The sequence below is a fragment of the Nomascus leucogenys genome, chromosome 19, assembly GCF_006542625.1.
Source record: "Nomascus leucogenys isolate Asia chromosome 19, Asia_NLE_v1, whole genome shotgun sequence".
NCBI lineage: Eukaryota > Metazoa > Chordata > Mammalia > Primates > Hylobatidae > Nomascus > Nomascus leucogenys.
In genome coordinates this window covers 48,710,599-48,998,956 of record NC_044399.1, presented here as the reverse complement: position 1 = coordinate 48,998,956, position 288,358 = coordinate 48,710,599, and the positions used below count along the sequence as shown (strand labels likewise).

At 41.0% G+C, this 288,358-nt stretch overlaps 2 protein-coding genes, 1 long non-coding RNA gene and 1 pseudogene across 9 annotated transcripts; 2 read left to right on the top strand and 2 right to left on the bottom strand.

Moving 5' to 3' along the window:
* Positions 1–14,125: 14,125 nt before the first annotated feature.
* Positions 14,126–15,174, top strand: LOC100582696 (annotated as a pseudogene).
* An 8,202-nt stretch (positions 15,175–23,376) lies between these two features.
* LOC105738616 lies at positions 23,377–73,078 on the bottom strand. Of its 2 annotated transcripts, XR_001114447.2 has the most exons (5): positions 72,958–73,078; positions 62,322–62,486; positions 61,882–61,886; positions 26,030–26,130; positions 23,377–25,007 (listed from the first exon to the last, which is right to left on the bottom strand). It is a non-coding gene; the product is annotated as an uncharacterized LOC105738616 (long non-coding RNA). The 2 variants fall into 2 exon arrangements; XR_001114448.2 differs by lacking the exons at positions 61,882–61,886; positions 62,322–62,486; positions 72,958–73,078 and adding an exon at positions 26,347–26,809 and having other exon boundaries at positions 26,030–26,132.
* A 47,825-nt stretch (positions 73,079–120,903) lies between these two features.
* Positions 120,904–253,296, top strand: RMDN2 (regulator of microtubule dynamics 2). Of its 6 annotated transcripts, none has more exons than XM_003262746.3 (11): positions 120,979–121,532; positions 125,364–125,831; positions 155,944–156,118; positions 157,117–157,219; positions 161,742–161,802; positions 169,972–170,047; positions 171,657–171,734; positions 178,345–178,443; positions 185,008–185,061; positions 185,153–185,233; positions 198,542–199,104. In XM_003262746.3, exons 2-11 carry the CDS (start codon positions 125,380–125,382, stop codon positions 198,593–198,595), a joined length of 1,233 nt encoding a protein of 410 aa, XP_003262794.1. In that variant the 5' UTR covers positions 120,979–121,532; positions 125,364–125,379; the 3' UTR covers positions 198,596–199,104. The 6 variants fall into 6 exon arrangements, with proteins under 6 accessions (XP_030655415.1, XP_003262794.1, XP_030655414.1 ...); XM_012501521.2 differs by lacking the exons at positions 120,979–121,532; positions 125,364–125,831; positions 198,542–199,104 and adding exons at positions 144,052–144,184; positions 144,817–145,785; positions 253,140–253,296; XM_030799553.1 differs by lacking the exons at positions 120,979–121,532; positions 125,364–125,831 and adding exons at positions 144,168–144,184; positions 144,817–145,785.
* Positions 253,297–253,762: 466 nt separating this feature from the next.
* Positions 253,763–262,348, bottom strand: LOC100583040 (cytochrome P450 1B1). The gene is made up of 3 exons (XM_003262744.3): positions 261,925–262,348; positions 260,500–261,543; positions 253,763–257,461 (listed from the first exon to the last, which is right to left on the bottom strand). The coding sequence occupies exons 2-3, from the start codon at positions 261,540–261,542 to the stop codon at positions 256,873–256,875; spliced, it is 1,632 nt and encodes a 543-aa protein (XP_003262792.2). The 5' UTR covers position 261,543; positions 261,925–262,348; the 3' UTR covers positions 253,763–256,872.
* Between the last annotated feature and the right edge of the window lie 26,010 nt (positions 262,349–288,358).

Sequence of the window (288,358 nt, the reverse complement as noted above, 5' to 3'; positions counted from 1 at the left end):
CTGCAGACTCCTGGGAGGGGAGGGAGAAGAGGGGTCTAGGCTTCTCAGTGGGGAAAAGGTGAGGGAACTTCTTCTCTTAACTGAGATTTCTTTTCCCAAATTCCTGAAATTAAACACACCTCACCTTAGGGATTTGTTTCTCTTCGAAGACTCCCAATTGGGCTCAATTTATTGTACTTCTAGTAACATAACATAGCTCTTTCTCATGAGAACCTATGGCCCTGACATTGTGCCATTATAAAGCTTTCTTTTAAAAGGTGAACATACAAGGTGCCATGCTTAGATTGCTTCTCCCTAAACACTAGGTTTTTAAAAATATTTTTTCTATATCCTCTATTTTTTTTTCTATAACTGCAGAGGTACAGAAAGGTGGCAAGAGGGAAAAAGCCTCAGTTTACCCTGCTATGCTTACAACTCTAACAAACCTAACTACTACATTCCCTATTAGAAGCTAAATCTTGGAACTGCTCAAAAGAAACATGGAAATGAAAGCGAATTCATATAGGCCAAGATACCTCATTAGGGAAGAAAAAAGGCTATTGATAATGTAATAATCTCTATTTTTTTTTTTTGGAGATGGAGCTGTGCTCTTGTCATCTAGGCTGGAGTGCAATGTGCAATCTTGGCTCAATGCAACCTCCGCCTCTTGGGTTCAAGTGATTCTCCTGCCTCAGCCTCCCGAGTAGCTGGGATTACAAGCACCTGCCACCATGCCCGGCTAATTTTTGTATTTTTAGTAGAGACGGGGTTTCGCCACATTGGCCAGGCTAGTCTCGAACTCCTGATCTCAGGTGATCCACCTGCCTTGGCCTCCCAAAGTGCTGGGATTACAGGTGTGAGCCACCGGTCCTGGCCTCTAATTTTATTTATCTAACAAAGAATACTTTACTGTATTGGGATACTTGGCTATTGAATATAATGCTGTCCTATTCCATATATATTTCCCAAATATCTGTGTGTGTGTGTGTGTGTGTGTGTGTGTGTCTGTGTCTGTGTGTATCTCCATATAAAATTGTTCTATATATATTTTCCTTCTACTCCTAGATGACAAAGTTCTTATGGGCAGGGACCACATCTTACATTTCTTTGGTACTTTCATGGGCCACTTCCCTTCAAAAAAGTATTTTTTGAGAGCGGATTCTGTACCAGTGGATTGGAGAGGTGTCTCTGAGCTCTGTTATCCTGACCATAGCTGCTTGAACCAGGGATTAGCACCCAACCCCCAAACAGCCATCTATAGGTTGGCCAGCATCAAAGAAAATTTGGTTTCATGAGACAGCTTTGCCCCCACCCTGGGTGGTGATGGATCAAAACATCAGCTTGTTTCTTAAAGAGAGTTTAAACAATAGATATAGGATCTTGTCATTAAGTGTTTTCTGATATAAAAACACTCCCTTGGGTAATTGGTGGCAGCAGGGGAAAGAGAAAAACAGACATGTCTGAGGGGATAGCCACTAATGTTGCTGAGTTACTGACCTTTCTGCCCAGTGACCAAAACTAACACTGTTTGCTAAAGGATGTTCCAGTGGCCACAAGGCTTAGCAGGGCAGCTGCTGGGACAGTTTTGCCAATTCCTGTCTTTCTCATGTGTTATTATGTTGAACATCCTTTACTGGAGTTGATTGGAATGTTTCTGTTTCTTGTATTCCGAAGGAACTAACTGACAGGGTGCCCAGTGCTAGGAGATATAGAAGAACTTGTGGTCTCTATTCAAAGAGACGGATTTATGAGTGGAAATGTCATTAAGTAGAATGTTTTAATTTTCTGTGGCTGCTGTAGCAAATTACCACAAACTTGGTGACTAAACCAGTGCAAATTTATTCTCTTACAGTTCTGGAGGTCAGAAATCTCAGAGCAGTTTCACTGGGCTAAAGTCAAAGTGTTAGCAGGGCTGATTTACTCTGGAGGTTCTAGAGGATAATCCATTTCCTTGCCTTTTCTAGCTTCTGAAAGTTGCCTGCCTTCCTTGGCTTGTGACCTTTTCCCTGCATCACTCCAACCTTCTGTTTCCATCATCACATCTTCTACTTCTGTGTGACATGGGCTTCTCCTGTGTTCCTCTTATAAGGACCACTATAATGACATTGGGCCCACCAGGATAATCCAGAAGAATCTTCCCAGGTCAATCAATGTCCTTAACTTGGTTGCATCTACACGGCCCCCTTTGCCACATCAGGTAACACTGACAGGTTCTGGGGAGAAGAACATGGACATCTTGGGGGATATTACTCAGCTTATTTCAGGGAGCACATCCTGTGAAAGATATAAACAGAGGTCTGTGGAGTCTCCACGAGGGGCAACTGGACCAGGGGAGAGAAGGTCAAACACATAAAAAGGTTCTCAATGAAGCCTCTCTTAATCATAAAAAAGTTTTCCTCTCCCCCTATTCTCTAATCTGCCTATCATCTTAGGATTCCAAGAGAGATATGAGTGTAAAGATTTGCCAAATCCCCAACCCATCCTGATCAAAGTTAATGAACTTGCCCCTTTCTCAAAATAGAACTTGGAAAATTGTCCCACTAGTCCACTTCCCCCAAACAAGGGAGTGCAATAATGTAGAATTGGAGTCATAGATGGGAGTAAGATTGCTTTGCTCAGAGATGACAAGAGTTGAGATGGGCAGAGACACAAGGTGGTGTTTCTTCGACAAATTCCCAGGTGTGCGGGTTCCTGACTGTGAGTGAAGGACTGTGATTTGAATGAGAGCTGGTCTGTGTATCTGAGGAAAATGGTGAGGCATTTATCACTTAGATTTGGGGGAGGAGTTTAAAATACAATAACTAGTCATTAAAAATTATTCCAGACACCCAAAAATTGAAATGGGGGAGTTCTATTAGGAAAAAAGACTTCATTTACTGGAAAATGGGGAGGTTAATTAAGAAGTAAGAGTGTTTATAAGTAGGATGTTCAGTGGAGGTGGTGATGTTGTCCTTGTCATTAAATGTTTTCTGATATAAAAATACTCCCTTGGTACTTATGAAGAAGGCTGATTTTCATTGTTAGACATTCACTTATTCATTGTAAAATAAAAGCGTGTGTGTATGTGTGTATGCATGCAAGTGTATTTCCAACCAAAAGTCAGGAGTGCGGACTATATTATATAGAACCCAGAGATTCGAAGGCCTAATTATGAATGGATAGTTACATGGATAGATTAATGATGGATGGATGGAAGAAGCATGGATCATCTGTCATGACTGGTGCCTCTAGCTCTAAGATGTCTGACTTTGAATCCAGAGGAAGAAGCGGGTTCACTGGGGTTAGGAGGGTATCCTTTAAAACTTTTGCAAAAAACATTTACAGTCCCTTTGGTTTATCTCTGCTGGTTGGATTTAGTTTTCCTGAAGCCCTTTGGGGCAGGGCCATCTGTGACTTATGCTCCGGGCAATGGAATGTGGCTTTTTCTTCCCTTTAACCCAGGAGATCTCAAGTTGCCTCTTTGCTTCCTTCTCTACCTATCTACATGGATTTTAAGCTTATCTGGATATTCATTGTGAATGCTCTTGAGGGCCAATTTCACTGCACTGCTCCATAAAAGAGTTCCTGGATTCCATATTCTGGAATAATTTAGCAAACTTCAGGATGAATCAAAAGAAGCCAGTCCCTGAAAAATGTCCGTCAACCTTTTACTTTAATCACCACTTACGCCTTAAGGGTATGTTGTAACACAACTGGCCTAGACAGCCTCTCTCCTGCTCCCCTGGCTCTATGGGTTTTCCTCCGGCCCAGCCCACCTGTCCAGGTTCACCTCTTGCCCCATTCCCACTTTGCAGCCTACACTGAAGCCAAATCAAACTATTCACAGCTGCCCCTGTGCTCCGGACTATGTCAAATACCCTTGACTTTGCTCAAGTTGCTGGAGGGTTCTTTGCTGTTCCTCCATATCTCCCCATGTTCCCTTCTCTTTCCCCATCAATCTTTGAAGACTCGCAAATCCAAAATATTCTACTCTAAAAAAGCTTTTGTTGACACTTTTCCTCCACCTCCACCCATTGCCAAGTACTTTCTCCTATACATACTTCTATTAGAGCAATGATAAAACTGCAAATAAATTCACAAGAAGGAAAAAAAAACCTCAAGCCAATTAGCAAATGACTAGAGTCTGAGGGAAGTCCACAGTGGAGATGAGTAAGAGGCCTTGTAATGCAGAAGAGCCAAACAGGGATTAAGGGATAATGCTGTAAAAAAGCAAAATAAATAACCGGGGCAGGATCTGTTGAATCTAGAGATGCCCTTCTAGGTTAAACATTTTTGAAGTACAGACATGCAATGCTTAACAAGGAGGATATGTTCTGAGAAACGCATTGTTAGATGATTTGATCATTGTGTAAACACCATAGAGGGAACATGCATGTACTGAATGTACTGAATACTGTAGGCAGTTGTAATGCAATGATAAGCATCCAAGTATCTAAACATGGAAAAGTACAGTAAAAATACAGTATTTTTTACTGGGACAACCTTCCAATATGCAGTCTATTGTTGACCAAAATGGTGTTATGTGGCTAACGAATGCCCACTTAACTGGAAAATACAAATATTCCAGGACTGAAAAAACTGTGTCTCTGAGAACCTCTCTCCCTCCTCTACCGTATATAGATACTCAGGGATGCACTCAGAGCTTTGGCTAAGGAAAGGGGTGCTTACCAGGGCAGCCACATGCATCCTGGACATCAAAGGGATGACATTGGTCACAGCCAGTTCCCTTGTTCCCAAAGATTCCAGAAGGACATTGGCATTGTGGCAAAAGAGCAGCAATGCCAGTGTTCCCACTGGGCATGTCAAGTTGATTTAGAATTAGGCTGAGGAAAGGGGGCACTTCAGCCTAGTCCAGGAGACCATGGGGTGTTATTTCCTGGCTTGTTCTTAATTTCTCAGCTGAAGTTAGTGTAATAGACACTGATTATTTGTGGCCACCTAATATCTCTGAACTCCCTCATCTTTTTCTTTTGTGTAACAGCTTTATCGAGATGTACTTCACATACCATACAATTTACCCATATAAAGTGTACAATGCAGTGGCTTTTAGTATATTCACAAAATTTTGCAACCATTACGTCAATCAATATTTTCATTATCCCAAAAAGAAATCTTGGACCCATTAACCATCATCTCCCAAACCTTCCACCATTGTCCAGCCCTAGGCAACTGATGTGGTTTGGCTGTGTCCCCCACCCAAATCCCATCTTGAATTCCAACATGTTGTGGGAGGGACCGGGTGGGAGGTGATTGAATCATGGGGGCAGGTGTTTCCCATGCTGTTCTCATGACAGTGAATAAGTCTCATGAGAACTGATGGTTTTAAAAATGGGAGTTTCTCTGCACAAGCTCTCTCTTTTTGCCTGCTGTCATCCACATAAGATGTGACTTGCTCCTCCTTGCCTTCCACCATGATTGTGAGGCCTCCCCAGCCACGTGGAACTGAGTCCAATTAAACCTCTTTCTTTTGTAAATTGCCCAGTGTCAGGTATGTCTTTGTCAGCAGTGTGAAAATGGACCAATACAACAGCCATCTGTTAATTAATCTTCTGTCTCTCTATATTTTCCTATTATAGACTGTTAAAGGCTGAATTGTGTCCCCCTGATAATCATATGTTGTAGTTCTATTTGTATTTGAAGACAGGGTCTTGAAAGAGGTAATTAAGTAATAATGAGGTCACCAAAGTGGGCTCTAATCCAATACAATTGGTTCCTTAAAAGAAGAGATTAGGGCAAGGCACAGAGAGAAGACCATGTGAAGACACAGGGAGGAGATGGCCATCCCCAAGCCATGAAGGGCAGTTTCAGAATGAAACCACCCCTGCTGATATCTTGATCTCAGATTTCTAGCCTCCAGAACTGTGAGAAAATCTGTGTCTGTTGTTTAAGCCATCAAGTCTGTGGTACTTTGTTGTGGTACTTTTTTGTAGTGTTTGTTGTTCGTGGAGAAGACGAATACATTTCATAGAAATGAAATCATACAATATCTGAGCCATTGTGATGGGCTTCTTTTACCTACCATAATGTTTTCCAGGTTCACCTATATTGTAGCATACATCAGTACTTCATTCCTTTTATGACCAAATAATCTTCCATTGTATAGATATACACATTTTGTTGATCCATTAGTTAGCTGGGGGACATTTGGATTGTTTACACTTTTAGCTATTTTGAATAATGTTGCTATGAATATTGATGTAAAAGGTTTTGTGTGGACTTACATTTTCAATTCTCTTAACTATATACCTAGGAGTGCAATTGCTGGGTAACTCTGTGCTTCACCTTTTGCAGAACTGCCAGATTGTTGTCCAAAGTGGCTGCACCATATTACATTTCCAGCAATTCATGAGAGTTCCACTTTTTCCATATCTTCACCAACACTTGCTGTTATCTGTCTTTTTTATTATAGCCATCCTAGTGGATTCATAATGGTATCTCAATGCAGTTTTGATTTGCATTTCCCTAATGGCTAATGATGTTAAGCATCTTTCATGTGTTATTGACCATTTGTATATATTTTTTGGAGAAATGTATATTCTGATCTTTTGCTTATTTTTAATTCAGTTATTTTTGTTTTTGTTACTGAGTTGTAAAATTCCTTTACAAGCAAGAAATGCAAGTCTCTTATCATATATATGATTTTCCAAGCTTTTCTCCATTCTGTGAGTTGTCTTTTCATTTTCTTGATGGTGCTCTTTGAAGCACAAATGGTTTTAATTTTAATATTATCTTCTCTACCTTTTAGTAATATCCCATATGATAAGTTGCACCTTCCCAAGGTAGAAGCTAGAAATCTTCCATACCAAAACTCCTTTGTAGCTAGGGTAACCTAGATTCCACCAATCAGATCTACCCATGATAGTCTTAGATTTTGGAAATTAGCAACCCGAGTAATTGGCTGCATGGAGAGAAATTGATATGATGATGGAGGCCTCTAGATCTTCAAGATCAGAATAGGGAGAAGCTGCTGGTATCCATTCTGGTTTCCTCATTGATACAAAGCAATAATGGCAAAGGAAAATTTGCTCAAGAAGCTCCTATTGTGTGTCCAGGATTGTTCCTGAGTGGCTCAGAGCCTACTGTTGGCCCCTCCTTGATTTTCTGTGATCTACCTAATATTCTTGAATAAACCCCCTTCCTGATTAAACTAATCAGAATGGATTCTGTTGTTGGCAATTCAGAACCTTGACCATTAAATACCCAGTCTTATCAGAATAAGCGAATTCTAGGATTTCAGGAACTATAGACCTTGCTACTTCAGCAAAAGTAAACTGCTTTATGTCTTTTAAAAAGTGACCTAACCCTTATATGTTGTCAAGTAGGCCCTGTTTTCCTACAGTTGTACTTTTAAAAACTTTTCACAAGATACTTAAGAAAAATATGATCCTTAATATAAATTCAAAATAACCTGGCAAAGACTTTCAAACAGCATAGTTTTCCTTGATAGTAGGTGATATGGTTTGGCTGTGTCCCCACCCAAATCTCATCTTGAATTCCCAGGTGTTGTGGGAGGGACCCGGTGGGAGGCAATTGAATCACAGAGGGCAGGTCTTTCCTGTGCTATTCTCCTGATAGTGAATAAGTCTCATGAGATCTGATGATTATATAAGGAAGAGTTTCCCTGCACAAGCTCTCTCTCTTTTTGTCTGCTGGCATCTATGTAAGATGTGACTTGCTCTTCTTTGCCTTCTGCCATGATTGTGAGGCCTCCCCAGCCACGTGGAACTGTGAGTCCAATTAAACCTCTTTTGTAAATTGCCCAGTCTCAGGTATGTCTCTATCAGCAGCATGAAAACGGACTAATACAGTAGGTTTCCAGGAGTGAAGTGAATCTGCTTGGTTTATCAACACACTTAACTCACTTCATGATCAGTGGTCAGAATTTGCACGTGGTTGTGCAGATGAGCCCAGGTGTTGAAACAGAACACAGGTGCTGGCCACATGGAGATTAGCTATGAGCATTGGTCTTACTGGTTTTGTGCTTAAGTTGCTCCACAATAACCAACAAATGAGAACGACCTTTTCTCTGTAGGAGAATGAACAACAAATTGGGGAAAAGGAAAGATTACCATGCTTCCTTAAGAGTTGCTGAATCAATAACAACTAGAATTAAGAATGAGAGATACTCTCTCCTTGATTCAGGGCCCCATCTGGATTCCTAAGCCAGTTCTATAGGCAAAGTTCTGAGAGTCACTTACAGTGAATTCATGATTTCTTAAAAGCTCATTTCAGCCTAGCTATACTGTTCCAAATTTACCGGATATTTTTCCAATACTGTGTTGAACTGATTAATTGGACTTACATAAGGGAAGCCACATTACTGGGCAATGGCGTGTTCAAAAAAGCAAGACATTAAGGAGATTAAGAAAGATTTTTGCAAACTCAAGGCCACCAATGCTTATTCCAAACTTTAAATCTTTAGAGATCAAAAGTCCTGCTAAAGGATAAAGCATACCAAAGCCATAAAGAAACGTTAGTTTTGGCAAGATGAGCAAAGAGAAGTAGAAAGAAAGGAAGCAAACAAAATACAAAGAGGAAATTCTACCTTGACTCTCTTCACAGAAGTTTTATTTAAAAACAGCAAACAATCAGTCAGCAGTCTCTTCATATCATCAAAAAAATAACTAAAAGAAAGATACTCGGAATAAGCGACCCCTGCAGGCTCTGCTCTTTTCAACATGTGAAACTCTGAGGTTAAAAATTTTATGGAATTTAATCCCTTTGGAAATTAAGAGAAGGGCCAAAGTCATGTTCTCAACTTCAGGAGTTAGCTGGCTGGTTGTTTCATTCTAGATAAGAAATCCACTCACCCTGCAGAGATATGGATATTCCATTAGGTCAAACCCCATTCCTGGAATATAACAATTCAATCCAGTGGCCTTTAATAAAGGTACCAAGTCCAACGCTCCAACAAAAGAGTTAAGAAGTCATTCAGCTGTGTTTGTCTAACAGAAATAGCAGAAATACAGTTCAAATCCTTTCCAAAAGTTGTCAATTTCTTTGACTTTAAAAAATAAAACCGTATTGGTCTACAGAACAATAATGCTATTTGCAAAGTTTAATCCAGTATAAGAGCATTTCTTCCTTCCCTAACACGTAAGTGCTCAGCAATGATAAACATATGCGGATAGAGTAGAAAACCTCCCCCTTTTCATGCCTCTCCACTTCAAATTTACTGGCCTCAGAACTAGTAAACTCAAATCCACAGTGAGAATTCTTTTTTCTAGCAGAACTCATGTGAGTAGGGTGAATAATGGAAAGTATGTTTCATAGTAAAATCTCCACAAATCTGCCCTGTACAGCCAGTGTAAGCCCAACTGCAACATTTGGCCTGCACTCAAAGAAAGAACAAAATCCAACTGCAGCCCGTACTTGGGTACACCTGAATTTATGGCTCATTTCTCTGCTTGCTCCATGCTCCATGGGACTGATCTGAGTAAGTTTCATTTTCATTGAAAGAAACCCAACTCCAGGCCACAAAAATCAATAAGAGCCCTATACTCAGTTTGGCTGCAAAGCTAGAAAACAAGGTGAGAAATGGTCCCTATGTTAATAAAAGGAAATAGAGCACATATACATACACTCACCCACACACAGGCGATTTAACTCACTTCCAGATGGGCTGCCAGAGGAAGCTGATTGTAACCAAGCTGGCAGAGGGCACAGAAAGTGATTAGTTGTCAGAAAAAACAATGAGGCCCTCTCTCCCCTGCCCAAAAATATGAAGAAAGACTAGCAACATTAATGTGAATGAGATCTGATTGTATCACTAAGGGCAGCAATTTCTATCTTTAGCTGAGGTCTGAGTGACTTGGTAGGTCATTCAAATATATATAGATTTCACAGCCAAAGTGTGGGATGCTGTCTCAGGAGATGAATCGATGACCCTGGCTCATAATATGTCCGTTAGTAGTACAAAATATATATCTGCTGGGCACAGTGGCTCACGCCTGTAATCCCAGCACCTTGGAAGGCCGAGACGGGAGGATCACGAGGTCAGAAGATCGAGACCATCCTGGCTAACACGGTGAAACCCCATCTCTACTAAAAAATACAAAAAATTATCTGGGCATGGTGGCGGGCACCTGTAGTCCCAGGTAATTGGGAGGCTGAGGCAGGAGAATGGTGTGAACCCGGGAGGCTGGAGCTTGCAGTGAGCTGAGATCACGCCACTGCACTCCAGCCTGGGCGATAGAGTGAGACACCATCTCAAAAAAAAAAAAATATGTATATATATATATATATATATACGTGTATATATATATATTTTAGACTTCGGGGATACAAGTGCCATTTTGTTACATGGATATGTTGCATGGTGGCGAAGTCTGGACTTTTAGCATAACCAGCATCTGAAAAGTGTGTATTTACCCATTAATTTTTCATCCCTCACCTGCCTCCCACACTCCTACCCTTCCAAATCTCCAGTATCTGTTATTCTACTCTCTATGTCCATGTGTACACATTATTTGGATCCCACTTATAAATGAGAACATGTGGTATTTGTCTTTCTGTGTCTTAATTGTTTCACTTAGGATAATGGCCTCCAGTTCCATCCATGTTGCTGCAAAAGACATGATTTCATTCTTTTTTATGGCTGAGTAGTATTCCATAGTGCATATATATATATATATATATATATATATACATATATATACATATCTATATATCTCACATTTTCTACATCCAATCATCCATTGATGGACACTTAGATTGATTCCATATCTTTGTTATTGTGAATAGTGCTGTGGTAAACATGCAAGTGCAGGTATTTTTTGGATATAATGATTTCTTTTCGTTTGGGTAGATACCCAGTACTGGGACTGCTAGATTGAATGGTTCTTTGAGAAATATCCATACTGTTTTCCATGGAAGTTGTACTAATTTACATTTTCACCAAACAGGGTAGCACAAGGGAGAGGGTAAGAAAGGAGCATTAAAATTTTAACCTGTTATCGGTGAAAGGAGAACCCTGTCCTAAGGACTCAAATCTGGGTTCTTTCTCTGAAGAATATCTCAGAAGTCTTCTAGCAAATCTAGATAATCTAGGTGGTATGTGTGTAAATGCATGTGGGGCAGGGTGTGTGGATGTTTACTGTGAATATCCCAGGGAGTTAAGCCTGCAACTGAGGAATATTTCACTCTTGGAAAACAAGCACAAGGAGATCCTCACTTTATATCCAATTTGCCTTGTGGATTTCTCAATGTTAATAGAGTAATCTCTATTCACATGGGCAAAGAAAAACCTTGTTCTGGGTACAGTATAAATATTCTTATAAAGAGAATTTCCAGGAGCTCGGATTAATCCTTCATATCTGTCCCTGTAGATTTAAGCAAATAAGCCTTCATCCACATGCCAATATCTCACCGGAGCAGTTCTGAGCAGAGCTGACTTCTAGTTGTCCTCCTCTTTGGAAAACTCTAGGAATCCACAGAGGGCGTCATTTTGACCCTCTGCGGTCCCCGGAAAGCTGCTGAGGGTGGCTTTTCTGTCTGAAGTGTGAAGGCAGGAGACCACCCATACCAGAGTAAGAGCAGAGCTCTTACCACAATAGGCACAGTGTTAAACTCTCAACATTTATCATCACATTGCATCTTCACAAGTGTTGAAGAAAATTCAATTATTTTTCATATTTTGTAGATGAGAAAACAGACGCAAGAGGGCAGTGGCTTGCCCTAGCCTATGTAGCTTAGGCATCTGCTCCTGAGCCCCTGTTCTTAAACGCATAGTTGTCTGCCTTAGGAAGGGTTTCCATGGCCAACCTTGTTCTTTGCAATTCTTGTGCTAGGTAACTGACATCTCTAGAATGACCAATTCCATATAGCAAAAACTTTAGCAAGATGTGTGATGTAGCCTGCTCAGAACTGTCAAAGCCTTTCTTCCTTCATGCTGTTCCTGACATATATATTCCCAACACACATGTTCCTGTCAATATACTCCTGATACATATAATGTAGCAGAACTATTTTTCCTGCCTAACTGACCACCTGCTACCCAAAGGTTGTTAATACAGACATCTACTTCTAGCTCTGTGACATGGTGGTAACAGCACAGACTTTCAAGGTGGTTCTGAGTGTGAATCCTGGCCACTGACGTATTACCTTGAGTTCAAGATGTAATAGGACCAAGGCCCAGCCAGCACTGAGGCACAGGACATGAGACTGCAGTTCAGGTCTGTGAGGCTGCAGACAAAGCAGTGCATCCTAGTGCAGAGCTGGCTCACCCCGAGGTGTGACTGTGCGAAAACTAAAAGCCGGCTGGGCGCGGTGGCTCACGCTTGTAATCCCAGCACTTTGGGAGGCCGAGGCGGGCGGATCACGAGGTCAGGAGATCAAGACCACGGTGAAACCCCGTCTCTACTAAAAATACAAAAAATTAGCCGGGTGTGGTGGCGGGCGCCTGTAGTCCCAGCTACTCGGAGAGGCTGAGGCAGGAGAATGGCGTGAACCCGGGAGGCGGAGCTTGCAGTGAGCCGAGATCGCGCCACTGCACTCCAGCCTGGGTGACAGAGCGAGACTCCGTCTCAAAAAAAAAAAAAAAATCTAAAAGCCATGAGCCAATCATTGTAGGTCAGGCCATGGAGGGTGTTATGTCTGCTAAGCTGAACCTATGGAGTGTCATGGTGCCCTGAATACTGCTGTGAAAGCATCCTGCACCACCAGCACCTGGGATCACTGCCAGAGAAGAGGCCTCTGCCCCCATGCTCTTCGGCAGCAGTTCCAGCATGGAGCTTTGCCTCCCATTCCCCCTACCTCCCACTGGCATCATCCCTCTATTGCCCATGTCTACTAGGCGACTTACTCCAGAACCTCCTCTACTCCCGCCATCCTGTGCTGGGGCTGAGTGAGGGAATTAGAAGTGCTTTAATGAGAAGAGACCTGGATGCAACTCTGGTTCTGAAGAATTCCAACGCTGGGGCAAGATGGTGCACTTGTACCTAAGGATGCTGGAGAAACAGGGAACTGAACTCTGCCTGCTTCTGTGCCTTGGGCTCAGCCTTCCCCAGGGTACCGTCTACTCAGCCATCAGTACCCCTCTGTTGTGAGAAGTGTTCTGAGATCAGCCTGCACTGGACATTTGCAAGCATCTGGATCCCTGGACTGCTAATAGAAAGAAGTTAGTCTTTTGAAGAAGGTTCAGTTTGACTTCTGGACTCCTGGCTATTTTCAGAAAGTGTGTTTTCTGGAACTTCATTCTAGGGATTGAAGGAGACAAACTACCTCAGTTTTAAAACCTGCTTAATTAATGTGCTCTAAATCTGGAAATGATTCAAATGTTTGTCAGTTGGTGATTGGATAAACAAACTGTGGGAAATCCGTACAACGAAATACTTACCAATATAAAGGAATGAACTATTTTTATTATATGTAATAGCACGAATAAATCTCAAAATAATGCTGAGTGAAGAAGTCAGATGAAAAAGGGGCCATACTGCATGATTCCATTCATATAAAAATTTAGAAAATACAGCCTATAGTGACAGAAAGCACGTGAGTGGTTGTCTGAGGTTGAGGGTATGGGTCAGGGAGAGGTGAGAGGGAAGGATCAAAAAGGGGCATCAGAAAACCTTTGGGGTGATTGATTTGTTCATTTTTGATTGTGGTGATGGTTTCATTGGTATATGCAACTTTTATTCTACAAACATTCATCGGGCAACTATTGTATACCAAGCGCTATAATAATCTATGGGAAAATATTGGCGAACAGGAAACAAGAACATACTGTTCAGTGGGAGATAGAGACTTAACTCAAATATCAGACTCTAAGCAATGGGTCTCCCTGCCATGAGGGCCCCCCTCCTCCCTGTGATCAGACTTCTGAGCGCATTTTTGTTCTTTAAGGACAGCGTCCTGTTTCTCCCAAATCCTTTTTTTTCTGGCATCCCTATTCCTTCAGTACTTTAAAATACTCAGTTTCTCCCTTTCCCTCCCTGGTTGACTGTTACTTGCCCGTCTCAGACTCCCTGAGCCCTCCCTCACCCCTTCCTAACCTCAGTGCCACCGGTTTGTCCTCCTTTCCCTGTTTTGCAGCCCAGCCCCAGTGTCAGGGCAGGGGCCTGGAGGAGCCCAAGGTGCTGCAGCAGAAGAGAGAAAAGACAAGGACAGCACTCAGCTTGCCAGTCTGGTCGCTGGGTTCACTGCCGCTATGGCAATGAGACAGACGCCACTCACCTGCTCTGGCCACACGTGACCCGTGGTTGATTTGGCCTTCAGTGGCATCACGCCTTATGGGTATTTCTTAATCAGCGCTGGCAAAGATGGTAAACCTATGCTATGCCAGGGAGATACAGGAGACTGGATTGGAACATTTTGGGTTCATAAAGGTGCTGTTTGGGGTGCAACACTGAATGCCACCAAAGCAGCTACAGCAGCTGCAGATGTCACAGCCAAAGTGTGGGATGCTGTCTCAGGAGATGAATTGATGACCCTGGCTCATAAATACATTGTCAAGACTGTGTATTTCACGCAGGATAGTAATTATTTGTTAACCAAGGGACAGGATAAACAGTTACGCATGTATGACTTGAACAAACCCGAAGCAAGACCTAAAGAAATTAGTGGTCACACTTCTGTTATAAAAAAAGGCTCCTATGGTGCAGTGAGAATAAACAGATTCTTTCTGCTGATGACAAAACTGCTCGACTTTGGGATCATGTTACTATGACAGAAGTGAAATCTCTAAATTTTAATATGTCTGTTAGTAGTACAAAATACATTCCTGAGGGAGAGATTTTGGTTATAACTTATGGACGATTTATTGCTTTTCATAGTGCAGTAAGTTTGGACCCAATTACATCCTTTGAAACGCCTGCAACCATCAATCCTGCATCTCTTCATCCTGAGAAAGAATTTCTTGTTGCAGGTGGTGAAGATTTTAAACTTTATAAGTATGATTTTAACCGTGGAGAAGAATTCGAATCCTACAAGGGATACTTTGGTCCTATTCACTGTGTGAGATTTAGTCGTGATGGAGAACTCTATGCCAGTGGTTCTGAAGATGGAACATTGAGACTAGGGCAAACTGTGGTAGGAAACACATACGGCCTTTGGAAATGTGTGCTTCCTGAAGAAGAGAGTGGTGAGCTGGCAAAGCCAAAGATTGGCTTTCCAGAGACAACAGAAGAGGAGCTAGAAGAAATTGTTTCAGAGAATTCAGATTGCATCTATTCTTCAACTCCTGATATTAAGGCCTGAGGGTCAATCATATGCCGCAGTTAGTATCCAACTTATGGACTAAAACGAGCAAGCAGAGAAAAGCATCAGCCTTCCAGAGTTACTCTCTGCTTAAGGCAGAAAGAGCAGTAAATAATGGGGAAAATGAATTAGCTCCAATGCTGGAACAACTAACTTGGTGTTACCTGTAAGTGAAAACTCAAGAGTATCAGATGAAGAGAGGTGGAGTTATCCTCTTGTAGTACAGTGGCCTGTTATCTTTTTAATGAATATATACAAGCCAACATCCGATTTCTCTTATTGCAATTAGGGTTCTTGTAGCTGTTTATGTTATTATGGAGAAGAAAAATATATTGGCTTATTTTTCTGACTTTTTTCCTTAAAGCAGAATGCCTTTGTTTTTTTGTTTGTTTTAGTTGTAAAGAAGAGGGAATACATGATAAAGTAACTGGTTTGATTTCTCTTTCATTGTACACTGCTTCTGAACATTTAATTGTTTTTAGTTGTCTAAATAAAATGCCTCTAAAAGAAACAAAAAAAATCTCCATTTACTGGGGAAATCTATTGATTGATCACTCACAAATCCCATGTTACTTTTTTTCAAAGACATTTGCTTTTTAAGGTCACCAAGAGAACAGCACCTTATCCCAAAGAGTCATACCGCTCTGGTAGCAGAATTTCTGCCACAGGGAGAAAATGGTAAAAATATATACATTTTAAAAATAGTGACAGTATTTTAATATCCCTTTCTACGGATGTAATCTCACTTAATTTCATAACAATCACCTGAAGTAGCTAATGATATCACATAGATAAGGATATAAAACTCAGAAAATTCTGGTGTTTTACACAAGATCACACAAGACATGGACCAGATTCTCGGACTCCCAAGCAGGGGTCTTTCCACTGTACCACACATGCTTCCCTTGGCCACCCCTTCGTTCACGTCTCTGGGCCATCAGCTGGCTTGAATTAGGGTGGACGTGGACTCCAATGGAATAGCAATTTTTTATGAGACTTTCCTTAATTCAAACAGGTACCTTGGGAATTACTATTAGTTTTTCTAGGTGATCTGCCAAAAGTATTTCTCCTTCTATTTCCCTCTGAACCTAGCTAACTTAAGCTCCCATATAAAATTTTGAGGTGTCAGAGAGGAAGGGCATAGAGGCTTATGGAAACAGGCCGATGCCCCCAGAGTCCTTGGGCATTGTTTGTGGATTGGCCTGTCCTCTCACCTTGCACCAACAGAAGAATCAGCCTCTGTTGTTAAGAACCTCTCCACCACCCCTCTGGTGGCCTTGGCCCAGCCCTGGCCATAAAAAGGGATTTCACATCATTAGCGACTTCCCCTTCACAGTTCATTAGCATGAAATGTCTTGGCAGCTGAAATGACAAAGGGGACCCCCTCTTCACCAGTGATTTCATGGGGAGAGACAGAAAATATTGCATCCTAAAAGCAGCCATCAGGCAGTTGTATCTGCTGCGGCCATCGGGCAGCTGTGTCTGCTGCTTTTGTTTGTGGCTGTGACTCAATAGCAAGTTGAGATGCTGGAAAATGCTTGTAGCACTCATCATCTGGCAACCAGATGGTAAGTTGGATTTAACTCTACATGGTAGATCTAGTGGATAAACTAGTTGAGTCTGGAAACCTAACTTTGTTCACACTACTTGAAGGCTCTGCTACCAAGGCTAAGCTGGACATGTGGGGTAAGCTGAGGCACTCCAGATGGTCCCAAGGAAGTGTGATGTGTGTGCACATGTATAGACACACATATAAATATATACACACACATACACACACACATATATACAAGTACACTCACAGTCGTCCCCTGTACACGAGGGGTATTGGTTCCAGACACTAGTGTATACCAAAATCCCCACATCCTCAAGTCCCACAGTAGGCCCTACGGAACTGTGTATATGAAAAGTCAGCCCTCCCTATACCCAGGTTTTGCCTCCCTCAATCTGCGTTTGCTTGAAAAAATCCACCTGTAAGTGGACTTGCACAGCTCAAACCCGTGTGTGTAGTTCAACAGTTAACTGTATACTTATATACATATAAAAATATATAAATGCGTTTACTTTTTACCCAATATTTGCTGTCTCCCTCTCAAAGAAAATGGAAGATATAGTTGTGTTAGCCCCCTGAGCAAGTTGCAGTTGAGGTCAGACAATGAAGTTCAAGTATCTTTTCTAGAATAACGGAATATGGCTTCACAAGTTAGAGCCAGAAAAAATAGAATTTGAGAACAGTAGTCCTCAAGGCTATTTGAAATGTGCACTTCTCTAAAGAACAAAAAGAATGAGTGACACTGTTAACCAAGTCTCACCATTGATACTCAAGATGACACTCACAGCTCATGCTGTATGTTTGAAAATGCCAGCATCGGCCCACACTAAACTTGTAGATTTTCCTTCTGCCTTGGCCCTCTTGGTTTAACTATCACAAATATGCAGAGTTCACTCCAGCCTCACCTCTGCCTACTTACCAAGTAGAAATTGAAGGATAGAGGTGAAGGTGGTTTGGTATGGAATTTATTTCTGCCATTTGCCCAGGACAGTACATCAAATACTCCCTAGGATGGACCACAACGAGCCATGGTTCTGGTATTTCACACCCTTGTGTAATTTTCTCTCCTTGGTTATGTGCTGAAGTTGACTTGCTTCTAACAAATACGAAAAAATGATGAGATGTCACTTCAAGATTAGATCACAGAAAGATTTTGACTTCTGTCTTCGGTGCACATTTGGGTGCATATGGGTGCATATTTTCTTGCTCATTCTCTCTTGTTCTCTCTGTCTCTTACTCTCACTTTCTCACTCCTGCTTTCTTTGTTCTCTCTTTCTGTGGGAAATCAGCTACCATGTTGTGATTTAGCCCAGTGAAGAAGGACCTGCCAATAATTGCATAAGTGAAATTGGAAACAGATTCCCTCCCCTTTTTCTCACTCTCTCTGGCCTTCAGATGAGACCACAGCCCTGGCCAATAGTTTGCCTGCAACTTCAGTAGAGACATTGACCCAGGAGCACCCAATTAAACTGTGCCTAGCATTTTGATCCATAGAAATCACGAGATAATAAATGCTTGTTTCCTGATGCCACCAAGTTTGAGAATCCTTTGTTAAGCAACAGTAAATAACCAGTGCAGGCATCAGTGGAAGATAAAGTGATTTCCCCAGTAACCATTGGAAGAATGAGCCAAGTAGTTACAGGACTCAGTGGCCAGTATACTCACATTATAAATGAATCCGGGTTTTGAAGAGGTGTTTTGCTAACCTGAAGTAGTGAAATCACCACATGTAACTCCGTGTGTGTAGGGACCTCATCAGACACATCTCTACCACCGGTTGGAATGGTTTAAAGATGGTCCTGCCTAGGGTACTATTTAAAATACAGATGGCAGGGCTCCACCCTGACTTGCTAAAATAGAATCTGTTGGGGTAGGACCTGGATCTGTATTTTGAGAAAATCATCCTGATAATGTTGCTGTTTAGTTCAATTTGGAAACTACTAGAAAAAAATAACCTCTCCAAGTCATCTTCTATATTGAATTTTATGATTCTTTCTGTGTTAAAGGGGGTTACAAATATAGTGCAGGTAACACATTCTGGAAACTGAGTCCTAGCCGTGGGCTTATCATACTTGGGTGTTGTAAACGTGGGTGTAGCTTCAGCAACTTGGAGAACTGGGGAAATTGAGCAATACCCCAAAACTTACTTGAATTCCTGAATCTAATCAAAGTAGTAATGGATTTTAGCTTAATTCCATGAATGGTTTGTTTTCTAATAAAACAAACAACAATGTATTACTCAAATGGAATATTTTTTGAGACATCATGGTATGGGGAAGGAGACATTGGGATTAGTGTCAGAAGAACTGTGTTTAGGTGCTGGCTCCTCTGCTTGGCAGGTATTTGACCTTGAACAAGTTAACTAAGTTCTATTTCTTCCAGTCTAGTTTGAATGGAGTTACACATATGTTCTGGTATTACCATGATCATATTATTACATAACATTTTATCCTGCTTTTTTCACTTAACAATATATTCTGAATGTTTTCTCATGTCATTAAAAGTTTTCAAAAATATAATTTTAGGGGCTCCATAATATTCCATTATGTAGGTGTATCATAACCTGTGGTTAAATATTTGTTATATCCAAGTTCTTACCATTATAAAAAAACATTGTGAGAAACATATTTGCATGCAAAATTTGTCTACATTTCTTATTACTTCCTTAGAAGGAAATCTCAGAAATAAAATTACTGCATCTAAATGTATGAATAATTTTCCTGAGACACATTGCAAATTGCTCTTCAGAGAGGCTTAACCAACATGTACTTTTATCAGCAGAAAGAGAATTTTCATTTCAATGTCAGCATAACCTTGCCAGCATAAAGCATTATTTTTTAAACGTTGTTAATTTTATGGTTTATATATCCTTGCTAGTTTGATGGTCAAAATATGTCTTCTTGTTTTAATGTGTACTTTTTATCATGCTACTCAGATCAAGTACTTTTCCTACATTTACTACTGAGACTCCTCATTGGTAAAATGAGAATAACAATCCCTACTCATAGGGATATTGGAAAAATTTATGAAATGGTGATCTTGAATACTTCTTATGAATGCAATTATATGGTATCTTCAAAGATATAACTCTTATGATCTCAATTTAGTTGATAGCTATTTATATAAAGACGAATCAATCTCTCATGGGACTGTGGAGTTGAGGGCAAATCCCCTCCAGCTCCTTCATCCCATGCATTTCCATGTCATGTAATTAGAGTTCAGTAGCATTAAGAGCTGTAATGAAGGGAACTCAAATAAGTGACAAATGGACCCAGCAGCCTGCATGGCTATCTCCACATTGTTACTCTCAGTAATGGTAGGTGTTGGGGGTGGGATGACTTGGTCAATTTTATGTTACTTTGGGGCTCCAGTTACTTAACAGCAACTTCCCATAGCCACTTCCTTCCTCTTTACCAGCCAGGTCCCTGAGTCATTGCTCAACTGTAGGTCCCAGCAGCAGTTAGCTCTCCTGAAGCAAGAACCAAGATATTGCCCCTTTCTGCATACCCTAGGAACTTGTCTGCCTCATGTAGAAACTGCTTGATTTCAATGGAATGAGAGCATGCACCAAGAGAAAGCTAGAATTCCCAGAATTTCTCTTTCTTTCTTTTTTCTTTCTTTCTCTTTTTCTTCCCATTCTTTCTTTCTTCTTCTTTCTCTTTCTTTTTTCTCTCTCTTTCTTTCTCTCTTTCTTTCTTTCTTTCTTCTTTCTTTCTTTTTCTCTTTCTTTTTTTTTGAGACAGGGTCTTGCTCTGTCACCCAGGCTGGAGTGCAGTGGTGTGATCTTGGCTCACTGCAACCTCTACCTCCCAGGCTCAAGCTATTCTTGTGCCTCAGCCTCCCGAGCAGCTGGAACTAGAGGCACATGCCACCATGCCCGGCTAATTTTTGTATTTTTGGGGAAAGACAGGGTTTCTCCATGTTACCCAGGCTGGTCTCAAACTCCCGGGCTCAAGTGATCTGCCTGCCTCAGCCTCCCAAAATGCTGAGATTACAGCCAAAAGCCTCCATGGCTGGCCCAAAATTTCCATATTAACTGAATGACTTACATATCATTGCTCACTTAACTTGATTCTCTCACTTATTTGAAAAGAAAAATTAAGAAATAAAAACAAAATTATGATAAAGGCCTGAAAACACAGGGAGAGTTTTTCAACAAATTCAATGTAAAGCATTCAAGATGTTAAATAATATGTGGTTTTCAAAGGAAAAATATGGTGGATTTAAATATAATCAATGTTCAGTCTGACTATAACTTTGCTATTAGAGACCTGGAATTAAGCCTTCCTTTTTCCCAAGAACTCTGTCCTTTGTGCCTGGAGGCTGCGATGAAGTGGAAGTTGCAAGGGGAGACTCTGTTCTTTCTTATTTATAATTAAAAAATAAAAAGGGGGATTTGGGAACCACTTGTACTAGTGCCTATAAACCCACAGTAAGGAATTTTGCCCTAGTAGCTTTAAACAGACTATCCTTTTTTCTCCAAATTTATGGAGCAACTTTAAAGGCATTTTGTGTACATAATTATGCAGTCTGTGTTTTAATTCATTGGGAGTTCTGGCTGAGTATGGACTGCAAAGTTAGACATTTGGGGTTCAATTTTCTTTGGTATATCTGTCCCAGATATTACTTTATTTTATTTATACAACCTCATGATGTCTCTATAAACTTGCTTTTTTATCATCATCATTCTGAAATCTCATGCAATAAATAGTGGTTGCAGAGGGGGAAAAGAAAATAGCTTCTTAACCTTTTTCAATTAGAGAGATGTCATTTTGTCCAGAAGGGCAGCTCATCTATTACTGCCTCCTTTCTGATGACCAGAATTATACAATGAGGCAACTGCAGCCCCCCAGAAGTGACAGTGTCTACAATGCCCAGGAAATATTTGCCAGGCAAGCCTGCATCCATCATCCCATCTACAATCTGGGTTTATAAAATTGGAGAAGCTCTGGTCAGGTGGCCCTGGGTTTACCACAGTACAATGTTCTCCCAGCTCATGGCTGGTTTGGAATGACCATGACCACTGAAAACTGAGGGTACCCCAGATGAATCACAATGGAGAAAAAGGCACCAAGGGATTCACCAGTTTGGAAATGGCCATTTCTAATCTTCATGTTCCATATATGGCAACACCAAATCCTTTGGAATGGGATGAACACAGAAAAGGCCTGTGTGTTCCACCTAAGCATTCTCCTTGCTGCAAGCTCTCTGGCCAGTGGTAGGGCATGCAGCATTGCTGTCTCCCACTTTATTATTTTAAATGCTATTCATATTAAGGAATAATAATAACTAATGTTTATGGGAGCTTGTTAAATGCTAGACACTGAGGCATGCTGAGGATTAAATGAGATGATGTCCAATGCCTCACTGAGGTAAGTGTTGTCACAATCTCATTTGTGAGGCTAGTAGACTGGATCTCAGAGGTCAGATAACTTTCTCAGGCACTGGCCTCGGAATGGGCTCAGCTGGAATTCAGATACAGGCAGGCAGACCCCAGGGTCCCTCCTCCTCCCCACTGTGACTGCTGCAAGTGGTACAGACCCATGTTCTGGGCACAGGCATTAAATGGTCACAAGACTATGCTCAGTCTGTCTCACTTTTTATCAGAGAGTGAAGGAAAAGGTATCCAATCTATAGGGAGATGCCCTGCAGTTAGCAAGGCCAGCACTTCGTGTCCAATCTTTCAGAGCTTTGTCAGACAGTCGATTTTCCCTTTCTAATGCTGTGACTGGGATGAGAAGGCAAAACAAAAAGAATTAAAAATATAGTATTTCTTTCCCTACTTGGCCCAAAGGAAAGGTTCCATGGGAAGTTGAAAAACAGATGGTCCAGGGCAAAAATCAACAAGTTTGACATCCAGGATTGAAAACCAGATGGCGCTAAACAATCTTTAGAAGCCTCTAGAGGGGCTTCAAAGAAATTGCCCAAAACTCCATGTATCTTTCCATGAAGGCAAGTAGACTTAGTCATACATGATCGCATGATCTGTGGCCAGGCTCTCCTCCACCCAAAATTGTTCCCTGGGATGGGATCAAGCTAAGCATTTTGGGAAAGGAATGGGACCTTTTAGGCCACCAAGAAAAGAGAATCCTAACATCTTATGGCTTTAATCAATGCCGTTGTTTCACTGAGTTGACTGATCAGATTAGGTGCCTGCCTCTAATCTTGTCAGGCAGGTCAAGGCTCATAGACAGCCCAGCATTTGAGGAAACATAAATGTGGTTTTTAGTATGTATGCTGTTAAAGTCCCAGCACATAAACCTCCAGAAGTCACACTTCTCCAAAACCAGTCAGATGTAGAGGCATCTGAATAATGGCTCTTGTAGGGAACCCTGTTCCTGCTTCCTCTTCTTCAGCTGCTTGGAAAACATTGCTGGAACACTGAGATCCACTGAGGGAGATTCTTCCAGAAGTGGCCTGTGTCCCAGACTGTGACTTTTCTAACCAGCATGGACACATTTGAAATCTAAGCTCTGCTGCATCTGCTGCTGCCATGATAGAAACACTGGCATAGCATGTGCTAGGTACCAGGCCCTGGTCTAAACCAGTCACCTATGCTAAAGCACTTTATCATCACAGTGACCCTGGGGGGAGGGTGGTCCTTTGAGGGGACTGATTCATGGAGGTTAAGTAAGTTGGCCAAGGTGACTCAGGTGGTAAAGGGTGTATTAGTTTCCTGTGGTTGCCATAACAGAGTACCACAAACTGGGTGGCTTAAAACAACAGAAGTTTCTCTCTTATGGTTCCACAGCCCAGATGTCCAACACTAAGGCATCAGCAGGGCTGCACTCCCTCCAAAAGCCCCAGGGAAGGGTCCTTCCTTGTCTCTTCCAGCTTTTGCTGGCACCAGGCATTTTTGGCCTGTGGCAGCCTCACTCCAGTCTGTGCCTCCATCTTTACTTAGTCTCTTCTGGGTCTGCATCTTCTTCTGTCTCCTATAAGGAAACACTTGTCATGGATATAGGACCCACCCTGATAATCCAGGATGTTTTCATCTCTGAGAGCCTCAATGTAATTACATCTGCAAAGACCCTTTTGCCTAATAAGGTCACATTCACAGCTTCCATGGATTAGGAGATACATGTATCTTTTGGGGACCACCATTCAGTTCACTACAGCTGAGCTGCTGGGATTTGACTCAAGCAGTCCAGCTCCAGCATGTGGCCTCTGACCATCACGCCACGCTCTCTCATGTGGTTACTTTTCACAGGTGTCAGCAAAATGCCTGCTCAATGATCTGAGATTTTTTTTCACAAATCATCACAGAGCTGAAATGCTCATTTTTCTGTGCTGCTACTCTGTCCATGTTCCAGAAAGGCAGCACATTAAGTCTACACCACATCACGTATCCCCTGACAGATGGAGAGAATATCGGCAAATCAGATTGCTTTGTAAAGAAAACAGAATCCAACTTTGCAAATGTTTAAAGCTTGCATATTTTCAAAATTTCAAGCAAAAGTAGAAAACCTCATTACCTCAGATCACAGTTGACAAAACTACCATTGACAAAGAATTATCCTACATGCAATGAAAACCCGATATAAGACAGTGAGTGATTGTCCAAAACATGGGTGTTAGGTCACTACCCAGACATCAGCAGAGCTGAGGGTTCTACCCTTGTTCTCTTTTGATGAGGGAAAACATTATTTTTAAAGGAAGCCTGCCACTTCAGTGTAGAAAACATAAAGCTATGGACAATCACCATTGTCATTTAAAGGGTGAGCTGTATTTCTTCTGAAGTAAAGTGATGAGTCAAGGCAGCACACTCACTCTATCAGATATGATTTGAAAAGCTGATAAATAAACCTCTGACAATAAGATTTTAGGACAGAAATGCTGCCAGGGCTCAAAGTACAGTTCAGAAGAATAAAAAGAAGGTAAACAACGCCAAAGGCCAGACGAACAAAAGGAAAATTCCTACTTCGTTTGTTCTCATGAAATACCACAGAAAAATAATCTGTTAGGCAGCTCTTCTGGAGTCCAAGTTCTTGTGCCGTGCTCCTCTCTTCTTTCTGTTAAAGCTCGGTGCTTTGCAAGCTGTCGTTAAATTGCTTACATGGATGGACAGGGCCAAGATGGTTTTCAGTCTAAAGCCAGTGAGAGTCTCAAGACGGATTCTGAAGGCCTTGAACCACCTGAACCTGGCCAGATGGATTCTTCCTTTCACTGTTGTGACCATTGCTTTGGTGTCAGACCCCTATGGGAGAGATGAGTCCATGACCAGAATCCTCAAGCCTTTCACAACTTCAATTAGCCAAGAGCATGGCACAGAGCAGAGGTGCTGGTGAGAGAAAACAACACATAGGTGAAAAGCCTCTGGATTAGGCATTTCAAACAAGAGGCATTCATTTTGCCCGACACCCAGAGTTGCCCAATAAACAAGCCAGAAACTCAACCAGGCGATGACGGAACAAGGAATGGATGAGTGACAAATTGGGCTGTTGATTCTGTTGTAACTGAGGCTTAACTGTATTAACAAGCATGCAGTGATTAAACAGACCAGCACCAGAATTTTACCAGCTACCTTGAAGCCTGCTGACTGACACTGTCCCTGGAGCCCCTGTTATAATGAGGTCCTTATGATAACTTACTCCCTTGGATAGAGTCCCGTGCCCTGTGGAATTCCGCACTGTAACCAGCCATACTTCAGAGAGATTCCAGAATAATGATGGTATTGCTTATTTAGGCTGAAGGTTATCTGCTCCTCCTCCCCCAGATCCCTGCCAGCCAAGGGAAGAGCATCTCATTGGTGTCAGATGACAAGGGTCTTGTTCCCTTTACTGGAATAAGCTTTTTATGTCATACAGACTCTGGAAGTCCTGAAAAGCCATCTCTCTTGGCCTTTACTTAAGGAAAGAAAGTATCATAACCTGCCACGGCAGTGGGGACAGCTGGAGCCGGGGGTTACTATTCGCCCTTGTTACTATTCATGGAGGCTCTTAGGGAAATGACCAAAAAGCTCTTTATGGCTCTTGCAATTAATCCTGAAATTCTGGTTGTCACTTGTGGGTAGAAACATATGGTTTACAAATGGGTTGATGATTATTATTTCAAGGAAAAACTAAAACATTATAATGAGAGTTATAACATAATGGTGGGATAGTATAAATAGGGAGAGAATTTGTAGCGTTTTCTTGTTCGTTTTGTTACATGAATAGACAGCTAGGGGAAAATGGCATTCTATGGGGAACTGAAGGGATTTATTTAAGATTTATTTATTTACACACTTCTTTTTTCCCATCTAAGTTATAAACTAATTAAGAGATGGACAAAGAATAAGGTAAAGGAAGGTCAAAATACTACCTTGGGCAGGGTGCAGTGGTTCACACCTATAATCCCAGCACTTTGGGAGGCCAAGGCAGGAGGATCACTTGAGCTCAGGAGTTCAAAATGGCAACATAAGACTCTGTCTCTCCAAAAAAGAAAAAGAAAAGAAAAGAAAAGAAAAGAAAAGAAAAGGAGGTGAGGTGGCACATACCTGTAGTCCCAGCTACATGGGAAGCTAGGGTGGGAGGATCACCTAAGCCCAGGAGGCCAAGGCTGCAGTGAGCTATGATCACACCACTACACTCCAGCCTGGGTGACAGAGTAAGACCCTTCCTCAAAAAAATAAAAATTACCTCAGTTCGTGAGAACAGCAAAGATGTGTGGCATGACTAGCTCCATTCCCTGGAATTAGGAAATATCACCACACTTATGGTCAATCTTACAAAACTTAAGGCTTCCCACTCAGGGAGGGCCACATAGACATGATAAAGCAGAGCAGAATGTGGCTGTTTTCCAGGGGAAGCTGGCTTCTAATGAGAAGGGAGGGAGGGAGGGCTTGGGCTTCCTGTGCAGATTCATTTCCCTTGGTCACCAGCAGGTCACTCGCCCCACCTCCATGGGCATTAGCCATGAGGCAAGAAGTAAGAGGAGTATGGAAAAAATCCTTGTTTCTGGAAACTGGAGAGCAGGGAGGCAGCGTTCACTCAATGAGTAGGAATTTCAATGGTTAAATGTATCTTCTTGTAACAAACATCCATGTAACTATTTGAGGCCAGAATGAATTCTTCATGGTGTTTCTTTAGGTGATTTCTCCAAGGGAGGCCTGTGGTACGCAGGAGATTTTTACCAAGCCAGCGTTCTCATGAGTCCAGAGGCTCATCTGCCCTTAGAGGATTGGAAGATTTGCATCCGCTTCCACAAGCTGCTAGCCCAATCCTATAAGGCTCAAATCTGCCAGGGATCCATACCATGAAGGCAGTCCTTCTCCTGAGTTTGCTTTGGAGTCTGACACTTTTCATTATGGACATCAGTGATTCACACCCTGATTGTACTTAGAATCACCCAGAGGGAGCTTTTAAAAAGTATTGGTGCACAGGCCCCTCCTCAAACCGAGAAAACTGAGGACTCTGTGGGTGAGCCTGGACATGGATGGCTTCACAAAGCTCTCCAGATGAGTCTAACGTGCGCCCTGCCTTGAGAAGCATGGAGTGGTAGTCACAGAAGCCCAGGTTGGCAGCTGTCTCAGGCAGGCAATGTAGAATGGCAGTTAAAACTGTTAGCCCTGGAGAAGAATCCTGATCCCACTCCTTACTGAGTGTTTGTTAAGTTACTTAAACATTCTTAAGTCTCCCTAGGGTGACCAAGGCCATCCGTTAAAGGAAATCCACTCCAGTAAGTGAGTCGAAGCCTTGGTCTTCAGCATTTATGATGGTCAACCGAGAAGGTTCCTTTTGTTTGATCCCACCCTTCCTGTCTGTTGCAAATAGCAACGAGCCACAACTCTGCCATGCAGATGCTTGTGTTATGCCCATGCCAGAGAGTCCAGTGTGGCTCAGGCTCAATCAAAACAGAAAGTACCATCCTAAAGTCAGTGCCTGGATTTCCCCTGTCAAAACATTCAACTCCCATGGTATAATATTTTTTTTTTTGCTTATTCAATTCATATTTTGAATTCCTATTATGAATTAGTTGAATTTTTTAGATGTGCTTAGTTGTTGGTCCATGTTGCAGCTATCTAGCCTGTAAGGACCATTTCTTCTTGCTCTTGAGAAAATCACACACTGGTGCTTAGTTAATAAATAGTTCTTGATTATGGGAATAATTATGGCCTTGGAAGAATTCTGTTTATATAAGCAAGAACTCTCAGGTCTTAATCTTGCAACTGAAAGGGATCATAGAGACCCAGGTCTTCAAGTTGAAGGGAAACTTGCCGAGGGCCACACAAGCACTCAGAGGCAGGCCCAGATTTGACTGTTCTCTCTCCAAGTCCATTTTTCTTCCAACTTTATCGTGTTGCCTCCCTATACAATCCTCTAAACTACTTCTCTCTCTTTTCTAAATCCATTTTTTTTCTGATTTCTCTTTCTGCCACAAATGTTCCAAATTTATGAAGAAAGAAAATGGAGAAAAGATTTGAGTATACATTTCTGGATTCCATGCTTGGATTGCTTCGGCGGATTAGTTTTATTGTTCCAGCTTGTTTCTCTATCAGTTTAAAGGGCAAAACAACTTCCACCCTTTTGAAGCAGCAAGAGGTCAGTCCTCTGCCATCCTCCCCCATGGCCAGGCAGAGCCAACTGCAGCGCATGAGTACCTTCCATCGCCTTCTTCCCTGGGATGGAGCCAGACAGACCTGCAGAGGGGCGACCACTCAGCTCGGGCAGCCAAGGCAATACCTGTCATCACTGTAATGGGCTTGAAGCCCAGTGCCCTTCACTGTCAGCCTTGATGGCTTTAGCTGTGAAAACTCTCCTGACAAAGGAGGCTCTCACAGGCTGCAGTCATGGGAGCCCTACTGCCAGGATTTCAGGAAACTAGGGTGAAATGGGCAGAACAAGAGTTTGTCCAACAACTGAACAGGACAGGAGGTTCCCACTGCTTGGAAATCTATCTGTGTGTTCCAGAGACGTGCAGAACAAAGACCTACACATGGTTATTTTGGCAAGAACAGGAAGGTTTAGATTATCCTTTTCCACCCCGTGAAAGTGGCCACCTAAGATGTGAGTGTTGAAGGAACATCTGTTTTTAACACTAACAGAGCCTCAGTGAGGGTCTCACCATGGTCTTCACTTCACAGACATAGCACAAGCAATAAGAGCTGCAGCTGTCGGATGCACACATAGTTAAAGGCTTTGCCTCTCCTTTTTATCTCAGTGTTTCCAACATGACAGTGAGCACTGAGTGTTCTCCAATGGGCTCTGCTCCTTTCTGCTCCCACCAGCAGCTCTGAAGTATCATGTAAGACCACATGTTGCCTCCTTAAGGTGATTTTTGGAGAGGGCATTTGGGAAATGACAAAATCAAAATATCCAGCATGAGCCTTTGCGCATCTTTCATGCATTGGGTGCATGAGATGATAGAATTGGAACTGGAGGCATATGCTATGTGTAGAACAGCTTTCCCCATCTGGAGCCCAGGTGTGCAGGTTCACCCCGAGTCCCAGACATAGGTAGCAGTGAGTAGTGAGAGCAAGACAAATCCATCTCACCTACCCTTGTTCCATAGAAATGATTTTACCCCTTGAGGTAGAAGGTCAAGATCTAATTTTATTTGTAGATCAAGTTTCACAATAATTGAGCGTTTGAACATGCTAAGAAAGATGAGATTTTGTAACTCATTGTTGAAAGGCAATGTGGCATAATGGTTAAGAGTTTGCATTCTGAAATTAGAGAGACTGAATTACAAATTTGTTCGCTTTGTGACCTTAGGAAGGTAATGCAATTTGTCCAAACTTCAGTTTCTTCATCTATAAAATAAAGATAATTATAATTCCTACCTAGAAGTATTGGTGTAGTTATGAAGAAGGAGACCACTTGTGAAAAACATAAAATACTACAAGGCCACTCACGTCACAAAAATGCAATTCACTGGTTACTATCATTATTATCAATTTTAGAGGCACAGACTTCCTTCTAAATAAGACTCCTTTCCAAACACGTACATCTAGAGCCACTCATTCTATCTTCTCCCACTGTTAGAATGTCCTTATCTTAAGCCAAAATCTCACTACCCTTGTTTTCTGGCCTTTTAATTTGTACCTACTTTTTGAAACCACACGGAAAAACTCAAATCCCTTTTTGTAAAGGCAGTGACTGGGCCACTGTTTTGCACAGCTCAAAGGGACACAGTTCACACTGTAATCTGTATCAATGGCACCCCCTGGTGTCCACCCCACTGGAGAGGTAAACAGGGAGGATAGAGGGGAAGAAGGGTTGTAGAGAGGCTGGACATACTCTTTTCCATGAAAATCCCTGATGAAGTAAGGGTCACACCAGTGTACTACCTTCCCCAAACAAAGCAGCTACAACTCTACCAACACTTCTTCATAAGACATGATCTCATATCAGAGCCCATTGTGCTTTGACCACGTTTTTCTTAAAGTGAGGTGCTCAGAGCTAAGTCAACATTCCAGGTGAGACATGACCAGGGCCCAGGAGAGCAGAATTCAACCTCCTTCATTTTTCTGTATACCATAATTAGGATGCCACTGTGATACAAGGCAATCTTAGTACTGAATTCCTAGAGCAATTATTTTCTGAGCAACAGGCTAGGTTTTTAATCATACATTGTCCTATAATATCACTTCACTTGTCATGAATTGTTACCCATTTCACTTTATATAAGTGAACTATATATGTGTGTGTGTGTGTGTGTGTTTCTTCATACTGTCTATGTTGGGAGTTCCCTGAAATATATGTTTTTAGACGTTTTAATGATTCCTGTTAAATCTAGCACGTTTCTGGGAGCATAAAAATGGATCTAATTCGAATATTTAGGGAGAACCAAAGCAAAGGGACAGCATTTATTAAAATTTAAAATGGCCACTGTGGCAATGGAGTCAAGCTATTCTGTGCACACAGTGTTCCTGGGATAAAGCATGCTAGAAGAAATGGTGGTACGTTCTTATTTGGTTAATGAATCATAATTCCCCAAAAGACAAGCACGATGCTTATGGCAGCCCTTAGTAATAATTCTTCATGTGTGGTTTTCTTGCTCATATTTTCTATGTATGCGGTGATTTCCAACTACACTCTGTGGAGCCTGTGGGGTTCCGAAGGGATGCTCCCAGGATATGTGGGAGGGGCAGGAAGAGCAAGAGTGGAGGGCGGGGCTCCTGTCAGCCTTCGGTTTCCCCTAGAGCTGTCAGCCTTTCCCTGTTGTATGTATTGGCCCTCCCTGTAATATTTCCTTTGGGAATAAAATGTTTAGAAACCGTAAGTTAAGCCACTCCCTGGTCACCTCAGACTGGCAGGGAGTATGATCACTTTCAGGTTTCGTCTCACAGAATGGATTTCTAGGTGAAGTATATTTAAAAAGAAGGTCACCAGGCACAGTGGCTCACGCCTGTAATTCCAGCACTTTGGGAGGCCGAGGCAGGCGGATCATCTGAGGTCAGGAGTTTGAGACCAGCCTGCTCAACATGGTGAAACCCCATCTCTACTAAAAATACAAAAATTAGCTGGGCGTGGTGGCGCGTATCTGTAATCCCAGCTACTCGGGAGGCTGAGGCACCAGAATTGCTTGAACCCAGGAGGCGGAGGTTGCAGTGAGCCGAGATCATGCCATTGCACTCCAGTCTGGGTGACAAAGCAAGACTCTGTCTCAAAAAAAAAAAAAAAAAATTAGGTTAATTTCCACATTTGGCCCTAACGTGGTCAAAACTTCAACAGCCGTGGATTAAAGAGAAAGTGACCACACCATCATCACCATCACCCTCTCCATCCCTGTCAAGCCCCAAACACACACAGCGGAAATGGAATTCAGAGTTAGAGTAAACCCAGGGTCTTGACGGACACCTTCCAAGCAGCACTGCAAGTTTGTGATTTCCTTCAGATTTGGGGAGAGTCCCTTGAGAACTCCTACCCTCATCCCCATCTTCTGTTTTGATGGCAGGAAAAAGGGCACTGTCTGTCTTTGTTTTGTGTTGCTATAGCAGAATACCAGAGTCTGGGTAATTTATAAAGAAAATTTATTTCTCACAGTTTCAGAGGCTGGGAAGTCCAACATCAAGGTGCCAGCACCTGGCAAAGGCCTTCTCGTGGTGTCATAATCTGACAGAGGGCATCATATGGCGAGAGAGAGGGAGCATGCCAGCCCAAGTCTCTCTTCCTCTTCTCATAAAGCCACTAATCCCATCATGGGCCCCCACTCACATGACCTCATCTAACCCTAATCACCTCCCCCAAAGGCCCCACCACCAAGTACCAGCAACATAATTTGGAGATTATGTTGACTGTTTCCTTTCTCCACTTCTCAGCTTGATTCTCAGAGTTCCATATGAACGGAGAGGCCAGGGCGGGGCACTCTGGCATCCTCCTTGACCGGTACATTGATAGTTGTACTGGACAGACCTCCTTTAAGAATAACACTTTTCATAAGGATTATGGCTAAAACCAAACTTGTCATCTTTTTTTGTTTTTTTAAGAGACAGAGTCTCTCTCTGTCACCACGATCTCGGCTCACTGCAACCTCCGCTTCCCAGGTTCAAGCAATACTCCTGACTCAGCCTCCCTAGTAACCAGGACTACAGGCGCACACCACCAAGCCTTTTGAGATGGGGTCTGTCACCCAGACTGGAGTGCAGTAGCGCAATTTTGGCTCACTGCAACCTCCGCCTCCCAGGTTCAAGGGATTCTCCTGCCTCAGCCTCCTGAGTAGCTGGGATTATAGACATGCACCACCATGCCCGGCTAATTTTTGTATTTTTAGTAGAGATGGGGTTTCACCATGTTGCCCAGGCTGGTCTCGAACTCCTGAGCTCAGGCAATCTGCCCACCTCGGCCTCCAAAAGTGTTGGGATTACAGGTATGAGCCACTGCACCCAGCTGCTTCTCTTCATTTTTATGTGCAATAAATATTTAGAAATATCTTCTCTTAACTGTGTGGATCCATTGTTTCTTTATCTGCAAAATGAAGTTAATAATATCTCTCATAGCGGGCATTTGTGGTAATTAAATGAAGAAGAATGACAAAATAATTCGGAGAAACCTGGAATAAAGTGGGAAAGAGATAGTAGTGAAAATCTGTTGGCAGGTGGCTAAGATGGTGACCCAAACCCTAGAGCACTAGGAAGGAGAAGGATGGAGACCACCACAAGTGATGAAAATGTCACTGATCTAGAAAAAGGAATACTGTTAGGATGTTATCTCACCCCTCACACTGTGGAGTCCCAGAAAAAAAAAATCTTAACTATGTTCAACATAAGAAATTAACTAAAACATAATGGATTATTTCCATTTTTCTTTACTTTCAGTGCTGTAAATAAAATCAACTTGTGGCCAGTAAGTATGTACAAACTTTCTTCCTACTCTGTGTTAGCAGTATTTAGTATACCAAAAGTGAGAAGCTTTTCATATTGGAGGATTCTATCCAATTTGATATTTTCAATTACATTTAAGAGAACTCACATGCATTGTCTCCTATCTGTGGTGCAATTTTTTTTTTGAGGTGGAGTCTTGCTCTGTCGCCCAGGCTGGAGTGCAGTGGCACAATCTCAGCTCACTGCAAGCTCCACCTCCCAGGTTCATGCCATTCTCCTGCCTCGACCTCCTGAGTAGCTAGGACTACAGGCACCCGCCACACGCCCAGCTAATTTTTTGTATTTTTAGTAGAGACGGGGTTTCACCGTGTTAGCCAGGATGGTCTCGATCTCTGGACCTCGTGATCTGCCCATCTCGGCCTCCCAAAGTGCTGGGATTACAGTCATGAGCCACCGCGCCCAGCCTGTGGTGCTATTAAATACAGAGTTGAGTTAAAATACAATGACTTACAAGTTAATTGGGCCTTTTTATTTCTCTGCAACTGATCCCTGCAACTAATTCTCGTAAGTAACCATCCTACTGGGCCAGATGATTGTGGGAGGACTGGGGAAGGGAAATCTTTCATTTACAAAGGTCTTTGGATTCAAAACAGTGTCTTGAAGTTTAAACTGATTCTTTAGGTTAACCTAAGTATCTTTGGGAAAATGTTTAATCATTTAGACTCTCCTCCCAACCAAGATGGCAACTGGCTGAAGAGAGAAACTCTCGTATCCTCACAGTGACAGGGAACAGAGTTTACCAGCTGGGTTTCTGACCCAATATGGTCAGCAAGGTCTGTACCCTGGGCACCTGTCTGAAATACGTGGCCAAAGTTCATGGCCAATAAAACTCATGGTCTGTTCTTTGCTGGCTCCAGCTGCCGATCACTTCAAATGGTCTGGTCTGGGTGTTGGTGGCATCTAATTGCTGGCTCTATCATGCAGAATGTTCACTGGTCTTTGGACAAATAGCTAGACAGCCACCGCAGAGCTTCCTGGTACTACAGAGGCGTGACCTCCTCCATCCCCAATACCTAGATAGGGTCTACTTCATAGCTATTGTCGGGGGGCTCTTTATCTCCATGGAGCAGCTGTCCCTGGGGCTGGAAGAATCTTGTCTAGGCACCAGGAAACCTAGGAATTGCCACATTAACCTCATTTTTGAAGAAAATCTATGCGCTATCCCAGATCATTATGCTACCTTCTTGCCTTTGCCAATCACTACCTAAGAGATGTCAGTGCAGGAATTCTTCAAAGAGACTTAACATTTTTACTGTCTCTTCTCAGGGAAACCTCTCTGCTTTAGATTCCTTTAATGGTATTTTACTTCTTAGAATCCTTTCTGGAGTTTCAATTCTTCTTCCTGTCTACATAACTCCCTTTTCCTTCCTGAGGCAGCATTTACTTTTTTCCTGCTCTAAGGTCATAATGGTAGCAAGAAATCATCAAAGAAAAACACAGCAGGAAGTATTTTAAAATTATCCTTTTTACACATAATTTAACTAATGTAATCTCTGTGATAGCTTTGCAGGGTTCTTTTTGCAGAAGACACTGAGGTTCAAAGAGGTTATATCACTTCCCTATGTGATTTAACCAAGATCAACAACAAATCTGGTGTTCCACTATGGCAAACCACCTCCCAAGGACCTGGCAGGGGACAGACACTGCTGAGCTGTTTTCCATTCACAAGGAACTGCTTTTCTGCCTGGGTACCCCCAGTACATAGATCTGATTTGCCTTTCATGCTCCATACCCTCTCCTTTCCCCCACAAATGCAATGCAGGAGAGGAGAGTTACATGGCCTTTTAAGGTGTTTGGTCAGGAAGTCACTTAATAAAGAATTAACACATCATCACTGCAAAGTGGTTTCTGCATGAAAACAAAGGAGATGCTCATTTGTCACCACTCCCTTCTGAGCCAGCTAGGGACGATCACGAGGTGACGAGTTTGCAATAAACAGCAGAAGGTGAGCACCAAGGCTTTTTCAAACAAGTCCAAATATTTGGCTGGAGCCCAGAACACATTATTCTTTGTCCATCAGGATTCTCTCCTACACAGTTTTCCAGAGAAGGATGAAATTCCTTAGGTCATGTTATAAACATTCATCTTCTAAATCACGCCCCTAATAGAAAGAACAGAAGACAGAGCATGTGCTGTAAGTCATTCGCCTGCTGAATGTGCTCTGCACAGGGTGATGTAACATGTGGGGTCAGCCCCTGTGTCAACAACCAAATACACAAGTGTAACGAGATGGGGGAAACAAGACAGACTCCACATGGCCAGCCTGGGGGAGGGCGGGCGTTTCCCTGGAGAGGGGAGTCTTGGAAAAGGCTTGCTGGGGAGGCGCTGAGGAGACACAGATTCACTAGGCTTTGCAGTGGTCTAGGACAGAGACAGGAATAAACACATGGGCGTGAGGTAGTGCTTGGGTGCCAGGGACGAGAGGATAGCTGGGGGAGGAGGCGGAGTCAAGCTATTTTTTGGCCAGTCTAGAAGATGGATACAGTTAGTCTAGAAGCAGTCCAAAGCTAAGGCCTCCAATTCTTTCTGGGTTCCCAAAATCTTCCTCTCTCATCGTCTCCTTATTTTGCTCTGCACCCAAAGGAATAAAGTTTTAACCCTACTGGCAAAGCAGACAGCACAACTGGTTTCTGTCCCCATCTCTCATCAATCTTCTTCTCCAGCTGATAAATCCTTTAGCTTTCGTAGTCCTGTCAACAAGCCAAGCAATCTATACTTTGACTCTTAGACCTGTGTTTCCCAGCACCCTGGCAGGAACTGGCCCTAGATGACCCTGCCTGAATAACTGATAAGCTGTAATTAGCCCCACAGCCCCCTTCCCTTGGTTCATAGTCTCTCTTATCTATGCTGCTTAATTCAAGCATCCCAACCCTGTGAGGCAGCCCTACTACAGCACTGGGCAAGGAATCTGAAGGCCTAGGTTCAAGTATTGGTTCTGCTTCTAATTAGCTGGGTGGCCAAGAGTATTTATAATAATGATAAGGATATCTACCACCAAATCAGCAATTAGTAGATAAGGTTCTCTGCTAAGCAGTTAAGTAAGAGTTACCATATTAGAAAATGATTATCATAATTTCTAAATTATCTAGTAACTGGAAGCATTGGTACGTCATTAACTTTTTTTTTCCCCATGGTTATTAAATTTGAAAATGAAACAACAGTAATAAACCCATAAAACTGAAAGTCTGGCTGCACGCAGTGGCTCACGCCTGTAATCCCAGAACTTTGGGAGGCCGAGACGGGCAGATCAAGAGGTCAGGAGATCGAGACCATCCTGGCTAACACGGTGAAACCCTGTCTCTACTAAAAATACAAAAAAAATTAGCCGGGCGTGGTGGTGGGTGCCTGTGGTCCCAGCTACTCGGGAGGCTGAGGCAGGAGAATGGCATGAACCCGGGAGGCGGAGCTTGCAGTGAGCTGAGATTGCGCCACTGCACTCCAGCCTTGGGGACGGAGCGAGACTCCGCCTCAAAAAAAAAAAAAAAAACAAAAAAAAAAACTGAAAGGCTGATCTTGATTCCCAGGATGAAAGTGAGGAGAAAGAAGGTTTTGTGGCATCTCCTTCAGTTGAATCCAAGTTGGAAAATAGGTGGGAGCAATGGGAAAAAGGAGATGGTTAAATCCCTGGGACGTTCAGAGACAGGAAGGAAGAATCAGTGTTTGGCACTCTCAAGTCTCAACCCTGGCACTCATCCCCTAGGTAACCACGAGAAGCTACCTCGCCTTGATGAGTTTCATGTCCTACTTTGTAAGATTGGCAGTGGTCAGTTACCAAACTCAGAGGATACAACCAGAGTTCAGGCTCCTTCTCCCTGACAGACAAGCTGTCTGTGACCTTGGGTGAATCACTGAATAGGGTCTGAGTTCACTGTCTCACCTGAAATGGAAATACTGACGCCTGCCTTACCTTCCAGAGTGTCACGAGTGTCCGTGCGATGATGCTGGGGCCAGTCTTTGTGAACCGTGAAGACACGTTTATGAAGTGAAGGGGTTGATAGGTGACGGGCAGGTCTTTCCAGCTAAGATATATTTGGATTTGACAGTGCAATACAGTGACCTTAGTTATAGGAGGATGGCCTTGCAGAGAATCCAGCAGCCCCAGGGCTTCTCATGGCTACTTCCCATTCCCTGTAGCTGTAGATGGAGGGAAGGCTGAGAGTTGCTCATTTAACAGGCATCATTATCTTATTTCTCAGCTGATCAGAATCTGGCCAAAGAATAAAATATTTCTCTTTTAATCTGGCAGTCATTTTCTTCTTCACTCTAAAGTTATTGAACAAGGTCAAGTTCAGGGAACTGAATTCCTCAGGAAAGGATTCCCTGATCATCTGGGAGACATTAGTTCATAGTTACGATGGGTGTGTCAAGGCCCCCGTGACCTTCTCTCTCATAGTGTTTTAGTAAATTAAACCAAAGGTGGATTGTGTTGACCCAGGCATTAACTATGACTGTTTTCTATGGAGTGTTTCAGGTATGCTTTGTGAGTTTTATGATCCCAGCTCTTTCTTTCTTATGGGATGGGTGGAGTGGTGATGGGCATTGTTTTTCAGTTATTGATTTAAATTAATAACAGATCATCTTGTCCAAACACTGGATTGTGTACACAGGTGAACAGGCTATTCATCTTTAGGCGTTTAAATCCTGACTCCTTTTGCATATTGGTATAGACAGATGATCAAGCTGCAAAAATACGAGGATCATCTCCCAATGAGCCCTCTCATACAGCTTCTAAAAGGTTAACAAAATAAAAAAGAATCCAGTTTCTATACTGATTAGAATCTATACTCTGTTTTTTTTAAAGTCGCAAATGTTAGGGAACGAATTGAATTCTATCTTTAGAGCAATCAAACTCATTAGCCTCTTTGGAGAGCCCTGACTCCACTGCTATTATTAATTGTTTATTCTTTAATCAGTCACTTCACTTCTCTGAACCTCAGCTCAGCTTCTTCATCTAAAGATGAGGGTAGGGTGTAAAACTATATTGCATCATTTTTTAAAATGTAGTTATTTTAATTCTATGATGTAAGGTCTTTTCTCCTCTACTATCTTTGAACTATGGGCAAGAAGTACCTTTTATTTCATATTACCGTTAACATAGTGCCTTGGACATGGTAAATGTTTGACGTATATTTATTGGATGGAATGGAACAGAGTTAATTGTAACCACTTACAATTCCTCATTAGGTTGATTTCCCAGTGGCAGACCCATTGAACATTCCCATTTTACGAGGTAGGAACTGGGAAGGAGGGTGAGCTCACCCCAGGGAGGTAAGCCCACAGGCCCGTGGGCACAGTCTTGGGCGGTGGACCTAGGCTAGAATCCGGCTCATTTACATCTCAGTCCAGTTTTTTTTTCACCACATACAATAGCCCCTTGCATCTTGTTTGCGCTTACTTAGGGGGCAGAAAAGTAAATGATGTGAAAAATGTACATCATTTTAACCACACCTGGAATTATCAGAGTCCTAAATCAATGACTCTTGAATTGTTTTTACGTTTTCAAATAATTGAGCATAAACACTATCTTGAAATTCATAGAAACCTTTGTGTCCTCAGGGTATGAGAATACAGGAAGGTGAGTGATGGTCATAGGGAGTGGGTACATCTTATATGGGGTGGTCTGTGATGGTGTCTTGGAGGGAGTGACATTTAAGTAAAGACTTAAAGAAGGAGGAGAGTCAGCAACGCAGGTATCTTGGAAAGAATATTCAGGTAGTGAGAACATAGTAGGCAAAGGCAAAGGCACAGTGTACTCAGGCCATCATGGCTGGGCTGGAGTGAGGGAAGAGTGCGAGGCGAGGAGGTCAAAGACTCAACATCCCCATTATATGCCAGGAAATGCAGAACCTTCGTAAAGACTTAATATTTTCCATAAATGAGACGCAAGTCATGGCAGGTAAGAGCAAAAGAGGCAAGTGATCTGATTTACATTTTAAAAGGATGGCTTCTATGGAGAATAAATGGTAGGGGAGTGAGTGTGCAGGGCGGACCAGTTAGAAATTCAGGCAAAGGATAATGGCAATTTTGACTGGGTGAATATATCAGAAGTGGTAAGAAGCGATCATATTTAGGATATATTTAGAAGGGAAAACCAATAGAATTTGCCAACAAACTGGAAGTGGATTGAAAGGTGGGAGGAAATCCAAGATGACTCCAAGATTTTTGACCTAAACAATGAATAGAAAGGAGCCTCTGCTAAATGAGGTGGGGAGGGAAGAAGGAGAGGCAGACTGAGTGTGGGGGTAGGAATGAGACGAGAGTTGATATTTGGAAATGTAAGGTTTTTTTTGTTTTTTGGGGTTGTTTCTTTGTTTGCTTGAGACAGGGTTTCACTCTGTTGCCCAGGCTGGTGTGTAGTGGTGTGAACACTGCTCACTGCAACCTCTGCCTCCCAGACTCAGGTAATTCCTTCCAACTCAGCCTCCCAAATACCTGGGACTACAGGTATGTGCCACCACACCTGAATAATTTTTTTTTTTTGTAGAGATATGGTTTTGCCATGTTGCCCAGGCTGGTCTCAAATGCCAGGGCTCAAGCAATTCTCCTACCTCAGCTTCCCAAAGTGCTGGGATTACAGGCGTAAGCCACCACACTGGGTTGGAAATGTAAGGTTTGACATTTATGTTAGACATTCAAGTGGAGAAGTCAAGTGGGCAACTGAATGAAGTCTGGAGTTCAAGAGAAAGATCAGTTTGGATTCATGAATTGGAAAATTCTTAGTGGAGAGATGGTGTTTAAAGAGAGAGAGAGAACTGGCTGGAGACATAGCTGAGTTAATGAGAGAAGGGATCCAGTGACCCTGTGGAGAGGTTGGCCCCAGGCAAAAGCCCAGTCAATTCATTTTAACTAGGGGGCAGGCCAATTAGATATAGTTGGTAGAACCTGTAAAAGTGTTCTTCTGTTAACTTCTGTTTCTCAGTGAATTGAAGAGAAAGGTCATCAGCTGAGAGAGAGGAGGATGAATGAAAGATCCGGAGGTTGAGGACGGAGAAGAGTTGTGAACTAATTGCCAAGGAGAATGATGGCGTAGAGAAATGAATTAGGACCTCTGGACACCTTGCACACTACCTGGCTCAGAGTCAGGCTCAATAAATCTTCCCTGGATGAACAATGGCCCAAGAGCCTAAGGAAGGAGCCAAATTGAGGATTCAAATCTTAATATAGTGCACAACTCAGCCTGTCAGATTTGGATCCATATTCAGTCATACATATTTGGCCAATTTCCTGAAGTTCCATTGAAGGAAACTATAAAAATTGTAATTTAAGCATCTTTCCTGGCAACCCCAAAGAGGGGCTCCAACCTTTGCCAAATGATAGAATTACAGACTTTCTCCTTGGAAAGCTCCCTTCTTCAATAGAGGTTTTTTTGTTGCTGTGTTTAATCTCCCAGTATAGTACTGTTCTCTCTATTTGTACCTTTTTTATTCCTTATAGGTTTTTAAACATGTTTCCCAGCATCCATCATTTTAACAGCCCCTCTTGCCTTTTTCCACACAAAAATTCTTCCTTACATGTCCCCTAGGAATATCTCATTAATTTCATGTGTTTACAAACTTTTTACTGTCCTACAAAGGTCCTTCCCTCTACCCCCAGAGAAGTATCTAGTCAGGGAAATAAAATATGTGAACTGAAGGCTCAGCATTCTTTTCTGCTCATTCATTTACATTTGCAAGGTCTCCTGAGCCTTTAGCTGCCTTTTAAATAGATGATTCACTTGCTTGTGGAGAATTTCAATAATTTTTTGGTAACAGTCCTTGGTTTTCAGCCAGAAGTGGCCTATGGAAGGATATCTTTCAAATTTTTGAGACTCACAAACTTTGACCAGAGAATAATTCTCTAGGGAGCTAATGCCAGGTTCTGCTTCTCCTTTTCCTTTTCATTTTTTTTTTCTTTTTAAGAACGCATCTCAGGCCCTTTTGATTGAAGCCAATCCTTCTGTAAATTAGGAAATCTACCTTTAGAATTTACTCAAGTCTACGACTTAATTTTTTGGAAAAGATCTATGATATAGGCAACATTTGGAAGCTATGCTTCTTTAGATAGATAGAAATATGTAAGTAGGGGATTTTAATTTTTTATTTTACTTTTGAAACATACCAGAAAAACAGAAATATACAGAAAACAGTAAAACAGACACCATTGCTTCTTTTACTCCACACCTTTTTTTCTGGAGTATATCCTTTAGTAGGTCTTTCAACAATACTCTATTTAATGTCTCTCAATTTTTCCCTGAAATGTCTATATTTTACCCTCACTCTTGAATAATTTAATTGGCTGTATATTTCTAGTATGATTTTCTCTAGTATTTCTAATATGATTTTTATGTCTTGCTCAGCACATTGATGTATTAGTCCATTGTCATCTGGTCTGTATAGCGGCTGTTAAGAAGTCTATGATAAGTCTAAATATTACTTTTTTACATAAGTTGTCTCTTGTATGGCTTTTAAGTTATTCTCTTCTTATTAGTGGTTTGCATTTCCACTCTAAAGCATCTAGGTGTGAATTTAACTTTATTTTTCCTCTTTGGGACTTGTGCTTCTTGTCTCAGGGCTTATGTCATCAATTATGGAAATTCCCAGTCATTAGGATTTGTTTGTTTTTTAGAGACAGGATCTCACTCTATTGCCCAGGCTGGAGTGAAGTGGTGCCATCATAGTTCCTACAGCCTCCAACTCCCCTCACTATGTTGCCCAGGCTGGTCTCAAACTCCTGGCCTCAAGCAATCCTTCTGCCTTGGTCTCCCAAAGTGCTGGGATTATAGGCATGACCCACCACGCCTGGCCTCATTAGTCTTTTAAATCTTAACTCTCCCCTATTCCCTTTCCTTTTCGTATTCTGAAACTCTTATTAGGCATAGGTTAGCCATCTTATTTTTTCCACCATGCTTTTAATGTCTATTTATTAGTTTTAGTCTCTATCTCTATGATAATTCTGGACAACTCTTTAGATAGATCTTCTAATTTCCTGATTTTTTCTTCATCTTTATCTTCTCTACCATTTTATTGAGTCATTGAGTTCTTAATACTAATTGATTTTTTATTGTACTTCTAGAAATTCTATTTTCATTTTGTTGTTACTTTCTTACGCTTCTGATTATACCCTTAATTATTTACATACACATATTTTAAAGTCTCTAGTCAATTGTTCTATTATCTCAAGTATTTGCACCTCCAATGCTCCCATTAGCTGGGTCTGTTTATTTTTACTCATGTTGGATTTTTTTAAACTTCCTCTGTTTTATAATTTTTGACCATCAGTTCATCCTTAGTGGGGCTTGTTTTCATGCAAGAATCCCCTGCAGCTATGGGAGCGTCCATCCATGGATTTTTCATGTGTTTTACAGGCGTCCCATGGGCATCACTGGCTCTGGTTTTGAGGTTCCTGGGGTAACATATATTTGAACCACTAATTTGAGAGAAGGTTAGGCCTGGGATTTGCATTTTGCAGGATGCTTTTATTCACTCATAGCTAGATGAGTTTCCCTATGATCATCTGGGCCACTGGCAAAATGTTTTCTGTTTTTCTGTTTTGTTTTGTTTTGTTTGTTTTGAGATGGAGTCTCACTCTGTCACCCAGGCTGGAGTGCAGTGGCGCGATTTTGACTCACTGCAACCTCCACCTCCCTGGTTCAAACAATTCCCCTGCCTCAGCCTCCTGAGTAGCTGGGATTACAGGTACATGCCACCAAGCCCAGATAATTTTTTGGTATTTTTAGTAGAGACGGTGCTTCACCATGTTGGTCAGACTGGTCTCGAACTTCTGACCTCAGGCAATCCGCGCCTCGGCCTCCCAAAGTGCTGGGATTACAGGCATGAGCCACCACGCCCAGCAGGTACAATGTTTTCTAGTCTAACCTTTCAGTGGTGTCCTTTGAGAGTCCAGGCTTTACATAGCCATCTTGGCACCTTTTGTAGACCCGCAATCTTGTCTCTGTCCCTCCATAGCCATTAAAATCCAAGCCAGGAAAGTATCTGACCAACTCCTGACGCCTCCCCACACTGGCTGAAATATCAACACAGAAGCTTGCTTTCCTAGTTTGAATTTTCTTTTTTCCTTTGGCACCCAGGTATTTCCCATTCTTTCCTGAAAACTGAAGCAGAAATAAAAGAACTTCCACAATGTTCCATTTCATATCTACTCACCTGCCACAACTGTGCTCTACCTTTCCTCTCATTACTATGGATGAACTATCTGTGCCTGTAGGGCCATTCCCTCTACTTGTACACCAGCTCCCATCACCTCTCACCTGTTCAAGGACACCACTCTTGTAAAAATTCTCCTCTCTCTCCTTCTCTCTCTCTCTCTTTCTCCTCTCTCTGTCTCTGTCCCCCTCTCTGTCTCTCTCTTTCTCCTCTTCCTCTCTCTTTCTCCTCTGTCTGTCTGTCTCTCTCTTTCTCCTCTCCCTCTCTCTCTCTCTCTCTCTCCTGCACTAATTTTCCTCTTGTTCTTGGATTACTCCTATCAGCATGCTGGTATTTCTATTTTTTTTTTTTCTGGAAAAAAAAAAAAGAAAGAAACCTCAGTTTATCTTTCCACCCATCTACTGCCCCACTTCTCTTGTTACAGAAAATTTCTCAAAGTTTTTGCCTCTAATTCCTCTCCTTCATTCCTCTTTTACACCCATTCCAGTCAAACCTTTGTCCTCACCATTCCACCAAAAGTACTGTTTCAAGGTCACCAATGACCTCCACATTGCTAATTCAATTCTCGGTCATTATCTTACTTGACCTAGTAGCGTAATGTGAAGTAATAGATGATTCCCTTCCCCTGGAAATTCTTTAATCTTGCTATGTTTAGGACTCTGCATTTAGTTTGTTTTCCTTCTTTCACATCAATCACTTCTCAGTCTCATTTGCTATTTATTCCTTTTCTCCCCAAACTCTGGAGTACCTCAGAGTTCAGTCCTTGGACATCTTCTCTTTTCTAGCCTTATTCAGTTTACTGATGATCCCATCCAGTCTGAAGCGTTTAAATGCCCTTTGTAGGTTAACAACTCCCAAATGTATACCTGTAGCTTGTATCTCACTCCTAAGTTTCAAATTTATATATCAAACTGTCCACTCAACATCTCCAGTGGGCTTTGTAGTAGACTTTTCAAATATATCTTGTCCAAAAATGACCTCCTGCTATTTCTTATCAGTCGTGCTCTTCCCCATCTTAGTTAATGGCAGCTCCATCCTTCTGATAGTTCAGGCAAAAACCTTGGAGTCACTGTTGACTTCTTCCCCTCCCCTTGGATCTGAAAATAAAGCTCTGGAATCAGGGCAGTTGTTCCACTCAAATGAATAAAATGGTATGAACACAGAACAAAGGGAGCCTATGTTCTGTTAGGAAGGGGTAAGAGAATAAATAAGTGTGACATGAGACTGAACATGCCACATGGGAAGCTTAAAATGCTATATGGGTTGGAAGGTGGGAGAGCTAATGCCTAGAAATAGAGATTCTGATGGGAATCTAGAAGGCACAGGCTTCCGAGATGTTCCTGAAGGTTGTGTATGATTGGGTTACTTACGGTGGGGGTGAGTGGGAATACCAGGCAGAAGGAGCAACTGAGCAAGACCCACATCTTCACAGTTAGCTCTGCCTTCCCCTGGAGTAGGACTCTTTCTGCCTACCCTAGCAATATGTCTCCTGGGAGCCTTTCATAATGCCTGGACCCCAATTCCACTGCATCTTACCTGCCAACACAGATCAAATCGCAGTTGCTCTGTTTCACCAACGTTAACTTCCAAATTGTCTCTCACAGGCTTCCCGCTCTCAATTCATGTTACCCCCATCCCAGTCCATACTTCCTCTCCTCTGTTGTGTCTCATTGCCTGTCTCTTGGCCTTTGGGCTGCCTCCCCCTCTGTCCATTCTGTTTACTGCAGCCAGATTGTCGGTAACAGCGATGATGACTCCTTTGAACAACATGTAAGAGCCTATTCTGCACCACACCTTGCTCTCAAGGAGGCTTGTAATCAAGAAAAAAAAAAAAAAAAAACACTTGGAAATATCTACAGGATACAGATGTTTCTATAAAACTTAACAGAATACAATGGGCACAGGACAAAAAAAATGATAAATTCTACCAGGGAGGGTGGGAGCAATTATAGAAATCACTCAAAATTTATATATGGCTCCTCATCATCTACAGAGTTAAGATCTTCCATAACATGCCCCTAGCTACCCGTTCTGCTTTATTACCCCCAGTGCCTTCATGTACCCCACCTTCTAACAACATTGCTCTGTTTGCACATGGGCCCTGAGCCTTCCCTCTCCGTGCTTGTGCTCTTCTGCTCCATCTGCTTGCAATAAAAGTGCCCTACCTTGCATGTGTAAATGCTACTCAGCATGTAAAACAGCATAGTACCCTGCACATAACAAACACTAAATAGTGTCAGTCATCTTCATCATTATCATCATCATTATTCTGGAAAGATTAGTTCAATTCTCACATCTCTTAATTTTTAAAGTCACTTATGGTCTTGCTTGTGTTGCAGACATACAATCTTATTTCCTTGCCTTTGAGGGCAGGGAGTGAGTCACATAAGATTATCTTCCCCTTTGGCAATAGAAAAGTACCTGGCTACACACTACCATTAGCCAGGTACTTTTTGATTGCCAGAGGGAAAGATAATGGTGAATAGTGTGGAAAATGCTATTTATTTTATCTGTTTTATTTCAATTCATTTTCCACTTATTATAAAACGAAATACTTAGAAATGACTCTTTTCACTTGTTGAGTGAAATGGCCATAAATTAAAGACCCAATCTAATTCAAATAGGATGGAGTGAGCCTCTGAACTTCCTCAAAGAATGCCTTAAAATACAAAATGATTGAGTGAGTCCAACCTCAAGTCACAGCTGATTCAAGATACCCTTTCTCCGATAACACAACTTACGCCCAACAGCCCAACAGTTGACTGGTTTAGTCAGAGGCAGTCACCCAGGGCTTAAACAGGCTCTAAAAAGAAGTTGTAAGGAATCTGAGTATGTCAGTCGGATGTGGTTAATAGGGAAGAGGGTGTTCTGGATGGGGAGATATTGAATGACAAGGGTGAGAAGGATAATCTTCTGAGTGGAAAGAGGACAAGACACTCACTTTTGTTGGTGGCAGCCCCTTCTCCTTCTTCCCCCACTTCTAACATGGCTCCTCCCCATGTCTGCTCTCAGAATCCAAACCTTATCCTTGGCTCTGCTTTATGAACAGTGTGGTGTTTGAGTTCTGTGTGTTGGATACAGTCAGGTCAACATAGCTTCGAGTCCTGGCAGCTTCACTCCTTCTGCAGTCTTGTACAGATCTCTGCTCTTACTGCAAGCCCACACTTTATAGGCATATGAAAATAATATACCCACCGGAGCCATCTACCATGAGTAGAAGTAGGATGTGGCCAAGCTTTCATTCACTTGAGGAAGTGATTAGTACAGGTTTCCCAGGCAAAACTCATGGTATTTGTTTCAGAAATTTAGATATTTTAACTTCAGATCCTTCATACCCACCCTTTTTGGTTTCTTCTACCTAAATTTTGTGCAAAGACTTATAAAATATCCACCCACCTTACCCCCATCCCCACACTCCCTTGTACTCTTTTTCTTGGCTTGGGAATTTAATTTTTTTTCAAAGCATGCTCCACTCTAAAATATGGTACACAGTGGAGGTGGCACTACGTAGAGAAAAGGACATGGGCTTTGGGACCACATAGCCTGGATTTAAATCCTGGCTTTGCCACCTACTTTCTAGAACATAAGAATGTGAGGTACAGATTGGGGAGCCCCCTTCCCCTCACCAATCCAGCCCAATGCAAGGCTGGAAAGATTGCTCATAGCTAAGAACAGAAGGTGCCACACCCTGCCACAGAGTTTCTAAGAGGGAGTGAACCAACAGCACCTTTATGATGACTTCTCTCTCATCTTTATTAAGGAGATGAGAGAAAAGAATAGAATGTTCCCTTCTTGTGCAATCAGTGACTCCTGACTTGCCCCACCTCACCCCACCCCACCACCACCACACTTCCCTCACCCTCCCATCTTAGTCAGGTACTGGCTCAGCTTAGCACTAAACCACTGAACTGACAGATAGCCTGATGATGCAAGGGTATGGCAGAAAGGGTGAATGGGAGGTTGAGGGGTCAGGGAAGACAAGCCTGGCTTCTTACCACTCAGTGGAGGAACAAAGATAGAAACTTTCTCCATGTAGGTCAATCAAGAAGATAGTGTAGAAAGTAGCTGAGACCTAGGCCATCATGATATGGTCACTCCAAAACCCATCCATCAAGGATGGTGAAAAGAGACGGTGGTGGAATGGACTGAGGGGTGGACTTCACATGTGCAGTGAGGGGGGAGAGGTGCTTCAGTGAGTTCCCTCCTTCACCACTACCAGCCAAAGAACCAATCCACGAACCCAGAAGAAAGCCCACCTACGCAACCAAGAGGTAGCACATTTTCTGTGGGTCAAACAACAGAAGAGGAGACTGAGCCAAGACAATCTGCCCCCGACTGACAGGCAAACACACAGGTAACTCCTTCCTCTATCACCCGCCCCCCAGGCACCAACATCAGTGCTGCTAGGCCTAAGACATAGATAGGATGGAGAAAGATGAGACCAAAACGGTAACAATCAGACAAGACTACAAATCACTGAGTCACGCTAAATGTATTTGACGCACTGAGATACTTTTATTTTATTTTATTTTTTATTTATTTATTTAATTTTTGAGACAGAGTCTTGCTCTGTTGCCCAGGCTGGAGTGCAGTGGCGCAATCTCAGCTCACTGCAACCGCCGCCTCCTGGGTTCAAGCGATTCTCCTGCCTCAGCATCCCAAGTAGCTGGGTTACAGGCAACTGCCGCCACATCCCGCTAATTTTTGTATTTTTAGTAGAGATGGGGTTCCACCATGTTGGCCAGGCTTGTCTTCAACTCCTGACCTAAGGTGATCCACCCGCCTCAGCCTCCCAAAGTGCTGGGATTACAGGCATGAGCCACTGCGCCTGAGATACCGTTAAAACTCAGTTTTACATTTTCCCCTCCAGCTAGTGTGTCTAAGGTAGACACTGGTCAAAAATGTTGATATTCATTATTTGGAAATATAAAAGCAGCCGGTGCTTGTCTTTTCCTGATGTGGTACATTTCTCAACCAAGCCTGTTATACTCTCTGTACAACCCTGGCCAAATTCTTTTTTTTTTTTTTTAAGATGGAGTCTCGCTCTGTTACCCAGGCTGGAGTGCAGTGGAACGATCTCGGCTTACTGCAAGCTCCGCCTCCCGAGTTCACGCCATTCTCCTGCCTCAGCCTCCCAAGTAGCTGGGACTACAGGCACCCGCCACCACGCCCGGCTAAATTTTTGTGTTTTTTAGTAGAGACGGGGTTTCACCGTGTTAGCCAGGATGGTCTCGATCTCCTGACCTTGTGATCCACCTGCCTCGGCCTCCCAACGTGCTGGGATTACAGGCGTGAGCCACCGCGCCTGGCCAACCCTGGCCAAATTCTTTAACCTCCTGAACTGCCTTCCTATTCTGAAGATCAACCCATCTCCTAGCACTGCAGGTTAAGAAAGTAGTCCCAGCTACTCGGAGAGGCTGAGGCAGGAGAATGGAGGAGAATGACATGAACCCGGGGGGCGGAGCTTTCAGTGAGCCGAGATTGCGCCACTGCACTCCAGCCTGGGCGACAGAGCAAGACTCCATCTCAAAAAAAATAAAAAAAAAAGAAAGCTCCTGCACAAAACCCTTAAATGTTAGTTCCCTGGCACCGAGACGTAGGTGGGAAGTTGGCTTAGCCAGAGAAGTAGTAAATTATCTATTCTACCCTTTGTAGACATTAACTACATTACTAGAGAAAGAGAACATGCCCTCTTGTTCTTTTTCCTCCTACTGGTCGCAGCTTAAATGTCACTTTCTCAGGGCGGTCTGTCTTGGCCACCCTACCCAAAGAAGGTGGTGTCCTGTTTTATTCTTTAGCACATTTCCTGTTATTTCCTCCGCAGTCCTAATCAGGACATGAGCTTAGTAATTAACTTACTTGTCAGGTTGTTTCTTATCTCTATGCTGCCCCTGTTACGTTACCCGAGGTCAGGCCCCTCTCTGTTTTCTCCCTCTTGTATTTCCAGTGCCTTTAAATTTGTACCACTTAAATGTGTTAAATCTTGTTCCTGAAGGTTCCAGGGCCTTGAATATGCATGTTCTTTTCTCTTATTTAAAGAATCTGAAATAAATTATCTACTTAGTTTGGTCCTTCCTGTGGCTGTTTGCTTGCTTTGGCAGAGTGAAAGTGAAATGTATTTTAATTTTTTTTAACTTTACAGAAGCCATTAATACAAACCACAGAAATGGTGAGTTTCAATACCTGAAGTTCTGTGAATAATTACTGGATGGAGCTATTCACACAGCAATTTTCTGCTTTCCCCATGAGATAAAACCCCAAAAATGTGTTACTATAGCAGCCTGTTTCCTTACTAAGACAAAAACAAAGCAACCTATGAAGTAACGTCAACCATTCCCCTGCACTGTGTATCCTCCCGGTTCTTAGTCTCAATGTGCCAGCAGATACACCAAACGTTGGGTTAGTGAAATGTTTGACACCTACACATGTGGAATAAAATGTGCATGTATACAAACTATAATTTAGCAGTATCAGTAGTAACTGCAAACTGAAAAAACAAAAAAGAAGTTGCATTTAAACATAGTGGTGGGCAGTCACCTCAACAGCATCGGGAAAGAGCTGTGCCCTAATTTGGGAAATTTTTCTCATTTTCCTGTTGACTTTGGCCCAGCAAAATGAATGGATTCCATTGGGATGCTCCCTGGTGAAAATCCTACAATCCTGAGCAAATTCAATGGGCAGCTCATGTCCAGTTCCTGTCATTAGTCAGCTTTCACATGAACAAGTGTGGTTTTCCAGAGCTAAGTACTTTCCACAGACAAAGCACCAAAAAGCCACTTCTCTGACAGTGAAGTGAAGGCAGTGACATGTGGAACCGTTGTGGAATCTAGATAAAGGGTTCAGAAAGCCCCCTATGCACCCGTGGCTGGGCTCCCAAGAGGCCCCATCTAGTCCAAGATGGTTTCTCAGAAGCACTGAATCCAGAAGGCCATTCAGTAAGCAAAGCCATCTCTCATGACATTGGTCCCTTTAGAAGCATCCTCCAGGTATGTCCAATGGGAGAGGACATGATGGGACCGACTTAGAGAGACCCAAGTAGAAACTGCCTCTGGGAGGGGTCCAGTGGCTCCAGCCTGTAATCCCAACACTTTGGGAGGCCAAGGTGGGAGGATTGCTTAGGCCCGGGAGTTCAAGACCAGACTGGGCAACATAGTGTTGTGAACTTGTCTCAACAAAAAATTTTTTAAACAGTTAGCCAGGTGTGGTGGCACATGTCTGTGACCCCAGCTACTCAGGAGGCTGAGACAGGAGGATCACTTGAGCCCAGGAGGTCGAGGCTACAGTGATCTGAGACCATGCCACTGTCCTCCAGCCTGGGTGACAGAGCGAGACCTCCATCTCTAAAAAACAGACAAACAAAAAACCCAAACCTGCATCTGAAGAGCAGACCTTTGCTCCTCAAAGTGGGCCAGGACCCACAGCATTACATTCCTAATGCAAAGCCACAGGCCCATGCCAGACCTGCCGACTCAGAAACGGCTTGTTCACAAAAGCCCACAAGACTCACAAGCCTAGTGAAGGATGAGGCGCACTTGCTGATTTTGTAGATGCTCAAAATAAACTTTGTAGAAAAATAGGCCTGGCAAATATGAGCTCATGGAGGAAAGGAATGGTGCTTCACTCATTTTTTTTTTTTTTTTTTTTTTTTTTGAGACAGAGTCTCCCTCTGTTGCCCAGGCTGGAGTGCAGTGGCACAATTTCGGCCCACTGCAAACTCCGCCTCCTGGGTTCACGCCATTCTCCTGCCTCAGCCTCTCTGAGTAGCTGGGACTACAGGCGCCCGCCACCACGCCCAGCTAATTTTTTGTATTTTTAGTAGAGACGGGGTTTCACCATGTTAACCAGGATGGTCTCGATCTCCTGACCTCATGATCAGCCCGCCTCGGCCTCCCAAAGTGCTGGGATTACAGGCGTGAGCCACCGCGCCTGGCCACTTTACTCATTTTTTAACCACCAGTGCCTGTAGAAAACTAAGCATATGAAATATGAGTTGAACAAATGAGTGGATAAAGTGAGGGATTACTGCATTTTGTGGTGGACACTCTCCTGGGCCACGCAGAGCCCCTTTCAGCCATTCATCTCATCTACCACCTCCGACTCCCCGTGTCCTATGACACAGGATATCCAAGGCCCGGGTTTTGAGTCCTGGTTCTACTTCTTCCAATATTGGGCAGGCCACCCTTGCTGTACACCTCAGTTTCCCCAGCTGGAGGTAAAATATAACAAAAACAAAATCAGACACTAGATTGGTGCAGGGCTATGATGGGCTAGCCATCCTGGCCCAGGGTGGGATAATTGTGAAGAGCTCCAGAGCTGAGCCTAGGTGGTCTGTTGAGGCCATCGTGGGTTTGCATGCAGCTCAACTTCCTCCTCTGGCCACTCCCGCTTGCTTTCCCTCCCTTCAACAGGTGTTGATCAAAACATAAAATAAAATAAAACCTCTCCCCAAAACATCCTGGATGCTAAACTTCATCTCAGAGGCTGCTTCACGGGGAGCACAGCCACAGCACTTATGAAAGGAAAGCTGGTCCTCACCTAAGATCTAAGGTGGTTTTGTGGGAATTTACTGAGCAGCTTCTGGGTTGAGGAAAATCAGAAATGAATATTCTTCAGGTATTTATCATATGGCTGGAAACTGAATACTACAACTGAATTTTCCTGTAGCTTTATTAAGTTTATACCAGATTCTCCCATATGATGATACTACTAGAACTTAATACCTTACTATTATGGTAGATAATTTTGTTTTTACTAGTTTGGTGTTTTTTGTTGTTATATTTTATTTCTCTTTTGTGGAACTGAGGCACAGAGCAGTAGTGACCTGCCCAGGATAGGAAGAGGTAAGTCAGAACTCAAACCCAGGCCCTCTAATTAGCCTGTGTCGCATGATATGGTTCCTAGGCAGTGGTAACTGGGATGAATGGGGCTTCCTTAGCCTTTCATAATGGAAAAGATTTCAGATAAAGCTTGCTGTCAACAGATTATGAAAAAAAATGCACCCAGTGTCATCCTGTTCTATTGTAAGTCCTTGTTTTCTATGCAAGGGGTTATTAGAACATTTTAGTGGGCGTAACCTTGGTCATCAGATTGGTTACCTTTGAGCTTTGTATTGGGGTACAGCTCAACAAGCCCCCATGACCTTAAGCCTCAAAGCCTTGAGCCCCACTGTGAGCTCCTTGGGGACAGCACCCTACCGTTCACCCTTGTACTTCCTCACCATCTGACAAGGGAAGGGAATAAAGTTAATGTCCTATAAGTGTCTGTTCAGTGACCGGGTAGATAGGCAGTGAACATGCCATGAATACCACCTGCCTTAGAGCCCGCTAACTAGTGGTGCGAAAGAGGCAAAAGAATTGCATTTTGGTACAGACCTAAAACTCTCCACACACAGTTGCCAAGAGCTCAGCACTCCTACATGACCCACCACCTTCCAGCCCATGTCACCTTCCCTTTCTCAGCGTTCTTCTGAGCACTACAGCTTGTATACACAGTTCAGAACTGGATTGCAGAGTGTCTTATCCTGCTTAAGCCAGCATGTAAGACATGAGCCCAGGGTAGGGCAAACCCCTAGGAAGTCAGTGAACGCTCAGTGGGCCTGTTGTGGGTTCCAGGGCTCTCGTCTTTCCTGTAGCTCCTGCCAGGGAAGTGAAAGCAGCCGGGTGTTGCCCTGCAGGGGCTTAGCCAGCTTCCCTTGGCAGGAGTGAAGCCTATTGTTGGAGCTGCTAGGTTGGCTGCTCATGGGCCGGACCAGTGAAGGCGTGCCCAAGGTTCATGTCAGAAGCCACACACGGTAGCGGGAGCTCCCAAGACTGGCTTCTCACCTCTGTCACCCAAATCTTCACTGTGTAAATGGGTTATCTTCTAGTCCAGTCTTGTGGGTGAACAGACTATTTATAAAAGGAAGGAAAAGAAATGTTGGCCCAAAGCTGGTGCAGCAGAACTGAGGGCCAGGAAAGCTGCCTCCCGCCTCTCTGCCAAGGCATTTCCGCTCTGACCTGCCATGTCCAGTGCACACCATTCCTGCTACACAACCAGAAGTCAGGGTGGGATGGCGGGCAGCCTGTCTGAGGCCAGGAGCCACAGGAGAGAAAAGAGAGGGCTTAGGTCCAGGGAGGGCAGATGACAGAGCCAGGAGGAGCAAAAGCAATTCTTCCTTCAGAGTCTGAAACAGGAAAACAAATCTGTTGGACAAAAAGTGTCCAGGTTCAATGACTTGGCTAAGGTGCCATGGCCAGGGAGAGCCTGAGTCTACCAAGAGAACCCGGCAGCAACCTTGGTCATCAGGATTTTAGAGCAGCCCTTGCAGAGGCAGCGAGAGCTTTTCTGCCATGCTGGGCATGGTGTGTCTGCAAAATTTCAAACTCATTTCCTGAGATAAGAATGACATTTATTAAGGCATCCTGGAAATTAAAAATAAGTGGCAAGAGCCTCCCCACCCTGGCCCACAGGGCTGTCTGCCAAAGCTGGGTGACCCAAGGGAGCAGGACAAGAACAGAGCCCTTGGGGAAGCTGCTCTGCTTCCCTCCATCACGATGTCCTGTTCTCTCTCTTCCCTTCCTCTGGTCCTAGCCCACAGCACTGGCCAGGCTTGGAGGGGGTCAGAGAATATTTGACCACGATCCTGGCAGTGAGAGTGATGGCCTGGCCATGAGACTCTCAGCCCGAATCTCCAACATGGCTTTGAAGTCCCCACGATCAATCCCCTGGTTCTCTCTCAGGCACCTCTCCATGCCTGCCACCTGGTGCCCAGGGCTCCAGGCTTATCCGGCCTCTGCCAGCTCTCAGAATCCACCATGCTTCCTCCTGTCTGCATGCAGCTGCTTTGAGCTTTGTCCCCTCTGCTGGGAGCACCCTCACCAGCATCTTTTCCTCACCCCCACTCCCAAACTCAGACTGCCTGCCTGACTTTCACTCATTCTTCCCTGTCTGTCCTCCTCCACCCCAGCCCCCAAGCCAAGCGAAAGCAAGGCGCCCCTCTGAGAGTGTCCAGAGCTCCCCTAATCAGCCCCCTCGCCACAGTGCAAAGCAATTGCCTGGTGCTCAGCTGTGTTCCCAGCTAGACAGTAAGCACCACAAGGCACAATGTCAGTTATTTCACCATTGGGCTGGCACTGAACAAATGCTCAACAAATACGTGTTAGACAAAATAAATTAAAAATTAATTAACTAACAGGCTGAGCACGGTGGCTCATGCTCGTAATCCCAGCACTTTGGGAGGCGGAAGCGGGCAGATCATCTGAGGTCGGGAGTTCGAGACCAGTCTGACCAACGTGACGAAACCCCATCTCTACTAAAAATACAAAAATTAGCTGGGTGTGGTGGGGCACACCTGTAATCCCAGCTACGCAGGAGGCTGAGGCAGGAAAATCGTTTGAACTCTGAACCTGGAAGGCGGAGGTTGCATTCCAGCCTGGCCAATAGCATAAGACTCTGCCTAAATAAATAAATAAATAAATAATAATTAACAAAAGGCCCCCAAAAAGCAATTTGGACAATTGCCCCAGGCTGACCTCGAAGGATTCCTCCAACCATTAGTGGGTAGTGGGGGTGATGCTCTGGGGCTCTGCCCCTTGCCTCTGCCTGTGGTCTTGCATCCTGGTCTGGGCAGCTGTTACATGGGGTGGAGGTCTGAGTCTGGTGGGTGTGCAGCAGGTCAGTCAAGGAAGAAAATACGGTCTAGAAAACAGCCTGGCCATGGTCACCCCCAGGGGTAGGGCCAGGGAACAAAGGAGGTTTCCTGGAAGTGTTGTACTTCTTCTTACCTCAGGGGTGCAATTATCCATTTCTCAGGGACCCACCAGTATAGAGAACAGTAACTCTGCCCCCACAGTGCTTGGGGCCTGAGACAGTTACCCAGGACACAAAGCGAAACAGGGGGATGGCGGGAGGGATGAGCTGAGAATGCCGAAATATTTCCCCCCAGGGCCTGTGATCCACAAAGCTGCCTCTTTTCCCACCTGGCCTCAGGATGCATTGGGTGCTGGCCTGCCTGCCTGCTCCTCACCCCTCCTGAGCTGCTAATCACCATAAAGCGTAAACCAAGAGACCAGCACCTGTTCGTCTTTGAGTCTCCATGTAAAAATATGTAGGTGCACATTTTAAGACCACATAGCAAATAATTGATTCATAAATCAAAGTTCCATTTTATATTCTACCATAAATAATCATCATTGGCCAGTATTGCCCGAGCCTGGGTCCCTGGCACCAAATGAAAGTCAAACACATTATTTGTTTGTTGGCATTGGTAACAAGCCAAAGAGCATCATCTTCTATCACAGACTATGGATGGAAGTAGAAATCGTAAAGCTGAAAATGTTCTTTCCTGATGCTTTTAATAAAAATAAATATACCTATTGTCAGAAGTTCAACCAAATGAGTTTTAGGGAATAAAAGTGCCATTGAGGAGGGGGTGACCAGAGTGCCGGGTGGATAGAGAACTTGTGGCCTTTCCTTTCATGCGGTGGGCCAAGATCAGCTCAGTCCCCTCTTTGGGACATGCCTTTTTCCCCTCTTGCATTCCTGGGTTTCCAGGCTAGCTTGGATTCCTAATTTGGAAGTCACCAGAGAGTGAACCTCGACAGTAAGCAAAGGAGTGTCCTGCTATGAACTCCCTGAGAGACAGCCCTAGCCCTGGTTACACAGCAGGCACCTCAGTTCACCCCTCCACCAGCCTCCCAAGGCTCCTGAATTGAGCAAAGAATGAGGCTCTGGGCCCAGCCTACTCCCTGCTCACTGAAGCTGTGCCTATTCAGGGATCCAACCTGGTGCTAATGTTTTCAAGCAGCCTCCCTGGACGGGGGGTCCTCTGGAGGTGCTGGCAACCAGCAGACCTGGGATTTGATAACTGCTCTGGTCTGGGAAACATGCAGATTGTGACTCCTCCTCTGACTGGCACTGTTCTAGAAAACGATGAAGTTTCTTGATCATCCATCTCCTGAGCCTCTCGGTGACACTGACAGGCTTTATACCACATAGACATCCTCCATTAGTCCTATCCTCTGCCAGTTTTTTCCACCTTCCCCTACACTCTCACAGCAGTGGCAGTGCCTGAAATCTCACACTGGGGCAGTCCAGGAAGGTGAGGACTTCATTTTCTTTGCAACTGTCATGATACCAATATACTGCTGGGCTCAAGGTAGACAGGTGAAACAGGAGAGTTCCCTAACCACCGCCACCCCCCCACCCCAAAGGACCTGTGACAGGGGTGTGGCTCATATGTTTGGCTACTGTCCATGCTCAAACCTCTTATGGGAGGGGGAGCATGCAGACAGGCATGTGCAGGAGCCAGGGTGAGTGCCCGTGGGCTCCAGCCCCATGGCAGTGTTCAGGGGTGGGAGCTTGCGACTCCCAAAGCCCAAATGGGCATGTGTTACAGTGCACTCTTTTAGCCTTGCTGTCCACAGACGACTTAAGTGTTAAACAGCTCAGTGCCCTCTTGATACCCAGATCCTTGTCAAGCATCCAGGAAGAATGAGGTTGCACATGAACATGAGGAAGGTGAATGTGGGACTTGAGTGGTGGAGGTGGCTCTCAGCAGGATGGATGGGGAGCTAGAAAGGGGATGGAGTGGGAAGATTATCTTCCTGTGGGGTTTGCCTGTCCAGCAACTGATCTCTCTGACCACCTCCAGCAGAACTACTCTTGGTGTTTAGATACTCCTTCTCTTCTCTCTGCTGTGCTGTTCTGCTGCTCTTCTGTCCTTCTGTTCATCCCCTTGTGAAGCCAGGGGTTTGAGGTTTATATGGGTACAGGATAGGGGAGTGTGGTGGGCCAAAAGGCAACTTTTGGGTGTGAAAACACCCAAAACCATGCAGTTCAGTGTCCACAGAGGGGCGGCAGACATTGTCCACAGCTCCTGTGTGGGATTCTGAGGCAGCCCCTTGTTCTAACCTCATTGGTCAGATGTCTCCACCAGATGTGGCAGGTGGATAGTGAGTTTATGAGTCACAGTGACATTATCCAAAATTTACATTTGAGTTGATTGCCTAAATATTATTTTATCATTAAAGGAAATTTTAAATTAGAATATAAATCATCCCTAATCCACAAACACAACAACTGATTTTAGTCTTGCCTATACCTTCTGATTGGCATTCTTTAAAGTGTTTTATTTGGGTATTAGATACCAAATTCCAAGGGCAGAAAATTTCTATCCAAATCAGCAAAGATTCTTACGAGTCATCTGTGCTTGTATGTAATAATTTTCTGCCCCCTCCAGCCTAAGAGCTCCTGGAGGGAAGACAAGTTTTACTTTGGTATCTCAGCATTTAGCACTGTGCTTGAAACTAGGAGGTGCTCACTAAACATTTGTTAAATGAACAAACTCCCCAAACCAGGACCTTGCCAGAAGTGTACATTTACATCAAGGGTAGGAATTGATTAAAATTAACTTAGTTAATTTTAACATAGAATAAATCAAAATTCTCATGAAAGTAGAAAGCATGGCAAGAGTAGAACATCTGAATGTCACCCATTGACCCCAAATTCAAAGCTGGAATGGAATGTTGTACATTGAGTCCTGTGGGAGGAAGGACAGAAATGAGAGAATGAAGTTGATGACCTGAACACTCAAAAGCAGTACAGGGAGAAGGGAAAATAGTGGGTTGAGGCAGGCGGTTAAGAACTAGGTCAGTGAATTAAGAGGGTCTTCCAGGGGGTTTCACAGAAGTGGGGTCAGCATCTACTGTGGGGAACAAGTGTGGTGGCTTGAAATTTTGCTTTTGAGGACAGTCATAGTTACTAGCGGGGAAATTATTCTCCAGGCAAAAGTAGCAGCGACCATGTGACCATAGCATCCTTACCTTATATAGCTCATAGAAGAAAACCTTTTATCAAAGCCAATAGAATTTCCATTTCTTGCATGGATTGGATCCAACTAAGGTTCTCTTCCATTATCATTTATATTGTCTATTTCCCAAAATATCCTTATATTTATATACCCAGTATGATCTATTTAACTCAAACTTAGAATCTAAATGCCTTGAATTATCTATTGAACCTCAAAGGAAAATTCTAGAAAGGACTCTATTTACTGCCAAATTAAACTCAAAATAAACCATTTCTCTAGTGACAGGATGTCTTATTTTCTGGTGGACATGACCCTCCTCCGTAACAGGGGCAACCTGGACTGCACTGGAGTGATTCCTGGATAAGGCAGTTGGGCTTTGAGCTGTCACGTGACCTGAGTTGGCCATAGAAGAGGTACAGTCTGTCCCCCATTCAGGCAAACTAAGTTAGTGTTTAATTACCACTTCCAAGCTTTTCTAATCATTCTTGATCAAGCCTGGATTTGGGGGTTCTGGGATTCTGTAAGTCTTGGTTTAAAAAAATTAATTACATGTTATGTTATAAAAGACTTTTTTAAAGGGTCAAGCTAATCTATTTGTGAAAACACAGAATAAGAGTGACTCCCATGTGATGAATAAAGTGGATATGAGTTGCCAGATTGTAAGTGAGTTAGGTAATGACATTGGAGAAGTCATGGGTATCTGAGAATAAGTAATAAAGTGCATATTTTGGAAGCACATCCAACAAATCAACCTTGCTTGAATCTCATCCGTCTGCTAGAACTCTCCTATCCAACCAGCCTAATCCTGTGGAATTGTCCCTCCCTAATATCTCTCACATCCTTTATTTCCCTGGTCTCCTGCCACTATTCTAGTCCAGGTCCTCATCACACTGTGCCTGGATTATTGCAACGACCTCCTCATCAGTCTTCCCGTCTCTAGTTTCCCTTTGCCTTCGATCCGTTCTCCACGATGCCACTGGACTCAGGGCTTTGTCTTCGTCCTAACATGCCACTTCTGACATGCTCTAGCTCTGTGCGGAGCTCTGCTTCCCACTGCCTTCTGGGACAAGTGCAGATCCTCAGTCCTCGGGTTCCAGCCCACCTGCCCAACCTCCTCTTCCTCCATTGCTTAAAGTGCCAGCCAGGTGGAGGTACTCACTGTCTATTCCCAGCAAACCTGCCCTCTCTGTCCATTGGTCCTCATGGCCACCCTCCACCTGGCTTGTCCCTACAAATCTTCCCCCCGTTTCTCTCTGTCTATTCAAACCCAGGCTCTATTATGGTTTATCCCCTAAAGCCTCTCCAACTGGAGAGCCAGCCCATCCTGGTCTAATAGAGTGGCTTTCTTATATTGCTTATTCTATTTCAACAGAAACTTCCTGGAGCTGAAAAGTAACTGGACTCAAATAGAAAAAATATAAATATCAGGAATAGAGGAATTTCAGGTACCAAACCTATGGTAGAGGAGCTACTTAGAAGCCAGAGGGCCATGTAGATGATGGCATACTCAAACCTGGCTCTGTGTTCACACCGCTTTCATCTCTGGAAAGTGGCAAAGAAGCTTGTGCTGGCTGTTCCAGTTAACCCAAGGCCATCATGCCCCATCTTTTCTCCAATCAGAAGACATTTGTATCCACATTTGCACGTTCCTTTATTTTGCTGCCTTGGATAACTTTTAAACTATATATTGTTCCCCACTTGTTTGGAGGCAAAGGTATAAAAAGGAGATGGGAGCAGATCAAGAGAGATATATTTGTTTTTAATTCTATTCCAGTATTTCAGTTAAAGTCCTCTGAGCAAGACAGAAACCACTCTAGATATTTCAACCAAGGAATCACTTCACAGATTATAGAGAGATTAGCATCTTTAGTAACCCAGGACCACTGCTGAGACTGGAGGAACATGGGGAGGAAGTAGTGTGACCAGAGACTGGTCGTCAGGGCCATGGGGCAGTGGCTGCTTAGTGGCAGCTGGGATCATGGAGGAAAAGATTTCCCTGCAGGATCCACAGCCAAGGAGGAAACACAGACACTGCCAGTGATGCCACAGCAAGGGGGAAGAAGGCGAGAAATGACCAAGATTCTCCGCCTCTGCACCTCCAGTTCTCCCTCAGGGCACCCCGTTGGTGTACACTGCCTGAAGGCTGGAAGGAGAGGGGCACTGGAAAGAACAGGAATGAATCTGGGGGCACTGGCAGGCAGGCAGGCAGCACATCCTCCTCCTACACAGCTGCCTCCATGCCCACACCTCCCTCCTCTTCTTCCTGGCAGGCCTCTGGCCCTCCCAGATGACCATCAGACATCTCTACCATTCCCTCCTGACCTTGACCTCCACTGCCTCAGCACTGTCCTTGCTGCCCCAACCCTCTCTGGCCTCTCTCTTAGCTGCCAAACACTGAGGAGAACAGTTGCAGGGCTGTGCTGACTGAAGCCACTGACATGGGCTATCGAGCCTGCAGATGACACTCACGGCTGCTGGACAATCCTTTGGACAAGATTCATGAATTTTCAGGCATCTCTCAGATTGGCTCCCCAAGTCTTTCCCATTCTCCTCAAGTCCGCACCCAAGCCTCATTCCCTCAGGTTGTCCTCTCACTCTCCTGAGACACCGAGCCATAAACATAACCTTTCTCCATGTCTCTCCTTTTGAAGCTTCAGTCATTCATTTTTTCCTCCTGTCTCTGAGGATGACACACCCATCTTTCTTGTCCTGGGCCCCCTCTGTAACTTTGCTGCAATCATCATCCCTTCTGCTTTTTTGTTTTAAAGCTTCCCTCTCCCTTGGCTTTATTCTGTCTGCCTAGAAGTGAGCACAGGTGCTCCATTGCTCACAAGGCAACAAGAAAAAGTCCCTTGACCTCTTTGACCCCCTCTCTTTACCTTCAAATGTATTCAAAGAGCAAGAGTAACCCACCATCTGTTTTTCATGGCTTCATGATTGCCCATTCCAGTGGCTTTGATCCACCTTTCTTATCTGTGACTGTCCCAGCTTTGGACACCATTAACAACCTCTCCCACTCCACCCTCTTTCTGGAAATGTCTCCCTCGATTTCTGTGAGGTTGTGCTCCGTTGCTCTCTGCCCTGCATTCTCTCCAAAAGCTCCTCCATGGCTTCTTCCTGGCTCCTCTCTCTCCTCCTGTGCAAACACATAGGGGTCTCCCTACTCTCTGCCCTCAGCCCTCACCATGTAATCCCTGCACTTAGCCTTTCCGTCGTCTCTCCTCTCCTGCCCCATCTCTGTGTAGCATTCTCTGGATCCGTCCCCTGCTCCAAGCCTTGGGGACAACAAGCTGGTCCCAAATATTCAACAAGCTGGAAATCTGATGCCCTCTGCTGCCACAAACCTCTGTACCCCAAATGACACTTATTCCTTCCCATAATCCCTCAACCAGATCCTACCACTGACTTCACACTTTTCCTCGTGTTCTGCCTCAACATTTTATGTGGCCTTTGACTCTTCCGTGCCCACCTCTAGTCAGTCACCGCGCCAAGAAAATCCAAGAAGACAGACCCCCTCCTGTTTCCACTGGCCTCACCATTGAACAAGCCCTTATTATGTTCAGATATAATATATTTTCTATATAATGTATAATACATTTATTATATTTAAATATAATATATTTATATAATGTATAATTCATTAAATTTTATATGTTCATATATTTTCTTTTATTTATAAATATTATGTGACATATTTCTATATTTAAATATTAATTTACACATTTATATATAACTGTGTCATATATTTAATATATAAATTATATATTTAACACACTTAAATATATCATGAAACATTTCATACATGAACACAAATGATGTTACACTGTCGTGGTTCCCAGTCTCTGTACTGAGGCACCCAGGACACCACAGTGAAATCACAGAGGCTTCACAGTGTATATTAATTTTCAAGGGACAGTACACAATCTACGACTTTTAAGATTTGGGGACCTAAAAACCTACACAGGTATTTAGTTTTGTCTCGGGACACTGAAAAATTTGTTGAGACACTAAGGGCGTTATGATCTGAGAGAGTTTGTAAAACTCAGGTATCTAGGTTTCTAAAAATACAGTGGCCACCTGTGTTCCTACAGTGCAGCTCAGGAATAGAGCACTTAAATACCGTGAAAGCTCTCTGATATTCCATCCCTAATTACATCATCTGCACCTGCCCACCCTTCCAGAACTGATTACTGGTCTGAATTTTTGCATTTACAATTCCCTTGCTTTTCTTTACAGTTTTTATTGTAGTTGTCTGTGTTCTTAAAACATATGCAGATATGCATATTGTTTAGATTTGCATGTCAATCTTCATCACATTTTTCATTGAATGTTACCTGATCTCCTGGCTAATTTTCCTACCTCTTAGTTGATCTTCTTGCCATTGCATGTACTTTTTTAGTATTTGATCAGGTCTCTTCACGGCTCAACACTCTTCAGGGACTCCCCGTCCACTACTGAACCGATTCCCTTGACATTCTCTGCTTCACCAAGTCCCTTAATTTCTCTGAATCCCAGCTTCCTTATCTGTAAAATAGGAATGACAATACTCATCTTACAGTATCGTTTTTAAGGATCAAGCGAGACAATCCTGTAATGTGCATACCATGGGGCCTGACACACAGTAGGAAGCACAGTATGTTGGAACTCTTACTGTTCTTATTATTTTTATTACTTCTCCCTGAGCTGTTATTTTTTTCATGATGATTATTACTCCTCCATGAACTTTTCCCTTACACATAGTGCAGTGCCCTGAACACAGTGAATGTTCAGGAAACATTTGTTGAATGTGAAATAAACTGCTCTCCATCAACTCATGTGCAAGTTGGTAATGCCCAGGGAAGGAGCTCTTATTAATGGGTCTTTGAAGAACCCCCAAAGGGAGGTCAATATTGCCTATTTTGGAAGGAGAGGGGAGGACATTGATACTTTCTCTTGCTAAGGAGAGTAAATAAGATGTAATGGGGTCTTTAAAACATTTTGTATAGCAGTGTGTGGGTATGGGCTTGGTCTGAGCTGCTCCCAGCTGGCTTTTGTCAAGCATTGGCTGCCCTCAAAACAGAGCAGCCTGCTTGGGAGGACTGTAGGATTCGCTGGGGCCCCAGCTGGAGGGAGGGAACCCATTCCTCTGATGTGCACAGTTGTCTCAAGCCTGGAACCCGTTTCTTGCTCAGATGCCAAAAAACTATTTTGGATCCTGTAGAGCTGGCAGGAGTCCTTGGTATGCCATGTCTCTGTGTGTGAACTGCTTGTCACTTGCTTCTTCCCTTGCGGCTATTTCAAAGAAGATGGAAGAAATTAATGGCCATAAATGACTAAGGCCCTCGAGTTATGGTTTTATTTATGCATAATTTTGACAGGTTATCTCCTTATTGAGAAACGGCATGTTTCTTATCTTTTGAGAAAGATTATTCTCGCTAATCTGAGAAGGGGTGCCATGCACGATGCTGGAAAAGGACAACATGTGATCAGTCTTAGCAAAAACACATCCCCAGAGGCCTGTGTTCCCTGCAGAACCACTTCATCTTTAATTTGCTGTGTTTTCTCAGTAGGTTCTCATTCCTGCCTCTCCATTACCACTGCCTGATCTTCAAACTTGCAAAGGAAAGTCACCATTTGTTCCCTAGGAGTGTCATGTTTTAAAACTATGCACATACTAAAAAGCAGAAAAACTTGCATACATGTGCAATTATGTCGACATAAGTGCACATTTATGTGAATATATTCTATTCATAAGGTCAAAAAAATAGGATAGTGTTCTATGATAAGAAATGCATATTGACTACCCAAACAATGATTAAAGTTGATCTATCTTCTGCCTTGGGTAGCACAGAGTGACTTATCAAATGTCAATGGTTACACTAACATTTACTTTAGCAGAGAGATAATTACAAGGGTTGAAAAGTCTATTGAAACCATCAGAGTGTCCACACATCAGCTGGTTTCCATCCAAACCAGTTTATAATCTAAAGCAGGAATGTCTTTACTTTAGATGCAACTGAGGTCATAACCTTTTGTTTTTTGTTCTTAACAAGGTTCCATGACCGTAGTGACCCCAGCCAAGTTTCACATTGCCTCTGGACTTCTGGAAGTGGCTCTGCTGCTAATGTTGGCGGGGTGAGTGGAAGAGCTGACCACTGGCTCTAGTTGCAATTTCCACTATGAAAAATGTTTCTAGGGAGGTAGACATGAGAGGTCAAATGGATTGTGAATGACATTTGTATAGCCAAGTTCATAAGATCCTGAAGGAGCAATAGGAAGGCTCTCTTTACTTTTGTGTATTTGCTTTGAAAGTCAAGGTAACTCATAGAAAAACCCTTTTTTGGAGATCTTAGGTACAAAGTTGTTATTTGATATTAAAAATTTAGATACATTAGATTATTTGAAACTTTTTTGTTGACCTTTGTGAAAAGAAAAACAAATATCACTCAGGTGTGCTTCACTATGTACTAAAAGGGAAACAGCTGCGTGCAGACTCAATGATTTTTCCCCAGTGACACCCACTCTGAATGAGGTGCTTTGTCTTAATTTTAGATAGAACTGAAACTCTTTATTAAATAACTAATTGCTTATAGCAACTGGTCAACTTCCTCTTTAAAGAAAATATTTTGTGAAACAATTACTCTTATTTACCCACTACGTAATCTTCAACTTTCTTAAAGTAATTTTCTTTAAAGCCTACTTAGAACACTTACATAGATTTGCTCTCCAATCATGTGAAGCTTAAGGTTTGAACTTTGGTACTTTCAACCAAGCCTCACTTGCCAGAAGGAGTGGGTGGCAGTTACACCCTTCCCTTTTCTCCATTACTTCATTCATTTGTTCGTCTGACATTTATTTAGGTTCTCCTGGCTTGTAAGCACCATGCCAGACCTTGCAGATTTCAAAATGAAAAAGAACCTCAATGAAGGGGGTGACTTTGTAAGCAAGTCATTGCAATAGAGTCAGATAATTGCCACCAGAGAGGCACCCAGAAAGCACTGACCCCCTTGATTGAGGGAGTCAGAAAAGTCTCCATGAAAAGATGGTATTTGAGCTCAAACTTGTAAGAGTTTGCCAAGCCAAAGAGAAGGAGGAAAGGGCTTTGAGGTTAAAGACCTACTGGCATAAAAATGCAGGGCTGATATGAGACATATTTGGTGATGCAAGATGGGGAGTGGTAATTCATGATAAACACACACCCACATTCACGCACATGTATATCTATTATATATCAAGCACTGGACAGACAAGTGTGTTTTTCATTCATTATCTTGTTTCATTTTCATGAAGATACCATGAGGTAGGATTTTTTTTTAAATCATCACTTTACAAATGAAAAAAAGTATCATTGTCACTGCTGTACAGATGATGCTCCCTGTGACTCAGGGATTTACCCATGGCCCTAGAACTCATCACATGTCACTAGCATCAAATCCTTTGCTCTTGGTGATTGTCTAAGCAGGTTCATGCAAGGTGGTTAGGGTCCTTCCATGCCATGTAGACACTTTGATCTTCATCCCGTTGGCAATGGGACACCATCAACATGTTTCCAATAAGGCAATGAAGCACTCTGGCTAAGTTTTGAAATATAACAATATGGCAGGAATGTGAAGGAAGGGCTAGAACAAGAAGACATAAGGGACAGGAAAAATAAGAAGGCATGAAAATAGTCTAGGCAAGAAATAGCAAGGACCTGAAACAAGGAAGAGGTGATAGAGCAGCGAAGATGGATTTGAGAGACAATTCAGAAATAAAATGGAAAAGATAGAGGAGCCCTGGGGCAGGAATTACTGGAGCTCTTTGTTACAAGCCACAGAACCTATGTATTCAAGTCAGTTTTAGAAGAAAATGAACTTGCTAAGTGATCTGAGGGAATTTATAGAGTCTTTGGGAGAGCCAGATAATCAGTTTTGGAAGTGTCGGGGTTAAAAGAAGGGCCAGAATTACATGGAACTACTCTTAGTGGAGACCCTCCTGCTGCCTTCACTGGGCTTTGGAACTGGTGCCCAGGTATGCATTTCCTGCTGCAGTTATAACAAATTAACACACACTTAGGAGATTAAAACAATACCCTATATTCTGTTACAGTTCTGGAGGTCAGAAGTTCAAAATGGGCCTTGCTGGGCTAAAATCAAGGTGTGGCAGGGTTGCTTTCCTTTCTAGAGGTTCTAGGGGAGTGTGATTTTCCTTGCCTTTTCCAGCTGCTAGAGGCCACCTGCATCCTTGGCTCATGGCCCCCTCCGCCATCTTCACAGCCAGCTGTGTGGCTTCAAATCTTTCTCTCTTACTTCTGCTTTCATTGCCATGTGTCTTCCTCTCTCTCTGCTTCCATCATCACATCACCTTCTCTGATTCTGAACCTCCCACATCTTCCCTTATAAGGAATCTTGTGATTACCTCGAGCTCACCTAGATAATCCAAGACCATCTCTCCATCTCAAAATCCTTAACTTGATCCCATCTGCAAAATCCCCTCTGCCATGTGAGTTAATGTATTCATATTCAGGTTCCAACGATTGGGACGTGGACATCTTTGGGAGCTCATTATTCTTCCACACAGTACTGTAGCTTATCTCTCAAACTCTGGTCTCAGGGACCTCCTTGAAGGACATAACCCCTCTGTCTCTGAAATGCTGGCTGTCACTGCTGCACCTACCCTCACCAGAATGTCGGCAGCCCAGGCCTGCGGCTTCATGTCCATAGATTCCAAATCAGAGTCTTACATAGTTGTATGCGATCAGGGTGTCTGGAACGTATGCCCAAACCTCAGCTGCAAGAATGGCCCAGAGAACAAGTTTTGACTTCTTCCTTAGGAGCAAGCAAGCTCATGATGCCAGGGGAGGGGTGGGAGTGTTCATAAGTTGATAGGGGCCAGGCACAGTGGCTCATGCTTGTAACTCCAACACTTTAGGAGGCTGAAGCAGGAGGGTTACTTGAGCCCAGGAGTTCAGGACTAGCCTGGGCAACAGATTGAGACCACATCTCTACAAAAAATTTTTAAAAACTTAGCTGAGCATGGTGGCACACCTGTAGTCCCAGCTTACTCCTGAGGCTGAGGCAGGAGGATCACTTGAGCCTGGGAGGTTGAGACTCCAGTAACCTATGATCTCAATACTGCACTCCAGCCTGGGTGACAAAGTGAGATTCCATCCCAACAAACACACAAAAAACAAAAGTTAATAGGTGGCCAAAAGCATAACGGATAGCTGCAAAACCTAGCCAAACCTCAGGTCATACCATGAGTTCTGTTGCCAGTTCCACACTTAAGAGAAATGTAAGCCAGCACAGAGATGGCAGCAAGGATGATGCTGGAACCTGACATTGTGAGTCCAGGGTGTTCATAGACTGGAGGACACAAGGGCAGTTTTAAAAGACACATGATTGAGGTTTCTTAATGAGCGAGAACTTGCACATGGAAGAGAACTTGGACCCGTCTTTTGTGTCTCCAGCGTTCAACACTAGGACTCTGTAGAGGGTGACATGGTAACAGGGTGCTTCATTTCTCAATTGCATGATCTAAAGACCAATGGGTTGCTCCAACAGGCAAGAAGCTTGCTGCCATTTAAAGTATTGAGGCAGAAGCAGGATGACAACACGTTGGGGCACAAAGAGGGGAGGCAAATAGCAGAGGAGATTGCAATAGATGGCTTCTAAGTTTATTATTCTGTTCTTACCCAGTAACCAGGTTATTGGTGGGGAAGGTACTAAGGGCCAAATCATAACTTCACATGAAAGTAACTTTTTTTTCTCTTTTTTTTTTTTTTTTTTTTTGAGATGGAGTCTCACTCTGTCACCCAGGCTGGAGTGCAATGGCACAATCTCGGCTCACTGCAACCTCCAGCTTCCGGGTTCAAGAGATTCTGCTGCCTCAGCCTCCCGAGTAGCTGGAATTACAGGCATCTGCCACCACACCCAGCTAATGTTTTGTATTTTTAGTAGAGATGGAGTTTCACTATGTTGGCCGGTCTGGTCTCAAACTCCTGACCTCAGGTGATGCACCCACCTCGGCCTCCCAAAGTGCTGGCATTACAGGCGTGAGCCACCGCGCCTGGCCCAAAAGCAACATTTTTAAGGAGAAAATGTTTGATGCATTTTTTTTAAATCTTGCCTTTTATTTTCTGATTCCTGATTCTTTCCTCTTTTTTTAAACAGTAAGTAACATTTTAAACAGTGTAGTTTGTTCCCACTCTGACTCCGGAGTCTGGTTTTTCTCTCGGGCCTGCTGCTGTGTTGGAGGACTTGACATGCCTTTTGTGTTCTGTAATGTCTTCATCTGAACAACAGGCCTGTAAAGACTGATCCCCAGTGATTACGCCAAATGTTACTGGAGAGAAGTGGATGAATTTATACAGGAACTAAGTGATTCAAATCTGCTTTCCTTTTCTAAGTATGCAATTCTCTATCTGCATTCCAACTGTTGGCACAGAAGCCCTGGTGCACTGCCCCGGTTTATCACCTTCACACAGAGATGGGTGTGGCAGACGTAGGGGCTGTGCATCGGAGCCACTCATCGGGGCCATGTTGACCTGCTTCTTTCCAAAATGCTCCAAGGGTTTTGCATTTACATGCACCCACAGAATGCATTTGGGATGGTTACTTTTCAACACCGTGAATCTAATGCACAGAATGACACACGTTTTTAAGTTAAAAGTCAAGATGTTTTTGCTTGGATTTAACCTAACCTTCTTTTGTTTTAATCCAAACTCCATGTTGCTTGACATGATACAGACTTCCTGAGTGACCCAGATATCATTAGTAACAGACACTTTGGCCTTTTTATCCTTTTTTTTTTTTTGTAAAAAGGGAAAAGCAATTTCTGTTCTTCTGCAAAGCACCATAATGAATAGATTTGCAGATTAGATGATACAATTTCTGAAGCTGCCATGGATCTCATGTTCAAAGGACAGTATGTGGGTGGGTGTGTGCACACGTGTGTGTGTGCGTGTGTGGGATGGTGGTGAGGATAGGGAGTAGGGGTATGGGAAGCTTCAACAATTTTTAAAATATTCTTAGCGTTTTGTTAACCTTCTTTTACCAACCTTCACACCACATTTTTGAAAATCATGTGGTATACTTACAGGCATTTGTTTTGTTTTTCTTTATTCTTAGAAAGCATTCTTTCTGGATTGTTTTGTTTTAGTCCCGAGTAGGTAACTACGCTGCATGAGAATAAAGTGGATCTTCATGAGCAGGTGTTGCAATCAAATACAATTCTCAACAAAAAACGTTCTGACAGATACTCACGACATGAGTAATCCAGCCTGCGTGATGATTAGCTAGAAATGCTAAGCAGCAGTTTCCATAAATGACTATAATTAGTCATCTTTTAACACAGCTAAGCCAACTCACAGTGCCTCTTCTTAGAAGTTCTCTAGAATCTGTAAACAGAATGTTCAGCATTTCAGTCTGAGTCTCCCCTCAATGTGTCCTCTTTGCTTTTCTTTCCTCACTCCCCACTCCTTTTCTCCCTCCTCCACTCATCCCTCCCCTGCAGACTGTCCTGCCCAGACAGTGCTTTTCACTCTCAATTTTTCTCTCTTTCCCATTAAAAGACAACAATTTTGCATCTGATTCTCCCCGAGCCCCATGGCTAGAGTTCAACATGCCCAAGTCCTTTTTCTTAAAGACTCCATATAGGACATCCCAGCTGTCCCTGCTCCCCAGTCCTGCCGGGATCCGCTGGGCTCAGGAGTCCAGGTGGCCAAGGGCTAGCTGGGGTGGGAGAAGGGTGCTGGGAACTACACCAGATGTTCCTTTCCTATGATTCCTATACTCTAGCGGGGGAAGGGTGAGGCTGGGGAAGGGTGAGGCTGGGCAAGGGGTGGAGAATGGATGGAGGGACAAGCTGGTCAGTAGATCCCATCAGAGCATTAACCCCATGGCCCTGATCCCTCATCCAGGACAGTAAGGATGGCTGGGCAAGTGGCCTGAGCTCTTATAATGCACCTGCTACATATAATGCCTCCAGACCTGCAGCAAGACAGTCATGACAGCCATTCCCATCCCCAATTACATGCATGTTCAAAATACTTAATACAAAATACTTAAAGGCTGAATGTTAAAAGAGAGAGGATAAAGCTACTGAGCATTTGAAGTAGAGCCTGGAGCAGTAACGGGACAGCACTGTGACCCCCTGGCAGTGAGAGTGTTGTCTCCTCCTCCCTACCTAGCCTGGCATGCTTTCCTTCTTTTCACTTGCTCTCCTCCCAACCCTAAACACACACACACACACACACACACACGCACACACACACACACACACACACATTCAGACACTTCAGACACTTCAGACACCTTCCCCCACTGCGGGCTACATGTCAGAGGGAGTCACTGGGCTTGGAAAACAACAGATTTCTAAAACTTAAGGAGGTAGAATGGGAACTTTCTCCACCATGCCCTCTGTTTACTGACCCCAGCTCTCCAGCCACTATACTCCCTCCCCCGTTTCCCTTCCCCAACCCCACTACCTCCATCAGACTTCCTGAGTCTGAAGGCACAGGATGGTTAAAAGGAGCCTTCATTCCTGCAACTCTACTCTCTTCTCAAAGAAGTGGCAGGCAAGGTAGGGCATTCTCACTGTCTCAACAATATAATTTGCACATGCCCTGGCCCTGTGCCCTTCGGTAGCCATGTCTTCCCTCCCTGAAGTCCCCTGGGATTCTCCTTTGTCACTAACTGGCTTCCTTTCCTGGCTTGGAGCACCTGACCCTGTCTACTTGTCTCTTTTACTGGCAAACTATATCTGCCAAGTTGGCTGGCTTTTACCTTAGGGGTCAGGAGAGGGAGCAATCAGACCAGAAGAGGGACAGGAGCATCAGCCACCTAAAGAAGGAATGGTAGCAACAATGAGACTGTTTAATCTCTCTAATTGCCGACACCTTCATTACAGTATCTGATATTCATTCAGTAGTTATCAGGGGTCACTTCTGTGCAGCCACTCTTCTGGACTTTGGGAATACCGAGGGAAAAAGACAAAGTGGCTGACCTCATCTAGCTTTCATTCTAATGGAGTAGCTAGGCAATAGACACATAAACACGTAAATGTATACTAGAAAGCCAGCTAGTCAAGGACATGCTTATCATTGTTTTTTGGTTGCCCAGAATCTGAACCTCCATCCTATGTCTGAGATTCCCTACCTCATGGAATCTGGTGGATAAGCAGAGCCCATGGTCCATTACATAGAATTCGAAAATGCCTGATAGTGGTTTTATCAGCCTCCCTTGTAGAAGGAGCCAAGGCCTGTGGCCAAGGCTCCACCAGCCAGACACATTGGCCCACAATTTGAGTTAGGAACCAATGACTCAAGGACAAAGAGACTGAGAAAGCCCTCGTACGTGATGGCAGCAGCTTCAGAAAGATGGGGATTCCAAGGGTGCTGGTGACAGCGGGTTGAAGCAGTGTTAGTATCTGGGACAGTAGCATTGGTGACATAACCAGTGGCAGCTGGGGCAGCAGAGATCCCACCAATTGGTGCAATGCATGCACTGTTCTTGGCTATAAACCACTAAGCCTTCCCAAGCATTCCTGGAGCTGTCAAAGTCTACAAATAAATCCTTCTTCTACTTAAACCCTCCAGAGTTCCCTGTACTCTCATCTAAGAACTGAACACAAGTAGTAACAAGTGCTCAATCAAAAGCAAAGCCAGATGAAGGGATGGAGAGTGATGAGAGGCTACCTTAGGTAGGTGGCAAAACTCAGCCTCTCTGTGGATGTGGCTTTTAAGTCTCTCCAGAAAGCCCGAGAGCAAGGCCACCTGAAGACCTGAGGGAAAGAACTCCAGAGAGAGGACACAGTGCAAAGGCTGGGCAGTGACAAGCTGGGGGGCTGAGGAATACCAAGAAGGCCAGTGTGGCCTGAGCCGAGGCAGAAGCTAAGTCAGAAGGACAAGCCAGGGCCACAGCTGGTGAGGCTGGTTAGATCGTCGTGTGGAGTTTGAGTGTCATGCTGTGTGTGAGGGAAGCCCCAGCTGGTTTTAAGCAAGGTGACGTGGTCTGGTAGTTGGAAAGATCACCACGGCTGCTGTCAGGAGAATCGTCTCTAGCAAGACAGGAGCGGAAGCAGAAAGATCAGAGACTCTTGCAGAGGTTCAGGAGCCAGGTAGTATGGCTCTGATCCCTCTAGGCCAAGGGCGTTTGAGTGGCAGTGGGAAGAAGAAAGATGAGGAGTAGATTTTGAAGGTAGAGCTGAGAAGCCTTGCTGTGGGTTAGATGTAGGGTGTGAAGGAAAGAGACAGTTCGGGACTGAGCCGCTCTCTGAGATGGGGAAGATGAAGAGAAAGGCAAGCTGGCGGGTGGAGAAGTCAGGATCAAGAGTTTGGCTTTAGATCTAGTGAGTGGGAAACACTAATGAGGTGGAGTGGAGACAGTCTGCAGGGGGATGTAAGGACCTGGATGAGGTGGGGGCGAGGTGGGCACTGGAACTAAGTGTGTGGGATTCCTCAGCACAGGGAGGAAATGTACAGCCATGAAACTCCATATGCTCACTCAGACGAGAGTGTGGTTCGAGAAGGGGGCTCAGGACAGAGTGCTGGGGAACCAGGGATGAAGAGATCACAGCAAGGAAGAGAATCCAGCTAAGGAACTGCAAGGCGGGAGGAAGAACACAGACTGTGGCGTCCTGGAAGCCAGGAAAAGAAAACAGGGGCTTTGGCAATGACCCTGGGGACTTGCAGAGGATGCTTGTATCAAGCAGGTAAGGGGACTGGGGCTCCCAGAGGCTGGGCCACCCCGTTTCAGTGCATGGCCCGGTGCCTCTTTAGAAGAGGAAGCCCCTGGATTCCAGAAGGTGCTGGCTCCACCCAAGGCAGACAGCAGTGAGGCCACACACTATTCCCGGCCCCTTTCTCTCTGAAAAGAGCCCTTTGTAACTTCTTTGAGAAGGAAACACCTCCGTCAAGGGAGGAACATTATTTGCTTCCTGTTAGAACAGACTTTTACTTAGGATCAAGCTCCGTGCCAGCCCCATCCCCACAGGGAGCAATAAGGGAAAGAGGAGGGAGGGGGCCGCAGACACTCACTTGTGGGGGCTGGTTTCACAGGAACGGCTCTGGAGAGCTTGAAGAGGGATAGGCTGCAGGCCCCCAGCCGCAGTCCCTCTCAGCCAGAAACCCTCCTCCCTCCTCTGCCAGCCTGTCCTCCCCGGGCTCCGGGCTCCGCTCGAAAGGCCTGGGAGGTAGGGAGAAGCCTGGTCAACCTGGACGCTTAGTGGCTGGTTTAACACTGTCATGCCTGCCAGCCCTTTCCGAGGAAGACTACAGCCAATCATTCATTCATTCAAAAGCTCTCTGCCGAGCACCTACTCTGTGCTAGGTCTGTGCCCAGCATGGGGACACAGTATTAGGAAAAAAAAAAAAAAAAACCAGACTTATCCCCCATCCGCCGTGAACTTAGTCTAGTGGGATAAATTACATAAGTCACGCAAACACCTCTACAGCCACAAATGTGATAAGGCTCTAAGTGAATATCTCACATGATGGTGGCCCTGCTGAAGGCCAGGCAGAGGTTCCTGAGGAAGGACTTCTCTGAATCTCCAGAGGCCAATAGAATCTGTAACAGCAGGAGAGAGGGTCAGGGTTCTAGACCTGCCCACTATGATTTTAGAAGCTGACCCATCTCTGTTATGCCGTGGCTGCGATGTTTTAGGTCTCCAAAGCCCAGAGCACATCGTGGAGCATGGAAGTGGGTCACTGAGAAGCGGAATCTAGTCCTGGGGCTGCTGGTGTGGAGGGTGTGTTCTGCTCTTGGGGCAGGAGTAACAGGTGCCGTGAGAGGCTCAGAGCTTTTGAAGCAGAAATGGCAATACTCTACATCTTCAGCAAATATTTGGGAGTCTTTTGTTAAAAGAAGAGCAGCATAAATATCTATGCCTCTTGTAAAACTGAAAGGAAAGCTCTCAGATAGGCTTCTTTAGGGCTATGACCATCTCTGCAGCTTCACTATACTGAGTTAAGTCTGTAGAGCATCTATAACCCTAGGCATGTGCGTCCACAACCTCCACACACACACAAGGACACTCCTACAGAGGACAGGCCATGTGGACAGTTAGGGGAGGACAGTGGAGGCCGCTTCAGTTCACTTCGGTGCTTTGGATTCAAGTGTTTTTCTGTTTCATTTTTTGGGTAGCTGATTATTAAGCTAAACACTCCTTTTACGGTTGAAAATGCATTAGTCCCTTTTCTTGCACGAATCTAATTCACCAAAGCCTATTAAAATGCTTTTGGACAAATGAGGAAATTTAATGCTCAAGTATTTTATTCTGAATTCCAATTTTCCTTGTGTTGTGATTTTACCTATAGGTGGTTGGGTTGATTGTATGGTAAAGATGAAAAAAAGCATATTTGGAAAGAACATGCCAATTCTCAAGGTGTTTATACTACTTTACTGTATTTGATCCTTGCAACTGTCATGTGAATTAGGCAAGAAATATTTCAGTTTTACAAATGAGAAAACTTGTGTTCTGAGACGTTAAGTGATGTACTCAAAGGTCATATAATAATTTGTTTTGTTTTTATCTTGACTACCATACTCCTCTATATCACCTTCAGGACTCTGGAAGTCAGATATATGTGAGTTTTTTGTCAACTAAATTCATAGTTGTCTTAATATTCATCTCTTGCTAAAATTAAGGTTCAGAAATAAAATCTGTCTAATAGAGAAATATAAATCCATCTTTTGTCTGGATAATCAAATTTTACTATATTTTGTTTTAATCCTGAGAATGAAATTTTACAAACAGCTCAGGAGATTTTCCCTAGAGTTCCAAATAAAATGTATGTGGATCATATACACATTCTGCTTAATCACATGACAGTTCCAAATTTTTAATTTCAACCCTTCATTACAATGAACATTTTTGCTTTTTTTTTTCCACCAGCTCTTTGTTTTGTTTTTCAATGGCTAAGGAATGGAGAGGGGTGTGGGAGAATCTGTCTCTTTTGACAATCACCAGCGCCATCTACTGTCAAGAAATCAAATCATGACGCATTGTTAACATGTCAAGGAACATTAGGGCTTAATGAGGGAAAGACAATTTTATACCCCAGTACTTACTGATAAATATAAGTTCATATACACATATTTTTATCTTATATTGTTGTATTCTTAAGCAGCCTATATGGAGAATAAAATGAACTTAATATATAATCATTTATGCAATTCTTAAGAGCACTAACTTTGGAAGAGGATAAAAATGGGGTGAATTTCAGCTAAACCACTTAATAGCTACGTGATTTCTCTTACCCTCAGTCTTTTCATCTGCAAAATATGAACAATTATACTTAGAAGGTTGTTTTGTTGATTAAATGACATATGTAAAATTTACCCCAAAGCTAGCAGATCAAGGCAGCTATTGTTATATGACATTTATGCAGCACACGCTAGATATCAGCCTCTGCTGGGGACATGCTTCACAGCAATCCTGTGAGCTGGAGAGGCTCTGAGATAGCAAGTACTGTGTCCAAGATTACGCAACTAAATGAGAAGCATTTTTAAGTCCCATTTTCCATCTGATTTCAAAGTTGTTATCGTTTCTGCTATCTCACAGAGCATGGCTGTGAATCCCCTTCTGATACATATCTGTGAAGGTTCATTTTAGGCCCACCAGGGAAGATCTGCTTTTCATATATTTATATGGGCTCCATCCTTTCTGGTCTGATGTGTGTAGCTCGTTGTAGGGATGTGCCAAGTTTGCCTAACCACGCTATAGTTAAGCAAGTAACTTCAGGAAGACTCAAAGGATTTTATATGCAACCCTGATCATAACCCAAGATGAAAAGGATGATAAACCTTTTCATCTTGGGTTATGATCTACAACCCTCACAGCATTTTATACAGAATTCTCTTTTACTGTTACCTACCATGTCATCCACAGTTTTGTTTTTTCTTTTCTTTTCTTTCTTTCTCTTTTTTTTTATTTTAACAAAGCTGTCTCTCTTTCTGGAACAGAATTCCTCAAGGGCACAAGTCATGCTTGATAAATCAATGAATGGATGAATGAAAAGTGATTACATATTATTTTCCCAGTATGAAGAGATGAGGCCTTCATAAGGCCTTTGAAGATAAGGACCATAAATTCTCCCTACACCAGCACATGGTGATTATCCATCTGAGATTTACTAACTTCAGTTGAATCAAATTGGCTAAAAGTTACCCTCAAGATACTTCTTTAAAGACAATCCACTTTAGAGTGCCAGTCTTTCCTCCTAAACTAAATCCAAAGAGAATTCTTAAAACTCAGATTTCTTCTCTAGAGAATTTAAGATTTTCTTGAGATTCAACAATAGTAATCATTATAAACAGATAAAAAGCATATATAAGTCACAAAATTGTATTGCTAAAGTGGCTTTTATTTTTATTTGAGATGGAGTCTCTCTTTCTCCAAGGCTGGTATGCAGTGGCACGATCTCAGCTCACTGCAACTTCCATCTCCTGGGTTCAATCAAGCAATTATCCTGCCTCAGCCTCCTGAGTAGCTGAGATTACAGGCTTGCCCGACCACACCCAGCTAATTTTTGTTATTTTTAGTAAAGACAGGGATTTGCCACGTTGGCCAGGCTGGTCTCGAACTTCAAGATCCATCCACCTCAGTTTCCCAAAGTGCTGGATTACAAGTGTAAGCCACTTTGCCTGGCCTAAAGTTGCTTTTTAAATCAAGGGTGCTGGCTGCATGTGGTGGCTCACACATGTAATCCCACCTCTTTGGGAGGCCAGAGGTTGAGCAGGAGGACCACTTGAGCTCAAGAGTCTGAGGCTGCAGTGATGAGCTATGAGTTTGAGCTATGATCAAGCCGCTGCACTCCAGCCTGAGTGACAGAGTGAGACCCCCCCATCTCTAAAAACACAACAAAACAAAAAAACCTAAGAATGCTTTGTCACTCATCTATTAAAAAAAAAAAAGGCAACCTCACAGAAGTGTTTTGAGTATTAAATAACATGTATAGAACACCCAGCATAGTGCTGACTAACCTCATTCTTTCACTCAAAAACACATTTCCAGAGCTCCTGCCATGTGCCACATAGACAATATTCTAGGCACTAATGGTGTGACAGCAAACGAGACAAAATCCTACCCTCATGAAACTTACATGGGGGTTGTGGGAGGCACCAAATGGCAGGCAGGAAATCCAACAAACAAGCAAATGAACAGTGCCACAGGGAGAAGTTAAGGAAGGGCAGGAGAGCAGGAGTGCCAGGAGGTGCTGGTTTAGATAGAGCAGTCATTAAGGGCCTCACTGAGCAGTTATTCTTGAGCACAGAGCAGATGAACTGAGAGTGTACTGTGGGGATGCCCGGACAAAAGCATCTCAGACAGAAAGGACAGGAAACAGATCCCCTGGGATGGAAGTATGCTTGACTCAATATAAGCCAAGAGGGGTCCCTTCTCACCTCTACTCCCACACCTGAGTCCTTTGGTTTTCTTAATGGTGGCTGCCGTGATGATATTGATTTTAGGTGTGTAAGTATTGACCATGCCTGCACAGAGATGGAGAGACCTCATTGACAAAAACCTGCTCCTTGCAGTGTGCCTCAAAGGCATAAAGAAAAGTAGCTAAGATGAAGTTCTCTGTGGAAGACCACTTCTGTTCATGACTATTTGATTTACAATGTTGTAAAGGGTGACTGGGTTTCCAGGCTAGACCACAGGACCCTACCTAATGTCTCGCGTAGATGGAAAATGGGGCACTTGTAATAGAATACAGTGGAAGACAACCCTGTTACCACTGTGTAGCATGATGTTCTAAATTCTATTCCAGCTCTGACATTCCACAATTCTATGATCTATAAAAGGAGCAAAGGGAAAATTCATTACCTGCAATAGAAGTTGAATGGGCCTTTGTGGGTTGACCTGGAGACCCAACACACACTTACAACATTCTCTTTGCAGAAAAATGAGTTCTGGGTTTCAAGTGCTACACTTACAGACGTTCAGAACATAGACCATTTATGAATTGGAGACTTCCTGTGGTAGGTGAGAGTGTCCCTGGTGGCAACGGGCAGGAAGAGATTAAAGAGCAAAGCCCAGAACTACTGTAGCTGGAGCCTTAATGAGGGAAACACTGATCATGATGGACAACCCAGACAGAGTCCTGGGAGAGCCGCCAGCCACCACATTGCACGGCCAGTGCCGGTACAGCATGCAGGCACACTGCGAGTCATGGAGTGCCCTGCACAGCCTTCTGTAGAAGTCAACTGATAGAGCCCTCTAAAGAAAGGACCCGAAAAAATGTCAATGTACTTTTCTTTTTACATTCTTGGGGGTACATGTCCTTCCCCCTCATCGTCTGTCTCTTGTATTGTTACAGTAGAAATGCAAAGTGGAAAAAAATTGTATTTTGGATAACAGCTTTATTCAGGATAGGATGTAGTCGCAAAACACTAAACTTGAAAACTAGGCATTATTCAGAGAGAAAAAGTTCTTCCAAATGCTTTGATCTCCCGCTTTAACGTATGAAAATCCAGACAGGACCATAAAAGTCTATATAGGAAATAAAAAGAGGTGAGAGGAAAGTCTGTTTAGTCCCAGGAAGGTGTAGGAAAGAGAAAGAAGCCGATGGAGCAGGTGAGACCACAGGCTTCTCCTTCATACCCCCGACTCCTGCAACCTTGGGGCATGATGGGAGCGGGAGGAGGCTGGGTGTTTTAGAAACATTCTGCCAGGTAAAAGAACATTTAGTAATGGTGTGCTTGTCCCAGGATGAGGGAGCGTAAATCCATACAGGTCAGCGCTGTCAACGGATGTCCTGCAGAACCCTTTTCCCCTGCACTGTCTGATAAGTTGGAAACTGAGAGTAACTGGTCAGACACTTATACGGCAATTTGACGTTGCAACATCCGAGCATGTGGTCTATGGAGCCATCCCGTGAAACAGGGGGGAGGCCTCTTCACCTGCTGTCACACTCACACGCTGAGTCACAGCAGGCGCGAGCTGTGTGCTAGATGTGTGAGGGAGAACGAGAGGCCAACAAGAAGCCAAAAATGCATAAAGAAAATCAGCATTTGGGCATCTTAACTTGCTATTTTCATGATCGTTTTACTTTTTAATTAAGCCTATTATTTAATTTATAGGTAATGTTGTTAACTAAATTAAAGAAGTTAAATTTGTACTATTTTTGACCCTAATGGATAAGCAGTGAAATAAGCTTTTCTGGGCTTTATTTTTTTAAGAAATCAATCATAATTTCTGATTCAAGAAATACATGATTATAGCAGAAAATTTGGAAAATATAAAAAATGCCAATTTCCTAGAATCTAACCATATACTTGCCAAATGCTATTTTCTATACATAGATATATATGTCCTGTAAAGGCACACTTTACTGAATGTGGCAGTAGTGATAAACCAGATGATGACAATGGAAGTGATTCCAAAGAAACAAAAATCAAAGGTCCTCATATAGTTTTAGTCTGAAGTATAATCTCTATAGATTTTGTAACCATATTGAAGATGAAGTGCTAAAACTATAGTGTTAGTTGCAGAGAAGTACTGGCTGATAATGCAATAAAACCATCTGAACAAGTGGCATTTACAGGTGAGAAATTTTTTAGAAGTTTAAAGTCAAAGCAATTATTTGAAAAAAGAATATTGAGTCAGCGAGCTAACAGAAGCAAATGCTCAGAATTTCTCATTTAAACATCAGTGCTTTGCTGCTACATATAAACGAATACATCAGGTTAGTCACACTACAACTCTATGCGTAATTGCTAAGAAGGCAGTGAAAACTTGCATCAAAAATGTTTGCTTAGAAATTTCAGATGAATCTGTAGCCAAGAAGGTAACTCTAGTACCACTTTCTTCTCTTTTTTTCTCTTTTTAAGACAGTCTTGCTCTGTCACCCAGGCTGGAGTGCAGTGGCACAATCTCAGCTCACTGCAACCTCTGACTCCTGGGTTCAAGTGATCCTCCTGTCTAAGCCTCCTGAGTGGCTGGGATTACAGGTGCACGCCACCATGCCCAGCTAATTTTTGTATTTTTAGTAGAGATGGGGTTTCACCATTTGAGTCAAGCTGGTCTCAAACTCCTGATCTTGTGATCTGCCCGCCTCGGCCTCCCAAAGTGCTGGGATTACAGGTGTGAGTCACCGCACCTAGCCTCTAGTACCACTGTCTAATGACTCCATAAGCTGACATGTTCAGGAAATGGCTAATGATCTAGGAGACCAACTCAAGAACAAATGAAGCCAGTCAAGTGGTTTTCTTTTTGAGAGGAAAGAGGGTGCAATTACTAATTAAACTAGGACAACAGGCATAAATCCGCACAGTTCAGGCAAACCATGATGAATGATCAATCTATTCAAGAACCTCAATCTCAGTATGTGGCACAGAAGTAAACTCATCAACTTCGTTTCAAACCTCATCTTTCTCCTATATTCTCTATAGTATTTACTAATATCACCATCCATCTAGGTATCCAAGCCAGAAACCTGAAAGCAGTCTCTGACATGTTCTTTCTACCCCTTCATCCCCATATCCTCATCCTACTCCTTCAACTTGGCCTCATGAATATTTCTTGGATGTATTTGTTTCTCTATATCCTACTCTCACTGCTCTGGTACAGGCTCCCACCTTTCTAGCTGGTCTATAATGCTAACAAAGTGCTGTCTGTTTCAACTTGATGAATACACACATATTGCCAACTTGGTGTAAAGGAAAAATTGTGTTTAGCAATTTAATCACTAGGAAACAACTAGCTCTGAACCATATACAACTGGGAAGGACTATATTATAAATAACTATGATGAAGAGTTTAAATTTCCTGTATGAATATTGTCTGGTGGTACAATTCCAATGACAGGAAAACATTATGGAATGGTTACCCAGCTTAAGGAGCTTGTGCCAGTGACTGTTAATTAATTTCTAGTTTTCTTTATTGAGAAAAGCCTGTTAAAAACTTTTTACAAGTCAGCTGAACTACACAGTGTGCTTAGTTATATAGTAAAAACTGAATGACCTCACAGCCAATATGTTCAATTCAAATCATTTTCTTTATTATGTGTTAATATGGATACTGATCCAAACAGTAACAATCGTCTCTTGATGAGGGGGGATGGTCATTGAAAGGGAACGTCTATCAAGTCAAGGATGTTTGAACTATGAAATGAAGTCATAGTTATGTTTCTGCAAGATAAGAAACCAGTTTAGTCCTAACCTTTGCAGATATGAAATGGACAGTCAGACTCGCTTACTTGTTTGATGTCTTCAATATTTTTAATGATCATGGTATTTCCATGCAAGGAAGGGAAGCCGCATGCTCTTCAAGGGTAGACAAGATCAAAGGGCAAACACAAAAGTTAGGAGCTTGGAATCAGAGTTTCTACATATTGGGATGACAATAGTTACCATACAGTTACTATAATAATCTCATTATAGCACACATGAGGAAAGTAATTGTCACACATCTTACGCATTTTATAGAATGTTTTCAATATATCCATCCAAAAGAGTCATACACAGGAAATTCATGTATGTAAAATCTATTTCTTTTATTAAATGATAGTTGAAATATTCCACTGTAACAGTAAAGAAAATACTAGAACTATTTTTTTTTTTTTTTTTTTGAGATGGGGTCTGTCACCTAGGCTGGAGTGCAATGGCATGATCTCGGCTCACTGCAACCTCTGCCTCCCAGTCAAGCGATTCTCCTGCCTCAGGCTCCCGAGTAGCTGGGATTACAGGCACCCACCTCCACGCCCAGCTAATTTTTTTGTTTTTTTTTAGTAGAGATGGGGTTTCACTATGTTGGTCAGGCTGGTCTCAAACTCCTGACCTCAGGTGATCCACCTGCTTTGGCCTCCCAAAGTGCTGGGATTACAGGTGTGAGCCACCACACCCAGCCCATTTTTAAATTAATTTTGATTAATGTTTAATATCCAAAATGTCAGTAGAAGGTACACATAATTCATAAATAAATATGCATATACTGGCAATGTGGGCCCCAGTAGTTTTTGCTGATTGGGGTGTGCTATCATCAAAATTTGGAGTCTGTTGATTTAAAAGATAGAAATATCAGAATATTTTAGCTGATGTGATTAAAAATTTGATTTCATTCTTTAATTTCCCCTGAATTGAGTCCGTCTGATTATGTTCTTCCATATGTCTGTATGAAAAGAGAATGTTAAAGATACAGACTTTGAATCACAGTTCCAGACTGATAAATTAATAAAGAGATTTCTGATTACGACTTACTTTGCCATATAGTTAGGTACAGAAAATTGTAAAGAGTCCAGTCCATTTTTTCTCACTAAGAAGCGTAGTTGACATTTGGTGTTGACCTCCATCTCCTGTACTTGGTCTCTAGCCTGAGTTGGTCTCTCAGACTCTGATGAGTCTGAAGCCTTACCTGTGGGGATCTTGGTCAGGAACCCCTCAGCAAAGCACCTGCCACTGACGGTCTTCTTTTGAACCAGCAGTTCTCAGACTGTATTTTTATCCCACCCCATCCCCACTGCATAGTTCTGCTTTAGTCCATTTTACATTTTCGGTTTTGGCATAAGATTTCCTTCTAAGAACAGTTGGAAACTAGTGCCTTGCTTTGCTGCCACCATTTGCATCTGCTCTCAATGCTGAGCTCTCTGGTTTCATCTAATATTACTCGCAAACCTACAAAGACACGTCTTTTCTCAGATGGGCGTGTGTCTTTACCAGCCTTTATTTGTCTACCTCCACATCAGCCTGAGGTGCTCCCTGCCCCACAACCTCCCCTCAGCATCTCAGAATTCCTGGAATCCCTCTGGCAACACCTTTGTCAGTTTCGGCCTGTGGCATCTTTAAAGCCAGAGCTCTCCATTGTGTGTGCCTTCTGTAGACTCCAGCACAGCTCTTTCTACATAGAAATACATAGTTACTTTCAGTGGCATACACCACAATTACTTTTGCACCAACTGAATAGCTTCCAACTCCCCTAAAGGGTCCCTCCAACCTCCTCCTTCCTACCTTCACTGCTCAGACTCTCTCTGTCCTTCTCCATTCTCCCTGGATCATCCCATGATACAACAACTGAAGGGTTAATGCCTGCCCCGGCAGGGGACTTCAGGCCCTTCCTAGCCCTACTGCCTTGCAAATCACTCCCGCTTAAATAGCATTGAGAGAGGCATACGATTAAGGTAATTAACATTTGCTGAACCCTCTAAGGGAAGGAATTATGGAGGGGAAGCTTTTGACATCACCTAGGCATGCTCTGGGCTTTTCTACATGGATCTTCCTCTGTGGAGGAAGAAACTAAATAGCTTTTCCTGTGGTTTCATTATTTTATTATCTTTTTGTCTGCCATATACATAAAGAGATGAAGATATTTTTATTATTTCAGTGGCTGGCAGATAATGCCCTCTTCATAGGAGTCTCATACTTGTTGGAAAAATTCTCAGTAGGGCCACTAGAGCAGGTGAGTCTCTGAGGGGGCGAGGAGGGTGGTGGTGGATCTTAGCTGGTGCTAAGACCTTCTGGAAAGGGCACACAGTGCAAGGAGACAAGATCATTTGCTCCCTTGTGAAGGAGTGGAGGTGAGGTTAGGAAGTGGGGGAGGGAAGAGAGGAGAAAGGAGAGCACAGGAGGTGGCAGAATGTGGAATGTGATGTCACATAACTCCCTGGGACTTCTCTGTGACATCAATAGCTTTGTGAGATGATTAAGAGAAAGACCAGTTACAGAAATTTCCGAGGAGTCCAAGTTTCCAGATTGAAGGGAGATGAAACAATATTCCTGAATGCAGGAGTCCAGTAGAGTCCCAATAGAAAGTTTTCCAAATCCCCAAATGGCAGGGGAGGTCTCAGCTGGCATCTAGGTTCCACAGTTAATCACTTTAAGTTAGTTTTCCTATCTAAATAAATATAACTTGCTTGCTTTACTCATTTTTAAATTGCAGGAGGAGATTGTACCAAGTACCTTTTTGGTCCTCCTCAACTCAAGACATCATAATTCCTTTGATGCTCTAAATTACAGGTTCTCAAATTCTGGTCTTTGAAAGCTCTCCAAGTGGTCTGTGGGTTGCTCAAATGCAATGGGAAGGTTTTGTTAGAAGAGGATTTTCTACTAGAGATTTGAATTCTCATAAAAGGGTACAGAAATAGATATTTGACAATTATAACCACAAAGATGGTCACATGCTACGCAAACACTTCAAATGGTGTGGGGTGTGTGTGTTCTGTGATTGCAAGCAGAAGCTTTGAGGTAGGTGGTCCAAGAGATTCCTTCAGCGTGGTTCACAGTCTGAAGTCTCATTTAGGATAAAGTTAAGCCAAACTCTCACAAGGCCATTAAGAAATTAAAGCAGGCCGGGCCCAGTGGCTCACACCTGTAATCCCAGCACTGTGGGAGGCCAAGGCAGGTGGATCACTTGCGGTCAGGAGTTCGAGATCAGCCTAGTCAACATGGTGAAACCCCATCTCTACTAAAAATACAAAAATTAGCAGGGTGTGGTGGCATGTGCCTGTAATCCCAGCTGCTCAGGAGGCTGAGGCAGGAGAATTACTGGAACCCAGGAGGCAGAGGATACAGTGAGCCAAGATTGTACCACTGCACACCAGCCTGGGTGACAGAACGAGACTCTCCATCTCAAAAACAAACAACAACAACAAAAAGAAATCAAACCACTTTATTTGAGAATCTTTAAAACAGGTATTTATAACTGATGCTTCAACTGAGAAAACATCTTGCCCCTAAACCTTTGCAATTTTGTTTCTGACCATAATGGATGGATGTCTTGGTCACATCACCCTCATATCCAATTTTATTTCTAGTAATATAAACAACTACTCAGCTTTGAGGTTTAATGCTGAGTCATATTTTAGGGGATGGTTTTGAAAGAGACTGGCTAGGAAATCCTCAGAAAGGGTTTTTGTTTGTTTGTTTTGTTGTTGTTGTTTTGGTTTTTGGTTTTTTTTTTTTTTTTTTTTGAAACAGAGTCTCACACTGTCTCTCCTGGGCTGGAGTGCCATGGCGTGATCTCGGCTCACTGCAACCTCCGCCTCCTGGGTTCACATGATTCTCCTGCCTCAGCCTCCCAAGTAGCTGGGATTATAGGTGCACACCATGACACCTGGCTAATTTTTTTTTTTCTGTATTTTCATATTTTTAGTAGAGATAGGGTTTCACTATGTTGGCCAGACTGGTCTCGAATTTCTGACCGTGTGATCCGCCCGCCTCAGCCTCCCAAAGTGATACATTTGCATTTTTAAGCCACTAAGTCTGTGTTTTGTTACAGCAATAATAGAAAACTTATACAGATGGAAACTATATCGCCCAGAACCCTCTTTTTTGTATGTTCTGTTAGAGTTGGCCAGAAGAAAAATTTAGATGAGATTGGGGAAGTGAGAGTGAAGCAGGAGCCATTACTCTCTGGAGCGCTTCCTGATGAGAGAAGATGCCCCACAGGGTCCAGACTGACTTCACTGTCTGCCTCTGTGCCTAGCTCTGCTTCCAGACTGCTGGTCCTCCTGACCCACAGCACCCCAGGCCTCCCTGCAGGTGCTCGGCTCTGAACCCACAGCGGCCATGTCCGCACCAAGGGAACAGCTTTCCTTAGACCTCTGGGCAAACTCCCTTCACAGAGCCACATCAGCACTTAACATTTGGCTTCCCAGATTCGATTGCATTCTCCAACCTGCGCTCCCACAGAGGATTAGCTAGATGATATCAGTGTTTCTCAAAGTGATTATATCAATTTATTTTGCAATGACTGAGAGTTTCTATTATTCCATAGCCTCAACAATACTTGATATTGACTAATTCTTAATTTTGACCAATCTCTAAGTTATGTGTTGATATCTCCTTATGGCTTTAATTTGCATTTCCCTGATAACCAGTGAAGTTGGGCATCTTTTAATACTTTTAGTGACCTTCTGGATTTTCTTGTTTGTGAAGCGCTTGCAACTTTGGCCCATTTTCCTTCTGGGCTATCTGTCTTTTAAAAAATTGGTTTATAGTTCTTTATATACTCTGGATATTAGTCCTTTATCAATTATACATATTGCAAAGATCTTATCCCAGTGTGTGGCTTGCCTTTTCACTCTCTTTAAAAAGTCCCAGCCAGGTGCAGTGGCTCATGCCTATAATTTCAGCATTTTGGGAGGCTGAGACTGGAGGATCACTTGAGTCCAGGAGTTCAAGACCAGCCTAGGCAACATAGGGAAACCCCATCTCTACAAAAAAAAAAAAAAAAAAAAAATGCAAAAGTTAGCCGGGTGTGGTGGCACATGTCTGTAGTCCCAGCTATTCGGGAAGCTGAGGTGACAGGATTGATCGAGCCTGGGAGGTGGAGGCTGCAGTGAGCCATGATCATGCCACTGCACTCCAGCCTGGGCAACAAAGTGAGACCTTGTCTCAAAAACAAACAAACAAACAAACAAAATCTCCCTAATATTGGTGTGATCAAATGCTTACCATGCATACACAAAACCCCAGCAATTCTACTCCTAGGTATATACCCTAGAAAATCTCTTGAAAAATTCTGCAGCTGCAAGACTGTCCATAGCAGCATTGTCCCTAACAAGAAAAAAACAAACAAAAAAACCCAAAAAACTAAATGTCCATCAACATAAGAGATAAGAGTATGTAAGTTGTTCATACAAGGCACTAACCTTCACACACATGAATCCACGCAGGAGAGTCTCAAGGTTACCTATGGGGAGAGGAAGGGATATGAGATGGGAGGGGCGCACAGGGATGCTGGCACCATTCTATTTTTTAACCTAAGAGGTGTTTGCACAGCTATTCACAGTGTTTATTCTTCTTTGAAATGTGCATATATTTTATATATGCATTGTCATATTATCTATTTCCCAATAAAACGTTTTAACAGATATTATTCTCCTAACAATCCTATTTGTCATCTTGGTGTAAGGAAGTGGAATGGAAGATTCTGCATACTTTGGGGGAGCAGTTCCCATATCACATGGGCTGTGTGTTAAAAATTCAGACTGCCAGCCCCTACCCGGGCTACAGAATCAGAACGTCCAGGGTGGGCCTGAGGCAGCAGAGTCCAGGGGCACTCAGGGGTGCTGTGGTCATTTTTTCCCAGGTCATTTTCTATCTAAACCTATTGGTCCATCCCAGAGCACCCAGCCCTCTGCAGATCCGCCAGCGTCAGTGGCTTCCTACTGCCCTCTTGTGGCCGGCTTTTCTACCCAAACTGGGCAGAGTCTGACAGCCAAGCGCCAGGGAGTAGACAGAATGTGTTCTGGGATCAGGGGTCTGTCTGGATTTTGTGGTGGCTCCGAGGACTCGCATAGTTGAGCTAGATGCTAAAACATGACACCTAGAACCCACTAGCTTGTCTGTTATTTTTGTTGAAGTCCTGTGGATCCATAGACCCCTCCTGGCTACTCCAAACCCTCATGGTGCTTGGTCCCCCCCACCCACAGGGATCCCCTTTCTCTGGGTTCGCCTCCGCACCCACACCTGTCATGCACACACACCTTCCCTACATTATCTGGTCTTCATTTCTGCCTGAACAAATATCTATGGTCTAACCAGACCTCTGGTCCTGGTCTCTGCTGGACTATCTTATTCTGTCCTTCGATTCCACAAGACCAGGGCTGTTGTGAGACAGATGAACGCTTGAGACCAGGACCCAGTTGGACACATTCAGTACCTACTGCTTTCTTACCCCCATTCTCCTTTCTATTCCATTTTGCTTTCTCTTCCTCGATCTGTCAGGGTTTCTAATCCTGACAATGAGCTTGAAATGGTCAGGTTTACTCAGAAAAAAAACAAAAAAACAAAAAAAAAACGGAAATTGGTATCACTCAAAGAAGAGCCTAGACCAGGTCTCAGGGGCAGATTCCAAGTATGTAGAGTCCCCACTCACTTGCCTTACCTGTGTCCCCAGCTCAGACGCTGTGAATCCTAAATTTAGACCCTGCTATAACATGTGGCTACTGACCTCCAGAAAGGCTCCTCCCCAGAAGGTCATAACCCACCCAAGGGAAGGCGGTGCAGTATAATGATTAAAAATATGAATTTGGAATGATAATTTCATTGGAATCCCTGTTTGCTTATATTTAGGTGGGCTTGGGCCACTTATTTTTACATCTCTAAACCTCAACTCCCTCATCTGTAAAATGGGCTAATGATATTTAACTCACAGATTGTTGTGATTATCAAATGAGACATTGCATTTTTAAAATGCTTATCACATTTCATAACTAGGAAGCACTTAACAGACACTGTCATTATTCGTTATGACGTCCAGACTTTGTAGGACTCAAACGACTCTATCTCAGGGGTGGAATCATCTGGAGCCCTGGCAGCACCAGTTGCCCAAGGCTCCTTTCTGAACAGCCAGGTTCCTGGGAATTCTTTAGGGAATGAAGTTGGACTTCATTCAAACTTCATTCTTCTTCGAACTCCACCATGATTCTGGCCTAGAGGCTCTGACCTCCCGCCCAGAGATCACACTGCATCTCTTCAGTCTCACCCTGTCAATCGAGTCGGCTACAGGAGCTGCTCAGTCAGGAGCGTGCACCCCACTTTCTCTTCTATTCTCCTGCTGGCTTCCTCTCCTCCACCACCCCTTTCCTCTCACTTACTTTCAGCTGCCAAGAATAAGATACTGTTTTACCCACATTTATCTACTGTCACTCAGTCGGGAACTGGGGCTTCCTGAATCAGCACAACTTTTTCTAATTAGGTTTCCCATAGTTGCATGCTTCAAATGTAGTGGTTGAATTCCTCAAAGAAACTCTTCAGGAGGAAGGAAGGGTGTGGCAGATTATGCCACCCCAAAATATGCCACTTTGACATGTTAAAAAAAAAAAAAACTTCAGCAGAATTAAATTTAAGGGAGTTTAATTGAGCAATGAACAATTCGCAAATTGGGCAGCCAATTCAGAGAGACTCCAGGAGTGCCTTGTGGTCAGAATAAATTCATAGACAAAAAAAAAGTAAAGTGACATACAGAAATAGGAAGTGAGAAACAGCCTGACTAGTTACAGCTTGGCATTTGCCTTATTTGAACACAATTTGAACACTCAGCAGTGTATGAGTGGTTGAAGTATGGCTGCTGGGATTGGCCAAGACTCAGTGACTGTTACAGGTGCATACTCCTAGTTAGGTTTTCAGTCTCATCTACCAATTAAGCTAGGTTGCAGTTCATCCACAAGGACTCAAATATAGAAGTACAGAGTCATTCTCAGGCCATATTTAGTTTGCTTTAACAGACATAAGGATTATTCTGAGCTGATGATAATTAAGAAGTGGACAGAAGAAAAACTCTGCTCTCCTTTTTTCTACCAGGAAGGGCAGGACAGTTCTTAGTCACCTGAGACAATCGTAGATCCTAGATCCCACACACTAGACCAGAGGAACAAACTTGACCAACCAGCCCTTATCATCCATGAGTTTCCCATTTATCTTCCCACAACTTGCTACCCCATGAAGTCCAGAGTGCTTTTCCTTTCTCTTGTCACTTCTCTACAAAAGTATTGGGTTTTTTGTTAAGATGTTATATAAGCCTAAGTTCTAACCATCCCTTTGAGTTACTCATCTCTAGGTACCTCCATATGTATGTGTGACACATGCTAATAAACTTCTGTTTGTGTTTCTCTGGTGAAGGTGCTTTTGTTAGTCTAATATACAGGGCCTCAGTGGGAGAACCTAATATGGCTAGAGGGACAAGATTTGCTTTCCTCCCCTATAAAAGCAACCCAGGGGTGGGTAGGAGGAAGAGGCAGATGGTGCTCTGTTAGGAAGCTCTCTATGCACAAGTTCAGCGTCCCTAGAAGGCCTCTACTCCTACCCTCAATCCTGCTTTTTTTTATTCAATGCTTTCTTCCTCCTGTCCTCCCAAGTCAAGTATCTGTGTAAGGCTACCTCCTACTTGAAGGTAGCAACCCCTGGGCTGCTGACTTGGCCCATTCCTACAGATGACAGCATTGATTAGAATTCACACTGAAAGCAAATTTTGCCTGATTTATTGGAGAAGTTTCCTTAAATCCTCCTTCTGTTCTATGTCCTCTAGGCCATTGAGCCCGGAGTGTCATTGAGAGTACTGTGAGCAATCTTGTCTTGCAGTTAACCACTTAATAAACTCTTTATTCATAAGTAGATGTTGGGGGAAAAGGATAACTTCACAGTAATCACATAAGGCCTGGGTTATGGCCCCAGCTCCGCACTCATTGGCTATGTGATCTTTGTAAGTCATTTCCCCCTCCCTGGGTTCCTCATCTGCCAAATGCGAAAGCTGGGCTGGATGAGGTAAGAGCACCCTTCCAGCTCTGATGTTTCATCATCAGGTTCACCCACACACTAGAGACTCAGATTTGCACTGCCCTTCTGAGAAGCTCCAGACCAGTCATTCAGACAGTCTGCTTTATCCCTCAGTACCACTTCAAGTGTAGGTTCTTGACTTATCTAAAACTCAGATACCAGAGGACGACTTACTTGAGGTCACAAAGTAAATCAATGTCAGAGACCAAAACAGCAACTCAGCTTTTCCAACCAGCTTTCTTCCATCAAGACAGCCCAAGGAGAAAACAACCCTCAATGCCACCCCCATACTGGATAAGTTTGTATCCATGCAAAACTCCTTTTAACTGACATTTTAACTTTCAAAATTGTGTGTATGTAAACACGTAGCCCATCACCATTCAAAACTCTCCTTTAACTGGTACGAAAGAGCATTTGAAAATTGTAACGAAACTGTATCTGTCAGCTTTTTATTCCCATTTAAAAAATGAAAAACAAGACAAAAAAAAAAAAAAAAAACTAGAAACTGCAGTTTAGATACACAGCCCACACACGGAGCAGGCCCTGATGGCACTGATTCAGTGTGGGGTGGTTAGTAATTGGCAGCTCTTCATTTTAGAAGCTGCATGTGTTACACACAAAGCTCGCTGGTACAGGAATCAACACTGGCTCAGCCCGTAGTATCAAATCCTCAAAGGCCACTCAGACTCCCAAAAGGAAAAAACCCTGAAAGCCAACACTTTTTCCCAAGGCAACACTATCTTATCTTTGATGTTCTGTTCCCTTATCTAAGAAAAGAGAATCCAATTCTTCCTGCTTTCCCAGAGCAGTATTTGAGCTGTTAGAAGCAATACTTGTTTCTTATTTTCTTCTCTCAAGATCACAACTTTCACGCAACTTTGTCAAAGTAAATTAGGGATTTTGCAAGAGCCTGTGGGCAGGTAGTTTCTTGTTAGATAGTTATGCTTAACTGTGTCACCATTATTTTTACAAATAGGCTTGTTCGTCTCAGACGGTTCTGAGTACTCACCCAGGTAGAAAAGCAAGCGAGAGCTCCTGAAACCCTCCGGGATGGAGTTGGGAGCTAGGGAAGCAGAAGTGCTAAGAGGGCCAGAAACCAGAGAAAGCTTGTGGTTGGGCCAAAAAAGGAACAAAATGCTAGACCTTGAAACTAAAGGCCGTGGAAATGACCACAGACATCTGTAGCAGAAGCCAGAGCATGAACCCAAAGACAGAGGTGAAGGTGAGGGCTGGAAGCAGAAACAAACTCCTATCATGGGAAGTAAATAGGAACAGAGCATGGCCACATGGTGGATGAGCCTCCCCAAGAGCTTAAGAGCTTAGCGCATCCCCAGGAACAGCAGAGAAAGTGAGCGGGCAGGGGAAGAGTCCCAGATTTGACTGAGCCCTTACCCAACAGAGATTTTAAAATCTGCAAGTAGGCCGGGTGTGGTGGCTCATGCCTGTAATCCCAGCACTTTGGGAGGCAGAGGCAGATGGATCATTTGAGGCCAAGAGTTCAAGACCAGCCTGGCCAACATCATGAAACCCCATCTCTACTAAAATTACAAAAAATCAGCTGGGCATGGTAGTGTGTGCCTGTAGTCCCAGCTACTAGGGAGGCTAAGGCACAAGAATCCCTGGAACCCATGAGGCGGAGGCTGCAGTGAGCCAAAATGGCGCCACTGCACTCCAGCCTGGGTGACAGAGCAAGACTCTGTCTCAAAAAAAAAAAAAAACAAAAAACTGCAAGTAACTGAGTTACTTTGAATTGGCCATTTTAACTTCCTCCTCTGTATTGCTGGCCAGAATTAAGGGTTCTACCACTAAATACAGTTATGGACAAATAAAGAAAAAGTGACATTTCTGCATATTTTAATTTTGTGACTGTGAAAGGCTTACCTGCTATACTAGCCATGTTTTGTTTTATTGAGGGATGTTAGTAAATGTCTATAAAATATTTATTGCCCCCCACTAACAAAGCTAAGGCAGTTGTCAGCATCTCTTATACCAAATCTAATCCAGAAGCATACTAGAATAATTTAGCTTTGACAAAACAAGGGATTTTTTTCTTAGTATTGCGAGAGACCAGAAATCGCCGCCCAGAAACATGCCTCTTTGGCCTCTAGATTGTTTTGAGCTGAAGGCAATTACAAAGAAGCAGATGCAAGAAAGCCCTCTGCCTTCCATCTATTTGCCTAAAAGCAGGACATAGATTTACAAAGACAGATGTAGCCTGCCCCACCCTCTCTACCGGGGAGGACAAGAGTTAACCACTGAAGACAACTTTGGACCCTTACTGGCCTGGAGATGGCACCAGAGGAAGCTGCATTAACAAGCCTTACTAAGTCGCCTTTCTCTGCCATTTATTCGCTTTCTTCCAATTTGCTGCCTCTAGAGATTCACAGTCCTTTTTTTTTCTTGTCTTGTCACTTTAAAATTTTATTTTTGTTTGTGGAAGGTACCATGTAAGCTGAAATTCAGAGCCATCTCTTTGAGAATTACTCATTCTCTAGGCATCTCCCATATACATATGAAACATACATGTTGATAAACTTCTGTTTTTCTCTTATGTATCTGTCTTTTGTTATAGGAGTTTGTTCTAAGAACTTACAAAAATTGAGGAAAAAATTATTTTTCTTCCTCTACAGCAGCAGTCCCCAACCTTTTCGGCACCAGGGATCAGTTTCATGGAAGGCAATTTTTCTACTACCAGGGATGGGGGAATGGTTTCGGGATGAAATTGTTCCACCTCAGATCATCAAGGATTAGATTATGGTAAGGAGCACGCAACCTAGATCTCTCAAATGCACAGTTCACAATAGGGTTCGTGCTTCTAAGAGAATTGAATGCCACTGCTGATCTGAAAGAAGGTGCAGCTTAGGTGGTAATAGATCATTTGCTGTGGCCCCATTCCTAATATGCCATGGACCACTACTGGGTCCGTGGCCCGAGGGTTGGGGAGCCCTGCTCTACAGTAGAGCATAGAGTAGAATGGACCAATATTCCTAATATGTAATGCTCTAGTTAGAGGTCAGAGATTCTCACATTTAAGTCAAAAAAGGACGTTTTAAAGAAAAATAAACAGAATCATCATGTTGACTTATTTCTATTACATTTCTTAAACATAAACTTGGTACAAAATTCTTATGTTTAATGTCCCTTTATAATTATACATGAAAAAATATAAATTAAATATAAACACTGCCAATATAATTCAAGTTAACAGCATTAATTGAATGATACTTGATGCTGTTTTGCTGAAGGTAAATTGCAATTCCAAGGATGACTGACACTTCAGTGCAGTTTCTTGTCTGTTCAGTATGTTTATCCTACTACATGCCCTGGGAACACCCAACCCTTCTGCTGTGTTTCTTTATTTTCCTAAGGCACAAAAAGTAAATACAAAGTCCAAGGGTCACTGTAGCTTAATCTGCATGAATTAAGGGACACTTCCCTCTAGGTTCAAGGAGTCAGAAGTTCAGAGTCACTAGCTTTTTATTATTAAACTGGAGGAGGGCCCCATCACCACTCAAGGTCCTGCCCTTTTGCCATATAAGGAAATTTGTGCTGTGTCTCATCCCATTGTCAGACCTACCCCATCCTTGCTGAGGTCGGTCACAGATTTTTCAATGGAAAATGAATAAAAATGTGTGCTTGGTGCAACTCAGCTTTGGAGCTATGTTTATATAATTTAGTAAAAGAAAACCTAGTGTGAATAAATATGTTAACTTATTATTTCTCTTGGAAATTCAGTTTAACCCATTTATTTATAGGTACGGATTGAAAAACCTTGTGTCAAGACATTTTAAGTACCAGTAATATTTCCTGATGGTTGGGGGGAAAGGGTGGATTGAAAAGGAGAAAACTTAAACTATAACCCAAAATAGCCCTAAAAGTAGATCTGACATAGTCCTTATGGCATGTTTAAATCCAGAAGCATTCATTTCAAATCTATCTCATGAGAGATGGAGCTGGTCTATTTGGGTATTGGAGGTTTATTCCCAGAAGTATTTAGAGACTGAGAGGAACCCATCAACGACACCTGACACCTGGAGTCAGCCATGTCCTCCAGGCAGAGTGCAATTCAGTGAGTCCATACGTTCTGTCAATCCCAACTTTCTACCCACTGATTTCTTTCCTGCCAAAGTACTGATGGAGTCACCTCCTCAATGTACCACATAAACCCTCTCCTCTATCACAAGAATCTCGGGAGTGTTTTTTGGCTAATTCAACAAATTCTTGGAGCCAGCATACATCAACTGTCTTTCTTAATCTCCTATATTACTTAAGCCCCTGTTAATGAAGTTTCCGGTGACATAATATGTTACTGAAACACATTCTTCTTTTTAATACAGACATTCCTCCTTAAAGTGGAAAAGCATGATAGCAGGAGAGCTAGCTCAGGCTCATGATCGGTATCCTATGCCTTGGAATCCTTTATGAGGCTAGAATTACTCTCAGGAGATAGACAGGAAATATCTGGGCCTAAACCATTCCGATATGAAATTGGGTTTAGAAATCTGACTCACTTTTATTGAAATATCTAAGGCAAGCTACCAAATCTTAATGGAGCAATTTTGTTTTCTCACCCACAAGTTTCCCTGCACAATAGTCATTTTTCTCCCTTTATGGCTGTTTGACAAAAGTTGTCTCCCACAGCAGAGTTGAAAATGACAGTTATTTCTTTCCTGAAACTGTTCCCTTTCAGCTACAGCACAGGTATGACCAGTTACAGCCACTGAGACATAAGGAAAGTGTGGAGAAAACTTTCCTCATTAATAAAAAGAAAGAGATGTATGAGGAGAGTTTCCTTCTTCCCTTCTGCCTTTAGAAGAAAGTGTGAGGGCATGATTCCTGATGCTTTGGTAGCCACTTTGCAAACGTGAGGATACAGGCCTAGGATGAAAGCCAACCAGCTGTGGGTAGGAACATGGAATATAGAAAGAGTCTGAGTTCCTAATGACAATGTTGTGATGCTGGATCAATCCGGCCTTTAGACTTTTTGTGATTCGAGATAATAAACACTATAAGTGTTTAAGCCACTTCCAATTGATTTTCTGTTACTTGGAGACAGAAGCATCTAAACAATACATTAACAACTCACAGTAAAGGATCACTAATTCCCCAAACTTGTTAAAATGGAAGAAAATTTTTTTGTTGTTGTTTGTTTTTTTGAGACGGAGTCTCGCTCTATCGCCTAGGCTGGGGTACAGTGGCATGGTCTTGGCTTACTGCAGCCTCTGCCTCCTGGGTTCAAGCAATTCCCCTGCCTCAGCCTCCTAAGTAGCTGGGGATACAGGTGTGCACCAGTACGCCTGGATAATTTTTGCATTTTTAGTAGAGATATGGTTTCACCATGTTGGCTAAGCTGGTCTCAAATGCCTGACCTCAAGTGATCCACCTGCCTTAGCCTCCCAAAGTGCTGGGATTACAGATGCTAGCTACTATGCCCAGCTGGAAGAAAAATGTTTTAATTTGGGTTCTTATCTTCCTTCTGTGTTTCCACTGGATTTAGAAATATTGGACAGGAGGAATCTGGCAAATGAGAATTCAGATAGTGTGATTAGACATTCATCACAATTATTCAACAAATTTTAGTTTACTTGTAATAATCTCTGCCTTAATCTGTTGAGGCTGTGATATGGTTTGGCTGTGTCCTCACCCAAATCTCATCATGTTGTGAGAGGGGCCTGGTGGGAGGTAATTGAATCATGGGGTCAGGTCTTTCCTGTACTGTTCTCCTGATAGTGAATATGCCTCATGAGATCTGATGGCTTTATAAGGCAGAGTGTCCATGCACAAGCTCTCTCTTTGCCTGCTGCCATCCACGTAAGATGTGACTTGTTCCTCCTTGCCTTCTGCCATGATTGTGAGGCCTCCCCAGCCCTGTGAAACTGTAAGTCCATTAAACTTCTTTCTTTAGTAAATTGCTCAGTCTTGGGTATGTCTTTACTGGCAGTGTGAAAATGGACTAATACAGGCTGCCATAACAAAAATATCATGGCTGGGTGCCTTAAACAACAAACAGTTATCTCTCACAGTTCTGAAGGCTGGGAAGTCCAAAACCAAGGTGCCAGTGAGATGGGATAGTTTCCTTGACCCCCTTTGTGGGCAGGAACTGGAGTGGCTTGTTTCACTCAGCCCATCACTGGCCGCTCCTCATGAGAGAGGGAGCGTGGGAGCCTGCGAGCAAGCGAGTGCAGTAACAGGAGGGAACGAACACTAGAACTGGCCAGTCACTCCTCTGGTGGGAGCAGGCTCCGTGTGGGCCCCACAACAGCATCCAAGACCCTGCCCTCTGGGCACCTGGGTTCTTGTTCGGCATCCAGGACGTATCAGGTCACATGAACAGATTGAAGGGTAGCGTATGTGGAGGATTTTATTGGGTGATGGCTCTCAGTGGGATGGGAGTTAGAAAGGGGATGGTGCAGGAAGAAGGTGATCTTTCCCTGAATCCACACCGTCTGAAATTAGCTGCATCTATACATAGTCTCCAACACTCAGCCACTTGTATCCCTGACATTCAGCAGCTGGTATCCCCAGCGCTCAGCTGCTTGCATCCCCAACAGTTTGCATCAGCAGGCTTGTGTTGCTCTGCCAGCTGAAGTCTTTTTATGGGCAGATGATAGGATCATGGCAGGCCAAAACAACAACATTTGGGCAGAAAAATGGGGTCAGCTGTTTTTAGTTAGGGCTGAGGTTCCAGGCTTGATGGTGGGGTTTAGCTGGGAGCTCAGCCATTCTGTATCACCAGCAGATTTGATGTCTGGTAAGGGCCTACTTCCTGGTTCACAGACTGCTGTCTTTTTGCTGTAACCTTATATGGCAGAAGGGGAGGTGAGCTCTCCAGCTCTCTTTTATAAGGGCACTAATACCATTCATGAGGGCTCCACCCTCATGATCTAATCAATTACCAAAGGCCTCACCTCCTAACCCCATCACATTGGGAGTTAGGATTTCAACAAATGAAGTTAAATAGGGGATATACAAGCACTACACTCTCAATGCTTTGACTCTCTAGATTTAAAAATTTTTCCTCCCTTTTTTTTTAAATCATACTCTCCCAGGCCCACTTTCTTTCCTTACGGTTTTATTGTGTCTACCTTCTCTAACACCCTCAAGACAATATTCTAGAGAGCTCTCTCCTTTCAAAAGAGCTTCCCCACGTGGTTGCTGTTTTCTCCTGTTCTCTTTCTCTTTCCACTCCTCCAACCCTGCTGAAGGCACCTCAAACCACAGGCTTTTATACAAACCACAGAATACATGAGAATTTATATTTTTTAAAAAATCTTGCCTGAATATGCCAGCAATTGACAGTTACTGTTAAGATATTCTTAGACTCCATAATATATGAAAATTGAGTATTAACTTGAACCTAAAAATTAGGATACTGTGATTGAATAGACAATAATATTGCTTTAAAATTCTTCAGTGCAAGGTATCTCTTAATATAATTATGTTAATGTGTTATAGTATATATAGCAGGAAGCACTAAAGACAGTATGTAGAAAGATTACAGAGAGACTGAAGAAGATATTGTCCCATATATATACCCCATGTGCTTTACATCCACTGTTGTGTATTTCAAGGTTCTACATCTTGTCTTGGCTACACATTCCCTCCAACTCTCCCTTGGTTTGTGTGGCAGACTCTGTTAGCAAATTAACCCAAAACCATTCCCAACCTCCTTCTCTCTTTCATTCTCCTACTCTTGAGGTGAGAAGCCAGGTACCTGGTTTCCAGCTTCTCTTGCAGCTGGGAAAGGCCATATGTTCTATTTCTGGCCAATGAGTTGAAAGGATAAGTTTCATGGGGGGTTTCTGAGTTAGCTTTTCTTTCCTGACAATTGGCACCATGTCTTTCTCTCCCTTCTTTCTGCCTTAAGCAAGAAAAGCCCTAGGACAAAAAGCCAAAGCTGAGACTAATACAACTGAAAGACAGAGTCTGGCTTTTGATGGCATCATTGATTGATGAATCAATGCCAGCAACTACTTGCCTCTTTTTAAAAACTACTGTTAGACTATCTTGCTGTTGTTACTTGTAGTTGGAAGAGTTCTTAACTGATTCATCAATATTTTTGTAACTTCTCCTTCAGGCAAAAATTGTAAGCCTCTTTACATTTAGAGCACACGGCCAGATAAACCCATAAAATTATCAAATACGTTCCCTACCATCAACCTTAGATATATAATTCCTCTTAGATAAATGCTTCATCCTAGTATCATCATCCTTTGCCTAGAGATCTACAACTGCTAATGGTGAGCATGTAACTTTCACCAATAAAATGTTCTGCATATATAGAATTCAGAGGTGGAATAAGAAGTATTCTAACTATTGAACTTAGAAAGCAGCAAGCTCCATAGGCTAGGGAAAACACATCACATTACTATCTGAATTTTAAGACTCTGGCAGAACTAGAAAGTCCATATGGGAAATGCAGAAGGTCTGTTGACTCAAAATATTAGCTTATATATAACCCACATTTTACCAAGACTCCCTAAATTGTGGGTAGCAATAACATTGTGTTAATGTACTTATTTGATGGTTTCTTATCTTCAGTTGCTAATACAGGATCTCAATCCCCCCAAAATTAGGATACCCCAAGCATTTCTGTAAGTCCCCAGTGTAGGAGCAGAAGGAAAGCTTCCTCTCTGCTCACTGCAGTTTTGCCGAAAATGAACTGACAAAAGGCAGATTAACAAGAGAAAAAGGGATACAAATATATTTAATGTGCATGAGGGAAAATCACAGGAGTGTGATTACCCAATAACCCAGTGAGGTCCAGATACGTATATACCCTTCTTCATAGGAGATGGGGAGGTAGGGGATGCCCGAGTAAATTATTTTCAGGGAAAATAAATGATCCCAAAGAACAATGGCCTGGGACAAAGTTCCCCTGAGCTCTGGGGGAGGAGACAGGCAGGTGAGGGGCAGAACTTTATGATGAACAAAGGTTGTCTTATTATGCAGATAAAGTCCTCCAGGTAGTCTCTCAGAATTTCCCTCAGAAGAATAGATGAAAAGTCTGGGTGTGGTGAAGACCCCCAGTCTCTTCACTTCTCCAGTTATATATATATATTTTTTAAAAAAACCATATATACATATGGGTTTTTTTGTTTTTTTGTTTGTTTGTTTGTTTTTTCCTGAGAGTCTCACTCTGTCACCCAGGCTGGAGTGCATTGGTGTCATCTCAGTTCACTGCAACCTCTGCCTTCCAGGTTCAAGTGATTCTTGTGCCTCAGCCTCCCAAGTAGCTGGGACTACAGGTGCCTGCCACCACACCCAGCTAATTTTTGTATTTTTAGTAGAGACAGGGTTTTGTCATGTTGGCCAGGCTGGTCTCGAACTCCTGACCTCAAGTGATCTGCCTGCCTCGGCCTCCCAAAGTGCTGGGATTACAGGTGTGAGCCACTGTGCTGGGCCTCCAGTGATTGATCTTTCCTGGTTATTTGATGAGATCCCTAGGGAGGGGGGTCTTAAGACAACTGCATTTCTTTTGGAAAGAAGCTTTCATATTCGGATAAGGAAATTCCAGAGAGAGTCCCTCCTAGTGTTTTGGGAAAGAAAGAGGATCAGAGAGGCCAGGTGCCGTGGCCCAAGCCTATAATCCCAGCACTTTGGGAGGCTGAGGTAGGCGGATCACCTGAGGTCAGGAGTTCAAGACCAGCCTGGCCAACAAGGTGAAACTCCAACTCTACTAAAAATACAAAAATTAGCTGGCCATGGTGGCGGGCACCTGTAGTTTCAGCTATTCGGGAGGCTGAGGCAGCAGAATTGTTTGAACCCTGGAGGCAGAGGTTGCAGTGAGCCGAGAGTGCGCCACTGCACTCCAGCCTGGGTGACAGAACGAGACTCTGTCTCAAAAAAAATTAAAAAGAAAAGGCCGGGCGTGGTGGCTCACGCTTGTAATCCCAGCACTTTGGGAGGCCGAGGCGGGTGGATCACGAGGTCAGGAGATCGAGACCACGGTGAAACCCCGTCTCTACTAAAAATACAAAAAATTAGCCGGGCGTGGTGGCGGGCGCCTGTAGTCCCAGCTACTCGGAGAGGCTGAGGCAGGAGAATGGCGTGAACCCGGGAGGCGGAGCTTGCAGTGAGCCGAGATCGCGCCACTGCACTCCAGCCTGGGTGAAAGAGCAAGACTCCGTCTCAAAAAAAAAAGAAAAAAGAAGGATCAGAGAGAAAGGGTGGTAGGGAAAGGTCAGAGAGAGACTATGATTCTGCGGCCTTACAATTTTCTTTAATTCTGTCAATCTAAAGTAATCATAAAGTTCAGAATCTAGTTTAAACAGAGTTTATTCAAGTGCAAAAGTTTGAAAATGGCCACCAATGGAAGTCAGTGTTCAGAAGTGAAGAAGTTTAGGATCATTTATACAAAGTCTACAGGAGCATAACAGAATGTCAACATCTTTCTATGTTAATGGATAGTTACAATGATTCGATTAGTTGAGGTGGTCTTTTCCTTTTGAAAAAGGTATATTTAACATTCCACACTGAAGATATAACAGTCATAGGGTCTTTCGTGCCATCTGGTCTGAGTTAGATACAGGACAATAAAGGAGGCAATTAATCTGTAACAAAGGCCAGTGACTGGAAGAGGAGGTCTGATCTCTGGTCTCTCCTAGTCAATTACAGAACAAGAGCAATGAGGAAGAGAGTTAATCTATACTCAAGAAGCGAAAGAAGCAAACATGCTGTGGTGACTGAGTTTCCAGGGCTAAACTTCCCCCTTGGCATAATACATTTAGAGAGTCCAGAAATTTTATTTTCTTGTATAATTCAAAGTACTCAATGTGCCAAAGTGCCATGTTTGGGGGTACCATTTTCTGTGCCCCAACACCGGAAAGTGTCTTATGTGATTTTACAAACATACCACTTCTGCTGTTAGAAAACCCTCTCCTGCTGGGCCTCATCAGCATGGAATATGACCATATCCAATGAACAACATCTCCCAGTGGATACCATAGGCTCCCCCAGGACTCTGCCCTACTTTTTTCTTCTACTCCATTCTCACAGAACATCCCTGATGATCCTTTACAAATGAAAATCAGGTCCTTGCATTCCCCAGATCCCTATTGTACTTGGAATGAGATCCATACTGCTTATCTGGTCTCTGTCATGTGGCCCCTGCCTACACCTCCAGCCCCATCCTGCACCACTGGCCCTCCACCATAATAGTGAAGCTACACGGACAGGCCTTCTCGTTCTTCTAGCACATCAAGCTCCTCCCACCACAGCACCTTTGCCCTGGCTGTTCCCTTTGCTATTGTTCTTCACTTAGATCTTCCCAAGGCATGCAGATCTCAGCTTAGAGATCTCCTTTGCATGAGGTTTTCTCTGATCATCCAATCTAAACTTGCCCCTTTACCATATTCTCCCATTTTATATTACCATAGCCCTTAGCTTTGTCAACTTGTTTTAGAGTCACCAGTTTGTTTATTGCATCTGCCCCCATGAGAGTGTCATTGCCCTGAAAGCAGAGACCTCATGTGTCTTGTTCAGTGCTGTAATTCCAGACCCCAGAATAATGCCAGGCACGTGGTAGGTGCTCAGTGGATACTTGGACACGGCCTAAGTTAAAAATAGTCCCAGTTCAGACTTGCCACAAAATCTTTTAAGGGACACAGCCATGCACTTTCTTCTTTTACTCATCCGAGATCCAAAAAGACACACCTGTGGAATATATTTATATAAAATCTTCACAAAGAAATCAGGGAGGCATTTCCATGAACAGCGTTCAGTAATATCTGTCTGCAGACGTAAGGACTACTTAAAAATAAATCCCTTAATGATATGATTTCAGAGGTTATGATACCCCTCCTGTCCCTAAAATTTTTCTAGGACATAGTTTCTCAAACTTGGCAATATATACATTTTGGGCTGGATAATTCTTTGCTGTGGGGAGCTGTCCTGGGCATTGAAAGATGTTTAGCAGCATCCCTGACCTCTACCTACTAGGTGTTAGTAGCTCCTCCCCTGTCGTGACAACCAAAAATGTCTCCAGAAATTGCCAATGTCCCATGGAGGGAAAAATAGTCACCGGGTTAAGAACCACAGCTTAGGGCTTATTGAAGTTAAAAACCCATAGTCAGAGATATTAAAATGCAAATTCCTCTAGAAATGGTCTAATTTTACTCTTACTTCATCATTCATTCATTTTTTAACAGTGAATTATTCAGTAGATACCATGCACCAGACTCAGAAATAAGAGCTAAGAATACAACAGACATAGTGCATATTCTTGAGAGCTTCTCTCATTGTGGGGAGGCAAATGGAGAAGTAGACAAGCGCCAAATGGAAGGTCAGGGCAGTGATGGCGGAAGTGCAAAGGGCGGATTAAGGCCAAAGGACAGCCAGAGAGGATGGCTAGAGAGGTTCTGTCATATCTTTTCTGGAGGGCTTTCAATGGGTTGGGAGTACTGGAGTAGGGAGAAGGATGCGGAAATGGAGACTAGTAAACTAAAAACAAACCTAGCTTACTTGGCAAGCTGGGAATAATTTGGTGGTGTTTTTATAAGGTGGATCTTTAATAGTCCGAAAATATCAAATGTGTGATGTCTTTCTTTGGTATACAATCTTTGTATTTATTTAACAATTCAAAATTAAATGTTGTAAAAGATAATAATAAATAAAAGCAACCAGCCAGGCGTGGTGGCTCATCACGCCTGTAATCCCAGCACTTTGGGAGGCTGAAGTGGGCAGCTCACCAGAGGTCAGGAGTTCAAGACCAGCCTGGCCAACATGGTGAAACCCCATCTCCACTAAAAATCCAAAAAAAATAGCCGGGCATGGTGGCACATGCCTGTAATCCTAGACACTCAGGAAGCTGAGGCAGGAGAATCTCTGGTACCCAGCAGGCGGAAGTTGCAGTCGGCTGAGATCGCGCCATTGCACTCCAGCCTGAGCAAGAAGAGCAAAACTCTGTCTCAATAAATAAATAAATAAATGCAACCATCCTTAGAAGACCAGGAGGAAACCAAAGTCAGAGAGTTTTTCGGTGTACTTCTCAGGGCAAAAGGAGTCCATGCAGCTTACGTGTAGTCTGTTCCAGCCTTCAAACAGGAACACACAGATATTGGGGGCCAGGGTTCATAGCATTCCAGGTATGATTTGCCTGGAATGTCCTGGAGGCAGGATTTCCTTGGTCATCTCTGGAGGTAGCAGGAAGTGGGGTTGACAATTTGGAGATGGCAACAGTGACTACATTGCGACACTAACAGTTAAAAAAGGTTTGGATGGCTGGGCACGGTGGCTCATGCCTGTAATCTGAGCACTTTGGGAGACCAAGGCAGGTGGATCACAAAGCCAGGAGATCAAGACCATCCTGGCCAACACAGCAAAACCCCGTCTCTACTAAAAATACAAAAAATTAGCCAGGCATGGTGGCACATGCCTGTAGTCCCAGCTACTCGGGAGGCTGAGGCAGGAGAATCACTTGAACTCAGGAGGTGGAGGTTGCAGTGAGCCGAGATCACTCCACTGCACCCCAACTTGGGCGACAGTCTCAAAAAAAAAAAAAAAAAAAGGTTTGGACTATAATACATTGATAATGACTAATTTCAGCTCCGTGTTAGGTTTTTTTCTCACTCGAGTTGCCATACTTTCTTTTTCCCTCTACAGTTCACTGAACAACAACAAAAAAGCATAATTAATCCTCTGACAGCTGAGCAGCTGAGACCAGACAAGCAAAGCTGAATTTCAAATGACAATGTGTTAAGTAATTAAAGGAGAATGTCCCAGAAGACAGAAGTGATGTGTTTTACATTTTGGAATCCAGAAAATTACCCAATTAATTAGCTAGAAACTTGCTTTACTTTATGGCCTTTCCAAAATCTCTGTTTTCTGGTCTCAACCACCTCCAGTCTCAGGTATTGAGGCTTAGATTGTTCTGATGGGGAAAGTGATAATGTTGAGCTTAATTCAAAATATCTTCTCAAGAATGAAAAAATGCATGGACAAGAATGCTTGTTGAGAATTGTCTTGATGATTACACGACTCAGTAAATTTAGTAAAAATTATTGAATACATACACTTGAAGTGACTGAATTTTATGGCACGTCATTTGTAGCTCAAATCTGTTTTTTTTAAAGAGTGCTTGGTGATGAGTTAACAGGTGCAGCACACCAACATGGCACATGTATACATATGTAACAAACCTGCACGTTGTGCACATGTACCCTAAAACTTAAAGTATAATAAAAAAAAGTGCTTGGAAAGGAAAACATAGATGCACTGAAAAACTTGTTCATCAACACAAAAATGAATATTCATAGAGACATTATTCATGAGAACCAAAAAGCGGAAACAACCCAAATATCCATGAACTGCTGAATGGCTAAATAAAATGTAGCATATTCATACAATGGAATATTATTTGGTAATTTAAAAAATGAAATACCAACATTATGTTAAGTGAAATAATCCAGGCAGGCACAGAAAGACAAACATCACATATTCTCACTTATTTGTGGGATCTAAAAATTTTTAAATTGATCTAATGGAGATCAAGAACAGAAGGGTCGTAACCAAAGGCTGGGAACGGTTGTTGGGGGTGGGGAGGAGGTGGAGATGGTTAATGGGTCCAAAAACTAGTTACAATGAATGAATAAAGCCTATTATTTGATAGAAAAACAGGGTGTCTATAGTCAATAATAATTTAATTGTACATTTTAAAATAACTAAAAGAATATAATTGGATTATTGTAACATAAAAGATAAGTGCTCGAGGGGATGGATAGCCCATTTTCCATGATGCGATTATTATGCATTGCATGCCTGGATCAAAAGATCTCATGTTCCCCATAAATGCATACACCTACTATGTACTCACAAAATAAAAAATTATTATTATTATTATTTTGAGACTGAGTCTTGCCTCATCCCCCAGGCTGGAGTGCAGTGGTTCAATCCCAGCTCACTGCAACCTCCACCTCCCCAGCTCAAGAAATTCTCCTGCCTCATCCTCCCAAGTAGCTGGGACTACAGGCATGAGCCACCATGACCAGTTAATTTTTGTATTTTGAGTAGAGACAGGGTGAGTTTCACCATGTTGGCCAGGCTGGTCTTGAATTCCCAATCTCAAGTGATTCGCCCGCCTCCCAAAGTGCTGGCATTACTGGTGTGAGCCACCATGCCCATCCTAAAAATTGTTTTTAGAAATAAAGTACTGATACATACCACAACGTGGGTGAATCTTAAAATACTACACTAAGTGAAAGAAGCCAGACACAAAAGACCGTGTATTGTATGATTCCATTTATATGTTATGTCCAGAATAGGCAAATCCATGAGAGTCAGAAAATAGTTTAGTGGTTACTAGGTGCTGGAAATGAGAGGAAGGGGGAGGGACTGCTAATGAGTATAAGGTTTCTTTATGGGGTGATTAAAAAATGCTGTAAAATTAGATTGTAGTGATAGCTGCCTAATTCTCTGAATATACTAAAAACCACTGGATTGTATACTTTAAATGGGTGAATTATATGGCATATAAATTACATCTGAAGAAAGACTTCACAAAAAAAGAATGTTTGTTGCAGCATTGGTTATAACAGCAAAAAAAAAGTCAACAATGGGAGTTGGTTACATAAATTATGGTAAAGCCATACAACCAAATAAATACTACGTGGTGAAAAGAGATGCCATAAGTGAGCATCACCAAAATCACAGGGAGTGCTTGTGAAAACTCAGAAATTCTTGACTCAATAGATCTGCCATGAGCCTTAGGGAGGTGCATTTCTCACAACTTCTTTTATTCTTTTTTTTTTTTTTAAGACTCCTATTCTGTCACTCAGGCTGGAGTACACTGGCGCAAGTGCAGTGGTGTGGTCCTAGCTCACTGCAGCCTCGACCTCCAGGGCTTAATCCATCTGCCCACCTCAGCCTCCTCAGTAGCTGAGACCACAGGCACTTGCCATTACAGTTGGCTAATTTTTGTAGTTTTTGTAGAGATGGGGTTTCATCATGTTGCCCAGGCTACCCACACTTTCTCATGCTGCTGGCCTGGGGACTGCTCTCTGAGAATCATATCTTTGTATATGTATGAAAAGAACAAATGGTCACAATATATTGCTGAAGAATCAAAAAGTGGTTGATTACATTGTATGAGGCTATTAAAAATATAGACATTTACATTATAAATATTATCCCCATAGACATTATACGTTTTATTCATATGACATATGTGAGCACAGAAAAAAATGTCTGGAAGGCCGGGTACCCAAATATCAATTATTTTTACTTTTTGGTAGCAATTTTTATCTTCTTAATAATTGTGTTTATTTTTACAATGAGCCACATGTCCTTTATCAATCATAAAAATTATAATAAATATCACAAAGTGTGAAAATGTGAGAAATATTTCCTCTAGTATGTTTTAGAAACATTTTTCACTTTGTTCCTGTTATTTTCTGCTTTTAAATTTTTTTAGTCAAATGTGTCACATTTTTCTTTCTTTTTTTTTTTTTTTTGAGACGGAGTCTCGCTGTGTCACCCAGGCTGGAGTGTAATAGTGCAATCTCGGCTCACCGCAACCTCCGCCTCCTGGGTTCGAGCGATTCTCCTGCCTTAGCCTCCCGAGTAGCTGGGATTACAGGCATGCACCATCATGCCTGGCTAATTTTGTATTTTTAGTGGAGACAGGGTTTCTCCATGTTGGTGAGGCTGGTCTTGAACTCCCGATCTCAGGTGATCTGCCCGCCTGGGCCTCCCAAAGTGCTGGGATTACAGGCATGAGCCACCGCGCCCGGCCATCCCATTTTTCTGTATAGCTAATGTGTTTCATGCCATTATTAGAAAAATCTTCCTGCTCTTTGATTAAAGCTTTAAAAAAATTTTTTCTAATTTTATGGCTTAATATTTTATGGCTAAATCTTTTGGTGTAGCAGAGTAGGCATCTATCTACAATTTTTTGTATGAGGCTAGTCAGTTATAACTTTGCTATTTCCTAAGTAGTTCCTCTATTTTCCATCGGTTTCTAATATCTACATCTACATCTGGGTCTATAATTGGGCTCTAGTCTCTTCCATTAATTACACTATCCTTGTACTGGTTCTAGTAAATTTTAATACTTGCACTGGTTCCAGTAAATTTTAGTACTTGGGAGATCTAGTCCAATTTCATTATTAATTTTCAGACTTTTCCTGGTTACTGTTACATTTTCTTCTTCCAGTTAAACATTAAAATTATTTTGTCAAGTGCACCAAAATGAAATGTTTCTGGTTGAAAATGTGTGGACTTACATAAGGAAACATAGAATCTTTAAAACAGTGAATCTTTGTGTCCAAGAATATAGCATGGCTTTTCATTCATTTCTGCCTTCCTTTATGTTTCTCAATATGGCTTTAACTTTTTTTCATGTAGACCCAGCACATTTTCTATTACTGTAATGAGGCTCCATGGTACAGTGGGGACTCTGGAGCTAGATAGGGCAAATTCCAGCTCTAGCACTTCCTGGCCAAGTGACCTTGGGCAACTGCATAGCCTCTAACCACCTCAGTTTTCTCATCTCTAAAACGGGAACAATAGTACTTATATCATAGGTTTGTTATGAGCATTAATAATAGGTTGTCTGTTACATGGAAATCACTTAGCAAAGTGTCTAGTTCATTGCAATCGTTATCATCATCATAAAGAAAACTTTACATAACTGTATGAAAAGGCTAGCAACCAATAGAAAAATTGTTGGTGAGCATTTAAAAATTGTGCAATATGTGGAGGGCAATTAGGTAATATCTACCACAATTTTAAACACTGATCTCTTTGACTCAGGAATTCCAGTTCTAAAAATGTTACCTACATATTTAAAGAACTAAATTGTTAATACCCTCCAGTAAAGACCACCAGGGACACACCTGTAGCTGATTGTGGGTTGTCTCAGTGAGATGATATTAGAATGAACAGATTATAGAATTTGGGTTTTAGTTGGATAGTTTTAGAGAGGTTCCACAGAACCCTCTTGATACCGTCAGAAAGGAAGCAATTCAGTAATTGGGTATCTCAGTAAATCTTATCTATAGGGAAGGCAGGCAAGAGCTAGGATAAGTCTGTAACTAGTAAAGAATTAGCAGTCACTCATTTATCAAGAGAGGCAGGTGTTTGGCATTTCGTATTGCACAGCATCCTTATCAGAACTGGATGTTCTATGAAAATAGTATGGGTTAGCTACGAGCATCACATTAGTTTATAATAACATTGAGGCCTACTACATCAGATCTGTTCCTGGATGACAGGGACTGATTTTATTTTTTCTTTCTTATAATGCACTTGCAATGAGTCATTGTTTTTAATAGCCAGTGATGGAAATAACTTACAGGTCTATTAATTCAGAGGCTAGTTAAAAATTACGGTATATTCTCACAATGAAATAGTTATCAAAATAAGCCAGCCATTAAGTGGAAAAAATTGCAGAACATTATATGGTTTAAACAGTATGTATAACATACACACGTGTTTACACATCATAGAAATTTGCATTCATATGCAAAAATATTGTGTACTCAAAATCTTAACAATGTTTACCTCTGGAAAGTAGGATAGAGTGAGAAGGACAGGGCGCTTTATCTCTTTAATTAATGTACTTCTATTTGTTTTAAAATCTAAATGTTGAATTCTTTTATTGATAAAAATATCTTTAAATTATGATAAGCAAATATGTCTGGTTTTCAATTTTCAGTAACGGAATTCTTCTTGATTAGAAGTGCAAGCAATCCCAGAGCTTGCTCATGAATGCTATCATGTTGTAAAAATAAATTAATTTAATTTGGCCATTCCTCCGGGGACCTATTTGATTCAGGTAACAGTTCCCAGAGAATGCTGACAAGGAGATAATTTTTTCCATCTTTCCTTTGGGTGTAATATTAGCATTGGGGTTTCTGAAAGTCATTAAGGTAACTAATTGCTACTGAATTATATATTAAGCTTGGAAGAGAGTGAATCCATTCCTTCTTCCTATACAGAAGAATATCAATAGTCCTACGCAATGAAAACCAAGACAACTGCATTTTATCAGGGAGGTGAGTCAAGTTCTTATGGTGAACTTATATAAGTTCTTATGCTGAACTCCAAATATTTCAGAAATAGAGTCCTCTAATGTCAGTTCATTTGTACATATGTAACACTGTGATGGTTGAGTATCAACTTGATTGGATTGAAGGATGCAAAGTATTGTTCTGGGATGTGTCTCTAAGGGTGTTGCCAAAGGAAATTAACATTTGAGTCAGTGGACTGGGAGAGGCAGACCCAACCTCAATCTGGGTGGGCACCATCTAATCAGCTACGAGCACGGCTAGAATAAAGCAGGCAGAAGAAGGTGGAAAGACTTGACTCGCTGAGTCTTCTGGCCTTCATCTTTCTCCCATGCTGGATGCTTCCTGCCCTCAAATATCAGACTCCAAGTTCTTCAGCTTTTGAACTCTTGGACTTAACACCAGTGATTTGCCAGGGGCTCTCAGGCCTTTGGCCACAGACTGAAGGCTGCACTGTTACCCTCCCTGCTTTTTAGGTTTTGGGACTTGGGCTGGCTTCTTTGCTCTTCAGCTTGCAGATGGCCTATCGTGGGACTTCACCTTGTGATCATGTGAGTCAATTCTCCTAATAAACTCCCCTTCATGTATACATATATCCCATTAGTTCTGTCCCTTTAGAGAACCCTAATAAACACATGGAATGAATTTATTTCTCCAAACTGCTGTCAATTATGCTCTATCAAATTCCCTTTTCCTACTGCATGGTGGGTTGCCTTGACCATGTGTCAGCCTGACTCTGTCTTTGTATGGAAATGTAGCCCAGTCAGCATCCCAATCATCTCACTCTCCAGTTCAGCAGCTCTCTCCCCTCGCTCTAGATCAGGTTAGGCATATTCTCCATTACTCCTCTCCATCTTCACTTGTCTTCACCTTTTTCCTTTCCTGTTCCTCTGCTATCAGTGCAGGTTGGAGGAAAAGGAGAAGAGACAGTTCCTCAGGTGGCTGCCCAGGGCATGCTGGGTGCCCTCTTTCTGGTTGGTTGTGATGCTCCCCTCAACCTGAAGAGTTGGGGATGGAGGTGGTCAGTGGGGGCATTCAGGTCCTGTCTCCTCTTAGTCAGCACAGCTGATCTAATTCATGGAATCCTTGTACCCTGGGTGTGGACAGGTGGAGGGTACAAGTGGCCCTGATAGTGTGGAGACATCCAAAATAGCACTCCTAAGCAATGGCAATCTCTTTCAAACCTTTTCAATCACCACCCAGGGGAAGGCAAAAAGCCACGCTATTGTGACTGCACATGCCCTTCCCCCTCTCCCTATAATGGCCCCCCAGCATTTCTGCAGCCCTCAGTCAGATCTACCACCCTAGTGAGTGTGGGTACTGATAAGATCTATCTCCAGTATTTCTTGGGAACATTACTCTCTCCACCTGGTCACACTACTTGCCATTCTCCCCAGGGCGCTTCCTAGACTGCAAGGTCTAGGGGCAGGAGAACGAGCCCTGATTCTGCAGTCCTCCAACAGGAGATGAAGAGGACAGATCCCCTTCTTTCTTGCACTATGGGTAATTCTCTGGGCAAACACCCAAGTCTTCACAAGCCCCACAGGTAGAAGGGGGCACCTAGCTTCTCTTTTGCAAGCACTGCCCTCTCCTAGGGGGTTATTTCTTCCTGCACAGACCTGAGAACCAAGTTGGAGTGTGTGTTATCGGGGAAGGAGTCTGCTGGCAGTTGCTGAGATGACCCCTCTCCACAAGCCCATAGGGAGGTAGGTGTTGTTCTTTCAACTTACGGGCTGGTTATTTGGCAGTTCTTGTTTTCAGCTAAGGGTCCCATAATCAATCCCAGGAAAAACAAGAATGAACTCCTTTAGCATCTTTGCTCTTTCGGGGGGTTCAGGATCCCTACTCTCTTTTTCTCTATCTGCTCAGTACCATCCTTTCGGTAAGATCCCCTCAGTGACTTGTCTCCAATTCTAGTTCTGCTTCTGATACAAGTTTCTCTGACACCCTGTTTGCAGTGTTTTTAGATGGCTTTTTTTTTTTTTTTTTGAGTTGGAGTCTCTGCCTGTGGCCCAGGCTGGAGTGCAGTGGCGTGATCTTGGCTCACTGCAACCTCTGCCTCCTGGGTTCAAGCAATTCTCTGCCTCAGCCCCCCGAGTAGCTAAGATTACAGGTGCCTGCCACCATACCCAGCTAATTTTTGTATTTTTACTAGAGATGGGGTTTCACCATCTTGGCCAGGCTGGTCTTGAACTCCTGACCTCGTGATCCACCTGCCTCGTCCTCCCAAAGTGCTGGGATTACAGGCGTGAGCCACCACGCCCAGCTTAGATGGCTTTTGCATAGTATGATGGCAGATCAAATAAATGACTCACTTATCACAGTTATTTAGATACTGTAAACATACATATAGACAAGGATGGGCAGCCTCTGTACTATTTTTTGTGACTCCCATCTCCAACTAGATTTTCAATCTCCATGCTTTTCTTTTTTTCTACCACAATTCTTAATAATCATTCCCCATGTGATTTACTTCAGTCATCTAGTACTAGATGATCTCAGAAAGTCAGTCTAATAAGTGCCTAAAACCATGTCCTGGTGTTCTGGATAAACAGCAAGTACAAAGAGCCTGTTGTCTTTGAGTTGAAATCTTGAGTATGGTTTCTCAGTGATTCCTAGAACTAATGTGGACCTATCTTAACTGGTTATGGTGTAAGTTCAAAAGCTGCCAAATTTTATTCTTCTTTTATTTCTGAGATATACTTCAAGAGGCTCTTTTTGTGACAATAATTATTTGAAATCGACACTATATTTTGAAAAGTAAATTTCCAATTGCTCAAGGGCTTTGAACTTGCAAACTTAAATTTTCCTTGTCAGTTATTTTAAGCTGTCATTTGAAAGTGTAAATGCTTATTTTACCTGGGTACAAGTGTGGTGGGTTTTCTTGCAAGTTGTACTAACAAAGGTCACAAGCATAGCCACACCCCACAAGGCCTCTCACTTTATTTGCAAAACACTAGGAATACTTCAAATGTCATACAAAGGTCTTTGAAAATCTAAGTGACCTCCTTAGGTTCTAATTCCAAGTCTGTGAATTTGCAAACACACTACAGAACACGACAGCAAAGAGGTGAACACGCTGCATTTTCCAGAAAACCCCTAGAAATAATCTGAAACTTGAAATCAATGCCAAATGAAGATAATGAAAGTGCTTTATCAGTGTTTGTTTAAGGTCAAAACTTGGAATATATTTCATAAAGAACTCAGCATCTCTACAAGCAATTAGTGTTTTGTTAGTCATTTATTAATAAAGGGTAGCATTTTTATTCATTAATATTTTTATTTTCTTCTCCTACTAAATAAATAATGCACATGGAGAAACTTAAAACTTCTTTTTTTTGCACATCAAAAATTAATTAGCACTCGTACTTTCTTACCTTTCTGCGCACTCACTGTGTAAGCCTAATCTTGCCGTCTCGAGCACCGGAAATGCACACTAGCAACTAGGCTTGCGCAGTGGAGATGAGAAAATCGTAAGCGAAGAGCTCTGAGCTTCTATGCAGTGTGTGATCTGGACAAGTCACACATTACATAACCACTGAGATTCTCTTTCCTCCTCTGCAAAATGGGAATGAAAATACGTGCTCTGCCTACCTCAGAGGTTGAGGTGACAAGCACAAGCACATGAAAGCACTGTGAGAACTCCAAGTGCCCCATGAATGCTATTGTTATGTCTGATAGAGGAGACAGAAAGCATTCTCATACCTCATGTATCAAACCTTTGATTATGTCCACTGGACATACACATCCTGAGAATTAACTCCTGGGGGAAAAGGAATTTGGCAAGCACAGAACAATAGTGACACAAACGATTAATCTGGATGATAACAATAAATCTGTTGGCCAAGTTCTTAAGAGTATGAGTTGCTCACAATGATGGCCTGATGCAGGCTGCCAAGTCTTGCCAGAACATGTGGGCTCTTAGAGACGCCAAACAGGACCCAGAGCCAAGAATGCTCTTACTCAAAGAGGTTTGAAAAAAGCAGGGACAGTTTCCTATCATGCTAAAATGAATCTCTTTTCTTACTGCTCTCCCTCTCTTTGGCAGGAAAAGTTGCAAGAATGGTGAATAAAGTTCCAAAACTACAATTGCATTTGGTTCCTTTCAACATGGTCTTTGAACTTTGTTTTGCATAAAACTCCAAAAATGAATGAATGAATGAAGAACAGATTTCAACAGTGGTTCCTCAAGAATGATGCTGCCTCATCTCATTTGCTCTTTAGAAATTCATCAGAAGATCACCTATACCGCTACATGCAACATTTTCCAAACGATGGTCCTTGCAACATCAACTCAGAATACTCTTTTAAACTGCAATTTCCTGGGCCCCATCTCAGAACTAAGAATCCGAAGGTTTGGTGGTCAGAGAATCTACATATCTTGAATGAACGGATTTGTTTCTAGAAAGGGGTCTGGATCCAGACCTCAAGAGAGGTTCTTGGATCTTGCACAAGAAAGAATTCCAGATGAGTCCATAAAGTGAAAGCAAGTTTATTAGGAGAGTAAAGGAATAAAGAATGGCTACTCTATAGGCAGAGCGATGGGATTGCTCCACCAAAGATACTTATAGTTATTTCTTGATGATATACTAAACAAGGGGTGGATTATTCATGAGTTTTCTGGGAAAGAGGTGGGCAATTCTCAGAACTGAGGGTTCCTCCCCTTTTAGACCATATAGGGTAACTTCCTGACGTTAGCATGGCATTTGTAAACTGACATGGCACTGTGGGAGTGTCCTTTAACATGCTATTGCATTATAATTAGCATATAATGAGCAGGGAGGAATACTAGTGGTCACTCTTGTCACCATCTTGGTTTTGGTGGGTTTTAGTTGCCTTCTTTACCACAACTTGTTTTATCAGCAAGGTCTTTGTGACCTGTATCTTGTGGCGACCTCCTGTCTCATCCTGTGAGTAAGAATGCCTAAACTCCTGGGAATCCAGCCGAGTAGGTCTCAGCCTTATTTTACCCAGCCCCTATTCAAGATGGAGTCTCTCTGGTTCAAACATCTCTGACAGATTGATGGACAATAATTCAGTCAGTTTATATGCACATAACCCCTCCATCTTTCATTCTGCAATCTTAATTACGAATACCACATAAGAGATTTAATAGGCCTTGCAAAGCAAAACCAGTGATACAAACATTTTAAAGCATATGTATACTTAGAAACAATGCAAAACATTAGATAGTAAATTCTGACAAGAAAAGCTAATTTGAAAAACAGAAATAGCTTTAGACAAATTTAGGTCTCCAAGGTAAAGTAAAAAGTTTCCAAGTATTTTTGAAAACTTCATTTCTCCTTTCTCAGTTTCTCTACGATTCCATGCTCCCAACCAAACTTAACAGAGGTCTTCCTCCTCTGTAAGCTATCTTACTTGGCATTAGCCAATTAAAAAAAAAAAAAAAAGAACTAGCAATCACATAGGCTGATCACATACAGAAAACCTGCCAAAACTTCCGGTTGAAAGTGAAGAATTCAGATATCCAGATATTTTTATTTATCCATAAATCCATTCATTCAAGATATGCATTACTGAATAATATGTACTGAAGGTAGAAAAATGAGTAAGACATGGCCCATGCTTTTAAGAAAAATTATTCAAAATGTAGAAATAAGATCTCATAGGATATTCTTTCAATGCTGGGGCATTGCCTAACAAGCCTATAGAAGCATTTTTTAAATCTCTAGAAGAATGTACCTGTGTTTGTGCTGTTTAGTGTTAATTAAGGGCTTAGATGCTGTGAAATTACATGTTAACATATGTTAGTTGGCAGAGGCCAGAGATATTGCTAAACATCCTACAATGTAGAATTCTCCCTACAACAAATAATTCTCTGTCCAAAAAATCAATAGTACTGAAGTTGAGAAACCCTGTTCCAAAGAGATCAAAAGGGAAACCAGGAGACTTTTGCCCTCCTCGGAAAGAGAAGTTTTAGTGATTTCTGCAGTAGGTTGGTACATGGGATAGAAGTCCGGAAGTGAAGCCTGTGAGAGGACACTGCAGGTTTTTCCTAGTGGAGGTTGTTAAATAAGGAAGTGCTAACATGAGAGGGGAGCCAGGGTTAGTGGAACTTTCTTTTAGGAAGGATAATTGGTGGTACCAAAGTATTTTAAAATGTTTGAATCAACTGAAGTTTTTATTTTTCATTTGGATGTCAGATGCCTTTGAAGCTTTCATCTAAGCCATGTTAACAATGTATTATCTTGATGAAAGATCTTTACAGTTTCTACTTCTTTAAAAGGGGAGAAAATAATGCTGCCTATTTATGGCCACATCTCATGATCGCACAGATTTAGCAAAGGAAAATACCCAAAGCGCTTTGATGTCTAATGTTGGATTCTCACCGTTAAATATTTTATGAAAATCTTTTGAGCTTTTGTAATGTCACTCTGTAATCTTACTGCATTTCTGTAGGTAAATATCTGAATTATTCAAATTAGTTTATTAACAGTCTTTCACTTGTTAAATACAGATAATCCCTGAGTTATGCTTCTTGTACAATGAGTGACTGGCTGCTCATTATGTCTCAGAGAAAGGTTCCTCTCAGCACCCTTTTGTTTGAGAAATGGCGGGAGGTTTATGATACTAGGAGAAGTAAATGTGAAGTCATTACTGTCAGAATTGTCTTTTTCGTTGTTGTTTCTTTAAAGAAGTTGTTTCTTAAGGGTTGCTTTGCCTCGTGTGAGAAAGTCAGAGAGTGCTGTGGCAGAATGGGTCATTCTCTTCTTGTTGGAAGCCTGGCAGAGCCTGTGGCTGGTGGTAGGAAGGATTATTTTTGCTCTAGCTGGTAAGTGGATGTCATAGCTGGAGGGTGGGGATTTTCTGATCATTTGACATTGGACAGTTATCAGCTGCAGCAGTTGGCAGGGACAAGTTCAGTTTTTTGTTTTGTAAGTGGAAGCAGCCAAGGCCATAGCAACAGATAACTGATTTCCTGACATCAGCAGGTCTAAGTTAGAAGTCAGTGCCAAACCATACTGTATGTTACCACAGAGGGTATAAAGGGTTTTATGGGTTTCTCACAGAAATCAACCACCATTTACAGCATAATTTTCATGATATGTCCCATGTCCCACACAATCAAATTAAAATTATTTTGGATCACAATCCACATGGGTTTGTTACTCTCTTTAGTCAGGCTTTCTTCTAAAATCATTACAGTCGTGTTTCAGTTTTCTAGACTGTCTTCTCTGAGAGTCCAAATATGTGTCTTAATAATGATAGGAGTATAATTTTTATAAAATGCAAAAAGTTCTAACAATGGTTGGTTAATTAATGTGTCTCTATTGCAACATATGAGAGTAGATTCTCTCTATTTATATGTATGCCCAGGGGCTCTGTCTACTGAACAATTTCTTGAAAAGGATCTGCTCCTAAAGGGAAAATCACTTTTCTTTGTATAGTCTGAAGACAGTAAGTCTGGAAAACTGCTAACCCCAATTTTTCCCAGCAGAATATTGTATAAAATTGACTTACCACCCAAGTCCAAAATGAAATTTTTTTCTAATTATTATATGTAATTAAGCATATCCAGTTATTTTAACTTTTTGTACACGTTAACAACATTTTGTCTGATGATGATGAACATTCACCTTTGTTTTTAATTAGCCCCAGGGAAACTGACCTTAGCTTGTGAAGTTGATGTATATACTGTCAAGAGTGTCCCTGAACATCATCTCCCAGGATGAAGAAAGAATGCAGAGGGAGGGGCAAAACCACTCTTTCCTCTGAAACTGTCAAGTTCCACTTTAGATTGTATCCAAGGCTGTGCTTTATTTACAAAGTCCATGGAAAATCAGTGGAGGAAGGTGACTTTAAAAATCTTCCACAATTTTTAAAGAAACATCATTCTTTTCTTGAATCATCACTGAAATACTGCTGAAAACCACTGAGCAAGGTTAGTACATGCCTTTTTCAAAATAACTTTTTTCATGGAACAAAAACTTAATGTTTCTAATGAAATAGAAACTTTCTAATAAGAATTCTATATCTTAATGAGGTATGTATATTTTTAATAAATTGATTCAACATTGAACTGCTAAGTACTATAACATAAATATTGTTGTTAATTTTTCTTTCATACATATCTTCCTAAAATACCATTTTTAATTTGCTCATTATAGGAATATTAGGCCAACCGTTTTATTGGATTTAAGTGATTAATAATTTGTTGCACTAATCACTTAGTCTATGGAAATATTTAATAAGCCTATCCTAATGCTTTTTTCAGAGAAAACATTTTTCCCTTAGAAAGCCCAAGTTAGTTTCTTTTCAGAAATTTTTTTTGTAATTTTCCTGTGTTCTAGAGATTGCCTAATTTTTTTAAAACTACATCAGACATAGTATTATATTCCTCTTTTCCCCAAATTCTATTCCTAGCCTAACCTGAATATCATAAACACAAAGTAATTTTGTACTCTGTGGATTAGAGGTTGTGGTAAACTGCAGAAAACCCCCTATGGGGTAAATGATCAGATTTGAGAATTCAGTTTCTCCTCTAGTGGAAGCAATGAGAACTGAACCCTAATAACTGAAGTGGGGAATACAAATGATGTAATATCACATTAGAAGGGCTATGATGTTCTTGTAAATGGTGCTATGAAGACCCCCTTCAAGTGTTCTATCAAAGGCAGGCTCTGGAGGTCCAAGCTGGGCTGGGTTAAGAGAAAAGGCTCTCAGACAAAGCTAAGTTTGATTATTGTCTCTAAAACTACGTGGCCTGGGACAAGTGTCTTCACCTCTTGAAGCCTTGATTTCCTCACCTGTATGTTATTTACTTCATTAGATTGTTGGGAAAATGGAATAAGATAATTCATATAAAGAACAAAGCTTGAAAACTGTAGAAGACTCAATAAATGGTCTTGCTGTAGCTGTTGCTGCTGCCCTTTGTTCCTCCTCATTTACAAATGATTCGGGGAACTTAGAGCTTTAGTTACACCTGGCGGACTTCTTCCTCTGCCCCTGCTCTTTGCCTGTGCACTTCTCCCTCTCTCAATCCCTCTCTCTCAATGGTTAGGGTGTTCTTAATTTAAAAATTTTTTCCCAGCTATTTGCAGTAAAATATTTCCTTAACCCCTTCCTTAAAATACTTCCTTAAAACCAGCCTGGAAATGAAGGTTGATTCTGCTCTTTGAAGCAGGGGTTGGGGATTGCATAGTGGTACTAATTATATCTGCAGCTCAGCCTTCAGTTTACAAATAAAGAAATTCAGCTTGTAAGTTTGATAAGATTTGGAAATACTTAACAACAAGGAACTAGAAAACTGAGTAGTTAACTACATAGCATGTTGGTAACTGTTACAGGGTTAAAACTAACTTTGTCATTCAATTGCTTCCTGGAAATAAAACCACTCAAATAAAATCTAAAAAAAAAAAAAAATTGACACACCCATCTCACATTACTATAATGAAGGGCTATACATTTCCTCATGCTTTTCCCTCAAATGTACATATTACTTTCAAATAATTTTTTTCAAATAGCTATCTAATATAGCGGGTGTGCACCATGCCAGGTTCCCAAGATACAAAGATAAATGCTACCATCCTTGAAGATGTTCACAGCCTCACAAACACACAGTCACTGGCAAGAAGTAATTATATAGTGTACATCACAGAGGTTTGCTGTAAGCTATCAGGGAGGCATTTTGTATTCATTGAAAGTCCTGATCCTTCCATAAGTTTTGATGGGGCATGGATGAATACTTCTTACGGGGAAGGAGAGAGAGTGTAGCTTCTCAAGGGAAAGAGGTTGAAGTGGTTGAATTGGTTTTGGACGGGTGGCAAGCAGCAGGACATTCCAGGCACAAGGAACAGGATGAAAAGGATATAGCTTGTGGAGAGACGATCAGTAGCTCAGCTAGTGCTGAAGTGTAGAATGATGTCTGGTGGAAGTAGTGGAAAGCTGGAAAAGTAGGTTGGGGCAAATCGTGAAGGGTCTGTACCCACTCCTCCCAAGTGATTGTAATGCTGTACTGGTTGTGATGAATAACAGCAACTCTGAGATTCTTAGTATGTTCTGATTTTTCCTTCAGATATTCCTCTTAGACTGAACATTTCTAGTAGTGGTGAGGGGAATCATTTCTTCTTTCTTATGTCACCCCTGCAACAGTACCTGGCAAAGATAGTGCCTGTCTTTGCTATTTGGTTATAGCTTTGCCAAGGTCAATGGTTGTCACTGTCCCTGAGTTTCTACCTTTCAGATAATTTTTGCTGATCCAGGAATAGAAACAAAGGTATTGGAAAGGAGCAAGTGTGACATAGTCTATGTCCTGAACTTGAAGATCAAGTCAGTATCAGCTGCCATCTTCCTCTTGGAGTAGACTGGTAAGGCCTTGTTCATAGCCCATACGTCACATTTTTATTGAAAGCCTCTTCTGTGCTATGTGCTGGCGATGCAGCAGTGAACAACTCAGCGGGCTCCTGGAAAAGCTTAAATTTTGTTTTAAATACTAAAAAGCTCCTTTTAAGTATTAGTGAAGAGACAGTCATGTTTCTTTGGTATCTAAATCTTGTTAAAAGAGAAAATTTTTTTGCATGATTGGTTTATATCATATTGTATTCTAGTTAAATAAAGCTAGTATTATATTGCAAGATTGCTGCAAACCATAATAAACAGGAGTGAAAGTGAGTTTGTAGAAGGTAATATTTTACTAGTTTCAAATCTGAGAGGTTAAAGATTAGTCTGCTCTTTTTCCAAATACAACTTAGGATTTTGTTGTTGTTGTTGTTTGAGACAGAGTCTCATTCTGTCCCAGACTGGTGAGCAGTGGCCCGATCTCGGCTCACTGCAACTTCTGCCTCTGAGGTTTAAGCGATTCTCATGCTTTAACCTTCCCAGCAGCTGGGACTACAGAAGTGCGCCACCACACCCGGCTAATTTTTGTATTTTTAGTAGAGATGGTGTTTCATCATATCGGCCAGGCTGGTCACAAACTCCTGGCCTCAAGTGATCCGTCCGCCTTGGCCTCTCAAAGTGCTGGACTTACAGTCCTGAGCCACTGCGCCCGGCTACAAATTACTTTTAATAAAATGACCATGGCCAGGCTTACTTATTCTTCAATGCGGCTTGCTTGAAGCTCAAAAAAACCTCTTAAAGAGCCTATAGAATCCCTGAATCCCTATCCGTAAACAGTAGTATATGGATTGCAAAACAAGCCTTCTGGATTCTTCATAGCTTTATGGGTGTTGTCTGTTGTTGCTGTTTTAAGAAAGAGTGTACCCATTTTTAATTCTGCTCAATATATTGGTGGGAAGTTTAGAGATTAATGTTATGCAAACCTAAGCTTAAGGCAGTAATACTCAAGGCGAGGACAATACAGAAGCGGTGTATGTACTGTTTTTTTGTTGTTGTTGTTGTTTGAGACGCTCTATCACCCAGGCTGGAGTGTGGTGGCGCAATCTCGCCTCACTGCAACCTCTGCCTCCGGGTTCAAACGATTCTCCTGCCTCATCCTCCCGAGTAGCTGGGATTACAGGCGTCCACCACCACGCCCGGCTATTTTTTTTTTATTTTCAGTAGAGACAGGGGTTTCGCCATGTTGGCCATGCTGGTCTCGAACTCCTGACCTCAGGTGATCCGCCTCCCTCAGCCTCCCAAAGCGCTGGGATTACAGGTGTGACCCATCGCGCCCGGCCCAGTTTTTAAGAGAGTATTTAGCAGAATTAGTTTCATGATACAAACCACAAAAAGCTGGGTAAAACCTTAAATGTCAGGCATCTGAAAAAATAGCAGCTTTCATCTAAAGGCAACTCGGAACGGCGGGGAGAAGGAAGAGGCTGGCAAAATTGCTCATTAAAAGAAAACGTGAGTTAAAGCTATGAACACGGGGCTGCGGATATCAGTACTTAGTGCAAGGCGTCTGCCTTTAACTCAGTCGTGAGGAGTAAAGTGCAAGGTCGTGCCTAGAAAGGGCAGAAAAAAAGGGTTATCTAGCGGAGAGGGAATGGGTTTGTGAGCCGGAACGAAGCGAGCTGGGGGTGGGCGTGCGGAGTGGCAGCAACGCGAGAGGGAACGCGCTGGGGCTAGCGCGGAGGCCCAGAGTCCAGGCGGGGGAAAAGGGGCCGACCGGCTTCGAAGGGAGGCGACGGCCAAGACACAAAGTCCGGCGCGAGCCAGGCGCCCCGCGGCGTGCAATTTTATTTTGCAAAAAGTGCACCCAGCGCCTGTCGCGGTAGAGTTGAACCCACCGCGAGAGGGGGCGGGAGCGGCGGGCCGAGCGGCCGCGGGCTCCTCCCTCGGCGCCTCCGCTATCTGGGTCAGGACGCGACGGCCGCGGGGCGGGACCTTAGGACCCGCGGGCTCCGGGACTACTGTCCGCCCGCTGCTGCCCGCCAGCAGGTCCTGGTCTTCGCTCTCCGACAGCTGAAAGGCCGGCGCAGTGAATACAGGTGCGTGCGCAGTCTGGGAGGGGGCGGCTCAGCCGCTGGGGGCCGGACCGGGCCGGGGACTTGCGGAGGGAAGCGGAAGTACTTGCGGTGGGGACGACTGCACTTCCGGGTCGGTGTGTCCCTGCAGAAGCTTGAGCCTGCCAGTCAGCGCTGCTGTACGTTCCCGGGGCTGGCGCAGCGGCCCATAGTGGCTTCCCGGGTTCATCCCTCGCTGACCCTGCGCCACGGAAGCCCTAGCCCCGGAGGTCGCCGGTGTTTCCTCGCACGCTGCCCCTTCTGGGGTGCGTGGGGAGCAGGCAGTTTGCTGCCTCGGCCCGGCTGGTCCCTGCAAACCCCAGAGAATTTCAGCAGAGACACTTGCTGGGCTCTCGCCTCGGCTCCTTGGATCTTAACCTTTCAGCCTTGCGCGAACATTTTGATTTTGTTTGTGTGGGTTTTTTTTGCTCTCAGGCTCGGTGTGTGCCTATTTCACACAAAAACGAAGGCCAGGTTATCAGTGCTGCCAACATAGGGGAATAAGCCAAACACCTGGGAGCCCTAAATTTAAAATAAATTATAAATACAGAAAAACCATGAAAACCTGATGAAATGAACAATAGAATTCACTTCGAAAGTACCAGGTTTTCCAGGACGCTGTAGGAAATCTGATCACTAGCTCAAGGTCTCAGTACAATTCTCTTAGGAAACTTAAACCTCGGGCTTTTTTGTAATGTCTCTTTATCCTTGCAAAATTTTTCATACCTTCCCTGGGTTTATTAGTTAGGCATTTTATATTTTTCTCCTCTAAGGGTCTGCTGATGAAGTAAATGAATATATATGCTAGATTTATGGTGGAAGCATTATAATTAATTTAGTAAAGCATAATTTCTACATCTAAAAATTTTAAATAAACCTAGAACATGGAAATGACATGTTTCTTCAGACAACATTTCATATTCTAATTTTCTTCAGAGTCAACATTTTGATGTCATTTTAGAATACTTGATTCTCATCTCTGTTAACCTTTAATATTACACAATAATACACAGTAAGTGCCATAATCTATATTAAAATGTCATTTTCCGTTGTTATTTACTAGCACCTTACAAACTGAAACATAACATAATACTTTGTATCTGATTATTAAAATATTAGAGTTCTAAAATCCGTTTGGTAAAGTTTTTAATTACTATTTTTTTTATACTACAAGTGTATACTATTAACATAATTAGAAGTATGAAAGCTAACAAGGCTGGAGGCGGTGGCCCATGCTGCTTATCCCAGCACTTTGAGAGGTGGAGGCAGGATTGCTTGGGCCCAGGAGTTCGAGACCAGCCTAGCAACATAAGGAGACGCACTCTGTACAAATAATGTAAAAATTAGCCGGGCGTGGTTGCCCACACTTGTGGTCCTAGCTACTAGGGAGGCTGAGGCGGGAGGATGACTTGAGCCCAAGCAGTCGAGGCTACAGTGAGCAATGATTGTACCACTTTACTCCAGCTTAGGTGACAGAGCGAGACTCTCAAAAAAAAGCTATGTAAATGACTTCATACAACCTTTGAAATTATTCTGAAGGCAAACAAGTATTCTGATGTATTTTGTACATTATTTTTAATGTGTCATTTTTCAAATTATCTGTGTTGAAGCACATTTGTTTTATGCTGTTATAAAACTCAAACATAGCTTGAACTATTAGTCTTTAATTGTGTTTGTTTAAAACATATCAGCTCCATTGATTCCATTTTTTTCTAGTTAATTTTTGTGGTTCTGAAATAATATTTCAGCTCTGAGCATCTCTGCTCAGTCAGTACTCTCCTTCACCTCCTTGTTGATGCTTTCCAAATCTCCCACATGTTGTGGGTGCATCCAAGAGTTAGGAACAGGGTGTCAAAAGTGACAGTTTTCACTTCCTAGTTGGGTGATCACTGGGTAAGTGACTTGACACCTGTGTGCCTCAGTTCACTTATCTGCAAAATAATAATAGGACCTGCATGGAAGAGATGATTTGGAATTGGTGCAGTTCCTAAAGAAAGGGCCGAGCAAAATATGACTCTTTCCCACCTGCTGAAACCTGGTCCTGTCTCAAGAATAAGTTCTCTTCCTAGATAGATTTTTACTTCTACTTATTTGCTTATTAAATGCAAATATTTTCAAACTAGGCTATATTTCATAATGTGAAAGTCCAAGGTATGGGCAAAAGAAAGCAATCAGAATAGGAAGATTCCCTTTAATAGACCTCTATATCAGCGAATGGACATCCTGCATTAATAATTTTACTGACAAAAATAAAGATGATTAAACTTGATGTGTGAGTATTAGCTGGAATGCAGTTGTAATTAATGGGCATAGAGTGACTTTTCTTTTTGCAATAAGCTTTCAAGATAATTTAATTTCATGATATAATTTTTTTGTAGAAATACATTTACACATCTAGCAATAATTAGCTACAATATCAGCTGAAGTTACAAATTGATGGGAATCTGCTGCTGTTATGTCTCCTGGATGAGCTGGGAGTGGGCAGATGGTTAGACATAGTTCCCAGTTATACCAATTAGGTGAAAAAAAAAATTTTTTTAAGTTAATTCCAGGCAAATTTCTGTGAGGTAAAGCAGGCCAGATTAAGTACCAAGGCTTTCTCTGGAATCTTGGATTTAAAAGAAGGGATTCTTAAATCTCTTGGATATAATATTCACTAACACCTGAGGTAATTTCTGGAAGATTATTTTAAAGTCAGTCCTTCTCATTGACACTTAGGCCTGTAATGAAGTGTAGAGCATCCAAACAGGATACTTTCTGTGTTCCAGGCATGTAATCTAGTGAAATAGGAATCCAAAGACATTCTTCTTTTAAGCAGGCTTTTCAGAAATAGATTATGGCTGCTTCTTCTCTCAGACCCTCTTCCATAGGGCATTTGCGAGCCCAGAAATCCTAACCATTAGACCACCAAGGAAGCATTTGAAACATTATATTTAGTTGGCCATTTAAAGTGTAAGAAACAATGCTTGGTAGAATATGTGGAATCATAGGATATAAAGCAGAGGATGGTGAATTTTGGGTATACAACCTAATTCAGAATTTTCATTTTACTGATATTTTTTCCCCAATTCTCACTCCCAGCTGTTTACTTTGCTTCCTATCTCACTTAGAACAGTGAAGCAATCAAAGAGAGCTTGCATAACCTCCCACCACTGCATCTACCCACTTACCTAAATCTCTGTTCACATAATCTGCCTTTTATGACTATGAATGAATGGTTTATGTTCCCATCAAAGGTCAAGTCCTGTGCTTGTGCAATAGAGCCCACCTCCTTTGCCTTCTCAAGTTTATTGCTATGCAGTTTTCTGTCTGTCTACTTCATCAGTTTTTCTTTTCTATTTATGGGGTCTTTTCTGTTGGCAAACAAAAACTGTTATTTCTTGATCTTTTGGCACCATTTTCCCACTTAATAATGGCGTAATTTCTCTTCTATTTGTTTTCTATTTGCCCATCTGTTCTTTTTTCTCCTTTTCCTGCCTTCTTTTGGACCAAGTGAGTATCTCTAGTGTTCCATTTTTATCTCTATTATTGGCTTATTATGTATTACCTGAGATTTTGTTTTGTTTTGTTTTTTAGTGGTTATTCTAGGGTTTACAGCTATGCATCTTTAACTTAATATGATAATTCTTCATTGTAATCTAAGACTCTTACAACAGTATACTTCCATTTGTCCTTTCCCATCCTTTGGGCTGTTGTCCTACTTTTTATAAATCCTCTGATGTAAACTAGGCTTTTGTTGATTGAAAAAGCACCTATATTTTTGTCTTGGACAAAGACATAAACAACATTCATTTACATTTATGTTTTTAATTTTAGAAACAAAAACCAAGAAATGCCTTATTCCACAAACAAAGAGCTGATACTTGGCATCATGGTGGGCACTGCTGGAATCAGCTTGCTGCTCTTGTGGTACCACAAGGTCCGTAAACCGGGGATAGCAATGAAGTTACCTGAATTTCTTTCTCTGGGTAATACATTTAATTCAATAACTTTGCAAGATGAAATACATAATGACCAAGGAACAACAGTGATCTTTCAAGAAAGGCAACTTCAGATACTGGAGAAGTTAAATGAATTACTGACAAATATGGAAGAACTCAAAGAGGAAATCAGATTTCTTAAAGAAGCTATTCCAAAGCTGGAGGAATATATACAAGATGAACTTGGAGGGAAAATAACTGTTCATAAGATAAGCCCTCAGCACAGAGCGAGAAAAAGAAGACTCCCCACAATTCAAAGTTCAGCAACAAGTAATAGTTCAGAGGAAGCAGAAAGTGAAGGAGGGTAAGTTTCTTTAAGATATTTCCCATGTTGAATTGATTATTATCATTATTACTATTATTCAGGTATTTTCATTATGGGTTCCAGTCATATATTCTGCTGCTCACATAAAATGAAAAGGAGTGATATTTTGACTTAGATTATAATTAAAGTAGTCAGTATTTAAGCTAGTTTAGACCATATTGACAAAAGAAACATAAAAAACTTACTAGTAGCAGGTGGTATTATGTGAATATTGAGGAAGGCAGTAATTATTTCCCAAAGTGTATAACCTATTGTTTTAATGTAGCCACTCTGTGACATCCTTATATGAGAATTCTCTAGACCACTCCTGTTCAAAAGAACTTTCCGCAGTGATGGAAATCGTCCAAGTCTGTGCTGCCCAATGTGGTAGCCACTAGCTCCCTCTGGCCACAAAGCACATGAAATGTGGCTAATGCAACTGAGGGACTGAATTTTTCTTTTATGTCATTGAAGTTGTAATTTTATTTAATTGTAATTAAATTTAAATAGCCACTTGGGCTACTGGCTACTGAATTTTAGTGCAGGTCAAAAAAGACTTGAGAGTATATAGGTGACTCTGTCTCATCTTTGCATGCGTTAATCCAGTGACTAGGTCTCTTTTCTGAGTCACACTTTCAAATGATTTAAGATTATTTTAGATTCCTTCTGAATATTTTCCTTCCCTATTTTAAAATCAGTCAACAATTTTTTGTTGTTGTTCAAGAACACAAATTTTTTAGATCTTCCTAGAGCTATCATTTGTGGCTCTGCCCTATTTGAAAATTATTGAGAGTCATTGTTCTAGTTCATTTACAAATGTAGGAAGATCTAAAACATTTCTGTGACTCAGAAAAGAGACCTAGTAGTTATTTATTACGGATGTAGAAAACAGCAGCTTAGTGCTCTAATAATGACAAAAAAATCCCAACATAGCATTGAGCATCATTGAGAGTTATTGAAGACAAACCAGGTGGTTATCCTGCCTGTATGTAAATCTGTGGTATTTCCTCATCGTGTGTCCTGTGTGCAGTTTTGGCAGTTGCATCTTAGAAAAGACCTAATGGAACTAGGGACTAACCAGAGAAGGTCTGCTAGACTGAGAGGAAAAATGGCAGTTCTGCTAAAGGAATGTAGACCAAAAGGGTGAATGGCCTTCAATCTAAAAGGACACTGGTTGAGCATAGGCTTATTCAAGAAGTTCTAAAATTCTAGAAAAAGAGACAAACTTTGATAAGTTTAGGATTCATTTAGGACAAGTAAAAAGAAGGTAATTATGGGACTTAATTTCAAGTAATGGTGTAGGCACAGATTTTTTATGTGGATTCAAGAAGGATTTGTGAAATTTATGAATGACAGTAACGTACAGCTAGTTGGAAAAACTAGACATGTCAAAACCTTAAGAATGATGTCAGGAGAGACATTCCCTCCTCTTGCTTGATCCTGGGTGCCTTTGTTAGCAGTAAAACACTAGAGTAGATGCAATACATCCCCAGTGCCTTGGACTATAGCAAATGGCACTCAGTAAAGAGGGGGAGAAGCTTTTTCCTGTTTAGCTCTCCTTTAGAAAAATAAACAAAAGCAGACAAACAATTTATATTTTTTTGAGAAAGGAATAAGATACAAAAAAATTTTGATGTGAAATCTTTCTAAATAAGTATGTAGAAACTTTTTAAATAAATAAAATATTTTTCAAAAACAAGGTTTTTGTAAAGTATATTTGTGTAAATTTTAGATTGCCTGTCCTTTTATAATCTCCTGTAGGACTGAAGACTGGCCATGGGGAGGTAGAGTCATAACCTCTTTCCCATTTTTAAGGTGGGATGTGCTCTTCATACACAAGTGTCCTTGATAGCAAAAATTAAAACATTAAGTGACAGTTACATGTTCCATATGTAACATTTCTCTTCTGCAATAGGTACCTGAAGATTTTTACTTCTTTTTAAAAAATGGGTATCAGCCACAATTTTCTAATACTACTTGTTTCACACAAGAAAGGAAAAATATCTAATTATATCCTTCGTTGCTGACAAAAACTTGAGTGGAGGACTCATGAAATTTGGGTAGATCACTGGAACATATTTTCTGTAACCGTTATTAGAATCTCTTGTGTGCTGTCTCTTAGTACACAAATATTATGGACCTATGCATTTATGCCTTTTCTGGGGCTCAGCTGATTTTCTGCTGGGTATGGTGGTGATGAGCAATGCTCAAATTCTCATAAGGTGGCCCTCAGAGGGGTCTGTTAAGTTTATATCTGTGTCCTTTTTAGCACTAGTGTTAACATTTTGGAAAGCATCTTTGCTTCTTGGTAATCCCATGTTTTTACTGATTTTTTTTTTTTTTTTGGTCACTCCAAGACAGAATCAGCTACTGCTGTGGCAGCATCAGTTTCTTTCAGTAAGAATAGTATTTGACCCCAAAAGCTGGGTATATGGGTATATGGGGGAGTACTATTTTTAGGGAGGATGATATCAGAGGCTGATTGGGTCCCTTTGAGGACACGGTAAAAAAATGTACTCTTAAGGTCACTGGTTCACATTGATGTTTTCAGTTTAAATTTTAAGTTATTTCTGAAAACTTTTCAGTTCCTTTTATTTTTTAAGCTTCCTACCTGTCTTTGTCATATTTGACTTATGTTGCTCTATCACTCTATGGGTCTAAAACTATTATTTGAATTACAATATTATATGAAGCTTTAGAAACATCTTTTTAAAAAGTTAACTTTTATTCCAGTTGAAAGTAACAAATTCATTATTCTTTCAGTTCACTGTGGGCTTTAGGAAGAATAGGTGAGTTTCAAAATTAGACTCAGGGTTGTATAGTGACCATATGGGTCTTTTTTCTTTTTTTCTTGCCCTAGATATTTTCATTTACTGTTAGGTTCATATGATACCCTCATATAGTATCAACAGAAACAGTACTGATTATTCGAAAATAACACAAAACCCTATGAATCCACTCCCAGAATACCAGCATAATATCAGGCATAGTATATATTGCCTTAGATAATATTACTTCGTAAATAATAGCGAATGATGATGAAAGTAAGACCACAGACAGATACAGATTTTTGAGGTTTTATTCTTAACTTTCATGAACCAAAAATATAGACAGTGCTTTTTGTTCATTGGTGTTTTTACTCTTACCATTATTTGCTCTTGTCAAGTCAGTTTTAATGTGGAACTTCAGTTGTTCAAAGCATGGAGACAAACAGAGATTCAGAAGCTCATTTTGTGGTGATTTATATGCCTTGCTGTTATAGTTGTCTAAATTTGCAGAACAAAGTTGTTTTCTACTTCTGATCTTTTAAATAATGAAACATCATGTATATAATTGAAGTACCGTCTCTACTCCTTTCTGTCAGGGAAACTATTATCTTGAAGTTGGTGTGCATTCTTCCTTTGAAAGTGTTAATGTTTCTCCTGCATGTGCATTTTCATATAAACAAGACATAAATGGTCTTTTGTTCTTAAAATTTACATATATGTCATTATATGGCACACACATTTTGTATCATGCTTTGCAATAAATTTTTTTGCGTTTTTTTCCATATTGATATGTACATGTATAAAATTATTTCATTCTTTTAAAGTGCTATGCTGCATTCCTTTGAATGAATATACCTTAATTTATTTCCCTATTGATGGATGTTTAGGTTATCATGTTTTTGCTCCTTTTTTTTTAAATTAAGTTATGGGATACATGTGCAGAACGTGCAGGTTTGTTACATAGGTAGACATGTGCCATGGTGGTTTGCTGCACCCATCAACCCATCATCTACATTAGGTATTTGTCCTAATGCTACCCCTCCCCGTACTCCCCACCTGCTGACGGGCCCCAGTGTGTGATGTTCCCCTCCCTGTGTCCATGTGTTCTCATTGTTCAACTCCCACTTAGGAGTGAGAACATGTGGTGTTTGGTTTTCTGTTCCTGTGTCAGTTTGCTGAGAATGATGGTTTCCAGCTTCATCCATGTCCCTGCAAAGGACATGAGCTCATTCTTTTTTATGGCTGCATAGTATTCCATAGTGTATATGTCCCACATTCTTTATCCAGTCTATCACTGATGGGCATTTCGGTTGGTTCCAAGTCTTTGCTACTGTGAATAGGGCTGCAATAAACATACGTGTGCAGGTGTCTTTATAGTAGAATGCTTTATAATCCTTTGGGTGTATACCCAGTAATGGCATTGCTGGGTCAAATGGTATTTCTAGTTCTAGATCAATGAGGACTTGCCACACTGTCTTCCAAAATGGTTAAACTAATTTACACTCCCACCAACAGTGTAAAAGCGTTCCTATTTCTCCACATCCTCTCCAACATCTGTTGTTTCCTGACGCTTTAATGATCACCATTCTAACTGGTGTAAAATGATATCTCATTGTGGTTTTGATTTCCACTTCTCTAATGAACAGTGATGATGAGCTTTTTTTCATATGTTTGTTGGCCACATAAATGTCTTCTTTTGAAAAGTGTCTGTTTATCTCCTTTGCTCACCTTTTGATGGGGTTTTTTGCTTTTTTCTTGTAAATTTGTTTAAGTTCCTTGTAGATACTTAATATTAGCCCTTTGTCAGACAGATAGAATGCAAAAATTTTCTCCCATTCTGTAGGGTGCCTGTTCACTCTGATGATACTTTCTTTTGCTGTGCAGCAGCTCTTTAGTTTAATTAGATCCCATTTGTCAATTTTGGCTTTTGTTGCATTTGCTTTTGGTGTTTTAGTCATGAAGTCTTTGCCCATGCCTGTCCTGAATGACATTGCCTAGGTTTTCTTCTAGGGTTTTTATGGTTTTTAGGTCTTACACTTAAGTCTTTAATCCAATCCATCTTGGATTAATTTTTTGTATCAGGTGTAAGGAAGGGGTCCAGTTTCAGTTTTTTTGTGTACGGCTAGCCAGTTTTCCCAACACCATTTATTAAATAGGGAATCTTTTCCCTATCGCTGTTTTTGTCAGGTTTGTCAAAGATCAGATGGTCGTAGATGTGTGGTGTTATTTCTGAAGCCTCTGTTCTGTTCCATTGGTCTATATATCTGTTTTGGTACCAGTACCATGCTGTTTTGGTTACTGTAGTATAGTTTGAAGTCAGGTAGCATGATGCCTTCAGCTTGGTTCTTTTTGCTTAGGATTGTCTTGGCTATACAGGCTCCTTTTTGGTTCCGTATGAAATTTAAAGTAGTTTTTTTCTAATTCTGTGAAGAAAGTCAATGGTAGCTTCATGGGAATAGCATTGAATCTGTAAATTACTTTGAGGAGTGTGGCCATTTTCACAATATTGATTCTTCCTATCCATGAGCATGGAATGTTTTTCCATTTGTTTGTGTACTCTCTTATTTCTTTGAGCAGTGGTTTGTAATTCTCCTTGAAGAGGTCCTTCACATCCCTTGTAAGTTTTATTCCTAGGTATTTTATTCTATCTGTAGCAATTATGAATGGGAGTTTGCTAATGATTTGACTCTATTATTGGTTTGTAGGAATGCTTGGAATTTTTGCACAATGATTTTGTATCCTGAGACTTTGCTGAAGTTGCTCATCAGCTTAAGGAGATTTGGGGCTGAGACGATGAGGTTTTCTAAATATACAATCATGTCATCTGCAAACAGAGATATTTTTACTTCCTCTCTTCATATTTGAATACCCTTTATCTCTTTCTCTTTCCTGATTGCTCTGGCCAGAACTTCCAGTGCTATGTTGAATAGGAGTGTTGAGAGAGGGCATCCTTGTCTTATGCCGGTTTTCAAAGGAAATGCTTACAGCTTTTGCCCATTCAATATGATATTGGCTGTGGTTTTGTCATAAATAGCTTTTATTATTTCAGATATGTTCCATCAATACCTAGTTTATTGAGTGTTTTTAGCATGAAGGGGTGTTTTGAAGGCCTTTATTGAAGGCCTTTTCTGCATCTATTGAGATAATCATGGTTTTTTGTCATTGGTTCTGTTTATGTGATGGATTACATTTACTGATTTGCATGTGTTGAACCAGCCTTGCTTCCCAGGGATGAAGGCAACTTGATCGTGTTGGATAAGCTTTTTGATGTGCTGCTGGATTCGGTTTGCCAGTATTTTATTGAGGATTTTTGCATCAATCTTAATCAGGGGATGTTGGCCTGAAATTTTCTTTTTTTGTTGTGTCTCTGCCAGATTTTGGTATCAGGATGATGCTGGCCTCATAAAATGAGTTAGGGAGGAGTCCCTCTTTGTCTGTTGTTTGGAATAGTTTCAGAAGGAATGGTACCAGCTCCACTTTGTACCTCTGGTAGAATTTGGCTGTGAATCTCTCTGGACCTGGGCTTTTTATGGTTGGTAGGCTATTAATTACTGCCCCAATTTCAGTACTTGTTATTGGTCTATTCAGGGATTTGACTTCTTCCTGGTTTAGTCTTGGGAGGGTGTATGTGTCCAGGAATTTATCCATTTCTTGTGGATTTTCTAGTTTATTCACGTAGAGGTGTTTATAGTATTCTCTGATGGTAGTTTGTATTTGTGTGGAATCAGTGGTGATCTGCCGTTTATCGTTTTTTTATTGTGTCTATTTGATTCTTCTCTCCTTTCGTCTTTATTAATCTGGCTAGCGGTCTATTTTGTAATCTTTTCAAAACACCAGCTCCTGGATTCACTGATTTTTTGAAGAGTTTTTCGATCTCTGTCTCCTTCAGTTCTGCTCTGATCTTAGTTATATCTCATCTTCTGCTAGGTTTTGAATTTATTTGCTCTTGCTGCACTAGTTCTTTTAATTGTGATGTTAGGGTGTCAATTTTAGATCTTTCCTGCTTTCTCCTGTGAGCATTTAGTGCTATAAATTTCCCTCTAAACACTGCTTTAGCTGTGTCCCAGAGATTCTGGTACGTTGCATTTTTGTTCTCATCGTTTTCAAAGAACTTATTTATTCTGCCTTAATTTTGTTATTTACCTAGTAGTCATTCAGGAGCAGGTTGTTCAGTTTCCATGTAATTGTGCAGTTTTGAGTGAGTTTCTTAATCCTGAGTTCTAGTTTGATTCCACTGTGGTCTGAGAGATTGTTTGTTATGATTTCCATTCTTTTACATTTGCTAAGGAGTCTTTTACTTCCAATTATGTGGTCAATTTTAGAATAAGTGCCATATGGTGCTGAGTAGAATGTATATTCTGTTGATTTGGGGTGGAAAGTTCTGTAGATGTCTATTAGGTCCACTTGGTTCAGAGCTGAGTTCATGTCCTGAATATCCTTGTTAATTTTCTGTCTCATTGATTTGTCTAATATTGACAGTGGGGTGTTAAATTCTCCCACTATTATGGTGTGGGAGTCTAAGTCTCTTGTATGTCTCTAAGAAATTGCTTTATGAATCTGGGTGCTCTTGTATTGAGTGCATATATATTTAGGATAGTGAGCTCTTCTTGTTGCATTGATCCCTTTACCATTATGTAATGCCCTTTGTCTTTTTTTATGTATGTTGGTTTAAAGTCTGTTTTATCAAATACTGGTATTGCAAACCCTGCTTTTTTTGCTTTCCATTTGCTTTGTAAATCTTCTTCCATCCCTTTATTTTGAGCATATAGGTGTCTTTGCATGTGAGATGGGTCTCCTGAATATAGCACACCAATGGGTCTTGACTCTATCCAATTTCCAGTCTGTGTCTTTTGATTGGGGCATTTAGCCCATTTACATTTAAGGTTAATATTGTTATGTGTGAATTTGATCCTGTCCTTATGATGCTAGCTGGTTATTTTGCCCATTAGTTGATGCAGTTTCTTCATAGTGTGGATGGTCTTTACATTTTAGTGTGTTTTTGCTGTGTCTGGTACTGGTTTTTCCTTTCCATATTTAGTGCTTCCTTCAGGAGCTCTTGTAAGGCAGGCCTGGTGGTGACAAAATCCCTCAGCATTTGCTTGTCTGTAAAGGATTTTATTTCTCCTTCACTTATGAAGCTTAGTTTGGCTCGATATGAAGTTCTGGGTTGAAAATTCTTTTCTTTAAGAATGTTAAATATTTACCCCCACTCTCTTCTGGCTTGTAGAGTTTCTGTAGAGAGATCTCCTGTTAGTCTGGTGGGCTTCCCTTTGTGGGTAACTTGACCTTTCTCTCTGGCTGTCCTTAATATTTTTTCCTTCATTTCAACCATGGTGAATCTGACAATTATGTGTTTTGGGGTTTCTCTTCTCGAGGAGTAGCTTTGTGGTGTTCTCTGTATTTCCCGAATTCGAATGTTGGCCTGTCTTGCTATGTTGGGGAAGTTCTTCTGGACAGTATCCTGAAGTGTGTTTTCCAACCTGATTCCATTCTCCCTGTCACTTTCAGGTACACCAAACAAACGTAGGTTTGGTCTTTTCAGATAGTCCCATGTTTCTTGGAGGCTTTGTTCATTCCTTTTCATTCTTTTTTTCTCTAATCTTGTCTTCATGCTTTATTTCATTAAGTTGATCTTCAATCTCTCATATCCTTTCTTCCACTTGATCAGTTTGGCTATTGATACTTGTGTATGCTTCAGGAAGTTCTTGTGCTGTGTTTTTCAGCTCCATCAGGTCATGGTCATTTATGTTCTTCTCTAAACTTGTTATTCTCATTAGCAATTTCTCTAACCTTTTATCAACGTTCTTAGTTTCCTCGCATTGGGTTAGAGCTTGCTCCTTTAGCTTGGAGGAGTTTGTTATTACCCACCTTCTGAAGCCTACTTCTGTCAATTGGTCAAACTCATTCTCTGTCCAGTTTTGTTCCCTTGCTGGCGAGGAGTTGCGATCCTTAGGAGGAGAAGCCACATTCTGGTTTTTGGAATTTTCAGCCTTTTGGCACTGGTTTTTCCTCATCTTCATGTATTTATTTGCCTTTGGTCTTTGTTGTTGGTGACCTTCTGATGGAGTTTTTTTGTGGTCTTCCTTTTTGTTGATGTTGATGCTATCGCTTTCTGTTTGTTAGTTTTCCTTCTAACAGTCAGGCCCCTTTTCTGCAGGTCTGCTGGAGTTTGCTGGGAGTCCACTCTAGACCCTGATTGCCTGGTTATCACCAGTGAAGGCTGCAGAACAGCAAAGATTGCTGCCTGCTCCTTCCTCTGGAAGCTTTGTCCTAGAGGGGTACCCACCAGATGTTGACAGGAGCTCTCCTGTGTGAGCTGTCTGTTGACCCCTGCTGGGAGGTGTCTCCCTGTCAGGAGGCACAGGGGTCAGGGACCCACTTGAGGAGGCAGTCTGTCCCTTAGCAGAGTTTGAGCACTGAGCTGGGAGATCCACTGCTGTCTTCAGAGCTGGTGGAGAGGAATATTTAAGTCTGCTGAAGCTGCACCCACAGCCGCCCCTTCCCCCAGGTGCTCTGTCCCAGGGAAATGGGAGTTTTGTGTATAAGCCCCAGACTGAGGCTACCGCCTTTATTTCAGAGATGCCCTGCCCAGAGAGGAGAAATCTAGAGAGGCAGTCTGGCTACAGCCGCTTTGCAGTGCTACGGTGGGCTCCACTCAGTCTGAACTTCCTGGTGGCTTTGTTTACACCATGTGGGGAAAACTGCCTACTCACGCCTCAGTAATGGTGGACGCTCCTTCCTCCACCATGCTGGAGCATCCCAGGTCGACTTCAGACTGCTGTGCTGTCAGTGAGAATTTCCAGCCAGTGGATCTTAGCTTGCTGGGCTCTGTGGGGGTGGGATCCGCTGAGCTAGGCCACTTAGCTCCCTGGCTTCAGCCCCCTTTCCAGGGGAGTGAATGGTTCTGTCTCACTGGTGTTCCAGGTGCCACTGGGGTACAAAAAAAAAAAATTCTGCAGCTAGCTCGGTATCTGCCCAAACAGCCACCCAGTTTTGTGCTTGAAACCCTGGGCCCTTGTGGTATAGGCACCTGAGGGAATCTCCTGGTCTGTGGGTTGTGAAGACTGTGGGAAAAGTCTAGTATCTGGGCCAGATATCTCTGTCCCTCACAGCAAGTCCCTCACAGCTCCTCTTGGCTAGGGGAGGGAATTCTCCAACCCCTTGTACTTCCCGGGTGAGGCGAAACCCCACCCGGCTTCACCTCGCCCTCCATAGGCTGCACCCATTGTCTAACCTGTCCCAGTGAGATGCACCAGGTACCTCAGTTGGAAATGCAGAAATCACCCGCCTTCTGTGTTGGTCTCACTGGATGCTGCAGACTGGAGGTGTTTCTGGTCGACCATCTTGCCTGGGAATCCTCGTGTTTTGCTCTTATAAACAATGCTTTATTGAACACTTTCTGTCATAATTCCTTAGGCATATGTGGAAGAATTTCTTGAAAGTATACATTTGAAGTCCCGAGTTATAGACTAACTATGTTATTATTATATATTACTAAATTATTCCTTAAAGTGCACCAAGTTACCATCCTATGAGCAGTATATGAGAATTCTTACTTCCCATACAAATTTTTATATTGTCAGACTTTTTATTTTTAGCCAACCTGATGAAGATGAAATCGTAACTAATTATTTTTCAATTTGTATTTCCCTGAACACCAGTAAGATTGAACTTTCCCATTCATTTGCCATTTAGTCCTCTTCTATGAATTTCTTTTAAAAAAAGAAAAGTTGACATTAACAATTGAAGTCCCCTTATTTATTCAGTGTGAGTGTCTACTCTGTGGCAGGCACTGTCTGGACTCTGGAGATCTAGCAGGGAACAAAGCAAAGTCTCACAAGTAAAACAGATTTTTTAAAAGAAAATCTAGCAAGATGGTAAAGAGTGATGCTTTTGGTCTTTTAGGGTTCTATTAACTAGAACCCTAAAGGCCAAGAAAAAGGCAATAAGTGCCAAGCATCTTTCTATCCTGCAGCCAGATGCTAGACCTTCCTGGGCAGGACTTGCTAAGAGATTGAAGCCACTGCCAGCATGAGCAGCCATCCACGTGCCACCCATGAAAGGAACTGCTAAACGCTGAGAGAAGCATTTCTCCCTGGAAAGTTGTTCACGTTCTGGGCATCCCACTAATATGTTTATGAAGCTGGATGCTGTGGGAACGGATGCCATTGCTCAAGCACAATGTGTAGCATGGGAAGAGAGAAGAGAGTGGAGTACAGAGCTTTCTGGAACCAGTACTGAAGGAGAGGACAGAGATGGATAAGCCTGAAAAAGAAGACAGATGACTGGTCAAAGCAGTGAGCAGGAACCAGAGGACAAAGGTGTCACAGAAACCAAGAGAGGACAAGATTTTCAGAATAGTGGTAAAAAGCCACAGGTTTTAGAATCATTCTGACCCAAGCAGGAATCCTGGTTCAGCCTTTAACCATGTAACTTCACTTCTCCAAACCTCAATTTATTTATCTTAAAATGTGGTTAATAATGCATGTCTCATGTTGTTTTAGATGCTAATGAAAGTTGAGATAATAAAGTTGCTTTGCATTATGTCTAAAATAAATTCTTTTAAAAAATGAATTGTTTTATAAATTAGAAGGAAATGATCAGATGTATTAAATGTACTAGAACAGGAATTGGCAAACTTTTTCTGTAAGAATTTTAGGCTGTATATTTCATGAATCCTTCATTGCGCTCCCTTCTATTATATATGCATTTTTCATGTTAAACTGCAGTTAAACTCTTCCCCTGTCCTTCTAAATTAACTTTGCGAAGTTGGAGTGTAGTCTTTTCCCCCTTAGGCTATGCGTTAATTGAGGCTTTTTTCACCGTGACTTTATAATGTCTAATATACAGTATTAGACATTATAAAGATATACAATATCTTTGCTCTGCACAGTCACTTTGCCCCTCCCCCACCACCTAAGAAAAAAAGATGGTCATATGGTCATGCTAACAGGTGAAGTGTATAAGATGTCTGCGTATTTTGTGCAACTTCAGAGTTAGATTGAAATTACCAGGCACAGATTTAGTCTTGTCATTTTGTTTACACATAGGGGAAAACAATTCCATTTATCAAACGTTTTGTGTAACTGCACCACCCAAGTTTTGCCAAGCTGAAAACTTGGACCTTTTCCATGTAGTGACTTTTTAGTTTTAGTTTTCATAACCTGGAGATGAGGCTGTTGTTTTTGCATGATGTATGTAGTGTCTCATAACTGGAGTTTGCTTTAGTTTTATAGTATCTGTACTGCTTGGATTTTTCAGGAGTTATTTTATACACAGGTGATGTATTTCTCATTGAAAACACAATTTAAAAAAAAAAAACCAATCTCAAAAAAAAAAAAAAGATTTTTAGGCTCTGAGGACCATACAGTCTCCATCTCAAAACTCTGCCATTGTAGTGTGAAAGCAGCCATAGGCAGTATGAGTATGGCTGCATTCCAATAAAACTTTATTTACAAAAACAGGTGGCTGGTAGATTAGGCCCACAGGGTATAGTTTGCCAACCTCTGAACTAGAAAAATACATTTAACAGTAGCCTTTCACTTCTAATGTGTTTGGTCAAGTAAAATAGGGACTGAACTGTGTTTACCAGATTTGAGACTTAGGAGGTCACTTACTGAGAAGCTTTGCAGGAGAAGTTGCTGGGTAGTGATAAGTACAGAAACCTGATCTAGGCCTGGACAAATGAAAGAGGTAAAGATGTGGACACCAGAAGGGTAGACGCTTATTTCAAGGAACTTGACTTTAGATGGAAGGAGGATGTGTAATTAAGAAGGGGTATCAGGTTCAGGGAACATATATTTTATGTTTCACTTTTTGTTTTTGTTTTCACCTGAGAGATACTTGAGCATATTTCTGGGCCATAAGGAAGAAGCCAATACAGAGGGCAAGAGTAAAGATGCAGGAAAAGGGCCTTTTAAAAAAATATCAAAAACAAAACAAAGGAAATAACCCATGAAACAAGGTGTCACCTGACCTTTTTAGCAGCAGTACACCTTAGGTATTGGGATAACATGTCGAAGAAAGAATGGCATCACTTGCAGACTCTTGGGAAACTTTATTAAGCTCAAGATAGTATCTGGTAACATGGAAACTGACAATATAAAGTAGCATTGCTGCCCCTAGTAAAGGAGTAAGTACTAGCTTGAAAAGGTTAAGCTCTTCTCTACATTTTGTTATTTTCCTAATCATTGTCCCTGTTACCATTAAATCTATAAATATAATAACCAATAGATTCTTAAGACAGAAAGAACACATTTGCAGATTCATTCATTTCTAAAACAAATGTTTTCTGAGCAGCCACTATGAACTCTTGTAGATGAGTACAGTGGTAACAAAGCCCTTGCACTCTTAGAGCTTACGTGCTATTGGTCATGGATTCCAATTTGGACACATTTGTCTTCAGAAGCCTCATCTAGTGATCTTCCTGTGCCTTCTTCAAAACTTGAAGTGTCCAACATCTATTCACTCTACCAGCACGTCTACAAATGAATCTGGGTACCCCAATACCTTGGCACCAAGAGTAATACTTAGATTTCTACAAGTCTCTAATGCCTAGTACAAATAGATACAATATATACAAAATCAAAATTACAGATAAGGGAAAGAAAAAGACCCCAGTTCTGTGACTACACAGGTATTACAGAAGAAAATGGAAGTCAACTCCATCTATAATTTTTTCCAGATCCTGTCCTAAATGTTTTATATTTATTATCTCATTTAATATACACATTAACTCTGAGGTTTTAGACACAAGGCAGTGGAGTCTAGGAAACATTAGGCAACTTACTGGTAAGGGATAGAGTCTATACACTTTACCACTCTGCTGCACTGCCTCTCGCCTTACTCATCCCCACTTAGGAAAGTACACAGTGTCAGAATGCTCTAAAAACAGTATCCTAGGGGATAAAGGGAAGGGGAATAAGGTGAAGGTGTATATGAAATACCTGCTGGATTCAGACTTGACCTCTCAAGGTCATGTATAAAACTCACCTCAATTCCATTTGAATACCTTTTTAAGCCTAACCTAACTAAGAAGGCACAGGTGGGTTCAACATACTGTATTTCATTAATTCTAAGATGAACATTTTTAACATTTTAAGTCTCATAAATCAAGATATATCTTACCATCAATTAATAGCATTATAGAACTGAATCATAATTTTATTGGCAACAATTTTTTCTTTCTTACAATTGATGGTGTTTCTGACTCTATGAAATAGAAAGTAGATACCTTTGTGGGTGTAGGGGTTGGGGGCGTAGGGGTTGGAAGTTGAAAGAGTTCCTGCCTTATAACTTTAGTTTTTTCAGGGAGGGTGGACTGTAGGCCATCTGTTAGGGTAGAGGTGAATGGACACTGGCACATTTGAGGAAGAAAGGTAAGATGCTTTATTTTTCTCTTCCCTATACTACCCCTCTCCTGTCCTCTATCAATTTACATGTCTTAGGTCTTTGACCTCCTTAAGAGTCTGCACTAATGTGTTTACTGTGGTGTTCCCAGTGCTTTGCACACTTTATCATTTAGCACATGATACATTATCATGAAGTATTTGTATTAATGATGAATGAACATGTGAAGGAAGAAAGTTTGGAAGAGCAGGTGTGGAGAGTAGAAGAGGGAATTAACTAGAAACATTAATAAGGATTACCCAGGAGGTGGTTGCCCCATTTGAGATTCAAGACTATATACCAGTCTTCACTGTTGGATGATTCTTTTTTTCAATAGTTATTGCCATTTCATATATGAGAGTAAGAACCCTGGTGATTGAATTGATCCAGATTTGGGGATTTTTAGGGTGAGCTTGATAGAGAGGCAAAAGGCTGAGGATGTGGAGAGTATAGAGAAGAAAACAAATTATCTAATGTTGCTAGAATGCATATGTACTTGTTGACCTTATAGTTTTCATTGTTTCAAAACTACATCCAGCTTGTTTTTGCATCATTTCAAACCTTTGACTGTGTCCTGTTCTAGATTCTTGACTACAATGCCTTTAGTAACTACTGTCTAGTGAATTTATTTTATTTTTTGAAATTAGGTTTTTAATTTTGATTTTCGTAGATTTAGAGGGTAAAAATGCAGTTTTGTTACATGGCTATTTTGCAAAGTATGAGCTAGTGTAACTATCACCCAAATAGTGTACTTGTACCTGTACAAGCTGGCCCAAGGTCATCTAAGGTAGATCATCCCTCACCTCCTCCCACCCTCCCGAGAAGTCTCCACTGTCTATTATTCCATGTTCAATGTCCATGTGTACACATTATTTAGTTCCCACTTATGAATGAGAATATGTGGTATTTGACTTTCTGTTTCTGAGTTATTCAGTGAATTAATTTTAATAAACTTCTTTCTCTCAAAATAATATATGGATGAGAAAATTCTGAAAGTAGAATTTCTATAACATAGAAATTTAATATGTATAAAATAACCAATATTTTTGCTAAATTCATAAAAAAAAACCATACTTTTTCTGCCTCACAAGTCACATACAGACAGTCATGTCATCTCAGTAACAAACTACAAACAGGGAACTTACGTGGAGAGTTTAATGTTGTAATGAAAGGAAATACAACAGTTAACCTGGTGCTAACTTAAAAATGAATATTGTTGTTACTGTCCACAATCAGGCACATTTGATAAACTATAAAAACAACTAAATTAATGTAATGAATTGAATAGTTTATATTATTATTGAGGAATAATACTACACTCAGATCAGCTAAAGATACACATTTTTCAATAGCTGAATTCAGAGTACTTCACAATATTTGTTTTGAATAATGTGGAAAAACCTAAATTTGTCAATTCAAGTTAACTCAGTCAATTTTTAGTTTGGGGCATGTTCTTTGTGTTAAGGATTCAGTCCCAGTCAGGGTTCTCCCCTTGTGCCTCCTACTTCTCCCCGTGTGTAATATAGATTCTCTGAAGAGACTTGTCATCTAGGTACCAGGAGGGGGACATTCAGTCCTGGTATTGTTCACTGTCTTTTCTAGACTCCAGCTTAGATAGGCAGCTGCTGTGAGGTACCTCAGAAGATGCTTCTGCCTTGACTCTGGGGGTCGTCATGACCCATATGTTCTGGAACAGAGCTACTCAAACTGTGGTCCGTGGACCAGCAACATCAGCATACCATCTTGCCTGCGAGAGTGTGGGAAATGCATGTTCTCAGGACATACCCCGGACCTAGCAAATCAGAATGTCTGGGAGCAGTGCTCAGGAATCTGCATTTTAACAAGCTCTGTGGATGACTCTTATACACCCTAACATTTGAGAAGCTTTGTTCTAGAAGATTTGCTAACATCCACCTGAGCAATCATGATGAAATTTTTGTTTTAATGAGTGGTAATTATGGTTACAGATAAACAAAAGGTTCATTGGGCACAGTGAGTATAATGATGGAATATTGACCTTGGTGAGAATAGAGTGGCTGTTGTAGAAAAGGAGGAGGGTTGGGTGGCCATAGGGCATGATAAAAGCAGAAGGTACCTGGGGTCATGGAATTGATAATAAAGAGAATTGGGAATGAATTGAAGGACGAACATGTTTTAGATGCTTGTCATTATAAGGGGTTACTATTTGCTTTTGAGCTAAGTCTAATTTTGGTTCTCTTAAAAAGCCAAAAGGAGGCAATTTGTGGACATTTAGAGGGTCAGGTAAGTTCTTCACCTAGAACAATATTAAACAGCTTCTAGATATTACCTGTACTGGTATGAGATTTCTTTTCTGATGTCTGAGCAGATCTGGATCTTCTTCCTCATCCCCCAAATGCACACACACCCAAACACCGTTTTTTGTGTCTGCATAATCATAGATTTGCTTGAATAGGGTCGTGGGAGTGATGTGACCTCTTTATTACCTCGACTGAGCAGCAGTGATTGGCAGTGTTGAGATTTAGTTACAAATAATTATTTCCTTTGGGGTAGCTCAGTGAGCAGATGCTTCTTTTAGAGGCTATTGGTAGGAATGTTAAACAACAAGCTGGCCCAATTTTTCAAAGAAAAATTTCTTATAGAAACTTTATAAGCATTACATATTCTGTTCTTGCAATATGCAGAAGAGATCCTTTTGGAAAATGACAATCAGACCTTAGTGTGGTTTAGGAACAAAAGACAGTAATCTCACAAGAGAGGGAAAATGTAATAGATTGCTACAGAGATAGACAGTCCCCCTTGGGCTTCTTGTGCTCCCAGACATCTTGCTACATGAGCCACACATGTAAGGCCCTGATCATTCTTTATGTGGGCCATTTTTCAGGGTTCTGGTGAGCAACCTTGAAGAATGAGTTACTGTTTCCCTTCAGGACCAAGAGCAGGTTTAGCAGATTTGGTTACTATTTGCTGTAGAAGTGGCAGGTCATCTAAGGTAGATCATCTAAGCTCAGCATTCTTTCCTGTAACACAATCCACTGTGAATGCAAGTGTCCTTGGGCCCTCTGCATTGGCCCTGTGGCAATGTGGGACAAAGGAAAACCAATGTAAATGTCCTGGTGATCATGCTGCTTTGCTGTGCTGTAAGTAACATAAGTCTTCTGTCTCTAACCCAGGAATCTCATGTCTTCTGCCAGCATCCGTGATACAGTAAGAGATTACTTTATTAGTTTATGTGTAAACTAAAATCAAATTACAAATCCGACCATTGTATGGTGAACATTAGAGAGCTTTGGGTCTCTTAAAAGGAATTTGTTCAAGGGTTTCCTGCAGTGGGGTGTTAGGAAGGGAGCAAACGCTAGAGGTGGTAGTAGTATTTAGGATCAGGAAATTGCACAGTAAATAAAAGTATTTGAGGGGGTGTTTCATGTCATAGGTAGTTATACACATACACATATACCTGTTATGGGGACAGTATCCCAAATTGGTTTAGATAAGAAAGGACAGTGTTTCTTTTCTAATAACTCTATTAACCTTGCGTTTAGGTGAGTGTCAGTTGTTCTGAGGAGTAATAAATGGTGCCACAGCATATCCCCATAATCTGTGCAAATGGCCCAAGCAGTCAGATGGCATACTTTACTGCCAAGGTGGACGAGGCTTGTTTCCTTTGTGGTGGCAATGACATTTGCTACTTATTAAACTTTTTTTCCCTTCTCAATGTATCTTTAGGCCAAAGTCTCTAACAGTTGCTTTTCCATATCACTGAAGGATGCAAAAATCTGAGGCAAAGAATGTTCAAGTGAAAGAAGGAGTTAGCAGGACAGGGGTGTGGAAGGCAGCTGGTGAGAGAGATGGTCCAAGGTAAAGGATTGTACAGGTGTCATATATGTTATTGTCCTCATCCAGCTGTTTTCCCACCCCTGGATTTGTTGGATGACTCCTCGAACAGTGAAGGTAGAAACACATTCCACAGCCATGTGAATTCCAGCTTCGGAGAAAGGTGAGCTACAGAACAGTTCTAATATAAACTGATGTCGTGAGATTCTAGAGTCTGCTGTCATCACATTCTGTTATTGCCATGTTAACTCCACATGCACCTTGAGCATTCAGTCTTCTGACCTGTTCCACCTATACAGGGCATTTTATGGCTTAAGGATGATGGCCTAGAAGGGAAGGGAGAGACTTACTTTGGATTAAATTCACAATGGGAAAGTGCTTATGGTAAGCCTTAGAAAAAAACTTCAACATGTGCTAAAAGAACATTGAAAATATTCATAAACCAAGTTTTAGTGCTCTCCTTTGTTTCCCATAATAACTGGATATCCTGGACTGTCCGGATATTCACTTGAAACATTCTCCCCAGAGAGGTTGTGCTTCATCCATGATTAATATTTTAAAATACAATTAGTCAACAGAATATAAGTTTATTCTCCTTAACTCCTTTAAATACAGTAGTTAGTAGTCTCCAACAGATATTGTGGTTTATTACCTTTAAAACCAGTTCTATCTTTTTCTTTGGGAATCTTTTTGTTCTGGTATCCTTGCATATGTTTCCCCTGATCTTTCTTTCACCTGCTTCCCTGATTTTTTCAACTTCTCTTCCCAAGGTTTAATAGCGTGGGTAGGTACTGTGTAGGTAGAGATAACCTTTTAGACTCATGCATACGTTTGGGTACATCTATGTGACCATTAACTTAAGCTCCCCTATTCTTATTCCTTGCTGTTTCCATATTAGTATGGAAACAATACCAATTGGTGGACACCAAAAGGTGGATATTATTCTTCAGGAGGCTTGGCAGGTCTCCACTCTGCTCCCTATTTTTTTTCCTCATTTGACCCTTTTCTCACTCTAGCTGCTGCAAAGAGGACCAGAGCTTCCAACGATGTTCTCCAGAAGATCAAGTTAGTACAGACGCCCAGCATCGTGGAGCCTCTTCTATTTCACAACCAAGTATATCTCATGGTCATAAAACATCTTACTCCCCTGTAACACGTAAAGTCAATTCAGCCAAAGCAAGTAGAAGGTTATTATCTGTATCAAGTCCATCTTTCTCTGAAAGAAGATGTTCTTTATTTGTTGGATTTCAAAAAAGAAATGCTTCCCCTTACTGGCAACGAAGTAGAGCTAACTTTGATTCTGAAGAAGACACAAGCTTCACTGATTTAAAATCTTCCTCAGACCATTTTGGTAGCTTTATGTCCCACAGAAGACGTTTCTCATCCCGTAAACTAAGTATAGTTTCCTATTACAACAGTGCCAATTTTTTTGATCCTCAAGCAAGTGGCCAGAATGTGTTTAATCTAAATGAAATTGAAATCTTTTCTAAAACTTCAAGTAATACTGATGCTAAAAAACATATAACCATCTCTGCTCCTGAATATAACACTAAAAATTTTAAGAATTTTGAAACAAATGCTACTTCTCCAGCCTTTGGGAACACTATTGATACAGCCTCCTATCAACAAAGCACATCATCCTTCTTTTCTCTTGCAAGTGATATTTCCTCTCCCGATCAACAAAATGGAATTGCCACTGATATTCAACAAAGGGGCCAATTATGTAAAGATTTAAAAGATTTCCTTCATCCTGGTACTGAAAGTTACAGCACAGATCATTCTCCAATCATGATTCCACAGCATCCCTCTCAAAGTGGAACTTTCCCATTCCTCCATAAAGCTGGATTTTCTTCATCTAATAAAAATTCTGGTTGCTTTATCCCACCTCAAAGCGAATTAACTTCAGGCCCGTTTGAAGATGAAGACTTTGCTGTCTTGTTTCAAGATGAAGACAGATCTTCACCTATTGAAATTCCTAAAATAAGGTCACCTCAGACTTTACCCTCTCTTAGAAGGGCACCTCAAATAGTTTTCCCACCAGTCACTTTCAGTCTGTAGAATTCATTTCTCATAACTCCCCTTTCCTCACCAAGCTTCACTGCATTTTCTGAAAAAGATTCCTACATTGCAGTATAAATTTAATTGCTGTAGTTTTGAAAGTTAGTTTACTGATGTTATTGGAGTATGGAAGTCAAAGATGATTTTGTTTCAAGCTTTTTTCAAATTTACTGCTTAAAGATGGGCTAATCTCAGATTTCTGAGTAACTATTATAATACTTTTGTGGTCTGAAAATAACATCAAGCCTTGATGTGTGGACTTTCTAAAAGTAATACATTCTTTGAGAGTTTGGTATCCCCTTTTATCATACTCTAATCATTGGAAATAGTGTTCTTATATAATCTCTAGAGCTATATTCATCAATTCACACATTTTCATATATATCAGCCTTGCTAGCTATATTTCTCATGCCCGATGTTCCACTGACAGATAATGTTTTTATTAACACAAGAATCAAATTAGAAGTTTAAAATATTATAGTGGAATATGTAGAATATTTAGAAACCAGATATTTTAACTAAGTAATTTTAATACACATTCATGTATGTGCAAATCTGGGCATTCAAGGAATTCTGAAATCAGGAAAAAGTATGTATATTAGACTCCCAAAATTTTATTTTTAAAAATGAATGTTTTTCATTTTTTTCCCATTGTATTAACAAAGACTATTATAAAGTATTTATCAAAGTAGCTAATGAATAAAAATGCATGTAAGCAATTGAAAACATTTAAGTTAGAATACAATTAGATTTTGTAGAGGAAAAGAATTTGCATTATTTCTAATTATCCTAATAAAATGTCCCCCAAATTTATATCATGGGGCTAAGATGTTATTTTTACTTTTGTGGTTTTCTCTTCTTCTTAGCATGTGTCTTTAAAAAATTGTCTTTTGATTTTAATTTTTAAAAATTATGATAAATATAACATAAAATTTACCATCTTAACCATTTTAAAATGTGTGTTTCAGTGACATTAAGTACATTCACATTGTTGTACAGCCATCACCGCCATCCATTTCCACAACTCTTTTCATCTTGCAAAACTGAAACTCTCCACCCATTAAATAAGAACTCTCTACTCCTCTCTCTCCCTAGCCCTTGTCAACCATCACTCTATGTCTATGATTTTGGCTACTCCAAGTACCTCATATAAGTGGAATCGTATGGTATTTTGTGACCAGCTTATTTCACTTAGCATAGTATATAATGTCCTCAAGGTTCATCCGTGTTACAGCATATGTCAGAATGTCCTTCCTTTTTAAAGCTGAATAATATTCCACTGTATGTATATATCACATTTTGCATAGCCTTTATCCATCAGTGGACAATTTGGGTCACTTCCATGTTTAACTATTGTGAATAATGCACTATCTATGAACACGTGCATCAACTATCTGTTCGAAAACTTGCTTTCAATTCTTTTGAGTATATATCCAGAAGTGGAATTATTGGATCATAGGGTAATTATATTTTAATTTTTTGAGGAACTACCATATTGTTTTCCATAGTGACTGCACCATTTTACATTTGCACCAAGAGTGTAGAAGGATTCCAGTTTCTCCACTACCTTGCCAACACTTATTATTTTGTTTTGTTTTTTGTTATAGTAGCCATCCTAATGGGTATGAGGTGGTATCTCGTTGTGGTTTTTATTTGAATATCCCTAATGATTAGTGACATTGAACATCTTTTCGTGTGACTGCTGCCCATTTGTATATCTTCTTTGGAGAAATGCCAATTCAAGTCCCTTGACCCTTTTTTTAAAATCAAATTGTTTGTTTTTTTGTTGATTTGTAGGAGTTCTTTATATATTTTGGGTATTAACCCTTTAAAAAAGATATAATTTGCAAATATTTTCTCCCAATGTGTGGGTTGCCTTTTTACTCTGTTGATTACGTCCTTTGATCCATAGAAGTTTTAGGTTTTGAGGTAGTCTAGTTTATCAATTTTTTCTTTTATTGCCAATGCTTTTAGTGCCATATCCAATAAATCATTGCCAAATCCACTGTTGTGAAGCTTTTGCATTATGTTTTCTTTTAAGAGTTTTATAGCTTTAGGTTTTATATTTAGGTCTTTGATGCATTTTGAATTAATTTTTGTGTGTGATGTTAAGTAATGGTCTTACTTCATTCTTTTATATGTGGATATCCAGTTTTCTCAACACCATTTGTTGAAGAGATTACCCTTTCTCCATTGAATGGTCTTGGAACCTTTGTCAAAAGTCATGTGATCATATATGTGTGGTTGACTTCTGGGCTTTTCATTTTCTTTCACCAGCCTATACATCTGTCTTTACACCACACTGTACCATACTGTTTTGGTTACTGTAGCTTTGTAGTAAGTTTGAAAATCAGGAGGTGTGAGACCTCCAACTTTGTTTTTATTTTTCAAGATTATTTTGGCCATTTGGGGTGTCTTGGAATTCCAAATGAATTTCAGGATAGATTTTTCTATTTCTACAAAAAATATCATTGGGATTTTCAGAGGGATTGCATTGCATCTGTAGATTATTTGGGGTAGGATTGACATCTTAACATTATAAACTTTCAAATCCACAAACATGGGATGTCTTTCTATTTGTATCTTATTTAAATTCTTTCAACAATGTTTTGTAGTTTTCAGTGTAGGTTTTTCATCTCCTTAGTTAAGTTTGTTTCTAAGTATTTTACACTTTTGATGCAGTTATAAGTGAAATTATTTTTATAATTCTTTCCAGATAGCTCATTGTTAATGCATAGAAATACACCTGATTTTTCTATGTTGATTTTCTATCCTGCAACTTTGCTGAATTTTATTAATTCTTATTTTGTGTATGTGTGTGAAATATTTAGGGTTTTTTTCTTACCTAAAGATTGTGTTGTCTGTGATCAGAGGATCATTTTGCTTCTTCCTTTCTAATTTGGATGCCTTTATTTCATCATCTTGCCTAGTTGCACTGGCTAGGACTTTTAGTACTATGTTGAATAGAAGTGATAAAGAGCACCCTTGTCTTGTTCCTAATCTTAATTAAGAAAGCTTTCAGCCTTCCACCATTGAATATGATGTTAGCTGTGGACTTTTCATATATGGTCTTTAATATGTCAAAGCAGTTAATTTTTATTCCTAGTTTTTTGAGTGTTTTTATCATAAAAAGGTGACAAATTTTGTCAAATGCTTTTTCTGCATCAATGGAGATGATTATGGGTTGTTTTTCCCTTCATTTTGTTTATGTGGTATTGATACGGTTTGGCTGTGTGCCCACCCAAATCTCAACTTGAATTGTATCTCCCAGAATTCCCACATGTTGTGGGAGGGACCCAGGGGGGAGGTAATTGAATCATGGGGGCCGATCTTTCCTGTGCAATTCTTGTGATAATGAATAAGTCTCAAGAGATCTGATGGAGTTATCAGGAGTTTCCACTTTTGCTTCTTCCTCATTTTCTCTTGCCGCCACCATATAAGAAGTGTCTTTCACCTCCTGCCATGATTCTGAGGCCTCCCCAGCTATGTAAAACTGTAAGTCCAGTTAAACCTCTTTTTTCTTCCCAGTCTCGGGTATGTCTTTGTCAGCAGCATAAAAACAGACTAATACAGGTATATTACATTGGCTGATTTTTACATTGAACTTCCTTGCATTCCTGGAATAAATTCCATCTGGTTGTGATGTATAATCCTTCTAATGGGTTGTTGAATTCTGTTTGCTGGTATTTCATTGAGAACGTTTTTGTCAGTATTCATCAGGGATCAGGTCTTTAGTTTTATTTACTGGTAGTGTCTTTGTCTAGCTTTGATATCAGGGTAATGCTGACCTCACAGAATGAGCTTGGAAGTGTTTCTTCCTCTTCAGTGTTTTGGAAGAGTTTGAGGAAGACTGCTGTTAATTGTTCTTCAGATGTTCTTCAAGTTGTATGACATCACTGTCAAATGCCACCAAATATTTGGGCTTTCACTTTTTGGGAGGTTTTTAATTACTTTTTACTAGTTATAGATCTATTCAGTTTTTCTGTTTATTCCTGATTCAGACTTAGTAGTTTGTGTGTTTCCAGGAATTTTTTCATTACATCTAGGTTAATCAATTTGCTGGCATACAATTCTTCATATTACTCTTATAATCCTTTTTATTTCTATAAAATCAGTAATGTCCCCTATTTCATTTCTGATTGTATTTATTTAGTCTCCTTTTTTTGTAGTCCAGCTAAAGGTTTATCAATTTTGTTGATCATTCTGAAGGACAAACTTGGTTTCATTGATTTCCTCTATTGTTTTTCTATTCTCTAATATGTTTATTTCTGATTTAATCTCTCTTATTCCTCTCTTCTGCTAGCTTTGGGGTTAGTTTGTTCTTTGTCTAGTTTCTTAATATTTCGGTTTAGGTTGTTGATTCGGGACATTTCCTTCTTTATTTTCTTCGTTTTTATTTTTTATTATACTTTAAGTTCTGGGATACGTGTGCAGATGTGCAGGTTTGTTACATAGGTAGACATGGGCCATGGTGGTTTGCTGCACCCATCAACCCATCATCTATGTTACGTATTTGTCCTAATGCTACCCCTTCCCTTGCTCCCCACCCCTGACAGCCCCCAGTGTGTGATGTTCCCCTCCCTATGTCCATGTGTTCTCATTGTTCAACTCCCACTTATGAGTGAGAATATGCAGTGTTTGGTTTTCTGTTCCTGTGCTAGTTTGCTGAGAATGGTGGTTTCCAGCTTCATCCATGTCCCTGCAAAGGACATGAACTCATTCTTTTTTATGTTTGCATAGTATTCCATGGTGTCTATGTGCCACATTTTCTTTATCCAGTCTATCACTCATGGGCATTTGAGTTGGTTCCAAGTCTTTGCTGTTGTGAATAGTGCTGTAATAAACATACAGGTGCATGTATCTTTATAGTAGAATGATTTATAATCCTTTGGGTATATATCCCATTAATGGGATTGCTGGGTCAAATGGTATTTCTAGTTCTAGATCCTTGAGGAATTGCCACACTGTCTTCCACAATGGTTGAACTAATTTACACTCCTACCAACAGTGTAAAAGCTTTCCTATTTCTCCACATCCTCTCCAGCATCTGTTGTTTCTGACTTTTTAATTATCGCCATTCTAACTGGCATGAGGTGGTATCTCATTGTGGTTTTGATTTGCATTTCTCTAATGACCAGTGATGATGAGCTTTTCTTCATATGTTTGTTGGCTACTTTTAAGAAGTGTCTGTTCGTATCCTTCACCCACTTTTTGATAGGGTTGTTTGGTTTTTTCTTGTAAATTTATTTAAGTTCCTTGTAGATTCTTGATATTAGCCCTTTGTCAGATGGATAGAGTGCAGAAATTTTCTCCCATTCTGTAGGTTGCCTGTTCACTCTGATGATAGTTTCTTTTACTGTGCAGAAGCTCTGTAGTTTAATTAGATCCAATTTGTCTATTTTTACTTTTGTTGCAATTGCTTTTGGTGTTTTAGTCATGAAGTCTTTGTCCATGCCTATGTCCTGAATGGTATTACCTAGGTTTTTTTCTAGGGTTTTTATGGCTTTAGGTTTAAACATTTAAGTCTTTGATCCTTCTTGAGTTGATTTTTGTATAAGGTGTAAGGAAGGGGTCCAGTTTCAGTTTTCTGCATATGGCTAGCCAGTTTTCCCAATACCATTTATTAAATAGGGAATCCTTTCCCCTTGCTTGTTTTTGTCAGGTTTGTCAAAGATCAGATGGTTGTAGATGTGTGGTGTTATTTCTGAGGCCTCTGTTCTATTCCATTGGTCTATATATCTGTTTTGGTATCAGTACCATGCTGTTTTGGTTACTGTAGCCTTGTAGTATAGTTTGAAGTCAGGTAGTGTGATGCCACCAGCTTTGTTCTTTTTGTTTAGGATTGTCTTGACTATATGGGCTCTTTTTTGGTTTCATATGAAATTTAAAGTAGTTTTTTCTAATTCTGTGAAGAAAGTCAATGGTAGCTTGATGGGAATAGCATTGAATCTATAAATTATTTGGGGCAGTATGGCCATTTTCACAATATTGATTCTTCCTATCCATGAGTATGGAATGTTTTTCCGTTTGTTTGTGTACTCTCTTATTTCCTTGAGAAGTGGTTCATAGTTCTTCTTGAAGAAGTCCTTCACATCCCCTCTAAGTTGTATTCCTAGGTATTTTATTCTATTTGTGGCAATTGTGTATGGGAGTTCACTTATGATTTAGCTCTCTATTATTGGTTTATAGGAATGCTTGTGATTTTTGCACATTTATTTTTTATCCTGAGATTTTGCTGAAGTTGCTTATCAGCTTAAGGAGTTTTTGGGTTGAGATGATAGGATTTTCTAAATATACTATTATGATATCTGCAAACAGAGACAATTTGACTTCCTCTCTTTGTATTTGAGTACTCCTTATTTATTTATCTTGCCTGATTGCCCTGGCCAGAACTTCCAATACTGTGTTGAATGGGAGTGGTGAGGGAGGGCATCCTTGTCTTGTGCTGGGTTTCAAAGGGAATGCTTCCAGATTTTGCCCATTCAGTATGATATTGGCTGTGGGTTTGTCATAAATAGCTCTTATTATTTTCAGATATGTTCCCTCAATACCTAGTTTATTGAGTGTTTTTAGCATGAAGCTGTGTTGAATTTTATCGAAGGCCTTTTCTGCATCTATTGAGATAATCAATAGATTATCTCATTGGTCTCATTTGTCATTGATTCTGTTTATGTGATGGATTATGTTTATTGATTTGCATGTGTTGAACCAGCCTCGCATCCTTGGGATGAAGCTGACTTGATCGTGGTGGATAGCTATTTGATGTGCTGCTGGATTTGGTTTGCCAGTATTTTATTGAGGATTTTTGCATCAATCTTCGTCAGGGATATTGGCCTGAAATTTTCTTTTTTGTGTGTGTCTCTGCCAGGTTTTGGTATCAGGATGATGCTGGCCTCATAAAATGAGTTAGGGAGAAGTTCCTCTTTTTCTGTTGTTTGGAATAGTTTCAGAAGGAATGGTACCAACTCCTCTTTGTACTTCTGGTAGAATTCAGCTGTGAATCCGTCTGGACCTGGGCTTTTTATGGTTGGTAGCTATTAATAACTGCCTCAATTTCAGAACTTGTTATTGGTCTATTCAGGGATTTGACTTCTTTCTGGTTTAGTCTTGGGAGGTTGTGTGTGTCCAGGAATTTATCCATTTCTTGTAGATTTTCTAGTTTATTTGCATAGAGGTGTTTATAGTACTCTCTGATGGTAGTTTGTATTTCTGAGGGATCAGTGGTCATATCCCTTTTAACATTTTTTATTGTGTCTATTTGATTCTTCTCTCTTTTCTTCTTTATTAATCTGGCTAGCGATCTATTTTGTTGATCTTTTAAAAAAACCAGCTCCTGGATTCATTGATTTTTTTGAAGGGTTTTTCATGTCTCTATCCCCTTCAGTTCTGCTCAGATCTTAGTTATTTCTCATCTTCTGCTAGGTTTTGAATTGTTTGCTCTTGCTGCTCTAGTTCTTTTAATTGTGATGTTAGGGTGTCAATTTTAGATCTTTCCTGCTTTCTCCTGTGAGCATTTAGTGCTATAAATTTCCCTCTAATCACTGCTTTGGCTGCGTCCCAGAGATTCTGGTATGTTGTATCTTTGTTCTCATTGGTTTCAAAGAACTTATTTCTGCCTTAATTTTGCTATTTACCCAGTAGTCATTCAGGAGCACGTTTTTCCGTTTCCATGTAGTTGTGCAGTTTTGAGTGAGTTTCTTAATCTTGAGTTCTAATTTGATTGCACTGTGGTCTGAGAGACTGTTATGATTTCTGTTCTTTTACATTTGCTGAGGAGTGTTTTACTTCCAATTATGTGGTCAGTTTTTGAATATGTGCTATGTGGTGCTGAGAAGAATGTATATTCTGTTGATTTGGGGTGGAGAATTCTGTAGATGTCTATTAGGTCCTCTTGATCCACAGCTGAATTCAAGTCCCAAATATCCTTGTTAATTTTCTCCCTCGTTGATCTGTCTAATATTGATAGTGGGGTTTTAAAGTCTCCCACTATTAATGTGTGGGAGTGTAAGTCTCTTCTAAACCATGAACGTAATATATTTCTCCTTGAATTTAGGTCATTTTATAAACATCTTTTAATATGCTTTTATAATTTTCTGCATCAAATTTTCATATATCTTTTGTTAGATTTATTCCTAGCCATTTGATATTCTCTGAGGTCACTGCAAATTGAATATTTTATTTAATTATGTTTGTAGTTTTTTGCTGATATGTAGAAATAAACTGACATTCATATGTTAATATTATATTCAGCCAATTTGCTAAACTCTCCTATTAATCATAATTTGTAGATTTTTTGTTTTTTTGTAAATAATCATAACATCTGCAATAATAAGAAGATTACATTTGAACAAAGATATGAAATATGCAAAGAAGTAAACTATATGAATATCTGGAGAAGAACATACCAGGCAGAAGAAAGAGAAAATACAAACGGTTTAAAGCAGGAGCATGACTGATGTGTTCAAGGAATATCAAGGAAGTTAGAATTTCTGGAATGCTGTGAGCAAGCAGGAAAGTGATAGAAGATAAGGCCAGAGGTATTGGCCAGGTTATGTTAGGCCTTGTAGACCCCTGAAAGGACTTAGGTTTTCACTCTGACTTGGACATCTGTTGGAGGATTTTGAGCAAAGGAGTGACATGATCTGAGTTATTCTTGCTACTGTGTTGAGAATAGAATATAAGGGTCAAGGACTAAAGCAAAGAGTTGCAATAAGGGGTCATTGCAATCCAGATGAGATGATGGAGGCTTAGACCAAGGTGGTAGTGGGGAGAAGTTGGGAGAAGTGGCTAGATTGTGGATGTATTTTGAAGATAGAACCAACAAGATTCGGTAACAGACTGGGTATTGCTTAAGAGAAAGAAAAAAGCATCAAGGATGATTCCAAGTTTTTTGGTTTGAGCAATTGGAAGAGTAGAGTTTCCATTAGTAAAGAATGTTATTGAAGAAGTGGGAGATCAGTTCATACAGTGTCTTCTTTATAAGGCATATGAAAGAAATTTAAGAACTTGCTTTGTTAGTATTTTTGTTTGTTTCTATCTAATGGGAGCTGCAAGTTGTGAAGCTGATTGCATTGGCTCTGGAAAATGAAGAACGTTTGTGTCCTTTGTAGCAAAGGTATAGCTATCTAAAATTTGTGTGATTTTTATATTGACTTCATTCACATTTGGCCTTTCTGTTTTTTCACTATTTCTAATTTATTCTCTTATATGTTATATATCCTTGTATACCTCCTTAAAACCTTTTTAGAATAGGTAGAGTCTGAATTAATAAAAATAAGTTGTTTGCATTGTTTGCTGGCAAAAATGAAATGTGGGTGATAGTACTAATTTTTAAAAACCAAGTTAAAGTTTAAACTTAGATCATCTTGAACTATAAATATGTGTTTGTGTGAGTTTACACACACAGTTTTGAGTGCCTGCTGAGTTCCTACAACTCTGTATCATCCATTCAGCAACATTCAGTGGATAGTGCTATTCTAGGCACTTGATACATTAGTTAATGAACCTACCATCAGGGAGCTTGCATTCTACTGGGGAGGATACTGACAAACAGCACATGTAGTAGATTAGTAAATTATACAGTATGTTAGAAGGTAATACATGCTATGGGAAAAGAAAAAAGCATGATGAGGGAGGTTAGAGATGAAGGGAATGTGGGGATTGCGGTATTAGAGTGGTCTGGATGGGCCACATTGAGAAAATGAAATTGGAGCAGAGACTTGAAGGAGGCGAGGGTGTGAGTTATGTGGCTGTCTAAGGGAACGGCATTTCATTAAAGGGAACAGCAAGTGGAGGTTCTGAGGTAGGCACGTACTTAGAATATTGAAGGAGCAGCTAGGTGACCTGTGTGTATTTGAATAAGAAGAGCGGTAGGAAATGAGATCAAAGAGGTAATGAGATCGGGGGCAAATTGCGCAGGGACTTGTAGACTTTTGTTAGGACTGGAGCTTTTTCTGAGTGAAAGCAGGTGCCACTGCAGAGTTTCAAGCATAAGAGGGGCATGATTTGACTTGCATTTTAAAAGGATTGCTCTGGCTATTATACATAACTTTCAAAGGAGTTGATGATTTTTTCTGCGATTTTAGGTATATTACAGCTAATACTGACACAGAAGAACAGAGTTTTCCAGTCCCTAAGGCTTTTAACACACATGTAGAGGAATTAAATTTAGATGTCCTTCTTCAGAAGGTAGATCATTTACGTATGAGTGAGTCTGGCAAGTCGGAGAGTTTTGAACTACTTTGTGACCACAAAGAAAAGGTAAGAGACATAACAATAGCACTTCGTATAGTTTCATTTTTTAATTTAATCCACCATCTCATTCAGTTATAGCTATAATAATTGTGTCATGGGTCCCACAAGCTAAATGATTGATGTAAAATTTCTCTATAAAATGACTAAAATTTTTTAAAATTTATTTTATTTTTTATTTAAGATGTGTAAAATTTTTAAAAAGTAAATGTAAAAGTTTATTAGACTCTAAGGTCATAAAAATGAGAACTAGAGCTATAATTATGCAGATTTACTTTTATTTATTTTTTACTAATTTATATATTTAACAAATATTTTGAGACAGATATGGATATTTAAAGCTATTTCTACCAATGGTCATTTGTTAATTTTGCAGTGTTTAATGTTGGGTCTGAATAAGAAAAGCCTGTCCAGAGCTCTTACCACCACCACTAAAAATAAAAAAAATAAAAAAATAAAAATTAAAATTAAAAGAGTTTGCAGTGTCCCATGGAGAAATAAATCTCTATTTGTCTGATGATTTAGCAACTCTAAACACATTGTCTAAAACTTGATAGATCTCCAGGATTATATTTAGGTAATTTAAATTTAAAAAGTGACTGCTCTTTTGAGTATTTGCATTTTCAATTTACAGATATTAACTGAGATGCTCATTATATTGATAACAGATAACTTGGAAAGGAAAGGAAGAAAAGGATGCCACAGCTCAGGAAGAATTTCTAGATTTTGGTGCCTATCAAATCTCTCCTCTGCATAGATGGAGCTAGTGTCTGGATAATATTAATTGGTTTTAAGATCCAAATGTAACACTACATTAGGTCATATTTCTTAGCCATGAGTATTTGGATTAAAAATGTTTCACACTGAAATATGCATATACATAGATTCAATAATCTATAAATACCAGTTTACCTGCCTAAATTTTTAAGAAGTTGCGGTAGAAAACAAGAATAGAATAGACAAGTTATCAAGTTAATTTAACAGGCAACTTCATCTTTTCTTTTCAGTTTAGAGATGAAATAGAGTTTATGTGGCGATTTGCTCGTGCTTATGGAGACATGTATGAACTATCTACAAACACACAAGAAAAGAAACATTATGCTAATATTGGTAAGCATTTTGTAAAGATTATTCTCAAGTAGCAATTAAGATCTATAGTAAATCATGCAGCCGTAAAAAAGGATGAGTTCATGTCCTTTGCAGGGACATGGAGGAAGCTGGAAACCATCATTCTCAGCAAACTAACACAAGAACAGAAAACCAAACACTGCATGTTCTCACGCATAACTGGGAGTTGAACAATGAGAATACATGGACACAGGGAGGGGAACATCACACACCAGGGCCGTCGAAGGGGTGGGAGGCTAGGGGAGGGATAGCATTAGGAGAAATACCTAATGTAGATGTCAGGTTGATAGGTGTAGAAAACCACCATGGCACGTGTATACCTATGACCTGCATGTTCGGCACATGTATCCCAGAACTTAAAGTATAATAAAAAAAAGATCTATAGTAAATCACTAGCGAATGTTAAAGCTAAATTATCTTAGCTAAAACCAATATGTTTAATCTATTTTAATATATTATGGTACAAAAAATGTACAGTCTCAGAACAGAAAGGCATTTTAGGACTAAAGTATGTGTTCTTCAGAAATATTTGGGTATATTAGAATAGGTAACTGAAAAAAACTTAAATTTCATCTTTTAACTTTATAAAACTTAGAAAGACAAGAAATGTAGTGGCAGTGTTTGAGAAACAATAACAGGCAGAGGACAAGTGTCTTCAGCAGTTGTCCAGCACAGTTAAAGTAACACATCTTACTTCCTGTAATGTAGAACTCCAGGGACTACAAAGAATAAACTCACAGACTTTAATGTTTTTTCCAAATGTATCTTGATGAAACAAGATTAACCTTGTTAAAAACTCTGTTTGATAATTGTCTAAGCTGAATGATGATTACATGGTGGTTCATTATTCTGTCATCTATACTTTTTTGTATGTTTTTGAAATTTTTCATCACAACGAGAACAGCTAAATAGATAGAATATCAAATTGTTATTTTTATACCTCACCTTGACTCTTACTGGATGTCAAAATGTGTTCTTGCAAAAGCTCCTACCTGCCATCTCTCTGAATGTCAGTATAGTACTTTGACGTCAAAATCCTTTGAATTCTTCATTTATTCCGAAGGCTTCTCTTCCAGGTTTTTCTTCTAGATAAGGTAGCAAGAGGAAGACACAGCAAGAAAGATTTCTTCCCAGTATAGTTCTCTGTAATTTTTATTTCCAAGTAGAAAGTTTCACCAAATTCCTTGTAATTATATTTTTCCACTTGGAGATTCATTTGCTGAATGACCTCTGTGCTTTAGTTTCCCCCAGTGGGAGGAGGATGAGAGGGCTTCTCCCTCTAGTTTGCGTATTCATCATCAGCTTTGTGGAGTTTTTCTGTAGCAATCCAGTTTGCAGACCATATACAAAACAGAATTCTGGAGAAGATATGTATTAATTTCAACGTAAATAAAAACTTAACCAAGGAGAACAAGGGGATTTATTTTCATATTTACGGAGAAAATCAAAGTATATCTATGTGAACTGTTCCAACATTCATCAATATTAAATACATTTTTTCATAAGTATCTGCCCTACCCTGGGTATTATGTGCTAAGGTAGGAAGAGGATAGCAAAATAGACATGTTTTCAGACTGCAGGGAAGCTTATGGCTTTGTAGGGGAGGCAGCACTAGTCAAATAATCATACGTATACAAAAACGAATGGAAATAAGCTCTTATTAAAGAATAGTACAGAGGCTGGATGCAGTGGCTCATGCCTGTAATCCCAGCACTTTGGGAGGCCAAGGCGGGCAGATAGCTTGAGCTCAGGAGTCTGAGACCAGCCTGGGCAACATAGGGAGACCTTGTCTCTACTAAAAATAACACATGACTGAGGTGGGAGGATCGTTTGAGTCCAAGAGATCAAGGCCACAGTGAGCCATGATCTCACCACTGCACTCCAGCATGGGTAACAGAGCCAGACCCTGCCTTAGATAGATAGATAGATAGATAGAGAGAGAGAGAGATAGATCGATCGATCGATCTCAGATAGATAGATAGATAGATAGATAGATAGATAGATAGACAGACAGACAGACAACAGGTTGTTTGCAAGCACATGTAGCAGAAAGGAGGATATGATGGCAGAGGATGGAGGTTGATGCAGGGAAGTCTTTCTTATGGAAGTTACAGTTTCCCATAGGTAAAATCGCTCTGGATCTCTATTCTTAAATGGAATGAGAGTTTAATTGAGTTAATATCTTAGATGGTGAAATTCGTAAAGGAATAGGTTGAAGGGAAGTCAGGGGCAAAAATGAAGCATAAGATTGAAATAGGATATATCCCAAAAAAAGAGAAGAGTTTATAGTGCCGAAGAAAAAGCAGAAAAAGCCTCAGATGTGTTCATTCAGATGTTGAAATAAAAGTAAAAGAATTCCCTTAATTTATCCATTCAAGAAATATTTATTCAAAATTATTTTGTCAAGGAACAGTGTGAAAATGAAGGGTGGAAGGTAGTGGAGGAGGGAGAGAAGGAGAGGCATAAATACGATGAAGGCTGCACAACACTAAGGAACCTACTCTGTGGAAAAGATAATAAAGGGACAGCCAATTATATTCAGTTTATAAGGAGTAAGTGCTTAGTAATGGTAATAACCAAGTACACTGGAGGTGATAGCAAGGCAGGGGCTCAGACCAGCCATGGAAGAACATTGAGATTCAGCATGAGGAAGGAAGAAGTGCAGAAGGTTTCTTCTCATAATAGTATGTTTAAGGTTTTTATGCTTAGGAAAGATTTGATCGCTGGAGAGTACAAAATTCTTTGATAAAACTCAAAGTGAGTATATCATTATGCAGTATGTTTCTGAAATATTATGATATGAATCTTATATTTAAAGAAACATTATTCTAATTTTCCTAATTAAGTAATCAATATGAATGCATCATAAAGATCACGAAATACAGTTCTCTAAAGGAAATAGCTTTACTTTTGTCCTGACTGCATAAGTGAGGCTATGAATCTAGTTTGTATACTACCCAGCTTCTTTTTATATTCTCGGAGTGATGGAATCACCTCTATTTCAGGCTTCCGGTAGTGCGCTGAAAGTTTTATTCATTTGATAATGTAGCTAAAAAATTGATTTAGTTTTTAATGTTTTTACATGAAAAAGCATGTTTTTAATCATTTAAATTGCTAATTTCTTTAATATTTGTTCACAGTGCAGTTAATTATTATTAAAACACTTCACTTTTTAATTGTTTCCAATTTATGTAGATTTCTACACAGAATATTTATCTTAATGGATAGAACTGTAGAATGCCACCTTAACAAATTAACAATAGAACCGTGGTTTTAGAATAAAATATTTGTATTTATAAAGATTATCTCAACCACTTATTTAGAAAGGCATTTTGCATATCCTTGGATAGTCTCTTCCAGATAATAATAATAATAATAATGGATCAGGGAGAAAAGAAGTTATAAAACAAAATGGCCCCTTTTGAGAAAGATTCTCAGAACACAGTTCTGTTTTATTTGCAGGTATTTAGATTTTCCAAGCCATAAACAAACCTCTATCCAAATTATTATTATTATTTTTTGTTTGTTTGTTTGTTTGTTTTTTTGAGACAGAGTCTTGCTCTGTCCCCCAGGCTGGAGTGCAATGGTGCAATCTCAGCACACTGCAACCTCTGCCTCCTGGGATCAAGCGATTCTCCTGCCTCAGCCTCCTGAGTAGCTGGGATTACAGGCATGCACCACCATGCCCAGCTAATTTTTGTGTTTTTAGTAGAGACAAGGTTTCGCCATGTTGGCCAGACTGGTCTCGAATTCCTGACCTCAGGTGATCCACCTGCCTCGGCCTCCCAAAGTGCCAGGATTACAGGTGTGAGCCACCAGGCCTGGCCCCAAATTAATTATTACATGGTTAAAAATTACTGTAAGTAAAATAATTTGGGGCAATTATTTATGTCACTGAACCTGTTCATTATTGTGAATGATTAGGCAAGAACTTCTCAGGGAAGCCTTCCCTTACTCTTTCAGGCAGAGTTAGAGTTACCCACTCTGCTGTGCCCTCTTTTTCACCTTGCTCTTAACTTTTTTTGTCTTGCATGTAATTTATTTGTTTATATGCCTGCAGCATACTGAATGGTGAGCCCTTGGAGGTCAAGGACTCTGTCTTATTTTACATTTTATTCCCAGACACTCACACAGTATGGCACGTAGTAGGTACTCAGTAAATGTTGTTTGAATGGAATACAAAAAATTTCTATTACGCTTTGTGAGCACTAATTAAATGACGTTTCTTGCACTTGGTTAAGTTGCTTAGTCTAGTGGTTGTCAAACCTTAGCATACATCAGAATCATTGGAGGCTCATTAAACCACAGATTATTGGGCCCCAATCCCACAGTGTGTGATGGAGTAGATCTCCAATATGGCTGAAAAGTTCTTAAACAAAGTTGCCATGTGATGCTGATGCTTCTGGTCTTGGGACCATACTTTGTGAACCACTGAGTTAATTCGATAATCCACCTCCTACCAACTCACATGAAGGTGTTAAGTGTAAGTACTCTTATCTTTCAGGAAAAACTTTAAGTGAAAGAGCTATTAATAGAGCACCCATGAATGGACATTGTCATCTGTGGTAAGTATATAGGATTTATGCACTCTTTTAAATTCTAACCTGCCTCTTTATAAATTAAATGGATTTTTCAAAATACTATTGACCCATACGTTTAATCTGTCAGTCACATTCACTGAAAAATATATATAATAGCACAGCAACTGTTCTTATTCTGTTTATTCACATATTTTTATTATGCATCTTTGAAATATATTTAAGGGAAACTTTTATTGAAAAATTCTTGAATGAATCTACCAAGTCTACTGGCTTTGAAGATGATACGTTATAATTAAATCTAGTTCAGTATAACATTTTATTTGAACACAAATACTAAAATGATAGCATGTTTCTAAATGAAATGTAGAAAAGCACATCAACCATTTCTTATGCATTGATGCATCGTAATATACAAATTCCACAGATCAAGGAAAAGCCATTTATGATATTAAAAGTTCAAACAAAGAGAACTTAATTAGTTAGATTGGTATAGGTAACTATCCTTAGAGCAAAAAAAAATCATTCTTAATTGTGTTGTGTTTGGACCCTTTGTTTATGTAAACATTATTTTATAAATATAAATTGTAAATTATGAAACACAATAAGGAATATATTGTTTTTAATTATTATTCTTCCTTTTTCTTGTAGTTGCATTTTTACATTTGTTTTCTTTTTCTCTTGGTTTCTTTTTCTCTCTCGCAATACAGGTGCGCCACATAGTGGGAAGATACAATAATAAATGTATGACCCTTTCTTCAGCCCTAAGTTTCCAGAAATCCACCCTTCGTTGCGGTTGCTTTATTTCCCATCCCTATGATGTAGGGGCACTCTTAGGCAAAATCTCTCTTAAAATGACTCCCTTTCCACAGGTCCACATTTGTCCCACAGAAGACTCATTTTTGCCTCACCAAAATCTGAAGTACAAACCATTTTCTCAAAGTAGACCTGTTTTTTCACTCTGCCACCAGCAGGGGGAGCGCCACTCACAAACTCTCACTTAAAATTCCTTGGGGAGGAATCCAGTAACATTTTATTTGTCCAAACTCAAAGGGACACATGCCAAAATATGAATAGACTTTTTGATGCTGCCCTCACATAGCTTTAGATGAGATGCAAGCCTAGCCCCTGCCCTCTGTCATGAGAGGGTGGAAGGCGGAACCCACAGCACCCTAACCCTGTAGAAATCCTCATTCCCAGTCTCTTCCTCCCTCCGGTGAATTATTTGCCTTCTCTTACGTGGCCTGGAGAAGAGTGAAGGGCTAAATCTGGCAGAACCTGTGAATAATTTCTTAGTGTGTCGCGGATGGGTAGTAGAGAATCTTGCTTTAGGGATTGGAGTACCTAATAGATAAAGTATTGTTTTGTACTCTTGGTACCTACCTCTGCCAAAATTCTAGGGAAAAAGGTAATTTTCCAGGTAACAATTTGGTACAGACTTTTAAGATCATTTCCCTAGAACAGAGGGTCTTGGCTATTATTTATTTTAACCAGGTTTACCTAGATAACCTAATTTACATAATAACACTAGTAAATTAACATATATGTTAAAGTACTTCTGTTATTCTACGTTTAGTAGTAACTGTAATCAATTTGTGGTGATCAAGCCCTACTCTTTCTCTTCATTGCCTTTGATAACGGAGGTATTTGGGAACTGGTTAGCCTAATTAGGATGCAGAAAGAACACCGAAGTCCTACTTTTAACTCTCAACTCCTCCTCCTCCTCCCCTACTCTTCCTGTCTCTTACCTCTCGCTCCTCTGTTCCCTCCTCTCCTCTTCCTTCTCTTCTTTCTCTCCCTCCTCTATTGCTCTTCTTTTTCCATCCTGTGTCCTCTTCCTTCTCTCCCACATGCATCTGTACCCATGAAGAATCACATTAAAAATGTGCATTTGGTGTAAGTCGTCAATTTGAGGTTATTTATCAGTGTGGGTTTCCAAATTTTCATAGAGGAACAATGTTGAATTTGAATTTTCTCTGAGGGCTTCACTAAGTACCTTGAAATGCATCTTGTGAGCATAGATTATGCTGAATTCTGGGTTTCCCCATCTGCCTTCCACTAATCTGGTTACATCTCCTTTGTTCATCTTTTACTTTTTGTTGAGAACTAAATGCCTTGTTTATAACCATAGCGTTTAACCCTAATATTAAATCTTATCAAAACACAGAGTAGTGATCCAACTGTGTTTCACCTAATTTCTTATTCAGTATCAGTTTTGAATTAAAAAAAATCTAATCAGTTAAGATTTAAGAAATTTAAATGTCAATTTAATCTTAATTCTTATACTATATCCCACTGAATGCAAAAGTCCTCCTTAAATTAAATAGTAGATGTTTGAGGGGATGAAAAAAGAAATTTAAACTTTGACTTGAGAAGCAATGAGTGAAATTTAGGTGGCCTGATTTTATAATTAATTATAATAAAATGTTGAGATCTTATTCTGCTGGACTCTCTTTAATTATGTTAAAACTGAATTAAGACTGAATTTATTAGTGTATTAATAAGACATTTTCTCATTCATTCAGCATGAATGACAAACTATAGCCTGCAGATGAATTCGACTGACTGTTTTTGTAAATAAAGTTTTATTGGATCACAGCCACACACAGGCATTTTTGCACAGCAGCAGAGTAGTTGCAAAAGACCAGCCCCAAAGCCTAAAATGTTTACTATCTGGCCCTACTGCAAGAGTTTGCAGACCCATCGTTTACAGTATTATATGATGGTTTATAAACCTTCAGTTTGAAACAAAAGATGTAATCTTTAAGAATAAATTTCATAAAGGGTTAGTATTATTTGGGAATGATTGAAAAATACAGATCATTGTAATGACTTAGTTTTATCTCTATCTTTTCTAGAATGAAATGGCTTTGTAACTTTAAGGCTGTATATGCTTTCTATAAGATTCAGTTGTTTTTGTTGTACTGACAAAAAATGTTTAATACTCCTGGAATCAAGAGAATGAGAATAAAGTGACCAATGGATTTGCAGTTTGTTGGCCAAATAAGCCAGACCTTAATTATAAGTAATGTCTTACATATTGGTTGTGCTCTACTGTTTGCAAATTATATCCACATGTCTTAGAACATGTGATTCACAGAACAGCTTGTTTTCACTTTATAGATGGGGTAAGCAAGGTACTGTGTGTATGTGTGCATGCACGCATGAATGTGTGTGTTGATTAGTAATCAGAGCCATACAATAAGTGGAAAAACAGAGACTAGAACCCAGTTTTGTATTCTTATATGCCTAGTCATTTTTCTGTTAACAGTATGCTGCCTCTGCTTTTTCATAGTATAAACAGCATTGGTGCCAAATCAGAAATACTGCAGGGAAATTAATGGAGTTGTTTTAGTAGTTGTTGAAACAGTATGATAGTCAATGATTAAGGATATATTCACTATCAATGCAAAGAAAAATACAGCGTTCTTGTCAAAACGTATGTAGTTAGAATGACCTCTAGATGGAGGTAATATACCATGATGTGAATTAACTTTTTTCAGAATTTCCATCAGCCTGAGTATTTGAGAAATAAAACATAAAATTATGTATTTTAAATGAACAGTATTAAAAAATAAGATACACACACAAACATAGGTAGAATTGATTGAAAGGAAGTAATGACCCTTTGGGATAAAGTGACCAGGTACCTTTGAATTTATGATACATAAAAAGATAGATAATATTTTAAACCTTAAAGAAGCAGATTCCAAAAAAATATGAAAAATGTAACTCTAGGGGCAGATTATTTAAAAGGGAAAATGTACATATTTCATATAATGGTAGTTATAAATCATGGGGTTTTTTCCCTTGACTCAGAATAACATGGAGAGAATATGTTGAGAGAGCAAAATAAAAGCCTAGAGATGTGCATAAGTAGTTCTGATTTGCAGAAAATAGCAGAAGATAGATTCTACCACTATAGACCAGTGAACATAGCATCTATGCCTTTCATTCCAGCACAAATAGTTAGATGGGTTGTTTTGTGCATCTCTAGATAAGTGTGTACGTTGAAAGAGAACCAACATAGATTTTTCTTAAAAGGTGAAATGATCTGTTTTTTATTTATTTATTTATTTTTGCTAGTAGAGTAGGGAAATCAATCCAGTATACCTGGATTGAAGTAAAGCACTGAGGCAAGTTCACTCATAACATTCTTTGGACAAGATGTAGAAATGTGGTCAAGCTTTGAGTCAGCTGACCCATGCTGACTAAACGGTTTAAGGCTCAGTTATTCAACAGATCACCGTCAATCTGGGGGTGATTCTAGGGCCAGGTCTGTATCTTGGTCCCCAGTGTGTTCAGTAATTTTGTTGATGGGTGAAGATATAGAAGGTATGCTTGTAAAAGTTACAGAGAACACAAAATTAGAAGTAACAGGGTATATGATGGATGATGACAGTAACTCAAAAGATTTTAACATATTGAAAAAAATACCTAACAAGTTATGAATTAATAGAAATAAATATGAAAGGAAGGATGGAGAGAAAGGTGTCAAAAATGACTAAGGATAATAGGGAAATATGACAGAAATTTGAATAAAATATAGATTCTAGTTAATAGTGTATTAACATTGGTTCATTGTGACAATTTTGTATCAATATTGTATATCAATATTGGTACAGTTTTGACAAATGTACTGTAGTAATTTAAGATGTTAACAATAGGGAAAACTAGGTGTGGCATATAAGGGAATTGTCTGTACTATGAAAATTTTTTTGTAAATTCAAAGCTGTTCTAAAAGTATATTTAAATAGAAAATGGCCTAAAGTTTTAAGTCCAAATAATTTGGAAAATGATAATGCCCAAGACAAAAATAGAGAGTTTGGGGAGGTAGTTGTATTGAATTTGGAAGGATTAGAATTCTTTCCCAAACTGGAACTCGTTGGGAGGAATCATTGAACAGAATGGCAGAGGCCGTTTCAAAATAACATGGTGAGTAGATAATTTGAATAGGCCTACTTCTATTGAAAAAATGGAATAAATAATAACTTTTCAAAACAGAAAGCATCAGGACCAGACGGGGTCATTGGTAAATTCTACCAAATACTTAAGGAGAAAATTATACCAATTACATAAGATAGAAGTAGAGGGTACACATCCTAACTCATTGTTTGAGTGCAGCATTACCCTAATACAAACATCAGACACTGGAAGGAAACTGTAGTAGACCAGTATCTCTCATGAATATAGAAGCAAAAATCTTCAATAAAATATTAGCAGATTGAATCCAACAATGTGTAAAAAGATTATATAACCAAGTGAGATTTATTCCTGGTATGCAAGGCCAGTTCAACATTTGAAAATCAATTACTATAATCCATCACATTAACATACCAAAGCAGAAAAAATCACATGATTATTTTAACAGATGCAGAAAAAGCATTTGACAAAATCTAACACTCATTGGTAATGCAAAGAAAGAAACTCTCAGCAAACTAGCAAACTCTCAGCAAACTTTATCAAGATGAGGAAAATTTTATCAATTTTCCTCAACTTGATAAAAAACATTTACAGGAAACATACAGCTAACATTATACTTAATGGTGAGAAACTTGCTTTCCCCCCATTAAGAAACTAAGATCAGGAGCAAGGCAAGGATGTTCTCTCTTACCACTGCTTTTCAACATTATACTGAAAGTTCTAGCTAACGCCATATAACAAGAAAAGAAAATAAAAGGTATGCAGATTGGGAGGGAAGAAATAAAATTGTTTGCAAAGACAATGATATGATTGTCTTTGTAAAAAATAAAAAAAAATCTCTTGGGATTAAGCAATTATAGCAAGGTTGCTGGATACAAGGTTAATGTACAAAAGTCAGTTTCCTCTATACCAGCAATGAAGAAGTGGAGTTTGAAATTAAAAACATATTACTATTTACATTAGCACCAAAAATATTGAAATACATAGAGGAAAATGAACAAAGTATGTACAAGATCTCTATGAGAAACGCTTAACAAATATTCAACAGACGAATGAATAAAACTGGTATATCCATTCAATGAAATATTACTCAGAGCTAAACAGAAATGAGCTATCAAGGCCATGAAAACACATGGAGGAACCTTAAATACATATTACTAAGTAAAAGAAGGCAATCTGAAAAGGCAATATACTATATGGTTCCAACTATATGACATTCTGGAAAAGACCAAACTATGGAGACAGTAAAAGGATCAGTGGTTGCCAGGGGTTGCAGGGAGGGAGGGATGAATAAGCAGAACACAGAGGATTTTTACAGGAAGTAAAACCTTTATGTAACACATTACAACAGTATACACATGTCATTATACATTTGTCAAAACCCATAGAATATTAAACACCAAGTACCAACCATATTGTAAACTATGGACTTTGGATGATACTGATGTGTCAATGTAGTTTCATCAGTTTTAACAAATGTACCACTGTGGGGTGGGATGTTAATAGTGGGGGAAGTTGGCCAGGCACAGTGGTTCATGCCTGTAATCCCAGCGCTTTGGGAGGTAGAGGTGGGCAAATCACCTGAGGTCAGGAGTTCGAGACCAGCCTGGCCAACGTGGTGAAATCCCATCTCTACTAAAAATACAAAAATTAGCCAGGCATGGTGGCACATGCCTGTAGTCCCAGCTACTCGGGAAGCTGAAGCATGAGAATCGTTTGAAACTGGGAGGCAGAGGTTGCAGTGAGCCAAGATCGCACCACTGCACTCCAGACTGGGTGATAGAGCATGACTTCATCTCTAAATAAATAAATAAATAAATAATAGTGGGGGAAGTTGTGGGGGCTAGGATAGGAGATATATGGGAATCCTTCATACTTTCTGCTCAGTTTTGCTGTGAACCTAAAAGTGCTCCAAAACATAGTTTATTAATTTTTTAAATAAAAGAACATAGGCCTGAGGCAACAGTAACAGTTTTTATAAGGCAGTTTGAGAGTCATTTTCTGTTAATCTGCTTTTCTTGAATTTGAAATCTCCGGAAAGATTTATTGTGGATCTAGAGAGGTACATGAAATTCAGTCAGATTTTAGAACTCGTGAGTAGTAGTGTATCCTAATCCAGTTAAGTTCTGAGGTTGTTTTTAATAGGTTGATATGGTCCTCCTCCTTGCTTCTACTATAGCAGATTCTGTTGATTTTACAGAAACTGAAAACAGAGATCAAAAAGGTCATAAATGAAAAGTGGCCATTTTATTGGTTGTCCATATGTGGTATGAATTAAGTTATCTTTTGTGTCTAGGAATGGTCTTACTGTTCCAAATTAAAATTGTTCACTGTTTTTTTGTACTTGGAAGTGATGGGTATTCACAGAAATGGCTGAGATAAATAACATCGAAAGTTATATTTTTCATCTTAGTTACTATGACAGTGCAAGTAAAAATTAACACCTACTCTTGAAATATTTAAGTAAATGGATATTTTACCTTAGACAAAAACACTCTGAAATACTTCAGAGATTTTTGTACAGGTGGAAACACTCCAAATGTGAAAAGCAACATATCTTCAATTTTTCCAATAAATAAGCAAATTGCTTAACAAATATCGTGTGCAACTTAAAGTCAAATAACTGTGTAAATTTTGTATTCCCAGTGGAAACAAATAAATGACCCATGGGATGCACTATTCTAGTAATGCAGTGTTTCCAGGAAGGGTTGAAGGAGAAGGGGAAATTTTTTGAAAAAGCATACTCTAAAATTACCTTTGATTTTGTTTTAATCATGGTATTTATTTGCATATTTATTGATATTAAAGGAGCTCATGAAATTGTAAGTTTTTTAAAGGAGGGAATGAATTTTTTAAGTTGACTTTAACAGTATTTTTAATGTTATAAATCTGTTGACAATATTTTTTCTAATTTAATACTTAATGAGGTTAGACTTTTTCTGAGAGTTTGTTCATGACTTTAATATTGATGATGATGATAGTGGCAGGTAACATTTATTGAAAGTCCCTATGTCCTGGGCACTGTTCTAATCACATTACCTGTTTTGGCTTATTTTACCTTCACAATATACATATAAATATTGTTAGTATCCCCAATTATAGATGAGAAAACTGGCTTCATGTTAATATCAAGTATGTATTATTGTTAGGGCCCCTATATTTATATGAATACTCTTGTTAAATACGAATGAATGCTTAGTTTCTTTTAATGTTATGTTTTGGTGGCATTTTATTAAAAATTTACACAATAGCCACTGTTTTTATCCTTTTCAGGTATGCAGTTTTGTGTGGCTATGTATCTGAGTTTGAGGGTTTACAAAACAAAATCAACTATGGGCACCTCTTCAAGGTATTTCTTTTTTTTTCATATTTCTTTTCAGATCCAGACTTATGGAAGGGTATTTATTAATAATAAAAATGTTTTAATGTAGCCATATGTTCCATCAACAGGTATAAACCAGATTATTCAACAGATAAAGCTCTGGGAATTTGCTTTTTTGTTTGTTTGAATGTTAGAAAATGAAATTATACTCTTTAAATAGTACTGTGACAAAAAGAATTAAATTATTTGGGTGATTAAAGATTATTATTAGTCGGCCGGGTGCAGTGGCTCACGCCTGTAATCCCAGCACTTTGGGAGGCCAAGGTGGGTGGATCACGAGGTCAGGAGATCGAGACCATCCTGGCGAACACTCTGAAACCCCATGTCTACTAAAAATACAAAAAAAAAAAAATTAGTGAGGTATGGTGGCAGGCACCTATAGTCCTAGTGACTTGGGAGACTGAGGCAGGAGAATGGCATGAACCTGGGGGGCGGAGCTTGCAGTGAGCCGAGATCGTGCCACTGTACTCCAGCCTGGGTGACAGAGTGAGACTCCGTCTCAAAAAAAAAAAAAAAAATTATTATTAGTCCAGATTCTGAAAGAAGTCACAGAGTAGATGAGTATCACTTTTTCAAAGATTAAGAATTAGCCGGCCGGGTGTGGTGGCTCACACCTGTAATCGCAGCACTTTGGGAGGCTGAGGCAGGCAGATTGCTTGAGGCCAGGATTTCAAGACCAGCCTGGCCAACATGGTGAAACCCCATCTCTACTAAAAATACAAAAATTAGCCAGGCATGGTGGCGGGCGCCTGTAATCCCAGCTACTCGGGTGGCTGAGGCAGGAGAATCGCTTGAACCAGGGAGGCAGAGGCTGCAGTGAGCCATGATCTTGCCACTGCACTCCAGCCTGGGCAATAGAATGAGACTCCATCTCAAAAAAAAAAAAAAAAAAAAAAAAAAAAAGCCTTTTGGTCATAAGCTCAATAGCATCATAAGTGACCAGCACTAAGTAGTTAACAATCTCTGTATATTGATTTGGTGGAGGAAAAGTAGGATCCAATGTAGGATTTAAATTTGCCACGATAGACAAATAAAGTAAGTAATCCACACACACACAAAATATATTATTTGCCTCCATAGCTCAATACGTAACCCCTCAACCTCAGTAATTACAGAGATGAATAAACGGTTCTTCCCTATTTTCCAGCTCCCTATAACCATTTGATAATGCCAAAGGAATAGGTTTCTCCCACATCTGACTCTGCTATTTTTTCTGCCATTATCCCCTATTCCATGTCATTTGATATTTGTAAGCTCACCTCAGAATCAATAACTATTCACGAGTCAAGTCATGGGTAGGCAAACATATGACTTTGGTGTTTTCTATTTTTATAACAGTATTTTGGCTTTAAATTACACGTAGCTTTATTAAATCCTAGTCACAGTTCTGGTTCTGGTTGTAAGCAATCAATTTTGGTAATTTAGTTATTGATAAGATTTCGTTTTATTAATGATAGGGATGGGGAGGACTGAGACAATATTTTAAAACCACTTTTGAGTTACTAGGCTTTGGTGTAGTTCCAGTCAACAATATCTGAAACTTGGGAGTTGATTTTCCTTTGGATGCTTCTTTCAGGAACATCTAGATATAGCAATCAAACTTTTACCAGAGGAACCCTTTCTATATTACCTCAAAGGGAGATACTGCTATACTGTAAGTTGAATGCCTTTATTTATAAACTTTATTTGAATATACTATGATTATAGGATAAATTTTCAATGACTTATTGTTTTATTTTTACCCAGTGCCTACTTTAAGGAGAATTATAATAGCAATAAAATTTTATTTTAATGTATAATATATATGTTAAAACTGTATGTGAATTTATAATTTATACATTATAATTTTAAAAGCTATAATCTATGTATTTTGTAATGTATAAACTTGTAATTTATATATATTTGTATGTTATATGCCACATTTTATATATATGTGATCTTTTTCTTTCCTACTTTTTCATTTCTTTTTGCAGTAGTCACATTCCCTCCCTTTGTGGCTGTCTCAGTTTGGGATCAACCATCCACACACACAACCCTGTGTCTAGGTACACTATTCACGGTTCTGTGAGAGGACTTTTTTTCATCCAGTAGTGTATACTGAGGACAAATTATGTGCTAACTAACTGGCCAGGGATGAATAAAACACTCCTTGCTTTTAAGGAACTTAGTTTGGAAGGGATACGCGACATATATAGCTCAAATAAAAGCAGCTGGTCCATGTCTTAAATGACACTATTAGTTTATAGAAAATTACAGAATGTGAAAATGTATCTTAAGAATATGTGAAAAAAATTATCGTGAAAGAACAATGCCATTTTTGAATGGTAAAATTAGGGTAGGCAAAGAGATAACTTCTTCATTGCAGCTGAAAGAGAATTAGAGGTGAAGAAGGAAGTTTGCTTTTATTGAACACCTGCTCTATGCCAAATATGAATTCTGTCCTTTATATTTCTTGTTGCATTTCATCCTTAAAATGGTGCTGTGAAGCAGTTATTATTATACCAGTTTTAAAGATTAAAAATCCGAGTCTTCATGATGTTAAGAACCTTCCCAAAATCCCATTTAACTAGTCAATGAAAGAGGCAGCATTGAAATTCAAATTTAATTCCAAAATTTATGCTTTTTATATTGTGTTATGTACGAAGAAAACTTACATTTTGTTAAGGAAAAAGGAGTAAAGGTATATCATCATCTGTTTTTCTCATTTTTTCCTGGTTGTAAGATGGCAAAGTCAAATAATAGAATGATTACAACACTCAAATTTTTATAATCTACTTAATGTTGTAAAATACACAATGATGCCTTCATTTTCTGAAATATTGCACTGTTGAGTACACTGTTAATTTGCTAAGTTTGTATTACCTTCCAACAGCTCACATGTTTTACTTACTGTTTATTTTCTGTTGATCCCAAGTTATCTGAAAGCTCTTCAAGGAAAGAGTGCACATTTTACACTTCTTGGTAATTTTTTTTCAACATCTAGCTCAGTTTTTTGGCACTTGAAATAAGCTGCTTCTACAAGTATTTGTTTCTTAAATGATTGATTCACTAAAACTAGAGAAAAAGTACAAAAAAACAAAGAATAAAAAGCAGTAGTAATAATGGCTAACATGTACATGGCTCTTGTAAGCATTTTATGTGACTGTAAACATATATTGTAGCTCACTCACTTTTTCAAAAACTCTATAAGGTTAATAAGGTTAGTAATTTGCCCAGGGTCGCTTGGCTAATAAACAGTAGAACAGGATTCAAACACAAGCAGTTTGTTTTGTTTCCTTTCCTTTCCTTTCCTTTCCTTTCCTTTCCTTTCCTTTCCTTTCCTTTCCTTTCCTTTCCTTCCTTTCCCTTCCCTTCCTTCCTTCTCTTCTCTTCTCTTCTCTTCTCTTCTCTTCTCTTCTCTTCTCTTCTCTTCTCTTCTCTTCCCTTCCCTTCCCTTCCCTTCCCTTCCCTTCCCTTCCCTTCTCTTCTCTTCTCTTCTCTTCTCTTCTCTTTTCTTTGACCAAGTCTCGCTCTGTCACCCAGGCTGGAGTGCAGTGGCGTGATCTCAGCTCACTACAGCCTCAACCTACTGGGTTCAAGTGATTCTCTTGCCTCAGCCTCGCAAGTAGCTGGGATTACAGACGTGTGCCACCATGCTCGGCTATTTTTATTTATTTATTTATTTATTTATTTATTTTTTATTTTTAATAGAGACAGAGTTTCGCCATGTTGGCCAGGCTGGTCTCACACTCCTGGCCTCAAATGATCCACCTGCCTCGGCCTCCCAAAGTGCTGGGATTACAGGCATGAACCACCGCACCTGGCCCAGGCAGTTTGCTTCTAAAGTCCTCGCTCTTAACTAGTAAGCTCTACTGCCTACAAATTAAAAGTATAGATAAGGAATATGAATTGTGGGAGAGGAAGTTGGAACTCTTTCCACCAGGGGGAATCAGCTTCCGCCAAGGTAATAAAGCAAGTATGAGCAAATGTGTAAAGAATGTTTCCAGCATATGCAGACTAGAGAACTCAAAATTTTCTGGCCACACAATATATTAAAGTGTGTGTTAGTTTGAAGTGTGTATGTCTGTTTCTAATCAGGTCAATGGAAGAACCTACAGAAAAAAAATAATAATTAGGGGAACAGCCAAAAGCCAGAAACAAAGCAAGAATACCAGTTCCAAGGACTGGTAAACCAGCCTTGAAACCACCTGATAGTTGGAGGCATTTACCAAGGCTGGTAACCTAAAGCTTAGTCTGTAGACCTTTGTTGGGATTGGGGGACTACAGACCTGAGCGGAGCAGAGAGCGGCTTGAAGACTGCCACAATATATCTAGGACTCAAAAAGTATAATGCCTGGTGGGGGGAGAAAAAGATGAACTTAAATAAAATTTATTCAGCACAAGCTTATAGCAGTGAAAATTCATTTTCAGACTTAACAATTGGGAAGACAGAGTTGAAAGGAGGAAACGCTCCTAAGATTTAAAAGCCGTTTACCCAACCTCACAAGTGTCTGGAGCTTCAATGTACATTACCTGTCTAGACTTAAAAGCTCAAGAAAGAAATTTTAATTCAAAATGGACTCTGATCTTCATGCCATAGAGAAATGGCAAAAGCATGTGCTAATCCTCTGTAGAGGAAGGTACCTTTAGATAGGCTTTGTAAAACTTTCACAGAAAGTGTCCCAACAATGATGAGTTCACAGGCAAAAATTATAGACTATACAAGGAAACAAGCCAACAGTAATGACAGTCAGCAGAAAACAAAACAAAAAACCAGCATTGGACCTAAAAGGACTTCAGATTTTGGAAATATGGGATACAGAATATTAAATATCTAGATATAATGTGTTTTTTAAAATAAAAGGAATTGGCAGGGGATAGATGAGCAGCATGAGCAAAATTCAGTGCTGCCTTCTGAAAATAAACTGTTATGGCCATGTAACAGGACAAGCTAGAAATTTCAGAAGGACTTAACAGAGCTTTTCTCTTCCTCCGTGATGTCAGGCAGTCTTTATAACATTACCTATGCTGATTACAGCATTTTGTCCAACACCGATTATAGCCATAAAATTAAATTGAAAAGATGAAAACTAGAAGTGTTTGCACATATGTTTGACTGTTTTCCAGATCACATTTCAATTACTTAACAAAAGAAAGTCTGTGAGTGGTAAGCAAGCATATGAAAAGATATTGATCATCAGTTGTCATTAGAAAAATGCAAATTAAAACCACAGAGAAAGACTACTGTATATTCACTATTTAAAAGTGCTAAAATTTAAAAGGTGACAATAGCAAGTACCAGCGAGGATATAGAGCAATTGAAACTCATATGTTTCAATGGGAATATGTGAATAATAAATATATGATCAATTCCTAAGTATTCACCAAGAGAAATAAAAATATATACTCACACAAAGACTAGCTTATGAATTTTCATAGCAGCTTTAGCAGCATAACAACGTGCATGACTCTTCGAAGCATTATGCCAAGAAAGCTCACAAAAGACTACCTAATTGCATTGATATGAAATTCTAGAAAAGGCAAATTATAGTCAGATCAGTATTTGTCTAGGGCTAGGAGCAGGTTAAGGAGATTGACAGCAAGGGGTATGAGAGAACCTTTTTTTTTTTTTTTGAGACGGAGTCTCGCTCTGTCGCCCAGGCTGGAGTGCAGTGGTGCAATCTCGGCTCACTGCAAGCTCCGCCTCCCGGGTTCACGCCATTCTCCTGCCTCAGCCTGTCCGAGTAGCTGGGACTACAGGCACCCGCCACCACGCCCGGCTAATTTTTTTTTTTTTTTTTTTGTATTTTTAGTAGAGACGGGGTTCCACCGTGGTCTCGATCTCCTGACCTCGTGATCCACCCACCTCGGCCTCCCAAAGTGCTGGGATTACAAGCGTGAGCCACCGCGCCCGGCCGAGAGAACTTTTTAGGATGATGAAAATGTACTACATATATATTGGTTGTTGTGGCAGTTACGGGATTGTATGCATTTATCAAAACTCACTGAACTGTACACTTCTAATGGAGGAAATTTTATTTTATATAGATTATACCTCAATAAAGCCAATTTAAAAAATACATAGTGACGAGAAACATAGAAAGTAAACATGTAGAAAAGTTATATCAAATAGTAATCAAATAAATAATAAACTAAAACATATATATATGGTTTCAGGCATCTGTTGGGGGTCCTGGAATATACCCCATTAAGAAGAGGGGATGACTACTACTACTACCACTACTACTATACACACACACACACACATAAATTTTAAGGCAAAAGTATATCTAGAGATAAAGAAAGTAACTATATAGTAAGTTTAATTCACAAGGAAAGTGTTTATAAACTAGTGTGCTTCTAATAACAGCCTCAGAACTATAAAATAAAAATTGACCAAATTATAAGGATTAATGTACAGATCAACCATACACTGGTATTTTCACCCACCCCTTTTAGTAATTAATGGAACAAGAAAACAAAAAAGTATTAGTTTGTAAAACATTGGAGCCTCACATTTAATAAGCTTGATCTAATAAATATGAAGCCATGTGGCTAACCACTGGAGAACAGATATCTTTTCAAGCATATGCAGAATGTGTGCTAAAATGGACCATATATGAGGCTGTGAAACAAGTCTTAATACATTTCAAAGAATTGATGTCATGCAGTTTTTCTGACCATAATGCAATTAAACTACAAATTTAAAAAACAAAATTATAGAAATGATAATGAAAACCCCAAGTAGATGCCATTTTATTCCTATTCTTTTTATAAAAATTGTAAAATCTCAGTATGAGGTGTTGCAAGGATATGTATGGAGGAGTAGGAATTATTACATTGCTGTGGAAACGTAAATCAGCATGACTACCTTGGGAACCATTGAGTAGTATCTTTTAAATTTGACTGTTTGCCTGCCATATGATCGTGCCTGCCCTACAGAGACTCACAAATGCGCTCCATTGTTGAAATGATGAAATATTTCAGTTATTTAAATGACTGAACTTCGGTCATACTCATTATCCTGGATGAAATCTTAGAACCATACCGTTAAGTGAAAAAGCAAGTCATACAAGGAAATAAGCAATATATTATTTTTTACAAAGTTCAAAGCAAAGCAAAAATAAGCATACCAATAAGAAAATTATGTCAAAAAATAAGGAAATAATTTTTTAGTTAGAGGATAATGGACTGGGCAAGGTGGCTTACACCTGTAATCCTAGCACTTTGAGAGTCTGAGGCAGGAGGATCTCTCGAGTCCAGGAGTTCAGGACCAGCCTGGACAATATAGGAAGACCCTGTCTCTACAAAAAATTTAAAAAATTAATTGAGCATGTGATGCACACCTGTAGTTCCAACTACTCAGGAGGCTGAGGTGGGAGGATTGTTGAGCCCAGGAGGTCGAGGCTGCAGTGAGCCATGATCGTGCCACTGTACGGTATGATCCAGCCTGAGCAACAAGGTGAGACATTGTCAAAAAAAAAAAAGGGGAGGGGGGATATTGGCTACCAAGGAATCTAGGTGATGGGACTGAGAAGGAAGATAATTTATGGGGTTGGACGGAGCATCAACTGGGTCAATACCCTTTTAAGTATTCATTTTTGAGCCTGCTTAATCTTTCAGAATGAACATCTAATATTTATATTTGGGGAAAAAGGAAAACTTTTTAGAAGAAAGCAAAAAAGTCAGTGGTAATATGAAATTTAGTTTTGGTGGTTATTGATTTTTTTAAAAATCTTTGGGATTGTAAATATGTATAGTGGGTCCCCATTGCCCACTCCTTCTGGCTTGAGGATCCCTATTCTATTTACATATCTGAGATGCTACCTCTGGGTCAGGAGGCCAGCTGGCAGCATGGAGTAGGCAGGAGGAGAGCAAAGGCGGAGTCTTGTAGCCCCTATGTGCTGTATGAATGCACCGTAGTCATCTCAGAATCCAGAATCAGATGAACAAACAGGATCAGCATTATTTCCCACCCACCCCTTTTTCCTCTGATTTGACACAAATTTTCTTATCAAGACTATTTCAAGTTGGTTTTGAAACCAGTACTTCTGGACCCCATGGTTCCTTAGAATTGTGAAAAAGGAAGGTAAAATATTAACATTAATACTATGAGGGTGGTATCTCTAATATATATTATTTACGGATATATATTTACATTTGTATGTGTTATATCTATATGCACACACATATATACATATAACACACACACGTCTAACTGGGGAGAGATAATCCATTCAAAAGGTGAACAGCTTTCTAAGAGTGATGTTGTTGTGTATTTGCAGGTCTCAAAACTGAGCTGGATTGAGAAAAAAATGGCTGCTACTCTGTTTGGAAAAATACCATCTTCAACTGTACAAGAAGCTTTACACAATTTCCTTAAGGTACATTTTGTGTATCCATTATTTTAGTATCAGACTGATTACCATCTGCACCAATCCCTGCTGCCGTTGTCAAGGAAATCTTTTCTCCATGTGGAGCCTCAGTTTGAATCCTGGTTTTGGCATGTTCTGTTTTAAGCCCCTTATAATGCAAGTTATTAATATGTTTTAAGTCTAAACTCCTTAGAACAGCTAGTTATGCCCTAGGTTCTAGGAATTACAAACTACTTTTTAAAAATAACCCAGCAGACTAAATGAAGGTTTAGGTATGACAGCTCTTACTACTAAGTCCAAGAACAGCTCTCCGAGTCATGTGAGCATGTGCAGAAACAGTCACGCCCTGATGGTTAGACTTAGTCCCAGTACTCCTGATTAGTCTAACCTATATAGAACCAGTTTAATCTTAAATAAAAGTGCCAAAAGGAAGAGTTATTTTAAAAGCTACTTCCTAAAGTTGCAGACATTTCTCTGGAAGATTCTTGGGGTATCAGACCAAATCAGTATTCTCAATCCTGTCTTAAAATGTGTAATCACTGTACTATACAACTCTGAGCAGTAATATATGTGTGTGTGAGCCTACATGTAAATGTGTAATATAGCCACCCATATAATCAATTTCCTGTTGGGGTAATAATCCCTTTACCTTTCTCTGGAACCAACTTCAAAATTTTATAGTTACTAAATGTGTTTTCCTTCCCAACCTACCAACTTCAAGTTTATAAAAATACAGATAAGGCTACATGCAGTGGCTCACCTCTGTAATCCCAACACTTTGGAAGGCCGAGGTAGGAGGACTGTTTGAGGCCAGGAGTTTGAGACCAGCCTGGGCAACATAGCAACATACCATCTTTACAAAAAAATTAAAAAATTTGCTGGGCATGGTGGCATAACTACAGTCCCAGCTACTCAGGAGACTGAGGCAGGAGAATCACTTGAACCCAGTAGTTCAAGGCTGCAGTGAGCCATGATCACACCACTGCACTCCAGCCTGACCAAAAGAGCGTGACCTTATCTCAAAAGTAATAATAATAATAAATGTCTTGTACATGCTAATGTTTGTGCTGTATTTCAGGGATCAATTCTGTAGAACTGAGAGGGAATTTGTAGATCATGTAGTCTAGATTTCTTCTCACTTTCTATCTCTCACCCCCAATGGCCAGTGGCTGCCTCAAGTGAAAAAATAAGTGTCCTGAAATCAAGCACAAGCACAGCGAAAAAGAGTTCAAAAAATAAAAAGAAAAGGGCTGTACATTTCTTATTTTTTATGTAATGTGATCCCGTTTTTTGTTTTATAAAAAGGGAGTCAATACCTCAGGAACTTAATTTGTTCCATTTCAAACAATGGCAATCAAAGAGTGAAGGCTAATCATATGAGTGAAGGCTAAGACTGTATCACAACCATTTCTTCACCTTTTTCCTACCACTGAAAATTAGTTCCCTCATTTTAAATTGTATAAGAATGTAGATTATTATCCATTTAAGATAAAATATTTATATAAAAGATGCCACGTTAACTAGCAAAAATGTTATCTGTACTCAAAACTCATTTCCTCATAATATCAAAGTTATAATTGAGCAGGTTTTCAGAACACTGTAGAAAAGTTCTTGAGATGCTAATGTGCCTGAAATAATACACAGATGAAATCAAAAGTGGTAAGCAGCACAATAATGCTGAGGTAAAGAATGCAAATTTCAGAACAAGAGTACCTTGTTAAATCTCAGCTGATTAACATTGGGCATTTACCAGCTGATTAACATTGGGCAAATTGCTTAACCTCTCTCTCAATTTAATCAATAACATGGAGATAATAGTACTTACCTCATAGTGTTGTTGTAAGGATTATCTACATTCCTACAAGTAAATTGCTTAAAGTATGCCTAGCACCCAGTAAGTCCTCAGCAAAAACTCACAGAATTTTAATTTCATTAAAATTTAAACACCTCAGCAAACCATCTTGGGGAGCCCCGCATTAGGTCATTACTTAGACTTTAGTTTCAAAATGCACTCCATGTTGTTTGTCAAAGAAAAGAGAGGAGGCATCAGGAATGCTTCTTGCCATATTTACTAGAACAGCTGAGAGGACTGAGGGTTCTGGAGTGCTCAGGCTAAGGCTGTGGTGGAACTAAGAAATCTGGGAAGTGGAGGAGAGGAAAGGGAAACAGCACAGACCCTGGCTCCCACATCCAGGAGAGTCTGCAACCCCCTGGGTCATACAACACAGGAGGCCGTGTTGTTGGGACCCAGACTGCCCCGAATCCACCCCTCCAAAGAGCGTTCACAGGGGCCAGGAATGTGTCTCTAGAGCCATCCAGCTGGATCCCGTAGAGGTTGAGAACACTGAGTTTAGAGTTGATGAGTGAAGTTGAGACCTGAGCCTTTCCTGTCTGAATGACCTGGACACACATTTCCTTAGTTCTCCCACTCTCAAATTCTTCATCCGTGAAATGGCCATAATAATACCTACTTTGTACAGTTTTTGTGAAGGTTACATAAAATAATATATTTTATATTCTTAGCCCAGGGTCTAACATGTTAAATGTTCTAACTAAAAATCAATGTTAGCTACTATTGTTTTGCTATTATAGCAGGGGAAAATTGGTCCTCCACAGCCTCAAAGCATCTAGGGAGGTGGTTTAGACACCTGTAGGAGTCATCTGTGAATCCCCTGGGGAAATTCTTTCAAACTATAGCATGCTTCCCACCTCATCCAAAATTCTGGCATGATTCCCTAGGGCAGTGGTTCTCAACCTTGGCTGTGCATTGCAGTCATCTGAGGCACCTTACAAAATGGCAGCCCAGGCCATGACCCAGACTCATTGTTTCAGAACCTCTGGGTATCTTGAAGTATAGTTTATAAGCAATAAATTGCACCCACTTTAAGTGTACAGTTCAGTGAAGTTTGACAAACTTACATACCTATGTAACCACCACTGTAACCACCACCATTTCAAGATAGCATTTTCATTATCCTAGAGAGTTATCTTTGGCCCTTTGCTGTCAATTTCCCCCATCTCCTGCCCCAAGTAACCACTGATCTGCTTTCTATCACTATAAATTAGTTTTGCCCATTCTAAAATTTAATATAAATGGAATCATAAAACATATACTTTTGTGTATATCTAGCTTCTTTTACTCAGCATACTGTTTTGAGATTCATTTATTTTACTGAGTGTATCAGCAGCTCCTTTTCATTGCTAAGTAATATTCCATTATATGGATATACTTACCATAATTTGTTTATGTGTTAGCTTACTGGTAGACATTTGAGTTGTTTCTGGTTTGGTGCTATTTTGAATAAAGGTTCTGTGAACATTCAAATGCAAGTTTGGTGTGGACATATTTTATTTCTCTTGGGTAAGCACCTAGGGGTGGAATTGTTGCATCATATGATATGTGCTTTTAAACCTTGATCAGTGTTTTTAAAGATCATAAAACTGTTGATTCCAATGGCAGCTGATGGCATGGCTGGAAACCACTGGATCAGAGGATGGGTGTGTGTAGTAAATGACAGGTGTGGCAATGTTGGGAGACAAGCTACCCTGATTGCGCTTATTGTTTGCAATCATATGATCCCTGAGTCTGTACTAGTGGCTTCCCCAGCTGCAGAACTCTTGGCTGTGTCCTGATATGGTATAAGGCTGCTGCTTGAGCTTATGAGATGTTTTAAAGAAGAGCTAATTTATTCAACAGTGTTTATTAAGCACATAACTAGTGCCAAAGATGGCATCAAATACTGGGAACACAGAAATGACCAACAAAGTTCCTACCTTCAAGGAACTTGGATAGCCAAGACAAATTAAATATGTATAATATTCTTTGCCAGGTGTTATGATAAAGAGTGTTCTAAAGGCCTTTCTAGAAACTGCCTCATCATTGGAACATTACATTGAAACATTAGCATTTGAGTAATGCTACCCTCCTTGTAATTCATCCAAGGCCGTTTGTGAAAGGTCAGAATCTGTTTTACCTTAGGAACTCAGTGTTTTAGTTGCCTGTCTGTGTTCTGTTGGGCTTCAGATTTTTAAACCGTGAGAACAAACAGAGATGTTCTGATTTATAATCACTTTAGTTAACTAAACATAGGTGTTAAGCTATATATACAGAATCAGATTGCCAGCATTAAAGAAATAAGCTGCTTACATGCACAGATTGGGGCAAATTATCCCCAATATGGGATTCGGACAGAGCTGAGGCAACAACCAGGCATAGAAGAAGGTATAATTGAATAAAGTTCAGTCTTAAGTCCCTCTTATTAGAATGGCTCAAGAAATGCACTTACCAAACTAGAAGCCTTGAAATGGAAATGATTAGACAAGAGAGAAACAGGAGGACCAGAATCCATGGATAAGAGAGAAGAAGCAGGAAAACCAGAATCCATTGATTAAGAGAGAAGACGCAGGAGAACCAGAATCCATGGATGCCACTGTAGGATGGTCAAGGCTCTGGCTTGACTGAAATTGACAACTTCCTTTAATCTGTTGGTAGCTTTGCTGTCTCTCCAGCAGGTTTCATTCCATGCCCAGACACTGTTAACCTACCTGGTCTTAAAGATTTATACCGAGTCTGGCTCCCTACCCTTGGAGATTTTTGTCCTCCTTCTTCTAGAACCCTTCTCTTTTGTATTCTGTACAGAATAAAGTGTCTTTTACAAGGGATGTGCCCTCATAAGGTGTTGGACCACTCCTCAGCACCCTAATTTGGATTTATCTTCATTAGCATCTATCTTTAAAAATATATATATTATTTTGACTCAGCAATTCAACTTCTGGGAATCTCCCTTATAGGCATAAACACACATGTACACAAGTATATGGGAAAAAGTATGTTCATTGGTTATTAGTAGTAATAATGAAAACGGAGAATAAATCAAGATGTCCAATGGAGAATGCTTCCTTTCATTATGATTCATGCAGAATATGAAATACAGCTCTTAAAAATGATGAAGTATATCTATGCTAACATGAAAATGTGTTTGTAATACGGGAAAAAAGTCTGGGGCCAATATGTAGATTTTCTATCAATGTGCACATTTATTCAGTTTTATGTATTTGTATTTCTCTAGCTTTACTGAGGTATAATTGACAAGAATTATATATCTGTAAATTATATATATGTAAAATGGTTCCATTTTGTTTTGTTTTCAAAAGCCTAATATCTGTTTTTTTATTTGCCTATACTTGGCAAAGAGTCTGGTAGGATACATGTCAAACGGCTGATAGTGGTTACCTCTGGGGCATGAGATTGAAGTTGAGAATAAAACTAGGAAGGAGAAACTTTCACTTTTTAATTTTGGAAATGTCTGGATTGTTCATATCTTGTGAAACAAGGATATTTTTGTAAATTTTTAAAAGCATCCTCTTCTCTTGTGTTCTACCCCCCTCTAGGGTGGAGACTCCAGGTTGTAAGCTTGCTTGCCTGGGCCTTCAAAACAGCAAAAGCTGACTCTGAAGCAAGACTGACTTAGGTTCTAAGAAGAGCTGTCTAGTAACAATACCATACCTGAAAGAATTCTTATTTCCCAGAGATAAAGTAAAGGAACTGGTACATAGGAAGACTGACTTAGGTTCTAAGAAGGGCTGTCTAGTAACAATCCCATACCTGAAAGAATTCTTATTTCCCAGAAATAAAGGAACTGGTACATAAAAGATTAGTAGGTAGGAGAAAAGTACCTTTATAATACCCACTCATGTCTACTACCTGGACTGGTTGTTTCAAGGATCTGTCTTTCCTTTAAAAGTCCATGATTTGATGGACTTCAGATATTATTTAACTCCTGTGGAATATGTTGAAATCACAAGAAATCAAATATTAATCTAGTGGAAGATGCTTGCCATGGGGTACCAGTCATGCTCTACTCTCATTTTCTAAATAGATAGGCTGGGAGTGGTGGCTCACACCTGTAATCCCAGCACTTTGGGAGGTCGAGGGGAGTGGATCACCTGAGGTCAGGAGTTTGAGACAAGCCTGGACAATATGGTGAAACCCTGTCTCTATTAAAAATACAAAAATTAGCCAGGCGTGGTGGCAGGTGCCTGTAATCCCAGCTACTCTGGAGGCCAAGGCAGGAGAATCGCCTGAACCTGGGAGGCGGAGGTTGCAGTGAGCCGAGATCACGCCACTGCACTCCAGCCTGGGCAACAGAGCAAGACCTGATAGATAGATAGATAGATAGATAGATAGATAGATAGATAGATAGATAGATAGGGAAATGTATAGGGTTTGTCCTGGGAATATCACCAGTTGTTTTTGTTCTTGAAAGGAAAAGGATAGAGAAAGAAGACTGAGGAAAATGATTATGTAAAGAAATCTGAAAACCATAAAGTATCTCATTGCTTTGTAAGCTTTATGACCATGGTAATCAATTTTATTTTAATGGCTAAATGCAAAGGCTATGTTTCCACCCAAAAGATACTTAAACTGATCAAGTGATTCAAATGTGAAACAACCAACCTAAATTCTTAGGGCAGTTTGGTTCATAATATTTATTTAAATATATTCTCTTCACTTGTGGTTGTTGTTATTTTAATATTGCCCTGTTATTCTCTCATGTTTTTCTCTCAAATCAGGCTGAAGAACTATGCCCTGGTTATTCTAATCCCAATTACATGTACTTAGCAAAGGTAATGAAGACCACTGTTCTGCTTTAAGATCACTTTGAACCTATCACATAAAAACGGATTATGTTTAATATTGGTTATTTCTCATTTCCAGTGTTATACTGATCTTGAGGAAAACCAGAATGCTTTGAAGTTCTGTAATTTGGCATTATTGCTTCCTACTGTTACCAAAGAGGTAAGTCCAGAAAGGGAGAGTGAGTGCTGTTGTCTTGTTAGTACTATTCAAGCTCAAAATATGAATAACTTGCTTAGATACATTTGTGGTTTTCTCTATTCAATTTTATGTATTTATTTTTATTCTAGCTTTATTGAAGTATAATTGACAAAAAATATATATATACAGCATGATGTTTTGATAGACATATACGTTATGAAATGACTACCACAATCAAGCTAATTAACACATTCATCACCTCACATAGTTACTTTTTTTATTGTTGAGAACATTTGAGATCCACTCTCTTAGCAAATTTGAAATATACAATACAGTATTATGAACCATAGTCACATTGCTGTTCTTTAAATCTCCAGAACCTATTTATCCTGCATAACTGAAACTGTGTACCCCAGACCAGTATCTCCCCATTTCTCCCACCCTCCCAGCCCCTGACAGCCACCCTTCTACTCTCTCCTTCTATGATGGAGTTTTCTTTCTTTCTTTTTTTAATTTTTTTATTATACTTTAAGTTTTAGGGTACATGTGCACAACATGCAGGTTTGTTACGTATGTATACATGTGCCATGTTGGTGTGCTGCACCCATTAACTCATCATTTAACATTAGGTATATCTCCTAATGCTATCCCTCCCCTCTCCCCCCTCCCCCCACTCCGCAACAGTCCCCGGTGTGTGATGTTCCCCTTCCTGTGTCCATGTGTTCTCATTGTTCAATCCCCACCTATGAGTGAGAACATGTGGTGTTTGGTTTTTTGTCCTTGTGATAGTTTGCTGAGAATGATGGTTTCCAGCTTCATCCATGTCCCTACAAAGGACATGAACTCATCATTTTTTTTTTTTTTTTTTTGAGACGGAGTCTCGCTCTGTTGCCCAGGCTGGAGTGCAGTGGCACAATCTCGGCTCACTGCAAGCTCCGCCTCCCGGGTTCACGCCATTCTCCTGCCTCAGCCTCTCCGAGTAGCTGGGACCACAGGCGCCCGCCACCATGCCTGGCTAATTTTTTTGTATTTTTAGTGGAGGCGGGGTTTCACCGTGGTCTCGATCTCCTGACCTCGTGATCCGCCCGCCTCGGCCTCCCAAAGTGCGGGGATTACAAGCATGAGCCACCGCGCCCGGCCGAACTCATCATTTTTTATGGCTGCATAGTATTCCATGGTGTATATGTGCCACATTTTCTTAATCCAGTCTATCATTGTTGGACATTTCGGTTGGTTCCAAGTCTTTGCTATTGTGAATAATGCTGCAATAAACATACGTGTGCATGTGTCTTTATAGCAGCATGATTTATAATCCTTTGGGTATATACCCAGTAATGGGATTGCTGGGTCAAATGGTATTTCTAGTTTTGGATCCCTGAGGAATCGCCAAACTGACTTCCACAATGGTTGAACTAGTTTACAGTCCCACCAACAGTGTAAAAGTGTTCCTATTTGTCCGCATCCTCTCCAGCACCTGTTGTTTCCTGACTTTTTAATGATCACCCTTCTAACTGGTGTGAGATGGTATCTCATTGTGGTTTTGATTTGCATTTCTCTGACGGCCAGTGATGATGAGCATTTTTTCATGTGTCTTTTGGCTGCATAAATGTCTTCTTTTGAGAAGTGTCTGTTCATATCCTTCACCCACTTGTTGATGGGGTTGTTTGCTTTTTTCTTGTAAATTTGTTTGGGTTCATTGTAGATTCTGGATATTAGCCCTTTGTCAGATTAGTAGGTTGCAAAAATTTTCTCCCATTTTGTAGGTTGCCTGTTCACTCTGATGGTAGTTTCTTTTGCTGTGCAGAAGCTCTTGAGTTTAATTAGATCCCATTTGTCAATTTTGGCTTTTGTTGCCATTGTTTTTGGTGTTTTAGACATGAAGTCCTTGCCCATGCCTATGTCCTGAATGGTATTGCCTAGGTTTTCTTCTAGAGTTTTTATGGTTTTAGGTCTAACATTTAAGTCTTTAATCCATCTTGAATTAATTTTTGTATAAAGTGTAAGGAAGGGATCCAGTTTCAGCTTTCTACATATGGCTAGCCAGTTTTCCCAGCACCATTTATTAAATAGGGAATGCTTTCCCCATTTCTTGTTTTTGTCAGGTTTGTCAAAGATCAGATGGTTGTAGATGTGTGGCATTATTTCTGAGGGCTCTGTTCTGTTCCATTGATGTATATTTCTGTTTTGGTACCAGTACCATGCTGTTTTGGTACCAGTACCATGCTGTTTTGGTTACTGTAGCCTTGTAGTATAGCTTGAAGTCAGGTAGTGTGATGCCTCCAGCTTTGTTCTTTTGGCTTATGATTGTCTTAGCAATGCAGGCTCTTTTTTGGTTCCATATGAACTTTACAGTAGTTTTTTCCAATTCTGCAAAGAAAGTCATTGGCAGCTTGATGGGGATGGCATTGAATCTATAAATTACCTTGGGCAGTATGGCCATTTTCATGATATTGATTCTTCCAACCCATGAGCATGGAATGTTCTTCCCTTTGTTTGTATTCTCTTTTATTTCATTGAGCAGTGGTTTGTAGTTCTCCTTGAAGAGGTCCTTCACATCCCTTGTAAGTTAGATTCCTAGGTATTTTATTCTCTTTGAAGCAATTGTGAATGGGCGTTCACTCATGATTTGGCTCTCTGTTTGCTGTTATTGGTATATAAGAATGCTTGTGATTTTTGCATATTGATTTTGTATCCGGAGACTTTGCTGAACTTGCCTATCAGCTTAAGGAGATTTTAGGCTGAGATGATGGGGTTTTCTAGATATACAATCATGTCATCTGCTAACAGGGACAATTTGACTTCCTCTTTTCCTAATAGAATACCCCCTTGTCCTGCCTGATTGCCCTGGCCAGCACTTCCAACACTATGTTGAATAGGAGTGGTGAGAGAGGGCATCCCTGTCTTGTGCCAGTTTTCAAAGGGAATGCTTCCAGTTTTTGCCCATTCAGTACAGTATTGGCTGTGGGTTTGTCATCGATAGCTCTTATTATTTTGAGATACGTCCCATCAATACCTAATTTATTGGGAGTTTTTAGCATGAAGGGTTGTTGAATTTTGTCAAAGGCCTTTTCTGCATCTATTGAGATAATCATATGGTTTTTGTCATTGGTTCTGTTTATATACTGGATTACATTTATTGATTTGTGTATGTTGAACCAGCCTTGCATCCCAGCGATGAAGCCCACTTGATCATGGTGGATAAGCTTTTTGATGTGCTGCTGGATTTGGTTTGTCAGTATTTTATTGAGGATTTTTGCATCGATGCTCATCAGGGATATTGGTCTAAAATTCTCTTTTTTGGTTGTGTCTCTGCCAGGCTTTGGTATCAGGATGATGCTGGCCTCATAAAATGAGTTAGGGAGGATTCCCTCTTTTTCTATTGATTGGAATAGTTTCAGAAGGAATGGTACCAGCTCCTCCTTGTACCTCTGGTAGAATTCGGCTGTGAATCCATCTGGTCCTGGACTTTTTTTGGTTGGTAAGCTATTAATTATTGCCTCAATTTCAGAGCCTGTTATTGGTCTATTCAGAGATTCAACTTCTTCCTGGTTTAGCCTTGGGTGGGTGTATTTGTCGAGGAATTTATCCATTTCTTCCAGATTTTCTAGTCTATTCACGTAGAGGTGTTTATAGTATTCTCTGATGGTAGTTTGTATTTCTGTGGGATTAGTGGTGATATCCCCTTTATCATTTTTTATTGCGTCTATTTGATTCTTCTCTCTTTTCCTCTTTGTTAGTCTTGCTAGCGGTCTATCAATTTTGTTGATCTTTTCAAAAAACCAGCTCCTGGATTCATTGATATTTTGAAGGGTTTTTTGTGTCTCTATTTCCTTCACTTCTGCTCTGATCTTAGTTATTTCTTGCCTTCTGCTAGCTTTTGAATGTGTTTGCTCTTGCTTCTCTAGTTCTTTTAATTGTGATGTTAGGGTGTCAATTTTAGATCTTTCCTGCTTTCTCTTGTGGGCATTCAGTGCTATAAATTTCCCTCTACACACTGCTTCGAATGTGTCCCAGAGATTCTGGTATGTTGTGTCTTTGTTCTCGTTGGTTTCAAAGAACATCTTTATTTCTGCCTTAATTTTGTTATTTACCCAGTAGTCATTTAGGAGCAGGTTGTTCAGTTTCCATGTAGTTGAGCAGTTTTGAGTGAGTTTCTTAATTCTTAGTTCTAGTTTGAGTGCACTGTGGTCTGAGAGACAGTTCGTTATAATTTCTGTTCTTTTACATTTGCTGAGGAGTGCTTTACTTCCAACTATGTGGTCAGTTTTGGAGTAAGTGCGGTGTGGTGCTGAGAAGAATGTATATTCTGTTGATTTGGGATAGAGAGTTCTGTAGATATCTGTTAGGTCCGCTTGGTGCAGAGCTGAGTTCAATTCCTGGATATCCTTGTTAACTTTCTGTCTTGTTGATCTATCTAATGTTGACAGTGGGGTGTTAAAGTCTCCCATTATTATTGTGTGGGAGTCTAAGTCTCTTTTTAGGTCTCTAAGGACTTGCTTTATGAATCTGGATGCTCCTGTATTGGGTGCATATATATTTAGGATAGTTAGCTCTTCTTGTTGAATTGATCCCTTTACCATTATGTAATGGCCTTCTTTGTCTCTTTTGATCTTTGTTGGTTTAAAGTCTGTTTTATCAGAGACTAGGATTGCAACCCCTGCCTTTTTTTGTTTTCCATTTGCTTGGTAGATCTTCCTCCATCCCTTTATTTTGAGCCTATGTGTGTCTCTGCACATGAGATGGGTTTCCTGAATACAGCACACTGATGGGTCTTGACTCTTTATCCAATTTGCCAGTCTGTGCCTTTTGATTGGAGCATTTAGCCCATTTACATTTAAAGTTAATATTGTTATGTGTGAATTTGATCCTGTCATTATGATGTTAGCTGATTATTTTGCTCGTTAGTTGATGCAGTTTCTTCCTAGCCTCGATGGTCTTTACAGTTTGGCATGTTTTTGCAGGGGCTGGTACTAGTTGTTCCTTTCCATGTTTAGTGCTTCCTTCAGGAGCTCTTTTAGGGCAGGCCTGGTGGTGACAAAATCTCTCAGCAATTGCTTCTCTGTAAAGGATCTTATTTCTCCTTCACTTATGAAGCTTAGTTTGGCTGGATATGAAATTCTGGGTTGAAAATTCTTTTCTTTAAGAATGTTGAATATCGGCCCCCACTCTCTTCTGGCTTGTAGAGTTTCTGCTGAGAGATCAGCTGTTAGTCTGATGGGCTTCCCTTTGTGGGTAACCCGACCTTTCTCTCTGGCTGCCCTTAACATTTTTTCTTTCATTTCAACTTTGGTGAATCTGACAATTATGTGTCTTGGAGTTGCTCTTCTCGAGGAGTATCTTTGTGGCGTTCTCTGTATTTCCTGAATTTGAATGTTGGCCTGCCTTGCTAGATTGGGGAAGTTCTCCTGGATAATATCCTGCAGAGTGTTTTCCAACTCGGTTCCATTCTCCCCATCACTTTCAGGTACACCAATCAGACGTAGATTTGGTCTTTTCACATAGTCCCATATTTCTTGGAGGCTTTGTTCATTTCTTTTTATTCTTTTTTCTCTAAACTTCTCCTCTCGCTTCATTTCATTCATTTCATCTTCCATCCCTGATACCCTTTCTTCCAGTTGATCAAATCGGCTACTGAGGCTTGTGCATTTGTCACGTAGTTCTCGTGCCTTGGTTTTCAGCTCCATCAGGTCCTTTAAGGACTTCTCTCCATTGGTTATTCTAGTTATCCATTCATCTAATTTTTTTTCAAAGCTTTTAACTTCTTTGCCATGGTTTTGAACTTCCTCCTTTAGCTCAGAGTAGTTTGATTGTCTGAAGCCTTCTTCTCTCAACTTGTCAAAGTCATTCTGCATCTAGCTTTGTTCCGTTGCTGGTGAGGAGCTGCGTTCCTTTGGAGGAGGAGAGGCGCTCTGATTTTTAGAATTTCCAGTTTTTCTGCTCTGTTTTTTCCCCATCTTTGTGTTCTTTTCTACCTTTTGTCTTTGATGATGGTGACGTACAGATGGGGTTTTGGTGTGGATGTCCTTTCTGTTTGTTAGTTTTCCTTCTAACAGTCAGGACCCTCAGCTGCAAGTCTGTTGGAGTTTGCTGGAGGTCCACTCCAGACCCTGTTTGCCTGGGTATCAGCAGCAGAGGCTGCAGAACAGCAGATATTGGTGAGCAGCAAATGTTGCTGCCTGATCATTCCTCTGGAAGTTTTGTCTCAGAGGAGTACCCGGCCGTGTGAGGTGTCAGTCTGCCCCTGCTGGGGGGTGCCTCCCATTTAGGCTACTCAGGGGTCAGGGACCCACTTGAGGAGGCAGTCGGTCTGTTCTCAGATCTCCAGCTGCATGCTGGGAGAACCACTACTCTCTTCAATGCTGTCAGACAGGGACATTTAAGTCTGCAGAGGATTCTGCTGCCTTTTGTTTGGCTAACCCCTGCCCCCAGAGGTGGAGTCTACAGAGGCAGGCAGGCCTCCTTGAGCTGCAGTGGGCTCCACCCAGTTCAAGATTCCTGGCCGCTTTGTTTACCTACTCAAGCCTCTGCAAAGGCTGGCACCCCTCCCTCAGCCTCACTGCCACCTTGCAGTTTGATTTCAGACTGCTGTGCTAGCAATGAGCGAGGCTCTGTGGGCGTAGGACCCTCCAAGCCAGGCACGGGATATAATCTCCTGTTGTGCCGTTTGCTAAGACCGTTGGAAAAGCGCAGTATTAGGGTGGGAGTAACCCGATTTTCCAGGTGCCGTCACCCCTTTCTTTGACTAGGAAAGGGAATTCCCCCACCCCTTGTGCTTCCCAGGTGAGGCGATGCCTCGCCCTGCTTCAGCTCACGCTCGGTGTGCTGCACCCACTGTCCTGCACCTGCTTTCCGACACTCCCCAGTGAGATGCACCTGGTACCTCAGTTGGAAATGCAGAAATCACCTGTCTTCTGCGTCGCTCATGCTGGGAGCTGTAGACTGGAGCTGTTGCTATTCGGCCATCTTGGCTCCACCCCAGAGTTTTCTTTCATACTAAAACCTTTGACTTGGATTTTACATGTACTATGAAGTTTTAAAATTTGCTGTATCTCTGTAAGATAACCTGTCACCAGGAGGCCCCTAGCAGTTAAAACATCCTGATGCTTGTTAGATGTAAGACATCAGTGAGTGAAGCAAGCATAATTCCTTCACTGGGAAGGAGGGGGCGCAGCATAATTCTGGGGAGCTGCGGATTAACTATGTAGGCAGCAAACAAGCTAGACAGGTGGCCCAGCCTAGAGCAGGGGTGTGACCATGGGTTGCCATCCTCAGTCCTCATCTCACAGCAGATGTGGCTATCCAAGGCCATGACAAAGATGAAAAATATGTAATAACATGTTCTTGGTTTTTGGACACTGGCCATTAATGAAAAAGAAACTATTGCCCTGTCTCTTGCCCTTTTATTCAGTAAGTCAGGATTCTGGGTATGCTGTAAGTTTCAAGCATTCCACAGGGTTAACAACTCAGTCTGCTCCTGTGAGCTGTTGACTGGTGTTGTGGGAACAACAACAAAAAAATAGGTACATATTTTCCTCCTCTTCTCATACCACCAAACATTATCATCCTCTAAATCATAACAGAAAAGAAATGCCTCAGGAAAAAAAAACCCTCTTTTTCTGTGTTGGAGCAATACAGGTTCCGATATTTATTGTGATCTGAACTATAAACAAATAAAACATGCCTCTTGCCTTCTAGGAGGCTATAGCCTAGAAGGGAACATATGGTGTGTGTCCAAATAACTATAGGTCAAAGCAGAAAGCATAAGGTACTAAAAGAAGTACAAATCATCAGTTATGGAAATTTTGAAAAGGGAGAAATTATTTTCACCTAGCAGAGGCCAGGTGGCATCAGAGGTAGACTTTGAAAGATCTATATAATATGGAGTTGTGGGCAAGTACATTGTAGGTCATAAACAGAGGCACAAAAGTGAGAAAGCAAAGCTCTGTTTGCCTGGAGCAAAAGGAATGTGCCTACTTTCCCCCGGACCACGGATTGTACCAGCCTCCCAGTCATTCTCCTCACAGCTTCCTTGCCTCCCACCAGGCCACTCTTGACTCCCAGTAGCAGCCTAAGCAACAGATTAAATGTAGACGTCAACATGTCACTTCCCTGCTCAAAACCCTTTGCTGTTAGGATGAGGGTCAGAATTTTTAGCATGTCTTTCAAGGCTCTGACCCAGCTCCTACCAATCTCTCAAGCTTCATATGTTCCCTGCTCCCCCCTCCTCTGCACCACCCAGCCTGCCCTTTACCCTTAGAACATACTGTTCCCACTTCCTGAAACATTCCTACCCACCCTCTGCTCCTTCCACTAGCTTTATTCCTTCCTATCCTTCAGGCCTCACCATGGATGCTGTTTCTTCAGGAAAGACTTTCTTGACGCCTGCTGGCAAGAAAGCCCCCTGTACTTTTCCTTGCTATCATTTCACACAGTTATTATGTCGTTATTAATGTGATTGTTCCATGAAAGTAACAACCAGGTTTGTCTCATTCATCACTGTACCCCTAATCCTGTGTATACTGCCTAGCATATAATAAGCACTCAGTAAGTGTTGATAAAGAACCAAGGCATTAATATGATACAAATAAACATAATAGTGTCAATAGTAATAATAAAGAGGACTCATAATGAATGTAAGAAGGCTAGACATTGGAAGTATTTCTGTAATAAGCAAAATAGTATGAGCAAATATTTCTCACATTGCATTTTTTCCTCAGTGATGTCTCCATTTGTATTCTTAGCAATTTTTTTCCAAGTAGTAAAGGTATGTAAGGTATATTTCCATTTCTTTTTCCGTGAGAAAATAGGATGAAGTGAGTTATATATAATACCCCTCCATCTCTATAAAGTTTTTTCAGATTGAAATATACCCCATTAGTGATTTTGCTAACCAAGTTTATTCATTTCCAAATTGTCTAGCAATGCCACTAGTTACAAGAAGACAACCTAGCCATCAGTTTGCTCTCTCATGTGAAATTTCATAAGAAGTTTGTTTCTTTCTTGTGGCATTTATAGCTTCTTCCTTGCATTATAGTCATTTGTGGACATGTCTTCTGTCCCCTATTAGGGAACTCTCAGCTCATCACACTGCTACTTGATATTGGGAGTGTTGGTCATTTGGTCTCTAGAGCCCAGATTCATAGGTGTAAGCAGCTTTACATCCCCAGAGTTTGAAACTACGGTATTTTTATTATTCATGTGGACTTTTCTTGACCCTAGGAAAGTAATCTCAGATCCTGATAACCATTTCTTTTTAAAAAAAGGGATTTCTGTGTCTAAGACAGTGTGAGAATGATTTCTGAATGAAATAATGACTTCACTGGCAACCTGAAAGTTGTTTGCCTGGAGGCAGTATTAAAGTTCATCAGTGTGGAGCCTACTGAGAAAGCGCAGATATAAAAAGCATTATATAATATTTTGTTTTATGATAAGAGATGTGCTAAACTGGTAAAGAAAAATCCATATTTTAAAATTGCTGAAACATTTTGAAATGGCATTAATCACCTTTCTAAGACAAACAGACTCATAGACTGGTAAATCCAATGTTACCAGAAACAAACCACAAAAAGAAGTGTACTCTGGGAGTGCTGAAAGTTAAGAGCACGTTATATTTAGCAAGTGGTATAGTTGTCTTTGAAATGGACTGTTGATTAAAGTTCTGAGCTGTATTTCCAACCTGTTTTATGAGTTGAGAAGCATAACTCTCATTGGTAACTGCTCTTAGTAACAAAAATCCTAATTCTGCTTTAAATGTTCTTTCTTAATTAAGATATCATATTTGATTATGATATCTTGAAAACATTGGTTTTCTGGATAGGTTATAAAACAGAATTTGTATCCATTCACTCTGCCTTCCTGTTATAGAAATGCTACAGCTCAGGGTAATAAATGGGTCTCTTGCCAAAATCCTGTAATGTTGTCTCATTTGCTAGAAATTCTTGTTTGCCCATTTCTTTCTGGTTGAAACTTATTTCTTGTAAATTAACTCATCTGTGCTATCCATGCCTGGAGAATTATTCCTAGTACTTTTTAAAAAATTAATAAGGCAGCCGGGCATGGTGGCTCACGCCTGTAATCCCAGCACTTTGGGAGGCCGAGGCAGGCAGATCACCTGAGGTCGGGAGTTTGAGACCAGCCTGACCAACAGGGAGAAACCCCGTCTTTACTAAAAAAAAAAAAAAAAAAAAAAAAAAAACGCACACAAAATTAGCCAGGCGTGGTGGCACATGCCTATAATCCCAGCTACTAGGGAGGCTGAGGCAGGAGAATCTCTTGAACCTGGGAGGCAGAAGTTGTGGTGAGCTGAGATCGTCCCATTGCACCCCAGCCAGGGCAACAAGAGTGAAAGTCCGTCTCAAAAAAAAAAAATTAATAAGGCTATTACAGTATAGATAGTAGAGACAGACTTTTCCCACCGTCTAAACAGACATTTTCATGATTTGTAGAAAGTCTGTTTACAACCCCCTATTTCTACTCTTTTGACTCTTACCTTCTTGTCATTTGCATTTAAAATATATTATTTCTTTAGATTTTGCAATATATGTAATGGTCTTGGTTGTATTATTTAAATTGATCTTAAAAACACTCTAAAGAAGTTTCTTAGAACCCTTTTATTTATTTATTTTCTTAAAATAATTGATGATACAGCATCAGTTTGGGACTAGCTGTTCTTAACCAGTACCCAGTCTCATGAAGTTGGTGTGTGATAATCATTACCCAAATGCTAGGAGAATAATGACAATTTAATGTAAATAAGTCTCTCTTTTATTTATCCATTCTTTAGCAGAGAGCATTGATGTAGTTTTCTAAACCATCTTTTTCCAACACTATCAGATGAAATAAATCTGTATTTTTGAATGTGTGTGTTTGGGTGAAAGAGAGATTATCTTTATTCACTTATTTTACAATTATAGAGGTGTACTCTGCTAGAGGCTTGGGATACAAAGAGGAAAAAACAGATACCTCTGTCATCATGAATTCTGTGGTCTAGTGGGAAAGGCAGGCACTGAAAAAGTCATAGCAATAAAATTTGATGAGTGTTTTGGAAATAAAAGCACAGAGATTTATGAGAAAATAAAACTGGTACTGCAACCTGGGCCATGGGCCAGGAAAGGTCATCCTGAGGTTTTGCTATATAATCTAAGGAAATTAGAATTTAAGCCCAGTTGTTTAAATATTTAAGACTTGCTTGGACAGTAGAGGGCTCATTAAAAATACAGGTTCCTGGCTTTTTCTAGAAAGTTAGAAAGAAGCTCTGAGCTCCAGAATGTGGTGACCCCAACCCCAGTATCATCGTGGTCTCACTCAAGTTTCTATCTGTCTGGGTTCTGCCTTTCTGGCTTAGTGCTCAGATGGCCCCTGAATGAGATTACAGAGAAAGACAGGTGGTGACTGAGTTCTTGACAGTACAACCACAGGAATTGTTGGCCCTTGGCTGGGCGTGGTGGCTCACGGCTGTAATCCCAGCACTTTGGGAGGCCAAGGCGGGCAGATCACGAGGTCAAGAGATCGAGACCATCCTGGCCAACATGGTGAAACCCCATCTCTACTAAAAATACAAAAATTAGCTGGGTGTGGTGGCATGTGCCTGTAGCCCCAGCTACTCGGGAGGCTGAGGCAGATGAATCACTTGAACCCAGAAGGCGGAGGTTGCAGTAGGCCAAGTTTGCGCCACTGCACTCCAGCCTGGCAACAGAGCGAGACTCCATCTCAAAAAAAAAAAAAAAAAGGAAATGTTGACCTTTAAGGATATGGCTTTGGATTTTACTCAGAAAGAGTAGGCCCTGCTAGACCCATCTCAGAGGAAGCTGCACAGAGATGTGATTCTGGAGAAAATCCTCAAAACCAGCATCCAGGCAAGAAAGTCTTAAAAACAAAGACAGAACTTCCATGTAGAATATCTACAGGAAAGAGCGATCTAACAACGTGTCAATACTGAGATTCGTAAGGGTGAACTCTGTTCCTCCACAGCAGAATTGGCCTGGGGAGGGCCAAATTAGGAATGCAGCACAATCACATGACTTTAATTTGAGGCTAGAGAAAGTGTGCTATCTCAGCTCAAAGGTGTGGATAGTTCAAATTTGGGAGAAAAGGAATAACCTGAGCTCCAAACCATAACCTGAGTTCTTATAAGAGGGCAATTGCATAAATATAGCCAATATATTAAGTGCCTGAAACATAACAAAAACCTTAAAATTAATCATATAGCTATGCAGCTGACCTGCTACAAAGGAGAAAACTTCTGTACGCAAAGGAGAGTAACACACCACATGAATGTAACCAACGTGGAAGATGTTAACTAGAGACTATACTGAATGCTCGGCATCAGATTCATATGTGGGAAAATAAATGAATAAATGAAGGTGTTTGAGCAAGGCTCTAACAGCCTGTTATGTCTTCAGTAACAGGGATGTCACAGTGGAGAGGAGCCCTTGGAATATAATGAGTGTGAGGAAGTTGTCACAGCTCAACGTTGACTCAGCGTGTGTTAGCTCACACGGAAGGGAAACTCCATAAATGTAATGAATGTAGGAAACAGTTCATCTACATTGTTAACTTTTATTCATACCAGAGAACTCTTTGTCTGTAATCAGTGTGGAAATGCCTTCAGTGACCATTTATCCTTTAAACAACACCTTGAAGTAACACTGGAGAGAAGTCATATGAATATGATCTATGTGGGAAAGGCTTCATTTAATGATCTCACCTTAGCCATAATGAGACAATGCACATGGAGAGAAACCCTATAAATGTACAGCATTTGGAATAGCCTTCAACCTCAGCCTTAACCTTTATAGGTGGTCTCACTCAAATTTCCATCTATCTGAAAGATGCCATCTTTTAGATAACAGAGAGCTCCCACAGGGCTAAACCCTACACCCTTCAGGCAAAGCTCAAGCCTTGATATGCAGAAAAAACTTAGAGTAAAACAGGAAAGAAAGTGGCAAGTTTTTTCCAGGAGGAAGAAACCTGTTGGGAAATTACTAGATAATTCATGCTGGTGAAGGAATTCAATGAAATAAACATGATAAACCCTTTACTCATTGAGCAACACTCCAGGACATGTGAGGATTAATGCTGTATAAAACACTCACTAAGAGAAAAGCTACTTGTCAAAATGAAAAAAAAGAAAATTATTTAAAAAAATAATAATAAAACCCTGTCAGTGTCCTGAATTAGGGAAACTATTTGGTGATTGCACGTACCTTCGTGAACCTCAAAGTTCTCATGTTGGGGAATCTCCTCAAGTCAATGTAAGTCTGTTTCAGCATACTAGATTATCAAGATGAATGCATGAAATTTCATTATGTATTTGTATTTTCTTTATAGGATAAAGAGGCACAGAAAGAGATGCAAAAAATAATGACTTCCTTGAAGAGGTAAATAAACGAATTTACTCTTCAACAAATCAAATATGGTCTACCAAAATTTAAATGAATCAAAGTTGTGCTTTTATTATCCTTTTCTTCATTTTTGTTGTAAGGGTATTGTGCTCAGATTTGAAGGTAAAGCCATGTTTCTGGAGAATGCATTCCACTAGTAGCACTACAAAATTAATTATGTTATTTGGAGAATATATATACTATAATGTCAATGCATAATCTATAAACATGTATGCTTTATATTTTTCTTATCAATAAACTGCAGGCTTAAAAATATTTCTTTAAAATATTTAAATCCAATAAAATGAATCTTCATGAATATTTTATTGTTTCAATGGAGACTTCATAAAACAAAATAATTTCATTAATGTGGATGAAAAATGGAAAACTCAGCAAAGGACATGAACAAGTTGTTGGCAGAAGAGAAAAAACAAACAAATGTAGTATTGTAACTGGTAATCAAAAGATGTGAATAAAATTACAATAAAATACTGTTTTATCATCAAACTAGCTTTCACTCGCGTCCATGTGAAGAGACCACCAAACAGGCTTTGTGTGAGCAACAAGGCTGTTTCACCTGGGTGCAGGCGGACTGAGTCCGAAAAGAGAGTCAGCGAAGGGAGGTAAGGGTGGGGCCATTTTATAAAATTTGGGTAGGTAGTGGAAGATTACAGTCAAAGGGGGTTGTTCTCTGGCTGGCAAGGGTGGGGGGTCACAAGGTGCTCATTGCAGGAGCTTTTGAACCAGGATGAGCCAGGAGAAGGAATTTCACAAGATAATGTCATCAGTTAAGGCAAGGACTGGCCATTTTCACTTCTTTTGTGGTGGAATGTCATCAGTTAAGGCAGGGACTGGCCATTTTCACTTCTTTTGTGTTGGAATGTCATCAGTTAAGGCAGGGACTGGCCATTTTCACTTCTTTTGTGATTCTTCACTTGCTTGGGGCCATCTGGATGTATACATGCAGGTCACAGGGGATACGATGGCTTAGCTTGGGCTGAGAGGCCTGACACTAGCAAGGATTTTTTTTCTTCATTCGGAAAGCGTTCAATGCTGGCAATATTGTCATGAGATGGAGCATTCTCATACACGGTTAGTGAGAGAATATTTTGTCACTTGGGTACATTAAATATGAAAATATGAAAAAAAATTTTTAAAGTATTTTGGCACAAACCTTTGGTAAAATTTATCGAGAGCCTTTGAAAAGTATTAAATCTTTAGTCATGGAAATAATCATAAAAAGTAAAGTGCAGTGACTGATTCATAGATGTTCATAACAGCATAACACTATGTCCAACAGTAAGAAAGCAGGTAGCCACATTGAAATATAACTACAATCAAATAACATTTTGACATTAAAAATAATTACAAAAATGATATAGGCAATGGCACAGAACATCTTAAGTGCAAGTACAAGTCAAAATAGTACATACATAGGATCTCAACAGTATAAAAATAAGCACAGAAGAGCATCTGGTAGGGAATACACTAAAATAGTAGTAGTTTATATTTCTGTGGAGCTGTATTTTATTTCCTATATTTCCCAGTTTTTAATAATAAATAAAATGATTTTTTTAGGTTGAGCTTAGCAGTGAGCTATAAAGATTCCCTGCTACCTCTTAATCAGCCTCATCTTGGAAGTCAGAGTAAAAATTTGGATTTTCTGTTTACTGTCCCAAATACATGGGTGCGTGCACACACACACACACACACACACACACACCCACACACACATTTATACACTTAAAATTTCAAGCCGTGATGTAGACATTCTGGTTAGGTAAATTAAGCAACCTCCTAGCCCCATCTTCTATAATGGTCAATCAAGATACTTAATCAGTCCAGCTGGTTCTCACTTTCCTCTGACAACTGGTCTAATGTTGAAACTCTTGGCTAGATGGGGCAAGAGTCTTGCAGGTTCTCTCATGGATATGCTGAGAGGTTATGGATACTGCTGGCTATCTCTAAACAGCTAAAGGAATATGAAAGTATAGAAAGGTGAATCCAGCTAGCAGCAAATGACATAGAATCAACTATGTTGTAGGTTTTGTGGGAGGAACTCACTCTGGCAGAGTGGTAAAAACACTTCCTTTACGAATTATGAGGACTACCAAGAAACACTCCTGGTGGGTAACAGTGGGATTTGGGACTCATAATTGGAACCTGACATAAGATCTAATCAGTGTTCATGTATTATATTTTAACAAAAGTCTTGTTTCTCATAATATGTCTTCAATGGACAAGTTGATATCCGTTGACTGGGTAATCAGTGTAGTTGTTTCTGGATATGGGCTTGACCCAATAGAAATGTAGTACTCCTAATTCAATCTTTAGAGGATTAGGAGTTTCTGACACATTTGGCCATTTCTCCAAAGGGGTATTAACAGAGGGAATTCCCCTCCTCATCATGGTAACAGCCCTTCGAAGGAGCATTAACTCCCTGCTGTATGCCCCCTTCCAGAGTCATACTGTCATATCTGTATTCCTCATAAAGCCATATAATCAGAGAAATTATGTTTGGGAGGCTGAGGCAGGAGGATTGATTGAGCTCAGGAGTTCAAGACAAGCCTGGGCAACATGGTGAAATCCCATCTGTACAAAAATTAGCTGAGCGTGGTGGTGCACGCCTGTAGTTACAGCTACTTGGGAGGCTGAGGTGGGAGGATTACTTCAACCCAGGAGGTCAAGGCTGTGATGAGCTGTAATTGCGCCACTACACTACACTCTCCACTGCACTCTGGGTGACAGTGAAACTGTTTCAAAAAAATTTTTTTTTAATTTAAAAATAATTTTTTAAAATTAAAAACATTGCAAATAATTGCTAAATAGCTCAAAAACCATGAACAAACAGGACTAGAATCTGATAACCTAGAAGGGTGTGCTATACAGCAGTGGTCCCCAACCTTTTTGGCACCAGGGGCCAGTTTCATGGAAGACAATTTTTCCCTGGATCCGGGGTGGTGGGATGGTTTTGGGGCAATTCAAGTGCATTACATTTAGTGTGCACTTTATTTCTATTATTATTACAGTGTAATATATATGAAATAATTATACAACCCACCATAATGTAGAACCAGTGAGAGCCCTGAACTTGTTTTCCTGCAACTAGATGGTCCCATCTGGGGGTGATGGGAGACAGTGACAGACCTATCAGGCATTGATTCTCATAAGTGAGAGGTGACAGCGTGCTGGCAGCCCTCGCAGTCCTCGCTCACTCTTGGCGCCTCCTCTGCCTGGGCTCCCACTTTGGCAGCACTTGAGGAGCCCTTCAGCCCACCGCTGCACTGTGGGAGCCCCTTCCTGGGCTGGCCAAGGCTGGAGCCGGCTCCCTCAGCCTGCGGGGAGGTGTGGAGGGAGATGCGCCAGCGGCAACTGGGACTGCGCGCGGCGCTTGCGGGCCAGGTGGAGTTCCGGGTGGACGTGAGCTTGGTGGGCCCCACGCTTGGAGCGGCCGGCCGGCCCTGCTGGCCCAGCCAGTGAGGGGCTTAGCACCCAGGCTAGTGGCTGCGGAGGGTGTGCTGGGTCTCCCAGCAGTGCCCGCCCACTGGCGCTGCGGTCGATTTCTCACCGGGCCTTAGCTGCCTCCCCACGGGGCAGGGCTCGGGACCTGCAGTCCGCCATGCCTGAGCCTCCCCCGCCTCCATGGGCTCCTGTGCTGCCCGAGCCTCCCTGACGAGCGCCACCCCCTGCTCCAGGGCGCCCAGTCCCATCAACCACGCAAGGGCTGAGGAGTGCAGGCGCATGGCGCGGGACTGGCAGGCGGCTCCATCTGCGGCCCTGGTACGGGACCCACTGGGTGAAGCCAGCTGGGCTCCTGAGTCTGGTGGGGACTTGGAGAACCTTTATGTCTAGCTAAGGGATTGTAAATACACCAATCAGCACTCTGTATCTAGCTCAAGGTTTGTAAACACACCAGTCAGCACCCTGTGTCTAGCTCAGGGTTTGTGAATGTACCAATCAACCCTCTGTATCTAGCTACTCTGGTGGGGACTTGGAGAACCTTTGTGTCCACACTCTGTATCTAGCTAATCTAGTGCAGACGTGGAGAACTTTTGTGTCTAGCTCAGGGACTGTAAACGCACCAATCAGCACCCTGTCAAAACGGACCAATCAGCTCTCTGTAAAACAGACCAATCAGCTCTTTGTAAAATGAACTAATCAGCAGGATGTGGGTGGGGCCAGAGAAGAGAATAAAAGCGGGCTGCAGAGCCAGCAGTGGTAACCCACTGGGGTCTGCTTCTGTACTGTGGAAGCTTTGTTCTTTCCCTCTTTGCAATAAATCTTGCTGCTGCTCACGCTTTGGGTCCACACTGCCTTTATGAGCTGTAACACTCATTGTGAAGGTCTGCAGCTTCACTCCTGAAGCCAGTGAGACCACAAACCCACCAGGAGGAACAAACAGCTCCAGACACGCTGCCTTAAGAGCTGTAACACCGCGAAGGTCTGCAGCTTCTCTCCTGAGCCAGCGAGACCACGAACCCACCAGAAGGAAGAAACTCCAAACATATCCGAACATCAGAAGGAACAAACTCCAGACATGCCGCCTTTAAGAACTGAAACACTCACCGCGAGGGTCCGCGGCTTCATTCTTGAAGTCAGTGAGACCAAGAACCCACCAATTCCGGACACATAAGGAGTGTGCAACGTACATCCCTCGCATGCACAGTTCACAGTAGAGTTTGCCCTACTAATGCCACCACTGATCTGACAGGAGGAGGCGCCCAGGTGGTAATATGAGCAATGGGGAGCAGCTGTAAATACAGATGAAGCTTTGCTCACTTGCCCACAGCTCATCTCCTGCTGTGAGGCCCAGTTCTTAACAGGCCACAAGCCAGTTACCAGTACTAGTACCAGCCTGTGGTCCAGGGTTTAGGGACCCCTGCTATAGAGGATACATAGGATATTTTGTCAATTTAATCCTCAATCCAATGAGGGAGGTGTTCTTCTTTCCATAAAGTAATGACATAACTGAGGCTTAGCATAAATAACTTGCCACAGACCTTTCTTAACAAGTGGAAAGAATTGGTACTTAAACATGGCTTATTTCGACTCCTTAATCTAGTCTTAGTTACTCACAGTAGATATATAAAAGGTACTGTGTAGATAAAGATGAGGAAACAAACCAAAATAAAAAAGTTATCTGTAATGAGGCCAAGTAAAAAAGGTTTCTATATTAAATACCCCTACTTTCTAAAAACTGAGTGATTTTCTTGAATGACAGGATTATATGTAGAACATTACGCTTACTCCAGGGAATTTCACGCAAAGTGAGCCATGGGGACTCTGGTTTTCTATGGTTACTTCACTCACCATTCATGCTGCTTGACCTCAGAGAAGACAGAATAGCTGCAGAGTGTTCCTGAAATGAGGATTGTTCCTGCTGGATCACGAAGTCCAAGCTGGTGGTACACCTGCCACTCACAGATGAAGTACCCAAACTGCTGACTTCTCAAGAGACTTCGTGTACAGCTTTGGAAAGGGGGAGTTCTGACCCAAACTTTGAATGTGTTTGATTTCAGAAGATAAGAATCAAACTATATGTTGCAATTTCTCATAAAACATTAAAGAGGTAACTTAGCGGTCCACAAAAATTTTAGTGATGTCGATGTAATTGCGATGTTATCTTTCTTACTAAATAACAAATGGCCTTCATGGTGACATGAAAATCCATGCCACTTCTCATTTCTGCCTAAAAGTTATCAAAAGGCTTTTAATTTGATAATATTTTTATACTTTTGGATTTCAAAAAGCAGTGGTACAAGCTGAATGGGGTTAGCTTTTACACTAAACTTCTCATTTTACCAATAAACAGTTTAAGCGTTGATGTGTAAGTAACAGGGTCGGGGTCAGACAACTGTAGTGACCAAACCAGGACTGGGTTCTAGCCCTTGGAATCTCACTTCTGCTTTCTTTGAGCCCGGGGCTGTTTATGTTTAATTGATTGGAGTCCAGTGTGTCTGATGTAGAATGGGGACTCTAAGAATGGTAACATTTACCTGGTAATTACCTATTCCAAGTGTTTTTCCTGTATTAACAATTTTAAACCTCACAGCAACCTATGAGGAAGAAACATTTGATATTACCCCATTTAAGATAGGGGAGCTAAAGCACCGGATATTACCATGCCTAACACCATGAGCAAAAGATCTGGAGTTGGGCAGACTGCTCCAGAGTCCATGCTGTGGTCAGCCACCGTACAATCCTGCCAGCAAATGGGAGAATTGAGATGTGGGAAGTGAAAGAAAGTGGGAAGACAGAAGGTAAAAAAGGAAACAAGGGAAAGGAAAAAAGAATTTTAAAAAGTAGAAGGCCATAAAGGAAGAAGGAAAACAAAGCGAGAAAATATAAAGAAAAAGAAAAATCTTGTATTTGTATTTTGGATATTGATAGACATTTCTAGTTTTGCATCATAAATTCCCAACAACGTATTTTGTATCTTTTATTTTTTTCATATACCCGCCTTTTCCTTCCCCTCCTCCACAAGATAAGGTAGTGAAGCCTGTTTTTAATGACTTGATCTACTTGAACTGAGTGTGTTGAGAAAGGTTTGGTTATGGATTTTGTGTTCTGTTGATTGGGAAATTAACAAGAATAATCGATTTCACAAAGACAAGATACATTTTAGAACCAAGTAAATACTTGAAGTACTGCAATTTTGAAGCCCCTCAACCTATGTTTTGCTTTAGATACTTGAAGCCAAATCATGAGGTCGGGTTTTAAAAAACATTGAGATACAATTGACATACAAAAAAACTGCATGTATTTAAAGTATATATTTAATAAATTTTGACATGTGTACACCCACGAAACCATCACCACAGTTAAGGTAACAAACATTTTCACCACTTCAAATGTTTCTTCATGCCCCTTGGTAATCTCACCCTCTTGCATCTCTCTCTGCAACCCCATTCCAAATAAAAACTGATCTGCTTTCTGTCATTATAGATTATATTTTCTAGTATTTTATATAAGTAGAATTATGTGTTATATACCCTTTTGTCTGACTTCTTTCCCTCAGCATAATTATTCTGGGATTCATCCGTGTGGTAACATGTACTAATAGTTCATTTCTTTTCATTCCTGAGTAGTATTTTATAACAGAAATATACCATAGTTTGCTTCTCCACTCATCTATTGATAGACATTTGGCCTGTTTCCAGTATTTGATTATAACAAACAAATCATCTATGAAAATTCATATAAATGTCTTTGAAAGTACATATACTTTCATTTCTCTTGCATAAATACCCAGGAGTAGGAAGTATGGTAGATGTGTATCTACCATTATAAAAAACGGTCAAACTGTTTTCCAAAGTGGTTTTACCATTTTACATTCTCCCCAACAGTGTCTGAGAGTTCCGCTTGCTTGACTTTCTTAGCAACACTTGGTAGGGTCAGTCTTTTTAATTTTAGCTACTGCACTAGGCATGTAGTATATCTGATAGGGGGTTTAATTTGTATTTATCTAATGACAAATGATTTTGAGCATTTTTTGGTGCATTTATTTGTCATCTGTATAACTTTTTTGGTGAAGTATCTATTCAAATATTTTGCCCATTATTTAAATTGAGACATTTTGGGTTTTGTGTATAGTTTGGAGTATGGCTTGAACTTCATTTGTTATGTTATTTGGATATCTAATTATTTCAGCATTTACATTTACAAACTTGCCATCTATCTAATACTCTATAACGTATCTAATGAAGTTTTGCCTCCAAATCTGTTGAAAAGACTATTGTTTCTCCATAGACTTGCCTTTGTACCTTTCTCAAAATCAGCTTTCCATATATGCAATAGTTTCTGGGCTATTTTGTTCCATTGATCTATTTATTGATCTCAACACCAATACCACAACATGTTGATTAACGTAGTTTTATAGATTTGAAACCAGGTAGTGTTACTCCTCCAACTTTGTTTTTGTGTTGTTTTGACTGCTCTAGGTTATTTGCATTTCCATATGAATTTTAGAATTAGTTTTTAAAATTTCCATCAAGAAAAAAGTGGCTGTGATTTTTTATTGCGATTACATTGATGAATTTCAAGTGACATCAGTTTTAAGTCTTTCAACCCATGAATATAGTATACCTCTTAATTTATTTAGGTCTTTAGTTCCTTTCAGCAATATTTTGCAGTTTTCAATGTACAGGTCTTTCACATTTTTGTCAAACTTATTCCTAAGTATTTCATATTTTGATGCTATTATATATTATATTTTCAATTTCTGATTTTTTACTGTATATAGAAATGCAGTTGTGTACACTGATCTTGCATCCTGCGGCCTCTTTAAACTCATTTATTATTTCTGGTAGCGTTTTTGTAGATTCCGTTAGATTTTCTACTACTGTGATTATATCAGTTGTGAATAAAGACAGTTTTACTTCTTTGTAATCTGAAGGTTTGGTTTTGTTTTTGCCTTATTGTACAAGCTAGAACTTTGAATACACCATTGAATAGAAGAGGGCAAACATTCATATTTTACTTCTGATCTGAGGGGAAAGCATGCCATTTTTTGCCATTAATCATAATGTTACCTGTAGGTTTTTTTGGAGGTACCCTTTTTCTGGTTGAGAAGCTCTTTCGTTCTTATTTTGCTGAGATTTTTTTTATGGAATTAATACTGAATTTTGTCAAACTTTGTTCGTTGAGATGATCATATGGTTTTACTGTTTTAGTTTATATGATGAATTATATTTGATTGAATTTTAAAATATTAAGACAGCCTTGCATTCCCGGGATAAAATTAACTTAGTCCTAATGTATTATTCTTTTTATTGTATCAGTGGATTTGCTAAAATTTTATTTTAAATTTTTGCATAAATATTTACAGTGGATATTGGTTTGTAGTTTTCTTGTAAAGTCTTTTTCTGGTTTTGGTATCAGAGTAATCCTGGCTTCAGAGAATGAGTTGAAATGTACCCCCCCTTCTTAATTTTCCTTGAAAACTTTATGTAGAATTGATATCGTTTCTCCCTTAAATATTTAGTGGAATTCACTTGTGAACCCATCTGAACCTGGAGTTTTCTTTGTTGGGGGAAGTTTTCAATTACAATTTCAACTTCAATTCTTTTAAGAGATACAGGGCTATTTAGGTTATCTTTCTTGTGGAGTGATCTTTGGTAGTTTGTATCTTTCAAAGAATTTATGTATTTTTCTATATCATTTAAGTTGTCAAATTTATTGGCACAAATTTAATAATATTCCCTTATTCTTTTATTATCTATAAAATCTGTAGTGATGCCACCTCTCTCATTCTTGATATTCATAATTTTTGTTTTCCCTATTTCCTGTTTTGTATATGTTTCTTCCTACAAAAACCCTACAGGTAACCTTATAACCAATGGCTGGAAGTTTATCAATGTTGTTGAGTTTCTCAAATTAACAGCTTTTGGTTTCATTGATTTTTTTTCTTTTTCTATTTTCTATTTCATTGATTTCCACTCTCAACTTTATCATTTTCTTCCTTCTCTTTACCTTGGGTTTTATTTACGCTTCTAATTTCTTAAGGTGGGAGCTGAAGTCATTGATATAAGACTTCTTTTCTCTTTTTTTTTTAAATTATACTTTAAGTTCTGGGATACATGTGCAGAACATGCAGGTTTGTTACATAGGTATACACGTGCCATATACGTGTATGGTGGGTTTGCTACACCCATCAACCCATCATCTACATTAGGTATTTCTCCTAATGCTATCCCTCCCCTAGTCCACTTCCTTTCTACTATAAGCATTTAGTGCTATAAATTTCTAAGTACCACTTTAGCAGTATCCTACAAATTTTAATATGTTATATTTTCATGTTCATTCAATGAAAAATAATTTCTAATTTCCATTTTGCTTTTTTCTTTCATTCTTGGGTTATTTAAAAGTCTGTTTAGTTTCAGGTTTCTTTTTTTCAGGTATCTTTCTGTAATTGATTTCTAATTTAATGCCATCATGGTCAGCAGTTTGTATGACTTGAATCTGTTCAAACTTGAGACTTGTTCTGTGGCCCAGAATATGTTCTATTTTGGTAAACATTCCATGTACACTGAAACAGCATGCATATTCTTTAAAGGTGAATTACATCAAGTGTCTTTCAAGCCCTCTACCTGCTTTGGTCTCCCCATAGCCTCAGCTCTGTCTCTCCTCAGCACGAGGAGATTTCTGGACTCCTTTTGTGTTTCTGCTCCATACACAGGCCTGGAAGATCTCTCAAAGCAGTAAGCTGGGGCAATAAGAAGGTTCATCTTGTTTGTTACCCATCTCTCAGGAGTCGCTGTACTTTCTTTCTTGCTGTCCAATGTCTTGAAAACCATTCTTTTTATATTGTGTCCATGTTTTAGATTTTGAAAGCCAGAAGTTGTAACTTTTGAAAGTTGTAACTTTGTAGCATTGTAATATTTTTAAAAATCTGCTCCTCACCACACTTTCCAGTCCTATAAATCATTATTTTATAGATTAAAAAAAACTCGAAAGTATTACATTTCTTTTTTAAACAAGTTTTTATAATGTTTCAAATGCTTCCACTCGATAAAATAAAGCATATTGACATACTATGGAATTACTTATTAAATTAGACTTTGGTTAGAGCTCTGAGACAATTTTTTATTTGTCCATTTTTCAATAGTAACCTTGTGCTTTGGCAAATAAAATTGCATGTGGAGAGTTAAATTATACTTTCCCTCCTTCTTGAATACTTTATATTTACACAACCCACCTAATTTAAAATTGGGAAACCTAATTGGGAAAATAATCTGCTGAAAATCGCATGTGGAAATGCCATTGGAAATTATTAATGCCACATAACTGTGGCATTAATAGCTAAGCCCTAATTGGACTGCCACTCTCAGACAGACTGGCCCCACCATGTAGAGTGTGGAATTCATCTGGAGCCCAACATTGACTGTCCTGATCTTTAAAACATCCCAGTTATAATGATAGTGACTTCCCAACCAAGCCACTAATTCATTTATTTATTTTGTCTCTTTGTTTGAAATGCATTTTATTTCCCTTGTGTTCTTCAGTCCTCAGAGCTCAGTGTACTTTGCAATTGTAATTAATCAAACATTTATTGAGCTAAAATTATGGGGCGTATCCAGAGGCTGATCCAAATTTCAGGGACCCTGAAGCTTACACAATTTGGAGAATCTTTAAGAAAAAGAATACAAAATTGCAAACACAAAATTAAGTATGAAAGTGACTTTATTTAGAATGCAAAAGACATCATGACAAATTATAAAATTTTCAAAGCTGACAAATACTACAATTATCATATCCAGAAAAATAACATTTTATTATTATTTATTAACTGCATAGTACATCTAGAATACTTTCTTTTACATACTCTTTGTTCACTTCATCATAATGGCATTATTTTTAATGTCATTTTCTATTGAAAGGATAGAGGATGAAATATTGTTTTTTCCACTAACACAATTGACATTTTTCTTTCTTATTATGGATTATTTAGAAAAGCTCCTCTCAGCTTCACTTCTTGCTAGTAATGGCATATAGCAACTTCCTCAGTAGCCCTTCTTCCCAGGGTGAGCCCTCCAAGAACTGCAGCCCTTCGAGCCCACTGAGCTGGGTGCAGGTGGCTGTGCTGCAGCCCCTGGTCCAGCTCTGCCCAGCCTCTGCACCTCCCATTCCTACCCCCATCTCACCTCCAATTGTGGGTGGGTCCCACTAAGAGCCTTAGTCATTGTGGGCTCTGAGCAGGGAACCAAGCAAGCTCCTTTTTATATCCCTCCTTGGGGGTCAAAGTCAGGGTCTGAAGCTCAATGCAGGCCCCCAGAAACAAGCTGTAACTGGAGCTAGCTGATGTGGAGGTTGGAAATTGCCTCCTGACCATCCCCAGAGCCAAATCTGCCATGGCTCTCAAACCACTTTCCTGAGGCTGCAGCTGTTTTTATGTGGGGCAGGGAGGCAAAGAACAGGAGATTGGGTGGGCACATATCCATGCAAATAAAGTCCTGTGAGTAAGAGCAGACTAACAGCAATATTTTCCCATCTTCTTCCACAATGCCTACAGTATAAAGGCTGAAGTTCTCAGCAGGCCTTTTATGTACCCCACACTCCCACCCAGTCTGCCTTTCCAGCAGATCTCCAGCATCCCCAACTGCACACACACACTGTCTACATTCCAGGCACACGGGATTGAGTGCTGCTTAAAACCCACCTGGCACTCTTCTGCCCTTTGCTTGGTTTTTATTCTGCCTTTGGGGCCACCTTCCCCCATGCCCACTCATGGAAATCTCCCTTCCCACTCAAGGCCTGGCCCAAGGGATGGAAGTTTTGCCACAAAACCTTCTGATCCACATAGCCAGTTGTGCTCTCACCCACCTCAAAGCCCTGGAGCACTTTTTTGCATCTTCGTTTAGTTTGACCTACCCTAAGATCTTCAGTAAGGTGAGGACAAGGACCTCGTATTATTTACCTTTGTATCTCCTGCCTGGCAGCCTGTGCTCAATTAACATTTGTTAAACCAAATTAAACAACTCAAGAAGAAGAAAAACATTTCATGTGTTCCTAAGTTTCCTTTAAAAAAGAAAAACAAAAAACTAAAAGTAATTTCTACCCTCAGATATGATGTGACAAGGAGAGAGTAGAGAAAGAGGGAGAGGAGGACTAGGGAGCAGGGAGAGTGGAGGGGAGGGTGGGGCAGGAAGTGGGGAAGCCTAGCAGATCAGGCACAAGAGACAGTGTATTAGTCCGTTTTCATGCTGCTGATAAAGACATACCTGACACTAGATAATTTATAAGGAAAAAGAAGTTTAATTGACCCACAGTTCCACGTGGCTGGCGGGGCCTCACAATCACGGCAGAAGGTGGAAGGCAAAAGGCACGTCTTACCTGGTGGCAGGCAAGAGAGAATGAGAGCCAAGTGAAAGGGATTTCACCTTATAAAACCATGAGATCTCGTGAGACTTACTACCACGAGAACAGTATGGGGGAAACCTCCCCCATGATTCAATTACCTCCCACCAGGTCCCTCCTGCAACACATGGGAATTATGGGAGCTATAATTCCAGATGAGATTTGGGTGGGGACACAGCCAAGCAGTATCAGACAATGAGTCTGTGACAATGCCAGCACCAGCCTTCGACCAAATTAATGGCACTCTTTTACTCCCCACAAAAACATTACAGATCTGTGTACATTCTACTTTATTTTTTACTGTTACACCCTTCATTGGATGGAGTACAGACCACATATGAAGGTTAATCATTCTGTCATTTCTATGACCCAGGTGTTTGCTTTTGTCTTGAAATTATAATTCTTATCCCATTTCTAGGCTTCAGTTCCCAGGCTGTTGTTTTAATAATAAAGTAACTTCTGCAACACCTCAGTATGAAACTTAAAAAATATTTAGTGCAGTCACAGAGGATCATTCTTAACAACGTGTTAAGAGTATGGGAAAAGTAAAAGATGACTGGTGATGTTTATTGCTTTAGAGATCCAGTCCATATAGTGAAAGCACATATGTCATGTTTATAACATGTTAAAAGTTTTCTTTTCATTGTAAAACACTGGCTTTATGTGGATTTTTATTAAACATTTAATTTTTCAAACTGTTACCACCTCCAGTATTTCGGTGAAAACTTTTTGCTCACTAAGATAGTTTAAGAAAATGGTATCACCATCATTTGACCATGGAGAAAAGTGGTACAAAGGTTAGATTTGCTGAAGGTCACACACTTTGTTCCTAAGACAGTGAAGACTAAGCCCAGGTGATTGACTTCTAGCTCTGGCCTGCACAGCAAGGAAATAACCACATTCAGAGCCATACAATGTCTTAAATTATTTAAAATGTAATGTCCTTACGGACTTCTTGATTGTTTCCTTTTCCTTTGTTTTCATTTTTCTAAAAAGTGCTTAAGGCAGCTAAAAAAGATAGACTTCTAAAAAAAAAAAAAAAGACTTCCCGAAATTTGTTTAATTGGCCAAGAACATTTGTTTAATTGGCCAAGAACATTTAAGTGTCTCCCATAGGGAGGGAAAATGGTTCATTGGAAAGGAAAACAGTAATTTAAGATGGGCCTTGGATAGGAAGTTTGGTTTCTAAATGAGATAAATTCATGGAAATGGCCTAGTAAGGTGCCCTGTACTGCTTAAGGAACCCTTATTTGCACATGATGCTGGCCATTTCTCCACAAGAGGGTTGCTCATAGTCGTACTTTGTTTCCTTTTCTTTTTTTTTTTTTTTTTTTTGAGATGGGCTCTTGCCATGTTTCCCAGATTAGAGTGTAGTGGCCATTCACAGATGCAATCACAGCTCACTGCAGCCTTGAACTCCTGGGCTCAGGTGATCCTCCCACCTCAGCCTCCCGAGTAGCTGAAACTACGGGTCCCTTTCCCACCTCCCAGCCTCCCCCACCAGTGCTTTGTTTCCTTTTTTATTTTGATGTAATGATGTGAATTTTCACTTCTACAGAGCTGTAATTTACATTTCATAAAGTAGTTGAGATTATGACCTACCTGTCACAAATCCCCTCCCACAAATGAACTCTTCCATTTGTCTCCCTGAACTGACCAGAGAAATCTGTGGGTGAGAGGAAAGTTTATCTGGGTTTTCCTACATTCACTCAACTAAGTATTAGTGACTATTATTAACACCTGGCTTCTTTACAAAGCGAAGACCTTACTGGAGGTGCAGAAGCAATAGCTGCACATTCTCATTTGACCTCCCTTCTCAATTTCAAGGCTGAGCATGCTTCCTGAGCAGACGCCTTCCTCGGGATGCCCGGAGCCCATGAGGAATGCAGTGACCTAACGCTCCCAGAACACAATAGTGAGACCCCAACTTAAGTTTCTTGCCCAAGGAAGGAGCCCATAAATTGAGTCAGGTCTCAAGAGAATCATACAACAAAGCAGATTGTGCACAGCAATGCCCCTGCCTATGACTCAGCCTCAGTCTTCTAAAAAAGAAAAAAAAGTGAGTGCTCTCTCTCTCACACTGGTTTACCTGTCCCTAAAACCCATTCATAGAAACAGTGCCTCATTTTCTTTTTACATTAACTTTTTTGAGGTATAAATTACATACAGTAAAATGCACAAATTTTAATTGTACAGTTTGGTGGGTTTTGACAAATTTTCACACTAGTGTAACCCCTACCACAACCAACATATAGAGCACGAACATCACTCCAAAAACTTCCCTTGGCTTCCTTCCCCTCAGCCACCTACCTGCACCCCAGCCTCAGGCAACCACACATCTGCTTTCTGTCACTATAGATTAATTTTTTTACAATACCATATTAATGGAATCATAGAATGTGCACTGTTTTAAGTCCGTCTTCATTTGCTGAACATTTTTGAGATTCATTTATGATATTGTATATATCAGTAGTTCATTCCATTTCATTGCTCAATAGTATTGCATAGCTTGAATATGCCATAATTTGATTATAAATTCACCTGTTTGGGGTTGTTTACAGTTTGACATTATTATGAATAAAGCTGAAATAAACATTCACATACAGGCTGGGCACAGTGGCTCATGCCTGTAATCCCAGCACTTTGGGAGGCCGAGGCAGGCAGATCACTTGACATCAGGAGTTCAAGACCAGCCTGGCCAACATGGTGAAACCCCATTTCTACAAAAATACAAAAATTAGCCAGGCATGATGGCGGGTTCCTGTAATCCCAGCTACTTAGGAGGCTGAGGTGGGAGAATTGCTTGAACCTGGGAGGTGGAGGTTGCAGTGAGCCAAGATCGCACCACTGCATTCCAGCCTGGGCAACAGAGTGAGACTCCATCTCAAAAAATTTTTTAAAAAAAATCACATATAATTCTTTCAGCTGACATGTTTTTATTTGGGGTCAGGGGTGGGGGAGGGGAGACATAAAAACCCCAAAGTGGCATTGTTGTGTCACACGGTAAGTATACATTAGCTTTATAATAAACTGCCAAACTGCTGTACTATTTTACATTCCCATTGAAAATATATGAGAGTTTCAGTTGCTCCATGTTCTCGTCAACACTTGCTATGGCCAGTCTTAGTCTTTAATTTTAGCCATTCTAACAGACATGTAGTAGTATCTCCCTGTGGTTTATTCATACTTCCCTGACCATTGATGTCAAGCATCCTTTCATGTGCTTATTTGGCTTCAGTGACACCAAATTTGATAATTCTACAGCCAAAAGCACCCTTGTTAGTTAATAGTAGATTTTTACTTTTTCTTTCTTGCCTTAACACTGGCAGTACATAAACTAGCTAAAAGTAGCTCTCCTTTCCTTCCCATCCCAAGGTGAGATCATCAAAACAGACCTTCAGAAACCCCCTCTATAGAAAGTCAAACAGACTTGACTAGATTGAGCCTGTGGTCTCAGAACATTGTTGGTGGAAGGGGGATCAAAGTCATGTGTCCTTCTTCCTCTCTTGCTCTGCTATACTTAAAGAAACTCCTAATGATACAATCCCAACAATCAGTCATGAGTTCTGTGACCTTTCACAACACCATCTATGTTTCTTACATTGTTATCCAATTCTATATTTTTTGAATTGTTATCTACTCCATGTGGACACATAGTCATTCTCTGCATAGATTAAAAGACTACATCTGATCTTGCTTCTGTGTTTTCATAGGGCTCAATACTTTTAAAGTTGAATTGAATTTGCAATATTCACTATATAATTAAGAGAGAGAAAATTTGAGATCAAATTTACTCTAGATTTCAGATCAGTCATTTCATGGGAATCCAAACCTTCCATGTCCAGGAATTCATGAGATTCCTCCCCCAACCTCCTGCTCTTGTTGACAATGTAAAACAAACCACAGTTAGCCTGGGAATTATCTTCACGGAATATATCAGCATATTGTTTTGAGTTTTTGCACTGCATGTACTAATCAACCAAGAACACATGTCTTGGCTCAGTAAAAATTTGCAGAAAGCCAGACATCCCATTAAAAGAATCTGTTGATGTTTATCCCCCCAGCTGGCTTTTCCTATTTTGTAACTACAAAGAATATTAGTGTTTCTTTACTTTTCAGAATCATCTACTCAGAAAGACTTCTAGCAGTGTCCTCGACAGGAAGTCACCACTGTGCTGAGGCAAGGCAGTGGGTCTTTAGGAGGTCAGGTTTCTTCCCACCCTTTGACTGCTCTGCCTGTAGATGTGTCAGCTCTTACCCCACTTCTGCTGGGAAGAGCATCCTTCAGCCATGACACTAAACTTGTGTGAGGATGATCCAGAGAGTCTGGGCCCAGGCCACATAGGCTCACCCTCTACCACTATCTTGGACATATTAGGTTCCTGCATGATGGGGAGGTCAGGAGGGCTAGGGGAGCCTGGTTATAGTTGCTTTATTGGAACTGTCTGGCATACAGGAAGACATTCAGAGGGCCATAAAGATCAGACTTTTTCAGAGGTGAACAGGTGAACTTCCAGTGACTTATTCTTAGTTAACCAACCTTCAACCAACTGATAAGATAAACAGTATCCCTAATGCTGCTCCTAAAGCATTTGAGATCCTGAAGTATCTTCAGCATTATCAAAAAGGATTAAATTGTATGTGGTAAACAATGATACTTTAATTTTAAAAATGTATTATAATCCTCTAAACCCAAGCTTTCCAAACTTTCTTATTTTATGCTTGAATCAGTTTTAAAAATTGGCATCCCCTAATATATTTATATTTATTTATTTATAAATTATACATATTAATACCCTACTAAAATATTCATGATAAAACATATACAAATATAAAATATTTTAAAGGGCAAGAATGTTTTCTTGATTTTAAAATTTCCTAAAGTAGAAATAAAAGAATACTGTTTTATTATTTAAAGAAAAGCTTTTTATCTGAGCTCATCATGCCTACTAACAAAGTATTTAGAAGCATTTATGCTGAAGTAAGGACAGGAAAAATGACACTGTCACTACTACTATTGAATATTGTTCTAGAGATACTAGCTCTAATTAGAAAGACAAACAAATTAGAATATTTGAAAGTAATACATTAACAGAGTATGGTAAGTATCATTTATGTTGGCAAATAAACTCACATGTGTGAAAAATCTGAAAGAACTAACTACAAAACCTTCTTCAACAATAAAAGAATTAATATATAGAAATCAATAGCCATGACAAATATGGATGACAGCCAGTTCGAAGGTGTACTGGAAGGTAATGCCTCATTTACCCTAACAGTAAAACAAGATCAAATATCTAGGAATAAATATAAGAACCATGTCTGATAGGCAAGCAGAAATTGAAGGAACCCCAAAGGTTTGAACAAATAAAAAGACACACTATATTTTGATTAGGAAGACAGCATCCTAAAATTATCCAATATCCTTCAATTAATCTACAAATTTGATATAATTCCAATACAAATACCAACAAGATTCTTTTTATGTTCTAAGGTTCAAATGGAGAAATCAAACAAGTAAGAGTAGTTGTGAAAATACTGAAAAAGTCAAGCAATGAGGGGCAACAATACCTACCAGATAAGAAAAAATACATAAAGCTATCATACTCAAAGAAATATCATGAATGAATAGGCAAATCAGTGAAATAGAATATAAAGTCCGTAAATACATCCTAATACACATAAAAATGTATATGATAAAAGGGGCATATAAAATGAGTTATTCAATAAATGAGTCCCTGGAAGATAAGGAGGGTGGGAAACAGATGGGATAGGCTATGAATTATTAAGCAACTGGTTTATATCTAGTTTAACCAGCAAGATGCAGGAGCATCTTCAACTCAGTTTTCTCATACCATGATGTCCACAAATCCACTTACAAGCAATAATTCTGTCTTTCCCAATGTTACATTCCAAGTATTCACAACTGTATCTGGACACAGAAACTCTACCATGGTACCAAACAGTAATTATTCTGCAGAGGTAATAGGTGCACACACTATTTAGGTCTGAATACCACAGCAGGGAAATGTATGCCAGCTAGGAAGGAAATAAAATCTCAGGAAAAACGAGGACAAGTAGAAAAAAAAAAATGAGAGGAACAGAATAGCCTCGCTGGGCACATACTCATGGGAACCTTGCTGATGTTGCCCAACTTGAAGATAAAGAGATGCCTATGATATAGAATCATGAAGATCTCATCTCAGAGAGATCCATGATATGTCACCCAGGAGCATCCGTCACCTGCAGGAGCACTGTACCAGGAAACCAGAGACATGGTTCTGTGTAATCTCGAGCAAGCTAAGTGCCCATGATGTGAATGCTTCTTCCTGCTGTGCCCAGCTACAGGATGTACGTAAGAATGACACGAAATGACAAATGTGAGTACACTTTGCAGCTCTGATCAGTGGTATCCTAATAAAGAAGAATTGTTAGCTTTGAGTTGAGCCTTGTTTGTAACATGCACTCACTTCACTGTTGTTGCCTTTTATGTTCAGGAGTCCTGCATGATATGGACTATGTAGATCTAGCAAGAGTCCACATACCCTTCCCCAAGGGAAATTAAGCTGAGAGCCATGGAATTATCATCATCTCCTTGCCACCCTGTCCAACTGCAGGTCATGGGAAGCTGAATTTACCCTGTGAGACTTCTGCTTCATTTACATTCATCTTGGCAGGCAGTGGTGGGTCGTGGGCAACCTGATGAAAGACAGAGCTCAAGCCAGAGCATGACAGCAGTGAAGACTTTCTTACATGCTGAACTCACATCAAAGCTCTTTTCTTCTGTGCTGACACATGTAAGTCTTTACCAGTCTGATGATAACACATAAGAGACAGACCCTCAGGTTCCTGCTGCGGAGAAAACAGAGCCAGAGATATGCTGTACTGAGCTGGCAAATACAGTGTTCTTTCTGTTAAAATCTGATGGGAAAGTAACTAGGCAAAAATCCACTGTGCTGGCTACGGTACAAAGATGACCAAGGCTGTCTCAGGTATCCTGGTGGCTCTATTGTCTATTTCCGGGAAAAGAGTAAGTAGGGAACAAGAGCAAAGGACATGGGAAAATGTGCTGCTTTGTCACCGCAGTTCATTTATTTCCTAGAAATTTTGACTTCTAGGGAAAGGCAGCATGATATAAAAAAGAAAAAGATACTGGACTCTTAACCTGATTTAAATCCAGACCTGACACTTTGCTACCTGGATGAACTTGGGTAAGTGACCTAAGCTCTCTAAGCTTCAGTTTCCTTATCTGTAAAATGAGGATGAAATTTTCTACACAAGATTTTGTAAAGAAGATCAAATAAATGGACATAAAGCAATTGACCCATAAATGTGGAAACTGTTTCTCAGCTTTCCTCCCTGAGGGACAGAGACTCTTCTGGCTACTTAAATTCTCCCCAGACTTTTCCAGGTTGCTCTTTATCCTCATACCCTGGCCACACCACAAAAGCTGCCCACATAAAAGAACTTGGTGAAGACTTGCTGACTATTGCCCTAGATTCTGCTTGTTTAATAAACATCTGCAGAAACAGGCTCAGCAATGGGCTCATTGTGGAGAAGCCCAGAAGTGTGTGGCAACACCAAAGGAATTTTATGAAAGTCCCAGGAGAGAGAAGCTGTCACTCAAGTCATCACATAGCAAACTGTCCCTAACACGTGCTGCACACACATTAGGTGGTGACTCAGTTTTGGTTTTTGACTTGAATCTTAAAACATAGTTCAGAACCTGATGATACTTCCCTGAATTCCCATTTTTAGTGTGAAAGTGTGTTCAGCTTCCCGTTGGCTATTGGGAGCTCGAAAGAAATTCAAGGAAGGAAACCCACAAACTGCTTATAAAAGATACTGCGTGAGCTTTATGCACTTTGGCTCTTTTAATCCACTCCACAAGGCCATGATGCCCATTTTACAGATGATGAAACGCTTCCTGAGGTTAAGTAGCTCACACGGTGCCACAGCTAGCGACTGCGTGAGCTGAGTCACATCCAGATCGTTAAGTATGAGAATTTTAAGAGAAGATAAACATGTGATTCTCTCGAAACTCGGTGTTCTGTAGCCTGCAAAAGCCTCTGGAGCCTGGTATTTGCTTACTTTGCTTGCAAGCCTGACCTCCGGGGCTCTTGCCACCTTCCTTCCCTCTTCTCACCTCCATTCTCCCCTTTCCCGAACCGTTTCTTTCCCCCATTCCTTCCCCATCTAAATCACAGAAAAGCACTTCTAGGCTCCATTTCAGCCAGCAAAAATCTCAAGCCCAGGGGAGGGCTTCCGGGACTTTCCACTGGAGGCTCGTAGGCTTAGACGCAGCGTCCTCTCCTGGAGGGAGCGCAGCGTCCCCCGGGCGCAAGGGAGACGTGGTCAAGCGAGGGCGGACGCCGACTGCGAGTTTCTTTGTGCAGCACTTTGTCTTTCTCTCCCTTGGGGCGTTTTTGGGATTCCCCAACAAAAGAATGAACTGAGTTCTGCGTTACTGATTCAGTTATCTCGGTACACGGCGGAAAGCGCCAGGAGGAAAACTGATACCCCGTATTGAGCAAGCTGTTTTCTGGGAAACTCCGAACTGTCTCCTGCACGGTTCAGGCCCGCTTACAGCTGCCTGCAACCCCCGCCGCGGAGCCAGCTGTGCCTGGAGCTGAAGCCTTAGCTTTTGAAGGCATAGTTTGCACTCTTTTATAGTTGCTCAGCTACGCTAGCGCCAAACCAACCACTCATCATCAACCTCTATTCACAGCATCTAGAATAAAACCTGCCACATGGCAGACACCCAGTAAAAGCCTTTTGAAATCGGAATGGAAGGTGGGTTGATTACACTGGGTGCTTCTCACAGCCCACAGGGTTGGGACTGACAAGTATTCCGGCATTAGTAAGGGCAGAGACACTTTGGGCTGGCCAGACCTGATCCTGGGGAGGATCACCGGGTCATTTCTTGGCATCTCCAATCCCATCCCTGCCCTGATACGTTTCGCCCCTTTCAGCACTCGGAGGGCCAGGCTGGTGGTTCCCATAGAGGTGTACCGCCTGGCAGCCAAACAGGGAAGGAAGTTCCCTTCTGCTCAGTTTTGATTTGAACTTTGCAAGTGACAATGAAAATAATATTTTTGAGCAGCAGTTTAAAAGCCAGATGCTATACACACACACACACACACACAGAGAGAGAGATAAAATGTTCATGGATTAAGATTATATATTCATATAATTTTAACTATATTCATATGGATTAGTTTTAATCCATATGATTATGGTAAAATAATTTAGTCACTTGGGATTGTCCTTATTTTACAACTGAGAAAACTATGGCTCAGAGAGGATAAGGAACTTGGCTAATTTCACTCAACCGGTGAGTCACAGAAATGGGATTCTAACTCACACTTGCCTGGTCCCAAAGCCCATAAATCAGCCTCGGATGGAAGCCAACATACAGTCTTTTCAGTTTTTCCTGGGCACCCCCAGGCACTCCATTTTCCCGTTTCTCAGAAGTCGCTGACCCTTCTTTTATTTAAGGAGCACAGTCGCTGCTATCTACAGCCCCCGCTTCTCTGGGAAAATACAAAAGGTTTTGATATATCATTTCTGCTTTGATGGGAACATTCACCCTCGCCCTGATTTTGTCATTTTTCTGCCTTTTCACTTCTATCATTAAGTAGAAAGCCCTGACTCCACCTGGAGATAAATTAGGTTTGAGAACAGAAGAAGGAAGATCTCTCTCACTCCCTCGCCAGAAAATCACCCAGTGTCTGAGGCTGCAGAATGGGTTCCCTGAAGGGAGTGAAGGTGCACCTGGGGTCAGAAGGGACAGCGGGGAAGGGTGCCAGGCTGGCCCTGCCCTCCCATGAACCTAACTTTTCTAGTGTCGCCCTCTGACCCAGGATGTCAAGAATCGGACCATGCCATAAGGATTAAATGAAACAAGCACAAAGGTACCCAGGACAGTGACAAATGTACACTGTGTTCCCTACCTGCCCCTTCCTACTACTTCTCAGCATCTCCTCCTCTTTGGTTTTCTCCTGTTTTCTTCTAGAAGTTGTATAGTTTTGAATTTTACATTTAGGTCCATGATGCATTTTGAGTCAATGTTTTTGAACGGTATAAGGCCTGTGTCTAGATTTATTATTATTATTATTATTATTTTGCATATGGACATCCAATTTTTCCAGTACTACTTGTTAAAAGACTAGTCTTTATTAAATTGCCTTTTACTATTTGTTAAAGATCAGTTGACTATATTTGTGTGTCTATTTCTAAACTTTCTTTCCTCTTCCATTGATTTCTGTGTCTATTCTTTTATCAATACCGTGCTGTCTTTATAACTTTATAGCTGTATAGTTAGTTTTTGCTATGGTCTGCATGTTGGCATCCCCCTAAAATTCACATGCTGAAACTTAATACCCGATGTGATGGTATTAAGAAGTGGGGCCTTTGGAGAGTGATTAAGTCATGAGGGTTCTACTCTCATGAATAGGATTAGTGCCCTTATAAAAGTAAGCTCCCTTGTCCCTTCCATCATGTAAGGACATGGCAAGAAGGTGCCATCTATGAAGCAGAGCAAGTCCTCACCAGACACCAAATCTGCTGGTACATTGATCTTGGACTTCCCAGCCTCCAGAACTGTAAACATAAGTTTATGTTGTTTGTAAATTACTAGTTAGTCTAAGGTATTTTGTTATAATAGCCAAACACACTAAGACAGTACTGAAGTCAGGTAATTTTAGTTCTTAACATCATTCTTCAGTATTGTATTGGCTATTCTGGGCCTTTTGCCTTTCCATATAAACTAGAATCAGAGTGGCATTATCTAAAAATAGTTTACCTAGATTTGGAGTGGAATTTTATTAAATCTACAGATCAAGTTAGGAAAAATTAACATCTTAAACACTATTGAGTCTTTTAATCCATGAACATGGGATATCTCTTCATTTATTTGGATTTTTTATTTCTTTCATCAGAGTTTTGTACTTTTGCACATATAGATGGCATACATATTTTGTTAGATTTTTACCTAGGTATTTCATTTTTGTGCTATTGGAAATGCTATTGTGTTTTTAATTTCAAATTCCAATTGTTTATTACAAGTATATAGGAAAGCAATTGACTTTTGTATATTAACCTTGTATCTTGCTATAATTGTGTATTAGTTGAAGGAGGTTTGGGTTCATTTTGGGGGGTTTTCTACATAGACTAACTTCTCCAGTTTCACCATCTGACCCAGGATGTCAAGGATCAGGCCTTGCTATAAGAATTAAATGAGACAATAAATACTAAGGCACCCAGCACAGTGTCTGACACATGCACACTGTATCTACTACCTGCCCTTCTCTCCTACTACTTCTTAGCATCTGTTCCTCCTTGATTTTTTCCTGTTTTCTTTTAGAAGTTTTATAGTTTCAAATTTTATATTTATATCCATGATGCATTTGAGTCAGACATGTCATCTACAAAGAGAGTTTTATTTCTTCTTTCCTCATTTGTGTTTTTTATTGGTTTTTTTTTTTTTGGACGTATTGTACTAAGTAGGACTTCCAATATGATGTTGAATAAGACTGATGAGAGGAGACATATATGCTTTGTTCCCAATCTTGAGGAGAAAGTACCCAGTTTCTTACCATTAACTATGATGTTAACTATAGGCCTTTTGTAGATCTTCTTTATCAAGATGAGAAAATTCCTCCTTTTTACTGAGAGTTTTTGCTGAGAGTTTTTATCATGAATGAGTGTTGGATTTTGTCAGATGGTTTTTCTGCATTGATTGATATGGTTATATGAATTTTCCTTTTTAGTGTATTAATGTGATAGATCATATTAATTAATTTTCAAATGTAGATTACGCCTTGCAAACCTTGAATAAACCCCGCTTGGTCACAGATTATGGTTGTAGTTGTTTTTATACAGTGTTAGATTCAATTTGCTTATATCTTCTTAAGGATTATTTTATCATTTTCATAAAAGATATTGGTTTGTTGTTTTTCTTTCTTGTGCTCTCTTTGTCTGATTTTGGTACTTGAAAATGCTGGCCTCACAGAATGAGTTAGGAAGTGTTTCTTCTGTATTCTACAAGAGATTGCAGAAAATTGGTATAATTTTTTCTTTGACTGTCTGGTACAATAACCAGAGAAGCCATCTGAGTCTGCTGCTATCTGCTTTGGAAGGTTATTTATTATTTATTGCATTTCTCTAGTAAATATAGGCCTACTTAAATTATTTATTTCTCTTTGTGTGTGTTTTGATAGTTTGTGTTTTTCAAAGAATTAGTCCAGTTCATCTAAGTTATCAAATGTGTAGGCAGAAAGCTATTTATACTCTTTCTTTATTGTCCTTTAAATGCCTTGCGATCGGTACTGATAAACCCTCCCCAATCTCTGATATTAGTCATTTGTATCTTCCCTGTTTTTTCTCTTGATGAACCTGGCCAGAGATTTATCAATCTTATTGATCTTTTCCAAAACCTCACCCCCCCCCACACACACACACCACACACACACACATACCACACACACACACACACACACACACACCCACCAGGTTTTGGTTTAATTCATTTTCTCTATTTTTCTAACAGCAGTTTTGGTTTCTACTCTAATTTTTTTTTTCTGCTTTCTTCTGGCTTATATTGCTTTTCTTTCTCTGGTGTCATAAGGTGGAAGCTTAGATTGCTGATTTTAGATCTTTATTCTTTTGCAATATATGCATTCAGTGCTATAAATTTCCCTCTAAGCACAGCTTTCACTGCATCCCACAAGTTTTGATTAGTTTTCTTTTCATTGTCATTTAGTCCAAAATATTTTAAAATTTGTCTTGTGATGTCTTCTTCAATTACTTTGTTATTTATACGTTTTTAATTTATTCCTAAATATTTGGGATTTTCCAGTTATCTTTCTGTTATTCATTTTTAGCTTTATTCCATTATGGTCTGTGAATATGTTTGTATGACTTATAATTTCTTAATTTGTCAAGGTATATTTTATGGCCTAGAGTGTGGTCTCTCTCAGCGAATATTCCATGTGACCTAGAGAATAATGTATATTCTGCTCTATTGGATGGAGAATTCTATATCATTTATATCAAGATGATTGCCAGTGCTGTTCAAAGTCAGCTATATCCTCACTGATTTTCTGATTGTTTTATCTGTCTGTTGTTGAAAAGACGTTGAACTATCCAACTATAAGAGTGGATTTGTCTATTTCTCCCTGCAATCTTAACTGTTTTTGCCTCACATATTTTGACAATCTGTTGTTACGTGTGTACACATTGAGGATTGTTATGTCTTCTTGGAGAATTGACCCCTTTAAAATTATGTAGTGACCATCTCTGTATCTCTGACAATTTTTCTTAGTCTCAAATCTGCTTTGTCTGGAATTAATATAGCTACTCCAGCTTTTTTAAATTAGTGTTAGCATGATACATCTTTCTCCATCCCTTTACTTTTAATCTGTGTCTTTAGTGTAGGTTTCTTATAGACCACATATAGTCAGGTCCAATCCACTCTGACAGTCTCTGTTTTTTAATTGGTGTGTCTACATCATTCACATTTAAAGTGATTGTTGATATTGTTGGATAAATATCCACCTTGTTTGTAACTTATATATTCATTGCACTTGTTCTTTGTTTGCTTTTTTCATCTTCCCCTCTTCTTCTGCCTTCTCTGGCTTTGAGTATTTTATATGATTCCATTTTCTCTCCTCCTTTACTATATTATAATTCTTTTAAGAAACATTTTTGTGGTTGTCCTATGGTTTGCAAAATACATTTGCAAGTAGTCTCAGTTAACTTTCAAGTAATACTGTATCATTTCATGGGTAGCACAGACATCTTTTAGTAATATATTCCAGATTCCTCCTTCTTATCCCTTATAACATTGCTGTCATTCATTTTCCTTATCCATATGCCATAATCACCCAATACATTGATGCTATTATTACTTGAATAGTTATCTATTAGATAATTAAGAATAAGAAGAATAAAATGCCTTGTTTTACCTTCACTTATTCCTTATCTGATGTTCTCCTTTCTTTATCCAAGTGTCTGATCTATATCATTTACCTTCTCTTTTAGAAATTTCTTTGAATATTTCTTGCAAAGGAGGTCTACTGACCTTGCAATAAATGTTAAAATATTTTACTGACCTGCCTTGCAAGAAAATTATCCCAGTTTTTGTTGTCTAAGAAAGTCTTATTTTTTCCTTCCTTTTGAGGGATAATTTCACTGGATACAGAATTCTAAATTGGTAGTTTTTTTTTTTTTTCTTTCAACACTTTAAATAGTTTATGCTCTTCTTCCTTGGTAAGAAATCTGATGTAATTCTTACTGTTGTCTCTCTACAGGTTAAGTATTTAGTTCCTCTGACTTCTTTCAAAGTTTTCTGTTTGTCTTTGGTTTTCTGCAGTTTGAATATGATACGCAGATTTTGTTTTTGGTATTTATCCCTCCTGGTTTTCTCTGGGCTTGCTAGATCTGTGATTCAGTGTCTGTCATTATTTTGAAAACAGTTCAGTCATTATTACCTCAAATATATCTTCTGCCCTTTTCTTTCTTTTCCTTTTGTTATTCCCATTTCCCATTATGCATGTGTTACACCTTCTATAATTGCCTCACTGTTCTTATATGTTCTGTTTGGGTTTTCTTTTTTTTTCCATTCTTCTTTCTCTTTGCATTTCAATTTGGTGAAGTTTCTGTTGACATGTCTTCAAGGTCAGTGATTCTTTACTTGGTTGTGTTCACTCTGCTGATGAACTATCAAAGAATTCTACATTTTTGTTACAGCGTTTTTGATTTCTGGCACTTCCTTTTGATTCTTTTTAGGGTTTCCAGCTCTCTGATTATGTTACCCATCTACTCTTGCATGTTGTCTACTTTTTCCATATAAAGTGCTTTATATAAATATTATGAAATTCCTTGGTAATGCTAGTATAATGTAGGAGTAATGCCCAAGTAAAACCGTAGTCCTAGTATAATAGGTTCGATTACTTGATTTGGCAAGTGACACATCCAAATTTGTGTAGTAAGAGCTGTGGTGTAATATAGCCCCATGCATTCAAGCTCTTATTCTAGATATTTTTTTTTCCGTTTTATTGTATCAAATAGTAATAACATGATTATTTTTGTCCTTTTTGTCAAGAGTAGGCTTATATAACTCTATATGTTAATTTATTAAAAGAGAAAGATCCCAATGTATATCTAAATTTCATTTGAAAGTGCAATAAAAAATACATAATTTAAATAGTATTTTGGCTTTAGAATGCAGGCTCCTGATGAAAAGTTCTGATTTTCTTCTCTGTATATGCTTTTCTTTTTATTTATTTACCTATAGAAGAAAATTAGTAAGGGCTTTTCAACAGTCGAACCAGTTTTGCATTTCTATGACTATTAGAGGAGACAATGCCTGTAACACTCTTACACTCTTAGCACAGGCTTAACAAAGGAAGTGCTGCATAAGTGTAGGCTCCTGTTATACATATTAGATTTATAAATTCTATACATATGTTTTTAATTTTGATGTTTGCATGTCATCTCACCTAATCTTTAAAAACGAGCAGGCAACTTCTTCCTCAACTTTTAGAATGGTGGAACAAGGAGCTTTAGAAATCCTCTTCGCAACCACCCTCCACCAAAATAATGATAAAGCTAGATAAAATTGTAAAAAAGCCATTTCAGAATAAAATGATCAAGGAAATTGATCAAATACATTAAAAAAATTAAGAAGCATTAGTTAGAGTAAAATCACTAAAGCTTAGCTAAGAACAATGAGCATCTGAAGCATTTTTGCCTGGAGCTGCTCCCAGCTCTCCCTGCCCTTCTCCCCCAGCTTAGTTGGTATGAGAGTTCTACCAGGGTGGGGCAAGCAATAAAGGCTAGTAGCTTCACAGTTGATGCTGCAGACTTGATTTGGAACAAAGCATGGCAAAGCATGTTTATGGCCAACAAGTGTTGCTGTAAACTGTGATCTTGGTGGAAAACAAACATGAAGGCCAACATTGCAACTAGCCTGAGGTTGTGATCCTGGTTCAGGCAAGCAACAGAAAGACAGACTACCCAGAAATTTATCAGGATGACTCAGGGAATGAGGTCGCCATTGTAGTTTCTCATCTATTCCTGGTAGTCTGGAAAACTGCATACATACCCAAGGCTACACATCCACTCAGAAGAGACCAGAGATGGCCCTAGCTATTCACATATCCCTGGCTGAATATGAAATTTTCCTCATGCACAGAGAAGACACATAAGAACTTTCAAGACAGTAAAAGTCTGGGGCAGACTTGTAAACTGTCTGACCTTTGAATACATATCCCAACCCACTCAAAGATTCATTATCAAAGGATATAAGCCTTACTGCCTGCAAGTATTTGAGCACAGTCTCTAACCCATCATCAGCTGACTGCTAAATTATGCTGTTCCAGGGAAACCCCAAAGAAACCATGCTTTAAAATAAGAACAATAATAATAATATTTTTAAAAACTGAGTGGAGATAGCAGCAGCAGAGAAAAAAAGCAGAAAAATATCTGATGAAATAATGACCAGAAATGTCCAAAATTTGATGAAAAACATTAGATATCTATGAGGCTCAAAGAATTTAAAATAAGATAAACACAAAGAAATCCACATCTAAGAGACCCACATACTAAGCACATCATAGTCAAATTGTTAAAAACTGACAACAAAGGAAAAAAGCCTTAAAAGCAACAAGAGAAAAAAAGACTTCTTATATTCAGAAGAACAATAATTAGTAGCTAACTTCTCATTAAAAAAAAATAAGAGTCCAGGCCTGGCGCGGTGGCTCACACCTATAATCCTAGCACTTTGGGAGGCCGAGCCAGGTGGATCACAAGGTCAGGAGATAGAGACCAGCCTGGCCAATATGGTGAAACCCCGCCTCTACTAAAAATACAAAAATTAGCCAGGTCTGGTGGCGGGTGCCTGTAGTCTCAGCTACTTGGGAGGCAGAGGCAGAAGAATCGCTTGAACCCAGGAGGTGGAGGTTGCAGTGAGCCAAGATTGTGGCACTTCACTCCAGCCTGGGCGACAGAGTGAGATTCTGTCTTGAAAAAAAAAAAAAAGAGCCCAGAAGACCAGAAAAAAATGGGAAGAAATATTCAATATTATGAAAGGAAAGAACTGTCATTTGAGAATTCTATATCCAGCAAAGCTGTCCTTCAAAAATGAAGACAAAATAAAAGACATTTTCAGGTAAACAAAGACAGAGAGAATTAATTGCTAGCTGAGTTTCCTCAGAAGAAATATTTATGTTTTTAGACTAAAAGGAAATGACATCATATGGTAACTTAAATACACATGAAGAAATAAAGAATACTTGAATAGGTAAATACCTAAGTAAAAATAATTCTCTATAAATATGTTCACATAAAGATTTGCATGTGAATATTCAAAACAGCAATATCTATAATGACCAAACAGTAGAAATAATCCAAATGTCTATCAATTCGTGATATTAAAAAATGTAGTATATCCATATAATGGAATATCATTCAACAACAACAAAAATGTACTACTGATACATGCTATAAAATAGATTACTCTTCCTAGCATTATGCTAAGTGAAAGAAGCTAGATGCAAAAAAAGAAATATATGAGTTTTTTTATTTATGAACATGAGATGTCTTTCTTACCACTTAGGCCTTCTGTGATTTCTTTAAACAATTTTTTTTGTGGTTTCCAGAGTATAGGTTTGTACTTATTTTGTTAAATGTATTCCTAAATATTGCATTCTTTTCTATGTAAATGGAAAAAAAGTTTGACTTTCTGTATTTTAAACTTTAAAATAAAAAACCTCTCCCATGACGGTTAACTGTTTGCACCTCATGGCAAATCCTTGAGTTCCTGAAGCGAAGTCTTCATAGCAGATACGTGTGGCTCTTCTTTCTCTTTTATCATCCCAATCTCATTCATTTCTTCTATTTCCTTCTGTCTTCATTCCACGCCTTCCTTATATGGTTCACTGCACTTCTGACAGACAAAAATTTTATCTGCTATTTCTTACCAAAAATACTCTGATCACTCTCACTTTAATCAAAAAACTCATTGAAATGAATGGTTGAGGTTAGCCAAATGTACTGATTACCTGAGATGTAACACAACTTCCTTTCATTGAGATCAAAGTTTCAGATCTATCATTCTAAACTTCATTTCTCCTTCTTTGGCAAATATGTTTGTGTGAAATCAGTTGCTGAGATATATAGGAGGCAGTAAAATTGGCTTTGCTATAGTCCTCCCTGTCTGGGACTTCTGTATGTGCTACATTTTCTTACACTCCTTCTTCCTAAAGGTAGAGTGAAATGATTGGGTCCATTTCCATTTGAGTGTCTACAGCATGTGCTAAAACATAAATCAATAACAGGCCTGGGATGTGGGTCCCAGAAAACACCGGGCTTTACTGAAGTGGTTATTTCTTGGGCAGGACTTTACAAATTTATCCTTGTCCCCATTCCCTGACTCCTCTGGAGAAAGGAAAACAGCCTCCAGGGACTTCAGGAAGCTTTCAGGATTACCTGTGGCTTCATGCTCCAGAGAGGGGCACAGGAGAGCCACTGTGTCCTAGAAATTACCTGGCATGTGAGCTGGCCCTGCCCTTCTCCTGTACAGCAGACCTAGAGATGATCTCTGAAAGTGTGGATCTAGACTACCTCTGTAAACAGAAACCTGAAGACTCAGAGTTGGAGTCAACATATCTGGAAAATGACCTCCGACAAACGACAGAACCACCAGGTAGTCAGGGATCCTTCCCAGTGAAATCTGCTACCTTTGGGACTGATCTGCAGAAGAAGCAAGTCATGGAAACATCTGAACTGCACCATCCCACACGGACGATAGAGAAGGGGTGGAGATTATTAGCACTGTTGCAACTTAGATGCCGGGAGAGCTACAAATCTATGAGTTGGCAAACCTGAGTTCCATGTGCAGTTGCACGAAAGATTTTAAATATGGCTTTAATTGATTGACTAACTCATTATGATCATTCCACAAACAGGTATTGAGTACCTGCTTACTGTTAGACATGGTATTTGGTGATAGGGCTATAAGATAAATTAAACTTAGCCAATGCTGTTTAGGAGCCTGCTTGTTGGCATTTTAAATCATTCTGTTTATTTTCTAGTCTGTAGAATATGGAAAATATAATCCCATTTGTTTCCCAGGAAGCTGGTTATCAAATGAGTCTAGCTCCCTCATAGTTTGAGGGATTGTTACTTATTACACGGTCGCCTAGGATGGAGCAAGTCAAACCTGGAAAGTCTACCTCATTAGGAGCCTTCCTCCTCCATGGAGGAGAAAGAAAAGGGAGTAGAAGGAAGGAAGGGAAGTTGGGAGGGAAAGTTAGGACCATCAGTCAGAGAAGCAGCATGATCAGCAAACCTCTCACGGTGGACTGGACCATCCCAGGTCAAATGGACATCTAGAGGCCCTGTCCTGTGTCCTCGGAGATGGCACCCCAAGCTTCTCCCAGACCTTCAAATCCTCGCTAAGAGTGGAATGTGAAGGCTGTGGAAGTATTATTTAATTCTGTGTTTTGTTACCACTTTTTACACATTTCTCTCAAACACTGGATTTTCATATCCTCAGTCACAGACCATGGTTCCATGGTTTATACATCATTTTGAAATTTTTTTTTTCATTTTAGAGCCAAGGTCTCACTCTGTCATCCAGCCTGGAGTGCAGTGGTATAATCATAGCTTACTGCAGCCTCAAACCCATGGGCTCAAGCAATCATCCTGTTTCAGCTTCTCAAGTAGCTAGGACTATAGGCACATGCCACCATGCCCAGCTAATTTTTTATTTTATAGAGATGGTGTCTTGCTATGCTGCCAGACTGGTCTTGAACTCCTGTTCTTAAGTGATCCTCCCACATCAGCCTCCCAAAATGCTAGGATTACAGGTGATTACAAGATTATTGGTGGTTTATACATCTTTTTATCATCTTGCTTCCCCAGTCCTGTGCCTAATACTGTCAATAATTATTATTGTTACGGCTAATCATTACTGCATGCTTACTTTATTGCAAGTACTGTGCTTAAGCTAATAGCATGTGTTATTAACTTGAATATTTGCAAAATCAATGAATTTGGGACCTTATTTATCTCCATTTTACATATGAGGAAACAGCCACTTGAAGAAGTTCACTTGCACAAATTCCCACATTTCTACAAACTGGCAGAGAGGATTTGAACCCAAGATTTAAAGAAAAGTTTTAAGCCTACATTAAATGAACTCTGTGAGACCTCGCACCATGGCCCCACATGATGTGCCTCCCCTCCTCTCATGCCTCCTCAGGGACTTCACTCCTACAACCAATTTTTATTTGCCCTGCCTCATCCTTTTCTGTCTCCCTGCTGCACCAATCTCACCAGTGTACACACATGCCTAAGTATCCCCTGTTAAAAAAAAAAAAAAAAAAAACCTTCCCTGACCATATATCCCCATATACAGCCCCAATTTCTCTGATTCTCCTTTTGTGTTCTTGAAAAACCAAACAATGTCACTAGCCCATCATATTTTTTCAGGTCCCAGACATTTTTGCAGAGCCTTAAAAAGCCCATAGGGCCTGTGCTTGCTGCCAGACTGGGATGCAATATAGTCTTAGTTGGGCAGAAAAGCTGACCTAGCTATCCTACCGTGGTTCAGTTTTCAATAGAGCTCCTAAGACAGAAAAGGATGAGGCAGGGCAAATAAAAGTTGGTTGAGAGAAAATACAATTCTGCATGAACTTCCACATATATTAATATAAGAACAAAGAACAATCTCATTACATGGTTGTTGTTTTTTGTTTGTTTGTTTTAGTTTTTTGTTGTTGTTTTTTCTGAGACAGAGGCTCGCTCTGTCTCACAGGCTGGAGTGTGGTGGCACAATCTCAGCTCACTGCAACCTCCACCTCCAGAGTTCAAGCAATTCTCCCACCTCAGCATCCCGCGTGGTAGCTGGGATTACAGCCATGCATTACTATGCCGGGCTAATTTTTTGTGTTTTTAGCAGAGACAAGGTTTCACCATGTTGGCCAGGCTGGTCTCAAACTCCCGACCTCAGGTGATCCGCCCACCTCAGAGTTGTGAAGAAGGAAGAGCAAGCTGTAACATGGCCTAGTGGGGCTGGCTGTGCCCCGAGGAATGAGCCTCTTTAGGAAAGACATCACCAACACCAGTGACAAGGATTAAGCTAGACTTGAGGGCATGAAACCTCAATAAATCAGGCTTCATTAATCTGGAATTTATGCAATTAGACTGAGTCTGCCAACCCTTTCTTCAGAGTCATGCATATTCACCGTAAAAACAAAATTGTAAAAGGAGTGTTTAAGAGATAGTACATCCCTCATATTCAACTGGAATGTGTCTGGAGGCACTGGTGAATGGTGATGGAACTTTAAATTCCTTCTGTACAATGCAATCAGGTGGAAGGAAAAATTTTGAGTGACCTTTCTTTTTTAAATTTTTTATCGATTCATAATATTTGTACATATTTATGGGGTACATATGATATTCTGATACATGTATAAAATATGTAATGATCAAATTGGGGTATTTATGATATCCAATCACTTTAAAGATTTGTCATTTCTTTGTGTTGGGAACATTTCAAATCTTCTCGCTATTTTGAAATATACAATATGTTATTAACTATATTCACCCTTCTGTTATCAAATACTAGAACTTATTTCTTCTATCTAGCTGTATGTTTGTACCCATTAACCAACCTCTCTTCATCCTCTCCCCCTACACATACCTTTCCCAATTTCATTCTACTCTCTCTCTCTACCTCTGTGAGATTAAAGTTTTTAGTTCCCACATATGAATGAAGACATGAGATATTTGTCTTTCTGTGCCTGACTGATTTCACTCAACATAATGACCTCCAGTTCCATCCATGTTACTGCAAATGACATGATTTTATTTTTTTTGTGGTTGAACAGTATTCCATTGGGTATATACCACACTTTTTTAATCCATTCATCTGTTGATGGACATGCAGGTTGATTTCATGTCTTGGCTATTGTGAATAGTGCTGCAATAAACATGGTGCAGGTATCCCTTTAATATGCTGAGTTCCTATCATTTGGATAAATACCCAGTGGTGGGATTGCTGGATTGTATGCTAGTTCCATTTTTAGTTTTTTGAGAAACCTGTATACTGTTTTCCATAATGGCTGTACAAATTTACATTCCCATCAACAGTGTACAAGAATTCCTTTCTCTCTACATCCTCACCAGCATCTGTTACTTTTGGTCTTTTTGATAATAGCCATTCTAACTGTGGTAAGATGATATCTCATGGTGGTCTTATAATAATTTGCATTTCCCTGATGATTAGTGATGTTGAGAATATTTTCATATACCTGTTGGCCATTTGTGTGTCTTCTTTTGATAAATGTCTATTCAGATACTTTGCCCACTTTTTAGTGGGATTATTTGGTGTTTTTTTCTGTTTTGTTGAGTTCCTCGTATATTCTAGAAATTAGTCCCTTGTTGAATGAATAGTTTGCATATATTTTCCTTCATTCAACAGGTTGTCTCTTCATTCTGTTGATTGTTTCCTTTGCTGTACAGAAGCTTTTTTAGTTTAATATAGTCCCATTTGTCCGTTTTTGCTGTGTTGCCGGTGCTTTTGCAGTCTTAGCCATAAAATCTTTGCCTAAACCAGTGTCCTGGAGCAAATAGTTTTATAGTTCCAGGATCTCCATACTCTTAATGATTATAGTCACGTATGAACCTGGCAAAGGATGCTTATTCTCAGACAACTTGTCCTTTTACTGCCATCACCAGCAATTGATGTTTTTTTCTGGGGCCATTATCCTCAAACTTACTTTTCTCTGTTCCCAAGGATTACAGGAACTCTGAAGTCAAGTAGAAAATGTTAATGCTACTTTGACATGAGGGGGTGGGCAATGCTGCACTCACTAGCTAATGGATTCACTCCCATACACTAGCCTTGCTGTCCATAGGATTCAAATTTATGCCTCAGCAAAAATCACTGCCTGGAATAGATCCTCAGTCACTAATTCCATGACTGCCAAGTTTACAGATGTCAAGGCTGCCAAATGTCAAGGCTCTGTTATAGTTCAAGGTAGCAGGTTTTAATCTCAATTGCATCTTAATTCATTGTGAGATTAAAAGTAATATTTTTTAAAATTACCCACAAGTGCAAATAATTCCCATTAAAAGTAAGTAAGAGTGAGGGTGGTTGACTAAAGATTATCCCTAGAATAACATAATTTTCTTACTCAAATTATGATTTTTTTTGGAAGGAAAAAATAGTGCTATATACATATAATTGCCAAAGACCCACAGCCTCACTTACCTAAGACCAAATATTCAACAAGTGATCATTATGACGTATCATTAGCAATTGGGTATTTTCAGTATTATTGGTTAAAACTTCCTGAGAAGCTTCTGAGGTTTCATGGGAATGTCAAACACACACACATTATCTACCATATGTGCCACAGCAGGAGAGAGCTTTAGAAATGCTGCTGAAGAAAGCGTATAAGCTGTTTTCAAGGGCTCCAAGAAGTTCCAGTTATTTATCCACAGACACTTAAAATATTAAATTAAAAGTTTCATCTAGTCCACAAAATGGTTTGCAAAGAGCATGTTACAAAGGAAAAATTTACCTGAATGAATTTTATTAATTCCAATAGTAACTCAATTTAACTGTAATAAAATGCATTTTAAAATTTAGATCCCAAATGGTTCATATAAACGTTTCTATGCTAAGTTGAATTAATTTTCACTATGTAAGCTGTTTGATCTTATTCAGTGGTTCTCAAATCTGGCTGCATATTAGCATTTACTGGGGCACTCTGAAAAAAATACCAGTGCCAGGATCCTACCCTAGAGATTCTGATTTAATTTGCCTGGGGAGAAAACTCACAAGCATTATTTTTTTCAAAGTTCCAAGTGACTCTAATGTGCAGCCAGCACTGAAAACCTTTCATTTAAATAGTTATTTTGATAGACAGAGAGTTAGAGGCAGTAAACCTACCAAGAACGACTCATTGGTTGAATTTATTATTCAGATATTCTAGGAGTTTTATTGATTAATTTCCAGTTGACCACTTATCAGATTACTGTACTCACCTCATTCCTATGAACTATACTAGTAGATGCCCCACAGTCTGAACACTAATGGCCAGTGGGCTAATCTTGACTTTGCGTGTGCACTTCTACTTCCTCAAGTTGAATTCTGTTTATCTAGAATCATTTGGGTTTGTTTTATGAGTATTATTCCCAAAATTACATAATTTAATTTATTAAATATTATTAAACTCATCAAATAATACTGTGAAAATAAAGAGGTGCTGTATTGACGAACACAAAAAAGATGAATGCTTTGGAAAGACTCAGTAAAGTTGACATGCTAAAACTATTTTACTGTTAGATTAGACAACTATAAAACATTGGAGAAAATATTAGAACAATCTTAAAAATTCTACATTCAAACTGATCTGCAAATATTTTTAAAATTTTTGCCCCACTTTAAATACATAGAAACTGCACATCATCGGTGATGCATTATGGATATAGTTCACTTAAAAAAATATACCCCAAATTCCAAAATGGAGATGCATGGTTAAAGAAAAGACTAGAGTCTTACATCACAAGATTAATAAATGAATGCATTTTCCTCCATGTTTATTGTCCCCTCCTGTGTGCTTTGTTGCTCCAGGGTTCAATTCTGTTTCTTTTGGGTCATTCTTTTTTTTTTTTTTTTTTCACTTTTTTTTTTTTTTTTAATTATACTTTAGGTTTTAGGGTACATGTGCACAATGTGCAGGTTTGTTACATATGTATCCATGTGCCATGTTGATTTCCTGCACCCATTAACTCGTCATTTAGCATTAGGTATATCTCCTAATGCTGTCCCTCCCCCCTCCCCCCACCCCACAACAGTCCCTGGAATGTGATGTTCCCCTTCCTGTGTCCATGAGTTCTCATTGTTCAATTCCCACCTATGAGTGAGAACATGCGGTGTTTGGTTTTTTGTCCTTGCGATAGTTTACTGAGAATGATGTTTTCCAGTTTCATCCATGTCCCTACAAAGGACACGAACTCATCATTTTTTATGGCTGCATAGTATTCCATGGTGTATATGTGCCACATTTTCTTAATCCAGTCTATCGTTGTTGGACATTTGGGTTGGTTCCAACTCTTTGCTATTGTAAAAGCCAAAATTGACAAATGGGATCTAATTAAACTAAAGAGCTTCTGCACAGCAAAAGAAACTACCATCAGAGTGAACAGGCAACCTACAGAACGGGAGAAAATTTTTGCAACCTACTCATCTGACAAAGGGCTAATATCCAGAATCTACAATGAACTCAAACAAATTTACAAGAAAAAACAACCCCATCAAAAGGTGGGCAAAGGACATGAACAGACACTTCTCAAAAGAAGACATTTATGCAGCCAAAAAACACATGAAGAAATGCTCATCATCACTGGCCATCAGAGAAATGCAAATCAAAACCACAGTGAGATACCATCTCACACCAGTTAGAATGGCCATCATTAAAAAAACAGGAAACAACAGGTGCTGAAGAGGATGTGGAGAAATAGGAACACTTTTACACTGTTGGTGGGACTGTAAACTAGTTCAACCATTGTGGAAGTCAGTGTGGTGATTCCTCAGGGATCTAGAACTAGAAATACCATTTGACCCAGCCATCCCATTACTGGGTATATACCCAAAAGACTATAAATCATGCTGCTATAAAGACACATGCACACGTATGTTTATTGCGGCACTATTCTTTTGGGTCATTCTGTGGCTTGCAGCATGGCCACCTACCCACTTATGAATTCTCTTCTCTCTTCTCTACCATCTTTTTATTTATTTATTATACTTTAAGTTTTAGGGTACATGTGCAGGTTTGTTACATATGTATACCTGTGCCATATTGGTGAGCTGCACCCATTAACTTGTCATTTAGCATTAGGTATATCTCCTAATGCTATCCCTCCCCCCACCCCCACCCCACAACAGTCCCCGGTGTGGGATGTTCCCCTTCCTGTGTCCATGTGTTCTCATTGTTCAATTCCCACCTATGAGTGAGAACATACGGTGTTCGGTTTTTTGTCCTTGCAATAATTTGCTGAGAATGATGGTTTCCAGTTTCATCCATGTCCCTACAAAGGACATGAACTCATCATTTTTATGGCTGCATAGTATTCCATGGTGTATATGTGCCACATTTTCTTAATCCAGTCTGTCATTGTTGGACATTTAGGTTGGTTCCAAGTCTTTGCTATTGTGAATAGTGCCGCGATAAACATACGTGTGCATGTGTCTTTATAGCAGCATGATTTATAGTCCTTTGGGTATATATCCAGTAATGGGATGGCTGGGTCAAATGGTATTTCTAGTTCTAGATCCCTGAGGAATCGTCACACTGACTTCCACAATGGTTGAACTAGTGAACTAGTTTGCATTCCCACCAACAGTGTAAAAGTGTTCCTATGTCTCCACATCCTCTCCAACACCTGTGGTTTCCTGACTTTTTAATGATCGCCATTCTAACTGGTGTGAGATGGTATCTCATTGTGGTTTTGATTTGCATTTCTCTGATGGCCAGTGATGATGAGCATTTTTCTTATGTGTTTTTTGGCTTTTGATGGGGTTGTTTGCTTTTTTCTTCTAAATTTGTTTGAGTTCATTGTAGATTCTGGATATTAGCCTTTTGTCAGATGACTAGGTTGCAAAAATTTTCTCCCATTTTGTAGGTTGCCTGTTCACTCTGATGGTAGTTTCTTTTGCTGTGCAGAAGCTCTTTAGTTTAATTAGATCCCATTTGTCAATTTTGGCTTTTGTTGCCATTGCTTTTGGTGTTTTAGACATGAAATTCTTGCCCATGCCTATGTCCTGAATGGTATTGCCTAGGTTTTCTTCTATGGTTTTTATGGTTTTAGGTCTAACTTTAAGTCTTTAATCCATCTTGAATTAATTTTTGTATAAGGTGTAAGGAAGGAATCCAGTTTCAGCTTTCTACATATGGCTAGCCAGTTTTCGCAGCACCATTTATTAAATAGGGAATCCTTTCCCCATTGCTTGTTTTTGTCAGGTTTGTCAAAGATCAGATAGTTGTAGATATGCAGCATTATTTCTGAGGGCTCTGTTCTGTTCCGTTGGTCTATATCTCTGTTTTGGTACCAGTACCATGCTGTTTTGGTTACTGTAGCCTTGTAGTATAGTTTGAAGTCAGGTAGCGTGATGCCTCCAGCTTCATTCTTTTGGCTTAGGATTGACTTGGCGATGCAGGCTCTTTTTTGGTTCCATATGAACTTTAAAGTAGTTTTTTCCAATTCTGTGAAGAATGTCATTGGTAGCTTGATGGGGATGACATTGAATGTGTAAATTACATTGGGTAGTATGGCCATTTTCACGATATTGATTCTTCCAACCCATGAGCATGGAATGTTCTTCCATTTGTTTGTATCCTCTTTTATTACATTGAGCAGTGGTTTGTAGTTCTCCTTGAAGAGGTCCTTCACATCCCTTGTAAGTTGAATTCCTAGGTATTTTATTCTCTTTGAAGCAATTGTGAATGAGAGTTGAGTCATGATTTGGCTCTCTGTTTGTCCGTTATTGGTGTATAAGAATGCTTGTGATTTTTGTACATTGATTTTGTATCCTGAGACTTTGCTGAAGTTGCTTATCAGCTTGAGGAGATTTTGGGCTGAGACGATGGGGTTTTCTAGATATACGATCATGTCATCTGCAAACAGGGACAGTTTGACTTCCTCTTTTCCTAATTGAATACCCTTTATTTCCTTCTTCTGCCTGATTACCTGGCCAGAACTTCCAACACTATGTTGAATAGGAGTGGTGAGAGAGGGCATCCCTGTCTTGTGCCAGTTTTCAAAGGGAATGCTTCCAGTTTTTGCCCATTCAGTATGATATTGGCTGTGGGTTTGTCATAGATAGCTCTTATTATTTTGAGATACGTCTCATCAATACCTAATTTATTGAGAGTTTTTAGTATGAAGGGCTGTTGAATTTTATCAAAGGCCTTTTCTGCATCTATTGAGATAATCATGTGGTTTTTACCTTTGGTTCTGTTTATGTGCTGGATTACATTTATTGATTTGCGTATGTTGAACCAGCCTTGCATCCCAGGAATGAAGCCCACTTGATTATGGTGGATAAGCTTTTTGATGTGCTGCTGGATTCGGTTTGCCAGTATTTTATTGAGGATTTTTGCACCAATGTTCATCAAGGATATTGGTCTGAAATTCTCTTTTTTGGTTGTGTCTCTGCCAGGCTTTGGTATCAGGATGATGTTGGCCTCATAAAATGAGTTAGGGAGGATTCCCTCTTTTTCTATTGATTGGAATAGTTTCAGAAGGCATGGTACCAGCTCCTCGTTGTACCTCTGGTAGAATTCGGCTGTGAATCCATCTGGTCCTGGATTTTTTTGGTTGGTAAGCTATTGATTATTGCCTTAATTTCAGAGCCTGTTATTGGTCTCTTCAGAGATTCAACTTCTTCCTGGTTTAGTCTTGGGAGGATGTATGTGTCAAGGAATTTATCCATTTCTTCTACATTTTCTAGTTTATTTGCGTAGAGGTGTTTATAGTATTCTCTGATGGTAGTTTGTATTTCTGTGGGATTGGTGGTGATATCCCCTTTATCATTTTTTATTGTGTGTATTTGATTCTTCTCTCTTTTCTTCTTTATTAGTCTTGCTAGCATCTATCAATTTTGTTGATCTTTTCAAAAAACCAGCACCTGGATTCCTGAAGGGTTTTTTGTGTCTCTATTTCCTTCAGTTCACTTCAAAAAACCTGAAGGGTTTTTTGTGTCTCTATTTCCTTCAGTTCTGCTGTGATCTTTGTTATTTCTTGCCTTCTGCTAGCTTTTGAATATGTTTGCTCTTGCTTCTCTAGTTCTTTTAATTGTGATATTAGGGTGTCAATTTTAGATCTTTCCTGCTTTCCCTTGTGGGCATTTAGTGCTATAAATTTCCCTCTACACACTGATTTGAATGTGTCCCAGAGATTCTGGTATGTTGTGTCTTTGTTCTCATTGGTTTCAAAGAACATCTTTATTTCTGCCTTCATTTCATTATGTACCCAGTAGTCATTCAGGAGGAGGTTGTTCAGTTTCCATGTAGTTGAGTGGTTTTGAATGAGTTTCTTAATCCTGAGTTCTAGTTTGATTGCACTGTGGTCTGAGAGACAGTTTGTTATAATTTCTGTTCTTTTACATTTCCTGAGGAGTGCTTTACTTCCAACTATGTGGTCAATTTTGGAGTAGGTGTGGTGTGGTGCTGAAAAGAATGTATATTCTGTTGATTTGGGGTGGAGAGTTCTGTAGATGTCTATTAGGTCCACTTGGTGCAGAGCTGAGTTCAATTCCTGGATATCCTTGTTAACTTTCTGTCTCATTGATCTATCTAATGTGGACAGTGGGGTGTTAAAGTCTCCCATTATTATTGTGTGGGAGTCTAAGTCTCTCTGTAGGTCACTAAGGACTTGCTTTATGAATCTGGATGCTCCTGTATTGGGTGCATATATATGTAGGATAGTTAGCTCTTCTTGTTGAATTGATCCCTTTACCATTATATAATGGCCTTCTTTGTCTCTTTTGATCTTTGTTGGTTTAAAGTCTGTTTTATCAGAGACTAGGGTTGCAACCCCTGCCTTTTTTTGCTTTCCATTTGCTTGGTAGATCTTCCTCCATCCCTTTATTTTGAGCCTATGTGTGTCTCTGCACGTGAGATGGGTTTCCTGAATACAGCACACTGATGGGTCTTGACTCTTTATCCAATTTGCCAGTCTGTGTCTTTTAATTGGAGCATTTAGCCCATTTACATTTAAGGTTAATATTGTTATGTGTGAATTTGATCCTGTCATTATGATGTTAGCTGGTTATTTTGCTCATTAGTTGATGCAGTTTCTTCCTAGCCTCGATGGTCTTTACAATTTGGCATGTTTTTGCAGTGGCTGGTACCAGTTGTTCCTTTCCATGTTTAGTGCTTCCTTCAGGAGCTCTTTTAGGGCAGGCCTGGTGGTGACAAAATCTCTCAGCATTTGCTTGTCTGTAAAGGATTTTATTTCTCCTTCACTTATGAAGCTTAGTTTGGCTGGATATGAGATTCTGGGTTGAAAATTCTTTTCTTTCAGAATGTTGAATATTGGTCCGCACTCTCTTCTGGCTTGTAGAGATTCTGCCAAGAGATCAGCTGTGAGTCTGATGGGCTTCCCTTTGTGGGTAACCTGACCTTTCTCTCTGGGTGCCCTTAACATTTTTTCCTTCATTTCAACTTTGGTGAATCTGACAATTATGTGCCTTGGAGTTGCTCTTCTCGAGTAGTATCTTTGTAGCATTCTCTGTATTTCCTGAATATGAATGTTGGCCTGCCTTGCTAGATTGGGGAAGTTCTCCTGGATAATATCCTGCAGAGTGTTTTCCAACTTGGTTCCATTCTCCCCGTCACTTTCAGGTACACCAATCAGATGTAGATTTGGTCTTTTCACATAGTCCCATATTTCTTGGAGGCTTTGTTCATTTCTTTTTATTCTTTTTTCTCTAAACTTCTCTTCTCGCTTCATTTCATTCATTTCATCTTCCATAACTGATACCCTTTCTTCCAGTTGATCGCATGGGCTACTGAGGCTTCTGCATTCATCACGTAGCTCTCGTGCCTTGGTTTTCAGCTCCATCAGGTTCTTTAAGGACTTCTCTGCATTGGTTATTCTAGTTATCCGTTCATCTAATTTTTTTTCAAAGCTTTTAACTTCTTTGCCATTGGTTCGAATTTCCTCCTGACGCTCGGAGTAGTTTGATCGTCTGAAGCCTTATTCTCTCAACTCATCAAAGTCATTCTCTGTCCAGCTTTGTTCCATTGCTGGTGAGGAGCTGCGTTCCTTTGGAGGAGGAGAGGCGCTCTGATTTTTAGAGTTTCCAGTTTTTCTGCTCTGTTTTTTTTCCATCTTTCTGGTTTTATCTACCTTTGGTCTTTGATGATGGTGACGTACAGATGGGTTTTTGGTGTGGATGTCCTTTCGGTTTGTTAGTTTTCCTTCTAACGGACAGGACCCTCAGCTGCAGGTCTGTTGGAGTTTGCTAGAGGTCCACTCCAGACCCTGTTTGCCTGGGTATCAGCAGCAGTGGCTGCACAACTGCGGATGTTGGTGAACCACAAATGCTGCTGCCTGATCGTTCCTCTGGAAGTTTTGTCTCAGAGGAGTACATGGCCATGTGAGTTGTCAGTCCACCCCTGCTGGGGGTGCCTCCCAGTTAGGCTACTCGGGGGTCAGGGACCCACTTGAGGAGGCAGTCTGCCCTTTCTCAGATCTCCAGCTGTGTGCTGGGAGAACCACTACTCTCTTCAAAGCTGTCAGAGAGGGACATTTAAGTCTGCAGAGGTTACTCCTATCTTTTTGTTTGTCTGTGCCCTGCCCCCTATGTGGAGCCTACAGAGGCAGGCAGGCCTCCTTGAGCTGTAGTGGGCTCCATGCAGTTCGAGCTTCCTGGAGGCTTTGTTTACCTAATCAAACAACTAACTCGCCAATGGCAGGCACCCCTCCCCCAGCCTTGCTACTGCCTTGCAGTTTGACCTCGGACTGCTGTGCTAGCAATGAGTGAGACTCCGTGGGCGTAGGACCCTCTGAGCCAGGTGCGGGATATAATCTCCTGGTGTGCCATTTTTTAAGCCGTTGGAAAAGTGCAGTATTAGGGTGGGAGTGACCCGATTTTCCAGGTGCCATCTGTCACCGCTTTCTTTGACTAGGAAAGGGAACTCCCTGACCCCTTGCGCTTCTGGGGTGAGGTGATGCCTCGCCCTACTTCAGCTCACACACAGTGCACTGCACCCACTGTCCTGCACCTACTCTCTGGCACTCCCCAGTGAGATGAACCCAGTACCTCAGATGGAAATGCAGAAATCACCCGTCTTCTGCGTTGCTCACGCTGGGATCTGTAGACCAGAGCTATTCCTATTTGGCCATCTTCCAATTGTTTTTACCATCTTTCTTAAGGAACATTTCTGCCATGATTTGCCAGCCAGCTCCATGTAGTCAAACTACCCAGTGCACGACTCTCGACACCTCACTACTGGACCATCTCTCTTCAAGCCCACACTTAATATAGAATACAGCACAAGACATGCTCCATAGGTAAGGGCTCTGCTCCTCTCAAAAGGATGGGGGGACAAAGGGCTCCAAATGTCCAACCAGGAAATTATTTGGATATCATGTTAAATTTGTAAAACTAATAAAACACATTCAGAAAGTTACCAGAAATGTCTTATGTGCCATAAACCATATTTTTAGAACAGTATATTATCAGTTTTGTATTGCAAGCATTGCTTATTATATCTCTGAAATGTCTTTCAAGTCCCACTCCTTCTTCTCTATTTCCTCAGTGAGGCCAGGACCAGGTCTACTTTCCCTCTTGCCTAGATGATTTCATAGCCATCCCCCCTGATGATCTGCCTAGTTTCACTCCTTCCCTCTAAGCCATTGTCACATCTTGCAGTCAAGGTTGCCGTTCTAAAGCCCTTGCCTGTTTTAATTCCTCTTGTGCAGCCCACCCCAGGATCCTATGGGAAAAAAAAACAGACTCCTCAACCCAGCATGTAGCCTTTGCAGCCTGCCTCAACCTACCTCCCCAACCTCACCCTCACCTTATATACACAGCTGACCAATGTGTTAAAATGTCTTTGGCTCTTAGAACCAGTAATAGAAAATCCTTACTCAACTGTGTCCTATAAAGGAAGAAATTAATTGTCTCACTTTGGAGGAAAATCAGAAGTGTAGGAAGCTCTAAGTTGGTTTACTTAATGGCTTGATGACCCCATCAAGGACAAGATCTTTGCATCTTTTGATATAGTCATTTTTGAAGTATTAGCTTGGTCCTCAGGTTAGCTCCCTTCATGACTACAAGATCACTGCAGGAGTCACATCCAGACACAATAGCATTCGACAGAGGAGGATGCACTGTCTCTTACTTGTGTGTGTGTCTTTTAAAGAACAAAGAAACCCTTCAAGCAGCCCTTCAATAGTCCTTCCCCTTGCAACTCATCAGCTGGAATAGATTGCATGCCCCTGTCTACGCCAATTACTTCAAGGGGAATAGGAATTTTATGATTGATTTAGGCTAGTCAGGATTTATTCTGAGTTGAGACAGAGTCATCTTCCCTGAAGACTGGATAACTGGAAAAAAATCAAGGTTCTGTTAACAAGTAGGGTGATGGATATTGGGTAGACATTAACAGTACCTGCCACACTCCCTCACCCTGACACACACACAAATACACACACACACTGCATGCAAACACATACGTGTGCTCCCCACCTCACCTGGATCATTGCCACCTCCAAGCACATCACATTCATTCACTCAACAGATATTTTATTACTGAGCACATAGGACAGGGCAGCACTGTGCCAGGCACCCGGGATCCAGTGGGGAGCAGGTCCTTTCATCACAGAGGGCCTTGTCCAGGATCCTCTCATCCTCCCTTCCCCATATTGTGTCTCTCTAGTCAACCCCTAAGCATCTAGGCCCAGCTCATAGGGCATCTCCTCTATGGAGCCTTTCCTAACCCTCGTGTCCACACAATCTCTAGGAGAATTACATAGTTCTTAATCGTTGTTCCCAAAGCACTTCATACACCACTTGCTACAACATCAGTCACACTATGTTAGGGGCAGGCCGGTGTGTCTCCTCAAACAGGAAATGAACGCCTCTGAATCAGGGCATGTGTTTATTTTTATAACAGTTTTATCTTAGAATAGTATCTAGTAGTGCTTAACAATGCTTAGGGACATAATAGATGCTGAATAAATGATGGCCTGGATGATCTGAATGTATATAAAACTATATTATACTTGATTTGCTGTGCTCAGCATGTAAGAACATATGATAATTCTCCCAAACTTATTTCAGGGTGTCCCATGTGACTAGATAAGAAATGAATTTTGTTTGATTAGTTGCATTCTTAGGCTACGTGTAAGAATTGCGAAATTATGACATACCTCTAAATGATATAAAATGATGGAGACCCAATTAGGAAGAAGAACTTAATTAAGCAAGGGTTTTAAGTCCTGAAATTACAAACTTTTTTCAATTTTGTTTTAGTTGTGTTATTACACTGCATGGGTCCGATTTTTTCCTTCCATTTAACTGCTTCATTCTCTAGTCTATGCTAAAATGCCTCCAATTGCAGTATGGAATATTGCCTTTGTGAAAAATGCCTTTGACCTGTTTCTGCTTCCTAGTGCCTCATTTGGGGTCTTAGCTTTGTGGATTCATGATTCTCTGTGAAGCAGCGTCAGCTGTCCAGGGCTGTAGCACAGTCCAGGGCCGTTCAAAACAGTGGTGGAAATGATGCACATAGAAGTGATTTGTCAACCATAAAGTGCTTTAGAAACATGAAGAGGTTGTTACTATTATTAGTTGGTGCTGTGAGAAATAGATGGTGCAGACCAGGATTGGCAAACTTTTCCTATAAGAGCCAGGTAGTAAATATTTCAGGCTTTGCAGGTGCCATGTGGTCTTTGTTACAACTACCCAACTCTGCTGCTGTAGTACAAAAGCTGCCATAGGCATTACAGTAGTCAAATGAGTATGGCTGTGCTCCAACATAACTTTATTTATGGATACTGAAATTTGAATTTCATAAAATGTTCATGTGTCATAAAATACTTTTCCTCTTTCAACTTCTTTCTACTATTTAAAAGTGTAAAAATAATGCATAGCTCACAAACTATGGAAAATGGGTGGTGGACCAGATTTGGACCATGGGCCATAGTTTGCTGACCTCTGCTGTAAACCACAGGAGATTCAGCTTACCAAGATGCTGGTAGCCAATGGAGCCTGATATAGAAACCACTTTATCTGATATGGCTTAGACCTATGTCCCCACTCAAATCTCAGGTTCAATAGTAATCCCCAGTGTTGGTGGTGGGGCATGGTGGGAGGTGATTGGATCAATGGGCAGAGTTCTCATGAATGGTTCAGTGCCATCCCCGTTGGTACTGTATAGTGAGTGGGTTCTCATGAGATCTGGTTGTTTAAAAGTATGTAGCACCTTCCCTCTCCCTCTTCCTTCTGCTCCAGCCATGTAGGAAGTGCCTGTTTCCCCTTTGCCTTCTGCCATGATTGTCAGTTTCCTGAGGCGCCCCCCCAGAAGCAGAAGCTGCTGCTATACTTTCTGTACAGCCTGCAGAACGGTAAACCAATTAAACCTCTTTGCTTTATAAATTACCCAGTCTCAGGTGTTTCTTAATAGGACTGTGAGAATGGACTAATACAGAGCCCACTGAGGCTATCTGAACAGTAGCAGAGTAACTACCCAGGAAAATGACTGACTTATAATAGCAGCATTAGAAAGCCACCTTAACTCTTGGAAATTTAACCTTTTTTCTTTGGAAATAATTGTGCTCCTCACATGCCTTGTTCTTTTGACCTGAGTTTATTTTCCACTGGAGATGTTGACTCCTCTGCCTATGGGAAAAACCCAGGTCAATGTGAGTCAGCCCTGTGGGCTAGGGAAAGGGGTGAAGAAGCCCAGAGTGGAAAATCTCAGGTATCTGAAAAATCACATTCAATTACTCATCATCCATTGACGTAGCTCCTTAGGTCAAGCCTTCAAGCTTTGCCCTGCAGGAAGAAGCAGCATGAGGGGAAGACCCTCTTTGAACTTTAATTCCCAGCCTTGGAAGGGAAGGCTTGGAGAAGCAACCCTCCAGATTCTGTTAGCCCTCTCCAGCTTTTCTCAGCTCTGCTCAGGCAGGGGACTTCAGGACCAGAAATGTTTGTGTCTGCAGGTGTGGGGGCTGCTTGTCCCAAGGCAAAGGTGAAGGAGAAGCAAGAGCAGAACCCATAGAACATAGGGAACCATAGCTTTGAATTTCCCTGCTTGGAGTTAGCTTTTCCACCAAAATATAACCTTATGTGGATTCTCTTCCTTTTTATCAAGGTGTTCAGTTTTCTGTGCTTCAGAACTGAGGTTATGGGCAGTTTTCTGTTTCAGACCTACCTACTCTAAGAAGCTTTCTTTTATTTCCTATTGTGACCTGAATTTATTTTCCACTGGAGATGTTGGCTCCTCTGCCTATGGGAAAAAGCCAGGTCATTGGAAAACGCAAATCTCTCCTTTCCTTGAAGCACATTATCTGAAACTACCTGAAAACTCTTGTGTATGTATCTTTATATTATATTTATCGTCACACTTACATACTCCGAGGAGGGGCCCCTGAATCTTCCCTGAGTATTTCTCATGATTCTTATCAGAGTGTTTTACCAAAAGTAGTAATAAATAGTTACCAATTGAATAAAAGTAAAACGTCCAATAAATGGAAATGGATTCAATTATAGCAGCACTGTCCAATAGAACTTTCCACTGTGATGGAAGCGTTTTATATTTGTGCCTCTCACAACAGTAGCCACTATCCCCATGTGGCTTCCAAGCACCTGAAATAAGGCTGATGTGAATAAGGAATTGATTTTTTAATTTTTTTCAATTTTAATTAATTTAAATTTAAATAGCCACATGTGACTAGTGGCTACTACATTGTACAGCACAGGTCAATAGGACAATAAACAGCTGGCTTAACTAATTTCTTTTTGTGAGTAAATTATTCGGGCAGTGATCATACCATCAGAATTTAAAATATAATGCAAACCAGTGGTTGGATATTGTGTAGAAAATCCAGCAAGATGATTGGATATTCCACTTTCCAAGGAACATAGAAATGTCCACCCCTGTAGAGTTTATATCCTGGGGACTGGAGTGGGGACGGAGACAGACAGTAAATCATCATCAAAATGTAAAGGGTATTTTGTGTTATATTAGCAGGGAATAAATGTTTTATGTTTTGGGAGCATAGGGAACAGAAAAAGTAGAGCAAGGTAGGCATGTCGAGGGAGCCTGTAGGGCAGGCTAAGTATTAAACAATGTGGTCAGGGGAGGCTTCATTAAAGAAATGAGAGATGAACTCAAGCTAGACTGATGTAGGGACGTGGGCAAAGAAAATGAGAAAGATGCTGACCTCTGCAGAGCCAAGGGCAGGTCTGTTATGATGACCTAAACTCCCCTACACTCTGTCGCAAAGAAAATAAGCCCTGGCGGGGCACTGAAGAATAAGGATAGGGTTTTGTGTGTGTGTGGTTTTTTGTTGTCGTTGGTTTTTTTTGTTTTTGTTTTTGTTTTGGTTTTGAGATGGAGTCTCGCTCTGTCACCCAGGCTGGAATGCAGTGACTCAATCTGGGCTCACTGCAAGCCCCACCTCTCAGGAAGCGATTTTCCTGCCTCAGCCTCCTGAGTAGCTGGGACTACAGGCTCGTGCCACCACGCCCGGCTAATTTTTTTTTTCTTTTTTTTTTTTTAGTAGAGATGGGGTTTCACTGTGTTACCCAGGATGGTCTCCATCTCCTGACCTCGTGATCCGCCAGTTTTGGCCTCCCAAAGTGCTGGGATTACAGGCGTGAGCCAGCACGCCCTACTGTTTTGGGGTTTTTTTGGTTTTTTTTGTTTTTTTTTTTTTTTGAGATGGAGTCTCACTGTCGCCCAGGCTAGAGTGCGGTGGCGTGATCTCAGCTCACTGCAGGCTCCGCCCCCTGGGGTTCATGCCATTCTCCTGCCTCAACCTCCTGCGTAGCTGGGACTACAGGCGCCTGCCACCTCGCCCGGCTAATTTTTTGTATTTTTAGTAGAGACAGGGTTTCACCATGTTAGCCAGGATGGTCTCGATCTCCTGACCTCGTGATCCACCTGCCTCGGCCTCCCAAAGTGCTGGGATTACAGGCATGAGCCACCACACCCAGCCTTGTTTTTTATTAACAAAGCCTTGATAGATGTTTCCAGAGCTATCTCTTGAAGTTAGAAATCAAAACAAGAGGGCAGGCGGGCTTGCCCTGTTTTTACAGCAGTCGTTCCTGGAAACCACATTGGAAAACACACAGTGAAAAGTTAACCTTATTCTTCCACCACTTTGTCCAGCCTGTGTTTCCCCACTTTTTTCCTCGATGTCAGTGCCAAGCTCTAGAATGCCAACTAGATTTGCTTGCGGGCTGTGGGAATTGCAGAAGCAGAGTCTCAAATTTAAATACTGATCGCTGGGATGTGCAGTAAGAGAACAGAGGTGGCCCTTTGACCTTCCTGATTGTGAGCAGGGAGAGTGACAGGGGAGGTGCAGGAAAGACAAGCTCAGAGCATCCTGGGATTCACAAACATCCACCAGATCCAGTGGACACCAGCAGCTTTCAGTATTGTGGGTCTGGGAGCTGAGTGGTGCTCTCAAAGCTGATGTGACCTGACTTGTGGGGTCCAATGGCCTAGATAATGGCCAAGGGCTGTGGGGTTAAACAATAAAGTTAGAGACAGCGAGGAAAGCATGCTGAGTACACAGTACACCACCAGGAGATGGGAGATCCCCCAAACAGAACACGAGGCTGCCTGCTTTTCTCAGCAACCCCACTGGGATGAGGGTGGAAATCCTTTTCAACCAGTATGATATTGGCTGTGGGTTTGTCATAGATAGCTCTTATTATTTTGAGATACGTCCAGCTAATTTTTCTTGCATTTTTAGTAGAGGCGGGGTTTCACCGTGGTCTCGATCTCCTGACCTCATGATCCGCCCGCCTCGGCCTCCCAAAGTGCTGGGATTACAAGCGTGAGCCACCGCGCCCGGCCTGTGCTGCATTTCTTATGAAAAAAATTTAAAAATATATTCCATCACAGAAAACAATAGTGAATCCTGTTTGTGTGTGTGTATGTGTGTATGTATATATATACATACATAAATACATATATACCTATGAAGTACACACAATCACATGCAGAGATATATACTAAATCATGTAAAATATATTGCATACTGTGAGGTTATGGTTTAAAAAACTGGAAGCCATTGAGTTGGCATTTCTGCTTTCTTCATAGCGACTAAGCAGAAACCTAAAAACCTTGAATAAGCTCAATTTGCAAGCAAAGAGAAGAAACTGAGATTAGGGGCCGGGTGCGGTGGTTCACGCCTGTAATCCCAGTACTTTGGGAGGCCGAGGCAGGTAGATCAGGAGTTTGAGACTAGCCTAACCAACATGGCGAAACCCCGTCTCTACTAAAAATACAAAAGTTAGCCGGACATGGTAGCATATGCCTGTAGTCCCAGCTACTCAGGGGGCTGAGACAGAAGAATCACTTGAACCCCGGAGGCGGAGGTTGCAGTGAGCTGAGATCACACCACGGCACTCCAGCCTGGGTGACACAGCGAGACTCCATCTCAAAAAAAGAAAGAAAGAAAGAAACAGGTTAGACTTCAAGGGTACCAATTGAAAACTGAGTCATGGGGAAGATGAAGGGATCATCAGTGCTGAGAAGCAGGCTCGACAAAACTCACTCCACTTTTTTCACCCATGCTTCTGTATATACAATATGATTCCATAACAAAATTGTTGGGACTTAGTACCTGCTTTTCAATGAATATACCATCAAATAGTGGAGATATGATGTAAACATAAATATGGCTGTGGGAAGTATTGAAAAATGAGTGTAGATGTCTTTTTCCTCATTAAAAAAAAATCTATGTAATGCATCTCTCTCCCAAGAGGATATATTTCATTTAAAAATAAAGAGGTCATGCCGTGTGTTGGTGGGGAAGTGGGTACAGCTTCCCCTCATGCACAGCTGATGGGAGTGTGGACAGATTTGGCATTCTGGAGAACATGCAATATTTAAATTACCCACTCACTCACTTGCTGACCCAACACTTCCAATCATGGGTATGGCATACATTACAAAGTTTACATAGGAGGGCAAGTAAACACATACCAAGCTATTCCTTGCTGCAGCATTTAGGGGCTCATAAAGTTGGAAGTTATCCAGGTATCTATTCCCAAGAGAGTAGGTAGAAAAAATGTGGTGGATGAGTACCATGGAATACTAGGCAGCAGCTATAAGCTATGGAATTACACAGGGATGGAGCTGAGAAAAGATTAAGCAACAGGATGAGATACGTACAGCACTTACATAAAGTAAAACATATATATGCAAAACAATAATGCAAATTTTGCTGGAACGCGCAAACAAAAAGTGCACATTAAGCATATTGTAATACTTATCCATTGAGAGAGAGACAAACAAACGTAAGGAAATAGGAATAAATTAAAAAAAAAAAAAGAGGCTCACTGATTTTTCAGGCTTGCTCAATGACTCTTAGCTCTGACCCAAAGGGATCTCAGTGCTGTTAGGCTTCTGCTGTATAACATTGTCTCACCTAAAGGGGCCTCAAGTGATTCAAAACTAGTTCTGATAGGTCCAGTCATTCTGTTTGCAAAGGCAAGCTTCCCATCAAAAAGCTTGCTTTGTGCCTTGGTTCTTCTCTCTCCCTCTGGCCAGTGCTCACGGGCTCTGAGAGACAGAAGGGTTCTGATGAGCCACATACACCAACACCTAGGTGATGCATGGCTATCAGACCGACAGGCCATGTCCCAGGAAACTGGACCTAAGGACGGCCCTGGCTCCAACAAGGATCCTTGGTCCAGACAGGTTCTAGGACAGAGGTTTTAGGATTATAAGACAAAGCATGACTGTTTGTTTGTTTGGCTTTTGATTTTGCCTAAAGAACAGTTTAAAGGGGCTTTTCTCAGAAGAGAGCAGCGTGGTGAGTATTCCCGCACGATGTCAGTTACTCCCTGACTGTAGTGTGGAATGTGCCTTAGACAAAGGAAGTAAATTGCTTGCGAAACTCCCAGGATCTTATGGCCTAAAAAAATAGACGGACTACCCTATAAATCCAAACACAGGCACACTGGGAAGGGACAAACTAGGGTACAAAGATAATGGGCTTTGAATTAGTTCATCTCCAGGGAAGATCTGGATGAGAATACTTCTAAATATATAATTTTGGCTCATTACTTTATCACATCCCTCTGAAGACTGTCGGGCAATAATGCATTAGAGTTTAGCACAGTGATGCAAAAATTGTAAGTGCTCAACATATTTTAGTTCCATTTCTTCCCTCCATATCTGACACATGTTGAAAAGTGTGCATGAAGAGCACAGCATTTGTCCTCAAAGCCTGTATGTCGCTTAGCAGAGGAGCTGCAAGCATGAGCTGTTACCTATAGCGTGTCCATACCTATGTAAACTGGATTATTTTCCTCCATAATTCCAAGTTTAAAAAAATTGCTTTTGAATGTATTTGAATATATTTAATTTTTTTCTTCTTTCCTTTTCCCTTTCTGAGATTTATAACTAATAGACTGAAACTGGAGAGCAGAGAGCATGTGAGAGTCACTGAGCCAAAAAAGGGAGCGTTAACAGCCAGTGAACTTCTGTTGCACTGGTGCAGAAAAACAGACTGGCTCTGAGGTTGAAGAAACAACCTCTGTGAGTTTCTAACAACCACGCCTGTCTTACTTATGTCCAAAGCTGCGTTCATTTCCCACCCTGTACTCCGGTCTTATACTCTATTGGATTGATTGGGTAGAATCCAACTCTGCTAGACAGTTTTGCAAAAACTGGCCCCAATTATAATTATTTAAAGGAATCTTTTTCCCATGAAAATATTTCCTTCCCTTATTCTGAACTGTCCTGACATTTCCAAGATCCTACTGTCATACATCTGGAAAACTAGTGAGTATTCTCTTAAACCACTCCATAGCCATACCTTCTGGCTGCTAAAGTGAGGTTCCCGCGCCAAAGTATCAATGCCATTTTGTGCAATTTTTACTTCTTTTCCTGTTTTCACAGTAATAGGAGCTGTAGTCTGGACGATAAAGAGCCTTTGGTACTCCAAGCCCTGTCATCTGTGAGTGTGGCACAGTGAAGGCCTGGAGATTCATGACCTGGGCCCTGTGAAGACAAGTCTTTTTACCAAGTAAAAAGATTGGCAATAAAATATTTCCACATAGTACATGACAGAATACTTGTACCCATCTTATTTTATTGGACATTAATTGCGCTTATTAAGGCACATGTACCTTTAAAAAATGAAAGAAGAAAATACTCAGAGAAAGGACTGGTATGCAGCTGAGGAAGAAAAATGTGTACTGCATTCTTTAGATGAAGCAGAAATCAATCAGCAACTTAAAGTTGCAATCTATTCAATCTTTCAACATTGCAAATTAATTCTCGTTTGGCTGGATTGTTTGCATTGAAATGTAACCTCCGTGTTGGTTCTTAGAAATTCAAAAATATAGAGATTAGAAATTTGGCTGATGAAAACCTACGGGAAAAAAAAGCATGCGGCCTCAGCCTGAGATGTAGAATGGACAAATAAAATGTTTACAGTGCAATATTTTAATTGAATAATCCATAGTAATAGTTGAAATAAAGTGATACATTAGACTATATTTGCTACAACATAAAAACTTCATAACAAGATTATGAAAGTGATTTTTATTATTTTGGTAATGGTGTCCCAGTATAAGTAATGAGATACAATTTTTTTTAAATTTGGTATATCAGACAGTAAAGGCTACATATAAATGTTGTTTCCCCAGAATGTATTTTGGTGACAACTATGCACTGTAGCTATTATGCACATACTAAAAGCATTCATGATAAAGTACAAAAATAAGAAAAGATTAAGAAGGTATCCTTGAGTTATAAATGTCTACTAAAGTATACCTTTTAATCACACAGTTGTGTCACAGCTAAAAACACAAATTAACATATACTGCTATGCAACTATTTGATCTAATATAGATCTAGGAAAATATTAAGGCTGTAGTAACACTTCACAGGTAAAGGCTAAGTTCTGGGACATGAAAGCTTTTAGAAAATTCACAAAACAAACCTGAGACATCTTTTTGTTTTGGAAAAAAGCAATTTTCTTACAGAGTCAAAGCTTTGACATACAAATGAAGCATTTAATAAACATTATACTTTATTGCAATAACCTGGAGTAAAACTTCCGACTTTAATGGTTGTCAGCAAATACATTCTCTCTCCGGTAGAAATACAATGAGGCTTTCTGATTAAAGCAGTAATCTGATTACTCCAGCCTCCAAATTCAGTTATTTTTATTCGTTTTTTGTTTTCTTTTCCTTTCTTTAACTAGGTTATAAACATATTAAATAAGCCAGGTAACCTCCAAGCACCTTACTTTCTTCTATATAAACACAGCTTTCCTTTTGCCGCAAGCATCTGATGACGACTGGGCCTACATACATAAAAACAGATTATAGCACATCTGGACCTGGTTGACATAATGAGACATCCAGATTGGTTCATGATTATTTTTGCTGCTACACATTTCTCAATCTAAAAAAGTAGGCTACAGCAGCCCAAATTCACTATCTCAGCCTTGCTGGGGAATAATATTTTGGAATGGCAAATGCCAAAAAATTTAAATGTATTGGGCAAGCCTGCTTTCTGTAGTTGACTTTAATGCCTTTAAAAATACTGGCATGATTTTTTGTATTCAAGAAGTACAGCTATGAAATTTTAAAATAAAATTACATGAAGTTTTTTAATATTCAAAACCACAAAACAGATCTGCTATGTTGTAGACTTTTTTAATAGCCTATTTGAGATTTAACTCTGCTACGCCAAACATCTTTCTTCTAAATGTCCATGCTTTGAATTTTGTGCTCCAAATTAATTAATTCAGAATGAGTGGGAAAATGTTTAACCATCTTTCCTTCTTCTCAGTCTTTCTCTTTTCTCTTACCATCCCCCCACCCCACACACACATACACACAACTATCATAAACTCCCTTTTTTAAAATTTTGGTACAAAGATTCCAAAAAGCTTAATAAAATGTAATAAGCACTTAGCACTTAGGACACTGTAGAACTTCCTTTGGAAGTTTAATTGCAATGAAATTTAAAACTTGAAACTTCAGTTCACTTTTCTAAATGTGAATGCATACATTTCATTTGAGCTTTATGCTTTCCCAGCTACCAAAGTAATTGCCATCTTAAAAAACACAACTGACCTCATCTCCACTGTCTTTTCCAAACAGCTTCCAAGACTATCTTCTGATTCTGACTTTCCAAAAAGCAGACATTAATGTTAACTTTCAAAAAATCATCTAGAAGAGAAACTTGGTCAGTTGTAATAATGGGAGTTCTGTCTCCAACTCTTGTCACCTCATAAAAAGAACATCCAGGTAATTCATGGCATTTTCCATTATTCACTGGGCAGACACAGCTTAGATTTCTCTGCCTTCCACAGGAGAATGTTCAGATTTCCACTAACTTCAACTGGAACTCAATAATCAGAATGGCTTTAAAATTTAGTTAAAATTTAAGCATGCCATGAATTTGGAATTTTAATATACTAATTAGGTTATTTTCAAAATGAGATTGTGTATTATAAATAGAATTTCAATAAAGACGTTGTAAAAGTAAGAACACATCTTAGGATCTAATTTTGAGATTTGCCAAAATTTGAGTGAAGAAAAGAAACCCTGCTTCATTTCCATGTCAAAAATAGGTGGTTGATTTAATCAAGCTCATTTTTAGCACACTTGGTTGAGTTGGTTGTACTTTTTCAACTTTCAATATTATACAAGGCATATATTATTCAACCTTTTCCTGAACAAGATAATACTAATATACTGCTTACGGACAATTAAGTAATATATTGCATACTATTTGGTGACTTTTTTTTTCACCTATGAGACTTACTGAAATCAGTACATTACAGTCACATAATTTAAAGCTTGGCTGGCTTTTTTTTTTTTTCTTTGCTGATAATTGAAATTATGTACTTTGGCAAGCAAAAGAGGTACAACGTCACCTTGGAGTTTTACAATTTAATAATGTATACTTTAAAATTCATGATAAATCATGGAACCCCACTATACTCACTAATTCAACTATTGATTTCTTTTTGAGCAACTGACTTTATGATTTATCCTTAAAAGTAAGGAAGTATACCAGGAGGCAAAAGGATAAATCCACCCATAAATACTAGAGTCTAAGTTATTTTCCTGAAAAGGTGAGAAGGGAATTTCTGGTCTTTATCTTTTCCTTATCACCTTCAATCACACACTTTACACTGAAATTACTTGTCTCTGTCTCTTCAACAATATACTCTGAAACTTTGTTTAATATACTTTTTGTCTATTTCTGCATATGGGAGACCAATCTTGGATTCCCACCAAAAATGGCCTGGTTACCAAAATACTTCTTCATTCAACAGTTTTGTGTAAGTGTTTGGATGTATGTGTCTATATGTGCATTTTAACTCCAAAGAATGCTACCTTCAGAAATAACCAAGATGCAGTATGTATATAATAATTCATTGGGCCCTTTACGTCTTTGACTCAAAAAAGTCTCCCAGAAGCTCCTGCATAGCCCACTACTCATGAAGAACCACTGGGTATGGAGCACACCTCACCTGATGGACAGCTGACTTATGCTCACCTTAAAGGCTAATTGGGAAGCAGCACAAAAGGGGAACTAGAAAAAAACTGAATTTTACTCCTCATCTCCGAAGATGTGAATATTTCTAAAATTTCAGCTTGCCTCTTGCTTCTTATTGGCAAGTTTCCTCGGCTTGTAACTTTTGGACAGCACTATCAAGGAGCTCCATGGACTCTCTGAGAGTGACGTTGACTTTAAATGACTTGGGTTTAATGGTCAGACCATAACTGAAATTCATTTTCGCAGGCTCATTTGGGCTGGCCCTGAAATTGCACTGGTGAGCCAGGATGGAGATGAAGAGAAAAAGCTGCATCTTAGAAAGTTCTTCGCCGATGCACCGCCTTTTGCCCACTGAAAAAATCATCACTCTGCTGGTCAAGTCCTTGTTGATGAGGCCGTCCTTGTCCAAGAATCGAGCTGGATCAAAGTTCTCCGGGTTAGGCCACTTCACTGGGTCATGATTCACAGACCACTGGTTGACAAAAATCACAGTGTCCTTGGGAATGTGGTAGCCCAAGAGAGAGGTGTTGGCAGTGGTGGCATGAGGAATAGTGACAGGCACAAAGCTGGAGAAGCGCATGGCTTCATAAAGGAAGGCCAGGACATAGGGCAGTTTGGGCTGGTCACCCATACAAGGCAGACGGTCCCTCCCCACGACCTGATCCAATTCTGCCTGCACTCGAGCTTGCACATCAGGATACCTGTTTGGTGTTTAATGTGGAGAGAGAAAAGCAAGTGAGCAAAATTCTTATTTCATCTAGAAAGCACATTATAATTTATTTTAATTCCACTTTTCCTTAAATAGGCTATCGAGCTCAGTGACTAAATTAATATTTCTGGGAAAAAAATCTAAAACAGCTTCCTAATTTCTCACTAAATTGCAAGATGGACTTTAGGAATTATATTTCCTGTAATAGGCCTTGCATGACTAATGCTGTCTTTCCCATTATAAGTCAAAAAACTCTAAGTTTTCCCAGCCTCGAAAAGCACAATAGTAGATAAGGCCAGCTTTTCCATTAGGGGACAGTGCCTAGGGCTCACACCACTTTTTAGGGGCCCATGAAAATATTTTTATGTCTTTTACAATCTCCAGACCTAAAAAGCTCACTTTTAGGTAGAAGAAAATATTTTCATACATCATTTTAATGTATTCATCTTTATATCAGGGTAGTCATGAAATTTAATTTTTAATTTTTTTATAGTATAAGGAATCTACAAAGGCAAAAGCACACAGAGCCCACAAAAGTTACAATGTGAAAGTAAATTTTTTTTCTCCCTTATTTCCCTGGACAATTCCAACAGACATGCTGTTCTCATTTTATACAAAGATAATTGGTGTCCTGATGGATAAAGCTACATACAGTATTTTTTAAATTTAAAAGCCAATACCCAATGTTCATAAGATTATGGTATACAAACTGTAATACTTATTCACTGTTGATGATACAAACTGATACAATCTTTTTTAAAAAACAAAATCTTAGTACACGGCAAGAGACATGAAGGTAACCTCTTCCCGCCTCATTTTAAACCCAGTAATCCATGCCCAGAAATGTATTTTCAGAAAGTAATTCAAGAGGTACAAAAATATGTAACCACAACAGGACCTAAAATTCTAAAAATTAGCCAGGCATGGTGGTACACACCTGTAGCCCCAGCTACCTGCCAGACAGTGGCAGGAGAACTGCTTGAGCCCAGGAGTTTGGGACCAGCCTGGGCAATGTAGTGAGACCCTGTCTCTAAGGTAAGTAAATACATAAAATTAAAATAAAAATTTTAAAAATGCAATCAAGGCCAATGACCAACATTAAAGTTCAATAAATGATTATATATAACTATACATTATCATGGCAAAATACTATGTAGCCATCAAAAATTACCAAAATAAATATTAAAAGATTAGAAATGTCCACTACCTTAAGTCAAAGTGTTAGAAGTCGAAAAACATGTAAATGATTGTTTGCAACTCCGAAAAAAAATGCATACACATCTGTGATGAAATGGAGAGTTATTTTTAGAATCGCTTCTTCAACATTATATTGCAGGAGTCTGCCAACTTTTTTCATAGAAACATATATGGTGGGGAGAGCCAGATAGTAACTATTTTAGACTTTGTGGACCAAACCTTCTTTGTTGCACTACTCCGCTCTGCCCTGTGTTATAGAGTGAACGCAGCCATAGACAATGTATAAATGAATGGGCATGACTGCTTCAATAAAACGTATATACAAAAACAGATCGTGTAATTTGCCAAGCCCTGTCATACTGTCTTTTCACTAAAAAGGAAAAAAAAAGTATCAGCATATTGAATTGAAAGTGACCCCCAAATTGTTTTATTTCTTTTTGCCGCCTAATTGGAGTCCTCGGAGAACTGTCGTGGTTCTAATGAAAAACAAAGGCCGTTTCAAAAGTTAAAATGCCTATCTGGGGATGCCCAAAAAGCTATGGATCGTATTCCGGGATTTCCTTTTCCCTGATCTCTGGTTGACTTTTCTTTATTCAATTTCTGCCTCTCCCACACCCACCATGGGTGTTTCTATGATTTTAATACTAAAAAGCCATTTTAAGTATACAGAAACTTTTAATTTGTGAAGGTAGCTGTACAGTATCTAAGGAAATATAGATTGCAGTGGATTTTAATAAGAGTCATTCTCTGCCTTCCAAACACCTTACTGTGGCGCCTGCAGATTCAGCATCTCCAACTGCTCACTTGTGCTCCAAGAAATGACACAACCAGGATTTCTGGTCTCTTCGGCAATTAGGATTTGCCTTGCGAAACATTTGCCCCTAGGGGTAGTGTTTCCAGAGTAAATACTACAGGCCGCCCAGTTAAATATGGATTTCAGATCAAAGGGCTAATCTTTTAGTGTAAGTATTCCCGTGTAAAACTTACTTTTCTTTTGCCAAATCTGGCAACCCGACACCAGGGACCTGTTGAATCCGTGCGTGTCGGAGGTTAGTAGAGACCAACGTGGGCTTCAGGGGGTCCGCTAACTGAGCCAAGCGCAGGGGCCAGAAAGGTCTGCAGGCGCCTCCTGGATATCCCATCTGCCTTTCTGAATGCTACTCTGCACTCGTAAAAGCGACTGCTTCTTGTCTTCTACCCCGGCATTTCTCAAACTCTTAGCGCGTAGGTTTTATAAACCTAGCACTGCCCGCTAGTTGTGGCCGCCTTCTGAAAGCTTCTGTGCGGGTTACCTGTCGGCTGGCCCGGCCTCCATGGGTTTCCTTGGCCTGGAACAAAGCCCTGACGGGCGGCCCGCTTTTAGCGCCCGGGCTGGGCGGCCTCGGATCCACGCCGAGGACTAGCCTAGGAGAGGCTGCTGTGTTTAACATATTTATGGCATTACCTTTTCTTTCGGAACTATTCTAGTTCTGCTTGTACTGCGCCAGGGAGAGAGCTATCAGGGCTCATCTCCAAGCACTTAAAAACTCTTGTTTTTCCGGGGGCGGGGGGCGGAGGGGTCTTGCAAATGTGTTCTCACTCGCAAGCAGCGGAGGGGAGGATAGAGACAAGATAGGAGATGCGGAGGGGTCGGGGCACCGCTGGGTGGGGCGCTTGCGCGTGTCTCAGCCCTCACTATGAGTCCCTTTACAGACGCGATCTTGGTTTTGAGGGGTGGGGACCTGGAGCGAAACCCCAAACCCGGGGCGCTGCTTGCAAACTCAGCATATCCTGTCTCTACTCCGCCTTTTTCAAAGGAGAAAAGACCTGGCCCACGCCTCCCAGAGGCTTTACCTGGTGAAGAGGAGGAGGAGCCACTGCAGCGCGGTGGACAGGGTGTCCTGGCTGGCGCCGAAGATGTCAGTGATAGTGGCCGGTACGTTCTCCAAATCCAGCCGTGCGCCACCATCGCCCGAGTCCCCGGCCGCCTTCTTTTCCGCAGAGAGGATAAAGGCGTCCATCATGTCTCGGGGGCCGGCCCCGGGCCGAAGGCTTTCACAGTGCCTCAAGAACTTGTCCAGGACGAAGTTGCTGAAGTTGCGGTTGAGCTGCTCGAATTCGCGGAAAACGGTGCGCACCGGGTTGGGGAAGTACTGCAGCCAGGGCATCACGTCCACTAGGCTGCCTGCGCCCACCGTGCGCCCGAACTCCTCGTTGTGGCTGAGCAGCTCACGGAACTCGGGGTCGTCGTGGCTGTAGCGGCAGCCGAAACACACGGCACTCATGACATTGGCCACGGCCACGACGGTCAGCGGCCTCGGGTCGAGGAAGGCGCCGTCCGCGCTGCCGCGCACCAGCAGCGCCACCAGTTCGCGCGCCTCGCTCAGCACGTGGCCCTCGAGGACTTGGCGGCTGCGCGGCTGGCGCGTGGAGAAGTTGCGCATCATGCTGTGGGCTGCGCGCCGCTGCACCTTCCAGTGCTCCGAGTAGTGGCCGAAAGCCATGCTGCGGCCGCCGGACACCACACGGAAGGAGGCGAAGGACGGCCGGTCGGCGAAGGCCGAGCCCTGCTGCACCAGGGCCTGGTGGATGGCGCGCTCGCCATTCAGCACCACTATGGGGCAGCTGCCCAGGCGGATCTGGAAGACGTCGCCGTAGCGCTGCGCCAGGCGCGCGAACGAGAGGTGAGCCGCCTGGCCCACCGCCGCCGCGTTTCCGATCAGTGGCCACGCAAACGGGCCCGGGGGCGCGGACCCGAGCTGCCGCCTCCGTTGCCTCAGCAGCCGCTGGCCCACATGCACAGTGGCCAGCACCGACAGGAGTAGCAGGAGCGTGGTCTGCTGGATGGACAGCGGGTTTAGCGGCCAAGAGTCGTTCGGGCTGAGGCTGGTGCCCATGCTGGGGACAGAAAGGAGAAGGCGTGACACTCAGGGGTGCAGAGACAGGAGCGGGCGCCCCACGCCCCTACCCCAGCCTCGGGGGACTGAGTGCCGTTGGGTGGAGAGGTCAGAGCTGACTCTCTGGAGAAATGGCCGAAGACGCCCCTTCCCATCCCCAACCCACTCTCCCTTGGAGAAGAGGCGTGTTTCCACCTCGCTGTAACCCAGCGCCAAACCCTTCCCCTCCCCGCAAGGCGCGTAACGGTTCCTGCAATTTGCGGACAACGCTGCGGGCATCGAGGCGGTGGCGCTTGATTTCCTTTAAAGTGCCTACCACGCCACCCCCTACCTGCAAGAATCCATCTGAAGAGGTCGCGGGGCAGCGGCTCCGCAGACTAACCTGCGGGGAGGTGCGGTTTCCAGTGGCGCGGGACAGCCGGCTCCGAGAAGAAACTGGGACCTTTGCCTAGGGCAAGACGTCAACAGGAACCCGCAGGCCCGCCCTGGACACCTGCTGCCCGCACTGGAAGCTTTAACTCCCACTCGAGTCTCTTGGCGTCGTCAGTGCCAGGAGCGCTTCGATTGGGATGGGGACGGAGAAAGGTGCCTCGCTCGCCGAGCCCCGCTGCACTTGGGGACCTGGCAAAGTCGAGGTTTCCTCACAGCGTTGAGATTGAGACTGGGGGTCGGTGAGTGGCGTCAATTCCCATTCCCTTGCGGCTCTCACAAGTGGCGTCGCAGAAGCGCTCGCTCCCGCTCCCACTCCCACTCCAGAGTCAAAGCGCGCCATCCCCCTCCTCCGGGTTTTAAGGACTGGGTAGAAGGAGGGCAGCGCGACCTGGCGGGGCGGGGCCTGCGGGGGGCGGGGCGCGCCGCACACCAAGCCGCTTTGACCCGGACTCCCGTCGGGGCGCATCGGCTGGCCTCGGGGGTCTACCAGCAGGCTATCATGGGAGCGGAGGTGCCCACGTTTCCATTGTGCGGTAACCGCTCTTCATCACAGCCACCTCCAATCGAGGCCGCATGGTGTCCCCAGAACCGCGCTCTGGGAGCGCGTCCCGCCCGGAGCGCACGACCTCCCTTCCCTCTCCGCGACTTGAGCTTGCTTCCCAGAAAGCCAGTGTAGTGGCAGCGGTTTGCCTCACAGCGCCCCTGGTTTGTTGTTTAAATTTTATCTTAGGTTCTCGCAAACAAATTTCCACCTCAGTGGCAGCTCTTTGGCGTGCTAAATTTTTTCCAGTTCTTGCGGCGAGATCAAGAATCCCTAAAAGTAGCCGCTCCCCCGCCCCGGGGCCCCGACAGTCCTTGGGCACACAAAGGCTCCTGGGGCGCAGCTGGCCCTGAGATTTCCCGCGTAGAGGCCACTCCAGGTGGCGCCGCCCGCTGGTGGGCGCGGGGCCGCCCAGGCTGCGACGGAAGCCGTTGGAGCAGGGCGGGGAGCCAAGCTGGGGCGACTGGGCGGGGGGCCTGGGGGAGCTAGCGGGGCGGGACCCGAGCGGGGCGGAGAGTGGTGGGAGGAGGCGAATCTCCGCGCTCCGGCGAACTTTATCGGGTTGAAAAGTTTCTGCTGTCGCCTCCCCCTTGCGTGCGGAGCTGGGCTTTGCGTGCGCCGCTTCTGGAAAGTCGGCTCCAGTCATATCCCTGGGCGCTGCCTGCGGCCGCCCCTCCCGCGCTTCTCACGGCACCTGACACGCGGAGGCGGCGGCCCAGGGTGGGGTGCCGGCCACCACCACCCTTGGCGTGGGGTGCCGGCCGCCACCACCCTCGGCTGCGCACGCACGGTCGCGCCTGCCAGGCCAGCGAGGCGGACGCTTGGGCCACCACCCGCAGGCCGAGCCCGGGCGCGTATCGCCACCTCGCCGCGCACCCGCGGCTCTGTGGTCTTCCTGGGCGCGCTTGCGGTCGCGAAGGGGGCGCTCGGGCGGGGGTGGCTTCCCCCGCCCGGCGCGCCCTTTCCTACCTGCTGATGCATAGGATTTTCAAGACAGCTAAGAGAACAAGGACTTCACGAGGCGGGGGGAAGGGCGAACTCGAGGGAAGAGTTGGGATGTATCTAGTTAACCAGATAGGAATTGTACTGGCTTCATCAAAGGATAAATATAAAAGTGATGGGTTCACCAGGGACAACCCTGCACTTTGAGCTCCACCCGCGCTGCAAATCTCGTGCTATTATTGACCTGTTTACAGATGAATAAACTGGGGTTCAGAGAGGTTGCGTGACTTAACCCAGGTCGCGCAGCCATCAAGAAGTGGAGCCAGGGCTTGAAGCCACGAAGTCCCACTCCAGATCCTTCACATAAGTTTACATGGGAGAAAATTGCAGATAAGAGGCCCAAATGCCTTCTTTCCTGCCTCCCTTAAAAAAAAAAATGCACGTGGGGCTGGGCGCAGTGGCTCACGCCCGTAATCCCAACACTTTGGGAGGCCCAAGCGGGCGGATCACTTGAGGTCAGGAGTTTGAGACCAGCCTGGCCAACACGGTGAAACCCCGTCTCTATTAAAAATACAAAAGTTAGCTGGACGTGGTGGTGCACACCTGTAATCCCAGCTACTCGGGGATCGGGGGGAAGGCAGAAGAATTGGTTGAACGTGGGAAGCAGAGGTTGCAGTGAGCAGAGATTGCACCACTGCACTACAGCCTGGGCAGCAGAGTTTAAGTGAGACTCTGTCTCAAAAAAAAAAAAAAATCAGCTAGAAGAACTTTTTAATTATTGTTTTTGTTTTCATAATTGAGAATTCTGAGAATAGCAGAGAAGAAATAGTATGCTAACCCTTTGCAATTAAATTGCTTATGAGGGAGGCCAGGGGAGTGTGCCTCATAGCTGACCCTGGAATGACTGATTACATTGTAAAGAAACACAAAGGAGTGTCTGAAGAGAATCTGACTTCTTGAGAGATTGAAACCACCAATCAATTTGTTGACCTGATAAAGAAATGTCTTTTTGTGATGGCTTTTTATATTTTTATTTTTATTTTTTTTGAGATGGAGTCTCACTCTGTCACCTGGGCTGCAGTGCAATGGCGTGATCTCGGCTCACTGCAACCTCCACCTGCCAGGTTCTCCTGCCTCAGCCTCCCAAGTAGCTGGGATTACAGGCGCGTGCCACCACACCCGGCTAATTTTTTTATTTTTCTAGTAGAGACGGGGTTTCACCATGCTGGCCAGGCTGGTCTCAAACTCCTGACCTCAGGTGATCCACCAGCCTGGGCCTCCCAAAGTGCTGGGATTACAGGCATGAGCCACCGTGCCAGGCCTGTGATGCCTTTTATTTGGTATCTTTTGAAAAGTTTTCTGGAAATGATTTCACACACCATGATAGGGAACTTAGTGATGGAGTTTTAGTTTTTGAGCAGTTGCATTGGTTTAATAAGCATTGGTTTCCCAGAGGTGAGTTGGCCTACACAGCCTTTGAAATGAGTTTCATAGCAACCTTCCCATATCCAGCTTTAGCAAGATCCTTGCCTAATAATTCAAGACTCTGGTGCATGCATCAATCTCTCATAGACTTTAATTTAGTAGACGGGAATTATCTATGAGCTAATGTCAATCCTGAGCTGTTGACATTCCTGAAAGCCTTTATCACAATACCTCTGCCAGAATGAGAGCAGATGGAAGTTGCCTTTAAGTAAATTCCTATTTTTAAAAAGTATAAAACGAGGTTGTTCCTAAGACCTCCTGTCCAGCTCCTCAATAATGCCATCTAGTTTTTAGATCAACTAGATGCACGCTTTCCTGCCATCGCAGATAGATCAGATATATCCTCCAAGCTGTAGTTCCTTGGGCTCAGCTCTTTTTCTAGGACATGACTCAAAAATCAAAGGAACCAGGTTGGTAATTGCTGTCAGAAAGATAAGCCCTTATCAGTTATGGCAAACCAAAATGACTGGCTATGGTAACACTTCCTGCAGAGAATCTTCAAGCCTGGAGTTGTTAGGGATTTATGGTGCAAACTTCATTGAATGGCCCATCCAGTACCCTGATAAGGACTTTGGATAAATCCAAAGCAGCCTGTGGGCACCCCGGCCCAACTCAAGGCAGAGCCCTGCCTCTAGTGAAAATCTACGCAGGCTCTTTAATTATCATCACAACTTCTCAACCAAAGCAGGGATCTAAGGCCCAGGAATCTCCTTTCAATCAACACAGAATATGGGCATTTTGCCCTCCCAAATCTCAAACTTGAATTGTTTGTTGCAAATAACTTTCAAAAAGAACAGCTAAGCTAGAGGGATAGTTTAAAGTAGAGAGAGGTTTAAAACACCTTATATTGTATTGATTCGAAGGGACAACTTAAGCTTGTTAAAGCAGAACAGGAATGCACTGGCCCATGTGCAGAGAAGGATAACTGTGATGCTTCACAGGATGCAAGGACCCAGGCTGCTCTACCGGCTCTCTGCCTATGCTGGTCTTTGCTTGGGCTTTCTCTCTTTGCACGGTGAGGAAGCAGCCTAAAATTAACAAACCAAAGAGAAAGAGAACAGCTCTCTTCCAGGGTCCTAGAAGGACTCCAGGGGGCCAGGCTGGCATCAGGTTTTTACCCTGTGGCCAAGGGCTTGTTCTGTCATCAGAAAAAAAGAGATGGCAGAACATGCTAGGAAGCCAAAGGGCTGACCCAGTCCACTCCATGTATACATGTCTGCCCATTGGTTTCTTTGGGTTGGAGGATAACCCAAGGAAACCCAAAGCCATTATTGTTATTATTATTTTAAATCAGCAGATACATGCATTGCCCTTACAGCCAGTAGCCCAGAAAGCTCTGCCCTTCTGCTGTCAGGCTGGAAGTCAGTTTTCTTTGTGGTCTTCCTCTCTAGTGTGACCCCTGAGTCAGTTTAATGGGTAGCCACTGTGCTTTTCCAGTCATCTCCAAACACACATACCCACATGCACTGAGGAGAGTGGAGGAGAAGAAGCCATTTCTGGTAGGCTCTTGACATTTGGGTGGGCAGGATTCAGTAATCAGGCACATGCTGGTAGGCAAGAGGAGCAGAAATAAGGAGACACACCAAGTGGCTGAGGGTGTGATAGAGGGAGGAACTGTAGGATAATGCACACAATGTGCTGGACCATGAAAGGAATCTTAGGAATTGATACCAAAACCCTGTGCCTCACCTGAAACGCTCCACTTCCTTCCTCCTGGCAATACACAGGCAGAGAACCACAGAGCTAATAGAAAGGTATTTTATCTAATCTCAGAAGCCATCATTTGTAGGATGCACCCTTATTTTTATGTACTAACATAAAGAAAGGAAGCTACCAATTATAATTGCATCATCGACTCTAAGATACATCCAGATTTCGGAGATGTAAAATGGAAAGTTGAAGGTACGATTTGGAGCTGACAAAGCATTATACATTTCATGTGCGTCGGTGTGAAGAGACCACCAAACAGGCTTTGTGTGAGCAATAAAGCTTTTAATCACCTGGGTGCAGGCGGGCTGAGTCCGAAAAGAGAGTCAGCGAAGGGAGATAGGGGTGGGGCCGTTTTACAGGATTTGGGTAGGTAAAGGAAAAAGGGGAGTTGTTCTCTGGTGGGCCGGAGTGGGGGTCACAAGGTACTCAGTGGGGGAACTTTTGAGCCAGGATGAGCCAGGAGAAGGAATTTCACAAGACAATGTCATCAGTTAAGGCAGGAACAGGCCATTTTCACTTCTTTTGTGGTGGAATGTCATCAGTTAAGGCAGGAACTGGAGATCTGGATGTGTACGTGCAGGTCACAGGGGATATGATGGCTTAGCTTGGGCTCAGAGGCCTGACATTCCTGTCTTCTTATATTAATAAGAAAAATAAAACGAAATAGTGGTAAAGTGTTGGGACAGCGAAAATTTTGGGGGATGGTATGGAAAGATAACGGGCGATGTTTCTCAGGGCTGCTTCGAGCGGGATTAGGGACGGCGTGGGAACCTAGAGTGGGAGAGATTAAGCTGAAGGAAGATTTTGTGGTAAGGGGTGATACTGTGGGGTTGTTAGAAGGAACATTTGTCATTTAGAATTATTGGTGATGGCCTGAATACAGTTTTCTATGAATTGAAAAGCTAAATGGAGTAAGAGAAGGAGAAAAACAGGTATAAAAAATCTAAGAATTGGGACAACTCAGGACATCTGATTAGAGAGTGCCTGAGGAGATTCAGCATAGTCCTGCCAGCAAAGATTATTTATTTACTTCAAGAGTTAAGAGTGGCAGTTTGGGGATAGCACCAGGAGATATCAGCTGTGATGGCTTGGAGAAACAGTGTGAACCAGCAGTGTAAACAAGAGCAGGGCATGTGTAAGTAGTTGAGAATGGTGAATAGGAGTATGACTAGACAGAAGATAGTAGGGATGACAAGTTTTTTGGGGTCACAGTCTAAGTTGGTCTGGTGTCTGGAATGAGACTGGGGCCTAATAAAAAGGAGCGTCTCTACAGGAGCTCAAATGGGCTGTACCTTGTAGCATTCTTAGGACAGGTCTGACTTCTGAGAAACAAAAGTCGTAAAAGTATTGTCCAGTTCTTTTTAAGTTGGTGGCTGAGCTTGGTGAGTTGTTTTTAAAAGACCTTTAGTCCATTCTACTTTTCCTGGAGGACCGTAAGGGACATAAAGGTTTCACTGAATACTAAGAGCCTGAAAAACTGCTTGGCTAATTTGACTAATAAAGGCTGGTCTGTTATCAGACTGTATAGAGGTGCGAAGGCTAAACTGAGGAATTATGTCTGACAGAAGGGAAGAAGTGACTGCGATGGCCTTCTCAGACCATGTAGGAAAGGACTCTACCTATCCAGTGAAAGTATCTACCTAGACTAAGAGGTATTTTAGTTTTCCGACTCGGGGCATGTTGAGTAAAGCTAATTTGCCAGTCCTGGATGGGGGCAAATCCTCAAGCTTGATGTGTAGAGAAGGGAGAGGGCAAGAATAATCCCTGAAGAGTAGTAGAATAGCAGATGGAACACTGAGAACTTATTTCCTTGAGGATAGATTTCCACGATGGAAAGGAAATGAGAGGTTCTAAGAGGCGGGCTAGTGGCTTGTACTATAGCATAGCCTGCCTTTGCTGGTGTGTGGCGATTAGGCCTGGTGGAACTGCCATCAATAAATCAAGCGTGATCAGGGTGAGGAACAGGAAAGAAGGAAATATGGGGAAATGGGGTGAATGTCAGGTGGCTCAGAGAGATACAGTCATGGGGGTCAGGTGTGGTATCAGGAATAATGTGGGAGGCCTGATTGAAGTCCAGGCCATGAACAACGGTAATTGTGGGACTTAACAAAGAGTGAGTACAGCTGAAGGAGCCGGGGAGCAGAAAGTATATGCGTCAGGTGTGAGGAAGAAAATAGATGTTGGAAGTTATGAGAAATGTAGAGAGTAAGTTGAGCGTAGTTTGTGTTTTTGAGGGCCTCTAAAAGTATTAGAGTGGCAGCAGCCGGTGCACGGAGACATGATGGCTAGGCTAAAACAGTAAGGTCAAGTTGTTTGCACAGAAAGGCTACAGGGTGCAGTCCTGGCTCTTGTGTAAGAATTCTGACCGCACTAACCATGCCTAGGAAGGAAAGGAGTTGTTTTGTAAGGGATTGAGGTTTGGGAGATTAATCGGACACGATCAGCAGGGAAAGCACGTGTGTTTTTGTGAGAATTATGCCGAGATAGGTAACAGATGAGGATGAAATTTGGGCTTGACTGAAGTAATGGAAGCTGTCTGTGAAGCCTTGCGGCAGTACAGCCCATGTAATTTGCTGAGCCTAATGGGAGTCAGGGTCAGTCCAAGTGAAAGCGAAGAGAGGCTGGGATGAAGGGTGCAAAGGAATAGTAAAGAAAGCATGTTTGAGATCCAAAACAGAATAATGGATTGTGGAGGGAGGTATTGAGGATAGGAGAGTATATGGGTTTGGCACCATGGGGTGGACAGGCAAAACAATTTGGCTGGTAAGGCATAGATCCTGAACTAACTTGTAAGGCTTGCCTGGTTTTAGGACAGGTAAAATGGGGGAATTGTAAGGAGAGTTTATAGGCTTTAAAAGGCCATGCTGTAGCAGGCGAGTGATAACAGGCTTTAACCCTTTCAAAGCATGCTGTGGGATGGGATATTGGCATTGATCCGGGTAAGGGTGATTAGGTTTTAATGAGATGATAAGGGATGCATGATTGGTCGCCAAGGAGGGAGTAGAGGTATCTTATACTTGTGGGTTAAGGTGGGGGATATGAGAGGAGGACGCAAAGGAGGCTTTGGATTGGGAAGAAGGGCAGCAATGAGATATAGCTGTAATCCAGGAACAGTCAGGGAAGCAGATAATTTAGTTAAAGTGTCTCGGGACTGGGCAGGTGGGGATAACTAAAAGGAGTACTTAAAAGAATATTGTCTAAGTTGCCAACAGAGTTGGGAAGTTTTAAGAGGTTTAGAAGCCTGGCTGTCAATACCCACAACAGTTATGGAGGCAAGGGAAACAGGCCCTTTAAAAGAAGGTAATGTGGAGTGGGTAGCCTCCATATTGATTAAGAAGGGGACGGACTTACTTTCCACTGTGAGAGTTACGCGAAGCTTGGCGTCCGTGATGGTCTACGGGGCTTCCGAGGCGATTGGGCCCCGTCAGTCTTCAGCCGCTAAGCCAAGAAGATCTGGGAAGCAGTCAGAGATCCTTGGGCCAGAGTTCCAAGGGCTCTGGGAGTGGCTGCCAGGTGAGTTGGACAGTCCGATTTCCAGTGGGGTCCCGCACAGATGGGACACGGCTTAGGAGGAATCCTGGGATGCAGGCATTCCTTGGCCTGGTGGCCAGATTTCTGGCACTTGTAGCAAGCTCCTCGGGGAGGAGGTTCTGGAGGAACGCCTGGCCGCTGCGGTTCAGGCATTTGGAAGTTCTTGTGTGCTGGAGATGTGGCTGGGGTTCGTCTCACAGTGGAGGCAAGGAATTGCAACTTTTTTCTATTATTGTACACCTTGAAGGCGAGGTTAATTAAATCCTGTTGTGGGGTTTGAGGGCCAGAATTTAATTTTTGGAGTTTTATTTAATGTTGGGAGCAGACTGGGTAATAAAATGTATTTTGAGAATAAGACGGCCTTTTGACCTTTTAGGGTCTAGGGCTGTAAAGTGTCTCAGGGTTGCTGCCAAAGGAGTCATGAACTGGGCTGGATTTTTATATTTGATGAAAAAGAGCCTAAACGCTATCTGATTTGGGATAAAGAAAAAGGAGCATTAACCTTGACTATGCCTTTAGCTCTAGCCACCTTTTTAAGAGTAAATTGCTGGGCAGGTGGGGGAGGGCTAGTCACGGAACGAAACTGTAAGCCGGACCAGGTGTGAGGAGGGGAGGTGATAGAAGGATTATAGGGTGGAGGAGCGGAGGCTGAGGAAGAATTGGGACCTAGCTCGGCCTGGCGAGGAGCAGCCTGGGGAGGAGGGGAGAGGTCAGATGGGTCTGTAGAAAAGGAAGATTAGAAAGACACAGCGATGCTTGGGGTTGGGACTGAGGGGACAAGTGGGAGGGAAAGAAGGAAGATTTGGGATGAGTTGCACTGGGAACAGAGACTAGAGAGGGACCGATGTGTAAAAGAATGCCTGGACATTAGGCACCTCAGACCATTTGCCCATTTTACGACAAGAATTATTTAGATCTTGTAGGATGGAAAAATTGAAAGTGCCGTTTTCCGGCTATTTGGAACTACTGTCGAGTTTGTATTGGGGTCAAGCGGCATTGCAGAAGAAAATAAGACACTTGGATTTTAGGTCAGGTGAGAGTTGAAGAGATTTTAAGTTTTTGAGGACACAGGCTAAGGGAGAAGAAGGAGGAATGGAGGGTAGAAGGTTGCCCACAGTGAAGGAGACAAGCCTAGAGAAAAGAGAGAGTAGAGACACGGAGGGAAGGGGTTCGGGGGTTCTTACCTTCCAGAAAAGCGGGAAAGGGGTTGGGGCATGGAAATAAGGGGTTGGGGCACAGAGATAGGTCAGGGCGTGGAAATATGGGATGGGGCGCAGAGATAAGAGGTCGGGGCATGGAAATAAGGGATCGGGGCGCAGAGATAAGAGGTCAGGGCGCAGAAATAAGGGATTGGGGCGCAGAGATAAGAGGTCAGGGCACAGAAATAAGGGATTGGGGCGCAGAGATACGAGGTTGGGATACTTGCCCCTCCTCTAGAAAAGCGGGACTTGCCGCTCAGGGTGAAGGAGAAAGGGTTGGGGATTTCTTGCCCCCCAGAAAGGCGGAGAAGGGGTAGAGACACGGAGAGAAGGGGTTGGGGTACTTGCTCCTTCCCCAGAAAAGCGGGACTTGCCGCTAACGGTGAAGGACCAAGGCAGGCGTCCCTGCGTGATCTGACACCTCTGAAACCTGGGTGAATAATCAGAGAGGCGTCCCTGCAATGATTAAACACCAAGGGAAGGCTGCCTTCCCGAGTCCGTGACCCGCACTGGAGTTTTGGGTCCACAGATAAAATGTGTCTCCTTTGTCTCTACCAGAAAATGAAAGGAATTGAAATTAAGAGAAGGGAGAGATTGAAGAGTGGAAAGGAGAAAGTGGTTGAGGGACAGTGAGAGAGGTTGGAGAAGAAAGTAAGAAGAGGCCACTTACTGGATTTAAAATTGGTGAGATGTTCCTTGGGCTGGTCGGTCTGAGGACCTGAGGTCGTAGGTGGATCTTTCTAACAGAGCAAAGAACAGGAGGACAGGGGATTGATCTCGCAAGGGAGGTCCCCCGATCCGAGTCACAGCACCAAATTTCATGCGCATCCATGTGAAGAGACCACCAAACAGGCTTTGTGTGAGCAATAAAGCTTTTAATCACCTGGGTGCAGGCGGGCTGAGTCCGAAAAGAGAGTCAGTGAAGGGAGATAGGGGTGGGGCCGTTTTACAGGATTTGGGTAGGTAAAGGAAAAAGGGGAGTTGTTCTCTGGCGGGCCAGAGTGGGGGTCACAAGGTACTCAGTGGGGGAGCTTTTGAGCCAGGATGAGCCAGGAGAAGGAATTTCACAAGACAATGTCATCAGTTAAGGCAGGAACAGGCCATTTTCACTTCTTGTGGTAGAATGTCATCAGTTAAGGCAGGAACTGGCGATCTGGATGTGTATGTGCAGGTCACAGGGGATATGATGGCTTAGCTTGGGCTCAGAGGTCTGACAATACAGGCTGACAAGGATTCTTTCTTTGTATTAAGCAGTTTCTAGGTTTCTTGGATGGAGTGGTTAGCACCAAGGGTATTGGCTACCAATCCTCATTTCTATTAATATTATTTCCTGTAGACAAATGTGGACAACTGATGTTTTCTCAATCCTATGTAAAGTTGGTGAGAAGGTGATTTAGAAGATTCTGCTATTTTTATTGACCTAAATTAAGAAAAGATAGTCACTTGCTAAGTAAATGCAGCTTAAGACAAGTTTCCTACTCCTGCTCCCCTTCCAACCTCATTGCCCATGAGCTCTGTCTGGTATTAGTGAAAGCCACAGAAATACATGTAGTGAAAGCTACATGTATTCTAGTTCCTCACTAAAATGCATATTTAGAGGTAAATGGGTGTAATGTCTGCCACTTACCCTCAAATGGCTCAAGGAAAAAATAGAGGGGTTGGGGGAGAGGGAGAGGGAGAGAGAGGAGAATGAGAAAGTAAATGTGGTCAATGTTAATTGGAGAATCTGGGTAAATGGGAGTTCTTTGTGATTCCTTGACACTCTTCTGTAATTATATCAAAATTAAAAGTTAAATATAAGAACATAAAAAAATATCTTCCCAACATTTTGATCTTGCATTGCCTTCTTAGCTTCTCTTGAGGGTTTCTTGTAAGCAAGGACAGTGGAAAGAAAGTGGGATTGGTCTGCAGTTCAGGGTCTGCATCTGATACGTCACTCCTGGAGTTCAGGACTAATAAAAAGTTTGTGCTCAATTGCAGTCATTCTCCTCAGCACTATGGATTATAACCTGTACTTTCTGTGCCGTACTTGTTCTTTAAATGGTTTGAGTGTATCTTGTCCCCTTTATCTTAGGCTTTCTTCAATTCCTTTTGAAAGCAGAAGAAATACAAGGCAGTGTCATGCCCTTAGTTCTACTGTGCCCCTGTGTTAAGGGGTATAATCTACTCAGGGTTCTATGTGCTTCATAAATGCAGCAAATGGTGCTGTGCTTTAATGATTTTTCCCAGCATCATTCCCAGTTCTTTCTTTCCTTTGGTTTGCTTCCTGCTGCCCTTTTCCTTCCGCTTGCTTCATCCTTCTTCTCTCTCATTCTGTCTTTCATTTTCCCTTTCTCTGGGTCCACTCCTATCTTCCTCACCCTCATTGCCTCAAGACCTCCACTGTTGTCTCAGGTGCCCCCTTTTCTGTTCTGCTGTCTCCCTTCCTCTCTTCATTCTTTCTCACACAGAAGAGTAAACAGTCAGGGCAGAGGGGGAAAGAGTGAGGGAAATAAGAAGAGGGAGCAGAGAGGTACAGCAACTAAGAAAAAAAATGAACAAAATATCCAGCCCTGGGGCTAAAAGATAGTCATGGTGGTCAGTCACTTTGTCTGGGCTCTCAGCCGGTGTGCTTACCTCTCCTGCTCAATGTTTGAGCATGTGCCTCTGCTGCTTAATATTTGTGGGGTGAAGCTCCCACCAACTTGGCACAGTGACGATTCCATACGAAGGGAAGGCATGCCAGGGTCTGTGGTTGCTTTTGCACGTTTGTTCTCTGAGCTTCTACTACCACCTATTCTAGTTCCTGAAATAGACTTTTCTCTCCTCCTTTTCCTTCTCCTCCTCCTTCTTTTTTTTTTTTCAGAGTCTTGCTCTGTTGCCCAGGCTGGAGTGCAGTGGCACCATCTCGACTCACTGTAGCCTCCACCTCCCATGTTCAAGCAATTCTCCTGCCTCAGCCTCCCGAGTAGCTGGGACTATGGGGGTGCACCACCATGCCTGGCTAATTTTTGTATTTTTAGTAAAGACAGGGTTTCACCATGTTGGCCAGGCTGGTCTCAAACTCCTGACATCAGGTGATCCGCCTGCCTCGGCCTCCCAAAGTGCTGGGATTACAGCCATGAGCCACCGCGCCTAGGCTGAAATAACTTTTCTAACAGTGAAACAGGGAGCTTACTGTCCACAACTTTGGTCAATAGGGAAACACTTTACTTCCCTAATTCTTTGACTAACCATAGAAAACCTTTAGGCAGATGAAGGATACTAGTTTTGCTTTTCTTTTCATTTTCTAAAAATAAATATTTACCAGGTTTCCAAGAAAATACATAAAGCAATAAGTAAAACACCCCACCACCAAAAGAGTGTACATTTGGGCTCAGCTAAGATCACAACATCTAACCATGGACACGTTGACTTGTACAGCCTCCAGGTTTTTGGATGGTTAGCATCCAGATTCTAGTCTTTCTTTCTCTCTCTCTCTCTCTCTCTCTCTCTCTCTGTCTCTCTCTCCATTCACCTCTTAGTTTTTAGCATTAGATCTTCATTCCCTCACAGGTTTTTTTCTCTTTCCACAAATGGACCAAAATTCCAGTTGAAAACTCTGGGTGTATCCAGGGTTTGAGAAAATAATTGATAGTTAAATAACTTAAGTGGTTAGTCCTCCCCTGCGTGATCCCAAAGGAGAACACAAAGGCTGGATAATTATACGTCAGCTTTTTTGACCATTGACTCCCAACAGGATTTTTCCCTTCTACTATTGAAGTGATCATTTCTCAACTGTTGTCTGTTCTATTGTTGGACTGCTTTGGTTAGAAAGCTCTAGATGCTAGGAGGTTCTTCCCAATATTAAGAAAAATTCTGGAGTGAACTTTCTTGCCTTCTGGTAAATCTAGAGCTATTCTTTGGAGTGACATAAAGCAAGACTCATTCTCCTTTCCTGTCACATATTTGAAGATGGAATTGTGCTGCTTCTGAGCCATCCTTCCACCAATTAAAAATGCCCCAGTTACTTATCTCTGCCTTCTGGACAGTGTACTTTTTCAGTATGTACATCTCAGTATGGGCCTGAAACTGAACATAGTATCCCAAATATGACATTCTGTCTAGCCCAGAGGGGGGGTGGTTACTTCCCATTAGACATAGTGTTACTTTCAATGCAAACAAAGTTTTTGCCCTGTTTTAATATATCTGCATCCCACTGTTAAAACATCTGTATTCTACTAAGATTGTGATAAACAAAAATCTTCATCCTTTAATATAGGACTTGGTAGCTGGCTGAGTCTTCAGTTGCACTTGTATTATTGATTTTTCAAAAAAATACTACACGTGAGATTTTACATTTATTTCTATTAAACGCATCTTGTGGCTTTAGGGTGGTGGTCTGGCCTACAGAGGCCATGTTGATACTCCCAGGAGCAGAGATTAGAACAGGACAGGAAGACTATCCAGGGAAAGCATGGCCCAGTCTGGACTACTTCTAGGCAAAAATCTTTGGACTGTGGTTTATGTTATATAGTCACATCATTATACATCCAGAATACTTTGCATATTAAATTCTCTATTTTGGCCAGATATTTGTTCTTAAAACACACACATGTAGTAACATAAATAGATTCTTGTTGCAAGAGAGTCAATCAGTTTATAAAAATATGCAGAAAAATGAGAAAAAAATGAGAAAACTCATACTCCCACCCCTTCCCAGAGTAACCATGGGTACCATGTGCCTTCTATTTATGTACATGCATACAGTTGTACAGATAGATAGATAGATCCACTTTATGATTTTAAACTACTGCATAGTATGACCATGACACTATTATTATCATTACTATTATTATTGAGACAGGGTCTTGCTCTGTCGCCCAGGCTGGAATGCAATGGTGTGATCTTGGCTCACCACAACCTCCACCTCCCAGGCTCAAGCAATCCTCCTGCCTCAGCCTTCCAAGTAGCTGAGACCACAGGCTCATGGCAGCATGCCTGGCTAATTTTTGAGTATTTTTTAAAGATGAGGTTTTGCCATGTTGTGCAGGCTGGTCTTGAACTCCTGGACTCAAGCCATCTTCCCACCTCAGCCTCCCAAGTGCTGGGATTATAGGCGTGAGCCACTGTGCCTGGCCAGCATTATTTATTCAACCATCAACAGTGACTTAGATGGTCATTTGTGTTGTTCTCAACTCTATTAGAGACTCCACTGCAGTGATTTCACTTTTCTATGCAATTCTGAATCCATTTGCAAATGTTCCCGCAGTATTGATTCTCAATAGAAATGCTTGAACCATAGAGATATATGCATATATGCTATATCCTCACTGTCTTCTAAAAAGGTTTGACAATTCCCATCCCTATGAACCTTGGCTTTGTACCAAGTAGAATGTACCTAAATACTTTTCCTTCTATAAAGGATGCTTACTTTGACTTAGCTTTGCCAACATGGAACAAAACAAACAAAACGAAAATTTTACTTGTCGTTCAGACCTATTTTTTCTCTTAAAGAATACATATACCTGTGTTCAGATTATCTCCTCTTCCTGACAAATGAGGGAAATCCCCAGATGAAAGCTAGTAAAATGCTAGAAGGGGGAAATTCCAGATCTCCACATCCCTATGGAACACATCACAGAAGCCAGGAATGGAGAGCCAACTCCACACACCTCCACATCCCCTCTTAGATGAATGGCAATTCTTTACAGGCCCTTTACAGGCACAGGCCCAAATGCCTTTTGGGCTTGTCTAATCCTCCAGAGGAGATTAAAGGCAACACGGCCAGCATACCCAATCATTAGGAGTTTGGCTTCTGGGGCCAGGCACTCTTGGGTGTGAGCACCAGCTCTCTTATTTATAAGCTGTAACCTTGGCTGTGTTATTTAACCCTTCTGAGCCTGACTTTCCTCACTCGTACAAGACAGGTAATATACCAACCACAGAGGGTGGTTTTGAGGATTAAATGAGATATTGACTGTAAGGAAACAAATAGTATAGTTGATGGCAGAGTGAGCACCCAGTAACAGTTAGCCATTATCATTATTACTACTACTTACTAAGTCCTTATTTCTGTCCAGTAAAATCCAAGACATGGCAAGGACTTGAACCTCGCAGGAATAAAAATATGGCCCACTTGGTTCAGCGTGACAGCTCCCAGGGTGGCGTGCCATTACCCACCTGCAAATTCCTAACAGCCCAAGGTGGCACCAGTCACTTCCTCCTTGCCTTTCTCAGGCAGCACATTAAGTGGCTGCTAGCATCACTCCAGAGGCAGACTGAATCTGAATCTGGCTCTCCTACTTACACCTGAGTGACTTCCACGCTAGAAATTGCTTCTCTGGGTCCAGCTTACACTTAAGTGAATGGAGATGTAAAATGGAGATGATACCAGTACCGATTATGCAGAGTTGTGGTGAGGATTGAATGAACTAATACATGTAAAGCTTTTAGAAGGGTGCCTGGCATGTGGTGGGTGCTCAGGCATCATTAGCTGTTATCATTATTCTGTGGGAGGCCATTTGCCGCTGCCTTAAGAAGGCTGATCTCACAGAACCATCTGCTATTGGCAGAAGAGCTCAGCACCAATAGCCAATTTGTGTTTCCCTCCAACTCCCAGATGGCAGCTCTGCAGCACTTTCTCCTCATCTAATTTCTCCTCACCCAGACGTACTCCACATCAGGATCCTTAGGTAGTGCAGAGACAGTTCTTTGGGCAGGGGGATGCCATGTTCCCAAAAGAACATGCTAGGCCTCTTCCGCCAAGCTAGGCTTTCGGCCAGTCCCTCTGTGACTTTTATGGATGCTTTATAGCCCTGTGGCAATGAGGCTCCAGGACAACACTCATGCAATTCCCTGCCGAGGAGAGTTCAGAAAACTCCATGCTGTGCAGTGCAGTTGGGAGGAAACTCAAGGGAGTGCTGTCGCGGGACCTCCTGGTGGTGATTTGTACAAATGAAGCAATGCTATCCAGCTTCCCAGAAAACACCGCCTTTTTTTCTTACATTACAGCTCTGAGTCAGAGTGTGCTGTGGCCTCAGACCTGGGGCATACAGCCCATTTGACAGCCACAATGAGGGAAACAGCCTACTTCTGGAGCCTGTACCAGAAGGCATAGCGGGAGACTCCCAGCTCTCCCTTATTAAAGGCCAGGGAGGAAATTGTCTCGAATGCTCTCCAGTCCAAAATGGAAAGTTACATTCAATGGTCTGTACTCTTGGGCTGACTAACCTCCGTTTTTCCTTTTCCCATTGTGCTGAGTCAGCCACGGGTGGGTTGTGCATTTTAAGGGTTTGAATGCAGAAGGAAGGAAGGCTTCCCAGTTTCTGAGCCTTGAGAAGATGGCACTGTGGCCTCCAACCAGCAGCCATGCCCCCAGGGAACTCGTTCTCCTTCACTATTTCAGGGACTTCTTGGTGCAATAAGGATGTGACTGAGCCCTGAGCCCCCGGGTTACCAGCCACACCCCAGTGGAATCCCTGGAGCTATGGGGTAAAATGGAATGCTCTTCCACAGCAAGGGCACAGAAAGGACTCAGGGCTGGTGGGACCCTCCATTTCTGCCCTCATTTACTCTGGACTCTGAACCTAATACCTGAGGCTTCCTGCAGCAAATCAGAGAGGTAAAGAGCAACTTACACGTATCTTTTTTTTTTTTTTTTTTTTGAGACAGGGTCTCTCTATGTTGCCCAGGCTGGTCTTGAACTCCTGGGTTCAAGGGATCCTCCTGCCTCAGCCTCCTGAGTAACACATATCACTCAACAAGGAATAAACACCCCAACAATTTTGAGTACCACAGTTAGAGCACTGTGCCCTGCTAAATGTGAGGAGCATTCTCCTCTCTGATGTTATAATCCTAAGGCCAGGGCCTGTCGCTTAAGCTCCTCCATTCGCTTAGAGTCTCCCACATCACACAACAAGTTTGGAGACAGAGAAAGTAGCTAATATTTCCCCCTAAGTGCCAGGCACTGTTTTCTATTCTTTGCATTGATAGTTTCATTTATTTCTCCTAATCATCCTAATAATATTGGTATATTTAGCCTGCTTTATATACAAAGGGATTAAGGCTCAGAGACAGTAAACTATTTGCCAAATGTCACAGAGGTTGCAAGTGAGAGGGGTCAGGATTTGAATTCAGGTCTGCAGGCACCAAAGCCCCATCTATACCACACCAGTACGCATTTGTTGACTTACTGCATATCATCCTAAGTCTTACAGAAGCCCCGCCCTTCTGACTACACTAACTGTAGAGGTCTCCAGTACTGTTATGCCTATTAAGGACCTGGGCCACCCCAGTGCCTTCTCCTGCCCTGTGAGCTGACTCCCTCCAGGAGCCGAAGACCACAACAAGCAAAACCATCTTGTTGCCAGAGCCTGATGCAACTCACACCCTCTTCCTTCCCTCCCCGTGCAGAATATCCTTGGTATCTGCCCAGCAATTTAATCTCCACAATTTACAATCAAATCTTGGGATGGCTTAGAAAATCTTCCTTTAACACAGTGGCTGGAACATGCAGAGAGTTGGCATGCAGCCCCCGCATGGGTTTCATGACTAGATCTGCTACACTCAAACCCATTATATTGAAATTACCATAAAATTCACACTATTCCAATCCTCAGAAATGATGATTTTATTTAGAAGTAAGTGAGCAAAAGCAATGATTTCATAGGCCCCAGTGCCAAAATCTTAGCTCAATGTTTCTCAAATGTTTTGTTTTCAGAACCTCTTCAAACTCTTAAAAAATATTGTAGAGTCCAAAGAACTATTGTTTAGCTAAGTATCTATCTTTATAATTCTAGAAATTAAAGCTGAAAAAATTATAAAATATTTGTTAGTTCATTAAAAATAATAAACCTAATACATGTTAACATAAATAACATGTTATGGAAAATAACTAGTTTCCAAAATCACAAATATTTTGTCAGAGTGGGCAGTTTCAAAAAATATTGTTACAAATCTCTTTAATTTATGACTTAACAAAAGACAGCAGGTGACTCACATGTTTCTGCAGAAAGACCCCCCAGTAAATTTGTAAGAGAATGAGAGTTAGAAATGCAAATAATGTTTTATTCCCACAGCTGTAACCTTGTGGGTTTCCTGAAAATGGTCTCAGGGGCCATCCCAACGAGGTGCCTTTGAGAACCATTGTCTAAACTTAAGAGTGTGTTTTTTGGGCCAGGAGCCATGGCTCACGCCTGTGATCCCAGCACTTTGGGAGGCTGAGGCGGGCGGATCACGAGGTCAGGAGATCGAGACCATCTTGGCTAACACTGTGAAACCCCGTCTCTACTAAAAATACAAAAAATTAGCCGGGCGCTGTGGCGGGCGCCTGTAGTCCCAGCTACTCAGGAGGCTGAGGCAGGAGAGTGACGTGAACCCGGGAGGCGGAGCTTGCAGTGAGCCGAGACAGCGCCACTGCAGTCCGGCCTGGGCAAAAGAGCGAGACTCTGTCTCAGAAAAAAAAGTGTGTTTTTTGCTTTTTTTTTTTTTTGTGAATGTCTCTTCATCCAAGAAAAATCTAAATGGGCCATTGTCTTGGCATAGGAAGTAGGTGAGGGTGCGGTGGATTTCAGAAAAAATAATGTCCCAGTTACCGATTTTAAGAGAATAGCCCTGAGACAAGCGTGGGCACATTGAAACACCACCGCAACCCTCTAAACTATTGCAGAGCTGCCACCACCAGGTGTCTGGCTAGAAAGATGTCATCTTCCCAAGACAGCCACCTGCCCAGATGATGTACCTTAGCCCCAGGAAGGAGGAGGAAGAAGAGGCAGACAGAATGATGCCCAAAGCCCTGCGGCCGGGAGACGAGGTGGTGCCTGAGTCAGGAAGCTGGGAGAGCCCAGCTCAGTGGAAGAGGCATGTGGATCCTGCTCAGGTGTGAAGCCAGGAGGGCTTCTGAGCCACAGCCTGAAGTCGAAGCCCAGGATCGAGCCACAGTCTGAAATTTTTGGATGGCAGCTCTGCCAATTAAACCAGTGGTAACAATAATAATGTACTGTCATATATGTAAGAACTGCCATGTATGGAGCATTTTAAGCCAGGCAATGTGCCAAGCACTTGACAGAAATCATTTCATTAATCCCACACAGCCAACCCTTTGAGATAACCATTACCCTCATCCCTTTTTTATAGACAAATAAAGCAAGGGAGGAAGAGTTGGAGTTATCAATCAAGGTCACACACACTATGTTGGTTGAGCTGAAATTTGAATTCAGTTCTGCCAGGCTGCAAAAACTCTCTGCTGCTTCCCAGCTGCACCAGCTAGGCAAACTCCTGCCAGAGGAAATCTCACAGTTGGAGTGCAGTAGGCATAGATTTCTCCTACTTAACTCGGGGGAGGCTGTAGTCACAGCGAAGGGAATACTATTGTGTCCCACGGGAAGAAACATGAAGACGGAGTGGACACTTCATTCCTACTCCAATCAGCCATCTGGAGGGTTCAGGGCTGAATTGTAATGGGGGCATCACAAAACTTTAGGGAGGTGAGGAGCCTCCCTTAGGGAGGTGACAGCCTCAGTACATGGCCCCCAAGCTTTCAGATCCCTTCCTGCACCCCTCCCCACCTAGCTCAGCACTTGGCATTGTTGCTACTAGCCAGGAAGTTTGAGATCTGAGCAAACCCCGCCCCTCCCCGCCGCCCCCGTAAGCACTACCGTCCCTTCAAAGTTCAGACGTGGGGTCCTTTGGAGCCCTGCTCCCTAGAGGATCGCCTGGCACATGGCCACCTCCACATCCCGCACCTTCTGAGCTCAGCCTCCCAGAGGTGTGAACTTCTTACAAACACACACTATCACCCAATTCCCTGGAAAAATAAACAGGACAATTGTGTGAAAATTCCATTCTAAGGCATCCTCCCTTCTCTGTAACCAGAGGCTCCGAGGAGTTCAGCCTAGCACGAGCTTTTAATTTGCGTGCAGACAAGCACAAAAGGCACAACCGGATATACCTGTTATTTCCCAATGACCTGAGAGCCCGAAGTTTATGTTAAGCCTTGGGTTATGGCACAGCTTGCACGCAAGGCTCTGCAGCTCCTGCGGGCAATTGAGAGGTGGTGGTGTACAGGACAGAGGAACAACTCTGAAGTGACAGCACATAATTTAATTCCCCCTAAGCTTTCCAAGCATGCAGACTGTTCCTTTTTTGTCAGCGTATAACCTAAGTGATTTGTTCTACTCAGGCAAGAAATGTCTAATTTAAACCACATTGCAGCTAAGCCCTTAGTGAAGAAAGAGAACTCCTTGAGGCTTAGCTGTGCGTGGTTAGGCTGGTGGCAGCTGAGGCAAAGCAGACCCCTTTCAGCCCCTGTATTTCTTACTCAGGTCATGACTGGAGATACGTGGGTTGGGGGGCTCTAATCACCACACTCACTCTTCTGTCTCACGTTTCATCCCTCGTGAATGGGTTTAGTTTTAGTAAGAATGTTTACAGGAGAGTGTTGGCTACATGTCCCCAACGTCCCAGGTTTGAGTCCCATCTGAGCCACCAGGAGTTGGGTGACTTCAGGCAAACCTCTTAAACTCTAACCATTGTTTTTTCTTCTCTGAGAAACAGGACAAGTCGGTGGTGGGGGTGCACAGATTGACACATTTTCGTGGCAAGTGATCTGGCTTAGGAAGCAAGAGATCTGTGCTCCAGCCCAGCTTTGTTCCTAACTAGCAGTGGATTTGCAGCAAGGAACTTTTCTCTGGGCCTCAATTTCCTCATCTGTGAAATAAGTAGGCTGGATGAAATGGTCTTTAAAGTGCCTTCAGCTATAAAATACTATGTATGTCTTAAATCACTTGGAGTTTGACAAAATAATAGTTATAATAATTATAATTATTATTGTGATTTCTTCCTACAATCCCAAAGATTTCACTAGCCATGCAAATCTTTTAAAATTCTTCTTTAAAAGTACTTTTCTTGGCCTTACTGACATGAAACAAAGAAGGATTCTAGGCCCCCAGATGGTAGGATTTGGGGTAGAGATTCTGTGTCTGTCTCATTCCCCATGGAATTATCAAATTTCCCCCACTAGCCACGCCAGACTGCTAAATGGTCTCTAAGTACAGCCTACATTTCAAGGCTGTTTCCTCAGCCAAAAATGCCCCTTCTCCTTGTCTGCTGTGAAACTCTCTTCCTTTTACCCTCCTCTTTCCATTATGGGACTGTTTTCTCTTCTGGGCTCCCTTGAGCACTTCTCACTATTATTCCATTGACTTCATGCTGTTATTTTTGGTTTTGTATTCAATGTATCTTTGCTCAACTAGACCCTCAGGAACTCTGTACCACCCAGCCTCTCCTTCCCAGCCTTCCCCAGCACCTGGTACACATTCATGGAAGAATTAACTTTTGAACCCTGTGGATTTCATCACAATAGGATAAGAATGCTGCATGGGTTTAGGATAGACGTTCACAATCTGAGATGAGCAGCGCTAGCCCCAGTCCCCAAAGGAAACCTAGTTAGGGTGATGATTAGAGACATTTTGAACAATTACTTCAGGAAAGGATCAAATTCATTGAAAAGCTGCTTATCTTAGTGAAAATGTTGTAACTATGGAAAGACATAAAAGACAAAATGTTAATAACTGTATCCTTGGAAGTGCCTTTTTTTAAGAATAGGAATCATCTCACCAAAGTATTTGAAGAAGAATGTGTGTGGTTGTTTGCATGTAGCTGCCTATAGTTAAGAATGTTACATATTTCATTTCTCCCAGGATCACTCAGCCTAAGAGAAGAATTCGAGGTTGCTTTTAGGGGGGAAAGGACATTTACACTGGGAATTCAATCCATGGTAGTTAAGTGTCCTTTTTCTTTAATAATTGGGACAAGTATGACACATACAACTTTACACAGCATGCTCGGGGAGTGAGGAGAGAAGCTAGAGAAGACAGATGAGTGAAATACAGGCTTGATTGAGAAACTAAGCAGAATTTCTACTACCAGTGAGGACTGAGGGAGCAGCGTTCCTGTAATGGAGGGAAATGAGTAAAACCCTGACTCCCAGCTCGACGGGGACCTTTCTTCTCCTAGCCGGCTGGAATGCAAGCTTTTAAAAAAAGGGAAGCATGGGGAGGGCTATCGTTTTTAATAAGACATCTCAGAAATGATCATGAACACGGTAAAGCTGGTTTTCAAAAAAGGAAAGTGAGAAAAGTAGTGACAGCTTGAAGCTGGTAGTTGAGGAAGAAAGAACTTCTGAACCCATGAAGAGAGTATACCCAGTTTGGGTGGGCAGGACTCCAAAGCCTTTAGGATCGATGGACCAGAACACAGAAATGAAAATGCAACAAGAACAGCTGTGGAGAAAAGGCAGAAGGGGGGTAGGAAGCGAAGAGGGTGTATACTTTTCCTTTCTGATCTCAGAAAGGGAAATTTTGTGCTGGGAAGAGTTATGCGGGAGGAGGAAGGAAAGGCGCCAGGAATGCCTGGAAGGTATGTGATGTCTGACCTTATGATCTCCTGCAACAATTTCTCCACTGATTGTGTCCCTTCATCTCTGCTCTAAAAATGTCATTAGGTAAATATCTGTTTTATTAACATTGTGAGAAATTAGCCTTGTTTACAGAATTCCACAAAACAACTTGCAGTAATGAGAGGCTGCTAGGATGTAGGTGATACTAGGAGAAGCAATGCCTTATCTGAATTCCCAGGGCTCTGGAGGCACTGCTTTGCGTTTAAAATCTTTCCTTAGTGACCTTGAACATAATGAAATAGGAGAGAACGTTGATCTCAGAGTAGTAATAGCACCAACCACAGCCTTAATGCCCAGCAGGCTTAGTTCGCTGGAATAATTAGCCTAGGAAATGCATGACTTAAGATGTCCATACAGTGGCCCCCACAAAGTCTGAAGGGGAAACAGAGAAAGCCAGAGAGCCTTTCATAGAAGGGAACCAACTGCGTTTGCATGCAAAAGATCCATCTCTTGTGGCTACCTAAGAGCAATGACTCTCTGGGGGTGGAATAATTTATACATGTGTAAAAACATTTATTTTTATACATATTTACTTCAAGTGTGTGTTAAAATATCTGCAAAGAACTCCAGCCCCCTCCCCATCTTATTTTTATCCTAAAGGCAGTGTTACATGGATATCCAAATGTTCTGAGAGGACAATCTTAAATATACAAAAGATTTCCTAATTTATCACCATTTGCATGCTGGAAACCGACAGTGCTAACTTGGGTAATATCCTTTTAACTCTGATTGAATTATATGTTAATTCCTTGTGGTGGTCTTAGATTTCAGACACTATTAGCAAATTATGGAGGAAAAGCAAGATGGTATGATTCATGAACTATCACAGCAGCAACAGTTTCTAATTTCCACCCATCCTCTGTGTCATGTGATATGTTTCAGAAACTCACTTAAAATTGAGAAAATAAGCCATTCCTAATTGTACTTAAGTAAGGAAATAGCTCATTTATGAATCTAAGAAGATTAAAGAATATGGCTTTAGTGTGTTTGTTTAGAATCTATGCCAAAATTTTTTTCAGAAGCATAAATCTGGTGTTTTTTCTTTTCCTTAAAAAAACTTTAATAAAGCCAAATAAGAAAGAAAAAGAAAGAAAGAAGAAAGAAACAGAGCTCCACATGCAGTTTCAGCACTTAGGGATCCTGACAAGTGATTCACCTCTGCTTTGAATGTGGGATTTTTACACTCTATGATATATACCTTTGGAGTGGTTTAGTTTTCTTTGTTTTTGGTTTTGGTTTTTTTTGAGACAAAATGGATTTTTTTTTAATCCATCATTGCATTATTGGAGTTTTTTGTGATTTAATGTATAAAAAGTGAGGCTATTCTCCAACTAGTTGTTTGGGTTTCTGTAAAGTTCAATTTCCACAGGTTACCTCAAGAGGTCTTTTAAAAATGAAATTTCGAGCATGTTGCTTGATATTCTTTAACGTGTTCTCAATTAATTTGCAATAAAGTCCAGCCCCTTTCCTATTGCACACTACTGTACCCTTCCTGCCTTTTTCATGCACTGCTCTCCACCCACCCTGGCTTCCCAGCTTTGCCTCCAACGTCAGAGTGATTTCTGGGCTTGCTTTTTTTTTTTTTTTTTTTTTTTGCCTGGAAAGTTCTTCCCTGAAGAACTCTCAAATGGCCGCCTTCTTCATGTATCTCCTCTCGGAGCATCATTCCCTGACCTTCCTTTCTAGGGCTCTGAATCCACCTCATTGCTGTCTATCCAGTCAGTCTCTCTTTTCTAGCTGGCATCCATCACAAGCAATCTGCTTATCTTGTTTTTGGTGAGTTTATATCTGTTTCTACCACTAGATTATAAATTCTTTCAGGATAGAGATCTAGTTTATCTCATTCACCATTCTATTCCCTTAGTGTCTCGTATGTAGTAGGTGTTCAATAAATGTGTACTGAAAGAATGGATGAGTGATATGATATTGATCTGTACCTATTTTTTCTTTTTAGTCTATCTTTGTTGAGTTTTGATATTGATTTTATGTGTCAGTACCTGAGAAGGCGAGAAGTCCTTGAGTTGTTGCATAAATGTGGCTCAAGTGAGATGCTGAACAGTGCCAACCATGTGGACTCTGCCACAGTGAAGGAGGAAGGTAGAGAAAATGGGTTCCAGTGTGTGTGGTATGTGGGGGTGGGAGGGATCTGTTGATTTAGGGGTGTACAGAAAATGGTGGTGTGCTTCATGCCTTTTTTTTTCTTTTTTAAGAATGAAACCAGGACATCAACTGAGCATATAAGAGGAGAAAGTGGTGCAGTAGGGTTAAGGCATAATGAAAAGATTTAGAATTATCTTAAAAGAGTAGGAAAGCAAACCATGTATTGATGTATAATAGGATTCCAGTGTTGAGTTTCCATTTTATCATCATGAATTTGAAGTGAGACAGGTGGAATTTGGGATTTCCCTAACACTTGAGGTGGGAAGGTAAATTGTTAATCACTTTTATGGAGCCAGTGTCCTTTGACCAAGCAATCCTAGTCTAGGAATTTATCCTAAAGACAATTGGACAAGTTTGAGAAAATGTATATACAAAGTCGTTTAACAAAATATTTTATTATAATTGACAACAAATGAAAGTACCTAAATATTCAGCAATATGGGATTGGATAAATTCTGAAACATACAATGGGATCTTTTGCAGCTATTAAAGACTGTCTGTCTACTATTCATTGATGTGATGAATAGGCATGATGAGTTATTGAGTGGAAAAAAATGCAGTTTTCAAACCAGCACACAGTGTAAAACCCTTTTTTAAAAGTCATTTACACTCATGTATTTTAGCATAAAGAAAGACATGGAAGGATGTTCACCAAAATGTCAAATCTTCTCACCCTCTTCTATGTATCTTTTTGAATTGGGTGAAATGTTCTATAATGAGTATTTGAAAACAGAATAAACAGAAAAAAAAAGATTTAATTAGATCCCATTTGCCAATTTTTGCTTTTGTTATTGTTGTTTTTGGTGTCTTTGTCATGAAATCTTTGCCAGTTCCTATGTACAGAATGGTATTGCCTCGGTTGTCTTCCAGGGTTTTTATAATTTTGGGTTTTACATTTAAGTCTTTAATTCATCTTGAGTTGATTTTTGTATATGGTGTATATACAATCTTCTACGTACGGCTAGCGAGTTATCCCAGCACCATTTATTGAATAAGGAGTCCTTTCCCCATTGCTTGTTTTTGTCAGTTTTGTTGAAGATCAGATGGTTATAGGTGTGCACGCTTATTTCTGGGCTCTCTATTCTGTTTCATTGGTCTATGTGTCTCTTTTTGTACCAGTATCATGAGGTTGTGGTTACTGTAGCCTTGTAGTATAGTTTGACATGATGCCTCCAGTTTTGTTCTTTTTGCATACAATTGCCTTGGCTATGTAGGCTCTTTTTTGATTCCATATATATTTTAAAATAGTTTTTCTTTCTAGTTCTGTGAAGAATATCATTGATCATTTGATAGGAATAGCGCTGACTCTGTAAATTGCTTTGGACAGTATGGTCATTTTAATGATATTGATTCTTCCTATCCATGAGCATGGAATGTTTTTCCATTTGTTTGTGTCATC

What these genes read in the sequence shown, in the direction of transcription:
- RMDN2 (XM_030799552.1), top strand. An exon ending in ATTGAAATTCCTAAAATAAG is followed by an intron (nt 145,786 to 155,943) that starts GTCACCTCAGAC and finishes CTGCGATTTTAG; the next exon opens with GTATATTACAGCTAATACTG. An exon ending in GAAACATTATGCTAATATTG is followed by an intron (nt 157,220 to 161,741) that starts GTAAGCATTTTG and finishes CTTATCTTTCAG; the next exon opens with GAAAAACTTTAAGTGAAAGA.
- LOC100583040 (XM_003262744.3), bottom strand. Translation starts at nt 261,542, where the DNA reads ATGGGCACCAGCCTCAGCCCGAACGACTCTTGGCCGCTAAACCCGCTG. An exon ending in CTCCTCCTCCTCTTCACCAG is followed by an intron (nt 257,462 to 260,499) that starts GTAAAGCCTCTG and finishes AACACCAAACAG; the next exon opens with GTATCCTGATGTGCAAGCTC.